Below are 267975 nucleotides of genomic sequence, written 5' to 3'. Positions count from 1 at the left end.
TATGGTTAATAAAATGCTAGATTTAAATCCAGAACACCTGAATTCAGAACCTCGCTTCTGTGCTATTTGGCAAGACTCTATCCCTCTCTGGTCATCAGCTTCCTCACAACTTCCAGTGTGGAAGTTGGACAAGATAATCTGTCTATTCCAGCTCTATAAGACTAGAAAATGACATTTTAAATGGATGGTCCAAATCTGGCCTCAGATACTTCCTAACCTGTGACCCTGGGCAAGTCACTGAACCTCCATTCCCTAGCCCTTAATGCTCTTCTGCCTTGATTAATTGATATTTATTGATTGATCTTTTTTTATAGAGAGAGCAGGCAGGCATACTTCTTTTATTTTTTTAATTTGGAAAATGTTATTTAATTAATTAACTTAGAATATTTTTCCATGGTTCCATGATTCATGTTCTTCCCCTCCCCTCCTCCCTCCTCCCTCCCATAGCCAATGTGCAATTCCACTGGGTTTTCCTTGTGTCCTTGATCAAGACCTTTCTCCATATGATTGATATTTGCTCCAGGGTAGATCGTGTCGAGTCTGCATCCCCAGCCATATCCCCATCGACCATGTGTATTGATTCATCTGGAATTGATGGTATCAATTCCAAGTCAGAAGGTAAAGACTTGAAATATATAAATATATTTCAATATATATTTCAAAATATATATAAATATATTTCAATATATAAAATATATATATAAAATAATAAATATAATAAATATATATATATAATATAAATATATATATATATGTATATATATATGCTGGAGAAACTTCTTTTTCCCTAAGTTTCCATTCATCTCTCCCAACGTCAAACCCTGATCTCATAGGTTCAGATGAATGTTGTTACATAATTTATTAACAGCAAGACAAACAACATGAAGCTATATTTAAATCTTTTGAGAATGCATTAGCAGTGAGAAAGCTCATGGCCGGACCACCTCTCTCCATCCACCCATTACTACTGCTGGCCTCTCCAGAAACAACGGACCCATTAGTCCCACCATTCAGCCCTGCCAAGATGGTGGTCAAAGCTTCCTCAAAATCTTCTCCTCTCCATAAAATCAAGACTCTTTCTAAATGTCTCTCCAGATATGGTCGCACATTCATTGAGTCTCTCAGGAAGGAAGTTCTTCTAGGCCTTCATTTGGTCAATAGCTTCTCCCCAAGACTGATTCTCTCCGCCCACTGCCTGGAGGAGGCTGCAGACCCTTGTTTTGCCAGTTGAGGAAGCTGAGCCTTTGAGACACCTCGACCTGCCCCAGAGGAGGAGAGCCAGGACCAGCATCCAGGAGCTCCCTCCCCAGCCAGGCCTGCCTCCTTCCCCTGTGCCAGAACTGGGGCTGGGGGTGGGCTGGGGGGACGGAGGTATGCAGTTGTTTTACTGGAAACTGTTGGACCATATCCCTTTCCCTTTGGCAGGCCTGGCAGGAGGGTGGAGGAGGCTGCAGGCCCTTGTTTTGACAGTTCTAGCAAAAAATCAGTGTTCACTTACATTTTTTTCTCTAGGAAAATCAACATTTTAACTTGGTGTGGGCCCTTGGGGCTTGCTGGCAGTCTTCCCGAGTATGACTTTCATTTTCTTGGGCCAGAATCTTTTCCAAGGAAACACAACTCCCAACTCACAATGGGCCTAATTTGCAGCCTTTCCCAAATGCAGGCATTTGGGGAGTGTATAGAGTGAGATGCATTGGAACTAATTGGTTCAGACTGAAGCCAGCCCAGGCCGGGCACATGGCCTGAACCCAAATCCCCAGGAAGACTTATCCCAGTGCCAAGGTGGGCTCCATGGAACCCTGGCTGCTTCCCCTCTCCGAGACTCCGTTTCTTCCTCTATGGAGTAGAATAAAAGGGTTGGAGTTGGAAGGGAACTTAGAAGCCATTCTTTCCAACCTCCTCATTAGAAGGAGGAAGAAGTACTTCCAGGGCCACAGGAGAGTCTTCCAGCCTGAAATGGTAAAGGGCATCTGTCCAGCCTCCCCTGGTGCCAAGAACAATCCTGTAGCTACCATCCTTGTTCACACACAAACTCCTCTGATCCCTCTGTAGTCAGCAGCCAGGGGTTCAGGTCCTGCTCTGCTCTTCACTCTCTGGGGGATGTAGAGGGAATCTCCTGTCTTCAGATGTACAGACCCAGGCCCAGCCTCTCCCCTGAGCTCCAGCCCCCCGTCACTGAATTGCCTGGCATCTCAAGCTGAGCTGGCCTTTCCCTCCCCCTCCGAACTTCTTGTTCCGGAGAAGGGCCACCCTTCCAGGCTCCTCAGCCTCTTCACTTTCCCTCCTCCCACATCCAATTTGTTGCCACAGAGGTAAGTCCTGGGTTTCTACTATCTCATCTACACTGGCCTCCTCCGCACTTCCATAGCCTCCACTTGGTGTGGACCCTCACCACCTCTTACCTCCGCTCTCATAAGCGCCCATGACTGTTCTTCCAGCCTCCAATCTCCCTTGCTCCCCGTGCCTCCTCAGTCAGCTCCAGCGGTTCCCGTCACCTCCCAGCTCCCATTAAAAAGGGCCCCAACTCTCCAATCCACCTTTCCAGACCGTTCACACACGACTCCCTTCGTGGACAGGGAGCCCGCCCAAACTGGCCACCTTTCTGTTCCTCACCAACGACATTCCGCCCCTCACCCGTGCACCTTTGCCCGGCTCGCTGTCCCATCTCCAAGACCCTCCCTCGGATCTCTCCGAGGCTGGGGCCTCCCAACCGCTTCCCTCTGGAGAAAGTACCTGTACGATTTTGTAAGTCTTGTAGGTACCGATCCATGTACATCTTGTCTTCTCCTGTGGGTAGGAGCTAGTTGGCTTGGTGTCTATCCCCAGTGTGCCTAGCACAGCGATTAGCATGCAGCAGGTACTTAATAACAGCATGTCCCACTTAGGGACACAGTTTATGTCCCCCTCCATCCCAGAGTGAGCATGATCATACCTCCTGGTACCGATTCCCATTCCACAAGTCCATCCTGGTAGTTGCTGACCTACCCAGGATCTTGAACCTGGAGTAGTTCCTGTCCATGTCCATCGTGGGACAGAGAAGAAGGCACAGCCTCTGGGTCCCAAACCCCCAAGAAGGATCCAGAGCAGGCAGGGCTGCCCCTGCTCCACAAGGGAGAGGTTGGGGGCCTGTGTGGCTCCAGACCATTGCAGAAGGCATAGGCCAGCTCCAGGAGTGAGGCCAGACCTCCAGATTCCCATTCTGGGCATCCTTGCCCTCTAAGTCTCTCAGACCTTCTCTAGTCAGCACCCCAGTCCTCTTTGAGAAATGACTCCTCTGTATAGAAATTGGGCTGCCTGGGCTTGAGAGAAGCTGCCCAAGCCAAGCCCCCTCCCCCTCATCCCACCCAGAAATGTACCCTCTTCCCTGGCTGAGCCACACTCACTTCCATGTGGGTCATGTGACTATCCAGAACGGAAGGCATCAAGTGATCACTTGGCTATGTTCCACAACAGCCTGAACTTCAAAAACCAGCTTTCCTAATCTTGGGGACCGCTTTTATCCAAGGCATATATGAAACCGGGCCCTCCATCAGATGGCTGAAGTCATCCTCATCAAGATGAGAGCCGACTGCACTCCGGGAACAGCATGCTCTCCTTCTGGACACGGCCCACACTCCAGCATTAGTCACTCACAAAATGCTTCGAGGGCCCTAGAAATAGTCTGGGGGATGGGGAGGAGAGGAGAGAAGGCAATGGGGAGAGGTTGTTCCAGTGATTTCTGACTAATGAGGGAACTAAAGGCCATTTCACAAAGGGATGAAGCTTCAGAAATCTTCCTGGCAAACCTCTCTCTGCCAAAGAAGGAGACCAAAAAGTCTAACCAAGGTCACCTAGCAAAGGAGTCAGTGGCAAAGCTGGGACTAGAAAGAATTCAGGGATTTGGTACCAATTTTGGGTTCTTTCCATTATGCCCCTAAAACTAGTCCAGGTTCAAGGCATTGAGTAGTTCAGCAACTACCACAAACCAGAGCTCTTGAGTCCCCAATCAACATTTATTAAGCACTGGCATGTCCCAGTGTTCCTCTATTATTATTCCTCTATCACACCAGGCACTGTACCAAGTATCTGGGATACAAAAAGGAGCAAAAGGTGGACAGTCCCTGGCTTCAAGGAGCTTATAGTCTAACAGGAGACAACAAGCAAACATATATTTACAAACTAGCTATAGTCAGGATAAATAGGAAATAATTCACAAAGAAAAGGCACTAAAATTAACAGAAAAAGGCTTCTTGTACAAGGTAGGATTTTAGTTGGGACTTAAAAGGAAGCCAGGGAGGTCAATAGGCAGAGTGGAGGAGGAAGAGCATTCCAGGCAAGGAAGGACAGTCGGAGAGAAATCGCCAGGTCCTTGTGCCATATTGTATATGGGGGATAAGAAATAGGGAAGTACCCAGGATAATTCTGAAGTTGTGAGCCTAAGAGACTGGGAGGGTGGTAGTGTCCTTGATAGTGATAGGGAAGGTAGATGGGAGGAAGGTTATGGGGAAAGAAAGTAAGTTTTTGTTTCGAACATGTTGAGTTGAAGATGACTCCTGGATGTCCCTCAATGTGTTTACTTTCTTATCTGTCCAACCAGAGGACACATTAGAGGAAAAGGAGGAGGAAGAGGAAGAGGAAGAGGAAGGGGGAGAGGAAGAGGAAGAGGAGACATTTAATCAAGCAGAACAGGAAAATAAACAACAAAAATATCCCACTTATACCCACAAAGGCAGAGTCTCCATTAGGCTACTGTAAGAATTGGAATGATATTTCTACCCAGATATATTTTATGAAGTTTATTAGGAAGGGTAGACAATCATTCCTATAAGTAACCTGACCACGTGGTCTCTTTCTTCCTTCCGCCCTCACCTGCCTACTCTGTGTCCAACTTCTTCCTTCCTCGTTCTCTTCTCGGTTCTCCCCCGATTCTCCCTCTCAAGCCCAAAGCCTTGACTTTTATTGATGTACAGAACATACACAGACACAAAGGTGGCGCAATTGTGTTATCTCAGGAATGTTTGATGGACAGGTCAGGAGAGGGAGGGGATAATCTTCCTTGACTCAGTACCATGATATCAGTCAGAGAGAGGACACACACAGGAGTATCCCATATGACCGGAGACCAGGAATAGTACAACTCACACCCTCTACATGAAAAGCCCCTCATGTCTAATGGATCATATCCTTGTTCTCTCTGCTGGACATCTACACCAAGATGCTCTGTTGGGTGCTCTCTGCTGCCATCCCCTGGTACTCAGCTGGCATCAGTTTTGTCCTTGCTCAGGAGGGGTCTTCAGTTCAAGAGCTTATAGCTCCAGGCCTGATCATAGCTATTTAGATGATGGAAACCTATCAGCTAAAGGAGTCCTCGAGCCTTATTCTAAAACCTCTCTCATTCCGGCCAGACTCTTATCTTAACTCCAATCATGTCCCTAAATCACTAGCCCCCATTCCCTTTACTTAGAAAAAATGGCAGAGGACCCCGGGGTGCTAATATACTTTCCAGCAGTCAGAATTCCCCCAGCTGCACGCAAATCAGTGCAGGGGCAGCCTGGAAAAGAATAGTTAGTGGAATTGGCCACCTTAACTCTACGTGGCCCCCAACAACCAAAATCACCCTGATCTGGCATGCCTCAATAAGGACTCTACTGAGTACAAGGCTCTGTGCTAGGTGCTAGGCACCCTCAAGGAGCAGCATGTTCCTTGTCCTCATGGACCTTGAATCTGGTAGGGTAGAACGAAGTATATTCTACCATAAAAGGACATGGATTTGAATTGGTGGACTTTCAGCTTCCTCAAAATAATGCCTACATTTGAAGGTGTCACAGACCACAGGGGCCAGGAATAAGAGGTTAAGCTCTTTAAGATCATCTAGTCCAAACCTTTCTGTTGCTGGAAGAGGGAGACTGAGGCCTAGAGAAGAGAAGAAAGTCGGTATGGTCCAGAGAAAAGAGCACAGGCTGTGGTGTCAAAGGACCTGGATTTAAATCCTGCCTCTAACACTTACTGCCTATGTTCCCTTAGGCAAGTCCCTTAATCTCACTAGACCTCAGTTTCCTTATCTGTAAAAATAAAATAGCTAAAAAAGAGCACATAGCACATATTTTTTAAAACATAAGATGTCAAAAATAAATTCAATTATTCTTATGGAATTAAAATAAAATAAAGGGATCGGCCTGGCTGACCTTTAAGAACTCTGGATCTAAGTATCCAGTTCTGTGAGCTCAGGATCAAGGCACTTACCCAGGGTCACACAGATAGTAAAAATAGCAGAAATGGGATTTGAATCCAGATCCTCAGGCTTCCAATCTGGAACTCTTTATCCTACTGTTTCCCATACAAGAGTGGGAAATATAGAGGTTTTTTTCCCACAACTAGACTATAGACTCCACAGGGCAGAGACCATTTCTTATCCAGTTCCACCACTTGTCCAATGCCCAGTGTTGCCCAAAGTAGGCTCTCCCCATAAGCTTGTTGGGTCACCTACATGGACTCAGAAAGGAGCTCAATGGCATCTAATCTGGCCTGTGGCTGACCATGAAAGCCCTTAGCCACAAGAGGCTTCCCAGGCAGTTTATAATCTCTGGAAGAGCTCTCACACTTGGGTTTCCCTTACATGCAACCTTGGTTTGCCCTTTGGAGACTTCTAGCCACTGCATCTAGCTCTACCCCCTGGGTCCAAAGAGAATGAGTTTAATTCCCCTTCCTCACCCTTCAAATTCCTGAAGAGAGTGCCATTGCTCCTCCCAAGCCTTCTTTGTCTTCACTGGGTTAAGCATTGCCAGGGGCTTCTGTGTTCCTTGGCATGAGTGATTCTCTTCTCCATCATCATCACCACCATTCTTGGGCCCCACGCCTACTAGATGAGCTACTTCCTAAGCCACCCCACCACCACCACAACACTGGGGTGTCTTTAAACCTGAATGTTCCCAAGGCTCTGTCCTGAGCCCTCTTCTATATCTCTGCCCTCTGTCTTCTCTTGATCGCAGTCCTTCCTGAGTTTAATGCTCACCTCCATGGAGATGCTTCAGAAATCCACAGATCCAACCGTAAGCACTTTTCTGAACCAGGCATCTATCGCCTTCTCCCCCTGAAGGTCCTCCCCATTCTCAGCCTTCTAGCTGCTAGATCCATCCCATCAAATAGCTGCCCCCACCCTGTAGGGAGGATGTGACCTTCCTCAGCCTAGGAAGAGACTAGCCAGGGGTGCTGCCAAATGTCTTAACAATCCATTCTGGAGGCAGGTGGAAGGAGAATGTAGATAGGACACAGTTTTAAGTTTAATCTACATTGAACATTTTCTGTCACTTTCCTAAGATATGACAGTCAAGAAAATCAATCAAGCCCTGATTTGCAAGGATTGTTGATTTCAAAAGTTAACACTAAAAATCTAACAATCAGGTCAAGTTGTGCTTTAAGGCTCACAAAGCACCATTCACACATTCTCTCATTTCATTTCATCCTCAGGAGTGGGAGGTGCTATTACTCCATTTTACAAATACTTGGTTCCTACAAGTCTCTTTCCTCGACCTCCATCCTTCTCACCTGTACCAATTAGCCCTCCTCTAGACCTGGAGAAACACTACCACCGTGTGGGCCTTTGGGATATTGCCATTAACAAAGGACAAGCATCAAACATGGAAAGTAGGACTTGCCATCTAGTTCAATCTCCTGATTTTACAGATCAGGAAACTGAGGCCCAGGGGAGGAGGGGTTCAGTGTCTCCTAGGACGTAAGCATCAGAGGCAGTATTTGAACCCAGGTCCTCTGATCTCAATGCCAGGGTGCTAGCTGCCGTCAGCCTGGGGCCATTCCAATACTTGACAAAGTATTGGATATACTTGATAATTCCTGATAAAGGCACAAAAGAGGACTCTAGGTGCAAAAAGGAAATGACATTTTCAGGAACACAGAACTCATCTGTTTTCCCCAAACCCTTCCATCCTCTGAACTTCTTTGTCCTTGGGAAGGGCATTAGCCCCCTCCCATCCTGGGGGTCATCCCCATCTCCTCACACTTTCCCACCCTTCACAACATCTCTCCTATGCCTACCCTTATGTCTGGCCACTGGCTCCCTCAAGCCTTCTCCATCTCTCACCTGGAATATGGCCATGGCTTCCTCCTTGGTCCCACCCTGACTTAGACCAGCCTCCACACAACTGCCAAAGTGATGCTCTTAATTCAAGTCTGACCACGTCTCCCCCCAGCTCAGTAAAACATAGCCAATACTGTGATAATCCCAGAACTCAATCAACAAACATCTATTAAACTCCTTCTATATACTGTAAGATTAAAATTAATATCCAGTAACACCAAGTATTGTATTTTACATGATTTATTGATAATCACTTGAAGTAGATGAAATAAAAAGATGAAAGTAAAGCCTGAGTAAAGAGTTTTTCCTGGCTGAGTAATGGAGAGAAGAGCCAGAGAGGGACAGGGTACAGAAACTTTATCCCCATAACGTAAGGCTGTAAAATGAAGACAAAAGTGGGATTCTGAGAAATGGAGTCCTGGGATACAAAATTCTAATTATAGAATACCAGGCACTATGATAAGTGTTGAGGATACACAGAAAGGCAAGAGAGAGGCTGCCCTCAAGATGCCCAGTCTAATGGAGAAAACAACATGGACCATCTATCTACAGGATGGAAATAATAATTATAATCATAATCATAAATAATCAACAGAAGAAAGGCCCTGGGATTAAGGGGATTTAGAAAAGGCTTCTGTAGAAGGTGGGACTTGAGTTAGGAATTAAAGGAAGACTTTAAGTCAGGGGAAAGTAGGGAGAGCTTTCCAGGAATGGGAAACAATCAGAAAAAATGTCCAGAGTCAAGAGACAGAGGGTCTTCTTTGAGAAATAGCCAGACCAGTGACCCTGGATCAAACAGTAAAGGGGGCCAAGACAAACACGGGAATTATATGAACACAACTACAAAACACTTTTCATACATTTAAAATTGGGTCTAAATAATTGGAAAAGGGGGCAGCTGGGTAGCTCAGTGGATTGAGAGCCAGGCCTAGAGATGGGAGGTCCTAGGTTCAAATCTGACCTCAGACACTTCCTAGTTGTGTGACCCTGAGCAAGTCACTTGACCCCCATTGCCTAGCCCTTACCATTTAAAAATAAATAAATAATTGGGAAAACATTAATTGCTCATGGGTAGGATGAGCTAATGTAATAAAAATGATAATCCTAACTAAATTAATTTACTTATTCAGCACCATACTTATCAAACTACTGAAGAACCAGCTCCTATTTCCTTCCATGACCCCCTTGCTCCTAGGAGCAGTTACTACACCCTGTATACCCCTTCCCTGACCCCCTAGAGCTCCCTGCAGGCAAGGTAATGAAGAACCAGTTACCACACCCTGGAATGTGCTAGGAGCTGATAAGGACCCCCAACCCTAGAAGTTCCCGCCCACTCCAGTGTATAAAAGACCTCCAATCTCAGAACTCGGGGCCTGAGACATTCTTAGAGTGCCCAGCCCAAACTGCAGTTTGTTTAATAAACTCTCTCCTGTGTGTTACATTATTGGTTATCGGTTCACAAGGCCTTAAATGGAAAAGCGCTCCAGGCATTCCACATAGTGCTGACCAGCATATGGGAAGAGGAAGACATGCCCCCATCGTAGCCCTATACAAGAACAAAGGCTCACAAGCAGCCTGTGACAACTACAGAGGCATCTCACTACTCTCCACTGCCGGAAAGATCCTCGCTCGTGTTATACTCAACAGACTCCTGTCATCTGTTTCAGAGCAGAACCTGCCTGAATCACAGTGTGGCTTCCAACCAGATCGCAGCACCATCGACATGGTCTTCACGGTGAGGCAAATGCAGGAAAAATGCCTTGAGCAGAACCTGAGTCTCTACATTGTCTTCATAGACCTGACAAAGGCGTTCAACACAGTGAACAGGGATGCATTGTGGGTGATCCTCAGCAAGCTCGGTTGCCCAGCAAAATTCGTCAAACTGATCCAGCTCTTTCATGTCGACATGACAGGAGAAGTCCTATCTGGTGGAGAGACTTCCGATCACTTCAACATCTCCAATGGTAACAAGGCTGTGTCCTCGCTCCAGTACTATTCAACCTATTTTTCACCCAAGTATTAGGACATGCTGTGATGGATCTAGACCTGGGCGTCTACATCAAATACCGACTAGACGGCTCACTATTTGACCTTCACCACCTGACTGCAAAAACAAAGACAACAGAGAGACTCATCCTGGAAGCTCTCTTTGCAGATGACTGTGCTCTCATGGCCCACCAAGAAAATCATCTCCAAACCATTGTGGACAGGTTCTCCACCGCAACAAAACTGTTTGGCCTGACTATCAGCCTCAGCAAAACAGAGGTGCTGTTCCAACCTGCACCAGGGAGGCCAACGAACTAGCCATGCATTACAGTCGATGGTACGCGGCTTTCTAAGGTCAACACTTTCAAGTACCTGGGCAGCACCATCGCCAACGACGGGTCCCTAGACCATGAGATCAATGCCAGGATCCAAAAGGCCAGCCAGGCACTTGGGCGGCTGCGCTCCAAACTCCTCCAACACAGCGGTGTAAGCACTGCGACGAAGCTCAAAGTGTACAACGCAGTGGTCCTCGGCTTGCTCCTGTACGGTTGTGAGACATGGACACTGTACCGGAAGCACATGAAACAGCTGGAGCAATTCCACCAACGCTCTCTCCGGTCAATCATGAGGATCCGATGGCAGGACCGAATCACCAACCAGGAAGTCCTCAACAGAGCCAACTCCACCAGCATCGAAGTCCTGGTCCTCAAAACCCAGCTACGATGGTCAGGACACGTCATCGGCATGGACCCACAGCGAATACCAAGACAGGTATTCTATGGTGAACTGTCAGCTGGACTCAGGAAACAAGGCCGACCAAAGAAAAGATTCAAGGATCAGCTAAAGTCAAACTTGAAGTGGGCTGGCATGACACCAAAGCAACTAGAACTCGCTGCCTCTGTCAGAAGCAGCTGGCGAACCCACATTCACCATGCCGCCGCCACCTTTGAAGATGAGCGACGTCGACGTCTTGCCGCTGCGCGTGAATGCCGACACCAGGCCACAACCGCACCTCCCGTAACAACTGGCGTCCCATGCCCCATGTGCCACAAACTTTGTGCCTCAGTCTTTGGACTCCAAAACCACATGAGGGTACATCAATAGATGATAATGCACAAAGACAATAGTCATTCTCGGTCACCGAGAGACTACCACTATCGTTTCATTCTTGGGATCCATTCACCAGGCACTTCACTACCAAAAACTTTTTAATAGAATTTTTATTATGTTATATTATATATATATATATATACTATAGAATAGAACATTTTATAGAATTAGAAAAAATAATAACAAAGTTTATCTGGAAGAACAAAAGACAAGAATATCAAGGGAACTAATGAAAAAAAATGTGAAGGATGGTGGCCTAGCAGTCCAGATCTTAAACTGTATTATAAAGCAGTGGTCATGAAAACAATATGGTACTGGCTAAGAGACAGAAGGGTGGATCAATGGAATAGCCCTAGGGTAAATGACCTCAGCAAGAAAGTATATGATAAACCCAAAGATCCCAGCTTTTGGGAGAACTCACTATTTTTCAAAAACTGCTGGGAAAATTAGAAAACAGTATGGGAGAAATTAAGTTTAGGTCAACATCTCACACCCTACACTAAGATAAATTCAAAATGGGTGTATGATTTCAATATAAAGAGTGATATTATAAGTAAATTAAGTGAATGTAGAACAGTATACCTGTTGTATCTATGGGAAAGGAAGAATTTAAGACCAAGCCAGGACTGAGAACATTACAAGAAGTACAATGATCTGATTCTGATCATATTAAATTAAAAAAGGTTTGTACAAACAAAACCAATGTGAACAAAATTAGAAGGAAAGCAATAAATTGGGGAAAAAATTTTATAACAAAATTATATGACAAAGGTCTAATTTCTCAAATATATAAAGAACCAAGTCAAATTTACAAGAAATCATGCCATTTCCCAATCAACAAATGGTCAAGTGATATAAATAGGAAGTTTCCAGATGAAAAAAAAATCAGAACTATCAATAATCACATGAAAAAGTGTTCTAAATCCCTCCTCATTACAGAAACGCAAATCAAAACAACTCTGAGGTACCACCTCACACCTAGCAGATTGGCCAATATGACAGTAAAGGGAAATAATAAATGTTGGAGGGGATGTGGCAAAATTGGAACACTAATGCATTGCTATTAAGAGTTGTGAATTGATCCAACCATTCTGGAAGGCAATTTGGAATTATGCCCAAAGGACTTTAAAAGACTTCCTACCCTTGTATCCAGCAATACCACTACTAGGTTTGTATCCCAAATAGATTTTTTTTAAATGAGAAAGGTTCTGTTTATAAAAAAAAATATTCATGGCTGTGCTATTTGTGGGGCCAAAAATTGGAAAATGGGGGGTGTCCCTCAATTGGGGAACGGCTGAACAAGTTGTGGTATCTGATCGTGAAGAAATACTATTGTGCTATAAGGAATGATGAATCACTTGATTTCTACATGAACTGAAAAGAGCAGAACCAGAACATACAGATACACTGGCACAATCGAATGTAATGGACTTCTCTACTAGGAGCAATGCAATGATCCAGGTCAATTCTGAGGGGCTTATGAGAAAGAATGCTATCCACATGGAGAAAAAGAGCTGTGTGAATAGAAATGCAAAAGAAAAACATATGATTCATCATTTGTTTATATGGGTATATGGGAATAAAAAATTATTCTACTACAAAAATTAATATGAAAATAGTATCCAGTGATAATACATGTATAACCCAGTGGAATTGCTTGTCAGCTCCAGTAGAGGGGAGGGAAGAAGGGAGGAAGAGAACATGAATCATGGAAAACTATTTAAAAAATAAAATTATATTTTTTTTAAATGGAGTAAGTGGGGAGAGCAACATGTAAGGACACTAGAAAAGTACGTATGAAGGATTTTAAATGTCCATCTGAGAGTATTTTGTGTTTGATCCTGGGAGGATGGGGAAGGAGAATGATATGATTGAAATGACACCTTAGGGAAATCATTTTAGTGTCTGAATGGAATGGAGTGGGGAGAGGTAGACAAACCCTTACTCCCAAGCAGCCAGTACAATAATTGAGATGTGAGTCGATGAAGTTCTAATCAGGATGGGGACAGTGTCAGAGAAGGGGGTAGAGGTACAATCTGCAGGTCTTGGCAAGTATAAAATCCTATTTGGCATTTAATCCCTTTACAATCTGTTGCCTTTTTTACCTTTCTACCTTCTTACCTGTTACAAGGGAATCACTTTAAAAGACTGATATATATTAATTTAAGGTCGCCAAGGAATTCAGCTATGTAATTCCTAAATGAAAACTCAAGTCAGCAGTAAATCTTTTATGGAGTTTAATTACAATAGGAGTAAGAAAGGAATTAGAGATAGAGAGAGAGAAAAAGGGAGAGAAGGGAATAGGGCTTAAATACTCCTTCTGTTTAGGCTGGGCCAAAAGGCCCAAGCCCTTAGATAGCTGGGGCAAAGAAAAAAGATCAGTCCCTATTACTCACGTGACCAAAACGGAGAAACAGTCTCAGAGGCCCCCACTTTCAGCTTCCTTCAGAGCAAGCTTCTCAGAGCCCACATGAACCACACCGACCAACCCCTCAACCCTCTCGAGTCTTCAGACCCCCCTGATCTTTAAGGAAACCATCCAAGTTGCCTCCCCTCAGTTCTCACATCTACCAATCACTGTCCATCAATTTCCCTGTGCCAATGGAGGCTCTAGCTTAACCCAGGACCGCCCAGAGGCTTTGCACATGTCTGTTGAAGGTCATATTTTCAAATGATTAAATCTTTGCTCCTTTGCTACAGCCCTTTCTAAATCCTGTTAACCTGAGTAGGGTAGAGATTGGAATAATTAAATTTTGATCTAGGCTGCAGCCCTTACTCAATCCTGTTAGGACTGAATAGGGTGGAGATTGATTCCAAGTATCTCCATTGTATCGATTCTAAAATCAATCATGACTCAAAGAAATTCCTGTTCTATGCTTAAGCATAGGTCAAAGTCCTTTCCATTGTTCAGCAAAAGGTTTCTGTCCTAAAGTAATCTTAAGAAGGGAAGAGAAGGAACCTCCCATGCCAATGGGGTTCACATTCCAATAGTCAAGACCCACTATCAATAGGAAATTTTTCAAGTATGAAATTTCCCAATGGTGAAATTTCCAACATTTATAAGTCTAAGAAATTTTGAGGTTTACATACCCTTTTCTCCCTCTTGATCTCCCTCCATCTGTTAAAAGATCCTCCCATACAATGCTCATCTGGCCCTTGATGTTCTTCTGCCTGGAAACCAATACTTGCCTCAATTCTAAGGCAGAAGGTAGGGGTTTGAGAGAGAGAGACAGAAAGAGAGAGATAGAGACAGAGACAGAGACAGACAGACAGACAGAGAGAGACAGACAGACAGAGACAGAGAGACAGAGACAGAGAGTTAGAGAAACAGAGACAGAGAGAGACAGAGGGAGAAACAGAGAGAGACAGAGAGACAGAGAGAGAGAGAACCTGCCTCTCATGTGCAAGCAGTCCATTTACTCCCTCATTTTACAGATGAAGAAAGGAAGCCCAGGGAGGAAGTGATGAATTGATTTAGTGATCTGCTCGTGGTCCAGATAGAGGACTCTAAAGTAGCCCCAAAAAGACCAAAGATGGAAAAATTAAAAAGAGATAAAGCAGATAGACCCTTGTCAGCATTTTTAGGGGACAGACCTGGCTTCCCACCCCCAGGAGGTCAAGCTATTTATGCAGATAACAAACTGGTTTCTACTTAGCTTGGGGGGCAGGAGGCAAAGAGGAATTTCAGGAATATCAAAGGGTCAGCATACTAACATTTGGCTAAGTGAAGATAAACACTCCTTAGATCACAACCCCAGGATCAGCTCCTCTCCAACCTCGCATTCCTGTATTAAAGTCTGTTCTTTGTCAGATAAGAACCTGTATGTGAAGAGAAATAACTTGTCCTATATAAACTGTCTCTTAATGTCAAACCCACGCAGTTTTCCGTTAGGGAATTCTGCCCCAGCTGGTAGATTCTTTATTTCTCTCTTTTATTAATAAATTATGGTTCCAATAATTGAAATTCTAGGTGTTTGAACTCATTTGTGAAGTGTACCACTTCAACTCCAAATTGGCTGCGTCTCCTGCGGGGACCTCGGCTTGGCCGCTCAACCCTGCGGCAACTGGGGGAAAGGGCAGTAATGTCAACCAAAACAGTCATTTATTAAGTACCTACTCTGAGCAGGCGCCAGGAAGTCTTTGCCACACAGAAAGAATACAACGTACTTGGACAGAAATGCAAATACCGGATTTATTCAAACAAATACTTGAGGACATAACAAGACCAGTAAAGGTCTCTTCAAGAAAGTGGCCCGGGAGCTGAGCCTGGAAAAAAGCCAAAATTTCAGAGAGGAAGAAGGGCCGGCTCGGAAAATGCATTTCGAAATATCGCGGCCTTTCGCGGCTGCCGTAGCTCCGGAAGCCGAGCCCGAAGTTGTCAAGCGCCGGAAATGCTTCGTGCGCCTGCGAAACAGACAGGAAGTGGGGCGAGAGGAGACGAATTTCGCGGTCGTTTTGACCCGCTTCGGTTCCTGTTCAGCGGGCTCTCGGCTTCTGCTGCCATGGCAGAGTACGCTTCAGTCAAGTCCACCAAGTTGGTGCTGAAGGGCACAAAGGCGAAGAGGTAAGGCCGAGCGAGACCGGATTGGGCAAGGCGGATACACTCTCACTAGCCCCCAGAGGCTACGGGATGTGGGAGTGGGACGGACCCTCTCGAAGCCGGATGGGGGGAAAAGGGAGGAAGCAAGAGAGGCCCGGATGGAGGCGGAGTCGTGAAGTCACCTCACTGGTCCTACTCTTCCGAGTCCGGAGGCGTGTATATGTGTGGACTTAGCCTCGGTGTATTTGATCTGCTGTCACCGCGGACAATGGTGGGGGCGGGAATCTTGGTCATTGTCCCTCCCCGCCTCCCTGGCCTGCCTCAGTTTCTTCCTCTGTAAATCAGGGGAGTGTGTTCGTCATGTTTGTCCATCCAGTTGTCACCTTGGAAACAGGCAGCCTGAGGAGGGAGTGCCCGAAGCGCCCCCCAACAGAGCCTCAACTCCAGGAATCTCTGTCCTTCTCATCTAGTGCTCCCCCCTTTTTAAAAATTTCCACATTGGCCATGTTCCAGAGAAGAGGAAAGCAAGAAGAGCAAAGCGGAGAAAAAATAAGCTTCATGCAGCCCTCTAAGCCCATCCCTTCTCCCTCTGGAAGTGGACAGCATTTTTGATGATGAGGCCTCTGAAGTTATGGTAGATTACTGTATGGATCAGAGTAGCAAAGTCCTTCACAATGAATTAACTTAGAAGATTGCTGTTTCTGTGTACCACAATCTCCTGGCTCTGCTCAAATCTTCCCATCCCCCTCATTTCTTCCATCCCATACATCTAGCACAACTTGTTCAGTCATTCCCCAGTCAATGGGCATCCCCTCAGTTTCTGTTTCTTTGCCAGGCTGTTGTGAGAAACACAGCCAAGTTTGTAGCAGGCTCATGCCTCTAAATGGGAGACTCTCCATTCAATCTAGAGATAAGAAAATTTTATTTGAAGAATATGGTATAATAATAGCCTAATAGATGCTGGAATAGTCTGGGAGACTGGAATAATCAGGTAGACCTAGGGCTGATGAATTAATCCAGTAACTAATAAAGTAGCTTCTCTGGAGATGATAGAGACTCTAAAGCCCTGGGCTGATGGAGTAGCCCAACAGATAATAAGAGTAGTAGCCCCAGATGTGGAGTAGCAGCTTCTGCCCTCTGTGGATCAAGGTTGGCATATTTATTAGGGTCTGGGGGCTAATCATCTCCCATTCCAGAGAAATCTTCACCTCTCCTGAAAATCCTGGAAAATGGGCATAGCCAAATTCAAGAGGAGGGGTTTGGAGTTTAGCATGGATGTCATAGGGAATAAGGAGCATGTGCAGGTTTGGGGGATCTTTCTGGAATGCTAGAGTCCTTAGTGTGCAGGTTCCATGTTCTCCCCAATGTCCACCTTGTCATCATTTGTCATTGTAGGAGAGGTCTCACTACCCTTCTGGAATGTGAACATTGTGGAGGTGTGGGGCAGTTGGAGCCCAGTAGAAGACCACTATAAGTAATTAATTGTGTCTCACAGTTCAGAACTAAAGTAAATAAAAGAACAATATGAGTAATAAAACAGATTAGGCACAAAGCTGATGCCCAATGTAAAACATTACAGATCCATTACATGCGATTGATATTACAGAATGGGTAATTGAATTGCTTCTCAGTCTTTTGGCTAAAACCAAGTATAGAACAGATAACCGATTGATCTGCAATTCATGATCGACTAATGCTGAAACTACAGATTTTGCAGTTAATGTTTAACCAGTGCTAACTGGTGAGAAATACAAGATTTCAGAGTATAAGGGTCTTATTCCTATTACTGCTCACTGCCCGTTTCTATCAAGGCCAGTGCCACCTTCAAGACCCAGAACTTGTGGAGTCTACTTTGCCCTGAGAATGCTGGGGGAAGAATGCTGGATTTACAGAGAACTTGGCCTCAATTCCCAGCCCTGCTATTTATCCCATCTAAGTGACTTTGGACAAATCACTTTCCTTGGGCCTCAGCTTTTGTCAACTGGAAAATGAGAGAGCTGGATTAGATAGTCTCCGAGATCCTTTTCAGCTATGAATCTTAGATCTTAAGGCTCCTCTTTCCTCCAGCCTCTCATTCATGCTATTTCTTCATCTTGATAAAGGCTTCTCTGTTTAAAAAAAAAAAAGACTCCTGTAAAATTTAAAATTAAATCTGAAATAATAAAATATACTATTTTTAAGGGATTTATTAAATGATCATTAGAAATCAAGCAATAAAGAGTTTACAAAATAAAAACCACATGCCCATGGCTGGTTAGCCATTTTCAAAATCCCCACCTTACCACCATCACTGGCTGCAAGCCAAAAAAATCATGGGAAGAGTTACTGCCAGTTAAATACCAAAAATGTGATCTCGCCAACGTGGAGACACAGGAGAGGTTATAGGGAATATGGGGAAATACTAAGGACTTCTGGGGAATGAAGTCAAAGGTTCAAAATCTCCATTTATACATACTCCTAGACCACCTCTGCCACTCTAACTGCCCTTGCCTCCAAATCCCACCTTGACTACTTGGTCAGCCACCTTATCCTGGCCTCCCCTGACCCTCTCCTATTACTGACCAAGAAATTCTCATTTGATTGTCCAGATCTGCACCACATATGTACAGAAGAATTACATGAAATCAAACTGATAGTCCTCCTGTCCACATTTGCTTTTCTGATTCTTTGCTTTACCTACCACCCTGACTGTCCAATCCTTTTCTTTTCTCCTTATATTCTCCATCACATCTCTTATAGGTAATACTAGCAGCTGGCATTCATATAGCACTCTAAGCCTTACAGATAGCTGAAATTGTGTGGTCACATTTTGTCCTAATATCAACCCTGAGAGGCTATAATTATCCCCATTTTACTATTGAAGAAACTGAGGCAGACTTAGGTGAAGTGAATTGCCCAGGGTCACATAGTCTGAAGCTGGATTTGAAATGATGTCTTCCTCTCTTCAGGCCTACCACACTAACCATTGTGCTCAAATGCTTAATGCTTACTGAATGGTGGATAGGAAATTAGATTTCTACTAGAAATACACATATAATTGTGTGGTTTATTTGGGGTTTGTCAGAAATTCTATTTTTTTCCAGTGTCCTTCCACTTTACTCCCCTGCTTCAAGTACTCTTCAATCCCACAACAGGATCCAGGTTGTAAAAGACTTTAAATGCCAAATAGAATTTTATATTTTCCAGGACCTGTCAATTTTTCCATCATAACACTCTCATGTACTCTGCCTTCCCCCTTTGACACTGCCAAAACCCAGGTCCTCATTTCCTCAGGCCTAGACTATTATAATAGTGTCCTCCTTGCTCTCCTTGCCTTGAGTCTCTCCCCCTTCAGTCCTTCCTCTAGTCAGCCACCAAAGGGACTTTCCTAAAGCTCAGATCTGATGTTACCCCCTACTCTATAAACTCCAGCAGTTCCCCATTGCCTCCAGGAACAAATACAAAATCCTCTGTTTGACATAAAGTCCTTCATTCCAGCCCCTTCCTACCATTCTAATCATCTCACATCTTTCTCCTTGGCACATTCTCTTCCATCCAGTGATCCTGGCCTCCTGGCTGCTCCACCTCCAGGACCCTCTCTCTCCTGACTGGCTAACCAGGCCTGGAACACTGTCCCTTGTTCTCCCTGAATGCTGGCCTCCTAGTTTCAGGGCTGTCCCTCTGTTCATTATTTCCTACTTATCCTGACTGTAGCTTGTTTGTATTTATTTGCCTCCATGTTGTCTCCCACATTAGGCTGAGAATAGGATGAGGATATTGGGGTGCTTTTCTGTGTATCCCCAGTACTTTGCCCATTGCCTGGTGAAAATCATTGCTTCATGACTTGACTGACACTTGTCAAATAGAGAAAGAACTTCCAGGATTTCCTCTATACCCTCCTGGCAGTCACAGAAGTAGAGATCTCTCCATTTTAACCCCTTGTGGTCTCAGGTTTGTGGCATCTCATCAGTTAGCGTCCACCAATAACTCACCAAAAAGACACAGCACCTGCTACTCTCAGTCATGATCTTACCCCTGTCTTACAGTAAGAAGAAGAAGAACAAAGAGAAGAAGAGGAGAAGGGAGGAAGATGAAGAAAGCCAGCTGGACTGTGTCGGTGAGTCTGCTTGAGGCCCCAGGACTGCCTCTAGTAGGGCCCAGGGCAGTGTCTGAGTCCATCCTCTTACCTACCTTAGTGTGGAACTCCTGCATCTTCCTTGTTTCCTCTCTGCAAAGTCTGAGATTATGACCATGTTGTCTTTTGGATCCCCTGTGGCTCTGGCCCCCTGGGGTTCTCTGAAGGGGCTTAACCACATGAATTTTTACATTACTTTCTTTGAGCATTAGGTAAATCATCTTAGTATGTAAAGTCAATGTTATTTCCCAAAGTTTTGCTCAGTGACAGAGATTATTATTTCATAATCTGTAAAATAGTTTAAATCTTGCAAGTTTAGAGGAAATGGGACTAGAGGGACAGGACACTAAGGCAGCTTGTTGACTGTGCTAGAAGATGGCCACCTTCCTTCCCTGTCCCTCTTGTTCCTGTCCCTCTGGGCATGATTACTTCAGCATCCACTAAGCTTTGGGAAAATCCACGTTAGGCCAAGTCCCAGGGGTTGCCACCATTCTGACCCTGCATGGGCCAGGCCCTAGCCGCTGCTCAGTTCCAAGTCAATTAGACAGCTGGCCATTGGCTTCCTATGGGGAGGGGGAGACAAGAGCTAAAGCTGGCCAAGCTCCCTTTGGGACTTGTCCAAGTGGACGACCTGTGGTCAGTGATGTTACAAGGGAATCACTTTAAAAGACTGATATATATTAATTTAAGGTCGCCAAGGAATTCAGCTATGTAATTCCTAAATGAAAACTCAAGTTTGCAGTCAATCTTTTATGGAGTTTAATTACAATAGGAGGAAGAAAGGAATTAGAGAGAGAGAGAGAGAAAGGGAGAGAAAGGAATAGGGCATAAATACCCCTTCTGTTTAGGCTGGGCCAAAAGGCCCAAGCCCTTAGATAGCTGGGGCAAAGAAAGGAGATCAGTCCCTATTACTCACGTGACCAAAACGGAGAAACAGTCTCAGAGGCCCCCACCTTCAGCTTCCTTCAGAGCAAGCTTCTCAGAGTACACTGCCACCACTCCGATCAACTCCTCAACCCCCCCCCCCCGAGTCTTCAGACCCCCCTGATCTTTAAGGAAACCATCCAAGTTGCCTCCCCTCAGTTCTCACATCTACCAATCACTGTCCATCAATTTCCCTGTGCCAATGGAGGCTCTAGCTTAACCCAGGACCGCCCAGAGGCTTTGCACATGTCTGTTGAAGGTCATATTTTCAAATGATTAAATCTTTGCTCCTTTGCTACAGCCCTTCCTAAATCCTGTTAACCTGAGTAGGGTAGAGATTGGAATAATTAAATTTTGATCTAGGCTGCAGCCCTTACTCAATCCTGTTAGGACTGAATAGGGTGGAGATTGATTCCAAGTATCTCCATTGTATCAATTCTAAAATCAATCATGACTCAAAGAAATTCCTGTTCTATGCTTAAGCATAGGTCAAAGTCCTTTCCATTGTTCAGCAAAAGGTTTCTGTCCTAAAATAATCTTAAGAAGGGAGGAAGAGGAACCTCCCATGCCAATGGGGTTCCCATTCCAATAGACTATCAGTAAGAAATTTTCCAAGTATGAAATATCCCAATGGTGAAATTTCCAACATTTATAAGTCTAAGGAATTTTGAGGTTTACAGTGAGGGGCCTGGAGTTAAGAACCCCTGAGTCTTTAGCCTCTTCCCCTTAGAGCAGAGTTGGGGTGCTAGCTATCTATAAAGACAAAAGTAGAGCATGCTGGCAGGGTCTTTTTGAGCCTAGGAGCACCTAAGAACACTAACTAACCTTCAGGACCCTCAGAATTGGGAGATCGATCTCCCCCAGCCTTCCCCCAGCTTTCTTCAGACCCTGGGTCAACTCCTTCCTAGCAGGCTAACCTCTGGGCATGGTCCCCATTGCCTTTGTATAAACTGCAAACACACCCTCTCTGGTGAGTCGCCTTAAGATTTACCAACCTCCTCCTGTGGGTCTAACAAGCCCATTTTGCCCAGGAGGAAGCTGAGGCCAATGGAAGCAAAGTGCTACCTGGGGCAGGACTTGACCCCTTGCACCACATGGTGTACCCCACCGCTGATCTCACCTGTGGGCCATCTCACCAGCCTTTTGGGTGTTACAAGGAGGTTAATGGGAAAAGCCTGGCTCTGTACTCCACCTCTTCCTCCTGGCATGCCCTTTGGCAGGCCACTCCTCCATTTCCTCCTGTGCAAATGCCAGGAGCTAGACTTGGGGCCCTGGGCCAGAGCCTCCTTGCCCAGATCCGAGCAGAGCCACCCTCCCTGCCGGCCTCCATGGAAAGACTACATTCCTTAGTGTGGAGCATCCCAGGGAGGTGGTCGATGACATGGCCGGGCCAGGCCAACCTGTCAGGAATGTGATTCTGTCGCATGCTCACTCCCTTCTGTCGTCCTGGAATCCCTCTGCCTCCCCATTCCTTGGTGGTCCGTCCGCCCTCCTCACCCTGGCCCTGAGAGGTCCCTTCCGCCATGGACCGTATCCTCCGCTGGTCTCTAGGCAAGGCTCCCCTGGAGAAAAACACAGTTACGTGAACGGGAGAGGCCCGTGCCAGAGAGCCCCTTTCTAACACATCGAGGCGTTTAGCTTGGGGTGGGAGTTGGTTCAGCTGCCAGAGAGGGCAGATGAAAGGAAAGGGACAGCCCGAGCCCCTGTCCAGGCAGCCGCTGGCTAGGACGCTGTGCGCTCTGCCCGCTGGGACTTCATGGGTGGTACTTGAACCTTTCCCTTTTGGGTGTGTGTGTGTGTGCGTGTGTGTGCGCGCGTGTGTGTGGTGTGTGTGCGCATGTGCGTGTGCGTGTGCGCATGTGCGTGTGCGTGTGCGTGCTTGGGGGTGGGATGGGAGCAGCCCTGCTCATTCATCAGGCTGGAGAGAGACCTACAAAACCCCCCAGATCCCTGGGCAGACACACAGAGGACGCCTCCCTTTACAGGATGGTCTTTGTCAGAGCCCAGAAAGAGCTGGGCGCAGCCTGGTAGTGGCCACCAGAAGGAGTGGGGGGCAAGGATTCTCTTTCCTGCCTGGATTCCCACTGCTTTGCACATAGGGAGCCCTTCATGCCCTTCATTCATTCATTCGGAGGGACCTTGGGAGGGCAGAAGGGGACTGCCTTCTGGGGCCCATTCTCTTCTCTCCACCGCGGGCTTCCAGCCCTCCCTTTGGGCTCTTCCCTTGCCAATCCAAGAGGGCAGGCGATGGCCCTCTGGGCTGTGTGGCCAGGACTGCTCCCTCCCTTGCCCAGGACCTTGGGACCCCAAAGTGCTGGGGGCTCATTCTGCCCAATTCACATGCTTTACAGGTCTGAGTTGGCATCTAGAAATTGGAAAGAAGGTATTTCTTTTGCTTTTTTAGGGAACTGGTGGGCAGTCCGAAATTTTGGTGAAATTTCTGGAACCATAGCCATTGAAATGGATAAAGGAACCTACGTCCATGCCCTCGACAATGGTCTCTTCACCCTTGGAGCACCCCATAAAGAAGGTTAGTGGCCAAAGGAGTGGGGGTGCTGAAAGTGTCTTGTAGCCATTCAGTGAACGTTCAGGAGCCTGCAGGGTCCCATGCACAGGTGCTGGGGTGATGAGCCCAAAGGGTGAGGCAGGCCTTGCCTTAGAGGAGCTTGCATTCAGTGTAGGGGGAGGGGAGGAGAACAAGCACACTGTGAGTTCAGATCTGGCCCCAGTCTTCCTAGCTGTGTGTCCCGGGGCAGGTCACTTCAGCCTGTTTACCTCAGTTTCCTCATCTGTAAAATGGGCTGGAGAAAGAAATGGCCAACCCCTCCAGGATCTCTGCCAAGAAACCCCCGGAATCATCCCTTTTGTCTTTTTGGAAATCCCTCTACTTGTCCTGAGGCCACCTCTCCTTGTGAGGCAGGCTTTAAATGCCAGCAAGCTCACAGAGGGACTTTTTGGGAGGGGGGAGTCACAGTCTGACCAGTGCTTTAGGAAGGTCTCCACTTGGGTAGCCCTGTTAAGGCAGGGAGCCCACTGGATCCATTGGGGAGCCCTCTTCATCATCTTCAGTATTTTCAGTCATGCTACAGGAACTGGCCCAGCTCTCACAGCCAGGAAGTGTCTGAGACTAGATTTGAACTCTGGTCTTCCTACACGGTCCAGGCCCAATACTCCTTCTACTGTGTCCCCTGGAGCCTGCTGGCTCCAGCTCCCTGCTCTCTTCTCCTCAGAGTAGCAGGGAAGGGTCTCTGTTGCTGAGGGCTGGCAGGAGGACACCTCCCCAGGCTTGCCCTGCTTCTGTGAGGCTCCATGTCAGCCTCAGGGCATGCACATTCTCCTCTGACCAAAATGGAGGACACCCCACCCACCCACTCCTGGCACAGGGGCCAGGACAGGGCTGGGAGAGACTCCTGTTAGCAGCAAGGATAAAGAATGGGCAGAAGGAAGGAGATGGGGGGAGAGAAGATAGTGCCAACTTGACCTGAGTTCAAACCCCCTCTCCTTTGTTCCCTGGGTGACTTGGGGCAGGCTGCTGCTCCCCATAGGCCCATCTGTAAAGTGAAGGCATGGCTTGGGGAGTGAGCCCTGCCCTGAGGGAATGTTCAGAGCCAAGTTTGGGCCAAAGGGCCCCAGAGAGCTGGAGCAAGGATAAAGCTCGTCCCTGTTCCCACATTCCCTTGAATGAGTGAGTGTGGCAGATAAAATGCCAGAGACTGGGCTCTGGATTAAAAAATTAATTTCTTGATTTGGCTAGAAATAACCAACAAATGAGTGTCTGATCTCTCAAGATTAGAGACCATCCTTCAGGCTTGAGTCATTCCGATACAGATCTGGAGGCTCACTCTTCAGCACTGGGGTGTCACGGATCCAATGACAAGGTCCCGACATCCCTGATGGTCCAGATAGAGAAACCTATCAGGTCTGACTCGCTCGCCTTCCAATGTCTATCCTGATGGAAGAAACCCAGGACATGGCCAGGCTGCCTCAGACACGTTTGGCTGGAGCCAGTTCTGCTCACAGGAAAGAATGAGACTCACATTCTCCATCATAATTTTCCCAATTTAGATGCCCTGGGACAAGGAGTGCACAGGCATTCCTAGGACTGTCAGGACAAAGGAATGGGGAGAAGGTTTGGCTGTGGAAGGCAGTGTTACAGATTAATATCAAATGAGAATCTTTCTCGCTGAGTGTGCCCAACGTGGGGACTAAGGAGGGGCAGGTCTGTCCCGATGGCATCTTGCCCAACATGAACTGTGCTCTCCCCCTTCCTAAATTCCCTCCCACAGTGGCTCTGGCAGAGCCACCCCCTCCCATCAGTTCTGGGCTGTTGTTCAGGCAGATAAGTCCGATCCCGTCTGGCCCTCATGAACGAGATCCAGCCACACTGACCTTCTGGCTGGTCCCCACATCCCACCTCCTACCTCTAGGCCTTGCCCCTGGCTTCCCTCCCCAAGCAGCTCAGATGCTCCCAGGCCCCCAGCCACTAGCGCCCCCTCTCTAGATTCCCTTGATCTCCTTGTCTATTCTGTATGTCCTGACATCAAGCAGCGAACATGAAGTACTGGCCTTGTGCCAGGCCAAGCCCTGGGGCCTGGAAAGAGGCCCTAGACAGGGCCTGCCTTCAAGGGGCTTATAGCCTATTGGACTAGGAGCAGGCTTGCTTCCCCTCCTAGAACAGACGCTCCGCAAGGGCAGATTCTCGCTTGTCTTGGCATTCCCAAAGCCCGGCACCTGCTCTGGTATATAGTGAGGGCACAGGAAATGTATGCAGATGGATGGGTTGGTGGGTTAGTATCTGGGTAAGTGAAGAGGAGGAGGAGGAATGGCATGGAAGAGATGCCATGGGGCTGGGTAAGGAGGGTACCCAAGGCCCTAGGGCAGCAATGCCAAGGAGAACCACTTAGTGCCGTGTGGCCTGACTGGCCAGGCAGCTGAGCTGGCATCATGTCTTCTCTTTTGCCTCTGAGAAGGATGGCCTTGTGTAATGTTTTTGTTTTCCAGATGACGAGGGCCCCAGTCCTCCCGAACAACTCACAGCGGTCAAGCTCTCTGATTCCAGGTATTGTTGGCCAGGCTCAGCTCCTAGGCAGGCAGTGCTCGCCCACGCTGGACGAAAGGGGGATTCTTCTTGGGGGTCCCTAGGATGTCTGGGCCAGGCTGGGCTGGGAAGATTCTAGGACAGCAGGTCCTGCCTTGGGGAGTTTGTGCTGTAGCCCCAGGGAAGGAAGAGGGAGAAGGATGGAGAGTGCTGGGCCTCACTGCCATGCTTCTGTTTTCCTAAAGAATCGCTCTCAAGTCTGGCTACGGAAAGTATCTTGGAATAAATTCAGAGGGCCTCGTGGTGGGGCGATCCGATGCCATAGGACCCCGGGAGCAGTGGGAGCCGGTCTTTCAGGATGTGAGTGTTGTTCGGGTGTCTCTGCTCTTTGAGGATTCTGAAGGAGTCGGGGTTAGAGGAGCCAGTAATTGGCCTGTGTCCAATCAGTTGCTTCAGATGACTTCAGTGTTTTACATCCCTGGGTGTGTCCCAGCTGTGAGCACTCCTCAGAGACAGAGGGACCACATCTCCCCAGCATGTCGCCCCCCAGTCCTCTCTCCCCACTCAGCCCACCACCCCCTATTCCTGAGGAAGGGTGCCAAGCTCTTCCTCATTTCTTCTCCAGGGTTCAGATCATCCTTGTCATTCCTCACTCAGCCTTTGGCTACACTTTCTGTCTCTTTTCATTATACGAATTAGTGTCTTGGTTCTGCTCTCTTCAGCCTCTTTACCTATCTGTTCATCTCTCATTGGGTTTCTCCTCATTTCTTTCCCCACCATAGTTTCCATTTCACTGAAGTTTGAGTAACCATTCTCTCGTTGATGGGCACCTGCCCACACTGTGCCTGTTTTTTACAACCACAGAAAGAGGTGCTCTGAATATTTTTGGTGTATATATAGGGCCTTTCTTTCTGCCTTTGACCCTCTCAGGACACATGCCTGGTGGTAGGGTCTCTAGGTCAAAGGGCATGGACAATTTAGTGAATGGCCAAAGCCAATGAGCAGATCCACCAACAATGTATTAGAGGACCTATCTTCCCAAAGCCCCTCCAACACATATTATTTCTGGATTTTGCCATTTTGTTGGCATCAAGTGAGACCTTATGGCTTTTTAAATGGGCATTTCTCTCTTTCATGATTTAGAGCAGTTTTCCACATGGCCAATGAGAGTTTTCAATTCTTCTTTTAAAACTTAGTTCCTATCCTTGGGCCACTTAAACTTTGGGGAAGCCGAGATTTAAAAAAAAAAAAGGCATTAGGTTAAGCTTAAATAAACTAGGAGTAAATTCAGTGCCTTTTGCTGGTAGAGGGAAATAATTCTGTTGGGTGCATTGAGACTGGAGTCTTATAATTTAGAAGTTTTTTTTTTAAATTAATCAAATAACTTTTTTTCCCCCAATCTAGGGAAAGATGGCTTTGCTGGCTTCAAATAGCTGCTTTATTAGATGCAATGAAGGTGGAGATATAGAAGCCAAGAGCAAAACTGCAGGAGAAGAAGAAATGATCAAGGTAGTCATGCAATGTCATTTCTTGTTGGCTCACCCAGTATCTTCCCTCCAGGGGCCCCAAGCTGCATCACATACCTTCTCAGTCCACCTTGTCCTCCCACAAAAGGGGGTTTCTCAAGCTCTGCCTTGGGTGCTGTCTGGGTCCCTTTCTTGATATCCCCTGGGTGCCAGGGACCATCTGTCCTCACGTCTCTCGGCCTTTCCATCACCCCTTATTCTGACTTTGCGATGATCTCCTCTCCTTATGCAGTTCACCTTACTTGTGAGGATGTCTCTCAGCTGACCCTGCATGCATAGTTCTCTGTTGGCACTATGCCACCCCCCAGAAGCCTCTCCTTTGCCCCACTGATGACTGGCACATTTTATTCTTCAGGTATTCAGCAACTTGAAGCCATTCAGTATCTGCAATAGAATCCTGATGGGGAAAAAGATGGTTTTAGTCTGAGAGCAGTGAAGGGCTTTTCAGAGCACCTCACAATGCCCACTTCCTCCTATTTAGTTCTAGGCTTGATTCCTTATCCACCATGGGCTCTGTTGTATATGGGCCAGCTCCTTCACACAGAAAGTAAGCAGCCTTTATCCATCAACTCAGTTTTGTGCTGAGGACAGAGGGGGAGGCCAGCCTCCCTGGAGTAACTGCAGCCCTGTTTCATAGAGGCAGCCTCTCAAAGCCAGTCCTCCAGAGGCTCTTCCCTGCTCTTCATCTCATTCCTTTTTTAGCCTCTGCTCCAGATGGCCTCGAGGACAGGGGAAAGTCTTTCTGGCAAGCTCCCAACTCCATTTTAGAGCCTTGTCCATTCTCCTCCCTTCTGCTTATTGATGACAAAGTGGTCTTGGTGATTTCATCTTTAGGGAATCGTGTATGATTGTACCCTGTACCTGGGGACCCCTTTTATAACAAAAACTGTGAAGGAAACAAGCATTTCTCCAGCTCCTTCTGTGGGCCAGGCCCTGGGTGAAGCACTGTATAATTAGGATCTTCTTGGACCTGTGAGGGCCCTCATGTCACAGAGAAGGAAACAGAGGCAGGACGAGGCCAGGTACCTGGCCCAGGGCACCTTGCTAATCTGTCTGAGGCTGGATTTGGTCTTGGGTCCTCCTGCCTCCAGACCCAGCATCATGCCCCCTATGGCCACCTCCATGGAATCCCAGGTACTTTAGAGTCGAGGGCCTCCGCTCTCTGCCCCCCTTTATCCGGTGCTGCCTGTGAGGCTGCTCTCATCTGCCCGCCTCCCTCTCAGCCAGTGGGGAGGACAGGCCAGAGACCAGCACCCTCTCGCTTTACTAGTTCAATTGTCATCGCCAGCCTTTGTTTCCACATGCCTGTCCTTTCTGAGCAGAGAGCAGCCCTTCATCGCCAAAGGGAGAGATCCCACGGGCCCCTCTAGCCAAGAATGGGGGCTCAGATGTTCCCCCTTCACCCTGGGACAGTCATGTTGAGGGATGGAGGGCCACCCGGGGTCACCGTCTCACAGGCATCGCTGCCAGGAGCTCTGGGCTGGCTCGAGCCCGCTCCCCCACTTCGGTTGTGTCGTATCTTTCCCAGCCCACAGTTCAGGCTGTTGGGACTCGGGGACACCTCAGCCCCGCCAGTCTGGGGCAGCTGGAAGGAGATACTTAGTCAACAGTCTGTTTTGCTGAGCTGTTTCTCTTCCTTTTTATTCCTGCTGGAGAGGGAAGAAGGAAGGGCAGTGATCACAGGTGAATTTGGGTAAGAGCCAAAGCCGTCACTTCTAGCGGCAGCAGCTCTTCTTGGGGGAATCTATGAACAGGCCTGTTCACTTGTTCCTTCTCTCATAGATAATTCTCCCCTGGAAGCGGAAGCCTTTGGGAGCTGGCTTCCAAGCTTTGCCCAGCTCCTCCCCAGCCGCCACAGCTGCCCTCCTTTACACAGAAGCGGCCCTTCTTTGCCTCTTCTAACTAGTTGCACGATCTGACTTTCTGACTAAACCTCGCTGGGAAATGGCAGTGGTCTGTGCTGGTGTCCGTTTCCCATTTTCAACATCACCTGTCAGTTTAAATAGGTCAGGACAGAGCGAGGCTTATTGAACTCCATGCCCCCGGCACGTTGCACATGCTTCATGAATGCGTGTTCCTTTCGCTCTTGAATTCTTTTTAATATTTTGAGATCTGCATTTCCACATAGGTGCAATCCATAATTGTGCAATTGCAATCCTTTGCAACTTCGGCATGTGAAAACACGATTCCAAGAAGGTCCACAGTCTTCCCCTGCTGAGCAAGCAGGCTAGAGTGTAGAAAGAGACCTCATCCCGCCTTCCCCCTTCCCTTTACAGAGGAGGAGCCCACGGGCTGGGAGGCCAGAGGGCCCAGTGAGAGCCCTGCCCAAGTTAGCGGAGCCTGCCCTCGAGCTTGGCTCGCCACCCCTTCCTCGTGCTTTACTCTCCGATTCGTGTCCTACTTACTCCCCATGTACTTGTATAGCTGTGGATGTGCATGCGTGTGTGGCTTTGTTGGGTCTCCTGATAGGATGTGAACTTCCTAAGAATGGAGTCTTGTCTTTAACCGTACCTTCCATCTTAGCATCAATAGTACGTATGAGGTCCAAGGCAGAAGAGCCATAAGTGCTCGGTAGTAAGGTTAAGTGACTTGCCCAGGGTCACCCAGCCAGGAGGGCTCTGAATCCAGATTTGAACCCAGGACCTCCCATTTCTAAGCCAAACTCTATCCACTGCTGCTCTGGATTAGTTCATTTTTGTCTCTGTATCTCTAGCACCTCACGGAGCTTGACGCAAAGTTGGCACTAAACAAAGTCTTGTGGTTTAAAATTGGTTGATGAATTGGTGGATCGATTGATTACTCTGTTGTCCTTCCTAGCTTAAAACCCAGCCCCTATCCGGAGCCAGCTTTCTCCCTGCAGCCCAGTCCCTGGAAGAGCCGGACCCTTCCGTCGCTTTTCACACAGGGATTCTCCGCGCGTTGTGCAATGACTTATTCTCCTTTCCAAACTCCGACTTCTAGATTCGTTCTTGCGCAGAAAGAGAAACTAAGAAAAAAGATGACATTCCCGAAGAAGACAAAGGAAATGTGAAGCAGTGTGAAATCAACTATGTGTATGTGGCCACGGTGGGGCGGGCGGCGGGCGGGCGGGCGGGCGTGAAGAAGAGCCGGTGGGCGCCCGGATGGATCGGTGGGTACCCGGGCGCCTAGGCAGACGGCGAGACAGGCAGAGAGGAGCGGGGGGAGCGGGTGCCGGGGTAGATGGGAGGGTGCAGAGGTGAGCAGATGATTGCATCGACGAGTGGGTGGGTGGATGGATAGATAGGTGTTGGAATGAATGGATCATTGGGTTTTACTTTCCTATGACACATCCCCTAATCGAGAGCCAGGCCTGGAGACAGGAGGTCCTGGGTTCAAATCTGGATTCAGACTTCCTGACTGTGTGACCCTGGGCAAGTCACTTCTCCCCCATTGCCCAACCCTTACTGCTCTTCTGCCTTGGAACCAATACATGGTACTGAGTCTAAGACAGAAGGTGAGGGTTTAAATAATTAAAAAAAAAGAGAGGTGGTGAGTGAAGCCTGGGGTACAATAGGGATGGCATAACTGACAAGGTGCCAGAGGGAAGTGATCTGTGCCAGGCAGCTGGAAAACAGCCAGGGAGTGACATGTGGCTGGAGCTGGGCCGGACCCTGTGCACCCCAGTCAGGTGCTACAGAACTGGGGGTGTTCCGTGCACAGCAAGGGATTGAGGAGCTCTGTAGCCTATTGAGGGCACCTGGGACGCTCAGTGGTTAGAGCGTGGGGCCCGAGTTCAGCTCTAATGTCCGTCAGTCCTCACCACTCTGTGTGGGGCTCGGGGGGGTGAGACCAGAGCTTGCGCCCCGGGGTTGGGGGGAGGCTCAGAGGCCACAGGGCTGTGAAGGGCTAGCAGGCTTCAGTGTTTGGTGGCCTGTTGGCTTTAACACGTGGGTTTCTCAACAGGAAGAAATTCCAGAGCTTCCAAGACCACAAACTGAAAATCAGCAAAGAAGACAGCAAAGCCCTTAAGAGGGCGCGCAAGGATGGCCTTTTCCATGAGACGCTCCTGGACAGGTGCGGGACGACCCCTTCCCTGACATGGGGCCTGCTGCGCCAGTGCCCGCCATGTTTCCTCACACGGATGGGAGCGCAGCTGGAATGCAGCTCCCCTCCGTGGCTGGGGAAGCCTTCCCAGAGCCTCATCTCACAGGGCGCACGCTCCCTGGGGGGGCAAACAAGGGGCAGCTCTCGCGGCATGGGGGGGTGGGCTGGAGAGCGAGGTCTCCGTGACTGGCTTCGGGCCCTTCTTGTTCCGGAGGCCTGGGGAGGCCTCTCGCCTCCCCACAGGCCCCTGGCTTGGCCCGCTGCCCCCAGGCCCCTGCTCTTTGCACAAAGGAGGGCAGGGAGCAGGGCCAAGGTGGCAGGGCTGAGGGGCTCGGCTTGGCTCCAGGCCTGAAAAACAAAGCCGGCAGGCCCCAGCAGGGTTCAGGAAGCTCCGGGCCCCCCACCCTCAAGGGCGAAGTTCCCCGTCCCACCTAGCCAGCCATCCGGAGAGTCCTGAGGACAGGCTGCCCCCAAGCTCCACGAGCCTCTAGGGTGTGTGGAAGCGGGAGGCAGGCGAGGCCCTCCTTCCATTCCTCCTGCCCTAGGGGAGGAAACCGAGGCCCTCCCGTCCGCTCCTTTGGCTTGATCTTGTTTTTACTTTTGTTTTGAAACAGGAGAGTCAAGTTGAAAGCTGACAGATACTGCAAGTGAGGAAGATATTAGCCGGCCGTTCTCATTTTGGTTGTTATTCCAGAATAAAACGCTCCACAGATGTGATTCTTTGTAAAAAAAAAAAAAAGTTGTTTCCTTGATGTCGGTGAGGGATGCCCACGTGAGGCGGCCCGGTGGCCTCCCTCCCTGGGGCGCAGTGCTGGCAGGGAGCTTGGCCGGATGAAGTGCTTCGGACCCAGAGGAGCCCTGACCCATCACCCGGAGTCCGCCTTTGGGTGGGACCGACATCTCCCCAGGCCCCAAGGTTATAATGAGGCGAACCTTGATTTCAAAGGCTATTGGAGAGAAACTGAGCCCCACACTGAAGAAACAGAAGGCGCCTACCCAAAGCCTACCGTGTCTAATGAACAGGACTCCCAGGCCTGGGGCGGGCAGGCGGGCACCTCGGCCCATGGGAGCTGTGGCAGAGGAGGCGTCTAGGGCCAGAGCAGGGCGGGCCCTCTTGGCTCTCCATTGGCCAGGCGCTTCCCTCTGGGGACTGGAGCAGAGCGGAAGCCTTGCTGTTCACAACCAACCAGTATCCCGTCCCTCGATGACTCCGGCTCCCAGGAAGGGAAGCAACGACAATGTCTCCCCGTGTTACAGATGAGGGGAGAGGGCCCAGGGGGCGAGGCCGCTTGGTTTTGGTGTTCCAGTTGGCACCCTACGCGTGCTACCCACCCACCCAATAAAGGTTTCCTTTGGATTGACTTTGTTGTGCCTTTCTTATGGATGGGGAGGGGGAGGCCATGAAGGCCCGGTGATGCACAATGGCGCTTTCTGTGGTCCGAGAATCAAGGGCCCGACGCCCATCCTCTGGGGAATGACTCAGCCATGGATCATCCATGGAGACCAGCTGGGGAGTGTCACAGAATGTGCCCAGTCCTAAGCAGCAGCGCCTATGAATATTCAGAGGTGCGTGGCCAGCTGTTTCCAGCTGAAGCAGGCAGAACCAAGTCAGTCAGGTATAGGACAGGAGCAACGCCTCCGCCGGAACACCCCAGCTACCGCTTATTTACATAGTTTGGCTATCAGCTCACAATCCTGGGAGGGAGGGCTCACAAATGGGGAAACTGAGGCAAGCGGTTCTGGCAGACAAGCACCCCTGCTGGAGAGCTTTCCCATTCCACGTTCTTCAGCCACCCCCGCTTTGTGAGCAGGACCATATTCCGAAGTTGGCCGCATCCACACATCAGGACCGGCCTGGAGAGCCCAGACGAAGGGCCTCCTGATCTTGCCTTCCTCTCGGTCATTCCAAAAGGCAAGCTGACTCACGTGATGCCCACCAAGCAGCTCCAACCATTACTGGTCCTGCTTTTATGATTGGTAGACTTTGGGGCCTGAAAAACGTCTCAAACCTTTTCTGCTGCCCGTGGGCAGTGCACAGCAATGGGAAGACCAACCTCCAACTGTAGTTAAAATAGCACAAGTAGCTCCATGGCCCATCCTGGTGCCCAGCCCGGGCTACCCGGGAGGCATGTGTGCCGGGGGTAGAGTCGGATGTGCCCAGCGAGGACATTTCTGAGGAAACTCCACTTGGGGGGGCACCACACACGAGGGGGGGTGCTGCAGCTCAAGGACCCGGCCACGCGAGTCCAATGGGAATGCCTTTTCTCCTTACACTGACAAAACCATGTTCCTTTCTGTGTTGGGGTGCAGATCTCCCCTCAGTGGATCCTTGGGCCAGTCCCTTCTCTCTCCAAGTCCGTTTCCCCAAATGGAAAACAAGATGAGTGGCCCAAAGGATTGTGAAAGTTCCTGAACCCTCAGAAGTCCCTGTGCTGGCTTTGGGCAGTCCTCCAGGGAGTTCTGCTTTTCTGACCTTCCGGAGCCCCTTCTGCGGCCTCAGACACTAGAGACTAGTGAGTCATGTCAGGAAGGGAGGGCCGGGCCTCGCCTTTGTCCCCTCACCCACTGCCTCTCATCCCACTTAAGGGGGAAAGACTCTTGCTACAGCCCTCTCCAAAGCCCTGGGCCAAAGCTCGAGATGGCCGCCCAAGCATCAGCCCCTCCTCGGTGCCCCCGCCATGGCCTTTTCTTTATTTCTGCGCTGCCTGGCTTCACAGTCCCGCCCTCCTGCACGGAGGCCTTTGTCTGAAAGGGCACTTCTGAGCAAACCTTTGGACTCTGGTGGTAAACAAAGGATGTGAGTGAACCACGGGGCCAGGAGTCAGGAGGCAGTCAGCTGCCCGGTGCCTTCCGTTCAAACAATTACAGCCCAAAGTTCACTCTGGATCTTCTGATGCAGTGTAGGTTTCTTTTTTCAATCCCTTGCCTTCCCTCTTGGGATCAATCCTGTGTATTGGCTCCAAGGCAGAAGAGCAGTAAGGGCAAGGCCATGGGGGTCAAGTGACTTGCCCAGGGTCACACAGCTGGGAAGTGTCTGAGGCCAGATTTAAACCCAGGATCTCCCGTCTCTAGGCCTGTCCTTTTCTTATTTTTGAAGGCACTGATGACCCCTACCCAATGGCTCCATCTTCCTTCACTGGCATCCAAATCTCCCCATGTCCATAAAAATCTCTGGCGTCTTAATCCTCCTGGAATCTTGGTGGCTTTTTTATTATAAAAACTCCAGAGGTAGAGGCCTAGGTGGCTCATCCATACAGCAGAAACACAGGGGCCACCTATTGCCACCTAAAGGCGCAGGGGACAACTCAGTGACCCAGGGACCATCCAGGCCAACCCACATTTGGGCAAGAATCTCCTCCATAATATCAAAACAAGAGTCCAGCCAGTCTCATCCTGGTTTTCCACTTCTTATCCCTTTTGTCCCACTGCCACTGAAGTTGAACAATGGCTAGCAGTTGTGAACATGACCCGCTCTTCTCAGAAACTCGGCTTGCCTCATCAGACTTTGGTCCTATTTTTCCCAGTGGGAGCCCCTTGAGACTCCAATGGGCTTTGTGGGTAGGAGGCAGGCCCTTTAAAGGGGACCCATCCAGTTTCCCCTTGACCTTTCATTCTCCAAATCCACTGGAATCTATTATGGAAACAAGGCTCAAGGCTCCAGTTCTTGTCCCAGATCCTCCTGGGAAACGCAGCAGCCAGAAATAGGAACCATAAGGCAGACCAGAACCATGATTCAATTAAAGTAGCCGGGCAAAGTAAATAGCAAGGGAATGGCATTGCCCTCTCGCCGCCATGTGCTACGAGGGTACCTGTGTGGCTGGGACTTCTTCCTCAAAAATTAAGGGCTTCCTTACAGTCCAGACAAGCCCACAGGGCTAATCTCAGCACTGGTCCAGGGCCACAACCACAAAGAACCAGAAAAAAAAATGAATGTCCCTCCAGCTAAAATTTTCCTCATCCAACAATCTTCTTCCCCTTCAACGGGCAGTCTCTCTGGCTTGATATGGAGGTCAAAATGAATACAACTCATTTCCCTAAGTAAAGCAGATAAAAAGCATTCGTGCATGTGCGCTCTCTCTCTCTGTCTCTCTTTCTCCCTCTTCTCTCTCCTTCCTTCTCTCTCCCTCCCTCTCTCTTTCTGCCTCTCTCTGTGTCTCCCTGTCTCTCTCTCTCTTTGTCTCTCTTTCTGTCTCTCTCTGTGTCTCCCTATCTTTCTCTGTCTCTCTCTCTCTTTGTCTCTTTCTTTCTGCCTCTCTCTGTGTCTCCCTGTCTTTCTCTGTCTCTCTTTCCTCTCTCTGTCTCTGTCTCTCTTTCCTCTCTCTGTCTCTGTCTCTCTCTCCTCTCTCTCTCCCTCCCTCTTTCTGCCTCTCTCTGTGTCTCCCTGTCTCTCTCTCTCTCTCTCTTTGTCTCTCTTTCTGTCTCTCTCTGTGTCTCCCTATCTTTCTCTCTCTGTCTCTCTCTCTCTCTGTCTCTCTCCTCTCTCTCTCTTTGTCTCTCTTTCTGTCTCTCTCTGTCTCCCTGTCTTTCTCTGTCTCTCTCTCCTCTCTCTCTCTTTGTCTCTTTCTTTCTGCCTCTCTCTGTGTCTCCCTGTCTTTCTCTGTCTCTCTTTCCTCTCTCTGTCTCTCTCTCCTCTCTCTCTCTCTGTCTCTTTCTTTCTGCCTCTCTCTGTGTCTCCCTGTCTTTCTCTGTCTCTCTTTCCTCTCTCTGTCTCTCTCTCCTCTCTCTCTCTCTGTCTCTTTCTTTCTGCCTCTCTCTGTGTCTCCCTGTCTTTCTCTGTCTCTCTTTCCTCTCTCTGTCTCTCTCTCCTCTCTCTCTCTCTGTCTCTTTCTTTCTGCCTCTCTCTGTCTCCCTGTCTTTCTCTGTCTCTCTTTCCTCTCTCTGTCTCTCTCTCCTCTCTCTCTGTCTTTCTTTCTGCCTCTCTCTCTCTCCCTGTCTTTCTCTCTCTGTCTTTCTTTCTGCCTCTCTCTCCCTGTCTTTCTCTATTTCTCTCTCTCTGTTTCTCTTTCTGTCTTTCTCTCTCTCCTTTCCCCCCCTTCCGTGTGCGTGTGCGTGTGCGTGTGTGTGTGTGTGTGTATAAGTACCAGGTCTGGAGACAGGATAGACCTGAGTTCAAATCTGACCTCAGACACTAACTAGCCATGTGACCCTGGGCAAGTCCTTTAGGCTCTGTGTGCCTCACTTTCCTCCTCTCTAAAATGGTGGTAATAGGGGCAGCTGGGTGTCTCAGTGGATGGAGAGCCAGGCTTAGAGATAGGAGGTCCTGGGTTCAAATGTGACCTCAGACACTTCTTAGATGGTTGATCCTAAGCCAGTCCCATAACACCCATTGCCTGTCCTTACTGCTCTTCTGCGGTGGAACTACTACATAGTATTGATTCCAAGGTGGAAGGTAAGGGTTTAAAAAAATAAATAAAATGGGGTAATAATAGCACCTGCTTTATAAGGCTGTGGGGAGGACCAAAGGAGATGACATTCGTCCAGTGCTCTCCAGACCTTACAGGGCTATATAAAAGCTAGCTATATGAGTATGGCAGTAATGTTTCCGACTCCCAGGACCATGCAAATTCACCTGAATCCAGGAGAGGAAGTACAGAGCAGAACAGCACTCTCTCCATGACCAGGAGCTGCGTCTTTAGACCAGCCAAGATTGCTGTTCTGCAACCAGCGGAGGCTGAGTCAAGATGGGTTGGGATTCCATAGTCTTCAGGGGACTTGCTTATTATCTGTGTGACCTTGAGCGAATCCTAAACCTACTGGGGCCTCAGTTTCCTCATCTAAAAAATGAAGAGGCTAGGCTAGGAGCACCAGGCAGAGCCAATAATAATCCCTGCCCTAAATTCTTACAGCTTCACTCAGATCACTGCCCTCCTCCATCTTAAATGACCCATCCCTCCTCTCCTCCCAAACTAAAGACTTGTCTCTTCTACAAATCTTCCCAAACTAATTCCAACTGACTCCAGTTATTCTGGTCCCTCCAGCCATCTTTGCATATGTCAATAAAGCTGTAGCTACTGTGCATTTCTAATGCAAGCCCACAGTCACTCTGGTTACCTCAACAACAATGGCCCCAAAACAACCAAAAATGAATGTCAGGCAGCAATATCCTCCCATGACCAACTGGGAACGACTTAGCTCCTCTCAGCAATCCAGAACCATTCGGACTGACTAATGACAAAGAATGCTCTACGCCTCCAGAGAAAACTGTTGGAGTGGAAACAGATCAAAGCCCATTATATTCCACCTTAGTTTATTTAGGCTTTTATTCTGAGGGTTGGGTTTTATATGAATATTCTCTTATGACAATGAACAATATGAAATTGGTTTTGCATGATGGTACCTGTATAATCCAGATCTGATTCCTTGCCAGCTCCAAGATAGGGGAAGGTAGGGAGGGAAGAAGACAATTTGAATCTTATAATTTTGGAAAATGTATTTTTAAAATTATTACAAGTAATTGGGAAAATAAAATATCTTTGAATAAAAAAAGTGAATGTTGTAGGGTCAGCTAGGTGGCTCAGTGGATAGAAGTCTAGAAACGGGAGGTCCTGGGTTCAAATTTAGATTCAGACACTTATTGGCTGTTTGACCCTGGGAAAGTCACTTAACCCCAATTGTCCAGCCCTTAACCTTGTAACCAATATTTAGTATTGATGCTAAGACAGAAGGTAAGGGTCAAAGAAAAAATGAATATTCTAAAAGTACAAAGAGCAGGCATTGCCCCCCTAAAAAAGAGGTGTGAAGACACATTTCCCTTTAGTGAGGTGGGAGGTGGAACAGGGCATATATTTTCAGGGGAGATTTTTTGATATGTTCGTTGGTTTTAATGTTTGCTCTTCCCTTCTTTGTCCATTTTCTCTTTCTTTACAAAAAAAGTCATTATTGTATAGGCTGGATTTCCAGATTTTAAAAAGAAATTTCTCCTGTAGAAAAATAATAATAGTTTGCATTTAATTGTACTGTAGGGTACACCATGCACTTTCCCCCAAATTGTGCTGGGAAGTGAATAGTGAAAGAGAGGAAAATAGACTCAGAAATGAGAAGTCACTCATCAAAACTGTAAAATCCTTCTAATTAATCAAGCATTTGCTAATAGCTAGTGTGGAAATGGGTTTTGCAAGGCTGTATACCTATAATGGGTATCCCATTTCTTGCCTTCTCAGTGGGTGGGGGAGGGTGTGGAGGGAGGGAGAGGATGTGGAACACAAAATAAACATTTTTTTAAAAACCCATACACTTATTAAGCCCTACCTTGTGTATACGGTGCTGAGTGTTGCAAATACAAAGAGAAAAATAAGACAGTCCTTGTTCTCCAGGAACCTACATTCTATAGGGAAAACTTTTCTGTACAGTGAGTAAATGTGAGCACCAGAATTGGAGCGTGCGTCTCCAGATTCCCAGACTAGCAGGCTCTTAGCGGGGAGATTCAGGGCATTCAGGGCATCCCATCCAGAGATAGCTGTCTGTGCTCCTCCACACAACCACAGACCTGGCCCTTGGCTTCCAGGCAATTTTCTTAACAAGGGATATCACTGAGGAGGGTAGAAAGGACCAAAGGACCATCAACCTAGAGCTGGAAGGGACTTCAGACACCACCAAGTCCAACCCCCTTGTTATTGTCGAGGAGATTGAGGACAAGGAGGTGATCACATGGGAAGTAAGTATGGCAGGTGGGATTGGGAAGTGAGTCCTGAGCCCAGTGTTCTTTCTTCCACAGATCCATAGAAAAACACTGCAATTAGGGAGAGGATAGAGATGAATCCGAGAAAAAACAATGTGAAAGACCAGGGAAGACTCGAACTGATACAGAGTGAAGTGAGCAGAACCAGGAGAACAACGTGCATGGCAAGAGCAGGGGTGTACGATTATCAACTGTGGATGACAGTTATTCTCAGCAATGAAATGACCCAAGACAATCCCAATGAACTCATGATGAAAATGGCCATCTGCCCCCACAAAAAGAACTGCTGGAGTTCGAATGCAGGTTAAAGAAAACAGTTTTTCACTTTATTTTTTATGGGTTTGGGGGAGTCTGTTTTCTTTCACAACATGACTAATATGGAAGTATGTTTTCATGATTGCACGTGTATAACCTAAATCAAATTACTTACCGTTTTAGCTCAAAATGTTTAAAGGTAAATGTAAAAAATTGTTTATATACAGTTGGGGAAAAAACTTTTTTTTTTTAAGGGAGAATAGACATTGTGACTATGAGGAAATAAGCCCCCCGTCTTCTGAGAGAGAGACAGACAGACAGAGACAGAGTGGTCCTTCAATGGATTGTCATGTCCTGTGGTAATCATCCCCAGGAGAAGCTAGCTCCTTAAGGCACATTGCTCAAGGTGCTTCAAGATGTTCACTTCTCCATTGGAAAAGCAGGTCCTGTTGAACGCAGGGTTCAAGTGCAGGACTCCTTGCTATAGGACTCATAGAGAACTTGGGGTTAATTTGGAGGAAGAAATTACCCAACTGCTCCTCTCTTGAGGATTCTCTTTGGACATTTGGATTGGGCCTGCAGGAGGTAGGAGGAGTCTGGGAGGCAGAGATGAGAATCAGCTTTTCTTGTTTTTGTTCAGTTGTTTTTCAGTCATGTCTGACTCTCATGACCCCATTGGGGGTTTTCTTGGCAAAGATACCAGAGTGTTTTACTATTTCCTTCTCTAGTTCATTTTGTAGATGAGGAAACTGAGGCTAATATGGTTAAGTGACTGGCCCACAATCACACAACGAGCAAGTATCTGAGTCCAGATTTGAATGTAGGCGGATGACTCTACTGTGCCACCTACCTGGCCTACAGTTACACATTTCTCTTCTTGTCCAGAGTGGTTTGTTTCCCCATTTGGCTGCACCTCCTTGACTCTTCTCTTAGTCCCATGGCTTTTAGACCACGTGGGACACAAGATCTATTCTGTCCCAATTATGCCGATTGTAGGGTAGAAGATTATCCAAGACAACGCTGAGATACTGAAAAAAGAACAGTCTATGCCAGCATGGCTTATATGAGTAGATTGTGTGAGGTTAATTGAATTGTTTAAAGGAGTTTACTCCCAACACCAGCTGCTAGGGCCAGCGTGATGGAAAAGATGATAAAGGAACAAAGAAGGCCTAGTACAGGGGTGGCTTGGGTCACTCTTATATACTATTCATTAGCAACTTCCACCAAAGGCCTTATCTTATATAAATAAAAGAGGAAATTCAAGTCAAAAAAGCCAAGGAGCATTTATAAAGAGCTTTTTACAAGAGGTATAAGTTTAAGAGACATGTTCTAGCCTCTACAAAATCCCGGAGATATCTGCTCCTGGACTCCTAAAGTCCCTGCCAGCAGAACACAAGTTGTGTCAGATCCTGCCAAGCAGGGCAGACTTTGAGTGGAGGCTGGGCAACTGCCCACCATTTTTGGCCTACTTGGCTAAGCCCAGAGATGCCCATCGCCAGAACACTGGACACCAGTGCATTCTGGTACTTGGCTGGGATAATTTTGAGCTCTTCTCTTTCTTCTTAAAAATCAAAGGAGCAAGCACCAGCTTGGTTTGGGAATCATTGATGTATACAGACTGGGCATGGAAAGATTTCTTCTTTCATATGATGAAGACATATCCTCCTTTGTCTACTGCTCCTGCTCAACCATCCTACTTCTTTTTTAATTGAATTTGTATTGAAATTTTCCTCAATTAGATGTTACCAAAAATGTTAAACTTTCTTTTTTTGAATGTTGTTCCACCAGAAGAATACTGTATACAGTAATTGCAATACTGTACGATGGTCCGCTGTGAATGACTTAGCTACTCTCAGCAATGCTGTGAGCCAAGACAATTCCAAGGACTCCTGATGAAAAATGCTAATATCCCCCTCTGGAGAGAGAGTGGAGAGAGTTTGGATGGAGTTGGAAGCTTTTTTTTTCCTTTATTTTTCTTGACTTGGTTTTTTGTTTTTTTTGGATTTTGTTTTGTTTTTTGGTGTGTTTTCTTTTGCAACGTGGTTCATGTGAACCACGGGGGTGTATGGGGTGCTCAGGGAGGAGTAATATCTCTGGTATGGAGGGCTTGTTGTGCCCTCCTAGGGCAGCTCTCCAGCCTCTGACCCCCACCTGACACCCAGCTCTCACTTGTGGCTCCCAGTAGCTGCTAGCATGCGGCAGCGGCCACACCCCGGGCAACGGCTTTGACAGGCCGGCTAAACCCTGTGAGGGTAGCCATCGGGTCATCGACCCCTGGTGAACCAGGGCTTTGCTCACCCAGCATGTGAAGACTGTTTTCGGCAGAACAGACAGAAGAAACCAACAAGAAGGTTCAACGGCTGAGAGGGCGACGCAGCAAAGCACTGTGGAGTGCTCAGGGCGTGTTGGAGCACAAAAGACAACATGGCCATCCAATGCAGCTGAGGAAGTCTCCAGGTGTAACGACTTTTCGTGCCACTGGACCCAGGCTTCCAATGCCGAGAGAGTGGGACTGTCTCTGTGCATCGACTTTTCCACTTAAATCTTCATGCACAAGTGTCTTTGTGCACAAAAACACACAAAGACAATTGTCATCCTCAGTTACCAAGAGACTACTACTACTACTCATATGAAAATATGTTTTGCATGACTGCACATGTATAATCTAATTCAAATTGCTTACTATCTCAGGGAAAGGGGAGGGAAAGAGGGATGGAGAGCATTTGGAACTCAGAATTTTAAAAAAATGTTAAAATTGTTTTTACATGTAATTGGGAAAAAAGTAAAATACATGAAAAAATGTTGAATTCCATATTCTCTCCCTCTCCATATGCAGTCATGCAAAATCTATTTCTATATTAGTCATTTAACCATCGTACTTCTAAAGGACATAGAAGGTTGGAATCCCCATTGATGAAGGGGTGTAGGCAGGGAGCTTTCCTTGGATATTATAGGCCCTAGGTGGGGCAGCTAGGGAACAGAATGGATAGAGAACCTGGCCTGGAGACATGAGGTCCTGGGTTCAAATTTGGACTCAGATACATCCTAGTTGTGGGACGCTAGGCAAGTCACTTCACTCCAAGTGCTTAGCTGTTATTGCCTCGGAACCCAAACACAATATCCATTCTAAGATAGAAGATAAGAGTTTTGGTTTTTTCAATTTTTAAAGGACCTAAGATCCTAGATCTGTGGCTGGAAGGGCCTTAAGTCTAGTCAAGTCCCCTCATGTGACAGAAGGATAAATTGAGGGAGGCCCAGGCAACTTGCTCAAAATCACCCAGGGAAGATGCACCAAAGGAGAAATTCGAACCCAAACCTGACAGCATAGCCAGTGCCCTTTCTACTTACCTTGACCTTCTCTGTTATTCATGACCTTCTAACACTGGACTAAAGCCTGAAGGAGGCTGCATTTAGTGAAAAGTTCTGAAGGACCTCTCTGAGTTTTCTCATTTTCTCATTTTGTTCTCTGGAGTTGTAAAAAGAACAACTAGTTGATTGGTGGCCAGGTAACCATGTCCCTGGACACAATAATAAACAGATAAAGGTTGAGATGGTGGATGCAAAATGGAGGGGTAGACCAAGTGCCCTCTGAGGTCTCTGCCAATAGGTGTATCTTGTTTTTTTTTTTGTTTTGTTTGTTTGTTTGTTTTTTGTTTGGGGGGAAGAGGCCTATTTTTTAAATTAACTTTTTTAAGAATATTTTTTCCATAGTGACATGATTCATGTTCTCTCCCTCCCCTCTTTGTGTCCTGTTTTATGTAACAGAAGGCATGCCAGCCTCCATAAAGCAGCTGGACACCCCTGAGAAATCAGAAAGCAGTAATGACCACCATCTCCCCTTAGCCCCTGATGGGGGCAGCCCAAAACTTTAAACTCAAAAACCCTGGGAACAGCCGGGCTTCCTGCCCAGAGCTGCACCCACGGTGACAAGAGACCTAGAAAGGAAAATTCTGGGCACTAGTACTTGCTGGCCCTGCGGCTATAACCTTCTCTGTGTTTCCCCACAAGAATGGGATTTCCCAGAGTTTAATACTTGCTTTATTCATTCATTTATTCCTGGAAGGTATGGAAATCAAATTTGGGTTGACTTGACCCTGTTTTGAATATGCTAGGTCAGATTTTTGTGATTGATTTGTGTAAGTGCGTGTGAATGTGACACTTAAGAGATCTTTGGTGATACCTTATGTAAACCCAAGAGTATTCATTTCCTGACTTAACCAAATTTTTGTATGTCGGGCTTTTGAGAGTCACACCTGCTCCAGAAAATGAGCCAATCTAATATGGAAATGTTTTGTGTGACTTCCTATGTATAATGGATATTGTTGTTCAGTCAAGTCTGACTCTGCTTGGCCCCATTTGGAGTTATCTTAGTAGAGATCCTGAAGTGGTTCATATTTCCTTCTCCAGATTATTTTACAAAAGAGGAAACTGAGGCAACCAGTGTAAAGTGACTCCCTCCGGGTAATATAGTTTGGTAATTATTTGAGGCTAGATTTGAATTCAGGAAGATGATGAGTCTTCCTAACTTGGCACTCTATCCACTGTGCCATCTAGCTGACCTAATTGGGCTTTTGAAAAACTGGGCCACATCTCTTTAGAAAATGGAGCAATCTACTGTATAAATGGTTTGTATGACTTCCTACATATAACAGACATCATATTTCTTCATATTCTCAATGGGGAGGGGAAGGGGTTGAAGAGGAGGCAGTTTGGAACTGAAAATAAAATACTAAAAAGCAATAGAAAATGAGCTGATGGTCAGAGTGGCTGCTTGGGAGTGATACTACTCCTTTCCCCTTTTGCCTCAGGGATTCTACTTGGGTGTTGATCCTCAGCCAGCCAAGAACTTCAGCTATTTTGATAGACATTTTGATAAATTAAGCTGACTTTCTTGTTGAACAGATTACCCAAGTGAGAAACTCTGTCTTCTTGGGCAGGTCATCCCAAAACCACCTTCTCCACTGAAATGGCTGGTTCATCCCAACATATTTTCTGAAAGAAGAGACTCTTCTCCAGCCTTCATCCTGCCCTGGCCTAGACAGACCCCAAAGGCCTCTTTTCCCTTCCCCTGGCTTCTGCCTTCACATTTCCAGGACAGTAAATACATAAGAGGAATTACTCAAGACTTTCTGAAAATTTCCAGTTTAGGTAGTAAACCCAATGTGAAATTCTGCATAGTTGACATGGCAGATGTAAGAAAAAGATAGGGCAGCTAAGAAGTCTGGAGACCAGAAGACCAACATTCCAATCTAGCCTCAAGACATTTCCTAGCTATGTGACCCTGGACAAATCACTTAATCCTGTCTGCCCAGCTTTTATTGCCCTTCTGCCTTGGAACCCAAAGTGAGTCTCAACTCTAAGATAGAAGGTAAGGTTTAAAAAATGAAAGAAAGAAAAAAACAGGAAAACTTTTATGGAAATCAGCATCTGAGTCAAAAAGGCTCTGGAGTGTGTGTGTATGTGTGTGTTTTATTCAACCAGGGTCGGAATTCCTCTATATAGGAAGTAAGGTATCTACAGCTATTGGGAAGCTAAGAACCTCCCCTTCCCAACACACACTCTGAGTAGTTGGTTAAGGGGGAAGAAGTACCTGGTGGCAAAATTCAGTTCCTGGGAGGCAGAGGAGAGAAACGATCAGAAATCCCCAGAGGCTCTGGGAACCAACCATTAGAGAAGTATTTGGAGTTTTGCTGACAGAATTACAACCCTTGGTGACAACAGTACCTACCACACCTGTCTCTGCTCCATTTCTTGCTGTTTTCAATTTTATTTTCCCCCTCAAGGGTTTTTGACCTGCTAACATGTTTACATCCCCTTCACACTCCAACTTTCCAGGTTACCCCCTCAAGCTATTTTCTTAGGTCTCTCCACCACCGAACTCCTGGAAAAAACCCGCCTCCCCCTACCTTCCCACTCCCTTCTCAACCTCAGACAACCAGCCTCCATTGAGATTCTTCTCTCAGAAGTTATCAGAGATCTCTGGATTGCTAAAGCCAGCTGTTTCTCATTCCTCATCCTCTGACCTCTCCACCACTTCTGATCCTGGCGATTACCCCCTAGCTCACCTGGGTTCTCCCCCTACCTGTTTGACCACTCCTCAGTTTCCTCTGGCGGCTCCTCCCAAAGGCGGGGTTTCTCTGGGACCGATGGGCAGCCCCAGCCCCTGACTCCCTTCCTGTAAAAGAGCACGCACTTTGGGGGTGTATATTCCCGACGGATGTGCGGGTCTTGCCTAGATCTGTGCTTGCCTGAAGTACTCCCGGCGAGGACACTGCACCCACCGAGGTGAACCAGCCCCCCCTTTAGGGGGATTTGGCCCAACAGGACCCTAGGGCTCTAATGCTTCGCCTTGCCCGGGGTCCCCACAGGTGGTGCCTCGGCTCTTCTCCGGAGAGCAACGGAGGCGAGGATGGATAGATGGGGTGCGGCTGCCCCTTCTCCGGCTCTGGGGCTTCGCTCTTTCTCCTTTACTGCCTGTTTCTCTCCTAGGGCAATTGGACTAGCTTGGAGCCAGAGTTTCTTCAAGGCCGCGGCATCTGAGCGCAGGCCCTGCCCGCTACCTCAATGCACGTGACCAACTCGGCCCCAGTCAGTTCCTCGTCATCAGCTCCTGCCCTCCCTTTCTCGGTAGGCGGGTCCAGAGGCGGGCCAAGTCGGACGCTCGAGCCGGACTAGGCCAATGGTCTTGCGTCGCCTCTCCATGGCCCCGCCCTCCGCAGGCCGAGCCCCGTCCATCAGGCTGGGATCGTACCATGATTGGAGCGGGGATAGGGGAAATGGATTCTTCGTTGGGCGACTATTCGAGTGTGGAGGGGCCGTGTACTGACCGGGTTCGGGCCGCGGCTCCCCCACGCGACTCTCGAGTGCAATCCGGGGCGGGGCCTGGTGGCAGGGCGGAGCCGCCGTAAGTGCAGACTTTGGGGCGTGTGGGGCTCCGCTGGGAGGCCTAAGACTGCCGAGCTGACTGGCGGATAGGCTGGCAGGCGCGAGCATGCGGTTCTGCGCCTTTCTGACGGCGGCGGCAGCGGCCCTAGCCACGGTGTGCGTCCTGGCTCAGCGAGCGCCTCCGGTGAGGCCTGTGCCGGCGGGGGATGGGGGTTGGAGGGCGCAGCGCCACCGGGGGTGTCGTCGGCCCTTATTTCGCTGGAAGAGGCAGAGGCCTTCTTCGTGCGGCCCCTGTCCTGGGGGAGCTACTGATGCTGGGAAAAGCAGGGGAGCAGCCTCTAGGCAAGGCTTCCGCCTCTTAGGAATAGGTGGGCATTGCGGGGGCGGAGGCACAAGGCCCTCTCCGTGATGACTGGGGCGAGGGACTGAAGTGGGGGTCGCCGCTGCACCTTGCGTGGTCAGTGAGCGGGGAGCGCCGACTGAAGTGGGCCGAGGGAGAAGCAGTACAAACCCACGACCCCCATGCTGGGATCAGGGCAGCTCCCCATCCCCCTGCCTCGCCTCTCGAAGCCCAGCCCAGCTCAGCCTCGGGCAGCTCCAAGCCCGGAGTATGGGCCCTGGCATTCTGAACCCAATCGGCCTCTCAAGGAGGTGGAAACCTTGAGCTAGGGGGTCCTGCAGCTCTATGGGAGGGGTGGGGAGCTGCCGGCCGGTTCCGCGGAGCTGTCCTTGGTTCTTACCTGGCCCTCCTCCCGGGGACCTAGAGCAGGGGACTTACTTGGTGGTCTGAATATATTAGGGTTCAAAGCGGGCAGTAGTCTGGGCCAGAACCACAGGAGTGCTTCCGGGAAGCCTACTTCACTCGGGCGAATTTCCTTTGCATTCCAGAGTAGATCGCATGCCAAAGGAACCCCTACATCAGACCCCTGCCCTGGGCAGAATCCAAGGGAATTTCTGCCCACCGTATGATAAAGCACCCAGGGAGAAGGTACGGCCACGATGCCTGTGTAGAAAGACCCCCAGGTTTGAGTGGGCTCTAATAGGAAGACTGGGGACCAGTAGCATGGGAAGAACCCTGCGGTTATGGTCAAAAGGCTTCATTACCTCATCCCGGTCTGATCTGAGCTTCCTCATTTGTAATAAGAGTGTTGGGCCAAATGGCCTGGGATCTCAACAGCCTAGAATTTTACAGGGACGATTTTTTTGCCTGGTTCTGTGGTCACATGGATGTATGTGGGCTCAGGTCACCCCACCCCCACTGTGACCTCCTCATTCTCTGAGATCCTGGCTCAGGGGCTGACCTTTAAATGTCTTTAACGTCTTGCAACACTGGCTTTACTAAGGGGGATGGTGGTATTTCTAATGCCCCTCATTTAACAGCTTATTGTCGCCCTATACGAGTTGACCATTGGACATTTTCCTGGGGAGGTCCTGAGAGCAACCCAAACTGAACATATCACCATCAGCACCTCTCCTCTGTCAAACCCACCCCTCTTGCTAACCTGCCTGCCTCTGTCAGGGACACCCCCATTTTCTAGTCACCTAGGTTCTCAACCTCAGAGACATCCTTGACTTTTCACCCTACTCACCCCACCTAGTAACCAATCAGTAAGCTTTTATTAGCTGCCTGTCGTGTTCCAGGTACTGTGTTGGGCTCTAGGGATACAAAGATAAAAAGGAGGCAAGAGTTTGTATTCTAATGGGGGGAGAGACACCCTGTACATATATGGACATTTAATACAGATGTGTGTGGACACTACCATATACACACACACACTTTCACATGGGTAGGGGGAAGACCAGACCAACCCTGCCAGCATCCTAATGGCAGAGGGTGGCACAGAGTACAGGACAGCCACTTCTGAGGGTTCTCTTCTTTATTCTCCTTTTTATAAGTGTAATATCAGGGTAGAATGGCCTCTTTCTACCACACATCAAAGAGCTGTAGTCTAGGGCTACCATAAGAGGCTCAGAATTAAAGATACTTGCCCCTGTTGCACTGAAAGGGAGAATGACAGCCAAGGCTGGTTACATCAAGAGTCTTTTGGTGTCACTTTATTAAAATATTCAGAAAACAGAAATCTAGCAGGCTATATACCTATGAGTGTGGACAAAGGAATAGGCTGCCATAGGGAAATAAACTCTTTGGAGCTGGGCAAAGCCCTCTTTCCCACGGCTGCAGGCACTGGACATCAAGGGGCCTCCTCTGGGGCCAGTTCCTCCTATGTCGGTGATTCAGGTGAGATCTGAGATCTTGCTCTGGGACTCCCCTCTCCCTACAGTCTCTCCTGAAGTCCTTCTCTTCAGTGTCTCGACAGGTCCTTAGAGTCCATCCTTCACACAAAGCCAAGCCAGAGCCAGCCAGAGAAGCCAATAGCCCACAGCTATAATCATGAGTGACCCAACACTAAGCACTTAGATGTTACCACGTGTAGCAATCAGCCTCAGCCATGTTCCTTTCTTTTATATCTATATAACTTCTCTGATTTTGATTTTTGACAAAGTGGCAGCTTGTTGTACAACCAGCCTTTATGAAAAAGGAGCCAAGCTTATAAGAATTAACTGGTAGTCTTCCTTCAAGAGCAGTCAGGGAAAGGGACATTTATTCTGAACCCTCTATGGTCCCCCAGACTGTAGCTGTTTGAAATGTGGAAGATGGTATGGGCGGTCTACACCAGGCGAGCACCAGAGGCAGACTAGCTCTCAGAGTGTTCTGCTGTTCCATGAGTGGTTTCTGTACCCTAGAAGAATGCAGCTAGACAGTGGGTAAGGTGGAAGCTGCTTCAGGCTCAATCCTCCTGTCCTTCAGGGTCCCTACCATCTCCCTCCCCCTTTCTCCTCTCCATGAGGGGTGTCAGGCTAAAAAGCTCACTGCCACATGGAATGCCTGCTGTTTGGGGCACAAGAAGCACCTCTCTATCAGGTGAAACAAGGGGCAGAAATTGAATGTTACACAGATTAGTGTAGCTGCAGAGGAAACACAAGATTATTTGATGGGAGCAGCTGTTAGCAACTGAGGATCAGGAACAGCTTAATGTAGAAAGTGGCACCTGATGCTTAAACTGATGATTAGTTGATTGCCAAGTCTGATAATATCTCTGCAATATCTTATTCATCAGTCTCTTTCTCTATAATCCCATAGCCCTGAGGCCCTTACACCCTCTGAACTTCCTCCAGTCCATCCTCCAGTCAATCAACAAACATTTCTTAAATGCCTCCTGGGTGTCAAGCACTGGGCTAGGCCCTCTGTACTGCTACCAAACAGAATTTCATAAAGGCCTGGCCAGACCCTCTGGGATCAAATGCTACCTCCTCAGTTTGGTCTTTAAAGGCCTTTACAACCTCTGCCAACCTGCCTTTCCAGCTTGTTATCCATGACTTCCTCTCACACACGATGATCCAGTTTGGCTTGCCTCCTCTATGAAGCCTTTTCCCTTGGTCCCTCAGATACTACTGCCTTTTCTCCCTCCCACCTCCCCACCAAATTACCTTGTTTAAAAAAAGGGAGGGGAGGTAAGCCCTTTCTGGGCAGGGACTATTTGTCTTGCCTCTGTCCCTAGTGCCCATCACAGACCCCTTCCCTTAGCTGAATCTTCAAAAATGCCCATCACTTGATGGTCCTGGTCATTTGGTCTTGGTACCAGCTGCCTTTGGAAGGGGATACTTACAGGCCTGCTGCAGCCTAACCAAGGGAAGGGCAGGCCCAGTGAGAAAGGGCTCAGATCTGCAGCTGATGGCCAAAGAGTATTTGGAAGCATTGAGGGGATTTGGACTGCAGGAGAGAAAATTTGGCTACCCAGGGTTCCCAAAGCCTCATGGCAACTTCCCTTCTTAATAGATATATTAAGTACAGAGATAGTAGTACAGTGGGTAGAGCAGGGTCTGGAATCTGGAGGATTTGGATATAAATCTGGCTTAAGATATTTCCTAGCTCTGGGCAAGTCACTTAACCCCCATTACCTAACCCTTTCTGCCTTGGAACCAATACACAGTATTGATTCTAAAGTAGAAAGTAAGGGCTTAAACAAAAAGGAGAGGAGTGTGGGCCCCACATTAGGGGACACACCATGAGAAAGGGGGGAGTAAATCATGTTTTAAAGAAGAAGAAACAAATTCCCTTTTTTTTTAACATCTTAACGAGGGCAATTGAAGAGTAGAATCCATGGTCCTCAGACCAGGCTCTTCACCAGGGGCAGACCTCTTTAGCTGGGTATGTTTATTGAATCTTCTGTGAGACTCCTGGATACAAAATAAATTGCCAGCCCAGAGAGTCTTTCCAGAACTTGTTCTCTGCCGTCATCTTTGAAAATCTAGGGTCATTTCTGCAGCATACTGGGGCATCAAATGCAGGCTTCTATGAGGAACTAGAATATCCCAACCAACCCACATCTGACCCAGAGTCCCATCTATATCATCCCCAACAAGTGACCTGGGGACCTTCTAGGAGACTTCCAGCAAGAGGAACTCTATTTCCTGAGGCCACCTTTTCCATTTGGGGATCACTTTTTTATCCACTCCTAAGATTTTGCCTTTCCCCCACCATTCTTTGCTCTACCCTTGAGGGCCAAACAGACCAAGACCAATCTCTCTGTCCTCTGATAGACTTTCAGATACTTGGACCTGCATCCTTTTCTTTCCATGTCTTCTCCATTCCAGGATAAACATCCCTGGCCCTTGTATGACGTATTCCCCAGTCTGTCCTGGCCACCCTCTGCTGACTTGTCATCTTGTCTTTCTTGAAATGTAGCTCCCAAAATTGAACACGGGAGTGCATATGTGGCTTCCCCAGAACCCAGGACAACTAAAGGGGCCCCCTCTTTTTATTATGACCCAGAATAGCTTGAACTCCTTTGTTGGCCTAAATCTGTGCATACTTCTAAAACTCCAATTTTTTTTGTATGTGAAATGGGGTCTCACCATGACTCAAGTCGATTTTTGGGATCAAAAAGTAAAATCATATCTGTAGCCTTGTTTAAAATTTTTTTTTCCAGATAATATATTGATACAATTTTAAATATTCATTTTCTGACATTTTACAATCCATGTTCTTTCTCTCCTTCTCACCCCTCCCTAAAAAGGCAGGTAATATGATATAGGTTGTATATATTGTTAAGATTAAAATTCTCTGGAGACTGTATCTTAATGTATAACGATTTAAAAAATAATTTAAAAAGTAAGTCAGAGAAAGAAAAGACTTCTAGCTACATGTAGCTGACAAATCCCTTATCAAGCCTTCCCCTAGCCCGGGAACTGGTCCTAAGCATTGTTCTTGCTATTAGTTCCCAGCCAAAAAACCCCAGTTTTCCTTTCTGGACCCAAACTTATAGTCTCAGTGATGTCCCTTTTCAAAGCTCCTCTGAATGTGGGGGCAGAAGAGCCAACCTGAAAACACTCTGAATATCCTTCCAAACCAATCTTTAAAAGGCACCTCAAAATTCCATGTGAACTGGAATGACCTCCAGGAATTGATGCAGAGTAAAAGGAGCAGAACCAGGAGAACCTTATATACAGAGGCTGATACACTGTGACACAATTGAACATAATAGACTTCTCTACTAGCAGGAATGCAATGATCCAGGACAATTCTGAGGGACTCATGAGAAAGAACACTATCCACATCTAGAGAAAGAACTGTGGGAGCAGAAACACAGAAGGAAAACAACTGCTTGATCACATGGGTTGATGGGAATATAGACTCTAAATGATCACTCTAATGCAAATACTAATAATATGGAAATGGGTCTTGATCAATGACGCATGTAAAACCCAGTGGAATTTTGTGCCAGCTATGGGAGGGGAGGGAAAGAACATGAATCTTGTAACCATGGAAAAATATTCTAAATTAATTAAATAAAAATTTCCAAATTAAAAAAAAAAAAGTCAAAGCAGGACTAGTAAGAGGCTTCTCCCACCAAACACAAAGGGAAAGGTAGGCAGAGTGGATTTCCATGATATAAGGTGGAACCAGAAGCAAAACTGCACAAGCTGGAAAAGCACAGGCTGACCTACTGTGCCAAAAACAGAACCAGGATCTAGGCAACTTTGGGATCCCAGGACAAGGGCTACACCAACAACAGAACACTGCAAATGCACCCCTGGAAATCTCAGGCCCTCACAGTGAGGTTTGGAGCTCCATAACACTGAGTGCTCTCAAGCCTCTATGATGGCAGGGAAGATAACCCCAAGGCAAAACCCTGCAAGCTAGAAGCTAAGACAGAAATGGCCAGGAACTTCCAGAGTCCATGGGTTGGAAACTGAGCAAACAGCAGCAAAACAAACAAACAAACAAAAAAACCCTCTTGACTCTCAAAAATGTCTATGGGGGAAAAAAGCAAAAAACAGAAGCAACAGGAGATGATAAGAAACAAGCAAACACATACAAAATCTCCCCCCAAATGGGGATTGGTCATAAGTTCTGGAAGAACTCAAAAAGAAATTAAAAAATCAAATGAGACAGGTAGAAGAAAAATGGGGAAAAAGAAATAAAAGTAATGCAAAAGAAAATAATAGCTTAAAATGCAAAATTGGTCAATTGGAAAAAGAGGAACAAATAGCCAGCGAAGAAATAAGTTAATTAAAAACCAGAATTGACCTACTGGAAAAAGAGACTAAAAATTCTAGTGAAGAAAAGAGTAGCATGAAAAGTAGAATGGTCCAAATGGAAAAAGAGGATCAAAAGATCGTGGGAGAAATTCAATCTTCAAAGTTCCTCTGACCTCACTTTGGGCAAAAAACTGGTCTTCTGGATGCCCCCCAGAGAAGCCATGCTTGCTCTTCTCCTCCCCCCACTGCCTTGATTCTATCAGAGGGTATGGCAGGTTACAGCTTAGCCCAATCAGGATCAATCCAATCCAATCTAATATAAAATTCACCCTTCTTAAAATCCAAGATCAATGTTAAAGTTCTTCAGGTACCCCAAAAAAGTACAGGCTAATATTAAATTCTCACAATATGGGACCTATAGTACATTTTCCCCTGTTGATCATGTTGTGAAACAAGACATATCTTGCTTACAATAGAGAACAATTCATAGAGGAAATAAAATGAAGAATGGTATGCTTCAATGTGCAATTGCCTTTTTCATCATATGTCCCTGGGAGTTGTCCTGGATCTTTGCATTTCTGATAAGAATTAAGTCATTCACAGTTGATCATCCTACATTATTGCTGTTACCTTATACAATGTTCTTCTGGTTCTTCTCATTTTCTATAAGATTTTTCAGGCTTTGTGTGTGTGCTTGTCTTGTCATTTCTTATAGTACAGTAGTATTCCATTTCAATCATCTGCCACGACTTGTTCAGCCATTGCCCAATTGAGGGACATCCCTTCAATTTCTAGTTCTTTCCTACCACAAAAAGAGCAGCTATAAATATTTTTTTAGAGGTAAATTCTTTTCCCCTATTTTTAATGTCTTTAGGATACAGATCTAAGTAGTGGTGTTGCTGGGTCAAAGGGGATGCACAGTTTGATGGCCCTTTGACCATGGTTCCAGATTGCTCTCCAGAATGGTTATCAGTTCACAGCTCTACCAACAGTGTATTAGTGTCCCAATTTTCCCACTCCTCCAACATTTATCACTTTTCCTTTTTTGTCACATTAGCCAGTCTAGGGAGTGTGAAGTGGTATCTCTGAGTTTGTATTTCTCTAATTAATAGTGGTTTGGAGCACTTTGTCATATAACTAAAGATAGTTTTAATTTCATCATCTGAAAATTTTCTGTTCATATCCTTTGGCCATTTCTCTATTGGAGAATGCTTTGTATTCTTATACATTTGACTTGCAGCACAGCTCAGTAGGTTGATGGATTGAGAGCCAGATCTAGTGATGGATGGGAGGTTCTCAGACATTTCCTAACTATGTGACTGAACAAATCACTTAACCCTCATTGCCTCTCCCTTATGCTCTTCTGTCTTGGAACAAATACACAATATTGATTCTAAGATTGAAGATAAAGGTTTTAAAATTAAATAAATTTGATTCCATCCTCAATGTGTTTAAGAAAGAGAAGCCTTTATTTTTTGAAAGCCAGCCAGTGGTCTCTCAAAGCTAAGGGTAATTTTCTGCTTAGGTGAATAATGAAGAATGGGAGACAGCCAAGTGAGTGCTCAGGACCTGGTGCTCAGGTGTCACAAAGCTGTTCCATCAGGGCACAGAGTTCATGTTTATTATATAGTTCAGTGAGTACATGCTTTTCTGGCACACAGTCACTGCCACACAGTGAGGTGGTACCTCAGAGTTGTTTTGATTTGCATCTCTCTGATTATAAGAGATCACACATTAATTTCTAACAGATTGTTTAATATTCTATGATCATCTTGCATACCATGTTGCTACAACAAAGGAATAGTGATAGAGATGAATGATACAGGCAGGGTCAGTTCCCCCTGGCCTGTGGGAGGACCAGCTAAGAGAATCAGCTTTCATAATCAATCGGAATTACTTAGGAGATGGGTAGCAAAACATTTTGCAGCTAGGTACGGGGTTAAAGGGAAAATTCAATATAACCCAGAATCAGGTATCTTTCTGATTTCTAAGTTGCATTTTTCTTTAGGTTTCACTCAGGCATTTAGTGATGTTGCTCTGGTTATCATACACAAACAGAATCAGTGAAGTGTGTTGTAGCAGCTTGTGCCTAAAAGAGTGATTGATGTGCCTATGTGTTTGACTTGCAATGGGTGTGTAGAATCTGAATGTGATTCTGCTAAGGGAGGGGGGTAGTGGGTGCATGGGATTCTTTAGGTTTTAATTCTGTGAATATGATCTTTGGGGTATTATTCTAGGGGGATAAAATTGGGCATATGTACAAATCCTGTAAGTATTTGCAATCATTACTTCTTCTGTAATGGGGAGAGAACAACAATCCTAGCCAGTAGTAAGGGAAGTTAGTGGGAGAAGTCACATAGAGGGGGTTGAGTGGATTCTTCGTCTTTCCTGGGGACCACTTTGCAGTCCTCAGTTTCCAACTGTGACCATGTCAGACAGTGTGGGCTTGATGGCTCCTGGCATTTATCATTTTACTTCTCTTTTCCCAATTCTTTTAGTTTTTTCCTATTTTTCACCCCTGGTTTTATTTATTTTTTTGATAGCTTACTACCATACCCTCTATGGATACTTCTTCTAATTACTATAATTATAACAATTTTTAAGAGTTACTTTCCACATAGGAATGTCATTTGACCTTATTGGAGCCTTTAAATTTTTTCTCTTTCTTATTTACCTTTTCATGCTTCTCTTGAATTTTGTATTTGGGCCTCAGATATTCTATTTAAGTCTGGTCTTTTCTTAAGGACAGCTTGAAAATCTTCTATTTTATTAAATGACCATATTTTCTTCTGAAAGAATATAGTCAGTGTTGCTGAATAGTTGATTCTTGGTTGTAAACCCAGTTCTCTTGACTTCTGGAATATCATATTCCAAGCCTTCTGGTCCTTCAGTCTAGAGGGTACCAGATCCCTTGTGATCCTGACTGAGGCTCCATGATATCTGAATTGTTTCTTTCTGGCTGCTTGTAGTATGTTTTCTCCTTTCCCTGGGTGCTCTTGAAGTTGGCTATTATAGCCAACATTCTTGGAAGTTGTCATTGGAGGATTTAATGCAGGAGGTGATCTGTGTATTCTTTCAATCTCTATTTTGCCCTCTTGTTCAAGAATATCAGGGCAGCAAAGAGTTTTAAAAGACAGTCTGCCCTTTGATCCAGCAATACCACTGCTGGATTTGTACCCCAAAGAGACAATAGGGAAAAATACTTGTATGAAAATATTTATAGCTGTGCTCTTTGTAGTGACAAAAAATTGGAAAATTGGGGGGTGTCCATTGATTGGAGAATGGCTGAACAAATCATGGTATCTGATGATGATGGAATACTATTGTACTGAAAGAAATGATGAACTGTAGGAATTCCATGTGAACTGGAAAGACCTCGAGGAATTGCTGTAGAGAGAAAGGAGCAGAACCAGGAAAACATTATACATAGAGACTGACACATTATGGCACAATCGAATGTAATGGACTTCTTTACTGGCAGCAACGCAATGATCCAGGACAATGCAGAGGAACACTTGAGAAAAAACACTATCCACATCCAGAGAAAGAACTGTGGGAGTGGAAATGCAGAAGAAAAACATGATTGATCAATTGAAAGAACATAAATCATGAACATAAATCATGTAACCATGGAAAAATATTCTAAATTAACTAATTTAAAAAATAAAAAACATTAGAACAGTTTTCTTAGATAATTTCCTGTAGTATGATATCTAGGCTTTTTTTTTGGGGGGGGGTCATGACTTTTGGGTAGACCAGTAATTCTTAAATTGTCGCTCCTCTCTTTTCCAGGTCAGTTGTTTTTTCAATGAGGTATTTCATATTTTCTTTTATTTTTCCATTCTTTTGATGTTGTTTTATTGTTTCATGAAGTCATTAGCTTCTAATTGCCCAATTCTAATTTTTAAAGTCTGAATTTCTTCCATGACCTTTAGATTCTCTTTTTCCTTTTGGTCCATTCTTCTCAAGTCATTCTTTTCCTCCTGTGACTTTTTTGCCTCATATTTCAGTTGGTCAATTCTGGCTTTTACGAAACTGTTTTCTTGTTTTAATTCATATACCTGTTTCCAGATGACATATTTTGCTTTTTAAGCTGTTGTTTTCCTTTTCCCATTTTTTCTTTAGCTTATCTTATTTGATTTTTGAATTCCTTTTTTGAGCTCTTTCAGAGCCCGAGTCCAATTCCCTGGATTTTTTTAGGCTTTGCTTGAAGTTCTTTAGATCCCATCATCCTTTGATGGTTTGGTTCTTTGTTCTTTAGTCCCATAGAAGTTGTCAATCATTACCTCCTTTTTTTCTGTTGTTTATTCATTTCTGCCCCTTCTCCCCCTGTGGACTGTAAACTAGCCCCTCTGCTGGATTACTGGACCAGGGTGTTTGAGCTGCACTGCCCTAGAGGGGAATCTTTAATTTTCTCTCTCTCCTGTTTTATTGGATTAGACTGGTTGAGCTGACCTGCTAAGCTAATCATCCTAAGGCCAAATCTTCACTATACCCAGCCACAGCAAAGGCTGAGGGTTGCCAAACCAAATGTCTGTCCCCCTCCCCCAACCAAGTTCCTCACTGCCAGCCACTGTCAGAGCCTTGGACCTCATGTGGTGGATCTGAGGTGCTCTATCATGGTTGCAGCCCCTACCCCAGAATTCCACAGTGAGCCTATGTCTGAACATAGGTCCCAGCGCAGTAAGTGGGGAGGAGAGTTTGGCTATCTCAGTCTTATTTCCAGTCTTTCCCTTATACCATGGAAATCGACTCTGCCTACCTTTCAAGTTGTGTTCAGCAAGAGAGTCCTGTGATTCTGTCTTGTTGGGTTTAGAATTCTGTCTTCTTTGAAATGCTTTTTAAAGATTGGTATGGAAAGATAGTCACGTTTTGACTTCTGCTGCTCCTAAGTTGCCATCTTGACTCTGTCCCCACCTCCCACCCCCATTGATTTTTTTTTTGTGCAGAAACTTTTTAATTTAATGTCATCAAAGTTATCTCATATCTCTCTATCTTGTTTTGACCTAAGTTATTCCCTTATCTATATGTCTGACATGCAAATTATTTTGTGCTTCCCTAATAATATTTCTTTTTTAATTAATTAACTAAATTTATTTTATTTTTATTTTATTTTATTTTACTTTAAAAAAATTTTTCCCGTGGTTACATGATTCATATTGTCTCCCTCCCCTCTTCTCTCCCCACTCCTGGAATTGATGAGCAGTTCTACTGTCACCCTTTATTTCTAAATTATGTATTCATTTTTACTTTACCCTATTATAAGGGGTTGGTTGGTGCCTAATTTCTGCTATTTTCATGCTATCCTATGCTAAGTCATAGTATTTTCTATGCCAATTTCATGCTATTTTCTGGTTTTCCCAGCTTTTTTTTTTTATCAAATAGTGTGTTCTTCCAAAAGCTTGGATCTTTGAGTTTGTCAAACCCTCAATTACTATGGTCATTTACTACTGTGTGTTGAGTGCCGAATCTATTCCAGTTGTTCTCCATTTTATTTCTAAGCCAAGACTAGATTATTTTGATGGTTGTAACTAAGTCACGTTCCTTTCAAAATTTTTTCATTAATTACCTTGACATTCTAGGTCTTTTACTCTTCCAGATTAATTTTGTTGTTACTTTTACTAGCTGTATGAAATAATTTTGGAGTAGTTTGATTTGTGTAGCATTGAATAAGTAAATTAATTTAGGAATGATCATCATTTTTATCATATTGATTCAGTCTACATGAGTGATCAGTGTTTTACCAGTTGTGTAGGTCTGCCCTTATCTGTGTAAAAAGTGTTTTGTAATTGTAAAAATTAAAATTAATATACAATAACTCCAAATATTATATTTTATAAGATTTATTAATAATCACTAGAAGTAAAGGAATAAAAGGGTAATTGTCTGACAAAATAAAATCACATGCCCAAGCTAATCTACCTGATCAAAAAGGGCCTACTCCACCAATGCCAGGACAGGAAGGAAAGAGGAAGAAAGGCAGAAAAGGGGAGAATTTCCATCCTGCCTACTTCAGTAATGGCAGGAGGAGAGTGGAGTGCCGGGCAATGTAGTTCAAAGATACAAGATTTCTAATTACATATTATGATCTTTTAGTTTCTACTTTTGTCTTGGCAGGTAGACTCCCAATATTTTATATTGTCTATAGTTATTTTAAATGGAATTTCTCTATTACTATTGGGCTTTATTGATAGTATTGAGAAATGGTAATGATTTATTTTGTATCCTGCAACTTTGCTAAAAATATTGTTTTGATTAGTTTTTTTTTGTTTGTTTCTGTATAGTATCAAATCACCTGCAAACAGTAATAGCTTTATTTTGTTAAAATTTGTTAAAAAATGCTTCAGGCCACTTAGTTAATCTGTCTGCTATTACCAGTCTTTAGAGATTAGTAATTTTACAACAGTCTTTTGATGGGCAAAGTCCAAAATCCCAAGAGAAATATTCAAAGGTGGTCTGTTCTCAGGTTGGTCAGCTTCTAACTGTCCAGCAGAAGAATGAAGACTGCTTTCTTTTACACAGCCAAAGATATCCCCAGGCTTATAATTTGAATGATGGTTTCTCAAGCTGCTCCTTCATCCAGGTCCAGAGAGAGTGTGTCAATTGCTTAACTGTTTTTCTGGGCTTCTATTCCACTAGCCCCAGGGAAAATTCTAATCGTGTGCCCTGTCAATCACTCTTATGTCCTAAGTCTGATTTCCTATTATAACAACTAACCCTAACATCCTTGCTTCATCCCTGATCTTATTGGAAAGGTTTCTAGGCCTATTTCTATTACAGATGTTTGCTAATGGTTTTAGATAGATGCTATTTATAATTTGGAGGAATGTTTCATTTATTCCAGTGTTATCTAGTGTCTTTAATAGGAGTGGGTGTTATGTTTTGTCAAATGCTTTTTTCGTATCTACTGAGATAATCATAAGGTTTCTGTTGGTTTTCTTATTGATATGGTCAATTAAGCTGCTAGTTTTCCTAATATTGAATCACCCCTGAATTTCTGATATAAAACCCACCTGGTCACAATGTATGATCCTTGTGATACATTGCTGTAATATTGCTAGGATCTTGTTTAAAATTTTTGCATCAATATTCATTAGGGAAATTGGTCTATAGTTTTCTATGTTTTTGTTCTTCTCTGGTTTAGTTATCAACACTATATTTGTATCCGTTAAACTTTTTATCTTAATCAATTGGGTCATCCAGCATCCTAGCTCTCCCTCCAAGCTTTTTGTCATCTATAAATGTGACAAGCAGAGCATTCATACTTTTGTCCATGTCATTGAATAAAAATGTTGGACAGTCTCAGGCTAAGGATGTTACTAGAGACCTCATTCTAGGTGGTCATCAACCCATAATGATAGCTCGTTGACTCTTTTATCACTTCCAAATCCATCTATCCTATGCAGTTGATTATAAGTCACTCACATCTTGTCATTTTACCCACAAACAAAGCATGATTGTCATCATAAACTGCACTGCTAAAATCTAAGTACTTTATTACGTCTACAGTATTCCCCGATCTACCAGTTCACTTACTATATAAAAAAAAAAAAGAGGACCATCTGGTCTGAAGCCCTGCTGGCTCTTGGTGATTCTCTTGTGTGGTTTACAGTTTTACCAGCCATAAAAGTTAAGTTCTCCAGTTTCCAGACACTATTCTCATTAGCACCTCAGCTGTTCTCCAAGGTCTTTCTAGAATCACTGACGGTATCACAGCTTATTCTTTTCATGTGAGGCTATAATTCATCTGGTCTGTTGGGGGTCTGCTTGCTGGTTTCCTCAGTTTTGGGGGGGACCACTGCCTGTTGGCAAGATTCCAAGCTTATCAGCCTTAGAAGAGAAAAGCAAACAAAAGGAGAGTCCCTCAATTCAGCCTTCTTTATTATGTGCTGGCCACCACAGCCCCATTCTCCTGTCTGTGCCTTGGGCCCCATCTTGACAAACCACACTTGTCTGAAGCTCCAGGACTGTTCTCCTTCCAGACTTTCTTTCTTTAGAGGTCTTCCTTCCCCTGAAGCCTTAAGCCTTCTCCTTTTTTTTCTGAACCTCCAGACATCTGGTTCCCCAAGTCTAAGGTCCTTGTCAGTTTATTCCTGACTTGCTTCTCTTTCTGTATTTGAATCCTAGAATGATGTGGTCACTTGCCCTGTCACTAGTTTCGTTCATGTCTCCTTTGGCCAACATTTCTTCTTTGTTGGTCCAGAATAACCTTCACTTCTCTTTGTTACTTCTGAAGCTGGTCATAGGTTTGATTTGTTAGCTGCTCTGCATTCAGCAGAGAACGGATGCCAGCTATAGTCCATAGAATCGAAATCTTCAATCAAAACAATCCTTTTTCCTTTCACCAACTTTGTCATCTGTTTTAGAAACACTCTTCTTCTGTCAAGGTGGTCTGTAACAGGCCCCTGATACAAGTTATAAAATGTATAATTACCGATTGATCTCCAGAATGGTCGAATCAGTTCATAGTTCTACCCATAGTGTATTAGTGTCCTCATTTTTCCATATCCCCTCCAACATTTGTCATTTTCCCCTTCTATCATTTTAACCAATCTGATAGGTTCATGATGATATTCTCAGAATTATTTTACTTTGCATTTCTCTAATAAAGAAAGATTCAGATTTCATCTGAAAGCTGCCTGTTCATATCCTTTGATGACTCATTTTTATAAATTTGACAAAACTCCCTAGATATTCAAGATATAAGACCTTCATCCTAGAAATTCTCCATAAAAATGTTTCTTTCTAATCTTGGCTACATTGGTTTTATTTGTACATGATTCATATTCTCTCCCTCCCTTCTGTCCCCTCTCCTGGAGCTGACAAGCAATTCCACTAGGTTGTACATGTATTATCACTTGGATACCTATTTCCATATTATTCATATTTTTATAATAATCTTTTAAAACCAAAACACCAAATCATATACCCATATAAACAAGTGATAAATCATGTATTTTCCTTCTGTGTTTCTACTCCCACAGTTCTTTCTCTGGATGTGGATAGTGTTCTTTCTCATAAGTCTCTCAGAATTATTCTGTATTATTGCATTGCTTTTAGTATAGCAAAGTCAGTTACATTTGATTGTTCTACAATGTTCTCCTGATTCTGCTCATTTCACTCCACATCAGTTCATGGAGGTCTTTCCAGCTTGTATGGAAATCAAGCAGTTCGTCATTCCTTATAGCACAATAGTATTCCATCACCATCATATACCACAATTTGTTTAGCCATTCCCCAATTAGAAGGCATCCCCTCATTTTCCAATTTTTTGTCACCACAGAAAAGCACAACTATGAATATTTTTGTACAACCTTTTTTTATCATCACTTTCGGTGTACAAACCCTTTTTAAATTTAATGTAGTCAAAATTATCCATCTCATATCCCATAATGCTCTCTATCTCTTTGTTTATTAATTCTTCTCCTATCCATAAGTCTGATAGGGATTATGTTCCATGTTTTCTAATTTACCTATGTTAACTCTGTTTATGTCTCTGTCATGTATCCATTTTGACCATATCTTGGTAAAAGTAGTTTCTGCCAAACTGCTTTCTAGTTTTCCCAACAATTTTTACCAAACAGTGAATTCTTATCTAGAAAGCTTAAATCTTTACATTTGTCAAACTTAAGGTTACTAGAGTCATTTAGTACTGTGTATTGTACTGCTGCTTTGTTCCACTGGTCTACCTTTCTTTTTCTTAGCCAGTTCCATATAGTTTTTGATTATCACTGCCTTACAATACAGTTTTAATATGTCATACTGCTAATCCTCTTTACATTTCTTCATTAACCTTTTGTTCCTCCAAATGAATTGTTTTTTTCCAGCTCAATAAAATAATTTTTTATAAATTATGCATAACATGTATAACATTTATGTATAAATATCAATACATATGTAAATAATATAATCAAAAAGTAATTTAACTGGGATGGCATTCTATAAGTAGATTATTTTAGGTAGAATTGTCATTTCTGTTATATTGGCTCTCATTGGTCAGCCATGGGCACTGAGTATTTCTACTCCAATTATTTAAATCTGACTTTATTTGTATAAAAAGTATTTTATAATCATGTTCATGTGGTTCCTGGGTTTGTCTTGGCAGTATAGTCCCAGGTATTTTATTTTATATTTTATTCTATCTATGGTTATTTTAAATGGGGCATCTCTTACTTCTCTCTTATGGCAATTTGTTGGTACTTATATAGGTTTATTTTTTTAGACTGGACCTTTGCTAAAATTTTTGTTTCAACTAGTTTTTTAGTAGACTCTCTAGGAGTTTCCAAGTATACCATCATATCATCTCCAAAGAGGTCATTTTATTACTGCATTGCCAACATATCAAAGTTCAGTTAGTCCAGAGATAGTGAGTCCAGCTCAGAAGAACCTTATGTCTGGTGATAGTTTCAGCTTCTGATTGGTCTCCTCTGCTTACCAAAGAACTTCCTCTCATGGCCAGGTCTCCCTGCTCTGCTGCTGACTTCCAGTTTGAGGATCTTTATGTCCCACATTCCTCTACCTGCAAAAGGACTATCAGTGACTGTTTTCTTGACCCTTAATAAAAAACAAATTTCATGGGGTAAACAGAATAGTATTGATGACAATGGATATCCTTGTTTCACTCTCTATCTTATTGGGAAGGCCTCTTGCTTCTCCCTAGCACAATGTTTGCCCCTGGTTTGGGTAGATGCTTCTTATCATTTTAGGGGGGAATCCATTTATTCCTATGCTTTCTAGTGTTTTTAATAGCCATGAATGTTGTATTTTGTTAAAAGGTTTTTCTGTGTCTATTGAGATAATCATATGATGTTTGTTCCCTTGCCAACATCCCCAATAATATCCTCATCAAACCATGTGATCAGTCATATGTGGAAACTACTTTCTGCAGCTGCCAGCCTAGTACTGCCCTTTGTTTGTTTCAGCCATCTCCAACTCTGTGACCCTATCTGGGGTTTCCTTGGCAGTAATACCAGAGGGGTTTGCCATTTCCTTCTCCAGCTCATGTTATAAGAAATGGAGGCCAACAGGGTAAAGTGACTTGCCCAGGATCATCCAGCTAGGAAGCATCTGAGGCCAGTTTAGGAAGGGGGTCTCCCCAGCACTGCCCTACCCAGCTGTTTGGTATTTATGAAGTTGCATTAGCAGCCTCTCCTTTAAGCCAGTGAGAGGGGATGGAGGGAGGGGATCTCAGCTCTTGGTCTTGGGGAGCAGTTTGAGGATGGTGATGGAGGGGAGGAATGAATGTCTGTAATTGAAGAACTGAGAGTAAGAGTCAAGAGTGATGGGGGGAGGAGAGCAGGGAGTAAGCCAGGTCCCCCCAAGGATGGAAGTATGAACAGTCCTCCTGCAGAGGCTGGAAGGGGAGGGGAACAGGCCAAGGATTCCTTAGGGAAAAGGGAGGCTGTAGGTGAACTCACTCTTACTGTTCCCCAGAGCCTGGGTGAGGTGGCCTAGGGCCAGGCTGCAGAGAACTGGGGTGTGGAGGGAGTTGCCTATAGTATCCCAGGGAGAGTGCCTGAGGTCAGGGTTGTCTGTGACTCATCAGAACAGGCTAGGAACCAGTCCTGGGCATTGGGCCTTGAGTAGGCAGGACACCCTGCCTAGGAGGATTGGGGGACTTTGGGGTGGCCATTTTTCCTCTCGGAACTTCAATTTTCTCATTTGTAAGCCCTGGGACCTCGCCCTGACAACATAGTGATTGTTGGGAAAGTGGTCCTATACCGTACACTGTTATTATCTCATGATTTGTGGGTGACCTCCTCTTCTGAGCCCTCTGGCATTAGTTGGAATCGACCCAGGATCGCCTCCAGTGCCTGGTACTCCCCAGGATGGTGAAGTGTTAACCCTGGATAAAGCTTTCCTGTTTAGATCCATGTCATATATGTATGTGTAGATGCACATACTGTAATAGATGATATTTGGAGGGTATATTTGATGGTATACTAGATAACTAATGGATCAGGTAGTTATCTTCCTTTTGCATACCCTCCTCTCTTTTATACCTCCCTTCCTCCCCTCTTCCAATCTCCCTCCCCTATTCTTCCCTTTAGTTTCCCCTTCCCCCTTCTTCAGCCTCCTTCTAAGTCACTCAGGGTGAGCTATGATGTTTCAGAGGAAATACTCTTTTCTCTTCTTTATCTCAAGTAAGGGTTTATTGGGGAAAACAGGAAAGATGGAGGATAAGGTAAGAGGAGTGGGATTTCCCTATTATCTACAATGAGTGTTAGGTTGGAGGATATTGAGAGAAATGGCAATTCAGTCACTAGCATGAAACAGAGCCAGGGAATATGGAGAGATATATGGACTGTTGTCCTTCTTCTTCTGCCTTCAAATCAGCCAGGGCCACCTCCAACTTGATTATCCCAAGTCCCAAAGATAAACCCAGCTTCCTCCTTCAGGGTCCCCACCATCAGCCCCAAAGACCAGAAAAACAGTCACTGTTGGATTGGCTCTAAACTGCTTTACCCTTTGGAATGGTAACATTCCAACTGGAATTTTTCTTTGATTGACAGCTGACCCATCTCTAGCTTCTGTCCTTTGCATGCATTTTCTTATAATTTCTCTCTTCTCCACAATACTTATTCATACCTGTTTGTGGCCATATATGTGTAGACCTGTTGTCCTTGGGGCTGCTGACACCCTCAGGAGTGTGTGAATAATGGGCAGTTTTCCATTGTCTGGGTTTCGGGCCCTTTTGGGCAGCACCATAAAGCACTCTGGTGGCCTTGGGCAAGTCACCTCCACCTCTATGGAGGACTAAAATCAGACCCTCATCTAGTCCACATCCCCACTGAGGCCCCCAGGAACAAGCACAGCTGATTGCTAACCATAGGTCACCTAAGCAGTGAGGAGCAGAACCAGGATTCAAATGCAGAGCCTCAGACTCCAATGCCCTATTCTTTTGGCTGTAGTAGGATGAGTCTTTAATGATGACAATACACTCATCCCACAAGATCTCATTTCAACAATCTTCAATCCCTCCTGGCTGTATGATTCTGGCCCCAGGACTGTGCCTTTCCTCACTGAGGAGTTAGTTCCCTCTACCCCATAAAAACAAGTCCAGTCCCTCTAGGGAATTCCATAATGGTGAATGTTGTTAACAATTCTTCACTCTGATTCTGTTTCCTGGTTGGTTCAGCCTAGCTGGGGAAGGTGAGGAGGGGATATATTGAAGTCTGGTACTTCAATGATGGAGTCACTCAAGTATCTTTGAAATAATAAAAGTAATAATAGTACTTTGCATATGCTACCTCACTTTACCCTGACAACAACCCCCAGAGATAGGTGCTATAATTATCCCCATTGTATAGATGAGGAAACTGAAGCAGGCAGCAGTCCAGTGACTTGTCCAGGGTCAGACAGCTAGTGAGAGAGTTTGAACTCAGGTCTTCCCAACTCCAGGCCCCACATTCTAACCCCAGACCTACTCCACAGCTCTAATTGTTAGGGCAGACCTTGATAAGGAGAAGGGAAGGGCTGGCATTCTGAAGGTGTTTCCTGGTGATCTGTTCTGAAACTGATTTCTTTTTTCAACAGTTTACGGAAGATTGCAGAAAATCAACCTATCCCCCTTCTGGACCCACGTGAGTAGAACAGTGCCCTTTTCAGTCTGGACAGGGTTTCCCCTTTCAAGGTATAAGGGCTAGGGAATGAGACTTGGAATTAGGAGGACTGGGATGGTGGCAAATCTATGGCACACTTACCAGAGTTCATTACTAGAAAGCTAGAGGGATATGTCAGGCTGCTCCCCTCCCCCTTGCTCACATGCACCTGAGGACATTTCTCATATCACCCACCCCTCTAAAAGGTTCTCCGTCACTGTCCTTGGCACTTCCTAGCTGCAAACCAACTGTTCTTTACCTCAGTGCCCTCAGCTATAAAATAGGGGAAACTGGACTCAGGGGTTCATTTCAGGCTCTAAACTCTAATCCTGTGAATGGGACAATCAGGCATGCCCCAAGACCTTAGAGAAAGGAAAAGATGATATCAAGGAATGTCTTCCTTCCTTTTCCCTGTCCACATTGGAGAGTCAGAGCCATTCTGCCCATTCCAGAACATGAGCACAAACATGGCACCCATTGATGACTACAAGATTGGACAAAACCCACTTCTCATTTCTAGACCTGTGTAAAGCCTGGTGAATGAGAGCAGTGGGGAGAACCCTGACTAGGGAAATCTTGCAGGTAGAAGGGAGCCTTAGGTAGTCATTGTATTCAGCACCAGGGTTGTGGGGGCAGGGGTGCTGGTCCAAGAGCTTTATTCCTTACCTGGCCTCTGGCTTGCAGACTGTGAATAGCTGGATATTACTCCTTTCCTTCCTCTTGGTACCCCACTTGGCACACTCTTAACTTGCAGGAAACCCTGGCTATAGCTTGAATAGGAGTGAGTCAGGATCAACCTGTGTGCACTGAAAAGAAATTGGAACCATATTCTGGGCTGACAGTCATGCAGGGGGAGTCAGTACCCAGGTGCAGGCTCAAAGTGCTACCGATGCAGGATGGCAGCAGGAAGCAGCCCGGGCTGGGTCCAGCCACTCAGTTTCCCCAGGCTGTGGGGACTGGTGTCTGCTATGGCCGTTGCCTGGGACCTGGCTCCCTGAACTGCAGTTTTGATGCCTTCTAAGAGTGCTTCTTCCTGCACATCATCCAGGGCCTGGAGTGTGATTGGGCCCAACATTTGGCCATGAAACATCTGGTAAGACAGCTGGTAATGAAAGGGCTGAAGCCTCTCTTGGGAGATCCTGTACTGGCCAGACCCAGTGAATGTCCTTCCAAAGTTGGACTGGCACAGGAAGATCTTAGATCTTCTGAACCATGCTGGTTCAGTACCTGGTCCATCCCAGGATGATGGCCAGTCCCCAAGTGCATCCCTTTTCTCCCATCATCTACTTCCTTCTCCCCCCCCCCCCCCCCCCACAGATCAGATAGAGCACTACTTCAATAAGGTGGACAAGATACCTCCAGGGCTCTTAGCGATACTCCATCACCTCCTGGGTGGTCTATGGTGCCATCTTCATCTTCCTCAATAGTGCTGGCAGGGAGCAAATCCATCAGCCTGGCATGTCCATAGGTACCAAGTGGAGCTCCAGTTTCAGGGTCTCAGGCCCATTGTAGACAGCCATCACCTTTCTGGCCATGGGGACTTGTGGAAGATCAGCTCTTGGCCTCGCTGGTATCTTGCTGGCAGAATGACCTTTGCCCCAAATCTTCCCCAGTATAAACAGGATAGATTTGGTAGCCCAAGGAACCTAGGGCAAACAAGCCATTCTAGTTCCTGCCACTTTGGATTCTTTCCAGACTGATGGTAGCACAGGGTAGGGAAAGATTTGGATGTTGCTCTGCTGGTTTGAAGACATCTTGGCCCTGCCTGCCTGCCTTCCTGCCCCTCCCCAACACTCAACTACCTTCCCACCTCAACAGACACAAAGATGAAGATTCTAGTAAACTTTACTCTTTAACAGTCTGGTTTAAATGCTTTTAATTTTGTGATGAAGAAAAGGGGGAAGGGGAATATAAAATAAATCCATTTAAAGGACCAGGGGCAAAAAAAAGAAGATGGGATGCAGGCACTTAGCCCAGTGCCTGGACCACAGTAGGCACTTAACAAATGAATATTCATTGATTGGAGGGGGCAGAGCAAAGGAGAAGAGATCTCTCCCAGGCACATTGGCCAGTCATCATGAGAATGAGCATGAGGATGCTGGCCTTGGCTATAGAGATTTGGAGATTAGAGGGTCCCCCCTAGCAGGGCTTGGTCCAATAGGATTTGATGTGAGAGGGGAGGGCAGGGCCAGGGAAGAGGCCAAGATGGGTCTGGCATACACACATGGGAGACTGTGGGAGGCTGACTTTTCCACAAAACTGATGTACACTAAGGATAGGATGGAGGAGCAAGGCTAGGAGTGGGGGAATGAAAACATCTGGACTGAGAATATCATCACCTATTCTCTTCTCTCCAAGTAGTTGAAGCTCTGGGTATGAATGAGATTGCCAAAGGAGAGAGCGTAGAGAGATGACCATGGGTGACTGTCATCCCACTCTCCAAAGCAGGGTTTTACAGATGATCCCTGACATGTAACCAAATTACCTAGATCACTGGCCTCCTTTATAGAGTTAGTCTGCTTCCTTATTTATTTTTTTCCACATGCATGTAAAAACAGTTTTTAACATTTGTTTTTTAACATTCTGAGTTCCAAACTCCCTTCCCCCTCTCCTCCCTGAGACAGCAAACAGCCTAATGCAGATAGGTTTTACATGTACAGTCATGCAAAGCATATTTACACAAGTCATTAAACGATGCCTCAGAATTAGAGGCAGAAGGGAAGAGAGTAAAGGGCAGGGAGGAAGCCTCAGGATTTGGGTTTGGATACAATGTGGAGATGAGGAGGTTGAGCAATCCTAATTGGGTGTGAATGTTAAAGCACTCTGTGACAAGGAAATCACTTTAAAAGATTGATATATATTAATTTAAGGTCGCCAAGAAATTCAGCTATGTAATTCCTAAATGAAAACTCAAGTCAGCAACTCTCAACAGATGACAAGGAGTAAGAAAGTACCTGGAAGGTGTTAAGGAGAGGAGCCCAAGTCCTTTATCAGAGCCCAGGCTTTTTATCATTCCATCTTTCTCTCTGAGGTCTTGGACCTCACCTAGTCCCTTGGACAACGTCAGCTGTCTCTGAGAATGCCACCCCTGAATGGGCTACACTCCCCTCCTCACCCATGTTGGCCCTTTGGTGAACCAGCTCAGGTCTACACTGTCCTCTTGAGTCCATTACCTCCTCATCTTATCACTGAGCCTGAGCTTTGGACCTCTCCCACCATCTGCTGCCTTTGTGCTGCTTGTGTGCTATTGAATGAAGCTAGAGAAAACCTTGAGATTGGGATAGCTGGGTCCATAAGCACCTGCAGCAAAGCAGTCTTTCTAGGCCTCCCTCATTGATGCATCATCCCACTCTCCAAAGCAGGGGTTCTCAAGCTTCTCATCTCTCAGAGCTCCTGTGGAACTCCCTTCCCCCCAGCCTCCTCTCATCCTTCACCAAATAGTTGAGACCATTTACCAAAGAGCTCCATCTTCCCCCCTCCTGGCTCATTTTACCTCCATCAGATGCCTTCTGCCACTATTTCTCCTTCATGATGCTCTCAGATGAAGATATCTGGTACACATAATCCTATCCCCTCCAGCAAATTGTACCCACTGTCATTTCCACTCTCTTATATTCAATGTCCTTCTACCTATGGCTCCTTTCCTGCTGTCTCAAAACAACCTCCCTAGATCCAACCATCGCTCCTGGATATCCTCCTGGATTTCCCCTCTGGCTAGACCCCACTTCTCCTCTCATTCTCCTGAACCCTCTGCTCTGGTTTTTTACTTTGTCCTTCAGCAGAAACTGCTTTCTACAAACACATGGCCTCTGAATTGCCAAATCTAATGACCTTTTTCAGTGTTCATTCTTCTTGACCTTTCTGCAGCCTTGGACAGTGCCAAATACCTTCTCTTCCAAAATACTTTCTCTTTTCAAGGTTTTCTTAATGCCTTCTCCTTGTCTGACCACTCCTTCTCAGTTTCCTTTGCTATTTCCTCTTCGGTGTTAAGTCTTTTGACCTTGGATGTTTTCCAAGGCTCTGCCTTCATGACCTTCTCTTTATTGTCTCACCTGATAATCTTATCCACTCCCATGAGTTCAATTTGAATCTCGGCAATGAAGTCCAGATCTTTGTATCTAGCCCTAAACACTCTCCTGGCCTACAGTTCCAAATCACCAATTACCTCTTGGGATATCTCATCCAAACCGGATGTCCCACAGAAACCTTAAACTCAACTGTACAAAAGCAAATTTATCTTCCCCCACACAGAACAGCTAATTCACAGTTAATTGTCTTACAGTGTTGCTGTTATTGTGTACAATATTCTCCTGGTTCTGTTCACTTCATTTTGCATCAGATCAAGTAAGTCTTCCCACGTTTTTCTGAAATCAATCCCTTTATTTTTTCTTATAGCACAATATGTGATATGGAAATCACTTTAAAAGACTGATATATATTAATTTAAGGTCGCCAAGGAATTCAGCTATGTAATTCCTAAATGAAAACTCAAGTCAGCTGCCAACCTTTTTTATGGTGTTTTAATTACAAACAGGAGGAAGAAAAGTATTGGGGGGGGGGGGAAGGAAGAGAAGGAAATGGGGCTTAAATACCCCCTCTGCTTAGGCTGAGCTAAAGGTCCAAAGCCCTGGATAGCTGAGGCAAAGAAAAGAGATCAGTCCCCATCACTCACATGACCAAAATGGAGTCTGTGGGCTCCTCCACTCCAAGCACCAGGCTCCAACAACCTCTCTCCTTCCACACAGGAAGTCCCCAGAACTCCTGAGCTGTCCTCTACCTCACTTCCTGTGTCTCACATGTGCTGATGGTGGCTCTAGCTTAACCTAGGACCGCCCAGAGGTCTGTCCTTTTTGCACATGTATGTTGAAGGCCATATTCTCAAATAATTAAATCTTGAGTTTTGCTGCAGCCCTTCCTAAATCTTGTTACCCTGAGTAGGGTGGAGATTGTAGTTTCCAAGACCTGATTCTGTTATTCCAAGTATCTCTATTGTTATTGATCAGGAAATAGCTAAATCCCATCTTCTAAAGAATGGTTTGAATAGGGTTGAGTAGTTTTGAAATTCACAAATAGTATTCCCATCACCATATATCACAACTTGTTTAATTATTACCCAATTGAAACCTTTAATTTCCAATGCTTTGCCCATAAAAAGAGCTGCATAAATCTCTCTCTCTCTCTCTCTCTCTCTCTCTCTCTCTCTCTCTCTCTCTCTCTCTCTCTCTCTCTCTCTCTCTTTCTCTCTCTCTCTCTCTCTCTCTCTCTCTCTCTCTCTCTCTCTTTCTCTCTCTCTCTCTCTCTCTCTCTCTCTCTCTCTCTCTCTCTCATCTCTTTGAGATACAGACTTAGTAGTGGTATTGACTTAGTAGTGGTATTGCTGGGTCAAACACAGTTTTATAGCCCTTTGGGCCTAGTTCTAAATTGCTCTCCAGAATGGTTGATCAATTCACAGCCCCACCAAAGTGCATTAGTGTCCCAGTTTTCCCATATCCCCTTCAACATTTGTCATTTTCCTTTTATCATATTAGCCAATCTGATAGGTATGAGGTTATCTCAGAATTGTTCTAGTTTGCATTTCTCTATCAGCAGTGATTTAGAACATTTTTTCATATGACAATAGATAACTTTGATTTCTCCTTCTGAAAACTGCCTAGTTATGTCCGTTGACCATTTGTCAGTTGGGGAATGACATATTCTAAAATTTTGACCCAATTCTTTATATATTTGAGAAGTGAGGTCAAAAGAACTTGTTATACCCAGTTTCCTGCTTTCCTCATAATTTTAGTTGCATTGGTTTTGCTTGTACAAAATCTTTTTAATTTGATGTAGTCAAAATTATCTGTTTTATATCCTGTAATGACAGCACAGTATCACAGACCTCTCAACCTTTCTCCTAAGTTGTCTTGAGCAGGAAAAACATCCCACCTTGATCTTTGCTGACTTTGCCACTCCAGAATTCAATTTGAGATATTATTTTAAAGTTGTTTGGAGGGGAATGTTGGGAGAGTTTTGCTGGGTTGCCATATCTAATCTGCCATCTTTGCTCTACCTCTTGGTGACTTCATCAAGTCTCCTTGGTCCAATTATTATCTTTGTACAACTGACTCTCAGATTTATATCCATCCCAACCTCTCTCCTGAGACCAAAACTGGGGAAACAAAGATTTGATCTTCAGAGCATATTTTTATTAAGCAATGTATAAGCTTCACCAAAGATATCCAAAACACAACATATCCCCAATGGACATTGTCATTCCCTCCTCTCAGACTACCACCCTTTCAAATGAAATGATTCCTGCTGTGACACATAGCTTGCTGCCTCTTATGTACCTTGGGGTCCAGCCTTGCTGTTCTCCATAGCCAACTCTCTATCTCCTAACTCCATGCCTTAGCTCCCTCTGTTCCTGGAGCCCATCCTTTCCTCCCCTCTGCCTCTTGGGATCCATTGCTTCTTTCAGTACTCTGCCCCAGAATCTTTTGGGAAATTACTATTGAATTGTAATGATTTTTAAGTGGTGCCTTTCTTGAACCCCTGGTTTTAAAGGTCAGATGGCTTCCTGACAGAAAATAATTTACCTCCAAGCTATGAAACTGGGTTGGGTCCTCCTTTTTTTTGTTTAGATCCTTGTTTTAACAGTATTAGGGACAGGGCCAAGCAACCATGGTGAACCCTGATTAAGAGTGTGCTTGGCAGCCATGTTGGAAAGTATGGTGGCCTGGCTATGTAGCCTGGTGGGAAAGAAGGGGTTTGTTGATGTCCTTAAGACATAGCTCTTCAGGGGCAGCTGGTTAGCTCAATGGATTGAGAGCCAGGCCTAGAGACGGGAGGTCCTAGGTTCAAATCTGGCCTCAGGCACTTCCTAGCTGTGTGACCCTGGGCAAGTCACTTAACCCCCATTGCCTAGCCCTTACCACTCTTCTGCCTTGGTGCCAAAACACAGTATTGACTCCAAGACAGAAAGTAAGGGTTTATTTAAAAAAAAAAAAGACAACTCTTCATGATGAAGTAATGAGGGAAGAGTTGGGGTCTCTGAGTCCACCTTCTCTGTGGTTGTTTATCAATCATAGATATCTTGAGATGTCCAGAGGAAGGATTGAGTGATGAGGTCACAGGACTACATATTGATGTGCCCAGGAGGTTCCTGCTCTTTCGCTCTTGTTTTCAACCATATGGGCACTTTTGCTGAGCTCTTTTTTTTTTTTTAAACCCTTACCTTCCGTCTTGGAGTCAATACTGTGAACTGGTTCCAAGGCAGAAGAGTGGTAAGGGCTAGGCAATGGGGGTCAAGTGACTTGCCCAGGGTCACACAGCTAGGAAGTGGCTGAGGCCAGATTTGAACCTAGGACCTCCCATCTCTAGGCCTGGCTCTCAATCCACTGAGCTACCCAGCTGCCCCCCTGAGCTCTTTTAAAAATGTTTTTATTTAATTAATTTTTTATTCTTGTATAACATGGGCCAGATCCTCAGCTGAGAACTTAGAAGCCTTGAGTTATTGAGCACCTTTTTGAAATTCTGCTGCCTCTGCAACAATGGAAGTCTATATATTTTAATATTTAATTTGATTTTTTTTTTACTAATTACATGTAATAAAAGGTTTCCATTTAAGTTTTCCAAAGTTTTATGATCCAAATTGTCTCTCTTCTTTCCTTCCTGCCTCCCAGACCTGGCAAGCAATTTGATCTGGGTTATATATGTATTAACATGCGAAACATTTCCATGTTGTTCAATTTTGTAAATATATGAATATGTAATATGAATAATCATATTAAACCAAAATTCCAAAACAAAAACCCAAATAAGGAAGTGAAAAATCCATATGCTTTCATCCGCATTCCAACAGTTCTTTCTCTGGGGGTGGATAGCATTCTTTGCCGTAAGTTCCTCAGAATTGTCCTGGATCATTGGATTGCTGAGAGTAGCAAAGTTTATCACAGTTGATCATTGTACAATGTTGCTGTTACTGTGTACAGTGTTCTCTTGGTTCTGCTTATTTCGCTCTGCATCAGTTAATATAGGTCTTTCCAGCTCTTTCTGAAATCATCCTGTTCATTTCCTACAGCTATAAGGATGGGGGCAGGGATATTTGGAATGTTGTGATGAGGACTAAAAGAAGTTGAGTGGCAGTTGAGGAGCAAAGACTTCTGGGAGGACAAACGGTTCTGAGGGGATTCTGAGGAACCTCTGGGTCTTCTGACTTGGGACCTGAAACTGTGAAGTTCAGTTTTGGGGGGTTGAAGGATCACTTAAGAGACCCTGCTTCTTTCACCAAGCTCATTGCTGATCTCCCACCAAATATACAACTATTATTTCCCTCAGCCTGAAGAAAGACATCTCAGACCCCTAAGGGGATGCTGTTTGGACTCTCAAAGGAGGGAACAGCTCCCTTGACTCTCCCTGCCTCCCTGAACTATTTTCTACATATTTCTCTTAGGACAAACTAGTGATTAAGTGATTAAGATATAGAAAGGGGATATTAGCTGGGAAGGGGCGGAGACTGTTGGGCACTGTCATAGGCCCATCAGATTATGGACCGCTTAGGATCTTGGCAGGGCCACCTATTCCCTCTCCCCTTATCTAGTTCACTTAAACCTCAATAATAAACCCCTCTGTAGCAGTCAGATATTTGTGTTGGCCTTTCAATATATAAGGGTAAATTTAGGGTTGAGTCTGAATATAAATTTAATTGATCACCAGGGATGTAATTCAAATCCCAAATAAAATACTCAAGCCAGTTTGGAAATTTTATGGTGGTTTAATTAATATAGAGGGAAGGAATTAAGAAGAAGAGAGAGGAAAAAGGGCATAGGATTTCTCCAGCCTAGCCTGAGCCAAGGGGAGTTCAGAGACCTTCCAGCCACGAGGCCTCCTCCAAGATGAGGGGCCTCCTAGGAGGATGGCATTTTTAGGAGGTAAAGGAAAAAAAAAGAATCAGCCTAAACTCTGAGGAAGCTCAGAGAAGATGCCTCACCTGAACTAGGCTACTAAGCTTCTCCCAGTATTGTATCAAGGATGCTCACTGCCAAACCCGGACAATAACTGCAGCCATGCCAAGATGCCCAGTACACTGCCACCAGCCACCTCTCTGCCACAAGAGCCAGAGCCACCTCTCCACAAAAAAAAAAAACCTGAGAGAGGAAGTGATGCTAAATATATAGACCATTTTTTACATCATTTACTGCATCTCACATGTACCAATGGTAGCTTAAGCTTGACTTAGGACAGCCCAGGGGGTCTGTCAATTGTTTCTGATTTGTCATTTGCTAGCACATGTCTGTCAGCCTTCTCAACACTTAATCCTTAAGTAGGGGTGTAGACATTCCTGTTTTGTTAGACTAAGCAGGGTGGGGTAAATCTAAAATTCACAAATAATATTAGGAAGAGTTACCTCAAAAACTAGGGACTGGTCTCACAAAGGGCACCTGAGATCATTCCCTCTGTGGTAAGTCCTTGACCAAGGCCTGCCACTAAATCCTCATTGAGAAAGAGGCATAGAAACCATCCACAAGTGGCGCTGACTGGGGAGAGTAACATCAAATCCCCTCATCCATTTCCTTAAGGGGCATCAAGTGATAACTGACAGCCTGTTATCACTTGAGTGAGAGAGAAGGAGCTGCCATAACATAGGCTTTCCCTCACATCCTGTTCCTGCTCCCCACAAACCACCCAATACCTCACTGGTATACCACCTTATCCAATGAACTAAACCCTTTTATCATAACAACATTTTTACACAGCTTAATAGTTCTCCATCACCATCATATATCACAGTTCGTTCAGTCATTCCTCAAGCTGAGCTCTCTTTTGGGTCCTGCTCTTTTGCCCTGCTCATTCTCTTCAGCACTATTCAGATTGTGGACAGTTTAGATTATCTTGAGCAATCTAGTAATAAATTAAATTAAATTAAGAAATATTGCCTCTCAAGAATTTCAGTCATTATTGGGAGACCTTGCCAGATTCTCCCCACTTAATTGAATAGAAAGGAGACTATGCTAGTTCCCGAACTGAGTCCCAAGATGTTCTGTGTGGTTCATTCAGTCCTCATTTTTAACCATTTACTGTTCTAATCCCCTCAGTTCCTTCACTGGTTTATTTCTGTGCATATGGTTTTCCCCCTAATTAGTTATAAGTATCTGAGGGGAGTTATTTATTTATTTGTTTTATTTTTTTAAACCCTTACCTTCCATCTTGGAGTCAATATTGTGTATTGGCTCCAAGGCAGAAAAGTGGTAAGGGCTAGGCAATGGGGGTCAAGTGACTTGCCCAGGGTCACACAGCTAGGAAGTATCTGAGGCCAGATTTGAACCTAGGACCTCCCATCTCTAGGCCTGGTTCTCAATCCACTGAGCTACCCAGCTGCCCCCGGGAGTTATTTGTTTCTAACCATATCTGATTTTTTTTCCCCCAGCACACAATGCTGAGATTATCTGACAAAAAAAAATAATGTTTCACCTGTTTTCATTCCAGGTACAGGGGCCCAGTACCTTGGTATACCATCAATCTTGACTTGCCCCCATACAAGCGATGGCATGAAGTTATCACAGACTTGACACCAGAGGTATGTTAGAACCTTCTAGACTTATTCTTAACAATTGTATATGATTTCTAAAACAAAATGTGCCATTCCGTTATTTTGTTCATTACTTGAAGAACTTTGGGAGAGTTTCCCATGGCTTACTAGCCCATTCCTCATCTGGTATTCTAAGTCAGACTAAGTAGCACTTGACTCAACATTAGTCTTTCTGAGAAGTAATCTCATTGACTTTGCAGTGCCTTCATCATCTAATGTTCAGTAACTTTGCCAGATGGATACAAAGAGATTTCAGAATAGGTTGTTCAGAGGAAAGGAGATAAATGAGACTAATAAATAGATTACTAGTAAATTAGTTGAACTGATAATTTCCTGGATGATCTTATTGGCTTAGTGGATGCTCCAAGGAAGTCTTCCCAAGATCCTTACATCTGGTCTTCCCTGGGTTGACTCTTGCCTATATGAATAGCTCGCACTCAATCTTGTTATGTTTTATATCAAGAGAGAAGAGATGAAATTAATCCTCAGTATGGAATTTTAAAGATCCCAGTTAGGTTACAGGGAGTTTGTCTGCGGTAGGAAATCATCTTCTTTGGATGGGACTTGTAATCTAACTTTACATGATTCAATGAGATGCCCATGGAGAGCCTTCTGGATTTGAATCCTAGCTATTCCACTTACTCCTGGGGTGACCTCGAACCCATCAATCGCTTCTCCTGGGCCTTAGTTTTCTCATCTGTACAATGAGAATGTTGGACCATGTGGCTTGTAAGATTATTCCCAGCTCTGAATCTGTGATGCTCCAATTGGTTTGAATCATGTAGCTGAATGTCTCTGATGCCAGCATGTCATTATTTTTGCCTCTTTCTTACTGATGGCTGCATTTTTTTTTGTTTTTATGATTCTAGGTCCGTCATATTGTGAAGGATTTGTTGGACATGGTGAATGCTTTCTTCCCTAGTGGAAAAGTTACGAAGATGGTAGATGAGCGCTTGGTAAGAATCATTATCATCCACAATAATCTTGATGTATGTATCCATGCAGATGGATTGGTGTGATATTTATTATTATCTTAAGGCAAAGATTGGCCCACCTCTCCTTGGGTGGGAACAAGATGGGAGAAGGAAGGAGAGGCTGGACCCATTCCATCCATCTTAGCCAAACTCCAGGGAGAAGTGGTAACCTGGAGATTGGTGAAAGTATTAGGATGGATGTTTTTCTAACTTACTTTGTCATGCAGCCCCATTCATTATCTCTTGGCCCCCAGGACATTCCACAAAGGTGGACACCATCTCTCTCTCCACTCCAATCCCTGCCTTTAAAGGAGTTAGACTTAACTGCTGTGGTATACTCCCCATTCCTCAGCCCCCTCTGTCTTCCCCCTTAAACCCCTCTTCTGCATCCACTCATCTTGGAATCACTAATGAGTCTTTCTCTCCATGATAGAAAACTCTGAAATGTCTTGACACAGGCCTTCCCTGCCATCATGGCAAGCCTATTCTTTCTCCTCGCTGTCCCCCTAGATTCTCCATCCCCCAGGCCATATGACTCTTGCTTTTACCCCTTTTCCTCTGTATCCAGGCTCAGTCTTAGGGTTCACCAATTCAACTTGACCCATTCCTATGTTCTCAAATCCTTTGCCTTCTCCCCACTGTCCTCCTGTGCACATTCAACCCCTGCCCCCTTCCACTATTACATCTTTGTTTTCCTGGTCCTGCTATTCCCCCAACCCCCTCCCCAAGTGGCCACCCCTGATACTTCCTCACCTCATTTATTCATTAGTGGGTGGTAACATGCCGTGACTAGTTTAGCCAGTGACAGACACCTGCTTTTTCTTCAGCCTTCCATATGCCCTTGCTGAGGAAAGAGTGCCCGCATCTTGGGTAATATAGCTTGGATGAGAAACTTGTGTGGAGAAGGTAACACCCACCATGACCTGATGTAGTTTCTCCTTTGTGAATTCCAGCCTGCCATGCTTGGCGTCCTTCCCTACCCATTTGAAGAAGAAATTAAAGGGATTGCAGATGTGTCCGGAATTCCCCTAGGTAACCTCTGGAGTGGGCTGGAGGGGTGCCAGTAGGGCCAAAGACAGGTTCTTTTAATATTTCAGAAGCAAACTTGTGCTGGAGTGATTTTTTTTCCTAGGCATCAGTTGTATGATGCTTTGTAAATTAAATAAAAGAATATACAGCAAGAATTGTTGAGAAACATCAAGAATCAGAACTGGAGCCAGATGGGATCTCTGCAACTATTGAGACCAACCCTGCTCAGGTGAAGAACCCTCTTATCTACCACATCCCCAACAAGTAGTAGCAGGCAGGCCTATATACATACCTCCAAGGACAAAAAGCTCACCACCCTTCAATGCCACTTGGGGATAGTTCTCAAGGGTAGGCAACTTTCCCTGGCTTCAATCCTCTGCATCTTCCTTGCATTGCCCCTGAGGATACAACAGAACAATTGTGGTCCCTTTTCAATGTAACAACCCTTCAGATACCTGAGAAGAACTTCCACAACTTCCTTTGTTCTTCATTTCTTCAGGCTCTATACATAACCTTAACATAACATAACCATAACCTATACATAACATAACAGCACCTTCAGTCCATCCTTGCAGGTGGCATGGCCACAGGGCCCTTCACTGTCCTAATGTGGGCCCCCTCACCCCCCATGCTCTCCATGTCTTCCATGGCCTTCTTAAACCAGAACACAGAGCTCCAGGACCAAGGCCAGGGAGACTCCATACCTCCTTAGGCCTGGGTGCTCTTCCTCCATGGCAGCCCAAGGCCCCCCTGGACTGGGAGAATTTCCATCTAAGCCTATCTGGGAGAGTCCGCTCACTAGTTCTTTTGGGTTCTTAGAGTCTGTATCAGTGACCACCAGGGATCCCCTGTGGGGGTTCCAAAGGGTAAGAATGCAGACAAACTCAATAGGGCTGATGGCAAGCAAGTGGCAAGTTTATTGGTCACAGCTAGCATTATATAGGGCAATGCTACATAAGCTAAAGAATTAGATAAAGATTTTTACAAGGACAATGGTTAGTAATGATTTACAATCCTAGTTCAATGACTTAGTTTATCTCACCAAAGCTTAAGGACAGAGGAGAATAAATCACAGGCTTCAGTGGGTTTGTCAAGAACAGCCAGTTATTACCAAGTACAGCAGAGGGGGGTGGGTTGGTTGGAAAGGAGGGATTTTGAGGGCTACATGGCTTTGATTTTGCTGGGGTTCACTCTCACTACTGGGGGGCTACAAGTCTGACTACTAGCATGCTAGCTAACCTCTCCTTGTCATCTCTACCAGTGTCCAAGCCATGAATCCAAATGTGGAAATAGCCCAGATCCCTGGAACCCTTCCCCGAAGACATTGAACCATTAGTGATAGGACTTTACCTCTTCATCCATTCCATGAGAGACTATCAAAAGCATAACTAAAGTCTAGATCAAGCTCAGAAGAGGGAGACAGAGAAGAGGGAGACAGACAGAGAGGGCTTCAGACATTGGAGATGAGGGTTGGGCCAGGAGCAAGGAAGGACTGGACACCAGGGCAAGAGGAGGTCTCAGACTCATACTAGGGCATTGTCAGACCCACATTAGGACACAGAAAGAACTAGAAATTTTGTCATCCACTACCCAGGCTCACATACCAGGACTGAGAAAGGGGCTTATGTAGGGGAGCAACATTCCCTATAAGGGGATCCTTTGCCAGTGGACATAGAAAGAAGTTGAGAAGCTACCACCAACAGTGGTAGCATCTGTATGGCTCAGACCCAGGCACAGAACAGGGTCCCACTTCAAGCATCTATCCGAGTTCACAGAAGCATAACCAGGGTGGGAATCCCAGATTAGAGGGGAGCCCACAATTCTGTTCTTCTGAACTGGCAGAGCTTTCCAGATGATTGATGAGTCAAGCAAAGTCAAACAGCATCTACTCTTGTTCAGATCCAAACCCAGGACAGGGACTTGCAGAGCTCACACCAAGGGGGCAGTGCCATGGGCAAAGTCCACCCTTGCTTGCAACTCCAGGGTTTCCTGACAGGTGGCGAATGACCAGTCAAAAATAACAAACATAACAAAAATAACAAACAGAAGACAGCTTAATCATGGGACTGCTTTGCATCTGATAGCTGCTCCACCATTCCCAGGCCAGGTGTTTATTTTTATACCTATTTTCTTGGCACACAGATACATTACCCAACACACACGTTCAAAGAGAGTTAATTGGAAAAGTGATACATTAACTTTTAACAAAACACTTGATTAACATTCTATATTCTTATATTGTGATTCCAGACAGCATACAAGATAAATGATTTTGTCACAGGTGGCTTAATTTTCTCATTACCCTGTGAGGAGTTTTGAGCTTACAAACAACCAAGGAAATTTACTTATTACTTTTAATAAAATGGAATAATTAATCAGAAGTTCTTAAGAGAAAATTCAACAGTCATACCATTGAGATTGAGGGGTACTGAGAACAGAATTCAGATTTAATATTAGACTGGTCATTTCTCAGGGTTCTTACTAGGGAATTTATGAGTTACTGATTTGTATAATCAAGTCACTGAGGCATATTGAAGCTTGATGTACTTGTACTTATCGTATGGGCCTCTATGATTGATTTTGTGTGCTGGCTTCATGAGAATAGGTTTCTGTAAGTGAGAAAGTTTTGGGCTTGGCCTGTAGCTGCAATTTTGCTGGGGATTATGTACCTAAGTAGAAGTTAACCCATGATAGTCTTTTGGGATTGGGTTTGAGGGTCTGATCTTTTGGTGATGTTTTGGGGAATTAGGGTACAGGCATTTTGCTCTTGAATTATTCCTTCTGAGACTAGGGGGAATAGTAATCATGTCGATTTCATAGGTAAGGGGTATTGATGAGAGAGGTCATGTAAGGGGGACTGAGTGGGTAATCACATCTTGCCAAGGGCCTCTGTGGCCTCCTTAGCTACCACACGTGACTCTGTCAAGGCATCATGGCCTGATGGCTCCTAGCAGGGCAACAGTTGGATTTTGCCCTGGATTAGACCCTTTGGGATCACCAAAAGCTTGCAGGTTCCCAGGCTGTCCTGAGATCCTGGAATGACACAACCCTCAGCACCCCAAGAAAGCAGCAACAGGACCAGCCCAGACCTTCCCTCCAGAAATACCACAAAACTCAAGCCTCACATCAAGTTCCTGGAAGAATGAGCAAGCATCCCAAGAATCTCACCTTAATGAGGTGTATTATAGTAGGGAACAATTCTAGAATATCTACAAGCAGAGGAAAAGATAGCAGGGATTCTTAGCTAGAATTCCTGGAGGAGATGAAGCAAGAATTTTTAAAGTTTTTATAAATGGAATGAGGGTTTGAGAAGAAATGAGGACTCTGGAAGAAATTATTGGAAAAGAGAATTAAAAACTTTGCACAAGAGGTACAAAACTGCCCCATTGACAAAAAAATCTTGAAAATTAGAGTGAATCAAATAGAAGCCAATGACTCTAGGAGGCAACCAAAAATATGAAAACAGTCAAGAGGTTGGAAAAATAGGAGAAAATAGAAGGCATCTCAGAGCACAGAAAATTGACCTGGAAATCAGAGAGGAGAAACAATTTAAGAATTCATTGGACCATATGAACACTCCACCGAAAAAGGGTCTAGATATCACCTTTGAAGAAATTGTACAAGATTTCCAGGTAAGCATGGGGGCAGTCTAGACACGGGACGCTTCCTCTCCCCAGCACCCACCAAAATAGACTACCTCAAAAGACCATAAAAACCATTTTCAGAAGAATGGAGGAACTCTACAGTAGGGTGCAGCATTGAAGGTATGAGGGATTTGGGCATTTCCACACTGTAAGAGGGTAATATATATATATATATATATATATATATATATATATATATATATATATATATATATATATATTAACATATGGGGAAATGTTATTTGTAACTCAAAAATTGTATTCATCATTATAGTAATTAGAAAAATCACTCATAGGAAAAGATTGGGGCATTAAGGGCTATAAGATGATATGCAAAAAAAGAAAAAGGGTGGGGGGTCATCGATGATGGTACCAAGAGATACTTAAATAAAATAAATAGAATCATCTTTTTCACACAAAGATACACATGGGAAGGGGAGGGGAAGAATACTCTTATAAGCAGAAGAGGAAGAGAGTGCTAATAGGTAATACTTAAACCTTACTCTCAGTGAAATCAACTCTGAGAGGGAAGAGCATCTAGATCCATTGGGATCTTGAATTCAATCTTATCCTACAGGGTAAGGGGAAATTAAGGGGGTTGGGGGGGGGGAGGGAGTACAAAAAGGGAGGGAAAGAGAGTGGGGAGGGAACTTAACAGACTCTAAAAACAAAAAACAAGAAGGGAACAAAAAGGGAGGGACCAGAAAAAGAAGCATATCAAGGGAGGGGATTAGAGGGATTGATTAAAAGTAAACCACTGGTTTAAAAGGATATAGCAAAAGAAGAATGGACAGAACTAGGAGAGGATATCAAAATGCTAGGGAAATCACAAGTGACCATCATAACTTTGAACGTGAATGGGATTAACTCACCCATAAAACGTAGATGAATAGGAGAGTGGATTAGAATCCAAAATTCTACCATAAGTTGTCTACAAGAAACACACCTGAGGTGGGTAAATGCTCATAAGGTCAGAATTAAAGGTTGGAGCAAAACCTGTTAGGCCTCAACTGATAGAAAGAAGGCAGGAGTTGCAATCATGATATCTGACAAAGCCAAAGTAAAAATAGACCTGATTAAAAGGGATAGGGAAGGTAAATACATCCTGATAAAAGGGAGTATAGACAATGAGGAAATATCAGTAATCAACATGTATGCACTAAATGGTATAGTGGTATAGCACCCAAATTTCTAATGGAGAAACTAGTAGAATTGAAGGAGGAAATAGATTATAAAACTATACTAGTGGGAGACCTGAACCTACCACTATCAAATTTAGATAAATCAAATCAAAATATAAATAAGAAAGAGGTAAAAGATGTGAATGAAATTTTAGAAAAATTAGAGTTAATAGATATCTGGAAAAAAATAAATAGGGACAAAATGGAATACACCTTTTCAGCAGCACATGGTACATTCAAAAAGATTGACCATAAAAACATGGCATACAAATGCAGAAAGGCAGAAATAATAAATGCAACCTTTTCAGATCATAAGGCAATAAAAATAATGATCGGTAAGGGTACATGGAGAACCAAATCAAAAATTAATTGGAAATTAAATAATATGACTCCAAAACCAGTTAGAGAACAAATCAAGGAAACAATAACTTCATTGAAGAAAATGAATTACGAGACATCCTTTCAAACTCTATGGGACGTAACCAAAGCAATACTCAGGAGGAAATTTATATCCTTGAGTTCATATATTAACAAATTAGGGAGGGCAGAGGTCAATTAATTGGACATAAAAATCAAAAAACTTGAAAGTGAACAAATTAAAACCCCCAGAAGAAAACCAAAATAGTGATCTTAAAAATTAAGGGAGAAATTAATAAAATTGAAAGTGATAGAACTATTGAACTAATAAATAAGACTAGAAGCTGGTATTTTGAAAAAACAAAATAGACAAAGTACTGGTCATTCTAATAAAAAAAGGAAAAGAAGAAAACCAAATTAACAGTATTATAGATGAAAAGGGAGAACTCACCTCCAATGAACAGGACATTAAGGCAATCATTAAAAACTATTTTGCCCAATTATATGGCAATAAATATGCCAATCTATGTGATATGGATGAATATTTACAAAAATATAAATTGCCTAGATTAACACAGGAAGAAATAGATTAACTAAACAATCCCATATCAGAAAAAGAAATTGAACAAGCCATCAAAGAACTCCCTAAGGAAAAATCCCCAGGGCCTGATGGATTCACGGGTGAATTCTATCAAACATTCAAAGAACAGCTAATCCCAATACTATACAAACTATTTGACATAATAAGCAAAGAGGGAGTTCTACCAAGTTCCTTTCATGACACAAATATGGTACTGATTCCAAAGCCAGGCAGGTCAAAAACGGAGAACGAAAACTACAGACTAATCTCCTTGGTGAACTTAGATGCAAAAATCTTAAATAGGACACTAGCAAATAGACTCCAGCAAGTCATCATGAGGGTTATTCACTATGATCAGGTGGGATTTATACCAGGAATGCAAGGATGGTTCAATATCAGGAAAACCATCCACATAATTGGCCATATCAACAAGCAAACCAACAAAAGTCACATGATTATCTCAATAGATGCAGAAAAAGCCTTTGACAAAATACAACACCCATTCCTATTGAAAACACTAGAAAGTATAGGAATAGAAGGATCTTTCCTAAAAAGAATAAACAGTATCTATCTAAAACCATCAGCCAACATCATCTGAAATGGGGACAAACTAGATGCATTCCCAGTAAGATCAGGAGTGAAACAAGGATGCCCATTATCACCTCTATTATTTGACATTGTACTAGAAACACTAGCAGTAACAATTAGAGAAGAAAAAGAAACTGAAGGTATTAAAATAGGCAATGAGGAGACCAAGCTATCACTCTTTGCAGATGATATGATGGTCTACTTAGTCCTAAAGAAGCAACCAAAAAGTTAGTTGAAATAATCAAGAACTTTAGCAAAGTTGCAGGATACAAAATAAACCCACATAAGTCATTAGCATTCCTATATATCTCCAACACATCTCAGCAGCAAGAATTAGGAAGAGAAATCCCATTTAAAATCACTCTAGACAATATAAAATACTTAGGAATCTATCTGCCAAGACAAACACAGGAACTATATGAACACAACTACAAAACATTTTCCACACAACTAAAACTAGATCTGAGCAATTGGAAAAATATTAACTGCTCATGGGTAGGAAGAGCTAATATAATAAAAATGACCTTCCTACCCAAACTTATCTATTTAGTGCCATACCTATCGAACTTCCAAAAAACTTTTCTGAATTAGAAAAAACCATAACAAAGTTCATTTGGAAGAACAAAAGATGAAGGATATCCAAGGAAATAATGAAAAAAAAATGTGAAGGAAGGTGGCCTTGCAGTACCAGATCTCAAAACTATACTATAAAGCAGTCGTCATCAAAATAATTTGGTACTGCCTAAGAGACAGAAAGGAGGATCAGTGGAATAGACTTGGGGCAAGTGACCTCAGCAAGACAGTCTATGACAAGCTCAAAGATCCCAGCTTTTGAGACAAAAATCCACTATTTGATAAAAATTGCTGGGAAAATTGGAAGACAGTGTGGGAGAGATTAGGATTAGATCAACACTTCACACCCTACACCAAGATAAACTCAGAATGGATGAATGACTTGAACATAAAGAAGGAAACTATAAGTAAATTAGGTGAACACAGAATAGTATACATGTCAGACCTTTGGGAAAGGAAAGATTTTTAAAACCAAGCAAAACTTAGAAAGAGCCACAAAATGTAAAGTAAATAATTTTGGCTACATCAAATTAAAAAGTTTTTGCACAAACAAAACCAATGTAACCAAAATCAGAAGGGAAACAAACTGGGAAACAAAACCTCTGACAAAGGTCTAATTACTCAACTTTACAAAGAGCTAAATCAATTGTACAAAAAAATCAAGCCATTCTCCAATTGATATATGGGCAAAGAACATGAATAGGCAATTTTTAGTCAAAGAAATCAAAACCATTAATAAGCACATGAAAAAATGTTCTAAATCTCTTATAATCAGAGAAATGCAAATCAAAAGAACTCTGAGGTATCACCTCACACCTAGCAGATTGGCTAACATGATAGCAATGGAAAGTAATGAATACTGGAGGGGATGTGGCAAAGTCGAGACCCTAATTCATAGCTAGTGGAATCCTGAATTGATCCAACCATTCTGGAGGGCAATTTGGAACTATGCCCAAAGGGCACTAAAAGACTGTCTGCCCTTTGACCCAGCCATAGCACTGCTGGGTTTGTACCCCAAAGAGATAATTAGGAAAAAGACTTGTACAAGAATATTCATAGCTGCACTCTTTGTGGTGGCAAAAAAATGGAAAATGAGGGGATGCCCTTCAATTGGGGAATGGCTGAACAAATTGTGGTATATGTTGGTGATGGAATACTATTGTGCTCAAAGGAATAATAAAGTGGAGGAATTCCATGGGAACTGGAACCACCTCCAGGAAGTGATACAGAGTGAGAGGAGCAGAACCAGGAGAACATTGTACATTGTGGTACAATCAAATGTAATGGATTTCTCTATTAGTGGCAATGCAGTGAGCCTGAACAACCCAGAGGGATATAGGAGAAAAAACACTATCCACATTCAGAGGAAAAACTATGGGAGTAAAGTAAAACAACTGCTTGATGACATGGATCAAAGGGATATGGTTGGGGATGTAGCCTCTAAATGAACATCCTATTGCAAATACCAACAACATGGAAATAGGTTCTGATCAAGGACACATGTAATACCCAGTGAAATTGTACATCAGCTATAGGAGGGTTGGCAGGAGGGGAGGGAGAAATAGAAAATGATTTTTGTAACCAAGGAATAATGTTTGAATTTGACCAAATAAAAATAATGTCAAAAAAAGAAAGAAATTGTACAAGTACCCAGATCTCTTAGAACCCAAGGGAATGGAGAGCCAGACTTTGTCCTGCCCTTCCCCACTGAAGGCCTCCCTTCTCCCCTCCACCATTAAAAAGGGCCCTTTTCTGCCTGGGGCACAGTGGTGGTAGAGGAGACCCTGGGTCAGAGAGTTTGTGCATCTAGGTCTCTGGTCTGTATTTACTAACATGGCACATGCTTTGTCCCTCCCCTCAGGTGAGATTATTTCATTCAACATTTTCTATGAACTCTTCACTTTCTGCACATCCATAATAGCAGAAAATAAGAAAGGTAAGGGGTGTGTCCTGGGTGCTGGTGGGGAGGGATGGGGCCTGCTTTTAGAGAGGAACTCACCATTACCCGCTCACATACCTTCATAGATGGCAGACCTTGTGCTCAGATTTCCACAACACTTCCAGTCATCTACCTTAGCCCAACAATGAGACGTTTTGGACCTCACCAGCCTGTCCAGACCAAAGATTATTGGTGCCTTGATCACTTGCCAATGCAGCCATCTGCCCCTTAGAGCATTCTCCCTTCTTTCCTATGCCCCATGACCTCAGGCTTCAACAGCAAAGATGGCCCCTGGGAGTGGAGATGCTGGAGTTGTTGATCTGCTGAGGTGGTATACTGCTAGAGGGTAGATCTGCCTCTCCCGGGAAATGGCCAACAGAGCTGGCTGCCATCTTGGGGCTGGAGAGGGCCTCTATGATAGATGATGGAGCCATCTCTTGCCCTTCCTCATTTAGGTCTTCTAGATCCTTGACCCTGTCTGAAACCAGAGGTAGAACCATGTAGGTAACATGACACTGACCTCAGGCTCACTGAGGGCAGAATGACAAAAGCATGGTGGGCCTTGGTGCCAGCCTGAATCCCTTGACTGTGTGGCCAGCAGAGGTTTTCCTATTGTTATGAGCCAGTGAAAAACTACAATAGAAATACAGGGGTCTAGTCCCTATCACAAGCTCTCACCCTTACTCTTCCCTCTTTTCTTCCCCAAGGTCATTTGTTCCATGTTAGAAATATGGATTTTGGTATCTTTCTTGGGTAAGTAAGGAAGGCAGTGCCTGGGCCGGCCTGACCCCTGAGGTGGCAGTAAGAAGGGTGTATTTATGGCCACTCAGTGCCAAGGAGTGTGACCAAGTTTCTGATATAAGGGTGGTTGGAAGGCTGTGGGCACGTGCTGCCCCAAGTTAATGAGTGACCAAGCTGTTAGGCCAAAAGTGGTAGACCATCTCATTTAGCATGTGGCATCAGGGCAGGGGTCCCAGAGACAGGAGGCCGCCTATGGTGGCCAGGAGAGAGGGAGTGAGTGGAGAAGAAGGTGGCCAAGGAGTGGGATGAGGGGAATGGTGGCTGGACCCACACACCGCCCTCACTGGCCCCCAGATGTTGCCCTGGAAGGCGACTCTGGTCTGAGATACTCTGTGCCCATGGCAGCTCAGTTCTTTAGATTATCTCAAGGGTGGAGACATCTTGCCCAAGGGTGGGCTCCTGGCCTCAAGGGGTCACCATACTGCTAGTCTGGCCCTTCCCTTGGCTCTGCAGGCTGTGTTGTGCCAGGCCCCTGGATCTCTGTAAATGAAGCTTCTCACCACTGGACTGTATCTTTGCAGGTGGAACATGAACAATAATTCCTGGACCGTGACAGAAAATCTGAAGCCATTAACAGTGAATTTGGATTTCCAGAGGAATAATCAAACCATCTTCAAAGCTACATCATTTGCAGGCTACGTGGGCACATTAACAGGCATGAAGCCGGTAAGCAACCTCTTCCACATTTTATTTTTATTTAAAATATTTTTTCTCATGGTTACATGATTCTTGTTGACTCCCTCCCCTCTTCTCTCCCCCTCCCAGAGCCAACAGGCAATTCCACTGGATTATATATGTATGATCACTCAAATCCTATTTCTATGTTATTCATTTTCTTTAATAGAGCAATCCTTTGAAACCAAAACAACAAATCATATACCCATATAAACAAGTGAGGAATCATATGTTTTCTTCTGCATATCTGTTCTCACAGTTCTTTCTCTGGATGTGGATAGTGTTCTTTCTCATAGATCCCCTCTGGTTGTCCAGGATCACTGCATTGCCACCAATGGAGAAGTCCATTACATTCGATTGTACCACAGTGTGTTTGTCTCTGTGTACAATGTTCTCCTGGTTCTGCTCCTCTCGCCCTGCATCACTTCCTGGAGGTTGTTCCAATCTCCATGGAACTCCTCCACTTTATTATTCCTTTCAGCACAATAGTATTCCATCACCAACATATACTACAATTTGTTCAGCCATTCCCCAATGGAAGGGCATCTCCTCATTTTCCAATTTTTGGCCACCACAAAGAGCAGCTATGAATATTCTTGTACAAACAGGTCCGTCCTGATTTTTTTAATATCTCTTTGGAATATAGACCCAGCAGTGCTATGGCTGGATCAAAGTATGCATTTTTTTAGCCCTTTGGGCATAGTTCCAAATTGCCCTCCAGAATGGTTGGATCCATTCACAGCTCCACCAGCCATGCATTACTGTCCCTATTTTAAGCAGCCTCTTTTGGCCTGGCTTGTGGGCAGTACCCCCTCATCAGCCTTGTGGCTTGTGAGAAATAGCAAAGGGAGAGAAAGGGAAGAAAGCCATCCACCCAAGGATGGGCCTCCAAGGGGAGAATTCTGACAGCAGCCCAGTCCCACCCCTGGCACGGCAGTGACCTTCCCTCCATGCCCAGGAAAGGGAGAATAATCTTTGTCTGAAGAAATGAGAGAACTAATGGGAAAGCACCAAGCCTTATCTCGTGTGCTTGGCAAGCGCTTTGAAAGATGCCCACCCTGGCCAGGACGCCTGGCTCTCTGGAAGCCCTCTGGACCGGGCATTTGACCCCTGAGGAGTGCCCCCACATACGAAGGATCTCGGGGTAGCGGAGCATTGGCTTAGGCGGTGTTCTCGGAGGGGGTTGTGGGTACACATGGGAATGGCTCTTATCAGTCCACAACGAGCCCAGCAAGGCCAGCTGCTGGCCCAGGCTACCCTCTCGGGGCTTGCAGCCCAAGGAGCCTTGAGCTGGACCCGGGGCTGGTGTGCCTGTGTGCTTTCTTGCTCTTGGCATTAAACCAAGGCCTGGCTAGTTTGACAGCCGGACCCCGGAGGCCCTGCCCTAAGCGGCGTCTTGTCCACACTTTGTCTCCCAGGGTGTCTTCAGCCTGACCCTGAACGAACGCTTCAGCTCGAATGGGGGCTACATGGGTGAGTAGCAGCTTCTCGGGCCTGCCGTGTGGGTGTGGAGCGGTGCCCCTGGCAGAGCCCGATGCCACCCGCGAGTGCCCGCCTCCCTTCTCTTCCAGGCATCCTGGAATGGATACTGGGCCAAAGAGACGAAATGTGGATAGGGTTCCTCACCCGAAGAGTGCTGGAGAATGCCACCAGGTACGGGCCTGGCACGAGCGATGCTGGGAGGGCGGCGGGGTGTTCCAGGTCTGAGGAGGCGTGGGCCCTTCTTCGCTTAATCCAGAAGTAGGTCTAGCCACAGGGCTTTCCTCCTCAGAGAAGGGAGGGAGGCCGGCGGGCGCCCTCCGTCGCTATCCACTTCGCTGTAGTTCGAAGGACGGACTCTCTGAGCTGGGGATTGGGGGAGCCCTCCTCCCAGGAGGCCCCGAGAGCGGGCCCAGGCGGGCTCTGCCTCTGGCCCCGGGGCCTGCCTTGTGGGTCAGAGCAAGGAACCCGCCACCTCTTGTTCATGCCCCCTCATGCAGTTATGAAGATGCCAAGAACATGCTGATTAAGAACAAAATCTTGGCCCCGGCCTACTTCATTGTGGGAGGCAACAAGTCTGGCGAAGGCTGCGTCATTACTCGGGGCAGGAAAGACACCCCAGATGTCTATGAGTGAGTCTCTGGGGAATGGGAAAAGCGAACATGAAAGAAGCAGCCACCAAAGCCCCACCTTACTGGGGGCCAGGCCTCCGCCATCTGTCTGTCTGTCTGTCTGTCTGCGCCAGCCCAAGCCCAAGGAAGGTCGATTAATGGGGAGGGAGATGGTCCGGGATCTGCCCAGGAAGGTCATTGGGGGTGGGGTGGGGGGCGGGGAACAGTCCGGGGTCTGTCGGCCTGCGTCCAAGGGGCGGGTGAGGCAAGGGGATCAGGGCTCCGTCTGTCTGTGCAGGCTCAGGCCCAAGGAGGGCAGGTGGTTTCTGGTGCAGACCAATTATGACCGCTGGAAAAATCCCTTCTTCCTGGACAACCGGCGGAAGCCCACGTTCATGTGCTTAAACCAAACCACCCAGGAGGTGAGTGTTGCCAAGGGAAGGCCCAGCTCTGCCTGCACTGAGCCCGGCGCCGTGCCCTGGGCTTCTGGGGCAGGCCTGGAGGGGCTCACGTGCCCATCCCCAGGCCCCGAGATGGGGCTAGTCAGGAAGGGGAGGAGGGGCCCAAGAAGAAGGTCCCGGGCCCCTCAGCACAGCACCAGAGCCGGGCCGGGAGAAGGGAAGGCCCTGGGGCCCGATGGGCTTGTGGGGCAGCAGGTTCTGAGTGGGGCCGTGAGCCTCGGCCACACCGTGGCTAGTTACAGATGAGGTGAGGACGAGGCTGACCCCATCCTGGAGGGTCTTAGGAGGACACTGACCCAAGGAAGCACCAGGTCACTCTGGTCTGGATCCCCAGCACGGGCTCGGGGCACAGCACCTCCTCAGAGCCAGCCTCCAGGAAGGGGGCTGGGCAGTGGAGGGGCAGGCTAAGCGGGCCAGTGTCCTGGCAAGAGCCAGGGATGGTGAACTCAGGCAGGCTGGGCAGGGGGAAGGCTGGGGCCGGCCCAGAGGGACCAGAGCCTCACTGCCTAGGACCACGTTCTGTCCAGAGACTAGCTTCAGTCTGGGGGACGCTGGCCGATGGAGATGCCCCCAGGAGCCCCTCATGGAAGGGGCGAGGGCAGCCGAGAGATTTCCCTTTGGCCTTGCCTCTATGGGCATAGCTGGGAGGCTCTTTCAGATGGGCCCCTTTCTGGGTGCCAGGGTCAGTCACTCACCCCTCTGGGCTTTCTCTCCCCCTTGTGCCCCACTCCTGGAGCCAGCCTGGCTAGACAGCCCCGGGGACTTAAGCCCCAGGACGGATCTAGCTCAGGGCCTCCGGCCTCTGGGCCTCCTCATAGTGTTGCCTTGTTTCCTAGAACATCTCCTTGGCCTCCTCCTATGACATCCTGTCCACAAAGCCAATTCTCAACAAGGTAATGAGCCCTCGGGCCCCAGTGGGACCTCCTTCCCTGGGATGGCCTGGGCTGCGGTGGGCTTGGTGGCACCCTTTTGGGGTGGTGGCGTCCCGAGGGTACTGCCTGCTGTGGTCTGGGACAAGCCGGACAGGAATCATCTCAAATGGACCTTTGGTCGGGTGGTGACCCGTTGAGGCCATTCCTGGGACTGGCGTGTGCCCCCAGGGGGGGTGGGCAGGGCTAGAGATGCCGGGGTCCATCCTGGACACCCCCCACATTCTAAGGGCCGACTGCCCTGTTGTGGGGGCGTGAGGGAGCAGGCTCGCCCGAGCTGGGGTTCCACTTGGGGCACCAATGGCATTTCTTTCAGCTCACGGTCCACACCACCCTGATCGACTTGCCCAATGGTGTGTATGAAACGTATCTGCGGGATTGCCCGGACCCTTGCATCGGCTGGTGAGCAAACGGGTGTCTGGCCTGGAGCGGGATCTCAGGCTCTTCTGCCCCACGGGGGAGCTCTGTGAAGGTGGGCACCCGGGCCCAGCTGCAGAAGACAGTGAGGACCCCAGGCTTGACCTGCATCCCCCCTGAGCTTGTGCTGGTTGACAATCCACGGAGTTTCCTTTAGCACTAACCTCTGTGATTCTTTCTGAACTTGCGGGTAACTTAGGAACCAGAAGCAGCAGCCCCTCCTTTGGCACCCAAGTGGCTGGGTTTGCTCTTGGATCAGGGACCTCTAGTGCCCCTCAGGGAGGGCAGAGGGGGTCCTGCAGGGCCAGACTGTCCGCCAGCCCCTGAGCACTCCAGGGACCATGAGGGGATGGCGGGCCCCTGAATGGGAAGGTGGGACTCAGCTTCTCACCCATCCAAGCAACCACGGACTTGTTTTTCTTCCTGTTACAATAAACACGCTGCCTAACTACCCTGCCTTCTGTGGTCTTGGGGAGGGGCAGGACCCAGAGCCTGCACAGAGGCTGCCCGAAGGCATCTCCATACTCCAGGCAGCCATCCCGCCCCTGATTCTCCTAGCCTTCTGGACTAACGAGAAGTGGAGATGCCCAAGGAGCCACTCGCTCTCATCTTGCTCCTGCTGGCTGGCACTGAGTGCACATGAGCGTGTGTGTGAGTATGTGGGCTGTGACTGCCATCAGCACTGCCCCTCAGCTGTCTACATGGGTCACCCACCTTCATGATAGGTGCATCTCTCCCTAGAGCCCTCAGAGCCCGTGTTCTCCTGGGGAAAGGGAGAAGCGTCCCAGAGAGGAAGGATAAGGAAATGTCGGCCCAAACATGCAAGGAAAAAGCCACTTTCCTTTTCCTTTGAATGAACAATATTAAATGGTCTGCTTGCCTCCTTGTTTCTGTGGGACCCTGTACCTGGGGCAGCTGTGTGTCTTGTGTCTTGGGGACTAGGCATGATTGACCCCGGGACTGCCCACTTGGGCATGAATACTCCTGAGGTCCTGCCGTGTTCCATCCTCCATCTGCCCCTTGGAGGAACTAGCCAGGAATGCTATTGGAGCTCTGAGTGTGGCTGTTCCCCAAGTCCCTCTCTCTAGTCACCACTGGCCGGTGAAATGAAGCCCCAGTGGGGGCCAACTGCACATACCCTAATCTTGGCAATTACTGGGCCAAAATGGCGGTGGTCTGAGGATTCCATTCAGACTCAAGTCCTTCACAGGGACAGTTCCGGGGTAGTGTATTCTTTACTGTATAGGAACAGAAGGAAAATTACGTTTTCTTCCTTGGAGCCCAGTCTTCCTCCTAAGGATGATACAATAATGTGAATTATCCAAGGAAGTTTTTGTTCCCTTTAGCAGTTAAGAGGGCCAGTTTGGAGGTCTTCCAGTGGACTTGAGGCCTCATTGATGAACTTGTCCTTATCACTTCTCACCTATATTATTTCAACAGATTTCTATGTGGTCTCCCTGCCCTCAGGTTCTTCCCTCCCCAATCTATACTCTACAAAGCACCATAATGGTCTCCCTAAAGCATAGACCTGACCATGTCACTCTATGGCTCAACAATTCCAGTGGCTACCTACCTCTAGGATCAAACACAAGTTTCTCTTGTGGACATTTTTTAAAAAATATTTCTTTGTAAGGGTTAAAATAAAAAAGTTGGCCTAAATTTATGAGAAATGTGCTCACTAAAATTACTCAAGTCAGAATGACTTTTATGGTAGTTTATTTACAAAAGAAGAAAGAGTGAAAGTAAGGAAATAAGAGAGAGTAGATAATTACTCTAGCCAGTCGAAAACAGGCAGGCCTTTAGAGGCCCCAGCAACAGAGGCCCAGAGGTAAATTAAACTAGGATTCTAGCCATGAGGCCTCCAAGACAAGGGGCCTCTCCAGGGGTTAGTACCTCCAGAAAAGCCAGAAAAAAGAGTCAGCCTTTCCACTCACCCACTTGGTAGTTATAAGGAAAAATCCAAGAACAGTCCGAGATCCCAATCCAGAGCTCCTTAAAGGTCAACTTCAAAGGTGAAAAAGCTGGTATTGGGAAGTTATCACTATTTAAAATTTTTTTATACTTTAATTAATTTAGAATCTTTTCCCCATGGTTACAAGATTCATGTTCTTTCCCTGTTCTCTCACAACCCCCCTCCCATAGCTGATGGGCAATTCCTCTGGGTTTTACATGTGTCATTGATCAAGACCATCATTTTAAAAGACAGTTCTTTATGTCACTTCCTGTGCCTTCCTTCCACTTTTACATGGATCAATTACAGCTTTAGCTTTGCTTCAAACTGCCCAGGGGGCAGTCAATCATTTTTAGTTTGCCATCCCTCACACTTAAAGATTAAGTAGGGGTGTATACATTCCTGGTGGCTAAAATCTAAAAATAGCTAGGGGAGAGTTAAGCCCATCTTCACAATTTCCTCCTGTGATCCTTTGGGAGACTAGTCTCCCCAATGGATCATTTGACATAATCATCTTATACCCCTAAAAGCCTTCTAAATACAGGTGCACACAACAGTGCACCTTCTAAGAGGAAATTACAATTGTTAGAGATAAGAGGGAAATAGAATACATAGAGAGAGCAAAACCAATGTTTGTTAGGCATATTGACACAAAGCCAATTAGGGGGCAGCCCTCTTTGGCATAAGAGTGTACATTCAAAATAAATGTGTTCCACTCCATTCAGTTCAATCAATTGCACCACAATGTTTGTTTTGGATCTTCTGATGTGGTGTAGTATTCTCCAGGCATCTTTCTCCAAACAGTTCATTGTCTGGATTCAAGGAGTTTGCAAGCTTCTTTTCCTGAAATTTTTCTCAAACAAAATTTTAAATCTTGAATTTTTTTGAAAATACAATCCCCTCTGAAGATGGTGCTGACCAATACCCAGATCAACTCAGGGTACATGGTTGAGTTATAGGGTGTATAAGTCAATTATCAAAAGAAAATCCAAAAACAAAAGCAGGAAAATAAAAAATAAGAAGAAAAAAAATTAAACTTTGGGAGAAAGCAAAAATCTACGTAGATAAAAATTTCTGAGTAAACAAGGATAAATTCATAACAGGCCCTTGTATTAGGGTCTAATCAAAACAATTTCTATCCCACTAGTCTGTAGGACAAAATGCAGTAATATTTCACTTACCCATTGACTGCCAGGACTGCTGGTCACAGGAAGTTACCACCATTTTTAAAGATAGTTCTTTGTATCACTTCCTGTGTCTTCCTTCCACTTTTACATGGAACAATTACAGCTTTAGCTTTGCTTCAGACTGCCCAGGCGGCAGTCTGTCATTTTTGATTTGCCACTCACTAGCACAACATGGGTCATAGACCTCCCCACCCACACTTAAAGATTAAGTGGGGGTGTATATGTACCTGGTGACTAAAGTCTAAAAATAGCTAGGGGAGAGTTCATCCCATCTTCACATTTTTGTTGGTAGCTTCAGTTTTTCTATCTCTGCCTCCCTCCAAGAGAACCATCCCTTACACAAAGATAAAGGAGAAGAAATGATGAAAAATTTTCAACAAAAGCAATTGGCATAGCCCTAAAAATCTGACATTCTCTGCAGTTGTTCCACAGCCATGGATCACCCTAACACCTACCCACTTTGCAGAGGAGTTGGGAGCGGTGTCAGTTCGTGACTGATCTTTGGGGCTAAGCTTGGCCTTTTAATTTCTCAGCATTTAATTTCCATTGTGCATGGATTTTTAATGCATGTAATAAATAATATGATTCTCCAAAACCAGTTAGAGAACAAATCGTAGAAACAATAATTTCATTGAAGAACATGACAATGATGAGACATCCTTTCAAACTCTATGGGAAGCAGCCAAAGCAGTACTCAGGGGAAAATTTATATCCTTGAGTTCATATATTAACAAATTAGGGAAGGCAGAGGTCAATGAATTGGATATGCAAATCAAAAAACTAGAAAGTGAACAAATTAAAACCCCCCAGAAGAAAATCAAAATAGAGATCCTAAAAATTAAGGGAGAAATTAATAAAATTGAAAGTGATAGAACTATTGAACTAATAAATAAGACTAGAAGCTGGTATTTTGAAAAGACAAAATAGACAAAGTACTGTTCATTCTAATTAAAAAAGGGAAAGAAGAAAACCAAATTAACAGTACCATAGATGAAAAGGGAGAACTCACCTCCAATGAACAGGAAATTAAGGCAATCATTAAAAACTATTTTGCCCAATTATATGGCAATAAATATGCCAATCTATGTGATATGGATGAATATTTACAAAAATATAAATTGCCTAGATTAGCAGAAGAAGAAATAGAATTCTTAAATAATCCCATATCAGAAAAATAAATTGAACAGGCCATCAAATGACTAAAAGACTGTCTGCCTTTTGACCCAGCCATAGCACTGCTGGGTTTGTACCCCAAAGAGATCATAAGGAAAAAGACTTGTACAAGAATATTCATAGCTGTGCTCTTTGTGGTGGCCAAAAATTGGAAAATGAGAGGATGCCCTTCAATTGGGGAATGGCTGAACAAATTGTGGTATATGTTGGTGATGGAATACTATTGTGCTAAAAGGAATAATAAAGTGGAGGAATTCTATGGAGACTGGAACAACCTCCAGGAAGTGATGCAGAACAAGAGGAATAGAACCAGGAGAACATTGTACACAGAGACTGATACACTGTGGTACAATTGAATGTAATGGACTTCTCCATTAGTGGCAATGCAGTGATCCTGAATAACTTGGAGGGATCTATGAGAAAGAACACTTATCCACATTCAGCGGAAGAACTATGGGAGTAGAAACACAGAAGAAAAACAACTGCTTGATTACATGGTTCGAGGGGATATGATTGGGGATGTAGACCCTAAATGAACATCCTAGTGCAAACATCAACAGCATAGAAATAGGTTCTGATCAAGGACACATGTAATACCCAATGGAATTGCGCGTAGGCTATGGGAAGGGTAGGGGAGGGGAGGGAGGAATAGAATATGATTTTTGTAACTAAGGAATAATGTTTGAGATTGATCAAATAAAAAAAATGCCATGGGATTCATAGATCAAATTGTTTCTACATTCATCAACTGATGATCATCTATTAGTTTCTAATTCTTTGCTACCACCAAAAGTGTTGCTATACATATTTTTGGTTTTATAGAGCTTTTTTTTTTAATCCAATCTCCTTGGAGTAAATTGCCCTAAGCAGTGAAATCTCTGGGATCACAAGTATGAATATTTTAGTCACTTTATTTACATCATTTTTATACTGATATTGATATTATTTATTTACATTACAAGAAAATTACTTTCCAAAATGGCTCCCTAATTTGCAACTCCACCAGTAATATATGCTCCACCAGCCCCTGCCTTTCCATACCCCCTCTGACATGGATCAGCCCCATTATTGGCATCTTTGGTAATTTGTGGGATGGGAGGTGAAACTGCCAGGGGGGCTTTTGATGTTCATTTGTCTTACTATTCATCAGGAGCATGCATTCCTAAGAGTGTTATGAGAATTATGTCCATTCTTCAGCCACATATATTGAGGAATAGCTTTTGGTCTTGTTTATTTCTTTTCTTTCTTTCTTTTTTAAACACTTACCTTCCATCTTGGAGTCAATACTGGGAAGTGTCTAAAGTCAAATTTGAACCTAGGACCTCCCATCTCTAGGCCTGACTCTCAATCAACTGAGCTACCCAGCTTCCCCTGGTCTTGTTTATTTCTATTTGTTTCCTCTACAGCTTGGTTAACAAACTGTATGGCACAACTGAAAGTAAATGTTGAAAAATTAAAAGACCAAGATTGACCCCAAAGAAAGGTCATGAGACTTCACCTTCTCCCCTCCTTTAGAGACATTGGGGCCATTATAGACCATTTCTTTGGGAACAGCTGGGTGGCTCAGTGGATTGAGAGCCAAACCTAGAGATGGGATGTCCTGTGTTCAAATCTGGCCTTAGATACTCCTTAGCTGTGTGACACTGGTCAAGTCACTTAACTTCCACTGCCTAGTCTTTACTGCTCTTCTGCCTTGGAACCAATACCCAGTATTGATTCTAAGATGGAAGGTAAGGGTTAAAAAAGAAATCAGACCATTTCCCTTATCCTAGATATGTTCATTTTTCTTATACAAAAACTTTTCTATCCCATGTGATCAAAATTATTTTTCTTTTGTAATTGCTTATGTCTCCTTTTTAGGGAAGAATTCACCTCTTTACTTTGTTATCATCTGCTTGTCTTCTAATTGTTTAATGGTATTATCTTCACTTTGCCAACTATATATACATCAGTCTATTGTGATGTATAAACTGAGGGGTTATTCCAAACCTAGTTTCTGCTGGTCTTCTTTCCAGTTTTCCCAGCAGTTCTTACCAAAAACTGAGTTCTTTCTTGAGTCGTTTGTTTTCTGGTTTATTGAGCCTTCAGTTTAAGAGATTAATTATTTCTGATTCTTCCTTATCTCACCAGGACCTTTGATCTACCTTTCTACTTTTTAACCATTACCAAATTATTTTGATGATTATTGTTTTATAATCTAGCTGGAGATCTGGAAGTTCCAGTCCCCCTTTCTCTTTACCTTATTTCATAATATCCCTTCATATCCTAAATCTCTTATTCCTATAAATGAATTTTGTTATAATTTTGTCTAGTTCTGTAAAGTATCCCTTTGGTGCTTTGATTGGAATAGCATTAAATATGTCAATTTTGCTGCGTGGTCATTTTTATTATATTGGCATGACCCAGGCAGGGACACTGACTATTCCTCCAGTGATTTAATTTGTTCCTTATTCCTTTAAGGAGCATTTTATAATTGAATCCAGACAGGCATTGCTTATGCTTTGGCAGACTGAATCTTGATATTGTATAGATTTTAAGTCATTTTGAGTGGGACTTCCCTTTTTATGATTTCCTCTGTTTGACCCTTAAAGCCCTTCACAATGTTTCCAAATGACTTTTCCATGTATTACTCTCTTTCATGCAACCTATTATAATCTAGACAGACTGGTTCTGCCTCCTCTTACCCATAACACACTCCAGTCCCATATCTATACCTTGGGATCTGTTAGACCTGAATTCAAATGTGGTCTTAAACACTCCCTAACTGTGTGACCCTGAACAAGTCACTTAACCTCAGCCTCAGGTTCCTCAAATATAAAATGGGAATCAGTGGAATTGCCTGTCATCTCTGGGAGGGGGGAGGGAGAGGGCATGAATTATGTAACTGTGGAAAAATATTTTTAAATAAATTAATTTTTTAAAAACTATAAAATGGGAATAATAATAAGTGTCTACTCATAAAGGTTGTAAGGAAATCTCTAGCATAGTACTTGACACCTGCTAGATGCTATATAAATGCTTATTCCCTTCCAACTATTGCAGCAGTAATGGGACTTCTGGGTAAACATGGTGGCAATTGAAACACAGGACACTTCCTCTCCTCAGTACCTACCGATATAGATTGCCTCAAAAGGCAAAAAAACTCAAATTCGTACGAACGAAGGGACTCCACAGTAGGGCTCAGCATTGAAGGTAAGTGGGAATTGGACATTTCCACACTACAAGGGGGTGGAAAATCTTCCACCAAAACTCGATCTGATCTACCCTCCCCCACCCCACCCACGGAGCCAGAGCCAGAGCCAGCACACACTAGAATCAACGAGTGAGCGAGGGGCACCTCTAGAGCAAATGAAGGGCACCTCTAGGTCCTTGGCAGCTGAATAAGACCACCAAAGACCTACCCCTGAAAGCAGCTAAAGCTGAAACCCCAGCAGGCTGAAGAGTGCAGACCATGGGCGCCTGTGGGGAGATAGTGCAGAGAAGGGCAACAAACAGTAGAAGCTGCAGAGAACTCGGCCAAAAACCTCACTCCTTAGCTGCATACACAGAGAGCCTGCCCTCCTTACTCAGATTTCTGACTGAAAAGGGAAGGGAAAACCACCATAGTGATGGCAAACAGTGCCCAGAAACAACTTCCCAACACCAAGAAAAACAGGAAGAAGGGGCTTACCCTGGATAATTTTTATGGAGGAAAAATCCAGACTACAGAGGAAATAGCAGAAGAGGACATACAAATAAATGCACCAAAAGCCTCCAAAAAAATGAAGATTGACCACAAGCTCTTGAAGAATTTCAAACAGAGCTTATCAAAAAGATGGAAGCCTTCTGGCAAGAAAAGTGGGAAATAGTTCAAAAAGAAAATAACAGTTTAAAGGCAAGAACGCCCAATTGGTGAAACAGCTATAAGCCATGAAAAGCAGGATAGACCAAACCAAAATGGAAAACCAGTCTTTAAGGACCAGAATTAGGCAATTGGAAGCCAATGATCTTGCAAAACAGCAAAAATTAATAAAGCAAAGTCAAAAGACCAACTATTGCAGCAAAAATGTATTAAAATAAAAATAAGAAAATCCACTTTAGGATCTCTTTGGATTACTTATTTCTGAGTCTGGTATTTCCTTTTCTTTTTTTAATGTTTTATCTTTATTCTTTGTTAATAACACATTTCCACAGAAGTTTTCCAAAGTTATATGATTTATATTCTCTCTCCTACTTTCCTCTCCCCTCCTGGAGTTAAAAAGTTATTTGGATATACTACAGTTTTAATTGTAGTTTGATCATCTTAAAAGGAGAAAGGAATACATTAAAATAGGAAAATATGGGGAGGAAAAGGGGGAGAAGAGGTTCAAGAAAGGGATTAACTTATTTAATTAAGCACAACAAATTCCATTTTTAGAGATTGGCCCATAAGGTCAGAGAATCAAAGAAAAGTCAAGAACCTGCAAAGATCTAAGTCTAGGTTAGGGGAAGAGTAGCAGGTTGTAACATAATGAAAGTAGATTGCATCTAGAGATGGACAGACATTCTTCCAACATCTTATTTGTTGTTTATGGTGGGGTCTGGAGTGGGTAAAGAGAGACATTGGGATGAACTCACCCCCAGGACAAAGGAGGGAAGAAGAGTATTTTGGAAAGGGGGTGGGGGGAAGGCCTGCTGAAGCCAGAGGAGGGGCAGGCCCAGTGAGAAAGGGCTCAGATCTGCAGCTGATGGTCAAAGAGTATTTGGAGTCATTGAGGGGGTTTGGACTGCAGGAGAGAAAATTTGGCTACCCAGGGTCCCCAAAGCCCCATGGCAACATTCCTTCTTAATAGATATATAAAGTACAGAGGTAGTATCACAGTGGGTAGAGACCCAAGTCTGGAATCTGGAGGATCTGGATATAAATCTGGCTTAAGATATTTCCTAGCTCTGGGACCCTAGGCAAGTCACTTAATTCCATTTTCCTAACCCTTACTGTTCTTCTGTCTTAGAATTGGCATTAAGACAGAAAGTAGGGGCCAGTTGGGTGGCTCAGTGGATTGAAAGCCAGGCCTAGAAATAGGAGGTTCTGGGTCCAAATCTGGATGCAGACACTTCCTAGCTGTGTGACCCTGGGCAAGTTACTTAACCCCCATTGACTAGCCCTTACCACTCTCCTGCCTTGAAACCAGAATATAGTATTGATTCTAAGATGGAAGGTAAAATTAAAAAAAAGAATGTATTGAAAAAGTTAATTAAAGGGGAACATTGTAAAACTACAAAGGTTGGAGACCTTAATATACCTCTCTCAGATCTAGACAAATCTAACCTAAGGATAAACAAAGATGGGGTCACCTAGGTGGATCAGTGGATAATGAGCCAAGCCTGAAATTGGGAAGTCCTGGGCTCAAATGTGACCTCAGTCAATTCCTAGCTTTGTGATTCTGAGCAAGTCATTTAACCATTATTTTGCCTTGAACCCAACACCTGACACAGTTCTAAAACTGAAGGTAAGGGTGAGAGAGAGAGAAAAAAAGAGAAAAGAAGGAAAGAAAGAGATTCATAATTGAATAGATTTTTAGAAACGTTAAGAGGCAGCTGGGTAGCTCAGTGGATTGAGAGCCAGACCTAGAGATGGGAGGTCCTAGGTTCAAATCTGTCCTCAGACACTTCCCAGCTGTGTGACCCTGGGCAAGTCACTTAACCCCCATTGCCTAGCCCTTACCACTCTTCTGCCTTGGAACCAACCACAGTATTGATTCCAAGATGGAAGATAAGGGTTATTAAAAAAAAAGTTAGAAATAAATCTCTAGCAATTATTGAATGGAAATGAAAAAATATTTTTCATTCAGTAGGTTACTTTTACAAACAATGACAATGCATAAGGACATAATTTCATAAGTGCAAAAAGCAAAAATATTTAATGGAATAAAATATTCAGCAAAATATTTTTCTATTTTCAGATAGAGAACTGATTCATGCAGAGAGCAAATCGAAGCATATTTTTTTTCCCTTTTATTGTTTTTGGAACTTGGCCGATACAGAAAATTATTTTGCACACCTTCGTATTTGTAGTAGGTTTTGTATTTCTTTACTAATCAGTGGAGTAGGGAAGGGAGAAAATCTTGAACCCAAAATAAAATAAAATTGAATTTTTAAAATGACACTTGGACACTACTCCCCTCCTCCTTATATTGCTTTTATCCTGTTTATACCTAGTTCTTTGGGCCTTCTCTTCCTCATCAACTTGAACTCCTAGAGGCCAAAAAATTTGTTTTGGCTTTTGTATCCCCAGAACTTAGAATAATACCTGGCACATAGTAGGTGTTTAATAGTTGCTAGGCAACAACAACAAAAAGATGCCTGCTATAAATCTTGTCCAGCTCCATGTATATCTGAGATAGATAGGACAGATGGACAATAAGCTGGACCAAGAGAATGGGCTGGTTGGCTTTTGGGAAATTCCTATTTAACACTGTCCAGAGCTCTATGTTATCTAACTTTCCCTAAAACTATTTACTCATCATCTTAGCTTCTCTCTGGTTTATTAGAGGGTTATATTGAGCTAGGTCCTTAAGAGGGATAAATGGGGACTCCCCACTTTACTGTCTATTAGTCATTTTCTTCTATTAGTCATTTAACTTTTCATTTTAGAATTTGGATCGTCCGCCATTTGCTGCGTGTGGCATGAGATTCTGTGTAATGCTCAGAGCGGTATTTGGCTGGTAACCCCAATTGTGGTACTATTCCTTCGACTAAAACTGCCCCTGCCCCACCTCTTAAAACTGCTAGTGTTCCTGACCGATTTTCAAAAACCTGGAGAAGAGTTTGTCTGTTCCTGGGCAGAAAGCCAACTAGGAGAGAAGCGGAAGGAGGAAGGAACAGCTTTATTGTGCCAAGCTGAAAATGCCATGATAGTCACGGGTGTTTCTGAATCGTGGGGATCTTTGGGGGCGCGTAATGTTGAAAATCACCTGCTCTAGGCTTGAAATGTCGCAGCCCCCCTCCTCTCTGTGGGATTGGACAGAGGGGAGGAGGAGAATCTTGGAGCAGGATTGTCATAAAAGTCTGTGATTGGGCCTAAAAGAGAGGAGGGCATTTTTGAGCCACTCGTGGGGGTCGAATCCCTTTTGTGTCCCTTCCCCTCGCTTCCCTGCTGTACACTGTTTTCTCCGAATAAAGCATCTTTTCTCTGCCATGGTCTTATCAAGTCTCCTGTCTGTTCATTAGAGTGATTTCTCTAGGGGGGAGGATGGGCCTCCCCCAAATTCCACTCCACACACTGTATCTACGTTCAGTCCTGATTAATTCACCGTCTGGAGTGTCGTTTAGCAGAATGTGGTTTCTCTGTATTTCAGCTGGATCGATTTGGGGGTTTGCTTTGCCTGGGCTCATGATTACCACCACTGCCTTTTTGACTTCAGCTGGACCAAAGTTGGGTTTTCTCCAGGCCCTTGTTTTCTTATGTGTCTTTCTTTCTTTTCTCTAATCTTTGTGTTTTTATGGGCTATTCATCCAATCTGCATTTTCCTGTGACTTTGTAGATGTTTTTAAAGCCTTGTCTTCTTCTGGGTTTCTTGGGTAGCCCTTTCTGATTGGGTTCTTTTTTTGGTTTGTTTGTTCCTTCTTCCAGCCTCCTGGATGTAGGACTTGATTGGTGTTGGGCTCTGATCATCTCTGGTGGGGGAGATCCACCCAGTCTTGATCATCTGGGTCTGGCCTGAGCTTCTGCTACTTGCATAGCTCAATCTGGGGGGCTGCCCCCCTGGCCTGTATCTCCAAGTTCCTGATCTGGCTTGTGTGCCGTTGAGTTTCCGTAGACCTCTTTGCACCCAGCTTGCTGGGAGCCAGAGTCTAAATGATCTCCCCTTGGTCTTGGCCGCTGGCCTAGTTATTCCTCTACAGACTTATGTGCAGGGCTGAGGTTGGATCCAGAGCCTCACAGTTGTGTTTCTGGGACTTGTTCCTTGTTCCGTGCATAGCTGGGGCCTCTCCCTGGTGACTATGACCTCTCTGCGCCATCCCAGATCTGTGACCCAGGCCTGAGTAATGGGGGCCAGAGCTACTAGACCTGGGACCACTTACCTCTGGCCTATCTCTGTGACTGAGGCCTGGGGAAGGGGTAAAAGGACTTCCAGGGGGCCCCAGTTCCCCTCCTAGGTTGGGCTTAGGGGTGTCCTGGGACCTTTCCTGCCTCTAAATCTGGTTGTCCCAGCTGTCCCTTGGAATTCTGGCTAGTGCCTGAATTTTCCAGGTTGTTGTGGAGAGCTTGTGTTGGGAAAGCGAGGCAGAAATGTTGACTTCTCTCTCTGCCATCTTGACTCTGCCTCCTGGGACCTTGTTTTGACAGCTGGGTGGGGGTAGAGCCTGGAGGCTGGCCGACTCACCCTCAGGTTGTTGCCGAAGTCCAGGTGTGAGGCGACGAGGGCCTGGCCTGGGGCCGTGAAAGGTGTCAGAGGAGAGGAGCAGGTGGAAATGGAGACAGAGCACTGCAGGCCTTGGCAACCGATGAGACACGGGGGGATGAGAGAGGGGGGACGTTTGTGAGTCGGGAAGCCTGGGGGAATAGTGGCACCCTGGCAGTCATAGGGAAGTCAGGAGCAGGGAGGATTTGGGAGGGAAGATCATAACCCATCTGTAACTTCTGTGTGATTCCTTCACTCGTTTCCAACGAAAAATGAAAGGTAAGTGTCATTGGGAGGTGGGGGAAAGCAGGACACTTCGCTTATACAATATCTGTGCTTTCCGGAGTTGGATTGGCTCATAACTGCCTCAAGGGGACCAATCTCAAGCCACCCAGGAGGCTGGGGATTGGAGGGCACCCAGTGGGGGTGTTGAAGGGACCACCATTCAGCCACAGGCCATTGGGGTCAAGCCATAGCCTAGCTTTAGGTACCATTATCCAAGACAAAAATCAGAAACGGATGAGGTTGGGGAACTGCTCACAAAGTCTGGCCCAAAACTTCTACGTGGTGATATGGGAAACCTCATCTGCTCTAAAAACATCTGGGTGGTCCTCCTTGTTTCCCCATCTTTGTTCTCCAGCTACCTCTAGTAACAAAGAAAAACAAGCAAAACTGCAATATAGCGACCACCTCTGAAGATATGCCCAAGACTCTTGACCCCAGCCTCACCCTCCTCCTTCCAGGGCCTTTGCCCATTTCCTTGTTTGGAAGGGGAACTATCATATATCCAACAGCAGAGAGGGGGTGGGAAGAGATTTTGGTGCTCCAGTCCTGGCTCTGCTGCTTATTACATAAGTGATCTTGGGCCTCTATCTGGGCCTCAGTTTCCCCATCTATAAAATGAAGTGAAGGATCTCTGGGATCTCTAAGGTTCCCATCATAGTGGTCTTGTGTTTTTGTCAGGGAATGGCTCTTATTTACTCCCTCTCTGCCCTCCTCTTCATCTGTATTGCCCGCCTATTTTTCCTGGACTAGAATTCCAGGACAACCAGGTCCCAGATGTAATGCCACCAAGGCTGTAGGAGTTAGTAGGAAGCTGTTGTCATAGCAGGTTCCTGAGCCTTCCTCCCCCAGACCCAGGTGCTTAAATCCAATCTTGAACCTTGAAAGAAAACAAGGTCCTGAATGTGAGTCCCACCTTTTGCATCAGGAGCAATGGGTGACTTCCCTTCTTCTCACAAAAGTGCAGGATTATGTGAGTGCCTGGGAGCTGCTAAGGAAAGGAAGGGTTGGGAGATGCACTTTATTCTGCAGCTTTCCTCAGTTCCATGTGGGTGGCCATCTCTGGTTAATGAAGGTTGGCTAGAGTGGTGCCAGATCAAGGCAGAGAGACCTCCCACATTTGTTCCGTCTCTGCCCCTCCCTGGTTTGGAAGACTGAAGAGAAACCAATGCCCCAGTTTCCACAGGAGGAAAGAAAATGGAGTCTATCAACTTCAGACTAGTGAGTTTGCCTTTGATCCCTGGGAAAATTCTAGAATGGGTCAATAAAGCAGTGGTTAATGAGGAGGGAAGCAGAGATTATTACAAAGAACCCACCTGGTGTCAGCACACACAGGTCAGATCAGACTTATTTCCATTTCCCTTTGAACATCACTGCTAAACCAGTAGATGAATACTGTGGATACAGGTCACCTAGATCTTAGCAGAACTTTTTGTGAAATATCTCATACTGTCCTCATTGAGAAGGTTAGGTAGTGCCATAGATGGAGCTGAAACCAAGAGGATCTGAGTTTGAATCCAGTATCAGACTCTTACTAGCTGTGTGACCCTGCTTAAAAGTTTCCTCAACTGTCAAATGAAGGTAATAATGATATCCTCCTCTTAGGATTTTTGTGAGGATCACTTTGCTAACTTAAAAGCATTATATGGTATAATTTTTGTAAAATCCAAGATTAAAAATTGTTTAGAGAATTTTCAGGGAAAAGAAGCTTGCTAACTCCTCAAATCAAGAAAGTGAACTCTGGAGAAAATGCCATTAAGAAACCTTCACTGCGTCAGAAGATCCAGAGTGAACTTTGGGATGTAATTGATTGAACTGAAGGGGGTTGAACGCATTTATTCTGAATGTAAACTCTTATGCCAAAGGGGATTGCCCCCAATTGGCTTTTTGTCAATGCATCTAGCAAACATTGGCTTTGCTCTCTCATTTTCCTCTTAACTCCAACTATTATAATTTTTTTCTTAGAAAGTACAATATTGTATACACCTTTAGCTAGAAGATCTTTAGAGGTATAATCTGGTTATGTTAAATGATTCGTTGGGGAGACTAGTCTCCCAAAGAATCACAGGGGGATTGTGAAAATAGTATTAACTCTCCCCTTGTCTATTTTTAATTTAATCAAAATTAATAAAAAACCCTACTTAGTACCTTACCAGTCACTAAGGAGAATTCACAAGTCACTTGCCAGAGTGAGTGACAACTCCAGAGGCCATTGACCACCCCCTGGACAGTGCTAGGCAAATTGAAAGACTGTGGTTTGGTTCCCATAAAGTGGGGAAGGAACAGGAAGTGACATGGATAAAGGACTATAAAAAGTCCTGAACTTCCATCCAAGAGACTTTGGCTTTGTCACTTCTCCTTTGGACTTCTTCTTTGGAGGAGGACTTAACTTTTGGACTTTGCCTTTGAATTTTACCTTGTGACTTTGCTTCTCCTTTGGACTGCTTCTTTGGAGGTCTTTGCCTTTTGGACTTGGCCTTTTAGACTTGGCCTTCAGTCTTCTCCTTTGGAGTTCATCTTAGGAGACTCAGTGTAGGTGAGCTGTACTGAAGGAAGAGACTTTTCCTGAATCCTTCTTTGGCTTGCTGGGTGAGTAGCTGGCCTACCTTTCCTGGCTTCTGGAGAGATTGGTTCCAGAGAGGCCTTCCTTTCCTGGAGGAGGCTGCATTGGTGGAACCCTTGCTGAAGACACCACCAGGTCTTCTGGCTGAAGATGATCAAGCCCTGCCTGGGCTGAGTCAGACACCAGAGCAGTACTTAGGGTGATAGGCTGGACAATTCTCTACCCTCTTCTTATGTTTTTCCACTTTCACTCTTTCCACCTCTTTGTAAATAAAGCTACTAAAAGTCATTTTGACTTAAGCTATAATATTTTTTAAATTGACAACCACAATATTACTTTAGAACTTTCATATTAGCATAAAAACCTAAATGTTTATGTTTTTACAATATAAATGCTAGGTATTATAATTGGTGGTGTTATTAATATTATGGAGAAGATGAATTAATATGGTCAGATGGATTCAGAACTGGTTGGATGGCTGGATTCAAGGAGTAGTCTTAATGGTTTAATGGCTATGAGGCAAGAGGTGGAGTTAGAGTTGATGGAGGGCTGGGCTCAGTTCTCAAACTTATTGCTTTAGAAAGACAGTGATAAACTGGAGAGTTGCCAGAAGAGGGCACCTTGAATTCCTGTCAGAGGAGGATTAATTGTAGGGTTTAGGCAAATCTGAGTCCATGTTGTTGGAGGATTAGTTGACAGTATTAGGTATAACAATAGTTATCTGAAGAGCTATCAAATGGGAAAAGATTATCCTTCTGATAGGCTCTGGAAGACAGAGCCAGGAGTAATGACTTTGGAATATCTGGAAGATCTGATAGCCACAAGGTACTGCCAAAGTGAGACTAGAGGCAGGAAGGAACCTATTATGGCTGAGCTCCCTCCTGTGCCAAATGCCCTTCACAGATCCCAGAAAGTCTGGTCAAGAAATCTATGGAGTGGGAGGAAAGAGGACAAGGCTGGGCTGTGTCTCCAGGGGCTGGCCCACATCAGCCTCTGCTGCTGGTACTGCTTGAGTGGGTCTGGCAGGTGAGAAGCCCAGGGAGCTGGAAGACATTAGGCCAAGAACAAAATCAAGAGCCCAAGAGAAACCATCCACTCCTCCAGAACACCAGGGCTAAGAACAGCTCAGAGTTTGTTAGACTCCAAACTCATAGCTGATGTCACATCAGAATCACATCTGGAAGGCAGCCAGGGATACCAGCTTTGGCCATTCCCCTTGAGTGCTGAGAAGGGATGACCTGGGGGGCAGCAGGAGGGGAAGGAATGCCAGCATCATAGATTTAGGGAGCTTGGAGATCATCTGAGGCCAGAGAACTGTGGCTCTTGAGCTGAGAGAGACCTTGGAGAACCTCATTGTAAAGATGAGGAAACTGATATCGAAGGAAGGGAAGAGACTTGCTCAGGGTCACTGGGGAAGGCAGTGGTTAAGCTGGGACTTCAGCTCCAGTCCTCTTGACTCAGTAGGTCACAGAGCCATGGTGAGCCTAAGATGCTCTTCTCAGTTTTGGATATCCATCCATCAGTACATATTGATTAGTACCCACTATATGCCTTAGCACTCTGCTAAGTGTAGTCATAGTAGTAGTCTCTTGGTAACCGAGGATGACAATTGTCTTTGTGTGTTTTCATCTATGATAGATGAGTGTGCACAAAGACACTTGTGTGTTGTGAATTTCAAAACTACTCAACCCCGTTCAAACCATTCTTTACAGGATGGGATTTGGCTATTTCCTGATCAATAACAATGGAGATACTTGGAATGACAGAATCAGGTCTTGGAAACTACATTCTCCACCCTACTCAGGGTAACAGGATTTAGGAAGGGCTACAGCAAAGCTCAAGATTTAATTATTTGAGAATATGGCCTTCAACAGACATGTGCAAAGGGGACAGACCTCTGGGCAGTACTGGGTTAAGCTAGAGCCACCATTGGCACAGGTGAGACACAGGAAGTGAGGTAGAGGAGAGCTGAGGAGGCTGGGGACTTCCTGTGTGGAGGAAAGGAGGTGGTTGGAGCCTGGTGCTTAGAGTGGAGGCCCTGAGACTGTTTCTCCATTTTGGTCACATGAGCGATAGGGACCGATCTCTTTTTTTTGCCTTGGCTAGCCAAGGCCTTGGGCTTTGGCCCAGCCTAAGCAGAGGGGGTATTTAAGTATTTAAGCCCTATTCCCTTCTCTCCCCTTTCTCTCTCTATATATATATCTCTAATTCCTTTCTTGCTCAACTCAGATCTGGTCTTATTTACTGATGGTTCTTCTTTTATGAGAGATGGCATACACTACACTGGAGCTGCTGTAGTCACAGAATTTGCCACTGAGTGGTCAGCTTCGCTGCCCTCTAATATTAGCGCTCAAGGGTCAGAACTCATAGCTCTGAAACATGCCTGTATAATTGCCAAGGGTAAAAAGGCAACAATTTATATGGATTCTAGATATGCTTTTGGCATTTGTCACTCAGTCGGGATGCTATGGCTCCAGAGAGGATTTTTAACCTCAGCTGGAAAATCCATAGCTAATGCAGAAATTATTAATGAAGTTCTTTCTGCTCTCAAACTGCCTGAAGCCCTAGCTGTAGTTCATTGCTCTGCCCATACAGGTGTCTCTGACCCTGTCTCTAGAAGAAATGACCGAGTAGATGCCGCTGCAAAGCTAGCAGCCATAGAAGGACCTGGATTAATTTTAACATTAACAACCACTGATGATTTAAATTTATCACTTGCTTATAATGAAAAGGAAGTGGAAAAATGGAAACAAAAATTTAAAGCAAAACAGATTAATGGAGTCTGGGTATCATCTGAAGGGAAACCCCTGCTCCCTAGAAGTTTCTATAACCAAATTTGCCAATCTGTTCATAAAAATGGCCACCTTGGTACCCAGGGCATCGTGGACTCTGTTAAGAGAGTATGGATAGCCCCCAGTATAACTACCATAGCCTCTAAAGTGTGTTCAGCCTGCTCTACCTGCCAGGCATATAACCAACATGCCTTTCGTGGCAAAGCCTTTGGGGGATGTCCTCTGGCTTACACACCTTTTGAACATCTACAGATATATTTCATAACAATGCCAAAGGCCGGACATTATAAATTTTGTCTAGTCATAGTAGATCAACTGACCAGATGGCCAGAAGCATTTCCTGCGACCCGAGCCACGGCGGCTTTTGTTGCTAAGGTGCTTTTAAAAGAAATTATTCCTCATTTTGGCCTGCCAGCACATATTGATTCCAATAGAGGAAGTCATTTTACTGATTCTGTCTTAAACCAAATATATTCTTGCTTGGGGATAACTCCCAAATTCCATGTTCCATATCATCCCCAGAGCTCAGGCCAAGTTGAAAGGATGAATAAAGAACTTAAAACTATGATTGGCAAATTATGCACTGAGACCCATTTAAAATGGCCTGAAATTCTCCCTCTGGCCCTATTTTATCTTAGAAGCAGGCCTAGAGGAGACTTACATATTTCACCATTTGGGATGCTTTTTGGACATCTGCCTATACAGGCTAAGCCTTTCTCCCCAGCATATACATTACTATTAGGGGGAGATACTACTATTGCTTCCTATATACAGGAATTACAGCATAAACTATGTGAACTTCATGAATCTGGAGCTGCAGTACAAGCCGGACCACTAGACTTTTCACTTCACGACCTGAACCCAGGAGACAAGGTGTATATTAAAAATTTCCAGCGTACTGGAGCAACTCAGCCTTCGTGGGAAGGACAATTCCAAATATTGTTAACTACTCCAACATCTATAGAGGTTGGAGAAAAGGACTCTTGGATTCATTGCTCACATGTAAAGAGAGCATTTTCTGCTGAGACTGATTAACTGTATCGTACCACATGCATTGAAGATAATAATCCATTGACAAGTGGATGCTGTTTTTTCAAAAACACATTGAATTCCTGATTTTTTTCTTCTCTTTCCCTTATTTTTTATTATTGCTTTTCTTTTGAATATTTGAATTTTTCCCCTTTCCTCATTTCTTGTACAAAAGGTACATAAAATTAAATTTTTTTCTCTCTCTCTGCAGTAATATAAGTTTAAATATACATACCCAAACAGCTTTAGACTGTAGGAACCTGCCATTTATTGATAAAATGTTATGGGACTATGATTAATGTTTGTGTCTGATTCCAGGAAATGGGATAAAAACAAGGAGCACAGACTTTACCTGAATAGTGCCAAAAGAGCACACAGGAAATACTAATGTGGACTTGAGGTTGCGATGCTTGACATACATTAAGTCGTAGGACTTCCTTGTATCTACACTCTTTATGAAGTACTCATACAAGTACAAAAATTTGACTATCATGCTGGCTCCCTATATCCTTGAGAATGAAAAAAGTCAGACCAGGGAATGACTCTTCCCTATCAAAATAAAATTCTAGTTCCTTTCCTTCGTATAATATGACAACTTCCTGTAGTCTTGGCTGCAGGTGGGTAGGTGAAATATTACTGCATTCTGTCCTACAGACTTGTGGGATAGAAATTACTGTAAATTGGACCTTTATACGGGCCCATTATGAAGTTATTCTTGTTTACTCAACATTTTATACATAGATTTTGTTATTTTGATTCTGATTTTGAATTTTTTTTCTTCCCTTTCTCCCAAAACTTTAACTTTCTTCCATATTTTCCCCTTTATATATTTTTGTTTTTTGTTTTGTTTTTATTGTTTTTGAATTCTTTTAATAACTGACTCAGATACCCCCATAACTCAACAATGCATCCTGAGCTGAACTGGATTTTTTTTAACACCCACTTCAGGGGGGATTGTATTTTAATAAAACTCCAAGATTTTGAAAAGTTTTTTTTTGTTTGAGAAACATCTTCAAGGAAGAAGCATGCTAACTCCTAAATCCAGAGAATGAACTGTTGCAGAAAGATGCCAGAAAACCTACATTACATCAAGATCAAGAATGAACCTTGGGGTGTGGTTGCTTGAACTGAAGGTTGATTGAATTTATTTTGAATGTACACCCTTCTGCCAAAGGGGACTACCCCCTAATTGGCTTTTGTCAATGTGCCCAGCAAAACATTGGTTTAGCTGTCTCTCTCTATCTCTCCTATTTTCCCCTTATCTCTAACTACTGTAATTTCATAGCTAGTATGTTTACAAGACCCATCAGAGAGGTTAGCCTTCCTTGGGCCTCAGGGGGGATTGTGAATTTCAAAACTACTCAACCCCGTTCAAACCATTCTTTACAGGATGGGATTTGGCTATTTCCTGATCAATAACAATAGAGATACTTGGAATGACAGAATCAGGTCTTGGAAACTACATTCTCCACCCTACTCAGGGTAACAGAATTTAGGAAGGGCTGCAGCAAAGGTCAAGATTTAATTATTTGAGAATATGGCCTTCAACAGACATGTGCAAAGGGGACAGACCTCTGGGCAGTCCTGGGTTAAGCTAGAGCCACCATTGGCACAGGTGAGACACAGGAAGTGAGGTAGAGGAGAGCTGAGGAGGCTGGGGACTTCCTGTGTGGAGGAAAGGTTGTTGTTGGAGCCTGGTGCTTGGAGTGGAGGGCCTGAGACTGTTTCTCCATTTTGGTCACATGAGTGATAGGGACTGATCTCTTTTCTTTGCCTTGGCTATCCAAGGCCTTGGGCTTTGGCCCAGCCTAAGCAGAGGGGGTATTTAAGTATTTAAGCCCTATTCCCTTCTCTCCCCTTTCTCTCTCTCTCTCTCTCTCTCTCTCTCTCTCTCTCTCTCTCTCTCTCTCTCTCTCTCTCTCTCTCTCTCTCTCTCTCTCTCTCTCTCTCTCTCTCCCCTCTCTTTAATACCTTTCTTCCTCCTGTTAGTAATTAAAAACTCCATAAAAGGATGACTGCTGACTTGAGTTTTCATTTAGGAATTACATAGCTGAATTCCTTGGCGACCTTAAATTAATATATATCAGTCTTTTAATGTGATTTCCATATCACAGCATGAATGAAATTTAAGTGGAAAAGTTGATGCACAGAGACAGTCCCACTCTCTCAGCGTTGGAAGCCTGAGTCCAGTGGCACAAAAAGTCGTTACATTTGGAGACTTCTTCAGCTGCATTGGATGGCTGTGTTGTCCTTTGTGCTCCAACATGCCCTAAACACTCCACAGTGCCTTGCTGCGTTGCCATCTCAGCTGTTGAACCTTCTTATTGGTTTCTTCTGCCTGTTCCGCCAAAGTAGTCTTCACATGCTGGGTGAGCAAAGCCCTGGTTCACCAGGGGTCGGTGACCCGATGGCTACCCTCACAAGATTTAGCTGGCCTATCAAAGCCATTGCCCGGGGTGTGGATGCTGCCGCATGCTAGCAGCTACTAGGAGCCACAAGTGAGAGCTGGGTGTCAGGTGAGGGTCAGAGGCTGGAGAGCTGCCCTAGGAGGGCACAACAAGCCCTCTATACCAAAGATACTACCCCTCCCTGAACACCCCATACACCCCATGCTAAGTGTACAGGATACAAAAAGAGGCAAAAGACAGTTCCTGCTCTCCAGGAGCTTACAGTCTAATGGGGGAGCCAACATGCAAACAACCATATACAGAGTAAACTGTGGGCAGGACAAATTGGAAATAATTAAGAGAGAAGGCTCTAGATTAAGGGGGGGTGGGAAAGCTACCTGGAGAAGGAGGGATGTTTAGGAAGCCAGGGAGGTCAGTAAGCAGAGACCAGGAGCTAGAGTCCAGGCTTGTGGTGGGGGAAGGGGAACCAGTAGAGAGAATGCCAGAGACAAGAGATGGAGTGTCTCATTTATGGAACAACCAGGAAGCACTGTCACTGGTTCAAGAGGGTGAGAAGATTGGAAAGTCAGGATGAGGCTGGGCTGGGCTAGAAAGGGCTTTGAATGCCAAGAGCATCATTTTGTATTTGATCGTGGAGGCAATAGGGAGCCACTGGAGTTTATTGAGTAGGGGGAGGACATGGTCAGTCCTGAGATTTAGGAAAATCATTTTGGTGGCTGAATGGAAGAAGGAAGGAATGGAGTGGAGAAAGACTGGAGGTGAGCTGATGGTCATCAGGTTATTGGAGGTGATGAGCATCTGCCCCAGGGTGGGGGCAGTGTTAGAGGAGAGAAGGGGGCATATTTGAGACATGCTGCAAAGGCAAAATCAACAGGCTTTGGCAACAGATTGAAATGGGGATAACAGATAGTGAGAATCAGGACAACCCCTAGGTTGTGAGTCTTAGGCACTGGGAGGATGTTGGTACTGTGAACTTTAAAACTACTCCACCCTACTCCGATTGTACTTTAGGGGAAGATAAAGTTGTAATCTCCTGATTGTAACAATGGAGATACTTGGTCTAACAGAATCAGGAATGTCTTGTGAACTTTACATTGCTCCACCCCACTTAGTCTAACAAGGTCAGGAATGTCTGCACCCATACTCAAGGATTAAGTATCTAATAGGATGGCCTTTGATAGACATATGCAGAAACAGCTGGCAGACCCCTGGGCTATCCTAAGTCAAGCTAAGATACCATTGGTACAGATAAGATGCAGGAAAGTGACATAAAACTGTCTATATAGGGTACATCACTTCCTTTCTTCGGTCTCTTTCCCCAGAGAGGTGGATCTGGCTGGTGACTTCCTGTGAGCAGGCCTGGGCGCCAGTTCAATCCTGGAACTAGAGCCTGGAGGAACTCCCTCAGACAGTTTCCTTGGTCACGTGGTGAGTGATAAGACTGACTTCCTTTTCCCTTGGCTCTCAAGGGAGGCCCCCTTGGCCAAGGCCTTTAACTCCTGTCTGGCTCAGCCTGAGCCAGAGCAGTTTTCATAAACTTTCCCTCTCTCTCTCTTTCTTAAATTCTTTCCTCTATATTAATTACAATCATCATAATTTCCAGTTGACTTGGGTATTTTATTATTTGGGATATTCCATGGTGACCGATAATTAAATATAGTTTAGGTCACGATGCTAAAATTATTCTTACAGAACCCTGAACAGTAATAGGGAAGGTGGAGCAGGGAGGGTTTTAGGATGAAAGAGAATGACTTCAGTTCTATACTCATTAAGTTTGCTGTTTACTGGACATGTTGAGTTTGAGATGTCTCTTAAGCTGGAAGGTGGAGATGTGGGCAGGTAGCAGATACTAGGACCCATTTGAACTAATGGCAAGTGGTGATAGAGGTGGGAGACAGACATCAAAACAGAGAAAGAAACAGATCAACTAATATACACAGAAGGAGGAGAAGGAGGGTGATACTGCAAAGGACATTAAGAAGCAGTCAGATCTATCTGTTCAATCTGGGCAGGAGAAGAAGGGGAAAGCAGCTTCATAAAAACCCAGTAAAACTAAAGGGATAGTCTAAGTGTGGAATGTTCCAGAATGGTCAAGGAGGTCATTGGACTTGGTTGTAAAGAGATTAGCAACCCAAAGTGGATTGAAGTGAGTGACCCAAGTGAGAGGTGATAATGGCAGTAGGTATGGAGAGCTTTTTAAAGTGTGGCTATTAGGGGGCAGCTGGGTAGCTCAGTGGATTGAGAGTCAGGCCTAGAGACAGGAGGTCCTAGGTTCAAATCTGGCCTTAGACACTTCCCAGCTGTGTGACCCTGGGCAAGTCACTTGACCCCCATTGCCTAGCCCTTACCACTTTTCTGCCTTGGAGCCAATACACAGTATTGACTCCAAGATGGAAGGTAAGGGTTTAAAAAATAAATAAATAAAGTGTGGCTGTTAAAGGATTTTAGGAAGAGAGGAGAGTTTGAGAGGATGGAAAGATCAAAAGAAGATTTTAAGAATGAGGGGAGGTCAAGGGCAGCTAAGTGACTCAATGGATTGAGGAGGTCCTGGATTCAAATGTGATCTCAGATACTTCCTAGCTGTGAGATACTGGATAATTCACTTCTCCCTTTCTTACTGCTCTTCTGAGAATCTAAGACAGAAGGTAATGATGATTGTTTTTATGGAACCCTCAGATTTGCCTCTGTCTCTCTGGAACTTGCCTTTGGGGGAATTCCCAGACTGACCCTTATCCTAGACTGAACAATAAACTTTACAGTACCCGATGCTGTCAGCCTAGATAGAATTAGTAGAGATAATCAAATCTTAAGAACCCTAAGTTCTTCAGCTCATGGGAGAGTCCCCTTTGGTGCATTTTCCAGAGACAGTGTTCCCAGAGTCCCAGAGCTGGTCTCTGTGTGGTATTTTGCACATAACTCAGTGTGGAGACCATTAGAGTTGTAAAGATTGGATTTAGCTATCTCCTGATTGTAACAGTGAAGATACTTAGCTCTTTCTTTATTGTGAAGATAAAATTTTAATCTCCTGATTGCAACAATGAAGGAACTTAGCTCTTCCTTTATAGTGAAGCTAGAATTGTAAGCTACAATCTGTTTTTAGATTTTAACTGCAAAAGGATGTTAAGTAACTACAAAAGGTGAACTTAACAAAAGAGAATTTAAGTAACCCCAAAAGATAAAATCTAACCAAAGAAGGTGAGAACTAAAGAGAAAAGCATCTGCTGTGATTGGTAGATGTGAAAATTTAGAGGAGGTGACACAAGAGAAAAGGGTCTTTAAATAGAGGGAAAAAAGACTGAAGAGGACAGTCAGTCACCTGGCTGAAGGATCAGTCACTTGGAGCTGAAGGGAAGATGGACATTCAGAGATTTGGAGAGATGGACATTCGGGCATTCAGATATTCGGGCAGGAGGAGGAGCAACTGGAAGACTGACTCGGAGGACTAGAAGACAAACACCCAGACTTCTTGTTAGACTGTCACTGTTGATGAGTAAAAGGTTGACTTAGTGGACATGCTTTTCTATTCCCCTGGCTGGGGCTTAGAAATTCTAACTGACTTAGTGACCCCACCTTTCTGGAGGTGTGGAGCCTCCAGGTAAGGCCTATCTTCTTAAGACTCTCTTCCCCTGGCTGGGGCTTAGAGATTCTAACCAGTATCAGAGGAAGCAATCTCTCTCTCTCTCATTCCTTAATATCTTCCTTCTATTGTAAATATTGTAGATAAACTACCATAAATTCCATTTACTTTAGTAATTCATTTTGGGATTTAGAAATTAAATCCCTGGTGGCCACATAATTAATAATATATTCAAGTCCAACCCACAAATAAATTTAACAGAGTACTATCTCCCTTGTTGTGATTAAACACTTGCTCTTTCTAACTACTTTGGTGGTTCTGTGTTTAACAAGGTTGACATAAAATTTTTTTTTAAAGATTAGAAATTGGAAATGGAGATATTGAGCATTATCCTTAGAGAGGAAAATTGGAAGGGCAAATTCTGGAGCAGAGGGGACCAAGGGCATCAGTACAGAGCTTGGTTTTGGCTCTTCCAAAACTAGACCAGAGGAAGAGAGGATGGGGATGCTATGGAAGGAATTTGAAGGGTGACAATGGAAAGAAGCACAGGTAGGAGGAGCCTGGGGGAGGGTTTACTTAATGGCTTTTATCCTCAGTAGAGGAGGAGCCATCAAGGGTTTCCCAATCTCCTCATTGCACTTATTTGAGTTCTTCTTTTGGGAAGACCTATGACCTCATTCTCATCCTGGAGGAACTGATTTCTCCCAGTCATTTCCCAAACCCAATCTCCCCTCCTTTCTCAAGGAGCTCTTGAGTCTTGGTCTTACTTCTTATCTCAAATTCTAACCCATTGGAGTATTTCAGCCAAGAACAGATGCTCTCTATCAACCTACTCAACATTCTGCCTCAGCCACAGACAGGCATAGGCAGGATCTCAGCACCACCACAAGGCATGCTCAAGACCTCCCCATCATCTCCCCCCATCCTCCCCATTTTCTCCATTCATGTAGCTATCCCCCTGATCCAGACTTTCATCATATCAACTGGACTGTGCTACTCCCTCCTTGATATCTCTGCCTTTGGCCTCTTCCCACTCTAATACCTCCACCAACCACTAAAATATCCTTAAATGTAAATGAAGATATTGGGCAATGACATGGATCTGCAGAAAAAAAAAAGCAAGGAGCTCAGAACTTTGGAACACCAACGGAACCTTGGAAGTTAGCAGTTAAGCAGCTTGAGCTGGCTGAGAATTTATTCCTGGTTGTTTGACCAGAAGGTGGAAGACAGACCTCTTCATATCCTCTCTAGTCATTGCCTTCTACATAGACTGTGAGCTGCAGAGAAATTTGGGTTAGCCCAAAGAGACTTGTCAGCAATATTGTGAATATCTACCCTTAGAGGAAAATAATTCTGTTTCTGAACTGACTATATTTCAAATCTTCAATCAACAAGAGATTAGGGAGAACCTAATTTCCCTCTTCCCTTCCCCTAACCTCTTCTTACCCCTTCTCCCCCCCAAATAAAAATCCCTTTAGTTAAAGGACTGGTTATGGGATTTGATTTTTAGGGGGAAAATATTTCAAACCTTACCATCTGTGAGAAGACCATTTCCCAGACAGTTGAAAAGGAACAGGAAGTGGTATAGGGGAGGAGTTCAAGATTCAGTCTTTTCCCTGGCTTGCATCCTGGTGCATCCTCTCAAAAAATTGCCCCCCTACTTCAACTATCTACTACATAAGGCAGGTCTGAGCAAGTTATTCCCCTACTTTTTGCCTTTAAGTTGAAATGTTGCTGTTCAGTTCTGTCCAACTTCTCATGACCCCATTTAGAGTTTTCTTAGCAAAGATACTGGTGTGGTTTGTCATTTCTTTCTCCAGCTCATTTTACAGATGAGGAAACTGAGGCAAACAGTGTTAAGCTTTAGAAGGCCAGATTTGTACTCAGAAAGATGAATATTTCTTGACTTCAGGCCCTACACTTTCTCCATTGCACCACAAGTGTAAAGTATAAATCCTTTTGTTTGGCATTTAAAGTACTTCTTCAATCTAGTTCTAACTGTATTATGGCTGAAAAGACAAAAGGATCCCTGGGAAAAGAAAAGTTACAAAGTTACAAAAGTTACAAAGCAGTCATGAAAACCCCATGGTCTATGGGATCATGAAGAGTCAGATACAGCTGAACAACAAAAGCTTTATTAACCCTGATCCTCTCTCTCTCTTCCCCTCCCTCTCTCTCTCTCTTTTCTTCTATCTCTCCCTCCTTCCCTCTATCTCCCCAACTCTTCCCCATCTTTGTATCTCTCCCTCCCTCCCTCTCTCTCCTTCTGTCTCTCCCTCCCTCACTCTCTCCTGTCTCTCTTTCCCTTCCTCTTCCTCTTCTCCTTTCTCCTCCCCTGGAATATCACCGCCAAAATCCCAAGTTTTTTTCAAATTAAAGAAAAAAATGCTGATTCGCTTTTTATTTTCTCCTATTTTTTCAATCTCTTGACTGTTTTCATATTTCTTGTTACCTCATGGAGTTATTGGCTTCTATTTAGTCCACTCTAATTTTCTTTTTATTGTCATGCAAAACACACTTCCATATTGGTCATTGTTGTAAGAGCCATGTGGTATAAAATCAAAACCCCAAAATAAAAGCTGTGAAAGACAACTCCAGCAGTTCTTTTTCTGGGGGTGGAGAGCCTTCTCCACCAGAAGTCTTTCTGGATTGTCCTGGATCATTGCATTGTCGAGAGGAGCCAGGTTTTCACAGATAATCTTCGTCCAAGATTGCTGTTATTGTGTTCAATGTTCTTCCAGTTCTGCTCATTTCTCTCTTCATCAGCTCCTGCAGATCTTTCCAGCCTCTTCTGAAATCATCTTGCTTATCATTTCTTATAGCACACTAGTACTCCATCACTATCATATACCACAATTTGTTCAGCCATCCCTCAATGGATTTTTCCTCAATTTCCAATTCTTTGGCAGCACAAAAAGAGCAGTTATAAATGTTTTTGTACAAATAGATCCTTTCCCTTTTTTTAAAATTATCTCTTTGGGGTACGGTAGTGGTATTACCAGATCGACTGCCCAGTTTTCTAGCCCTTGGGGTTCTAAATTGCCCTTCATAATGCCCTCCAACATTTATCACTTTCCTTTACTGCCATACTGGCCAATCTGATAGGTGTGAGGTGGCATCTATATGAAGGCAGCCCCCTCCCAGGATCACTCCTTTCAGTCTGACCTGAGTCCCTGAGCTCTAGCATGGGTCACAGGACAGTGGCCTAGGCACATGACCAGGAAAGGATCAGGTTAGGATATGGGGTAAAGGAGATTTAAAAGAGGGGTTTCTAGGCAGTGGGGGCTCTCTCTGCTTGGGCATGTGGTGAAAGAAACAAGGCAGAGAAAGCCTACATGGCTTTCTTTACATAAGAAGCACTCACACGGCTAGGTAGAACCAGACTTTTCAGGGGGCAGCTGGGTGGCTCAGTGGATTGAGAGTTGGGCTCAGAGACAGGAGGTCCTGGGTTCAAATCTGGCCTCAGACGCTTTCTAGCTGTTTGACCCTGGGTAAGTCACTTGACCCCCATTGCCTAGTTCTTACTGCTCTTTTGCTTTAGAACCAACACCCAATATTGATTATAAAATGGAAGGTAAGTGTTGGGTTTTTTTTAAAGGCTTTTCTCTATATCTGTCTGCCTTCTCTTATTCAAGTAAATATTAATAAACTCTATGGAAATTAAAGACAAGTTTAATTTAGTTTTTTAAACATATCTCAGTGTTGTTTTAATTTGCATTTCTCTAATCAAGAGTGATATGGAACATTTTTTCATATGGTTGATAACTTTAATTTTTTCATCTGAAAATAGCTTGTTTATATGCTTTGACCATTTGTCAATTGGGGAATGACTTGTGTTATTAGAAATCTGATTTAATTCTCTTTAAGTTTGATCTTTATCAGGCATTTGCTGTAAAATTTTTCCCCAGTTTGTCATTTCCCTTCTAATCTTGTTTACATTAGTTTTGTTTGGATAAATGCTTTTAAATTTAATAAAAATTATTCATTTTACATTTCTATCTTTTGTTTGGACATAAATTCTTCCCCTCTTCAAAGATCTACCAGGTAAACTATCTTTTGTTCCCTTAATTTAATTATGATATCACTCTTTATATCTAAATCATATATTCATTTTGACCATATCTTGCTAAACAGTCATGGTGGTGAACCTATGGCATGCATGCCAGAGGGGTCACTCAAAGCCCTTCACCATCACTCCAGCAGAGAGTTCACCAGAATTTGTTACTAGAAAGCCAGAGGGTCAGGGGGCCAGGCTGTTCCCCTCCCCCTCTCCACATGCACCTGAGGACATTTCTCACATCATCCACCCCTCTAAAAGGTTCATCATCACTGGTATAGGGTGTGAGATACTGGTCTTTCCAGAGCTTCTGCCATATTGTTCTCCAATTTTCCCAGCAGTTTTTGTCCAATAGCGAGTTCTTGTCCCCAAAGCTAGGATTTTGGGGTTTGTCAAACATGAGGTTGCTCTGGTCATTTACCCTGTATATTGTGTGGCTAATCTACTCCATTGGTCCACCATTCTATTCCTTAGCCAGTACCAGATGATTTTGATGATCGCTGCTTTATAGAACAGTTTGAGATCTTGTACTGCTAGGTCACCTTCCTCCACATTTTTTTCATTAGTTTCCTTATTATTCTTGACTATTCCACTCTAATTTTCAGGAAGTTTTATCAGCTGGGCAAGTTTTGTACCTGTTGTACTAAACTATTAATTTCCTTTCCAATCCTTTTTTCCATAGTTCTCATTTCTTTTCCAATTTTTTTCTCAAATCCTCATTCCATTTACAAAAATTATTATTGTATACACTGTTCTCCTGGTTCTATTCACTTTACTTTGCATCTGTTCATCTAAATCTTTCCAGGTTTTTCTGAACTCATCTTGTTCAAGGTTCCTTGTGGTGCAATAGTATTCCATCATCCATTCCCCAAGTGATGGACAGTCCCTCAGTTCCCAACTTTTTGCCACAACAGAGTGGCTCAAAAGTAAGTTGCTATGGACATTGAATGCCATGAGTTGATTTCCTAACCTATTCCATTGATCCACACTATTCTATTTCTTAGCCAGTACCAGATTGTTTTGATGATTACCACTTCATAGTATAATCTTAGATCTGGAATGGCTAGGCCTCCACTCATATTACTTTTCATTAATTCCTTAATATTCTTGGCCTTTTGTTCTTCCAGATGAGCTTTATTATTATTTATTTTTAGCTCTATGAAATAATTTTTGGGTTGCTTGATCTCATTTTGAAATTATCTCCAATTATCTTTAATTGTGGCTCCACTGTGGCCCACAGATATGGCCATGTCTCCCCCATACTTTTATTTTTTAAAAACCTTACTATGTATTGGTTCTAATGCAGAAGAATGGTAAGAGTTAGGCAACGAGGTTAAGCAACATGCTAGATGTGTCTGAGGTCAGATTTGAACCCCAGGCCTCCCATCTCTGAGCCCTGTTCTCAATCCACTGAGCCACCTCCCCCATGTTTTAACCCCCTCCCCAACATTCCCCCCCCCAATTACATATAAAAGCAATTTTAAATGTTTACTTAAAAATTTTCTTGAGTTCCAAATTCTCTCCTTCCTTTTTGCCCTTTCCCCCGCTCCCTGAGATGGTAAACCGTCGGATAGATTTTTCACATACAATCATGTGGAAGAAAATGCAAACAAGAAATTAAAAAAAAATTCAATCAGTCATTTCTCTGGATGTTAAAGGTATTTTTTTTCCAAATTGTGAGTCCTCTAAGATTGTATTGCTAAGACTAGCAAAGCTATTTACAGTTGGCCATCATATAATACTGTTCCTGTGTTACTATGTACTGTAAGGGGGAAAGGGGGATAATTATAAAAAGGTTGGGCTGGATTATTTTAAAAATAGGATATCCAGGAATTTAATGAATTCCAAAGAGATTTATTTATAATTTTATTTACAAAATATACAAAGAGTAAAGTTAGAAAATCAGAGAGAGGATAAGGTAAGATATCTAGCTTAAGCACTAAATAATTTACTCTGACCTGGCTCAAAAGCAGGCAAGGGAGTTTAGTCCTTAATTGGAGAGGCCTCAGCCCTTGTAGCCGAGGACCTAGGGATGCAGAGAGCCTCTCTCTCAATCTTTTTTTTTTTATTTTTTTCCCAATATAAACATTATTTTACTTGGTTATTTTCAAACAATATTCCTTGGAAACAAAGATCCTTTTCTTATCTTCCCCCCCTCCCACCGCCCCTCTCCTAGCCAACACACAATTCCACTGGGTATCACATGTATCCTTGCTTCAAACCCATTTCCATGTTGTTGGTATTTGTATTAGGGCGTTCATTTAGAGTCTCTCCTCATTCCTGTCCCCTCCACCCCTGTAGTCAAGCAGTTGCTCATCTTCGGTGTTTTTACTCCCACCGTTTGTCCTTTAATTGTGGATAGTGTTTTTTTCTCCTAGATCCCTGCAGAGTGTTCAGGGACATTGTATTGACACTAATGGAGAAGTCCATTACGTTTGATTGTACCACAGTGTGTCAGTCTCTGTGTACAATGTTCTCCTGGTTCTGCTCCTCTCGCTCTGCATCACTTCCTGGAGGTTGTTCCAGTTCCCATGGAATTCCTCCACTTTATTATTCCTTTTAGCACAATAGTATTCCATCACCAACATATACCACAATTTGCTTAGCCATTCTCCAATTGATGGGCATCCCCTCTTTTTCCAATTTTTTGCCACCACAAAGAGTGCAGCTATGAATATTCTTGTACATGTATTTTTCCTTATTATCTCTTTGGGGTACAAACCCAGCAGTGCTATGGCTGGACCAAAGGGAAGACAGTCTTTTGTCGCCCTTTGGGCATAGTTCCAAATTGCCCTCCAGAATGGTTGGATCAATTCACAGCTCCACCAGCAATGCATTAATATCCTGACTTTGCCACATCTCCTCCAGCATTCGTTACTTTCCATAGCTGTCATGTTAGCCAATCTGCTAGGTGTGAGGTGATACCTCAGAGTTGTTTTGATTTGCATCTCTCTGATTACAAGAGATTCAGAACACTTTTTCATGTGCTTATCAATAGTTTTGATTTCTTTGACTGAAAACTGCCTATTCATGTCCCTTGCCTATTTATCAATTGGAGAATGGCTTGATTTTTTGTACAATTGATTTAGCTCTTTGTAAATTTGAGTAATTAAAGCTTTGTCAGAGGTTTTTATGAAGATTGTTTCCCAATTTGTTGCTTCCCTTCTCAATTTGGTTGCATTGGTTTTGTTTGTACAAAACCTTTTTAATTTGATGTAATCAAAATTGTTTATTTTACATTTTGTGACTCTTTCTATGTCTTGCTTGGTTTTAAAGTCTTTCCCTTCCCAAAGGTCTGACATGTATATTATTCTGTGATCACCTAATTTACTTATAGTTTCCTTCTTTATGCTCAGGTCATTCACCCATTCTGAGTTTATCTTGGTGTAGGGTGTGAGGTGTTGGTCCAAACCTAATCTCTCCTACACTGTGTTCCAGTTTTCCCAGCAGTTTTTGTCAAATAGTGGGTTTTTGTCCCAGAAGCTGGGCTCTTTGGGTTTGTCATATACTGTCTTGCTGAGGTCACTTGCCCCAAGTCTATTCCACTGATCCTCCTTTCTTTCTCTTAGCCAGTACCAAATTGTTTTGATGACCGCTGCTTTATAATAGAGTTTGAGATCTGGGACTGCAAGGCCCTCTTCCTTTGTATTTTTTTTTTCATTATTTCCCTGGATATCCTTGACCCTTTGTTCTTCCAAATGAACTTTGTTATGGTTTTTTCTAAGTCAGTAAGAGAGCCTCTCTTAAGAGAAAGGTCTCTCCTGAAGCTAGTCTCTTCAGAAAATCCAGGAAACAAGTCAGCCTTTTCACTCACCATGTGTCAGTCCAGAGGGAGAGATTTAAGAACAGCCTCACCAAAGTATAGGTCTCAGGCCCAATCATCAGATTCTTCACCAGCCTCCAATTCGAACTCAACTCTAGAAGAAGCCGGAGTAGGAAAAACTCCCCACAGGAAATTGTTCACTCCCTTTTAAAGACACTTTCTTTTGTGTCACTTCTGAAGCCTTCTTGTAATTTTTACATCTACCAATTACTGTTGAAGACTTGCTTTAGGACTGCCCAGGAGCATGCTGTCAGTTGATTCTGATTCATCACCCAGTATTGCACAAGTAGGTCACAGACCACCCCCACACACAAACACACACTCAAGTGCGAATGGGGTGTTTATACCTTTGGTATTATATTAAAGTAGTAGATAAAGTGGTAGATTAAATCTAAAAATGGGCAGGGGATTTAATTTCATTTTTTTATAATTGGGAGTTAATCTTTAGTGTGATATTCTTCTGGTTCTGGCCATTTCACTCTCCGAGACATCAAAACACTGACCCAACCACAATGGGGAAAACATGGCGGCACACTCACCTCTGGCTTCTAGATGTTCTTAAAGCGCACCATTCTCCCTAACTGGTTCATCTGTTGACGAGGGAGATGTTTCTAAAGTGGAAACATAGCTAAGAAGATGGGCAACATGATATAGTCTGTGATGGATTCCTTGCTCGGCCCTAGTTCTGCCAGAGGAAGGGTGTGCAACAGGGGCACAGACTGCTTAGCAAACCACAGAGGGGCTGCAACCCTTAGAGAGTCCCATGGTGCCCTCTGATTCAGGCCCTGCCTGGCGCTGCTCAGGTGCCATCCCTCCTGGGAGTGGAAAGCTTTGAGTTAAGAAAAACTAAGGGCTGATGGCCAGGGGAGATTGCTGGGCAAGGATGGGAAGATTGCAGCTGAACCCCAACTGTACAGCAGTGAAGGGGAATTGAGCACCGGCTGCTGTCTCTTGTGATAGGAGTATGAGAAGCTTTTGATAATTGGAGTAAATCAAAGTAAATTTACATCTATCTAGATGACGACTGTGCCCAGGGGGAACGCTACTTTTCCCATCAGGCTCTGACCTCCTCAAAGAACCATCCTTTTGTTTGATTATGGAAGAACGGGAATCAGTCAGCTATAGGCCCCAATTCTATTACAAATTTCTAAATGTCTGAAGATGGGGGGCAGTGGAGTTTTTAGCTTTGAATGGACGTGCTGATGACGTTTTCGTAGCTGCTTACAGAATATGGGTGTATGAAGAAGCTGCTCATATCAGACTGTCAACAACACACCCTCAATGATGTAGGCCCAGACACTCTGTGACATTGGAGCAAAAGACTGGGAGGTTCAGCTGAGAGCAGGTGGTGCACTATGCAGCCTTGGAATGCTGGCTTCCCCAACGCTAAGAAATTAATATCCCCAGCACCTACCTACCCTCATGAGGGAATATGGACTCCAAATTATGTGCAAGAGGTAGGTGCGTGTCTGCCCTCCCGAGTGGCCTCAGTCAAGCAGTCCCTAGGGAGAAGGAGCCCTTTGAAGAGGCTGCACCATCCTCTAAACCACAGTCTCATTCTGTGAAGACTGGATTTAGCTATTTCCTGATTATAACAATGAAGATACTTTAACAAAATCAGGATTGTCTTGGGAACTCTAAATTACTCCACCCTACTTAGACCATACTTTAGGGGAAGATAAAGTTGTAATCTCCTGATTGAACAATGAAGGTACTTAACTCTTACCTTATAGTAAAGCTAGAACTTTAAGTTAAGTCTATTTTAAGATCTTAATACAAAAAGTGTTAAGTAACTATAAAGGTTAAATTAAATCACAAAAAAGCTAAGTAACTCAGAAAAGGTGAACTTAATAAAGAAGTGTTAAGTAACTCTAAAGATATAATCTAATCAAAGAAGATAAGAACTAAAAAGAATGGGCATTTAGAGGAGGAGACATAAGAGTGAAAGGAGAAATATTTGGCTCACTTCCTCTCTCCAGCACCTTTCTGGTGGTGGAGAGTTGGCTGGTGGCAGCATGCTGGGCCTTTCGACATCTTAGCGTGGCTACAAGCTACTGTCTGGTTCGGTGGTGAGTTTCTGGCTGAATTTTCCTCCTTTACTTTCCAACTTTATCCTCTTAGAAGCCTCTAATCTTTTTCTGAGACCTAGAGAGGCAGGGATTTAAAACTCCCCCTGGCACAGGCCAGGCAGGAGAAATCCTATATCCTCTTCCCTCCTTCTCCTTAAATTCCTTCCCTCTATATTAACTAAGTTACCATAAACTTCCAGACTGACTTGAGTATTTTATTTGAGATTTCCCTTGGCAACCAATTAAATCTAGATTTTAAGTCACAACCCTAAAATTATCTTTACAGTCTGGCTAATCCACGAAAGTTGTGACCAGGACCCTCAAATTTCTGTGACATATCTTTCCCTTCTTTATTACTTACTCAAGTCAGCCTTATAAACAGTTTGAAACACAGCTGCGAGAGCAGGTGAGTATAAAACATTTTTATTTCTCTCATTTCTCCTTAATTTGAATTGAACACAGCTGTTTTGTTTTTAAGCAACCTTCACTGACAATACTGCCTACTAGATTATTCTTATTTGAAGTGAGGGGGACCTGGAGAGAGTTTTGGCCTTGTCCTGCTCACCACATGTTTTGTGAAGCCCGCTAGGAAAATAATTACAAAACATATATATAAAGATGAATACTACATTCTTCGACATTTATATGGCGGTTGAAGAATTAGGGACATTGAGGAATTCAGCATACCTTCAAAAAAAAAAATTTTTTTTTAAACCCTCACCTTCCATCTTGGAGTCAATATTGTGCACTGGTTCCAAAGCAGAAGAGTGGTAAGGGCTAGGCAATGGGGGTCAAGTGACTTGCCCAGGATCACACAGCTGGGAAGTGTCTAAGGCCAGATTTGAACCTAGGACCTCCCATCTCTAGGCCTGACTCTCAATCCACTGAGCTACCCAGCTGCCCCCTCAATTTTTTATATTATTAGGTAATATCATTTTTGTACTCCTCAGCACTATGTTTAGAGATGCTAACATGAAAAAAATTATTTGAAGCTGAAATTTAAAAAAAAAACAGCAAAATTCTGAAGCTAAAATACAAAAAATTATGCAAAAATCCAAAGATAAAACACAGGAAAATATAAAAAATTTGAGGCTAAAATACAGAACATGCAAGCCCAATTGGACAATTTAAAATGCTTCTTACAGGATCAATTGGCAAACATCCACCCCACCAAAAACAGGTCTGAACCTAACAGACCTGTTTCTGAACCCCTAAATGAGGAAATTTCCTTCCCTGAAATAGAGATGGAAAACACCTTCCCTATAGCTCAGCTAACAGACTAGTTCTCTCATGGTCTGCAAATCTTGGCTGAACTTAATCCACAAGACCCTTCTCCTGAAATCCCAGTTTCTCATGTTCCTTCTCCTACACAAAAACCAATTCCAGCCCAAAGGAAATCTCTTTCTAAAGAAACTCACCTTAGTCAAACTGACCCACAGGTACCAAATTCAATTAGAGGCCTATTTTCTCTAAGAGAAGTACCTGAAATAGGATGGAACGGGGATGTGGTGACTTTAAGACACAATATACCATTTACTCCCCAAGAAATAAATGAATTTACATGAAATATCCCCACATATGAACAAGATCCCTTTCTAGTAACAAAAAATGACAGACATATTTTTTCAGTATAATCCATCTTACAAGGATGTTGAAAACTTGCTACAGGCTTTTTTAACTCAATGTGAGAAAAATAAAATAATTGCTCATGTCAACAAAACCCAGGGGTGCAATGCAGCACACTGGCCATCTGAGGATCCCGAATGGGACTATAACAACTCTGAGGATTATTTACAGCTATACAGTTGTAGAGAGGCCATCTTAATAGCAATGAGAAAGTGTACAGACAGTACAGATAAGTGGACAGAATTTGAAAGAATTAAACAAAATGAGGAAGAGACACCTACCAGATTCATGGACAGAATAATTGAGTTTGGGGGTAGATACCTGGATTTTGACCTATGTAAAGAAAATTGCATAAGACAAGTTAGGAGGCACTTTGTCAATAACTCTTGCAAAGTGATTAGAGATTATTTTAGAACACATTGCCTAAGATGGCTGGAGATGGACCTTGCGGAAAACAGCTCTATATGTTTCAAAGGGAAACAAAGAAAAAGAAGAAGAAAATAATGATCGCATGGAGGGAATAAAGAAAGGATTGAGATGTTTAAAAGATAAGATGGCTAAAATGGAAAGGGGGGGGGGGTAGCTGGGTAGTTCAGTGGATTGAGAACCAGGCCTAGAGACTGGAGGTTCTAGGTTCAAATCTGGCCTCAGACACTTCCCAGCTGTGTGACCCTGGGCAAATCACTTGACCCCCATTGCCTAGCCCTTGCCACTCTTCTGCCTTGGAGCCAATACACAGTACTGACTCCAAGACGGAAGGTAAGGGTTTTAAAAAATAAAAAATAAAATAAAATAAAATGGAAAGTGGGCATGATACTGAACCAATGGCACTTGCCCCTCTCCAGGAATCTAATTATCAATACATTACCTGCCAATTCTGTGAAAAGAAGGGCCACAGAATGGTAGAGTGTAGAACTTTACTCAAGGCACTCAGAAGGAATCTGTAGTTTAAGAACAACTACAGAAGTGATAATTATTGAAATAAATATAATTATGATAATGGAAACCACAACTTTAGGAATAGATATTGGGAAAATGATAACTCAAACCAAATGACAAACAACAATATAACTTAAGTGGTGCTCATCCAAAATATACTTGAGGTGCTAATGCCTCTCAGGGGGGTGCCCAAGGAACTTCCTAAATACAATGAAGGTGTGTGTGTTTGGGGTGCTGGGGCACAACCCTAAAGTTATCTTTACAATTCCCCCAGAAGAATCACCCTCCTGCCCCTCTTTGGTCCTGCAACCTGTCTTCTCCAAGGCTAAAGGCCTCACTGAAAGTATTTTCAGAGGCATGAATTTAAAAAAAAAAAGAAGAAAGCCCTAGGTTTACCCTTCCCAATTCAGCCCCAGGCCAGAGGGACAGAGCTTTTCCATGTGTATGTGTGTGTGTGTGTGTGCAAGTTTGTGCCAAGGTCCCTCTGCTGGCAGGAGAAGCCATTTGTGATAGGGCCAAACCATGCAACAGAATGTTCAGAAAAGATCCTTTACAGACAAGTCCAAACTTTATTTAAAACTACATTTTAAGTTTAAAGTTACTAAACAAATCACAATGAAAAAATAAAAAAGAGAACAGTGCAGCAAGACTCGAATCTAGGGAGGATCCCATCTCCAACGACGTGTGTGTGACCTGCCTGAGCAGAAGAAGTGAGCGTTCCCTATTCTAAAAGGCAGTGGGTCAAAAACTAATTTACATTTTTGTACAGATGGAAACAAGTTTATTTAATGCCCATGGGATATATGCATTGGTGGAGGGGCAGGGGAAGGCAGGCAGCTGGAGAGCTCTCCCACGCTTTGGGCTGTGACAGTTTCTGTAAAACAGGAAGAGAACAAGTCAGAAGGGAGGCCAAGGGCAGCTGGAGCACTGGGGGGTAAAAGCACCCACAGATGCCCTGGGAAGCAAAGAGGAGACAAGAGTTACCTGAACACCTGCAGTCAGGCTGACCTTAGGAAACAGAACTAAAGTACAGACAAGCTTTCAAACCGGTGCCCACTGTGAGAACCACAGGGCCCAGGGCTGGTCAGAAAACCACTAGGCCAGGGGCTCAGAGATGTCCTGCATGGAGGGGGGCTTTGGGACTGCTACCCTTCTTTTCTAATCGAGACACCAAAGCACCCCCTGAGGTAGGGGAACAAGGAAAGATGTGGGAAAAACGAACTCCCTCACCAGGTTCTTTGAGGGTCTGAGGGTCCCCAGCCAATTCTTCAGTATGAGTCACCGTTAATATTTCCTCAGATAAATGGTTACTCTGTTCCTCGGCTCCTATTTTCTTCATTAGATCTGCCTTTGGAGGTAGACAAAGAAGGTGAGGGCAACAATGATGGCACCACCACGGCATCACTGGGCATTCTCCCCAAAGTTTCCCCTGAACTTAAAGTCTAGGGACACATGCTGCTGAACACTTCCCAAGAAAGTGGAAAGCCAAATACCTCAGAATAAATGGTCAGCTTAAGGGGCAAATCTTCCACAGTCACAAAGTCCTCTTCATCAGACTTTTGACTTAAATGACCAGATCCTGCTTCCTGCTTAGGAGAAGAAGTACATTCCTTAACCTCAGATGTGCACCTCCTGGATGGGGCAGAGGGGCAGTCTACACCAGTGCTTTCTCCCCTTGGAAGCTCTCTGGCCATCCACTCTCTACCTAGCTCAAGTCTTCCCAATCTCTCTCACCTTCCAAGTCCTGGTGGTCTCCACATGTCATGCACTGCTTATATTGATGACTTGGAGGGTTTTATTTTTAATTGATCTGTTTGGTTCCCCTATCTGACTTCCTCAAGGGTAGCCACTCTATTTGCTCCAGGGCCTACCACAGGGCCCTGAATGCAGCAGCAAGAGAAATAAATGCACATTGATTCTGAGCAATACCAACCTAGAACAAGCTACAGAAATAACTCAGGAGGAATCTATGGCAAAGCAGAACCATCTCAGTGACTTCTTCTGTGTCCTAACTGCATTCCTCAATGCCGTTGCTAATTCTGACAACCCTTCCATGACCCTTCATGGTCTGGATTCCATGTGGCAAGGCCCAATTGATTTGAAAGAGAGAGAGACAGGCTCAATATGGTTGGGTGACCTCTATTAAGGGTGATACCTACATAGTCGTTCACCAACACTGGTGACTCAGTGTCAGGACTTCCAGCCACTGAGCTCTCCGGAGTTTCTGAGGCAGATTTTACTTGGGTGTTTCTAGGCATGGAGGCTTCCACCTCAGTGATGGGTAAAGAAGGTTTCAGCTCTTCTGGGGGCCCCACCGGGGTCCTTGTGGAGTCTAGAGGGGACGGGCCACTTAGCTGTGGCTCATTGTCCAACACATTAAGGTAGCAAGGCATCGTGGGAGAATCATCATGGTCACCTATCATCAAAGAGATCAATATAATGTCACCACCTCAAACACTGGACTAGGCTTTTCTAGTAAGACAATCTGGAGAGACTAACATTCATCTGTGGGATTTGTAAGAGAAAGCCAGTCGCAAACCTTGCTGTCAGATTTTCCATGGGTGGAAGAATCCCTAGATGAGACTTCAGAGGCAAGATGATCTCCCTGAGGGCTAAGCAGCAGAAGCCAAAGCCAGGGTGCTGCCTCCTAACAGATCTCTGTGGCAGGGAAGCATTCACTGGCTCCCTTGTTCTGACCTGGGCAGCCAGGTGGGGGTGGGGCATCACCATACAAGGGCTAAATCCATGGGATGAGTAGGCCAGCTACAGCTTGGAACACTAGCCTCACCCTGATGTAGTACAGATTACAGGCATGTGCACCCATAGGGCCAAACACATCTCTCTTAATATATGTATGTATAATTAGATTATACATACTCTCTCTCTCTCCTCCTGGAAATGTGGCTGGGAGAGGAGAGGAGGGGAGGGGAGGGGCAGGAGACTCAGGTTTTACTTTTGTTCTTTTTATTTTCTTCTACTTCAAGGGGTTATTAATAAATATAATACTTGGAGTTATTGGATATTAATTTAAATATTACATTGATGTATATTCTTACTCTATATGTTATAACATACAAATACCCACTCCTATTTATAAGAAGGCAGCAGCCAGGGAAACGTGTACATGGATTCTGAGCAATCCTAACCTAGAACAAGCTACAGAAATAGCTTAGAAGAACTGGGCAGAAATTTGTGACAAAGCAGAACCATATCAGTGACTGCTTCCATGCCCTAAAACAGCTTCGGCTAGTTTATCCATTTAGAAACATAATTAATAATTGATTAGAATTCATATTAAGCATGGCCTTTCTCAACAGCTGCCAGCACAGACTAAGAATCCATCACTCATTCCCAAGTCGCTCTGGAGTGAAGGTTTCAAAATCAACACTAGTCAATGATTCACTCCAAACACATACAGGTTGGGACCCTTTACCTGCTCACGCCCTTGGGCTGGAGAGAGAGGAAGCTCACGAAACTATGGAGATGCATCCCCAAGATCTCTTACCTTTATTGCTACTCTGGCCATTAGTAGGTTCCTGCTCCGCTGGGATACTTTCATTTTCCAGGGGTTTCTCAAATTCATTCTGTAGAACCTAGAACAGACAGACAGTGACTGTACTGACAGAGGGGGTGATGCCAGCTTGGGGGAACAGGGGACATGGGAGGTGTGGAGAGAGAAGGGTTTAAGGTTGACTTGTGGCTGCTCTTGACTCTTTCACATGACTAACATCTTCTTGGTTGTGCTTCAGTGTTCACTGAGGTGGCTGGGAGAGGAGGAGGGCAAGTGTAGGCCCAGGGGCAGTGGGGAGGAATTGGCCAATCGGCTGATCGACAGAAGGACCTGTGCCCAGGGACCTCATTAAGCAATAGATCATTTGGACAAAAGAGGAGGACCAGGGGCAGCCTTGTTTGTCTACGCCTGCATGCTCTGGCTAGCTAAAACTGCTCATATACTGGGGTTCTAGCTGCTCAGACCCTTCCCACAGCCCAAGATGCAAGAACACAAGGTAAATCCAGGCTTGTGGGGCTCAAAGCTTTTTGACGTTACACTGGAAATCCCTAGCTGCCAACTGGCCCATCCCTCTAGGGAAGATGCCCCTTGCTTTCGCTTCAGAGGCCAGCTGCCTCTGTACCCTCAGGACAAGCCTGCAGTCCCCTTAGCCCCTCCATGGAGACAGCTCTGTTCTCTAACCTCTGGTCCTGGAGAACAGGCTTCTCTGTAGCTCTCCTAGGAAATGAGAGACGTTAGCAAAGGCCGGGTGCCACAGCTCCCATGGAAAGATGGAAGGGTCTGCTAGTTTTGTCATCTTTCTCCCCAGTGCTGTGATAGGCTCCAGTGTGGGGAAGGGTAACCTCATGTACGTAAAGGAGTACAGAATACAGTTCAAACATGATGGAGCCAGGGGAGAGGGTGCCATAGAAAGCAGTGGGGCAGCCAGGAGGGAAGTGCTGCACAGGGCACATGTGCCTAAGCATGACGTCTTCTGGTCATGACACCAGGGGGCTGTTAGGTTGCTGCCACACACACACATCTGCTACCCTCGGCTACCTGGTCTTGCTCGTTCTCCTCTGGCACTTCATTGTTAGCCTGAAGGGAAGTCTGGACATCCACAGGCCCTTCTTCAAACTCTTCCATCTCTTCATCCTCATTCTCGTCTTCTCCACTCCCGTAATTTGTTAAAGCCTGGGTTTCTGCTTTGGACAAATCTGAATGGAATAACACAAAGCTTTAGCACACAGGGTCCTCCCGGATAAGAGTGCAACTGATTTTCAAACACAAATCCTCATATAGTCAGTTTAAAGCCCCCAATAGTTCACCATCTCTCGGGCCATGGTCAGTCACTGGCTGACTCTGAAGAAGTGAAAGAGACTGTGGACAGAGGTCCTTGAGCCCCTCAGTGAGCATCTTCTCCATCCAACCACCCCAGGTCTAGCAGCAGCCCATTCTTCCTCTTTTGGGAAAGCTCTCCCTCCAACTCTGTAGAAGGAAAAGGTTTCTGAGGCCTAGACCCAGAATCAATGCTCTTATTTTTTAGAAAAGGAAATCAAGGCCCATGGATATATGGGGAAGGAGCTTATGGCATGGTCACACAGTCAGAAAAGTTGAGATTTCCTTTTCCTCCAAAGTTAGCGTGCTCCACCACAAACTCTACTGTTCCTTCTCTTTCCCTGAAGAAGTCCTCTCCACCCCCCCAGGCTCTTTGGGACACCCCCCTTTTCCAGATGTTCACTAGCTGTTCTTTTAATATTCTATGTTCTAGAATTCAAGCAAGAAGCCACGGCAAACTCCCTGGTCTATATTATGGTCTATAACTTGGTAGGCTGTGATCCTAGGGTATGTCCTGCATCCTCCACCATCTTTCAAAGATGGTGGACAATATCACAACCACTGGCACATGAATGAGCTCTCTAGTCCTACCTATTCATGCAGGTGAGAACGGCAAGAGGATCCTGTTGTGCCACTCCATAATTTCCCACATTACTTCCCACCCTGCTCAGGGTACCTCTGCCTTCCTCTTGGCTCCATCATCAGGAGCTGGCTCTCTAGCTCTCTACTTACTAAAGGACACAGGACAGCCTTCGCTCTCTTCATCTTCCTCCTGATCGGACACGTCGGACCTCGTGTTCTTAGGTGCCTCATTACCATTATACACCTCGGGTGGTGGCGGTGGTGGTGGCACTTGCTTCACTGTCTCAGTCTCGTCCTTGTCCTAGCCACAAGTACAAGGAAATGATAAGCACCTGAGCTCCTCTGACTGGTTCACTCTCCAGAAGAGAGAAAACGGGGAAAAAAAGAATGCTCAGGAGAACCAGAGAGGTTCCAACAGAATTATTCTTATGCAGCACTAAAGATAATGTCTGATAGGAAACTCAGGAAGGGAGGCATCAGGGCTGGCTCAGCAGCTGAGAGGGGATTCCATTCTCAAAGAGCTGAAAAACAATTAAGCTCAAACACTATCTATATAATGGTGGGCAATAAGTGACTTATTTTAAAATTTACTGAACTCGCTAAAGTAAATTAAAGTTTGAACAACATACTTTATCTTCATCATCAATTTCTCCAGCAGGTGAGCCAAGATCTCCCTCAAGAATTCTTTTTGCCTATAAGAAAACCAATTCATGTTTTCAATTCCTTTTGTACAACCCAGGAAGGGAACAATTGAGAAGCAACTGTTTAGCCAGGTAAAATGTTTCCAGAGTTAACACAGGCAAGGGTAAGGATACATCCTGGGAGTCAAAAGATTCGAGTTCAGATGCTGAATCCCTTATGTGTTAGCTAGAGCTTCCTCATCTTTTAAGTGGGGATAATAATCTTGGTACTTATTAATTCATAATGCCGGAGGAAAACATTTTGGAAACCTTATTTCAGCAGAATGGTAGCGTCAACTATTTTTCAATTTATTTCACAGTTAAGCAGAGTTCCTGTAATTTTTGACCAGACTTGTGCTGGCACAGCATAGAAAGGGGCTGGGGTCAGGAAGATCTGAGTTCAATTTTGCCTCTGACACTTAGTGACTGTGATACTCTAGGCAGGTCATGACTTTATCTGTAAAACGGAGTAAGGATGGCCCTACCCTCCCTCTGTCCATGTCAGGACTCTGTGGGAAGAGCCTTCAAGTACTCTCAGTGATCATTTCATAGTTAAAGTGAGCATTCATTGCTCTGCTGATGTGGGGGACCACTAGCAGCCACATGGAAGCTGTCTGGGACACAGAGAAATGAGTAGCCTCAGAGCCCTCTACACCTCAGAGGGACCCTTGAACCCATGTCTTCCTGACTCTACAACCAAGGATCTGCCTCTTTATTCCACCATTTCCAGACAGAAGTACTCAAGAGTAAATGGATCCTGAGAGGCAGCACAAGGTCCCTGAGATCCAGGGGCCCAAGCCAGGAAGCCTCTCTTAGCCCCAGCTCCTTGCAGGGCACAGCTTACAAAGAGCACTGGAATGGGAAGGGACTTTGCCTCTTTTTGCCTTCCCAGTACCTGGCATACAGTAGGTGCTTACTAAATGCCAAATGACTAAAGAAAATGAGTCACTGTTACCTTCTCTCCAGTGGTTTTTAGAAATGTGTACCTTACTGTCTCAATGTACTGGCTTTGGAATTGCTCCATGCCAAGCCTGCCTTGTCTGGTTTCAGAAGCATTCCACTCTCAAGAACCTGAATGGCTCCGTGCCTGGTTCTCAGGGCTGTTCCCTTCCCACACTGTTCCAAGTGCTCCCCAAGCAGCTCCTGACAATACTCAGAATGGTCAAGACTCTGGTCACTGCTAAATGAATAGATATGTATGAAGGAGATATCCTCCCCATCCTAGAGACCTGGCCCAAATGGCATCTCCTTCAGAAAGTCCTCCAGGAGCCTTTGCACAAAAGTTCAGGCCAGAGAGCTCATTCTTCCCCTCTACCTTCTGCCAAGGGTACAAGGCTCATCCATCAGCTGTCCTACTAGCTCTGGCCAAGGATTCTGGGAGCAATGAAAGGTTTGCAAAGTGCTTCCCATATGTGATCTCTTTGGATCCTCACAAAAGCTATCAGGGCTACCTGTACATCAGCCACAGTTTATGGTCCAACTCTTAAGGAGCCTCAGGCATGTGCCATCCAACCTGCCAATCCCTCCCACAATGGGCCTCCCTCAAGGGCAGTCTGGAGGACTCTGTACCTCCCCTATGGACATTGGCGTTGGAGCAAAGATATCCTGATCTGAGAGGGAGTAAGCAGCAGAAACACTTCTGTCACACTGCCACCACCCACTCACTCACCCCGAACTGACATCTTGCCTCCCTTACTCCCCAGTTCCTGCTCTGGGAACAGCAGGGAAATCAATGTCGTCCTGGTTCTGGGCAGCATGTGGTGAGTGTCTGCCCTCAGACTCCACTTACCACCCTCCATCAGATGACTTTCTCTGCCCACTACTCCCCTCTCCAGTAGGACAGGGCCTGCCTCATGACTACCAGTATCCTCAACACAGAGGAGGCAGTAAGTCCTGAGTGTTATTCCATCCAAAAGAGCAGGTGAAATGTTTTCCAATCCCTATAGCTTTTTATAAAAGCAAAATCACCATTCCTCACCTCTTTTGCATAAGACTGTATCACTGCAGCCGCCTCCATTTTCCTTTTGCATCTTTGTTTTACAGAGACACTGTTACTGTCCAGGTCCTGCATCAGCTTGAAGAAAGCCAATTCATTAAACAAAACTTCCGATATATCCACCAGAAGGTCCTCGCCACAGTCCTTCAGTTTCCTGCCAGCAAATTTCGCCAGTGAATCCTGTTAAAAGACAAATCGTGGGCAATGGTCAAGGAGAACTGCTTTAGACTAACTACTGTGGAGAAAGGCAAAATCTGTCTCAGAGAATCCAGCAGGGCCCCCGTGTCTCCAGGGATATGTTCCAAGACCTAAACCCGAGCACAGAAGCGAACACCTGCTTCCCCATAGAGATGTGCACTCCCAAGCTCCCAACCCCTGGCTCACCTGGCCTCCCATTCCTCCATCAAAAAAACCCAAACCCTAAAAAAGTGAGAGTGGAAAAGGCGGTGGGCACATTGGGATAACAGAAACCCTGGAAAACAAGCCAGCGCCCAACTGACAGCTGGGCTATGCCCTCTAACTTGGTACTTAATGAGAGCCGGCCCAACAACACCTGACCCTCATTAGTCGTGATGTTACTGTTAGTAAGGAGGCAACAATATTGGGCATTAGGATTCCCATCTTAGAGGTGAAGTTCCTGACTCAGTGATGAAGTGACTTATCCAGGGCCATGGAGAACCAGAACTGTGTGCCTCTTCTATGCACCCCGCCTGACTGCTTTATTCTACCTTAAATGACAGAACTTGTTTATTCAACATAATGATGCACTACTTTTAAAAAAACTCTTAGCTTCTCTCTTGGAACCAATTCCAAGACAGAAAAGTAGTAAGGGCTAGACAATCAGGGTTAAATGACTTGTCCAGGGTCATATAGCTAGTGAATAGTTGAGGTCACATTTGAACTTGGGACCTTTCCTCTTCAGGCCTGGTTCTCGGATACCCACCTAATGTCCCCTTTTGAGCTGGAAGCTCAGTAAATTCTGGCAGGACAGAGTCATAAAATGGGAAAAAAGAGAGCATGTCTTTATCCCAACTAGAGGTTGCCTGACTCCAAATCCTGCATCCCTTCCAACATGCCACCCAACAACTCTGAAAGGCCAACTTACTACAACTCAGCTGTCAAAAGCAAAGGGAAGGAAAGCAATAGGCACCCAAAAAAGGGACCCAGGGACCATCTGAAGGAATCCCCACCATACCAGACTGGCCATTCAGGCTCTTCCCTCATGAGGCCTCCCACAGCAGCCTGGGGACACTGGACAACTCCAACCATGGTCAGCTAACATATATGTTATGTGCTCACTCAGTGTGAACAGTCTCCATTACTTCAATGGATCCTCATAAGGCCTGGCCTGTCAATGTGCTTCTAAATGATGGTCGCCAAGACTGATGCCAATACACCAGAGAAGGGCTGATGAGAGCAGAGCATAATAGGGATGAGGACCTCCTAGTCTCAGGAAGCCTGGTCCCTCTGGGTAGCCCATAGCAAGTGAAGCTTCTTTAAGTGCCACAACACACAACTGAATCTTAGGGAGGCTGCTACAGCCCAGCCAAATCCTCCCACCTTTTTCAGATAGACCGTAGCAATCTGACCAAGCTGCCCTCATTCAAGTCAAGCCACAGTACCACATATATACCAGGCACTATGCTCAGAGCCAGGGAGACAAAAGGAGACAAACGACAGTCCAAATTGGAATGCTGACAGACTGGGATCAGATAGGGAAGTTTTAGAAGTTGTGAATATGGAGGAGGTGACTGTGGTGACCAGATCAGGAGGAATGCCCATTTCTAGGTATGGAGGGTCATGGGAAGTAGGCTGAGGAACTGGGAGGTAGGATGTTTGAGGGAACATCAGTGTGTCTGCTGAAGTCCTCTGGAATGAGGGCAGGAGGTAGGGAAGGGAGAAATGCTATGAGCCAGGCCCCTAAACTCCCTCAAGATAAAAGGGGAGAGCCCTTGGATGCTGGTGAACAGATTCCAGAATGCTGAAGGGATGGTAGATGTGGCCTGAATAACCCTCAGGGGAGGAGCGTTCACAGAGGGAAGTGACAGTGGGGAACAGAGAGTACCCCAATTCCCCCTCCATACCAAAGAGTTGGGGAAATGAGGGACCTGGAAAGGAAGGCCATGGAAGCTAGATCATCAGGAGGAAACCAGAGAGGGCCAGAAAATGGAGGCAGCAAGAAAGAAAAAGGTTTATGATGAAAGCTAGCTTATTACTATGGATTAGGTATTCTAGAGGGCACAGTGGGAAGTGCTCTGAATGTCTGAATCCCTGGGTTAGGGAGGAAATGGGCATGGGGTTGGCAGGGGGTATGTTAACTATTAGGTTACCCTTGTCCATAAGGCTTAGCTTCAGGTGAAGGGGCTGGAGGAAGCTGGAGAGCATGCTACTGGACCTGTAGGATGAGCAAAGGCTGTGGGACTGGACATACACAGAGAATGAAGGATAAAAGATGGCTGGCTTATGTAATGTCAGAAGTTCTAGAGGAAGTTGCTCAGGTGGGAGTGAACAGATGGACTGCAAACTGTACCACAGGAGGTACTGTGCACTGAGGAAACCATAGGTCCAAAGCATCAAAATATTTCAAATTGCAAAACTCTGGAAACCAGTGAAGTCAACCTGCATGAGAAGAGATAAATAAACTGTGGTACATGGTCCTATCAAGTTCTAAGTCTATGATCCTGTAATGCTAGAAAGAGAAGATGAAAATGTAATTAAGATGGGCAATTATGAGGAATATAAAGGAAACTGGAAAGAGCTTTATCACATACTGGAAAGGAATAAAAGGAGAACTTACAGAATGGCCATGTTCATATGGCCAGGAGAGGCAATGGATGGAGAAGAGGTCTTGAAGTCGGGAAGCCCTGGGTTCAAGGTCCATCTACACCAGTCACTGGACCTCTGAATGCTCAAGACATTCTTGGAGATTTTTTTAGTGCTAATAAAGTAATAATGATCTGACTTGGAGAAGGCCATTTCCTTGTGGGACTTCCTTATGCTAATAAAATCAGGATCTATCCCTGAGACCATACGAAAGAATGACAGTATGAGGATAAGCAAACAAAGAAAAGAGAGGCAACTAAGTGGCTCAGTGGATTGAGAGCCAGGCCTAGAGATGGGAGGTCCTGAGTTCCAATCTGACCTCAGACACTTCCTAGCTGGGTGACCCTGGGCAAGTCACTTAACCCCCAATGCCTAGCCCTTACTGCTCTTCTGCCTTGGAAACAATACACAGAGTTGACTCTAAGACAGGAGGTAGGGGTTTAAAAAAGTAAAACAAGGAGGAGCAGGGAGAAGGGGCACTGACTAGTTGTTATAGATATCTGCTCTAATGTTAATAGTTACAAAGCAAATTTGACTGGTTATTGAAGTCTAATGAAATTAATTAAAAAACCAGAGAAAATGGCTAAGAGACAGAAAGGAGGATCAGTGGAATAGACTTGGGGTAAATGATCTCAGCAAAACAGTCTATGATAAGCCCAAAGATCCCAGTTTTGGGGACCAAAACCCACTATTTGATAAAAACTGCTGGGAAAATTGGAAGACAGTGTGGGAGAGATTAGGTTTGGATCAATACCTCACACCCTACACCAAAATAAACTCAGAATGGGTGAATGACCTGAATATAAAAAAGGAAACTATAAGCAAATTAGGGGAACATAGAAGAGTATACTTGTCAGATGTCTGGGAAAGGAAAGACTTTAAAACCAAGCAAGAGCTAGGGAAAAAAAAATCACAAAATGTAAAATAAATAATTTTGATTACATCAAATTAAAAAGTTTTTGTACAAACAAAACTAATGTATCCAAAATTAGAAGGGAAGCAACAAATTGGGAAACAATCTTCATAACAAAAACCTCTGACAAAGGTCTAATTACTCAAATTTATAAAGAGCTAAACCAATTGTACATAAAATCAAGCCATTCTCCAATTGATAAATGGGCAAGGGATATGAATAGGCAGTGTTCAGTCAAAGAAATCAAAACTATTAATAAGCACATGAAAAAAATGTTCTAAATCTCTTCTAATCAGAGAGATGCAAATCAAAACAACTCTGAGGTATCTCCTCACACCTAGCAGATTGGCTAATATGACAGCAAAGGAAAGTAATGAATGCTGGAGGGGATGTGGCAAAGTTGGGACATTCATGCATTGCTGGTGGAGTTGTGAATTGATCCAACCATTATGGAGGTGTGAATCTTAAAAACTACTCAGACTGCACTTTAGAAGATTTGATTTTATCTATTTCCTTATTGTAACAATAGAGATACTTGGTCTAACAAGAATTAGGAATGTCTTGGGAACTTTTAAAATTACTCCACCCTAATTAGACATACTTTAGGGGAAGATAAAGTTGTAAACTCCTGATTGAACAATGAAGGTACTTAACTCATACCTTATAGTGAAGCTAGAACCTTAAGCCAGGTCTATTTTTAGATCTAATACAAAAAGGTGTTAAGTACCTATAAAGGTTACATTAATCACAAAAGGTCAAGTAACTCACAAAAGGCAAGCTTAACAAAGAAGTGTGAAGTACTCAAAAGATATAATCTAACCAGAGAAGATGAGAACTAAAGAGTGGTAAGAACTAAGAATGGGCAGTCGTGAAAAAAAAGTGTCTACTGTGATTGGTAGACATGAAAATTTAGGGGAGGTGACATAAGAAAATTTCTTTAAAAGGAGGGGTAAAAAGTCAGTTCAGGCAATTCAGTTCGGAGTGGAATTGGCTTCTGAACTCAGTTCAGGAGATTGAGTTCAGTGGAGGACTGGAACCCAGCTTGGAGACAGTCTCATGGTGAGTGATAAGACTGACTCCCTTTCCCTTAGGCTCAGGGAGGCCACTTTGGCCAAGGCCTTTAACTACTGCCTGGCTCAGCCTAAGCCAGAGCAGTTTAAATTAATTCTCTCTCTTTCTTCTTTTTCCTTAATTCCTTCTCTCTATATTAATTAAAATCTCCATAGTTCCCAGCTGACTTGGGTATTTTATTATTTGGGAGTCATCCCTGGCAACCATTTATTTAGATTTTCATGTCACAACACTAAAATTATCCTGACAGAGGGCAATTTGGAACTATGCCCAAAGGGTGCTAAAAGACTGTCTGGCCTTTGATCCAGTCATAGCACTACTGGGTTTGTACCCCAAAGAGATAATAAGGAAAAAGACATGTACAAAAATATTCATAGCTGCTGCTCTCTTTGTAGTGGCAAAAAATTGGAAAACAAGGGGATGCCCTTCAATTGGGGAATGGCTGAACACATTGTGGTATCTGTTGGTGATGGAATACTATTGTGCTCAAAGGAATAATAAAGTAGAGGAATTCCATAGAGACTGGAACAACCTCCAGGAAGTGATGCAGAGAGGAGCAGAACCAGGAAAACATTTTACAGTAAGACTGATACACTGTGGTACAATCGAATGTAATGGACTTCTCCATTAGTGACAACGTAGTGACCCTGAACAACTTGGAGGAATCTACAAGAAAAACCACTATCTACATTCAGAGGAAACACTGTGGGAGTAGAAACACAGAAGAAAAACAACTGCTTGAATACATGGATCGAAGGGATATGGTTGGGGATATAGACTCTAAATGAACATCCTAGTGCAAACAACAACATGGAAACAGATTCTGATCAAGGACACAAGTAATACCCAGGGAAATTGCATGTTGGCTGCAGGAAGGGTAGGTGGAGGGGAGAGAGGGAAATATTGTGATTATTGTAACCAAGGAATAATGTTCTAAACTGACTAAATAAACTAATTCAAATGGGGGGGGGGGGAACCCAGAGAAGAAAAAGGAGGGGATAGGGGAGTGGGGGGCAAGGTCCCTTCCCTGCTGTTATGGGGCGGGCTCTGCAAAAGGCATACTTCACTCTTGCACCCCACAGGTCACACACTTACTAAACAAGTCACTGTGAGCCTCTAAGGAGCAGCCAACCTTGGACCAAACTGGCCCATGTCTGCCACCATAATAACACAATGTGGGACAGACTCTTTGTCCTAGGTAGGATAGAAGGGCAACAGCATAAAAGAGGTGAGCCACAGAGCAGTGTTGAGGGGTGGGATGGGGGGGGGGGGGTCCTCTCACCTGTAGAATGCTTCCAAGCTGCTTGTGAAAGAAATTCACAAATTCTTTGCTCTCATCATTTTGCTGTGTGAGGGTCAGAACCATTCGTCTCACTGAAGTCAGAAGCTGTGAGGAACACACCTCATCCATGTGCTCCTAGAAAAGGGCAAGACAGATCACACAATCACCCATGGGTCAACAGTGCCGGGCTTTATGCAAACACTCCTTGGGACAAAACCCAACCACTTCCTTTCTCTTCACATCTCAAGGCCCATGATCTGAACCTCATTTTCCCCCTATTTTTCAAAGCAAAGTTAACATCATTTGGGGTGATCTTTTTCACAGCTAAAAACCAGATGTTCTCTTACTTTTATTCTGTTTGTGAATACCAAAATGCAGATCAATTTGCTTGGGGCATATCTGTAACATGGATTAGGGAAAGCTCATTTTGAAGAGAAATGAAATGACAGTTGGCCTGGCTTCTAAAACCACTGAAAAGAGCCCAGAAACCCCCCTTCAGAATATCCGAAGAGGTGATCACCAACTCCCTCCTCTAGTTAAATCTGTGTTCTACCTTTTATATGGGGGCCCAACAAACATTTGCTGAATTAAAGGGCAAAGCCCTACTACATTTTTGGTTCTGATTTTTTTCAGGTTAGCTTAAATCACATTGCAAATGTATAGCAGTTCAGTCACATAATGGATCCAACTGGCTTTCTTTGTGAACTAGTCTGGTAGTAGCTAATTCTACCTATCTTTCAATGTGAAAATACATTCTCAGTCCCAAGTGAGAGATTTGGAAAAGAATGGAAGAGTTAGGGACCCAGAATTTGAGGGAGTATGATTTGTTTACAAGATGGAGATTTTTTGGGGGGAAAACCCCCAATCCAAACTCTTCTTATACCTTTTCATAACTTTAAAAGTCAGAACCACTAGCCCTCCACCCTGCCCCTGCTTTCCTTCAAAGTTTGAATGGGAGAATTTCATCATCAACAGGAAATTGTTTTTTATACTCAATAATGTCCTGCATTATGATGACCAATAACTCCAATGATTAAATTTTGTTTTATGCATGGCTCAGCAGATCCATGGATCTTTTCATTTTAATCTTTTTTCTCCAAGACATGTGCTTTTTTGTAGATACAGTGGTATCTTTAAAAAAAACCATTAACTTCCATCTTAGAATCTATACTGAATATTGGTTCTGTTATAAGGAAAAGTTAAGTAGGAAAGTGTGTAAGTTTGCAAAGGAGAGTGGCATGAGACCAGCAGAAAAAGATTCTGGAACTTTGAAGGAAGGGTTAGACTGGAACTAGTGGAATGAGCTGTCTCTCTAGAGGTATCTGGAGAGTGTGGCTGATCCTATCCTTATTCCTATCCTGCTTGCTATCTTGTGTGCTATATTTCATCAGAGAAGAACCTGGTGATCCTGACCAACTGTCTGCAGTGATTGTGAGATCAGGTCTGGGTCCTGCCAAACTTACACAGACTAGCAGCACCTTAATGCCATCTAAGGGGGGGTGGTGGTGGTGGTGGTTAGTTATAGCTTAGCAAGAACAGGAACTGGGGTTTTTCTAGGAAGTGAGGAGAGGGATTAGTGTAGATCAATAACTCTGTGAAGAGACATTAGATCTCTGGGACTTTTAGCATTTAGGGTTCTCCCAATCCCTTTTAGCCTTTCCCTTTTACATTAAACTACTTTTCCAATTTCATTGAGTGGTCTGTGTGAGTTCTCAGTCCTGGCTCAGTCTGAACAGAATTTCTGGTCTGTTGGCTTTTCAACCCACAGTTAACAACCTGATACTGGCGGGCAAGACAGCCTCACGGGCTGGATCCTGCTATCCAAGTCTCAGTGAAAGTCCTTGCCCTAGAGCTTGGGAAAGCTGCAGCCCATCCCCCCGCAGGCCGAGGAAACAGCCTCACGGCCAGCGATTCTGAAGGCAACTTCCGGAAAGCGAGCTGGGGGGAGAGTGTGGCTTCGTGGTCCGACCCTTCCATTCCAGCTCCAGTGAGGCATATTCAGTTTAACCCAGGGAAAGCTCTTAGAACCAACATCTGCCCAGGACTAAAGCCTCGGATCACCAGAGATAAGAAAAAAACAACCTGATACTGGCCCATTACAATCCAGCCTACTCCATCCTCCAAACCCCCTCCCTTTTACAATTTCAAGGTGGAAGAAGAATAAAGACTGGACAACTGGGGTTAAACCCAAGGTTACCCAGCTAGGAAATGTCTAAGGCCAGATTTGAACCCAGGAGTTCCTGTCTCAATCCACTGAGTCAACTATCTGCCCTTGCTGCTAGTACTTTACTGTGGGCTGCCATCTCCCTGTCTCATTTAATAATAAAAAAAAAAAACATGTATCTAATTCTGTATCACAGAGCAGAGTGATCCTGTGGGATGTTTCCGGTCTGTTGATTTCAACTTCCTTTCTCTGAGGGTTTATCTATACCTCCACATCTCAATTGTAACCGACCTCTAGGTTACTGATTGACAACATCAACCAAAGCAACAATGGGGAGGGAAATTCCTTTTACACAGTGGGAAGGGTTTAAAACACACACACACACACACACACACACACAATATAATGCCACTATGTATATAAAATGCAATCACCTTACACACAAAACATAACCACTATATATAAAAGATATATAATGTACATGTATAGATATATGTATATAAATATGTACATATGTGTATGTATAAAAATATATAAATAAGACAGTCTTTTCTCTCCCTCTCCCCTCCTCATATATAGTTTCTCTCAATTATTTTCATTAAGGGAAGCCAAATGAAAGTGAAGAAAATGCCCTCCTTTCCTAATGCCTATCAAAGAAATGATGGTTGGTAAGGTTCGAAGAAATATGGTTCTTAACTAGATTTTTGGGGTTGGGGATAATTCTTCTTACCTGGCAAAAGGAAGGCACTGACCACCATTCTACCCCATTTGGGATTGTGAAGCATACTATTATTTCCACTCCACCAAAGGCACAAAACAAAAAACTTAGGTACAGTTTGTTACTCTGTCTACCTACCTTCAAAAAAGGAATGACCTCTTTCATAATAGCTTTGATTTGCCGGTCAAGCTGCTGAGTGTCAATTCGAGGACAAGGAACTGTGGAAACTTCGTTGATAGGTTGTTGGGCACTGCGAGTCTCAGTCTTTGGAGATTCTATTAAAAGAAAAAAAAGCCAAAACCCTCAAACTGTTACATCAGTCAGATGATAGATTCATCAGATAAACATTTCACACACATTGATATCAGTGACAAGTTTATGGAGAAACACTCTGAGCTGATATTCACAATGTCTCCTCCATATACATGGCCACAATTCTTGTTTAGTCTCTCATCATCTCGCCTTTGGACTATTCTATTTGGTCTCCAATCTCCCCAAGAGACTGTCCTAATGCTCAGGTTTAGCCCTGTCCCTCGGCTGCTCTGGACAAACGGGACCTGTTTGGCTGGCCATTTAGAACCCTTCCCAATCTGCCTACAGATGGCCTTCTTATCCCCCCACCCCACCCCCAGGCTTCTTTCATACGCTTCTGTTTTTCACCAAGTTCCTGGCTGCTCTAGCCACTCAGAATTCTAGGTTGTCCCTAGGACTTTTCATAGATGATTCCCCATGGTCTTTATTTCTCTCTCTTTTAAAGCTTGAGCCACTGATAGGGTCAACTTGGATGCCATCTTGGATGCAAAGTCTTGCCTAATCCTCCTATTTGTTAATATTCTCTCATGGTGATCTTTTACCTTCCAATCTCTAGTACACTAATATACACTACCTAGGTAACAGTAAATGTTTAACATATGCATGCTGTTAAATCAACTTACTGGAGTTAGATGGTAATTCTAGGGGTGTCTTTTACTACTAATAATGGATTAGAAGCTATGGATATCTTTTACAAAAGTCTTTTCCAGTCCTTCCCAACAAGGTCTATAAACTTAAAATGAACTCTAATCTCCCAATATTCTTATGAGGATAAACACTACTTTGGTCATTGTCTTCCTCCTAGAACCTGGAGGCTACCCTTCTCCTCCATCCCTTCCCTCATCCCCAACTGCTTTCTGACTGCCTTTTGTGTTATCTTTCCCTTTGAAAATATAAGCTGCTTGAGGGCAGGAACTGCCTTGTTTCCTTGTATTTGTATATTCTCAGTGCTTAGCACAAAAGCACTTTTTTCTTTTAAAAATTCTTTTCCAGTAGGATTTTATTTTCCCCTCAATTATATATTTTAAACATTTTGACATTTCTCAATCCAAATTCTCTCCCTCCTTCCTTCCTGCTTGAGATGGCAAGTAATCTGAAATAAGAATAAGCACTTTTTAAATTCATTCATTCATTTACTCTCCTCATATTCAGTACGGTTCATTCTCTATCCAGACTGACTGTCATAGACTTATAAACTACTGGACCTGCTCTACAGGCTGTTCATCCAATTGCCTATCAAAGGCTATACAACAGACATATTTTATCCATTTGGTTTTCCCTTGTACTTTGGAAAGAATAGCTTCAATTGAGTGATGAGATTAGATTCTATATTATAAGGATCCAATGAAGTGTGTGAGATGTACATGTTTTCTTGTTGTCCCGTTCCCCGTCCCCCCCTTCCCGCCAGTCTGGCTATAAAAGAGAGGAGAGGTACAGGATCGAACTTGAGAGGATGGTTTGGTCAGGTGAGTACTTTTTAAGAATAAGAGAGATCAAAGGATGGGGTGAATGGAATGAAAAAGTATAGAAATTTTGATCACTAGTGCTGGAAGGAGTCACACATTGTTGAGATCACAGATCCATCAAAGTGTAGCGTGAGTTTATAAATTCATTTTCAAATTACTGATATTTTTGCTATATTGCCTCAACTTCCCTATATGTGCTTGATTTCTAGAGAAATCATTTAATACTTATCTTTATATGTATCTCCTACATCTTAGAATAAGTGTCATGACTGTAATTGTACTTGTGTTGCTGATTCTATCAGTTTCTTCTGGATTTGGATGGTAGTAAAGGAGGTTCACCCCCTGTCCAATTGCCCTGCTTTTGTCACTCAGCAGCTTGGTACAACAGATGGGATAGCTGCTGCTGGTGAAAGAGAACTTTCTGGTTGAGTGTCTGGCTCCCTCTCTAAGCTGCCATTGCTGGAAAGACACAATCCCAACTTGGGCAATGAGCACCTCTCACTCTCCTCTGCTAAGCTTTGTTTTCCTTGCTTTTTCTTTTTCCTCTTTGCTTTGACGCCTGTTGCCTCCTTCCAAAGCTGACCCATTGTCCCTGTTATGCTCTTCCCAATAGGCAAGTGCCCTCTCCCACCCAAGACCTGACCTTCTAAGGTGGAGGCAGTGGTGGCAGAGGGGGAGGCTGTGATGGCGGTGGCAGCCCCAGCACCCTCTGTACTCAGGTTACTTTCAGCCTCAATTTTCATTCGCTCATACTCTCTCATCCTAGCCAATGCTTGGTCCAAGTGGATCACGGTGTTGCCTGCATTGGGAACAGACACACGTTTTAAAAGGCTGCTTCTGCTTTTTTATGTATCAGACTCCTAGAAGTGCATGACTAAAAATGATGCCTGTGCTAAGGAAGAACTGACTGAGATTAAAAAGAACATCCTCCAAGTGAAACAAACACAACTACTAGGGAAAGAAAAAAAAGGAATGAAAAGACAGCAGCAAAGGAGAGGCAGCACGACTGACGCGAGATAAATGGGAAGTCTCAAGAGCCTCAGTCAGACAGGCAGCTAGCTCTCTAACGCTCGGCTAGGATGAGCATGTGCACTGATGGAGGATGTGCTTTTAGGCAAGGTCCCACCCCAATGAAATCCCGGGTCCACTTTCCACTGCCACTTCCTTCATGGTAAAGGTAACACAGGCATTAACCATGATCCCAACAGCCCACAGGCGTAAAGTGCTTGAAGGTTTGCAAACTGGTTCATCCATGATTGCCTCTAACCCAACAGGACAATAAGCTTGTGTGGTAGATGCTATTATAGAGCCCATTTTTCATGCAGGCACCTGCTGGTGCCTGGAGAGGAAAGAAGGCCTCAGAATGAGGACTCAGAACCCACTCACTAATGTACCCACTACTGATGCAAGGATTCCAGGGCAATGTAAAGCAGAAGAACAGTTAGCCCCACAGCTGCTATGGGGAAACAGGAGGGGCCAAACTGTGGGAGCACCTAGGGGTAGGTTAAGGGGAAGGCCAGGGCTTGCTGAAGGGAGACTTGGTGCTCAGTCAAAGAATCTCCCATTTCGGCAGAGGGTGAACCCCTTGTTAGAGGGGACATGATCTAATAGTTGTCAGGAGGAATGCTTAACATGAAGAAAAATCTTGTGGGCAGCCTGAGTTTTGTTTTTCCCAACTAGAAACTGAAAAAATATGAGATTTTAGCTTCCTATTTGGTTACACGTTCTCCCTTCTACCTAGACACCCTTACAATGTCTAGGCTTCCCACAACCACCCCAAGATCCTAGCCTCACTTTTACAGAGACTCCTGTGACCTAGTGTTTCATCTTTTTAAGCACACAAGTATCTCCGGGTAGAGGATAACAATAACAACAACAACAATAATAGCTAAGATTTCTATAACACCCATGTGCAAGGTGCTGTGCTGTAAATTAGATATTTACGAATATCTTATTTGATCTTCTCAGTGACTGTGGGAATTCATTAAGTGATATTATAACCCTCATTTTATAGATGAGAAGACTGAGGCAAACAGGGTTAAGTGACTTGCCCAGGGTCACACAGCTAGTATGGTTTTAAGGCTGGATTTGAACTCAGGTCTTCTTGCCTCCAGGCCCAACCTACTGTACACTTAGCTGCTTTGATAGATTATGGCTAATGACAGGAAGGAGTCTCAGTTTTTCTTATCTTTATTTTTTAACCAAGCACAGGACCCAAGTTACGTCTTTCAGGCCAAGACTCAACAAAGGCAAGGCCCTGATTGACCATGACACTTCACAACTTTATCCTAAGTTTCGGTTTTACTCAACACCAGACATCAGCAGCCTGGGCTAGGCAAGGCCTAAGCAGAAGAGTGTTCATGAGGTCTCCCTGTCTCCTTCCTCCCTCCACATCCAGGCAGGTGCCAAGGCACCCCAATTTTGCCCCAACTATTCTTGTATTTATTATTATCCTGCCACTCCTCTTAGGGCTGCAACTTCCCAAGAGCCTGTCAATAATAGTTCCTTTACAATGTTTAATTGTTCACAGGTATTAATTTTCTCTGCTTCCCACTCCTTCCTCAGATAAACAAAACCAGTAAAAGAGAAATAAAGGGCTCCTATTACATCTGCAGAGTCTGGCCCATAGATGCCATGCCTGTTTTGGAGTGCTAGGTCCATCACCACCTTGGCATGAGGTTACAAGCAGCCCCTCTGGCATCATGGCTAGTCACTGGCCTGACCAGAGTCCTAAAACAAGGGCCTGCTAAGTGGTCTCACAGCCTGCAGTCTCTCTGTCATCCTGCCCACAATGGCTCCAGTGATTTTCCTTCAGGGCAGGCCAGGCCCCTGCCTACTCACTCCAGGGGCTCTCTCTGGCTCTAGAATACACTCCTAGGCTGGGCCTGTGAAGCTCCTCCCATGCTGGATCTCCTCTCTTCACACCTTCTAGATTTCAGCCTAACCTGAGCACTTGTGGACCCTTAATGCTTTGGCACAGGCTGCCTGTCTGTCCCCTTTCCCTGGACTATTTTCTTTCCTCACCTCTGTCTTTTGGAAGGCCTTGTTTCTTGCAAAGTTAAGCCCAAAGTTGGGGAGAGGGTAGGAAGGTGTGCTTTTCCGATTACCCTTCTCCTTCCTCCTCCCCAATTAACCACTATAGACCTTGTATCTGTTTCCCCATTTACTTGTTTCCCTTTATCAAGGGACAGCAGGGCAGGGCAGGGATGGAATTGTTTGGGTGTTTGTATCCCAAGCTCCTGGCCAAGTCACTGGCACAGCTAGTCAGCGCTTAATAAATGCTCACTGTTTGACTTATGCTTAGTGTTTGACTGGCTCCCTGTTCTCTTTCTTACAAGTGCCTCTGAAATGAGGCCAGACACCGGTACCCTATGGCCATAAAGAACTTCCTTCATCAAAATCCTTTGGGGAAAGCCAAAACATTCTCTTCTGGGATCATCATTGGACCTCCAGTCAACTGGAGAGGGGCTGATCACCCCTGAGCGTTCCCCAATTTGTATCCTGTGCCCCAGAAGAGCCTGTTTCTCCCTAAAGTCTGACCTCCTAGCATCTGTGAACTTCCATCTGAAATAAGGACAAGGAAGCAAGAGCCATGGAGTCTGGGCCTGGCTTGGCAGCAAACTGGCTGTGGGGTCTTGGGCAAGTCTCTTCCTATTTCTGGGCCTCAGGTTCTTCTAGCAATGGTGAATGATGGTAGAGAACCAGAGGGTTTGGGTTCAAATTCTGGCTGTGTCTGTGACTTGGATGACATCCCACTAGTCAAACAAGCCTCCCTAAGGTTTGGATGCCTTGACTGCAACATGAGGGGGATAGATAAGATGACCCAAGTCTAGGAACTTTTAATACATCTACTTACCAAGGTCATCAGTGGCAAAGGGCTCAAAATTAGATGATGTAGACAGAGTACTGGCGTTATCAGCGTCATTTCGCTCACTCATTTTACATGTTTCTCTTTCGAAATTCTTCTCAAAAGTTTCCTAAAGATATAAAATAAAGAAAAATGCAATGTTCTGATTTCCAAAGCAATGTGACTGTTGGGATTAAGTATCCAGCTGCAGTGTGCTGAATTAGGTCAGTGCTAGGATCCCATCTGTACTTTGGGAAGGGTCAGCTGGGTACCAATGAGCATCCCAATGCAACAGGCCAGGCATGAGAAAATGAGGGCCTGCGCCAGGATGGTGGCAGCATCAGAGGAGAACACTTGGCAACAGACTGGATGTGGAGGGGCTGAATAAGCAGATAAGGCTGACACCTAGCTTGTAAGCTTAAGTCAGGGAGAGGAGAGGGTTTGGGGCAATAACAATGGTTCAGTTGTGAAGAATAGGTTTAAGAAAGCAGAGGCAGAGGGGCCAGGAGAAATGGCAGAGGTCGTCTTTTCCTGGACAACTATGTGCTCCATTTGTCTGCCTCAAGGCTCTTGGGTACTTATCCTAAGCTCAATGTACTTTCTCATTTCAATGTGGTGATCAAGCTGTCCCCTGAGTACATAGCCTATAACTGAAGACTTGGGACTGCTCTTTGGAGAAATGATAATGACTTTAGGAATACTAATACTAAATAGCATTTTGAGAGACTGTCTGGTGTAGTGGATATAGCCAGGCTTGAAGTCAACAAGATTGGCATCGAGATCTGTCTCTAACACATATTAGCTGCGTGGCCCCTTGGGCAAGTTACTTACTGCCTAATGCCTTTGCTCTGTGTAGATCTCATTAAAGTCCAGAAAAACTGACCTAAAATTATTCAAGCTGCTAAATTCACAGGCTTGGACCAAAAAAGTAAACAAACAATTCTGACTTTTTTCCCAGTGGTCTGTGATCTAATAAGGTAATTACTTCTCGTGTGTAAGTCATCCCTGGAATTGCTTGGCAGCCTATTTATCTTCTCCATTTCACAGGGACCCACCATCACAGTCTAACTCAGAGAATATATGCCTTAAGAAGACAGATCTTTCTGCTAGAGAGCTTTGTGGGCCTACTAAAAACTTTTCAGAAGCTGTCATCCAGCACATTCTCCGTCCATTTGACCAGATGGTCCATTTGAAGGGGTAATCCCAGAGACATGTATCTAGGCATTCCATTTTTCTTTGATGGGTGGTCATGGTGATTTTTTAGAGTGATCGTAGATTTCTCCCCATTCCCTTTTAGTCCTCTCATGCCTACAAAGCTTTCTCCCATCACTGCAACCCCTGGGAAGTCTGTGGTGGCCTTCAAAGCTCAATTCTAACTCAGCCTTTTCCCAATCTCCCAGCCAGGAAAGTTCTCCCTTCTCAAATTTCCTGGTTTCTCTGGTTAGAACAGAAACAGTCTGAGGGCAGGGACTGTTTTGCTTTTGCCTTGGTATCCCTAGAGGCTAGTTGGTTTTTAATCATGCTTGCAGATGGTTTCCATCTATCAGGATCCACTCTGAGCACATTACCACTAGAGAAACATCTGTATGAGACCAGCTTTCTGGTTTTCTCCCTTAATAATTCTGGTTCACTTTGCCTCATTACACTGAGGTCAGACTCTTTTCAACACAGGGTGGTGCTGGGTAAAGATCACTGGCCTGCCTAGTATCTAGGACCTCCTGATCAGCCAGCCCGATGACTTCCCTCACCAGTTCTTTGTAATGTGAGGGGTTTGAAATAGGTGTTCACAACACCTCCCAGCTGAGGAGCTGAGGAAGAGCCCACCCATTCAGGTTCATTCTGGTCTGGAGTCATCATCTGCTTGTGTCTACTGCTAACCCTACAAGGTCAATGAGCAAAAGCTCCAAAAGCAATCTTACTTCTTGGCTGCTGACAAGTCCTTTTCTGACAAATGAATGAGTGTAAATCAACAAAGGGAACCCAAATTCAGGCTAAAAAAGGGAAATGTACTTCCAGAGCCTAATTACATTAAAGATAAAACAACATACATTTGAATGTGCTCACAAAAAGAGGTAAAATCAGTTGGTGCCAATATATCAGACAGAAAAGACACCTACACTGTATTAAACATTAAAAGCTTACGTCATCAGTAGTGGCAAGGCTTTCACTGGGAGTAAGTTCTGAATTTGAGGCTATCCAAGTAGCAGAATTCACTGATTTGGCATTTTCACCGCCTTTTTCATTACTCTCAGAAATATGCCTGTTGACTATGTCCTAAACAAAGAAATGAGGCAGTTAATTACTTCTATAATAATAATTTACTGTTAATAAATAAAAAAGTACTATTTTCTCAATGTTTTCGTATTTTGTACTTAAATGTACTAGCCATTTTGAAATGAAACACTAAGAGAAACGGGGTTTGGAGTTACCTTTTCAGAAGAGATTTATACTAAGGGCTATATCACTCTTTCCCAACTAACTCCAAAGACACTACAGAAACAATAAATTGGCCATAAAGTACAGAGCAAACAGAGGGGAACATTTGCCAACATGTCAGGCTTCAGTGCACACACAGAGGAAAAAGAGGCTCTTCTTTACCTGTAATGCATACAGCGCCCTCTGCCGCAAATAGTCTGTGTTAAGTAGCTGCAGTTCATGGAAAAGCTCAATGAGAAAATGAGGACGGGATTCATTTTGAGAAATCAACGTTGCTACTTCAGAATAAATAGTATCTCTCAAAGCTTCAAACATAGAAAAATCACTTCCAGTTTCTGGAAGACAGAAAAAACCAAACAATTAAAACTCATGAACCATTGGACATTTCCTGCACCTCCAGTGACAGTATTAGCTTTTAACAGCAGCTTTTGTGTACTTTCATGCCCTTTTGAACTCAGCAAGTTATTAAGTGTGGAAATTGTCAGAATCAAGAGACCATTGAAATGACAAACCAGTGTCCTCAGTGTTCAACGAAGGTGCCTCAAACCTACGCTATACGGAAAATGGGCTACACCCTCATTTCTTCACAAATTTTATGTATTTTATAATAAAATTTAATGGAAACTTTAATCAGTACCCTGATGACATGAAATATGACACATGCATTGGTTTTCTGCAAGTCTGCTCAGAGAGATCATTTCAACAGAAATAGTTCATTTCTGTGTTAGTGATGGAACTATGTGTCACTCTCCCAAGGCCACAATGTATTCATCCCTAGAGTTATGGAATTTTTGAGTTGGACCACATCCTTTTAAATTGGCACACATGTGAGCACGCGCACGCACACACACAGACGCACACACTATAGTTTATTTCTTCCCAACTAATTTTTATATTAACATAAAACTACAAATGAGGGTGTGTGGCCTGCTGAAGCTCATCCCTCTTAAGATTTTGAATTCTAGGTTCAAGATGGGTGAGGAATGTAGTCTTTCTGATTCTTGGAGCCCATCTTCTGATGACTATAGTTGTTTTTCCCTAATGTGTTCAGTTTCTGGCTTCTCCACGTCCTGCTCAATTGTTCTTCTCTGTTCTCTGATGTGTGAAACAACCCTCCTGTTTCTTCCATTGATTGTTGCTAGGAAACTATAAAGCATTAAAAGCCAGGAAGGAAATTCTCTCTCTCTCTCTCTCTTTTTTAAAACCCTTACCTTCCATCTTGGAATCAATACTATGTATTGGCTCCAAGGCAGAAGAGTGGTAAGGGCTAGGCAATGGGGGTCAAGTGACTTGCCCAGGGTCACACAGCTGGGAAGTGGCTGAGGCCAGATTTGAACTTAGGACCTCAGGTCTCTAGGCCTGGCTCTCAATCCACTGAGCTACCCAGCTGTCCCCAGGAAATTCTCTCTTTTAATCATTTTTAATCAGTTTGCCATTGACTTCCGCTGGAGATATTAGGTATCTCCAAGGAAGAGAAATAAATCAAATAATACTTTACAATCATAAACATTTAGGAATCAGGAATAACTCTAAATCAGAATCCCTGGGAAATGATGCTTTAAATATTTCCAGAGCACAAGCTAAAGAAAACACTACCTGCTGAAAATGTCAAGCTGGAAACTATACCTCCATGCATACTCTCACACCCATACACATATGTGCATACCCATATATATTCCCCATACTTGTAAACACATACACCCTCCCATATATGTGCACATGTATAAACACACTGTCCTTTCACTAGGTGAAAAGTGACAAATGAATAACAGTAACTGAAATCAGAAAATTATCAGATTTCTGAAACATAGCATGTTTTTGTTTTTAATTTTTTAATCTAACATTGGCCCACAAATACATTAAACTACATCTAAAAGAGCGTGACTTTATAGCAATGTGTTTGAGATGAGAATTTAGGTCAGAGATATTCCCCCCCTCCCCCAGAAATTGAAACTAAGCAACTGGTGTATTACCTGGCGCTTCATTGCATGCATTTCTGTTAGACTGCTGAAGTATTCTCCTAGCATGTGCTGTAGGGAAAGGGGGGAGGGACAGATACAGTGATGAACACAAAATGTGTATGAGTAGTAAACACAGGGTTTATCTATGAATCACTGGAATAAAGAAATGAAACAAAACAAAAACCCTTTTTTTAAGTTGTTTTTCCAAAGGGAAGCTTTTTCAATTTTACTCATTTTAAATTCTTCATCATATAAAAGAATTAAAAGCTCCAAAAAAAACCCCCCAAAACCAGCGACTGATCTGATCAATGGGTTTGACTCTACTTTCCATGTTCAAGGCAGGGCATGAGGAAAAGAAAACTTTCCTTCTGTGCCCTCAAAATCCTCTGGTTTGATTGGCCTTAAAAAAGGCAAGCCATCCCTCGCTTGTTTCTGGAGATTCCTGGTTAGTTTTGCCAACCACTTAAGAAGGAGGATAACAAGATGTCTAGCAGGGAATGGAGAAACAACTCAGGCCCAGGTCAGTTTGAGGAGAGCAAAACCATGGCTTCCTGGAGCTCCAAAGGCCTTCAGAAGCCTCTGGTTGAGACTTCAGTCTCAGGAGTTGAGAAGTCAGTCTCTGCTTGAAGCTCTCTCAGGAGGGGGAAGCCCATTCTTCCTTTGGTTAGGTCTAACTGTTAGAAGTTTTCCTTACTATAAACCTAAATGGAACTTTACAAAAATGGCCCCTTCCCTCCTCAGGGCCTGGTTCTGCTCTTGGATCAATAGAACACATCTGACCCCACTCACATGCAAAAGTATTTGAATGTTTGAGGAAAGCTTTCATGTCCCTTCTGTCTCTCCTCTCCTCTCCTTTCCCATCAAGCTCTACATGGTCTGATTTCAGTGCTTCCCTCCTCTCCCTGCCACTGCCCTCTTCTGGATTCTTTCTAGCTTCTCCAAGTCCATCTGCCAGCCAGGGCCCCAACACTGACCATAGGGCTCCATGTGGGAGTCTGGCTGGTTGTGCAGAGGATAGCAGGCTTCTCAGCTCTCAGTGTTGTCTCTGTGGCTCCTATCGTTCAGTAGAGGCCTGTGGCAAGTGGCCTTCCCTGATGGACAGATCCCATTAGGGACGCCCAGGAAGCTCAGCATCCCTAAGTCCCTAGGGCTTTGTCCAGGCAGATGATGTACTAGCCATCCTTTCCCCATCTTATATTTCACATCAGTTCTCTGCTTCTTACATAAAATGTGGACCATATGCCACAACCCTTGAGGGAGGAAAAGGACTCGATACTGTAAGGACCATCACTTGGCTATAATTTCTCATAACAAATATATTTGATTTGAGGAGCCTACCCCTTTGTGGAGGTGAGAGGCCCATAGGTGTTACACATTGCACATGTTTTCAGACTTCTTCAATGTGCTGATCAATTGCGCTGACTTTTGAAAAAAAATCCTCTCTAAAAAACACTGTCATATGGGAGGGCTCTCTGGGAAGGGAAGGGGGGGGATAAATAGGACACTATGGTGATATAAAAAAACAAAACAAAAATCAATAAAAACTTATTTTAAAATTTTCCTTGAGGGATGGGGGTTGGTGGTAAGAGGATTACATTATAGACCATTGAATCAAAATCAGGAAATAGAGAAGGAGTTTGAGAAACACGATTATCAGCCTAGCCCAGAAGGAACTCTCATCGTGATGGACATCTTGGACATGTGCCCAAACTCTCTACTGCATGAAGTTGAACACCAGAGATTTCTCACCTGTGATAATTCCGTCCTTCCAAAGGCAGAAGAAGAAATGAGGGAGCCACCATTCCATACCCACAAGGAGGGGTTGGCTGTTGAAAATGGCAGCAACCTTGGAAAGAAAGTGATTGCTCTATCCCAACATAGCTGGAAGTACAAAGACTTGAAATTTCCTAAATGCTAGTCAAGCAAATTAGAGACAGTTCTGGGAAAAGACAAGAAGAATTTAGCCTCTGACCCATGCCGCCTGGGGCTCGAGGTAATAAGGTACAGAGAAGATGCTAACCTACCCGGGTAGAGGGAATTTCCTACCCCGAAAATCCAAGGGGCAGGGCTACTACAATGGATGCCAGAGTAGAGGGCTCCTCCACTCATTTTGCTTCTCTTTTCTCTGCCTAGAAAGGAAAGGACAGAGGAGCTCAAGTTGGCCTGTCCCCTGAGATAATTATGGACCTAAGAAAAGCACTGTTAGCTGCCTTTGATGAACTCTAGTTACCAGAACCAGGTAGGGTACAACTACAGATAAGAGAAGAAACAGCAGATGACTACTTTTTAACCAAGGTACTTAGCCCAGTGTTTTTGACTTGCTGACAAGTGCAGGAGTGCATATGCTCCTCACTGTTATCTGACACAATAGAAATGCTAGCTACAGAAATAAAACTAGAGAGAAGTTAAAGAGATAAACACAGGCAAAGAGATGACAAAATGACTGTGGACAGATGATATGATAGTTTACTTAGAAAATCCCAGAGACTGCTGCTCCCACGTGGAAAGCGAGTGGGCGGCCAGGGTGGAGCCAGTGCCACTGCGACCATGAGGCTGCCCAACATCCTGCTTATGGGTACACCAGGGGTTGGGAAGACCACACTCGGTAAAGAACTTGCATCAAGAACAGGACTGAAATACGTTAATGTGGGTGATTTAGCACAAGAAGGACAGTTATATGATGGCTTTGATGAAGTTAAGAATGTCCCATTTTGGATGAAGACAGAGTAGTTGATGAGTTAGAAAATAAAATGAAAGGAGGTGGAGTTATCGTTGATTACCATGGCTGTGACTTCTTCCCCCAACGATGGTTTCATATAGTTTTTGTCCTTCAAACAGATAATTCTGTTTTATATACAAGACTTGAAAAGAGGGGATACAGTGTAAAGAAACTCCAGGACAATGTTCAGTGTGAAATTTTCCAAATTCTTTATGAAGAAGCCATGGCCTCCTACAAGCCTGAAATAGTACACCAGCTGCCCAGCAATGTACCAGAAGAACTAGAGAGTAATTATAGATCAGATAATTAAATGGACTGAGGAGTGGATAAAAGATAATAATTGAACTTGAGGGGAAAGCATGGATTCTCAAGGCTTTCCACAGCCTTGAGATGATCTCTCCCTCCCTATACAATAGAAATTAAGACAACATACATCAGATTTTACTATCTAAGATTGTGCTGTAGAAGTAACAGGTGGGCAAAATTATAAGGTTGAGTTATGGATGAATTAATTTTTTTTGCTCCACGAGAAAACTGAAAACCCTAAAATAAATGAATACAGTATTAAGGACTTTTTAAGTTTAGGAAATACCCAGCATTCTCATTTAATTTGGTAAACTGCTAAAGAGTAAGTAAATTTGAGAAAATAAGTGAAAATCTTTACTTAACATGCAAAAGAAAATGAAGGTGAAGAGGAACTGCTGCTGACTTAAAAGTAAAAAAAAAAGAAAAGTCTAAGAATAAAGCTATAAACATCACATATTAAGGGGCAGCTAGGTGGCACCATGGATGGAGCGCCAGGCCTGGAGTTCAAATTTAGCTTCAGACGCTTCCTTGCTGTGTGACTCTGGGCAAGTCACTTAACCCCAATTGCCTAGCCTTTGCCCTTCTGTCTTGGAGTCTTACTAAGACAGAAAGTAAGGTGTTTTTTTTGTTTGTTTCTCTGTTTTTTTTTTTAATGATATTAAGTGTTCTGTTAGTGAATTGCTGGGGTTTTTTGTTTTTTTAATCTTGGAAGTTGGGTAAAATTAGGATAGTCATAAAGTAAATGGTGAGATTTTTGAGAAAAAAAAAATTTTTTTTTAAGTATAAGAGTTTACTGAGCTCTTTTGCCTATAATAAAGTCACTGCTGATCCTAGCACTGATATTTGTCTCTTTGGAAGAGTAAGCCAATCACATTTTTCACATGTAAACAGGAAATAGCAAAAGTCTTCTGTGCACTCATAGAAACTGTAAATATTAATTTATTGGTTAACTAATTTCAATCTTGCTAAATTCCATGAACGTGAATGTGATAATGCTTTGCTACCTTATAGGTGATGGTAATTAGATAAATTTTAACATATAAAGATTGTGTATTTATGAAAAAAAAAAGAAAGAAAATCCCAGAGAATCAGTGAAGAAACTAAGGAAAAGGTTGAATAAATTCAGTAAAATTAGAGGACCCAGTAAGAAGTATAGTAAAAAAAACAGGAGAAAATGATAGAAGACAGTTGAAAATAACTGGAGTTACCCTGCCTGGACAAACTCAGAATTTAATTATAAAACAGTCTACAGAAATAAAAGAAGCTCACTAGTCAGACATTCACTATTCAAAATTGGGCCATGCTAACATCATAAAACAAGTGTTGAACAAATGCTTCCTACCTTTCTATCCATGCTAATTTAGTGCTGTACCAATAAAACTATCAAGTTACTTTGTAGAACCAAACAAATACATTTAAAAATTCATGTGGAGTAACAAAATTACTAGAATCTCCTGTAAAAAAAATGGGACAAGGGGGGAGGGAAAAAAATGAAGGGAGCTTGGCATTAGGGAAGATCACCAGATCCAAAACCAAATTATGAGAGGTAACATGCAGCAAAACAAGTTGATATAAGTAAAGAACAGTAGAGCCTATTAGGGAAAGAGATTAGAATACTGAGACCCAGAAGAGAAGAACATGGTAGTCCAGTATTCAATCAATTTAAGAAAACAAAATACTGTAAAGATTCTGAGTCTGATCAACATAGGCAGGAAACAGGAATACACTGTTATCCCTCATCTATCCAGGAGCATCATTAAGCACCTACTAAGTGCCAGACAAATAACTGCCCTCAAGCTCAAGGAGTTTACATTCTATTTCAGGGGAGGCAATTTAAGTCGAAGAGTTGTTCACACAAAGCCTGACAGCTCCAGTTCAAACCTCAATGTCAGAAATACAATGCTTAATGTATGGCTTGAAAGCAACACATGAAAAAGATCACAAGTCCATGGGGTGGCACGGTCAGGGTGACATAGCAGCTAGCCAGTACATCTGACTCTAGAGGCATCAAGAGCATCTTGGTCTGGGGAGCATCCTGGGAGCCACATTTTATAAAGGGCACAACCAGCTGAACAAGCAGTGAATATATCAGAAATGTTATCACCTACAAGGACATTTATTTTGCCCGGCACTCAGAGGCAGAACCAAGAGACCAGCTGAAGCTTGACCTAGGGGGGGAAAAAAGTTCGTTTCTTCCTTGTAGCTGACCAGCAGTTACAAAATATTCTTACATGGGTTGACCACCTGAAAGGGAAGCTGGGGACTGAGGGAATATAGATTGAGGGGTTTAGAGATTAAGGAAGGGAGGACATAGAGAGGGAAATGGATTCATCAGCATAGCGTCCAGCTTGTTGAATGCTCCTCTGATGGTAGGAGAGAGAGCTAACTACAGGTGAAAACATTTTTATTGATGTTTCCAGCAATGGGGAATGGGAGAAGTTAATCAAACATGTGACATGGTAGAGAATTTAGCATCAGCTTGGTAAACAACAACAAAATGAAAGAGATGGGAGGCTAAAACAATGTAGTAGCCGGCGCCCAGTCCAGAGGTTCATTTGGCCTTCGGACTGCAGGTGTGGGGACGGGTCAGAACACAAGATTTGAGCCCCAATTCAATGCAAGGATCCAGAAATCAATTATGTGAAATATTGGAAAAATATCCATAAGTCTGGTACATGAGGACATTGCTCATAAGAGTATGCTATTGAATGCATCTTTAATACTTTCATGATCTGTTTATACCTGGAACCCTACATTCTTCCTCTTGATCCGAGATGTCCTAAAGTAAATGGGGCACATGAGGTGAGCTTGCTGTACTAAAAAAGCTCCAAGTAAAGACCTGACAAGTAGGATTCATGTTCAGATGTAGGCTGAGTGAGTTGGCTTCAGGGATCCCATTCAACTCAATATTTCTTTTTAACCACAAGCCCCAGGCCAGCTAATGGAAATAATGAGCATTTCTAAAGTGTTTTCAGAATTACAAAGTGCTTTCCAGACAGGATCTCATTTGATCCTTGTAACAACCCTGGCAGGGAGGTGCTTATGATTTCCATTTACACAGTTGAGGAACTCGAGGCTGAGAAAGACAAATTGACGTGCCCTGGGTCATAGAGCTACTAAGTACTGAGGTCAAATTTGAACTCTTCCTGAGATCTTCCTGGCTCCCAGTCCAGTACTCTGTCCATCTAGTAGCCTCTGACTACTCACCTCTGTCCGTCTTTGAGAATGAGCTGGCCAGGTTTTTTTGGAAAGCATAGCTAAGGAGCTTGGCTGAGAACTTTAAAATGCATCAATTGAGAGTTGGATCAGTCAAAGTTTAGAAAAGAAAGTGTTGATTACCAATTCTCGACAAACCTTCATCAAGCGTTGGGCCAGACTGTGCTTCTTTTCTGGCAGGGTTACTAACCTGCTCATGAGGGGAAATCTGTACTCAGAACTTAAACGAAATGTCAATCAACTATTGCACTTCTCTTGTGGGAAAGACAGCTGACTAAGAGTTAGGTGATAACACAATTCAGACAGGTTGGAAGTGGGCTGAATGGCAGGTCACCAGGTTCAGTGCTGGTTACCCTTTTCTCCATGATTTGGTCAAGGGCCAGAGTAACAGCTTACACCGTTTGTCACAGTACAAAGCTGAGAGATGTCCCAGGATTGGGACAATATAGGTCACTATCCTGGGTTGCATCTCACAAGATTATGTTCGATAGGATTAAACATGGAGGACTAGAGGAGTTCCAAAAATGGAGGTGGTGTGGCTCAATTTGACATGGAGCTCAAGGCTTGGAGCTTGAAGAGGGGCTGCAAGTTCAATAGGTGGCAGCAGCAAAAAAAAGTGAAGGGTATCTCAGGCTGCTTAGGAATAAGGTGGTAGGTAAAGTCCTTGGGTCAGATACATGGGGAGGGAAGGTTCTAGCTCTGAGCACCAGCACCTGGACATGAGCACCCAGGAGAGTGAAGGGCTACATACAGATGTGAGTCTGGAGAAGAGATTTGGGGCCTGGGATCAGGGTGGGGCCACAAATGGTAACTTATGCAATATCTGAAGGGCAGTCCTGAGTAAAAGACCTACTCTGTTTACAAATCTCCATTTCCCCAAAGTTAGAACAACCAAAAGTGGCACTGGCTGCCCCAGAAGGAGTAAGGCTTCCAGGAGGGATTGGATGAGGATTTATTGGGTACAATATGGCAGGGAATCCTTTCTGGACAGAACGGAGCTAGACTCTAGGATTCTATGACTGTTGGAGCTACAGCTGGAGATCTGGAATGCATGGCCTACATTTATCACTTATATGGGTGACCTTGAAAAGGTCACTTTCCCCTGTGGGTCTCAGTCCTTGAAAAATGAAGGGCTCAAATGAGATGACTCATAAAGTTTCCTTTATCATAGAATGGCTCTAATATTACTGCTGCTCCTGCAAATAAAATCAAGTTACAAAAGCACAGCAACAAAACTAGCATCTTTCCAGTATCTTTGTGGGAGGGCAAAGCCATTCTTTCCCTCCACTCAGAAGTATGAGAATTGAAAGGCCTCAGAAGGAAGGCAGTCCTCTGGGGCTCTGTGTGGAGGGTCTAGCACAAAGAACTGAGAGCCGAGTTTAGCTGGATGAGCTTCTGCCTCATTATTCCAGATTCTACAAGAGATTTCTTGCCTACCAGGTAGGTAGGCAGACTTTTCTGGATCTCTTTTCCCAGGATCTCAGGCATAAAGTTAGAGGATATAAAGGACGCTTTTAAAAACCAAGGGCAAGTATACACCAAAGCAGTTATGAATCTCAACTGAACCAAGCTGTACCAGCCTGGCACAGCAGGTGCTTCTTCTCATCCCCTTACCTGAGGACATCTCTGTTGATCGACTATATTTTATAATTTTTTCCAGCTGCTCATGATTCTTTCTGCTGAATACTTTTGCTGGAACAGGCTCCTCGGTCTGGACTGCATGCCTGTTCCTACTCTTGCAAGGCTCACACGTACTAGACATACTGGCACTTTCATACCCTTAAGTGAAAAAAGGGACAATTGTTGTCATCAGGTATGACGGGCTCAGCTGAAATCCCAACTCATGTTTATAGTCATTTTGATAGTCAATGCAATCATAAGGAGGGGAGAATGGGCCCCATGGGTTAGGCAGGCCAGGTCAAAAAAATGGGCAGGGTGAGAAATTAGCACCTACACTCAGGTGTTTGTTTAGGCAAGGAGCGTGGGTGGGAAAGACTTTCATTAGGATTCTTAGAAAACAGTCACAGAAAAAGGTGGAAATAGGACTCCTTCTGCTGGTCTTGAGCCCCTCCAAGGTCCCCAAAAAGAAATGAGTTGGGGATGGAGTGACAGTAGGTTTTTAACAGTAGCTCATTTTTTATCTAGATTTAGTAGGAAGTCTTAGTCTGTAATCTTACTTCTAAATCTGTCAATAAAAACATGCAAATTGAATGACTAGAAAACAACTTAAGGCCTATGGCTAAAGACAAAACAACAAAATGTTCAGGGCCTCTGTGGCCACAAATCCAGGTGACTAATGTCCTGGCTATCTTGATGGCTCTGGCATTACCAAGCTTTGTTCAATCTGTCTCCACAATCTTCCTCCTCACCCTTTAGGCTGGATTATTCTGTTCCCTCCCTGGTCTCAATGTCTTTCCCTTCTCAGGACATTTTTCCTCAGAGCTGCCAAAAATCAGCTTCATAAGGCACACATCTGACTACTCAAAAGCCTTATTTTCCTTCTGCCTTCAGACTAATCCCTCAGACTAATCCCAAACTCCTTTGGTTGGCACTGAAAGCCCTTTCCAACTTTCCTTTCTAACGTTATTGCATAGTACTGGCCTTCATTGATGCCTCAATGCAGTCAGGTAAGTTTACTGGCCCATAACCAAACCAAGAGACTGACCCATGGATCATCTCTTCCCCCCACACTGGGTTCTTGTGGACCATTGCCTCTGACTAAACAAAGATGATTTTCTCCTCTCTGCCTTCCTTCAATGTATACCTTACAAGCAAAGATGGTTCCTAAAAACCTCCGACACAGAGGAGACCTTTCACCTTTTGACTTCTTTATTTACATACTATTTCCTCTTTACTCAATGAAAAAAAGTTTTTTGGGTAGGCACTGCATCGTGTATCATTTTAGTATATCTAGCAGTGTCTTCAGCATAATAGGGGTTAATCAATATGGAAAGAATGAAAATAAATAAGATTCTTCTTACTCAATTCAGCATTTTGTATGTGCAAAGAACTATATCATGCACTAGGAAATAACCATAAGACATTAATATGACAAATAGTCTATTATTGTTGCTCATTTGTGAATAATATAATTTATGTAAGACTTTTTCTTATTTCATGGAGCTCACAAGGGAATAAGACCCAAACAAATAGTTTTGTTGTTGTTTTTTTAAACCCTTACATTCCGTCTTAATATCAGTTCTAAGACAGCAGAGCAGCAAGGGCTAGGCAATTAGGGGTTAAGGGACTTGCCTAGGAACACCCAGTTAAGTAGAGTCTAAAGCCAGATTTGAACCCAAGATCTTCCATATCCAGGCCTGGCAATCTATCCACTGTACCACCTAGCTGCCTCTCATACAGATTTTTAATAGGGAGCATTATATGCCAACTATTCTCGAGAAACAAGATAAAATGTTATATTGTAAGGCAGAAAGAGGCAAGATCAAGGAAAATCAGAGAGCTGAGTGGAAGAGGGAATAAATATAAGTATGAATTGGAGACAAGGGCATGTTGGGTGAACGCATACAAAGAAATGCAAGAAGTAATCAGTAAGAGAGAGTGTTAAGCAAGGCCCTCCCTGCTGAGGCTCTGGTATCAGGTGGGACACCATAGGTTGTTATTGGCAGAAAAACAAGTTAAACACTGAACTTGAAGAGCATCAAGTTAATAAGGAAAGTGAATTTTGGGGGGAGAAGAGGAAAGAAAGATGAGTGATGGGTTAGGTTAAGAGACTAGAGGTCATGTGCTCAAGGTTTGGATGAAGATAGCAGCATGACTATGGCATTTCTTCAAAGACCTTCTCACAGTGGGGCTCATGCAGAGTGTGAGAGGCTCACAGAATTGAAGAGGGAGGAGAAATTGGCGGTCACGTAAAGAGGCCATTACCATGAACACATTAGGTCCAGAGGATCACCAGAGGAGATCACACCAAAGCCAAAGAGAAAGATAGCACAATGATTATTCTGTAGGTCAGTAGGTGATACAGCGAGAATAATGAGGGGGTGGTATGACTGGTATGTTGGTCTTAAAGGGAAAGGTTAGCTAAGAGGGATGGGATGGGAGAGGACTGCTTTGGAAACAGCTTGGAAATACTCCTAACTAGGAAGTCTAAAGGACCCAGTACAAGAGAGGAAGAGAGGCATTAATGGTTAATCAGGTTGGATTAAACTTAGCCTAGGGAGAAGTAGGAGTGATATAAAAAGGACAAACATTTAGCAAAAGGTAGAATGGTTATGTTGCTTGACCTCCAGATGGTGAGACTGCAAAACTCAGCCTTGGTTACCAACACAATAGAGTAGGCGATTTGTTTTGCAAGTTCCCCTGGAAAAATGGAATAGTTAGAAAACTTGCAGATCAAAAAAAAAAATCTGGATTGAAATGTCAGTGTCATAAATTTTCACCTTATTAATTTAATCCATTGATCCTTTCTTTGTTTTTAAAACCATATCTTCTTTCTTAGAAACAATACTAACTATTGGTTCTAAAGCAGAAGGGTGCTAAAGGCTAGGCACTGGAATGTTAAATAACTTGCCCCACTAGAAGTGTCTGAGGCCTGATTTGAAGCGGGAGCCTCCCATCTCCAGCCTGTCAAGTGCTTCAATATTAGCAAGAACAATATGGAGACCAGAGCCTGAACACTCATTTTAGGGAGCATGTGCCTCTGGTTAGTAATCTCTCAGAGATTAAGTTGCTTCACTTGTAAAATCAGGAAGGACTGAACCAGTATCCTGGCTTGGGCTGTTGTTAGTCACTGCTGATAAGCACCTAGGCTTCTGACCCCAACACTTACCAGTGTTTTTCACTCTGCTTTTCAGCTGCGTTGAATTCTTCTTCTTCATCTTTGATTTGGGGGTCTTGTCCTTGGAGGCCAGGCTGGCCTGGGCAGACGCTTTCCGGGTCTTAAATGTTTTTGTGACTGTGGTTGGGTCAACAGGGTCAGGCATGCTGCTGAAGCTCTCCAAAGACTCCTCGTCAAACTGTCGTCTTCTCCTACTAGTGGAAGCAGTGGTGGTGGCTACAGTGGCATCAAGCTGATTTTGATGACTGTTACTAGCAGTTTTCTGTACAGACACTGCAAAGCCAGTCTTGACGAATGGCTTCTCAAGACTGCCTTCTTGCTCAAAGAGCCATGTTGGTCTACTGTTTTCCACTTCCTCTTCAGGCTGCTTCTGATTTCTTACGAGGGAAAAAAAGGAGTTTTACCTTCACAGATTTTCCCATTCTTTGGAAACCCAAAGGCAATTTCTCCTATTCTATACCAAGAAGGGGGAGGGGAGGTGGGTTGGGGGAAGAGAAGGGGAATAATCACCAGGGGGACTGAAGACAAAATCTTACACTAAAATCTAGGTGAATGCTGCCTAAAAGGAGCTCGTAATGTGTTCTCTTGTCCACTGCCCACTAAAGCAGGTTTGTCTGAAACCCCCAAAGCACAAGGTCTTTCTCTAGTGTGAGAGTGTGGCAAAGAGTAGAGTACAGATATCCCATGGATGCCAGATCAGACTGGACATTTGGATCTTCCCCCAATAAGGGCCTCACATATTCCTGATATTTAGGGACAGAAAAAAATTGGATTTGTTTCTTACCTTCTTTTTTTTTGGTAGCAGACTTGCTCTATCAATAGATTGTTTTATTTCTTCTGCCTGGTACACACCCTGCCTTTTTTATTTTTGTTTGCCCAAAGTCCCCCAAACCTGGATCTCAAAATATTTAGGCTAAAATGTTCTAGTTTCCTAGCTAGTGAAACTACCTTATGTGGGAACTCACGCAGAACTATCTGGAGAGGATTCTAGGGCAGTTGTTCTTTCTTGAGTGACTCTGAAGCCGAGCTGCTCTAAAGCAAAGACCTAGGAATCTGCCCATGAACCAAATCTTGGTAGTAGCCATGGGGCCTCTCTCCTCCTGTTGTGACATTATAGGATGTATTCTTTTTTTCTACAGTCCTGGGCCCTGAGAAGGAGGGGTGTGTGAGAAGAGGATTTTGGTCTCATAGAGCAAAGAACAGGAAAGGGGGGTGGGGAGGGTGGGGAGCACCAATGGGCCAAGGCCTATAGGGAAATGAGCAGCATACCAACATATCCTAAACTATGAAGCCCGATAGGGCTGTGGCCTCCCTAGAACCAAGAGCTCCAAGACCTTCTCCAACCACTTTAGCAGAGTCCCTCACTATCCTGTGGCTAATAGCAGGTGTGTGGCCTAAGCCCAATCTCAAGGTCGCAGTTCCCTTTATCTCCCAGTATATCAAGCTCTACTATGAACATCCTTTTACCCTTCTACTTTTTTTTTAAACCTTTACCTTCAGTCTTATAATTGATACTAAATATTGATATTCCAGGGTGGAAGAGGGACAAGGGCTAGTCAATGCAGGGTAAGTGACTTGCCCAGGGTCACTCAACTAGGAAGTGTCTGAGGCCACATTTGAATCCAGGACCTCCCATCTTGGGGTCTGGTTCTCAATCCACTGAGCCACCCAGCTGCCTCCAACCATTCTACTTTCCAAATGTATACTGATATATCAAAGAGTATACACACATGTATACACATAACAAATACACTTTATGAAATACCTTTGCTTTTCAGCACCAATGGAGGAACTGCTTTCGAAGGGTTTTGGAAATGCCACATATTCAGTTTTTCCTGGAATATTCTGATCTGCTGGTTGCTGTTGATCACTGGATGTAGGGATATTTTGTGCAAAATCTCCAAAATTAGATGTGAATAAAGGATTGAAATTCATACCTATCCAGAGCAAAATCACACACATGACAACATGTTAAGAAGCTTTTACCCCAAATACTAGTGAACACAATTTTTAGTTTAAAAAAGTTTTTAAAAATTTTCCTTCATTTTTTATTTCTAGCTCCTCTTCTTCTACACCTTCAGAGTAAATATACTTTTATTTTATTTTAGAGGTCCACTGATCAGGGAATTTTTTCTTCTTTTTCTTTTTAACAACAGGATTGATCTATCACGCATCCTATCCCTCCCCCACTCTTCCCCACATCACAAATGGCACCAGTCTGGGAAACAGACATATTCATACAAATTAAGTTTGCCTCTTTGAGTTCATTCTTTGTAGGTAATATTCACAACTTATTCTTCCAATATGAATTCTGTAGAAAACAATTTGTAAAAATTGGGGTTACAAGGGCAACTAGGTATCCCAGTGGTCAGTGTCAGGCCTGGAGATGGGAGGTCCTGTGTTCAAATATGACCTCAGACACTTCCTAGTTGGGAAACCCTGGGCATATCACTTAACCCCTACTGCCTTGCCTTTATTGCTCTTCTGTCTTAGAACTGATACTTAATATTGATTCTAAGACAAAAGGTAAGGGTTATAAAAAATTAAATTAAAATAGTGTTATTCTATTATGAAACTTTAAAAATACCACAACAAAGCTGAATGATTTATCACACTCAGGTCACTTCCTGAAACATTCTTTCAGCCCCTCACTTCTCCCACCCCCAGGCTCATGGTCTGTCCTCTGGAGAAGGGGTACTCTTCACCCATTTGGCATTCTGTCTGTGTTTGCAGTGAGGCTGATCTCCTCTTGGGGATCACAGATTTCATGGAGAAGAGCTGCATTTGGCAGATGTCCACAGGGACCTTATGAAAGACAGGCAATCTTTCTTTCCTCGGGACTCTACTTCAGGCATGACGACTTTGCTGACTGACTCCATTATCTCTGTAGCCTGACCAGCTCAGAAGTCATCCTTATTTTATAAATAGGTCCCTGAAGCCCAGAGAAGATTAGTAACTTGCCCAAGGCCAAACATCCAGTAAGCTCCAACACCAGGATGGTTGGCACTTGTTGACTGACTGAATGACTGTGGTTCCCAATCTAGCTCTTGTCCCCAAATTCTGTACTATCTCTCCCAGACTGCATCGGCCCAAGTCTACTTCCCAAGGACCAGCTAAACCAAGGAGAGCGATTCTCTAGTGACCAACCAGAAGGCTGATTGGTTCCTGGTTTGTAGTAACTGTTGAGACCCACTGGGTTTGGAGAGAGGCCTTGGGTGTGAATACCAGTTCTGCTCCCTACTCTGCCCATTAGAATGGAAGTTCCCTGACAGGAAAGATGGTTTCTTTCCCCAGAACACACCTGTGATATACCAGGCCCTAGACAAATGAATGTTGCCCAAGGGCCTCTGAGACAATTGCTCAAACCAGAGGCCCTCACAGGTTTCAGACCTACAGACCAACAAAAAACTCATGGCCCCAAGACCCTTGGAGCTCCCTCTGACTGTGCAAGTATAACACAGTCTGGCAAAAAAGAAGGGAGCGCAGAAGGCTGCAAACCTTAAAATTTCTTAGACTTATAAATGTTGGAAATTTCACCATTGGGAAATTTCATACTTGAAAAATTTCCTATTGATAGTGGGAACTCTATTGGAATGTGAACCCCATTGGCATAGGAGGTTCCTCCTCCTCCCTTCTTAAGATTACTTTAGGACAGAAACCTTTTGCTGAACAATGGAAAGGGCTTTGACCTATGCTTAGCACAGAACAGGAATTTCTTTGAGTCATGATTGATTTTAGAATTGATACAATGGAGATACTTGGAATGACAGAACCAGGTCTTGGAAATTGCAATCTCCACCTACTCAGTCCTAACAGGATTTAGGAAGGGCTGCAGCATAGATCAAAATTTAATTATTCCAATCTCTACTCTACTCAAGGTAACAGGATTTAGGAAGGGCTGTAGCAAAAGATCAAGATTTAATTATTTGAGAATATGACCTTCAACAGACATGTGCAAAGCCACAGACCTCTGGACGGTCCTGGGTTAAGCTAGAGCCACCATTGGCACAGGGAAAATGATGGACAGTGATTGGTAGATGTGAGAACTGAGGGGAGGGAACTTGGATGGTTTCCTTAAAGATAGAAGGGGCTGAGGACTGAGGGGTTGGTTGGAGAGTTTTGGCTCTGAGTGGTTGGAGAGGTGCTCTGAGAAGCTTGCTCTGAAGGAAGCTGAAGGTGGGGGCCTCTGAGACTGTTTCTCCATTTTGGTCACGTGAGTAATAGGGACTGATCTCCTTTCTTTGCCCCAGCTATCTAAGGGCTTGGGCCTTTTGGCCCAGCCTAAACAGAAGGGGTATTTAAGCCCTATTCCCTTCTCTCCCCTTTCTCTCTCCCTCTCTCTCTCTATCTCTAATTCCTTTCTTCCTCCTGTTTGTAATTAAACTCTATAAAAGGTTGACAGCTGATTTGAGTTTTCATTTAGGAATTACATAGCTGAATTCCTTGGCGATCTTAAATTAATATATATCAGTCTTTTAAAGTGATTTCCTTGTCACAAGGCCAAGAATCCTACAGCTCTGAAATATGCTAACTCCACAGGTGGGAACCTAAGTGTGGTATCATGGCCACAATGGCTGGCAAATGGATATCTGCCCAGAGGTCCTGATTCCTATTGAATTCCTACTGATTCCTATTCTCATTCTGGCTGTAAATGAAGAGAAGAGGTTGCAGCTAATCAGAAGGAAGGATTGAAGATTCTCTTTGGGAAAATACATAAAGGGATTGATGGAGTCTTATTTTCTATCCCATGGCAAAAGGAAATAGGTGGGACACAGAACATTTGGTTAGCTTGGATAAAGGTGTTCATGATGAGTAATCTGCACAAAGACCATCAGGAACACAATTACAGCTTAGACTCTGTTGTAGAGAACAGAGTGGTTCTTCTACAAAGAATCTGCTAAGGCCCTTCAAAGAGAATTTACATCTATTTGGGCAATGAGGTCTTCAATATAAAAGTGTAAAGAGGTGACAGTGATGAAGAATGGATCTAGAACAACACTTTGTAGAGCAGAAATATTTTCTTTAGGAAGACACTGAACTTGTCAAGCACTATATAAGACCATGAAAGCTGCAACGAGTTCTATTTGAAGCAGATGGAAGGAATATCTGGGCTGTGGAAGTCATTCCTTCATCAAGTGTCTGATACCCTAAGGAACATCATTTCTCAGAGCAAAGATAAATGGCAACATAAAACTAGAGTAAAAAGAGGGAAAGCTCAGAATGGATGACACTAGCAAAAGGGCTATTAAAACAAGAGTGGGAAAAGCCAACTTGGTCTTTCTTGAGTGTATCAGCCTTAACGAACAGGAGGCGTGTCAGTATCTGATAAACAGCTTCACATTTCAGGTAAAAACCCAGCAGTTGCACTGTCAGCATTAATAACCCTCCCCAAAATCTTTCTCTTAGAAATGGGTAAGAAAAAGGTTGCCAGAAAACCTCAGAGGCAAGCTTCAGGAGCCCTGGAAGGAAGAAGAGACAAATTCCTGGGTGGAGAGTAGAGCAAGAAACAACAAATCTGGGGTATGAATACATGGACAACAGTCTCTAAAAACATGGAATCCCACTGAGCGACAGCCTTTATCAAAAGGCCCCTAATTCCCAGCAGTGCACCACTGATTTGAATACCCTTCATGCTTTTTCAAACATACCTGGTGCAAATGAAGAGAAATGGGACAGTCCTGGGAGATTAAAGAGACTCATGGGCTGGGCAGGGAAGCTGAAGGGACAAAACAAAGTTGGAGAGGGCGGTGGTGGTGCACTGCTGCCACGCCCCTTCCTGCCTGCCTTGTCAGATCCCCGGTGTTCATGCTGGCGCATCAGCTCACTCAGCATCTGCCTCAGCCTAGAAAGAAGACAACCATGTCTTTACAAAGACCTCATCTATATCTGTGCCTATCCCAGAAGGCCGGACACTAAGGGATGATGGGAAGTGCTCCTGTGTGTGTGTATGTGTGTGTGTGGGAGCATGGGACCAGGGCTGCTGGACACTTGGACACCACTGTCTCTAGGCCTTTCCCATGCTTCTTGGTGGGAGGGACATGCCCCATTACTTTTACCCTGAGGCCAGGGAAGCAGCTCTACCAGCTATTTCATGGAAGGCCTGGCACTACCCCCAACATGAAATTTCTAGGCCACCCAAGCACCCTCACTCCCATCACCAAACTAGGCCACTCAACTAGGAAAGGTCAGAAAACCGGGAATCATTGGGCCAGAGAAGTCAAGTAACTTGTTAGTGGTAGAAATTGAAACTAGTTGTCCTGAATCCCATCTCTTTGGATTCAGAAGTTGAACTGTGTCATTCCCTCCTCCCCCACTGCATCTGTCATCTTACCAGAACAGTACAGTACAGTACAGAAGGCCCCAGCAGCACTGAAGGGGAATACTTGCTCTGTGGCTGCCCTTGACCAGATCAGAGCCAAGGGCAAGAGAGTCTGGCACTCTAGGAGGAAAAGAATGGCTTCCTACCTCTGAACATTATTCTGCTGCCACGTTAACTGAGTATAGCACTGGTTTAGCTGGTGCATGATGAGATGGACCTGGGGCGATGCTACATTGCTGGGCATGACACTGTATGGCCCTGTGAGCAGGGTCTGCAGCAAACAGGACAGGGTCTGGGAAGGAAGAGAAAGGTTCTGTTCCTGATGGGTCAGGTGAAGACCCCCGGCCCCCCAGCACCCACCTCAAGGACCCCACCTAGCCCACCTGCTGATCTTGCATCAGAGTCTGACAAATGCTGACGCTGAAATCCAGCTGCTTCTTGAGCTGGTTGATCTGCTCCTGCCACTGTTCCTTCTCCTCTACATACGAGAGCTCTGACACCCAGCGGAGGTTCTCCTGACGCCGCATACTGACATTCTGCTGCCTCGCTTTGGCCAGGGGACGGTAATTTCCATCTGCAGAAAGAGGGCGGCTGGCCTTCCACCTGTGGGGTAATTGATAATATGTGCAGACTAAGTGCCATCTTGCAGATACGTAGGGATCTGGGGAGACCCAGCGCCTTCCGCTGTCCCTGCAACCTCAGCTGTGCATCTATGTCCTTGAGGGAAGGGTCCCAGCCCTTCAGAAGTGTGAGGGAGCTGAGGGGCTGACCCTGGATCACAGGTAAGAGGGCCCAGAGCCTGACCTCAGTGATGGCACACAACTAGCCACAGCAGCTTCTGAGAACCCACTGAGCCTTTAGCTGTGCTCTCCTTGGACATTTCCACAAAACCCATTTGGGCTGCTGTACATTCTGCTTAGGCCAGCCCATACAAGAGTTCACCATACTGAGATGTCAGTCCAATAAGCCGCCTGTTCTTTCTGAATTGTGAGCTGCTACCCGCCTGCTCTTTGGGTACAGAAGGGAAAGCGAACCCTGGCCAACCAGAACATAAGGGAGTACTTGGCACCACTGAGATTCTTCATGGCCAAAAGCCAGAAAGCCAGGATTTTTATGTGAATGAGGTACTAGAGAACCCGTGTAGCACACTGACATATTGTGAGAACTCACCAGTCCCACAGCTCATGGACGCAAGTCTTGGAGACCTCCTTTTCCTCTCTCCTTGGATCACTCCAAAGGGAGCTCAACTGTGGAAAGATCCTGCCTTTCTATTTCTTTACCCAGAGCCAATTGAACCCTGTGGGAACCCTGTGGGAAGGTTATAACAGTCCTCTTTCCTCCCAAAGAACAAAGAACTGGATGAGCAGGATCTCCTCCCCATTTTGACCTAGACACTTGGATGCTAAAAACTCAACTTTAAATTCCAGAGAGGAAAGGCTCACTGAAATACTCCATCTCATTCAAACAAACAAACAAACAAACACCTTGGCTCCAAGGCAAAAGAGTGGCAAGGACTAGGCAATTAGGGTCAAGTGACTTGTCTAGACTCACACAGTTAGATGTGTCTGAGGCCAAATTTGAACACAGGACACCTCCTGTCTCCAGTTCTGATTCTCTATTCATTGAGCCATCTAGCTGTCCCTTCCATTTGTTTTATTAGCGACTGTGGCTGGGGGAGACAGCTTTGGCTTCAGTTTTTGTTTTCACTGGGAACCAGGGGAGACAAGTATTTTGAAAAACAAGATGCATGGGGAAGCAGAGAAAACCATTTCTAACAGTGTTTCTATGAGAGGAGAAGGGGATAGAAAGCTCAATCAGAAGCTATGCCTTTAAACCCAAATGTCAGGCCAATGGATCTGAACCAGATTAAAATGTCATTGGGGAAAGAGGTAACAAAATCAATGAAAATACTATCAAACACAGATACTATCATTAGGTTAATTAATTAATGCAAAGAATCCCCTCAAACAGCCATGGCCTCCATTTCTATCTGAGGTGGGCACCCTGGCTCTAGGTCATGGCTCTCAAACGACAAGGTAAAGTGCCACTGGCACGAGGGGAGTTCTGTCACTCAACTTTCGTTTGCTAGTGAAGTCACAGGTCCAGGGCTTTCTACAACTAATTCAGAAATGAGGGCACTTCAGGAACATGAGTATGTAACCAGGACCTTTGGAATCCTCAGTCAACTATGACAATGGTTTCAGTTGCGGACAGAAAGCAATTCCCAAAGAGAGGGATTAAAGAAGCTACAGCATCTACCAGCAAAGGCCTGTTACTAAGGATAGCAACAGGTCTATCTGTACTCCCCCAGGGGGAGGGCGGAGGGGAAAAGCAGGAAATGACCAAGAACAACTCAATCAGAGTCATGTTAACAATAGCTTCATCTGGACAGATGACTGTTTGTGTAAACGAGACCCTTCAGATCTGGTAAGTATCTGAAGGTGGAAATGCTGCCTAAGGTTCCTCTGCTGCTATAAATCCCTAACAACATTTCACAATGTTTTGGGAAAATTAAGATACAGCATGATTTACTGGAAGTTGAAAAAACATAAGAAGTCAAAGTTTTTTGTTTTCAAACAAATGACTAGAGAACACTTTCCCTCTTCCAGAGAAGACCATAACAACACTGAGAAATGGCACAGGTTTCAAGATTAACTGATTTAAATTCTAATGCAAGTATAGCTATACTAAGGGCCTTGGGAAGGCTAAGAACTAAGTATTACTCCTTAAAACAAGGATCACTGGAAAGGAAAAAACAAAACTGGGCCATTTACCCAAATCCACACATTCCTGAGTTTCTTTCTTTGAGATGCTTCTAATTTGGTTTATGTCAAAGAAAGCAGAGCGCTGGATACAGAGGTGCTCAGTATGTAGGATTCCCTGGAAGCATTCCCATCTTCTAGACCGTTTGGGATATTTTTTATGACCCTTTGATCTTGTGAATCATCCAGGCCAAACTCCTTCTTGCCTGACTTTTTACAAATACGGGAAGTAGTAAGGTCCAAAATGGGAAGGCGGACTGCCTGCCTCCTGGCTCAGCATTTTTTCCACTCTACTCTGATGCAAGTCTCCAACGTGCCCCACAAGAGAACAGGCCCCCAACTAACCTATCCTTGTTTTCCTTTACACCATATGGATTATGAGTCACACTGTTAGGAGGATACACAGGAAAGTTATCATTTGAGCTGGCATCTTGTTCTTCCTCCTCCTCCTCTTCTTCCCCTCGAACAACTCCATCAGAAAGATAGCCGTCTTCATCACCTTCTTCTTCATCCAGGGCACACTGGGTAGAACCTCCCCATGTTGCCATTGTTCTAATGATTATGACATAAAATACAGTCAATTTTGCACACATGCCAATTATCTTCAGTAATAATTCCTGTTATAAACATGGGATGGCAAATGCCAAACTGAAGAAGGTGCTGTCCCCTTGCCTCCCCATACTAGTCTTTATAGCTTCAGTCTTATTTCCCTGTCGCTATCTCTCCCCTTCAGCTGCTGCCAGGGTAGACAAGCGAAAAAGAACAGAGATCTGGCAGCCACCCTCGAGTCCCAATTTCTAGGTCTAGGCATGTGATTCCCCTATTGGGTCTGGGCTCTTTGGAGTTTCACAGTAATGAAGGTGAAGGCCTCAGGAACTCAGATGCTGCTGTCATCACTGGTGAATGCATCAAAAGATGCCAGGTGGCCAGGGAAGGAATGCCTCTACAAGAGGGTGGTAAAAATGTATTTGCCCTGAGTCTGGTGACTCTAATCAAAAGGACATAAAACTAAAAAGGATCTAAGTGAAAGAAGATGGTGACCTACGTATGGCCACCAAGTAAGATTACCAAGGAGAACACTGAAAACTGGCAAGTAAAATAATAGTAGAGAAGTCCAGAAAGGCACTAAAGACGGTAGGTAGTGGGGTTAGGGAAGGTGTGTGCTTTGGATGGAGTTCCAGGCCTGGAATTGGGAAGAGCTGAGTTCAAATTCAGACCCAGACACTCAATCACATCACCTCCATTTGTCTCAGCTTCCTTATCTATAAAATGGGGGAGAGGTGTGGAGGAAGAAAGAAGATTATAATTGTAAAGCACTTAGCACAGTGCCAGGCACATAATAAGTACTATATAAATGCAAGCTATTGTTATTTTAAATCCAGTCTCAGACAATGGCCAGGTCCCTTAACCTCTGAATGCCTCAGTTTCCTCAAAAGTAAATTGGAGATAATAATTAGCACTTACATGGAGTCTGGTTTCAAATCTGACCTCAGAAACTTCTTAGCTGTGTGATCCTAGGCAAGGTACTTAAACCTGATTGCTTAGCCTTTGCTATTCTTCTGCCTTAGAATGACACTAAGACAGAAGGTATGGGTTTAAAAAAAATAGCATTTACACCTCCCAAAGTGGTTGTGAAGATTAAAAGGAATGGATACAAGCATTTATAAAGCTTGACTATGTGCCAGACACCATGCCGAGTGTTTTTCAGAGATCTCGAGATCTCTCAAAACCCTGGGGAGGTAGGCCCAGTCCTCTCTGCACTATGTTCTGCAAAACTTATGCTAATGGGGACTAAATCTAAACAAGTCATAAAAAGATGTGACCTGACATATCTCTACACACAAATTTGCAGAACGATAGCTAACCTATAGACAACATCCCCCGGACAGTAATGCCTCCAAGTCTTCTAAACATCGAGTGAGATTTTATAGGTAGGGCAGCAGCCTCAAGGAGGGTGAGTGATGGTGATAGCTACATAGCCCCTAAGTCCCAGAATTGGGCTCTGGAGGTAGAATGTCCAGCAGGTCTATGCTGAGGCCATGCAAAAAGGCTCAAGTGGCCTCACTGGGATGAGCTCAAGGAGGAAGAGAACAAGGCCTCCAAAGAGGACGCTGTATTCCAGAAGAGCAGGAAGGGCACCACTGAAGATGGAAAGAGGAAAGATGGGAGTGCAGGAAGATGATCACACAAGCCTGCATCATGAGCATCAAGAGCATCATGTAAAATGGAGGAGACCTCCCCCTACCCCAGATAGTATTGGGAGCCCCTCTTGGCCCAAAGCATTTTCTGAGCTGAGCATTTTCTCAGCCCAAAGGGAGAACTGTTCTCTTTTCCAGGCATGGTTCTCCTGAGGAGCCTCAGGTAGGGAGACTGACCAAAGAGGAGATAAAATTCTGCCCGTCTGACACGTCCCTTGCTTTGTGGAGCTCAAATCTGAAAGGGCCTAAGGAAGAGCTTGTCTCTCAAACTTCTAAGGAGGAACCTGGCCTAGCTGGAATGGGGAGCTCTCCAGAGCTTGTTCCATTCTGAAGATATACAGAGGAGGAGAAGGGAAGGTGTACAGAGTCATGTATGCATTTAGAGGGAACTCATCAACATAGATACTTCAAAATGTATAAAGAAGATATACAGTCAGGGAAAGCTAATAATAACTAACATTTAGGTAGAATACTACTGCTACTACATAACATTCATATAGTACCTACTATGTGTCAGGCACTGTGCCCAATACCATGCAATTATTATCTTCTAATATCCTCACAAAAGCATGGGGCTATTCTTATCCCCTTTTGAGGAAACAGAGGCAAAGAGGAACTTGTCCAGATCACACAGCAAGTGTCTGAGGCCAAATCCTGTCTTCCTGACTTCAGGTACAGTACACTGGCACCACCAGGAGCCTGAGGACCCCTCAGGATAAACAGAAACTTGAGGCCAAGTTTTGAAAGAATGGCACCAGTTACTCCAATTCTGGGCAGACATAGCCGAGCCAAGAGCTTTCTTAGATGATGTTACCACTCCTATTTAAAGAGCACTTAAGAACAAGATACTTCACAAGATATAAATACAACAGCCTTCTAAAGACAGAAGAAATTAAGGGACAAAAATAAAAAGGACAAAATGGCTCACAGAGCTCACTATCTTGTTGTGAGGAGGAAAGGAATGGCACCAAACATTCAAGAGACCCGTCCAATGAACTACTCCCATTCAGAATGCACTCAAGAGTAAGGTTAGTGAGGGCTTTCCTCTCAACACCTCCAAAAGGCAGGTTTGGGTCAAGTATTTTCCTCTACACTTCAGTAATGAAGAAAACCAAGGGACAACTGCCTCGCCCAGGTTCATGAAGCCACTAACCAAAGCAATCAACCTGAATCTTCAGAACCCAAGACCAGGGTTGCTACCATCACTGCACCAGACCAAGGATCAAATGGGGTGGTGCCTAAAAGAGGGCTCTGAGAGTCAGTTAAAGAGGAGATGATGGCTTTGGAACAAGCAGATTGGGGTGGGGATCTTACTTCTCTGTTCTGCTTTGCTGTGGAGTGCATGGATTCTCAGAGCCATCACTTCTGACTGAAACTGCCGCTGTGGATGCCGTCTCCGTTAAATCTCGCCTCCGCTGGTGCTCAGCCATGAGTGCTTCAAGCTGTTTTCTTCTTTGTCGCAATTCTTCCCTTAAAATCTCATGTCTTCGCATCTCTGACCACAACTATTAAAAAAAAAAAAGGAAACCGGAATCAGTTCCAACAAATCACTGAACAAATACTTGCCACCAATAATTATTCCTTGATTTAGCCTTTAAAAGCCTTTGGTGGGGCAGTTAGGTGGCTCAGTGGGTTGAGAGCCAGGCCTAGAGACGGGAGGTCCTAGGTTCAAATCTGGCCTCAGACACTTCCCAGCTGTGTGACCCTGGGCAAGTCACTTGACCCCCATTGCCTAGCCCTTACCACTCTTCTGCCTTAGAACCAATAGACAGTATTGATTTTAAGGTGGAAGGTTAAAAAAAGCAGCAATTTTCAGAGCTGAAAGTACAGAAAAAAACAAACATCAATTTCAAAGAAAAACTCCCTTTTTGTCACTTCCTTCGGTAGCTTTGCTAATAGTACTTAACACAGTGCTTGGCAGGCCAATAGCAACCACTTAAGAAATGCTACAGATAGGGAAACAAAAGGTACATATGAGGAAGGTCAAGATGACAGTCATCATAGCACACAGTAATAGCAATACTGGGTGATGAATAACTGTGAAAGACTTGGCTCTTCTCTGCAAAACAATGATCCACAGTGATTCTAAAGGACTCAGGATGAAAAATGCTATCATCTTCCTCCAGGGAGAGGACCAATGGAGTCTGAGTGCCAATCCAAACAGACTATTTTTCATTCTAATTTCATGGGTATGTTTTATATGTGTCTTCTTTCACAACATGACCAAAATGGAAATATATTTTGTGGGCTCTCACATGTGCAACCTAGATTAAATTGCTTACCATCTCAGGGAGGGGGGACAGAAGGAAGGAGGAAGACAATTTGGATCTCAATATTTTGGATTACCTATGTTACAAATTATTAATACATGTAATGGGGAAAAATACAATATTTAAAATAAGATGACATTTTAATAAGAGAAATATTTCAGACATTTACTTAAGTTGATAAAAATAATTTCCCAGTTTTCTATAAGAAAAGTAGAATTTAAGATAATCTAGCCCTCAGAATTTCCCTCCTTGGTATATAAAATCTTATGAAAGAAACCCCCCAATCTTGAAATCACTATGAAATGGAACCAAATGTGTCTTGGACACAAGTTTATAATCATTTTTGACTCAGTCTAGAGCTGAAGATCATCAAGTAAACTCCAAAGCGTGGTGCACTATGTGCATGGCTGTTTTGAGCCTACCTCATTATCTGCAGCCACCGCCACTGTGGCCGAGGGATCTTCGGCCACAAATCCTGATTTGTTTGTGGGGCTATTCTGGCCGTCATTCACAGCTGGGGTTGAGGTCACGGCTGGTGTGTACTTCTTGGAAGTGCCACAGTTACTCACATTGGCAGCAGAAAGCTGAAAAGGGAATCACACCTTCCATCAGTGATTACCTTTCACTCCTTCACCTGGCATTTCGGAAAGTACAAGCCTCCAACTGATGGCACAGCCCCTGGGTTCTGCAATCACCCCCCCACTGAAGCCCACCTCCACAAAGAGTCAGAAGAACCAGGAATCCAACACACAGGTGGCAGGCCCCCAGGCACTGATACTACAGGGAGGTGAAGGGAGGCCTCTTCTCTCAGACCCTGCTCCATCACTTCCACCACCCTGAGAAAACCTCATGTAGGACACCTGTCTGAGGCTGGCCCAGGAATAGCCCCATGCCTGAGCTACCTGAAGGTCAGGACACGCCTTCTGGAGGGCTTGTATTTTTTCCTGAATCTCAATCAGCTTCTTTCTCTCTTCCTGCAGCTGTTTGAGCTCTCTCTGCTGCTGTTGCAATTTGGCTTCATAGAATTTCTCTCTGAAATAAAGGGATGTGCCATATTTACCCCTTGCCCAGGTGTCAAAGCTAGGAAGACCCATGGCTGACTGGGCATACCTTGCCTTTCCATTGATCCCAGCATCCTTCTGGGTTTTACTGGTGTTGGCTCTTGTGTTATTAGAGCGCTGCTTAGTCTCCTGCTCTTCTACTGGAAAGAAGTCCTCTAGGTTAGATGCACCAGCAGGGGTGGCTCCAGGATCTCCATCATCATCCTACAGCCAAATTGTCACAAAAGCCACCAGTTTGACTAATGCAGTCTAGAAACCCCAAAGGGCTGAATGAAGATGAAATAGGATTTAAGAACAATGACTTAACCAAATATTTCTGGACTTGAATACCAGACTCCCAGTAATGAGGGAAGTCCATTTCCTTAACATAAACAGATAGTGAGCTATACAAGTAAGTACCCTGGAATTGCAGGGCATCAAAATGGCCAAAAATGTGGCCTGCTGAATGTTTTTGAACAGTCCTCCAACTAAGATTTTTTTTTTACATTTTTAAGTAAAATTTTGTTACAAAACAGATAAAAAAGCTCAAGAACTGAACAAAAACAGTTTGCTGAGCCTAGATCTAATGCAGTCCTCACTGACTTGATAATAGCAGAAAAGAACTGAGACTTTACTTTCTGATCTACAAAGAACAGTGGGAAGAAGACAAATACATGGAGAAATCATGAAGTTACAGAAGCTCAGAAGCCATGCTCAATAGCTACATTTATTTTCAGCCCTTTGTCCTTTGCCACGTCTGAATATGTCTTCTCAATGAATGGCATCCTTATTCTTCAAATTCTTGCCACTGATTCCACAAAAGTTACCTTTGACTCCATATATTTCACCTGTAGTTGCCCAGATAACCAGGACCATAGATAGGATAATGAAGAACAAAAGTCATTTTGAATAATCCATCACCACTACCAGAAAATCAATGTCATATGGCCTACGGGTGCTTCTGGATTTTGTCGACAAAATACATCATGAGTCAACACCCAGAGGAATCCTTCACTAGACAGAAGGCCTTTAGGCTTCCCTGGCAGAACTCAATGGCTTTTCCTGAGTCAAGTGAGGGTTGTCTGATAAGCCTTGAATCTGATAAGGCAGATCGTTCATAGAAACAACTCAAACAGAATGTGTGGCAGTTGATGTTTAATTGGTTAAGTCCAAATAAGTTGAGATCAAAGATATAAATACTTAGACCTAGACTGTCCAATAAAGTCCAAGAGTAGGTAGCTTTTTCTTTAAAAAAAAATCTTCATTACAAGGGAGGGATAAGTAAGTAGGAAGACATATGAAATAAATGTGATGTAAAAGAAAAAAAAATTTTAAAAGGGAAACTTTTAAAAAAGGGAGTTCTTCCCTGAGAGGAGGGATAATCCACTTGTATCATGGAGTAATAAGCAAGGGAGAGGGAGGGCATCACCAGGCCTTTGACTTCTGACCCAGTTTTGCTCACCATGTTCAGGATTAACCTACCCCATCTCCACTGAAGTCTGCTCAATCAAGCAAACATTACTTAATTGATTCATACTGTAGTATATACTAGGGATGTGAAGGCAAAAAAACAATTCTTGCTCTCAAGCAGTGAGCTAAGTAACTATTGTCATCTTCTATTCTAAACTTTTGCTCACACATGCACATATGCATCCCTCTTCTTGGGACAGTACAAGTTCAGATTGCCTTATGGAATAGATTTCAAATTCCACCAGCCTCACCTGTACCATAGCAACCAGATCCTGTAACTGTCTCAGTTTCTGCTTGGCAGCCATCAGTCTGCTGATTTTGTGCTCGAATTCAGCATCCTCAGGAGCGTCATCCCCCAAGCTACTTCTATGACTAGATAAGGAGGCTTCGCTGCCTCCATCCTCTTCTGCTTCTTCCTCTTCCTCCTCATCTTCACCATGCCCTCCTTCAATATCTTGTTCTCCTTCTCTATTATAGCGGCATTCTACATGGAAAACCAACCAGACAATCAAGAGGTACTGATTAAGCATCTATTACATGTCAGGAAGCCTCAAGGAGCTCACAGTCTAATGGAGAGGACAACAAGCAAACAAATACGTCCAACCAGGTCATATAGAAAATAAATAAGAAATATTGAATGGAGAGAAGGCCCTTCAATTAGGAGATATTAAGGAAGCTTCCCATAGAAGGTAGAATTTTAGTTGAGACTTAAAAGGAAGCTGGGGGGCCTGGTGGAGGAGAGAGTGTTCCAGACCTGGGGAACATCCAGAGAATGGACCCAGAAGACGCAGGGCCTTATTTGAAGAATAAGTAGGAGGTAGGTAGATGGCTAAGTGGATAGAGAGCCAAGTCTAGAGATAGAAGATAGAGATAGTGTCTAACTTCCTAGCTGTGTGACCTTGGACAAGTTAGTTAACTCCCATTGCCTACCTCTTACTGTTCTTCTGCCTTGAAATCAATACAAAGTATTGACTCTAGAAGAGAAGTTAAGAGTCAAAAAATAAAAAAACAAATAAAATACCGGGAGGCTGGTGTCACTGGATGGAAAAGTATTTGTGGAGGAGTGACATGCAAGAAAACTGGAAAGGGAGGAGGGACTAGATGATGAAGGGCTTTTAAGTGCCAGACAGAGCTCTGAGAGGTGATAGGAATCTCCTGAAGTTTAACATGAGAGAGTGAGTGAAGGTCACAAGCACTCACCAAGAGAGGATGACATGTTCCGAGGACATAAGTTTGTTGCGGTTCTGTTGTTGATTTCACAGTTTGTAGTGACTGATCGGCTGTCCCTGTTGTTGGTGACACACTGGGCATTTGTGTTGCTGTTCACTTCTGTCCATCCTGCAGCACCCTGGGGGTTTCTAAAGGGAGTAAAAGTCCTTGAGAGTATGTTTATTTTCAGCCAAGTCAAAGTCTCCCATTTCTGGATGAGGCTGTGACACATTTTGTCTTAGCAGCAACAGGGCCTCCATCCCTTCAGTGGAAACAGTCACCAACTCTCACTGTACCCAGGTCACCTGATGTATGTTCTTTAGAAAGGATGCCAATGAGATCTATGAATACCATGGAGAATGAGGAAAGCCAAGACATAGCCACCATGTACATCCCAAAGCCCCGACCAGGTGTCCTCTCCTGATGGAGCAGAAGCTACCTGAGGACAGAACCCTCAGTCCTGAGCCCTGGACCTGGTTCCCAGGGAATAGGTGAGCCGTTACGCCTTCATCCACTGACTCCCAGGTACTCCAGGCTCCCCTGCATGAGATAGGTACCTGAAGCCTAGAAAGGGCCTCACAGGGTTCTCAGATTCTGGGCTTCTGAAAACCTCAGGACTCCTGCAGGGGTTGAACCCATCGTCCCCTGAAGTGATGTCCCTTATTGGTTCATTTCACAACCCAAGGACCACAAGAGAATCGACTCAGAAAGCCTCGACTTGCAGAGATTATATAAACAGGGCCCCAGCCTCAAGGAGGAACTAGAAAGTTGCTTCTCACCGGATGTTGGTCACAGGCCCAGGGTTCTCATGGTCAGAGTCATATTCAGACTCCTCAGTCTCTTCTTCATCCTTGGTGTTCTCATTCACAGCATCGGTCATCATGTCTGATGTCTGTTCATAATAATGAACTAATTCCCTTAATTCATTCAGTCTTTTCCGAACTTCATTCAATTTTCTACAGGACAGACAGAGATCACCTTCAAATATCCTAGCTGGCACTTTGAGAGAATGTTTTGAGATTACCCAAGTGATTTAAACGTATTCTCTCATTTGAATTTCACAATAACCTTGATGTCGATGCTAGAATGATCCCCACTTTACAGATGAGGAAATGAGGCAGACAGAGGTAAATGGCTTGCTCAGGGTTACCCAGCTAGGAAGTGTATCTGGTCAGATTTGAGCCTAGGTCTTCTGGACCCCAGGGCTCTTACCACTGCTCCACCTAGCTGCCTAATGTGTCTAAACATTTATTTTAGCAAAAACTCCACAAAGAATGTATGCCTTTCCCCCCAAGGTTCCATTAGTATAGTGTGTGGTATGAGTCAAAATTTAATACATCCTACAGGCAGCTGGGTGGCTTAGTAGGTAGAGAGCCAAGCCTAGAGACAGGAGGTCCTGGGTTCAAATCTGGCCTCAGACACTTCCTAGCTATGTGACCCTGGGCAAGTCACTTAACCCCCATTGCCTAGGCCTTACCATTCTTCTGCCTTGGAACCAATACACAGTATTGACTCCAAGATGGAAGGTAAGGCCTTAAAAATAAATAAATAAAGCTTTAATACATCCTGAACTAAATATAGGTCCTGCAAAGCAGCGCCAAAGCTAAAGTTAAACCGTAGTCTATATGTCTATATATAGATATAGTCTACATTTTAATTAAATGGGTAGAGCTGTAATAAGAAAATAATTAAACCACATGGCAGAGAGAGAACCACTCTCTGATAGAAATAAGAGGATTTAGGAAAAGACTACAGTTAGGGAGAGATTAGGGTTTTCTTGGCCATTTATTTCCAGGAGCTACTGGTTTAGTTTACAATCTACAAAAATCTCCACTTCAAGCTAGCACAGCCAGAAATACTTCAATGTCTGATAATATTCAAAGGCATGACAATAGACTCTTGATCCTTGAATATAAAATTAGGTGTAGCAAAACCTTCCTATTGGCATTTCTCTGGAAAGACTCAAAGCAGAAATAAGTCTCCTCCTACTTCATCAGCATTCCAAACCTTTAACAGTTGTACAACCTAGTGTCCCAAACATCTTTCCAACAAAGGTGGCAAAACCCAACTCTAAATGTATCCACAACTCCTCCCTCCACACTGAGTCTCTAACAGGTATTGTGCTCTTACTGGAGCTTTTCTGAAGGGTTCAGACGCTCCTCATTCTCACTCTCATTCTGAGATACCACAGTGTCAGGAGGATAAGCAGCTGAGGGGACATGACTGGCAGAGTCTCCATTGGTTGCTGGGACCAAGCCTACTGGGGCAGAGGCCACTGAACCGATGCTCCTTTGATCCACACTCCTCTGAGGGGAAGGAGAAGGCAAAACTAGGAACAGGAAAAACAACATTAGTTGCAACCCAAAATATGACCATGTTTAGTGATGCCAAACCATCCACCCACTCTTCTACCCACCCACCCATTTGTCCATCCATCCATCCATCCATCCATCCATCCATCCATCCATCCATCCATCCATCTGTTCCCCTACTGAAATTACAATTACTACTACAATTATTAGTTGACTCACACATCCTAAAAACTCTAGCCCTTCCACAAAGAGTTCAGATCCCATTCCCAGGTCCCCTTCTGCATTCCCTGGTCCCTCAATCTTCCCACCACCACCATAGTATTTAGTTTCACTTCTGACTACCAATGAAAACAATGAGCAAAAGGGAATGAGAAAAGCCAAGGCTGCTATAAAATATAGATGGGGGGGGGGGGGGGGGGGACTGGCTGGGCTGGCTGGGATATACCCATTCTGGACCATGCAGTCAAAGCACCCAGGGGACCTCAGAAGAGGTGGGAAGATTTCTTCTCAACTTGCTCAGAAATGCATCTGGCCTTAAAGATCTTACCATCATAGTTCAGAGCTGGAAGAGACCTTAAGAGGCCATGGGGTCCAACACCTTCATTTTATAAACAGGAAAATCAAGGATGAGGCTAAATATCTAAAAAAGTGTATATAGGTTTTCCTAACTCTAAGTCCCAAACACTATCCACTGTATCATCTGGCTGCCTCATCAAGCAAAGTAAAGGAAAACTTCAGTATGTAACCTAACTTCTCATTTCCACTCCATTTTATTCCCTTTTTGGTGTCTCTTATAGAAAAAAGAACAAAGAGCACTGAGTTTAGAGTCAGAGGACCTGGATTCAAATTCTGGTTTTGATGGGCACTACCTATGTGACCTTGGGTAAGTCACTCCTTGAGCCTTGATTTCCTCTTATACAAAATGAAAGGCTAGATGGCACATTGGCCTTAGCAACAGAACACCTAGCACTCAGGTTATTTTTAACCATTGCTCTCACCTTTAGGAGGCATAAGGAACATGCAATGCTATTAATTCTACCATTTTATTTATCAAAACACAGTGGTCCAGGACTTCCAGGATAAAATGGCTGCAGATTAAAGGCAAGGGACTTCCTCTCCTCACCACCTACCAATATAAAGTACTTCAAAAGGACAAAAACCAAAATCAGACAAGTGAAGGGGCTCATCCATAGAGCACAGCCTTGAAGATAGGCAGGGTTTGGGCATTTCCACGCTATAAGGAGGTAAAATTACTCCTACCAAAGTGAGAACTGCTCACCCTTCCCCCACTACACCTATAGCTCTAGAGTGAGCACAGAGGAATGGCTAGATTGGGGGGGGGGGGGGGGCGGGCGCTGGCTGAGGACACCACAAGCTTACCCCAGAGAGCAGTGAGACTTGAAACCCCAGGAGGCTGAGGAACATAGAAATTGGGCAGGGAGGGGCTGCGCACAGCAGACATAGCAGAGACTGAAAAATAGCTTCAGGGCAAAAACCCCTCTGTAGCTTGATACACAGACAGCCTGCCCTCCTCACTCAGATTTCTGACTGGGAAGGGAAGAAAGAACTAGCATAGAAATGGCTAGCAACATCCAAGAACTACAATCTACAACTACCAACCCCCCCCCCAAAAAAACACCTCTGACCCTGGATAATTTCTATGGAAAAAAAACTCCAGACTACAGAGGAGATAGCAGAGGACAACAAACAAGTAAACATATCCAAACCTTCCAAAAACAAAATGGAAATTGTTCACAAGCTCTTGAGGAGCTCAGATTTGAGATGATGAACCAAGTGAGAAAGATAGAAGAAACTTGGCAAGAAAAGTGGGAAATAATTAAAAAAGAAAATAATAGTTTAAAAGACAGAATCTCCCACTTTGAAAAAGAAGCCCAGAAATAAAATGAAACAATAAGCAAATTGAAGACCAGAACTGACCTGTTGGAAGCCATGAAAAGCAGTACAGACCAAACTGAAAAGGAACATCAAAAGATCATAGCTGAAAACCAGTCTTTAAAAACTGGAATTGAGCAAATAGAAGCTAATGATCTCACAAGACAACAAGAATTAATAAAGCAAAGTCAAAAGAATGACAAATTAGTATCTCATTGAGAGGGTTGCTGAATTGGAAAACAGGTCCAGGAGCAACAATTTGAGTCCTAAGCCTACCTGAAAATGTGGAAATAAACAGAAATCTTGACATCATATTACAAGAAATTCTTCAAGGCAACTGCCCAGATATTCTTGAACAAGAGAGCAAAATAGACACTGAAAGGGGTCCACAGATCACCCTCTACATTAAATTCTTAAAGGGCATGTAATTGCCAAATTCAAGACCTTCCAAGCTAATTCCAAGCTAAGGAGAAAATACTGTAAGAAGCCAGAAAGACAATTCAGATATCAAGGAGTGGCGATCAGGATTACATAGGATCTGGCAACCTCCACACTAAAGGCCCACAAGGCTTGGAATATGATATTCAGAAAGGCAAGTAAATTGGGTCTACAACTAGGATCATCTACCCATCAAAACTGATAATAAACTTTCAGGAAAAAGCATGGACATTTAGCAAAATAGAAGATTTCCCAAGTATTTGTAAAGAAAAAACCAGAACTAAATGGAAAATTTTTTTTAGGGACTACTGAATTCCTTTTCCCCTTCCTTTTGGTACTCCCCACCATACCCACCCCCTAAGTTTTCTCCTCTCAACTTTCCTGTAGGGTAAGATAGAATTTGATACCTCAATGGACCTAGGTGCTCTTCCCTCTCTGAGTTGATTCCATTGATAGTAAAGTCCAAGTATTACCTATTAGCACTTCCAAATACAAAACTCAAGAGAAACATGAAAAGGTAAACAAGAAAGAGAAGGGAAAAAAAATTTTTTTTCTTTTAAGGGCTTCAGTAAGGTCAAATTGTTTATACTCCTATATGGAAAAATGATATTTGTAACTCTCAAAAACTGTATTAACTATCATAGTAGTTAGAAGAATTATTCATAGGTAGTGGTTGGGGTAGTAAGTGGTTTAAGATGATATGTAAAAAAAGAAAGGGGGGGAATAGAAGATGGCACCAAGAAAAACTTGAATAAGAAAAATAGGATACATTATACTACAAAAAGAGGCACATGGGAGGGGGAGGGGAAGAATACTATTATAAGAAGGAGAGGAAGAAAGTGCTAATAGGTAATACTTGGACTTTACTATCAATGGAATCAACTCAGAGAGGGAAGAGCACCTAGGGCCATTGAGGTATCAAATTCTATCTTACCCTACAGGAAAGTTGAGAGGAGAAAACTTAGGGGGTGGGTAGGGTGGGGAGTACCAAAAGGAAGGGGAAAAGGAATTCAATAGACCCTAAAAAAAATATGGGGAATAAGAAGGGAGGAGGTGGGAAGGGAAGTAAAATAAGGGTGGGGATGAAGGAGACTGATTAAAAGCAAAACACTGGTGCAGAAGGAAATAGTGAAAGAAGGAAGGGCAGGACTAGGAGAGGAAATCAAATGTTGGGGAATACACAGGTGGTAATCATAACTCTGAATGTAAATGGGATGAATTCACCCATAAAACAGAAGGAAATATAAGAATAGATGAGAAAACAAAATCCTACCATATGTTGTCTACAAGAAACACACAGACAGGTAGACACATACAGTTTAAGGGTGAAAGGCTGGCACAAAATCTATTGGGAATCAACTGAGAAAAAGAAGGCAGGAGTTGCAATCATGATGTCTGACAAAGCCAAAGTAAAAATAGATCAGATCAAAAAAGATAGGGAAGGTAAGTACATCCTGATAAAAAGCAATATGGACAATGAGGAAATAGCAGTACTCAACATGTATGCACCAAATGGTATAGCATACAATTTATTTTTCCTTCTGATCCTTCTTTATTTTTTTTGAACATTATTTTATTTGGTCATTTCCAAACAGCATACAAATTTTTAAAGGAGAAACCACTGGAGCTCAAAGAGGAAATAGTAAAACTATACTAGTGGGAGACCTGAACCTTCCTCTATCAGATGTAGATAAATCAAACCAAAAAATAAATAAGAGGCAAAAGATATGAATGAAATCTTAGAAAAATTAGAGTTAATAGATATATGGAGAAAAATAAATAGGGACAAAATGGAATACACCTTCTTTTCAGAGACACATGGTACATTCACAAAGATTGACCATATATTAGGGCACAAAAACATGGCAAACAAATGCAAAGGAGCAGAAATAATAAATGCAACCTTTTGGAGGCAGCTGGGTAGTTCAGTGGATTGAGAGCCAGGCCTAGAGACCAGAGGTCCTATGTTCAAATCTGACCTCAGACACTTCCCAGCTGTGTGACCCTGGGCAAGTCACTTGACCCTCACTGCCTAGCCCTTACCACGCTTCTGTCTTGGAGCCAATACAGAGTATTGACTCTAAGACCTTGGAAGGTAAGGGCTTAAACAAAAAAAATATAAATAAAAATAAACAAACAAATGCAACCTTTTCAGATCATAATGCAATAAAAATAATTAATAAGGGTACATGGAGAGGCAAATCAAAAAATTAACTGGGAATGAAATAATATGATTCTCCAAAATCGGTTGGTTAAAGAACAAATCATAGAAACAATTAATAATTTCTCTGAAGAGAATGACAATGAGGAGGCATCATAACAAAATCTATGGGATGCAGCCAAAGTATTACTCAGGGGAAAATGTATATCCCTGAGTGTACATATTAACAAACTAGGGAGGGAAGAAGACATCAATGAATTGGACATGCAGATTAAAAAACTAGAAAGAGAACAAATTAAAAATCCCCAGAAAAAAAATAAATTGAAAACCCTAAAAATTAAAGGAGAAATTAATAAAATTGAAAGGAAAAGAATTATTGAATTAGTAAATAAGACTAGAAGCTGGTACTTTGAAAAAACAAATAATATAAAGTAGTGGTTAATCTAATCAAAAATGGAAAGAAAACCAAATCAACAGTTATCAAAGATGAAAAAAGCAACCTCACCTCTGACGAAAAGGAAATTAAGGTAATTATTAAAAACTATTTTGCCCAATTACATGGCAATAAATATGCCAATCTAGATGATATGGATGAATATTTACAAAAATATAAATTGCCTATATTAATAGAAAAAGAAATAGAATACTTAAATAATTCATTATGAGAAAAAGAAATTGAACAAGCCAAACAATTCCCTAAGAAAAAATCTCCAGGACCAAATGAATTCACAAGTGAATTCTATCACACATTTCAAGAACTAACCCCAATACTATACAAACTATTTGACAAAATAAGCAAAGAAGGAGTTCTATTAAATTCCATTCATGAAACAAATATGATATTGATTCCAAAGCCAGGCAGATCAAAAGCAGATCAGTCTCCTTAATGAATGAACATAGATGCAAAAATCTTAAATAGAATACTAGCAAAAAGACTCCAGCAAGTCATCACAAGGGTTATTCACTATGATCAGGTGGAATTTATACCAGGAATGCAAGGAAGGTTTAATATAGGAAAACCATCCAAATAATCGGCCATATCAACAAGCAAAACAACAAAAATCACATGATTATCTCAATAGACGCAGAAAAAGCCTTTGACAAAAGACAACATTCATTCCTATTAAAAACACTAGAAAGTATAGGAATAGAAGGGCCTTTCCTAAAAATAATAAATAGTATCTATCTAAAACTATCAGCCAACATCATCTGCAATGGGGATAAACTAGAAGCCTTCCCAATAAGAACAGGAGTGAAACAAGGATGCCCATTATCACCTCTATTATTAAACATTGTACTAGAAACACTAGCAGTAGCAATTAGAGAAGAAAAAGAAACTGAAGGTATTAAAATAGGCAATGAGGAAACTAAGCTATCACTCTTTGCAGATGATATGATGGTCTACTTAGAGAGTCCTACAGAATCAACCAAAAAGCTAGTTGAAATAATCAAGAACTTTAGCAAAGTTGCAGGATACAAAATTAGCCCATATAAGTCATTAGCATTCCTATATATCTCCAACACATCTCAGCAGCAAGAGTTAGAGAAATTCCATTTAAAATCACTCTAGATAATATAAAATATTTAGGAATCTATTTGCCAAGTCAAACACAGGAATTATATGAACACAACAACAAAACACTTTCCACACAATTAAAACTAGATCTAAACAATTGGAAAAACATTAATTGCTCATGAGTAGGACAAGCTAATATAATAAAAATGATAATCATACCCAAATTAATTTACTTATTCACTGCCATACCTATCAAACTGCCAAGAAACTTTTTTACTGAATTAGAAAAAATTATAACAAAGTTCATTTGGAGAACAAAAGATCTAGACTATCAAGGGAAATAATGAAAAAAAAATGAGAAGGATGGGGGCCAACAGTACCAGATCTTAAACTGTACTATAAAGCAGTGGTCATCAAAACAATATAGTACTGGCTAAGAGACAGAAAGGAGGATCAGTGAAACAGACTTGGGGTAAATGATCTCAGCAAGATAGTGTACCATAAACCCAAAGATCCAAGTTTTGGGGAAAAAAACTCACTATTTGACAAAAACTGCTGGGAAAATGGGAAAACACTTTGGGAGAGATTAGGTTTAGATCACCATCTCACATCCTACACCAAGATAAATTAATAATGGGTGAATGACTTGAATATAAAGAAGGAAACTATAAGTAAATCAGGTGAACATAAAATAGTTTACCTGTCAGATCTATGGGAAAGGAAAGATTTTAAGACCAAGTAAGAGATAGAAAATATTACAAAACGTAAAATGAATAATTTTGATTACATTAAATTAAAAAGGTTCTGTACAAACAAAACCAATACAACCAAAATTAGAAGGGAAGCAACAAATTGGGGAAAAAATCTTTATAAAAAAAAACCTCTGACAAAGGTCTAATTACTCAAATTTATAAGGAGCTAAATCAATTGTACAAAAAAATCAAGTCATTCCCCAATTGACAAATGGGCAAGGGACATGAATAGGCAATTTTCAGATAAAGAAATCAGAACTATCAATAAGTACATGAAAAAATGTTCTAAATTTCTTATAATCAGAGAAATGCAGGTCAAAAAAACTTTGAGGTACTACCTCATACATAACAGATTGGTTAATATGACAGCAAAGGAAAGTAATAAATGTTGGAGGGGATGTGGCAAAATTAGGACATTAATGCACTGCTGGAGTTATGGAGCTATGAAGTGATCTAACCATTCTGGAAGGCAATTTGGAACTATGCCCAAAGGGCGTTTTAAAAGACTGCCTGCCCTTGGATCCAGCCATACCACTGCTGGGTTTGTACTCCAAAGAGATCATAAGGAAAAAACTTGTACAAAAATATTTATAGCTGTGCTCTTTGTGGTGGCAAAAAAATTGGAAAATGAGGGGATGCCCTTCAATTGGGGAATGGCTGAACAAATTTGTGGTGTATGTTGGTGACAGAATATTACTATGATAGAAATAATGAACTAGAAATGCAGAAAGAAAGGAGCAGAACCAGGAGAATGTTGTACACAGAGACTGATACACTGTGGCACAATCTAACATAATGAACTTTTCTACTAGCAGTAATGCAGGACAATTCTGAGGGTCTTTGAGAAAGAATGCTCTCCACATCCAAAGAAAGAACTGTGGGTGTAGAAACACAAAAGAAAAACAACTGCTTGATCACATGGTTCAATGGGGATATTATTGGGGATGTAGACTCTAAATGATCACCCTAGTGCAAACACTAAAAATATGGAAATAGGTCTTGATCAATGATACATGTAAAACCCAGTGGAACTGCTCTGGCTATGGGAGGGGGGTGGGAAATGGGGAGGGAAGGAGCATGATTCATGTAACTATGGAAAAATATTCTAAATTAATTAAATAAATAAACTTAAAAACAAACAAACAAAAAACAACACAGTGGTCTGGAGAGGCCAAAGAACTCATTTCTGAAAGCCAGAGTTTGACAGTGGAATACAGTGCCTAGCCTAAAGTAGGAGCTTAAGAAATGACTGCTGTACTATGTGTGGAGCTGTGGACTGATCCAGTCATTCTGGAGAGCAATCTGAGAGTAGGCTGAAAGGGCCATAAAACTGTGCATACCCTTTGACCCGGCAATACTACAACTAAGTTTGTATCTCAAAGACATAAAAGAAGACAAAGGAAAAGAAATGTTGTACAAAAATATTCACAGCAGCTCTTTTTTGTGGTGGCAATGAATTGGCAATTGAGGAAATGCTCATGAACTGGGGAGAATGTCTAAAGATGCTGTGGTATTATATGGAATACTGCTGTGCTATCAGAAATGATGAGCAAGATGCTCTTGGAAAAACCTGGGAAAACCTACATGAACTGATGCTGAGTGAAGTAAACAGAACCAGAGAACATTATATATAACACCAACAGAGTACAATGATTCCCTGTGAATGACTTTCACTATTCTGATCAACTCAATGAACTAAGCCAATTCTAAAGACCCATGATGAAAAATGCTACTATCCACCTCCAACCAGAGAACTGAAAATTTACTCAGAGGACAAACTGAAGGGTTTTTTTTGGAGAACATGGCTAATGCAGAAATTTGTTTTAAATGATTTTGTATTTATATTGAGTTTTTTATTTCTTGCTTTCTCAATGAGTAGAGGGGGAAAAGAGGGGGAACCCTTGAAATCAAACAGAGCTCAAAAACAAACAAATAAATGAATAAATATGTACTTGCTGACTAAGTAGGTTCCAGGTCCAGAACACTTTTCTACATAGCTATTTATTCCTGGTCTAGGAGGAGGACTTGTCCCTCCCACCACCCTCGCAGCCCCTGAAGATGGATGGAAACTGCAGGTCCCCTGGAGTTAGAGTTACTTACAAGCAGAGTTATTCAGATGTTGATCACGCAGTGTATGAAGTTCCCCAAGTAATTTATCCATTTTCTGTTTCTTTTCTTGCAAAACTCGCATTTTGCTAAAAAGTTGAACTTTCTCATCAGACAGATGTTCTGACACAGATGAATTCCTGCTTTGGGAAACCTCCCTAGTTAAGGAAAGGCTTTCTGCTTGTCTCCTATTATCTGGAACAGCTGGGGCCTTCAAAAGAAGAAAATATCTATGTGTAGGTTTATTCACATATGTTATGGATTATAATAAGTATTAAATTCCTTTAAAAAAAACCATGGTTTATTTTCTGGCCCATTTTTTTCTTACCCTATAAAAATATAAAGATCACAGATCTCAAAGAGTAGTTGCCTCTGTAAAATGAACCAGTAAGCCATGTGCTGTCCCCCTTTCTATGGTAGCCAAAAGCTATAATAAGTTTAATGACATACCACTAGGAGCCAGGCATTTGACAAACTGAAATCTTCCTGTGTTATATGCCCTAAGCACCCAGGGCAATGGTTGGTAACCTGACATCACCTTTTACAGAGCTCTCTTGTAATGCCCCTTTTCCTCCTCCACCACCATTCCCGCACTACCCTCCACTCCACTCTCCTGGATTGCCTCCCCCCCCACCCCCCATCTTTCTCCTACCCAGCCTTAGCTCCCCAACTTTCCCATAAATAGACTCAAGTCACACACATTTTCTCTTAATGACCTTTATAAAAAATGTAAAAGGTTCAGAAAAATAATGAGTACAAAAAGGATCTGGGTCAACTCCCACCCAAACTCTGGGAAAACCATGCTAATCCGCAGGAAAAGAACACAACTTGACAAATCAGGTCCCAGATGACCCAAGAGATAGCTCAATTTCAAGGATTTCTGTCTAAAAGCAAAAAGAAACTAAAAGAAAACAAACAACAAAAAAAATCTTCCCCAAGTGGCATGTAGGTATATTCAGGGCAAAGACAGGTTTAAAACAAAATCTAAGTCTTTAATAGTTGTGACTTTTTTATTTTTTAAAAACCCTTACCTTCCGTCTTGGAGTCAATACTGTGTATTGGCTCCAAGGCAGAAGAGTGGGAAGGGCTAGGCAATGGGGGTCAAGTGACTTGCCTAGGGTCACACAGCTGGGAAGTGTCTGAGGCCAGATTTGAACCCAGGACCTCCCATCTCTAGGACTGGCTCTCAATCCACTGAGCTACCCAGCTGCCCCCAATAGTTGTGACTTAAAAAAAAAAAACAATAAAAATTCTCAGATATGTGCAACAAGGAAAATCAATATTCTCATCCTTAAAATCCAAGGACAATTTTTCAGTGAAGGCAATTTCCATGGAATTACATGCATTTAAAATGAAAGGGTACCTGAGAGTCATGAAGTTGATTATGAAAACGCTGGATTAGATCATTGAGTTCCTCGTTGAGTTCTGATGTTATACTTATTCCAGATATACTGCCCGTGGTCTCTGTTACCACTAGAAAGCAAACAATGAAACTTATTTCATTCCTACAGACCACTCCAAAAAGATCATCTGAAAGAAAAAAACCAACCTAAAAGCATCTCCCTCCCCAGACAATGGCGTTCCAAGAGAAGGCAGGCCCTTCATGGCCTTGAACCTAATGACAGAGGACACACTGCCACTGGAGACCTACAATGTAAAAGATGCCAACTCCCTTGAATATGACTGTTGGTCAAAACACTGGCAATGGCTGGCATGTATAGGGCTCATAAACTCTTGTGATCTCATGTGAACCCCACAAGCAAGAGATGGCACAAAGGTCACTCTCTCCATTTTACAGATGAGCAAAATGATGGTGGAGTGCAACTGTCAAGATGTGGCAGGGCTGAGACTGCCACTCAGATACATGCCCAACCCCAACACAGTGCCAGGGTCACAGCAGAAGCCTAATGAACATGTACTGACTCACGATAGAAAGAACAGCTTCCTAGAAATGATTCCTGCTATTGCTTAATTTTCAAGCTAGAAGTGCCGCCCATAAGCTATTCACACAACAGTCAAACACTGTTGAGCATTTTGTTGGGATGGGAGAGATTCAAAGTTTAGGGTTTGGCCCTCAAGTTCAGGGGGCACTTAAAGGCCCAAAAGCATAGTGACTGTCTAGGTGAAAACTGCTACTTGCTTCAGACCTCTCCATCCTGCCCCCAGCAATAGTGATGGGTAAGGGAAAAGGGAAGTCAAGTTCCCCAAGGCTGGAAAGACAAATTAACTCCAGGTTATCCAGGGTTTTAAAAGCTCATGAGGAGTCTAATTGTTCCTATAGGTTAAGAAGGAGTCATTGGGAGTTACTAAATAGTAGCATGGTTAGACATTCGCTAAAGGAAAATCAGTATGGCAGCTGGGTGGAAGATGGCTCAAAGGCAGAGAGATTTGGAAGCAGGCTGACTAGGAGGCAATGTTCAAGAGCTGGCTGGGATTTCTTCTCAGACATTCCACTGCATCTCCTAAACTGAGTGCTTCTCAGCTTCCCTTTTAACTTCCCCCTCCTATAAAACGTTTCTACCTGTTTTTGTGGTACTGTTATCCTTTCAGCCAAGTGGTTGAGGCCATGCCCACAGCATCATCTTCTCACCTCCTGCATGGCCATAATGCAGCAGCCTGCCTGGTCCCCCTGCTTCCCTTCTTTACTCATCCACAAAAAAATAGCCTTGAGAGAGAAAAGGTGTCCCTAGGATCTTCTGCTGCTCAAGACCCCAGAGAGCCACCGTGGGGCTTCCAAATACCCATAAACACTTTGCTGTCTGGTTTCTGCTTGCCTCTGTAGACTTTATGCTATGCTCCTTCTCAAACCCCTTGGTTCTACCAAATGGACTTCTAGTCACTGTTTTCCCAATGTCTCTTGCTTAGTTTCCGAGCCATGAGAAAGAAAGTCATGCATGTCTACAATTCATGTCCCACTCATCTCTGCCTCTTATTTATTCATATGTTATATCTCCAAGGAACATAAAAGTTCCTTGAGGCAAAGGTTATTCTTTCTTTTTTTGTGTGTCTCCAGTACTCAGCATGTAAGAGGTTCTTAATAATGCTGACTGAAAGAATTGTAAACCACAGAATCAAGACAACTTTTAGAGTCAAAAGACTTGCTGAAAGGAGCAGAGCATTTTTTAAAAACTGCATCATGTTTACTGTTTGTTGGTGATAAAAAGAAAAGGCATCTCAGTGAGCCACTCAAGGGCATTTCAGAGGCAGGCAGGCAGGCAGGCAGGCTTTCCTCTGTATCATTAAGGTCATAAGAGCGTCCTTGAGAGACAGTCAAAGAATTTTTTCAGCAACCTGCAAGGTATTCCTGCTAAATGAAGCATCAAACAGAGAGATCCAGCCTTGCTCCATGCTTTCCTGTTCATTGTTATAGAGCAGAGGTATAAAATGTAAAGCCTCGGATGAAAAAATCTTTAGGGCCCCCAAGGAGACTAAATGGTAATTGAGGATAGCAATTGTCCACAGTGGACAGAGTCAGTTAAGCCTGGAGACCCGAAGGTCCTAAATTCAAATCAAGCTTTAGACACTTCTAAGCTATGTGACCCTGGGCAAATCACTTAACCCTAATTGCCTAGTCCTGTGATGGCAAACAGATGGCACACAGAAAACTCTCTAGAGGCATGCATATCAAGGATCCAGTGCCCCAAGGACCCAGAGCTCCTGTCCCTGCAGCACAGAGTTCACTAGAATTCTTAACTAGAAAGTGGAGGGAGGCTCAGCTGGGCTGCTCCCCTCCCCTTCTCCCCAGCAGGAATTAGGAGGCTGGTCTCTTCAAGACAGCATCCCTAGTAGGACAAGTCTGCCCTGTCCCATTCAGAATACAATAGCCTCTTCATGAGAAACAACTTATGTTTTTACTAACAGAAGCAACCAATGCCTTTATATTATTCAAAGTATTGGGGGGACTTGGGGATGTCTCTTGAGTCTGTACTTTAAAAATGTTCAAAACTGTAGTCCAGTGTCGCACTCATCTCTGTGATTTAGGAATAAATCTTATGAACCTGAGGCTGGGCTAACAGCCTCTTGAGTTATTCTCCAGCTCTTCTTTCACAAGCAAACTTGGGCTGCTTTAATTTGCATTCTTAGTCCCCTCACTTCTTATTAGCCAGTTCTACTTGCATTCAAAGGGGTGCCTGAGACAGAACAGGTGGGCTAGAAGCTGGGGGGGGAGGGGGAGGGGAAGGAGACAGGACAGGACAACAATAGTGGCTTGTCAGAGGTAGCTATGGGCCCTGCATCTAGATTAAAACCTAACTTCCAATCCCAGACCATTTGCTAAAAAAAAGGTTCATTTGGAGGATATCCTTCGGGAAGGTTGATGGGGTGAATGTGTCAAGATGATGTCATTTAACCTAAGGGTTATATTTTCCTATAAATAAGGGGTTTTCCTTAGGTTTGAGGAGATCATAGGTCACAGTGCTTGCCCCCCTCACCTTTCCCTCTCCCCAAGTTTGACTACATCACACCACCTCCAGCAGTTCAATGGGAGTGCTTCCTCCCTCCCCTGAGTGGAGTAAGGGGTAAAGGGGGCAAGGCACACCCAGCACTCAGTGGGGGGAGGGGGCAGGGCCTGGCACCTGGTCTGGGGGTGGGGGCCTGGCATTCCATCTCTAAAAGGTTCCCCTTAGCTGGCCTAATCCATACTACTCTTCTGCCTTGGAACCAATACTTAGTGTCACTTCTAAGACAAAGTAAGAGTTTAAAAAAACTGAGAAATGTTTAAGAAAATAAATGAAAATACAACAAAACAGAATAATATGTCTTATGGCAAATGCAGCTCATAGGGATCCCTCTCTGAGCTGTACATCACTATTTCCAACAGATGTCGTGGGCAAGATCTGGAAAAGGTCTTCTTAACCAGACATTCCTTTTGGTGGCTGAGAGTGGACTGATCATATTAGACACTGGAACACTGCAGGACCCCCTCTATGGGAATATCCACTGAGGAAGAACAAAATGTATGGGAAATGCCTCCTGGCCACAAGACAGCCAACAAGGACATCAGTACCTATCTCTCACCATGGACAAGTGAGGCCCAAAGTAGAAGAGAAGGAAGCCAGCCGGCTGAGCTATATTTGAGGAATCCAAGATGCTACACTCAGGCACAAACCCACCTTGATCCTGCCATTTCAACATAGTGATTCTGGTGAGGCTTGGAAGAGATGTTTCATGATTCATAATTTCAATCTCTGATGAATCAAATTATTGCGCATGGCCCAGAAGGAAAAAAGAAACAAGCCCAAAGTGGTGTACAATAGGTCCCTAGGCTGCAGCCTACTTCCAAGATGATCCAAATGCTAGATTACTACTATGCAAACATCGGATGGGCAAAAGAAGTGAGCTCACACTGGAGTCAGAGCTAGGAGTGGCCCATGGGCAGCGCTGGGCAACCGTGGCTTTCATGCCATACCTTCTATGAATGATCTTAAAAGGAAAGCATCTCACATGAGTTGAGAGGGCACAGATAGGCTGTCATCTGAGTGAGGGAAGGAATGTTGACATTGAGATGGAAGGAAAGTATTTTCTAAACTGCATCATTTTTATCCTTAACAATAATAACATATAATTTGTTTTTTATTCACAAATTGCCTTCTAGTATCTCTAAGACCAGGGAAAATTTGCTTTTAAATCTATGCCACAACTTCATATAACAATAAGAAGTCCACAATAAAATACACAATGTGTATTTTGTGATTTTATTTTGCTTTTTAAATCAGAGATAAGCATCTTAAAATTTTTTTCTACTCTAGGACTATAGAATCATAGGATCAGGAAACAAAAAGGCCCCAGAGACCATTGTGAATTTTAAAATTATTCCACCCTACTCAGACAGTGCTTTAGGGGAAGATAAAGTTGTAAACTCCTGATTGAACAATGAAGGTACTTAACTCATACCTTATAGTGAAGCTAGAACTTTAAGCTAAGTCTATTTTTAGATCTAATACAAAAAGGAGTTATGTACCTATAAAGGTTAAATTAATCACAAAAAGGTCAAGTAACTCACAAAAGGTGAACTTAACAAAGAAGTGTGAAGTTCTCTCTCTCTCTCTCTCTCTCTCTCTCTCTCTCTCTCTCTCTCTCTCTCTCTCTCTCTCTCTCTCTCCCCACACCTGAAAGACACTATTTTCTTATTGGTTCTCCTCCTACAAGTCTGACCATTCCTTCTCTGTCTCTTTTGCTGGACCATCCTCCAGATCATGCCTCTAACATTGCCATCCCTCAGGGTTCTGTCCCAAACCCCGCCCCCCCCCTTTAGATTATTTCACTTGGTTCACTGGCTCCCATGGACTTAGTCATCATGTTTATGCTGATGATCCTTAGATGTATTTCTATAGTTCCAACCTTCTTGAATAATTTCTATAACATGGGCACTGTACCTCCAGAAGCTCAGGCAAACTATTATCAGGGAAATTCCTTTGCTCCCTTACATCCTCATGACTCCTAGCCTAAAACATCCAACGACCTCTATAGGACCCTGACATGATTGTCCTCCTTTAGATTTAAGATGGACAGAGAGATGCACCTCCAGGCTACACCTCGATCCTATCAGGCTAAATCTCAGACATCTGTCTGTTCCCTAAAACTAAGGAATCTTTATGAGGGTCATTCCCCATGTCTCCAGGCAGACCCCAGTCAGATAACCAAACCCCTGACTGAATTTCAGGCCAAGGGTTTACCACTCTAGAGTCCTGTCCACACCATGACACAGCATCTGTTGTAGTGTATAAAATCCCCAGAATTGATGGGTTCTGGGAGCAGCTTTCCATCTTGCTGTTCCACCTTGCTATCCTCCTGGCCATTCTCAACATTACTTTCCTAAATTAATAAATTTCTCTTTTTGTTTTTAAGCTAAGTTTTGGAGTCTTGCATTCTTGCACAAGGTATCCTTCCCGAACCCCAGGGGTACACATCTGAACCCCATAACATCTAGTCCTTTATGTCCAACTGCCTAATGGAAATCTCAAATTGGATGCCCAGTAGATATCTTAAACTCAACATGTCCAAAACAGAACTCATTCTCTTCCCCACTAACCACCCCCCCCATCCTATTACTATAGAGTGCAAATCCTAGTCCCCCAGAATCACAACTTGTATGCCATCCTGGAATTCCCACTCTTTCTCATCCCCTCTATCAGATCAGTTATCAAATCATTTAGAATATGCCCTCTTCTCTACTCTGGCACCGAGTGTTGTATTTTCATTAAAATCCAAGATTTAAAATTTTGTTCAAGAAAAATTTTAAGGAAAAAAGCTTGCAAACTCCTTGATTCAGAAAATGAACTGTTTGGAGAAAAGATACCTACAGAAACCTACACTGCATTAAGAAGATCCAGAATGAACTTTTGGGTACAATTGATGGAACTGAAGGGGGTCAAACATTTATTTTGAATGTACACTCTTATGCCAAAGGGTACTGCCCCTTAATTGGCTTTTTGTCAATGCACCTAGCAAACGTTAGTTTTGCTCTCTCTCTCTTCTATTTCCCTCTTATCTCTTACTATTGCAGTTTCCTCTTAGAAGGTGCAATATTGTATGCACCTGTAGTTAGAAAATTTTTAGAGGTACAAGATGATTACGCCAAATGATCAATTGGGGAAGACTAGTCTCCCAAATGATCACGGAGGATTGTGAAGATGGGATTAACTCTCCCCTGCCCATTTTTTAGATTTAATCACCAGAATCATATACACCCCCCTTATCCTTAAGTGGGAGAGGCCTGTGACCCATATGTGTGAAAGTAGATGATGAATCAGAACTGACTAACTGCCCCCTGGGCAGTCCTAAGCAAAGCTTGAGCTATAATTGGTCCATGTAAAATGGAAGGAAGGCCCAGGAAGTGACGACAAGGAAGGGTCTTTAAAAATGCCAAGAACTTCCTGTGAGGAGGTCTTCACCTTCAACTTGACCTTGGAGGAGCTCTGGCTGAGGACTGCTTCTATCAGAACTACCACTGGGTGAGTGGGAAAGGCTGCCTCCTTTCCTGGATCTTCTGGAGGGACGAGCCTCAGGAGAGGCCTCCCCTCTTGAGAAAGGCTTCCTTCCCAGGGCCTTGGCTCAAGGCTGAGGCCCCTCTGACTGAGGACTAATGAGCCCTGCCTGGGTGGAGCCCTGGCTGGGAGCCAAATACTTAAGTGTGTCAGGTGAGATATCTTACCCTATCCTCTCTCTGATTTCTTCCTTTCACTTTTTCTCCTTTTGTAAGTCAATTGCCATAAAATTCCTGGAGACCAAACTCTACATAATCTAGTCCAACCCCTTCCATTCTGCCCCTTACAACTGCCACCACTCTGGTATAGGCCCTTTGTCAAAGACAGAGAAATCTGAAATACTTAATGGGGGTGGGGAATAAGGAAAATGAATAGCATCTGTTTTTTGGAGTTGAATCACCTGATATAATGACCTAACACCTGAGGATAAATCTATGACATCACATACACTGACCACTTGGTTCAGTCCCAAGGAGTTTTTAATTTGCCTTAGCTAAGGACAGCTGGTAAGTACACAAGCCAGGAACAGGAGCACCAAGCATCTTATCCGTACAATAAGGCACACCAGTTGAAGCACAGCCTATGGCTTTCTAATTCTGAGGCATTCAGTGGCCTGCCAGAAGGCCTACTGTCTAGAAGGATCAGAGATACCCTTTCTGTATAAACAGAAAGAAGCAGAGTGTTGACCCAGGAAGCTGGGCCCAGGTCTAGCACCCAGTGGGAGGGGTCAATCCAACAGTGATGTCTCCAACACTGTGACTCTCCCCCAGCTTACCAGAATCATCCATCACGGCAATGGCTTGTTCAGCCTTGTGCTGCAGAGCCAGGAGGGCAGCTTGCCTTCCTTGTAAAGCTCTCAATTGCTCCTGCTGTTGTAACATTCTTTTTAACAAATCATGTTGTTTCTTCAAGTTTTCCAACTCTTCCCTTGGCTCCTGCTGGGGATCTCTGGCCTAAGGAATAAATCAAATCATGCTTGAGTTGGAGTTATCAAATCCTTTGACTATGTCCCCCAGACACCCACACAAATCTTTAAACACTACTAGAAAGATAAACCCCTTGGAGAGAGTTCTGAATAGTCTGGAGAAAGAGTGTGATATCAGAGTGGCTACAGAAATAGAACACGGTCATGAAGGAAGGGTGAGGAGCAAAAAAGTCAATGTAAGGAGGGGACAAAGAAGAGACAATGGATACATTTAGGGGAACAGAGAACAAGAAAGAGGGCAAACATGATAAGAAGCCTACAAATGCAGCAGGGAAGGACAACAGAACTGTAGACCTGGGCAGTGCCCAAAGGCCAGATCAGGACACCTCCTCTACAGTTGGTAGCAAAAACAAAACCTCCCCAAACCCTTCAGAAATACTCCTGATCCTCCTAACCAAGGTCAGAAAGAAAAGAATTAGTTTGATGATTTTATAAGGGGAAGTTTTTTAACTCAATGACTCAATAAACTTCAGTAATTAATTTTCTCTTATAAATATAGAGGACAACCCCTGGGTTAGGGAACTAACTTAGAAACACACAATGTTCCATTTAAGGCATCTTGTAAAAATGTTAAATATAAAGCATCTTAAAGTCTACTTATGATATCTTACAGAAAATATAACAAAAAGTCAATGATAAAAAAATCCATCAAAATTTGTGCCATCAATTTCTGACTTGCATTGAATATAAGATACTTTATATTAACAGTTTTATTAGAAACTTTACCTTCAGTCAACTCTAAATTTCCACAATCCCCCCAAAGTCTGATAGATAGGGTTTCTTAAATGGATTATAATCCTTAAAGAGTTTGCAAAAGAAAATCTAAAGTTGCTCACTGAATATACCTTCTCTTTGTGAAGTCAGAACTTCATTGAATTAGTTTATGGATATGATTTGGTTCTCTGGAGAAATCAGGAAGAAGAAAAAAAATTTCACTTCTGTGCAAATGTTCCTACCAATGTCCATTTTACAAACATTTTTATCTACTTGTCAGGATTTGAAGAAATAAAATCCTGTGTAAATTTGAGTAAGGTCTTGGAAGTCCTCCTACATTCTGTACACTAGGACTACCAAAGAAAGGGAGCCTACCATTATTTGAGATCCACGATGATATTAGAAGAAAAAGTAACTTATGAAACAGATAAACTGATAATAAAAAAATCCATTGCACCCATTTTATATTGTTGGCAGGTATATTGTATCTATCTGTACTTTGGGGATATGGAAGCACCTTAACTGATAAATGTGTCAGCTCTGAACATTCCTGCTTTGTCAACAGAGCTTGAATCAGGGATGTTCTAGCACCATAATCAAAGCTGAGCCAAAGGAACAGAGAAAGGCAACAGGTTCCCTGGGCCAAATAGTGTGGCCTCTATGGCCTAACCCTCTCTGGCTTGAGTAACTTGACCACACAAACTAGCTTAGCTCCACACTCAAAATCCTATTTCCTCTCAACAGTCACTCAGTCACCCTGAATATCTCCAGTGCCTGTAGCATGTGATTTGTCTTAGAGTGGGCAAAGAAGCTTTGTGTTAGCTGGATACACGTCTTCCACACAATAGGCTGAAGGAAGAAGCTGCCACCCTCTTCCTATGCTTTTGGCTAGCACTCAGTTTCTTTCTTTCTTTTAAAAAAATTTTTAAAGTCCTCACCTTCTGCCTTGGAATCAGTACTAGGTATTGGTTCCAAGGCAAAAGAGTGGTAAGGGCTAGGCAATGGGGGTCAAGTGACTTGCCCAGGGTCACATAGCTGGGAAGTGTCCGAGGTCAGATTAGAACCCAGGATCTAACAATGTCTAGGCCTGGCTCTCAATCCACTGAGCTATCCAGCTGCCCCCTTGGTTTCTATTATGAGCTACATAACAGAAGTGAGTGAGGGGGAAACAGAGAGTAATGAGAGAAAAAAACAAAACAAAACAGAAGTCAGATCTCAAGTGCTTCATCTAAGAGTCTACACACAGATGGACACACTATTGGGGGAAATGAAGTGTGTCAGTCTTGGTGATCTCGCCATCACTGAGCATTGAAAAAAATCTACAGCCAAATGGCAGAGTGGAACACAAAGAGAGGAACTGGTAGAGCTGATTTGATGAAAAAATATCATATCTTGGGCTACAGACTATCTCATATAACAATGTTCCTAAGGATTTACCAACAATTCACCAGGAAAGAAACACAGCAAACATGCTAATGTCCTACTGCCAAGGACAAAGAGACGGACAATAAATTGGCTTAAAGAAAGCTTGTGGAGACGTGGAGAGAAGAAGCATAGCATAAACTCAAGTGTGCCTCACAATTTGGGTATTGATTCCCTAATAAGATGGGAGAGCTCCAATGGGGCAAGAACCCTGTTTGTGTCCTCAGTGCTGAACACAGTGCCTGGAACATAGTAAATGCTTACTAAATGCTTGTTGGTGATGAAAACAGAGGCAAGTCCACAGAATAAAAACCAGAGATTAGTAGAAGTTACAAAACAAACTTTTCACTACTTTCAGGGGAGTGGGTCCAACTACCTTGGAAATGGAAGCCTTTTGGAACAAGAGGAGCCTTGGGGCTCTAGGCCTGATATCATCTCCTATTTCAGTGATTCTACCCTGCCTTAGTTCCTCATCCATAATATGAATGCAAGAAGCAGTGTCCTTCAAGGGCCTTCTAAATCTGAGCCTAGGACTCTTGCCCAGAGAAGAGGCAGGAGGGGCAAATACGACTGCCATACAGGAAAAGCAGCTGGGACAGACCAAGTTGAACATGATCCTAAGGGTATCCAGGGTATAATCCTCAGACTAGTAGAAAGAGGGGAACAGACCAAAGAGGTGGGGAAAGGAAAAAAAAAGAAGAAAACACATGTTACCAACCTCTATGGGCCCACTTACCAGCAGGTTACCTATCTCCCATTACACAAAGCAGGAGGGAGAAGGGACTAAGCATTCATAGAATACCTACTACAGCAGTGCCAGGCCCTGGGACAAAAGCTTTTACAAAGTTGATCTCAATGGATCCTCACAACAATCCTGCAAGGGAGGTGCAATTGCAATTATGATCCCCACTGCACAGATGAGGAAACAGACAGAGAGAGGTGAAGTTGTAGAAAACTTAAGATTCTTGCACTTGTTTATTGATTGTTTTTAAAAAAGAAAAAGAAAGAATAAACAACTGATTTTGTAAAGGGAAATATTCCTTTTGAGGCTTTCTTCCAACATGGTGGTCTCCTTCATACTCTCAGACATCGGGATAGCTAAACCATTGGTTAATATCCCCAGGTAAGGTCTCCCAACAGGCAGGCTGATGCTGGCTCAAGCTGTTTGCCACTGTGGTTGTAATGAAGGAGAACTGGGCAGAGCTCATGGTACTGAAAGTTGGGTGGATGGCAAGGTCCTCCATGTGCCCCAGCTAGCAGCTGACCTTATATGGGAGACACCCATGCCAAGAATGTTGGAGACAGAGCCTCTTGGGAGAGATGTGACCACTTGGGGGCCTAACCTGACCCTCCAGAGGATGGGGGGGTGGTATGGTCAGGCTGGCCTACAGAGCTCCAAGAAGGAGCCCCACAAAAAAAAAAAACATTCTAGCAGTGCTACCCAATAGAAGCAGAGAGAGATGACACAGTGGTCTTAGAGTAGGCAGCCAGGCAAGCAGAAAGGGACCAAGGCTCAGAGATCTAGGTCCTGTCTCTAACCCTTTCTAGAGGGGCCTTGCACAAGTCCATCCTCCTCCTCAGGAAAAGGAATGAGTTGGACTCGATGGTTTCTAAGATCTCTTCCAGCTCTTGGCCCAGGATTCCATTAACTGAAGATCACAAAGAGGCCAATGAAGAAGTGGGGCATAGGGATGTGGCAGACTACAATACATAGCAAATAAGTAACTTCAGAGACCAGGAGTAAAAAACATTACCAAGGAGATGCCAAGAAGATAGGCTAGTCAGTGTGGCCAAAGCCAAGGTAAATAGGAGAGCAGCCCATGAGCTCCCCAGCACCCAACATCAGCTCTAGCTCCCCTGGGAAGAGGTTTGGAACAAGGTGGAGGTGGAGGTGGAGGGAATATAATCTCCATTACTGAAGGAACCACACAAAGTGAGGAGATATGTGGTGTGGTAGAGGGAAATCTGAGTTCAAGTTCTCCCCATGCCACATTCTTTGTGTATGACTATGATTTTTCTTATGCCACTGTCATTCCCTAACACCCCACTGTCTTTAGGAGTTGCTGTTATCACTTTGCTGCCTCACTCTGAATTCCCAGGTTGATAAAAGCTAAAGGCCCCTTTCAGCAGACAAAGCCTGTCTTTGAAGACTGAGTATAGGATGAGATCATCAGGCCCCTTAGCCCCAGGAAGAAGTTAGGGCAAATCTACCAGAGTAGACCTGAAGTAAGATAAAAACAAAACAAGGAGAAAAGAGTTCTAACCCTTCACAAAAAAGCACCAAAACAATCTTCAGCTATAGAAAGCTGAGCCCTTCTGGGCCTCCCTCCCAAGCTGGAGCAAGGCTGTGCTGATCCAGAGATCTAAGAGGTCAAGAGCCAGCAGGGGGCCTGAAAAATGCCCAGAGGATCTTATTTGAGAGAAGAATAAACTGGAGAGGCCAAGAGAGACCAGAGAGGCTAAGGGACTCCCCCAAATCACCCTGGGTGATGAAAATCATGCTTGCAAGGATGAGGATGAAGGCCAGAGATGGCAACTGAAGAACCAAAAGCCCCTGGGCCACACTCCAGGCCTGTAAACCATTGGCCCTTCTTGCCAAGCCATAGAGGACTGGCTGACTCCTCAGTGACCAAGTAGATAATGAGATCATTATAGGAGATTATGGGATCAGCAATCCAACAAGTATTTATTGGGTAACTCCTGTGTGCAAAGCATTGGGCTAGATATCAAAAATGGTCTCTGTGGAAGGAATTCTGCAGTCCCCAAAATATATAATCTAGCTAGGGAACCCAAATGAGCCTACTAGAAACCAAAAATAATCAGAATCAATCAGGCAGGATGGAATTCAGAGCGACATTGTGTAGTATAGATTCTAAGTGTTCACGGAATTTAGATGAAGGGAAAAGCAATGGACCAAAGTTATTAGACTAAGTTTCAAGATGGTGAGGCTTGAGATAGAGAATGACTTTTCTTAGACTACTGATCAAAAACAGTGACTCATGGAGGTGTCCTAAAAAGGGACTCTAAATTCAGGACATAGTTAATCATCTTCTCCCAAAAGCTTGGTGTGAATAAAAATGCTGACAATGTTTAATGAGTTGGTACTGATGGTCATGGGTGTGCCTTGACCAAAACCAGGCCAACTTTGACCAAATGCAACCACACTGAGTTTCCCCCAACTCCTTTGGTTAGTTCTGCCAGTGAAGGATTTCATGCCATACATACATGGATTCATCACTTCTTTTGAGTTTTTATTTCTATGTCTTTTAAGAATATACTCTATGGGGGGCAGCTGGGTAGCTCAGTGGATTGAGAGCTAGCCCTAGAGATGGGAGGTCCTAGGTTCAAATCTGGCCTCAGACACTTTCCAGCTGTGTGACCCTGGGCAAGTCACTTGACCCCCATTGCCTAGCCCTTACCACTCTTCTGCCTTGGAGCCAATACACAATATTGATTCCAAGATGGAAGGTGAGGGTTTAAAAAAAAAAAAGAATATACTCTATGGAAATATAAAATGTGTAGCTCTCAAAGATTACACTTCAGTGACTACTAGAGATATTAAGCCAAGCATTCCAAGGACCTTTCAAGACTACAGTGAACCAAGATCAGTCATACTAAAGTGCAAAGGAAAGCATTGTCAGAAGTTAAAAGGCAACACCAAGAACTGAGCAATACCATATACAAAGAGATCAGAAAAGAACCTTCAGAATGACATGACAGGTGGAGTGCTGCTCCTGAACCTTGATAATGTTGTATTGGCTTCTTGACATTGGAAGGACAACGCAAAGAGCAGATTTTAAATATAAAGCCCCCAAGCTCTCCAAAAACAAAAGAGCTCATAACTTTTGCTAGAGAGACAAATTTGTCATGGGCCAAGGCAGAACAAAAGATTGGGTTCTAGACATTGGAGAAATGTAATCCTTGGAGCTGAAGCTTACTTCACCTTCCTGGATCTCTCAAACCTGTCATTAGAAGAACTATGAGTATGCCTCTAAGGCCTATAAAATATCCACAGTTTAAAACATCTGTAAAAACCCTGGTTTGTTTGTTCCTCCCATAAATCTCCAAAAGGGCCTAGAAGACTTTGAGGGAATTGATTGGGAACTAAGAGAAAAAGGAATTCTAAACATTAATACTGACATACCTAAGGGTTAAAATCAAGGCTTGACTTGGAAAAAATGGAGTTTGTTGGCTACCTCCTCTGCCATTTCCAGACTTGAAAAGCACTAAGAAGAGAAGGGATTTGCTCAAGAGCTCATGGCCAGGTGGCATCAAAGTGAAGCTCAAACAACATTCTAACCCCTATACCACAGTAATCTAAACGTGATGAATGACAAGGTAAATTTCTGGAACTCTAGGGGATCTCAAATTTTCCTTTCCTTTTTTATTGTCAGAATACTACAACATTGAAAAGGGGACCCTGGAAGGAAAGACACACAAATAATACCTTACGGAGTTAAAGAAATGGATATGAGGTGAGTCTGACATAGAGGATGTCATTTTTCTAAGGATCATAAATCATTTGGCACAGAGAGTAGTAATAAATCACTGGATTGAAATGGAAGCAAACCCAAGAATGGCAAGTTTATTTAACTAAGAGAACAGAACAGCAAGCATAAAACAATGGAACACTTGGCCTAAATCCAAATTTAGCTTTATATTTAGTTTATACTTTAGTCAAAACAACATCTGGTGAAGCACCAAAAAACCCCAGTAAATTCAACTAAGCACATGGCCTATAGATGTGTTTTGTTTTTTCAAACCCTTAACTTTGTATTAGAATCAATACTAAGTATCAATTCCAAGAAAGAATAGTGGTAAGAGCTTGGCAACCGGAGTTAAGTAACTTGCCCAGAGTCACAGAGTTAGGAAGTATCTGAGGCCAAATTTGAACTCTGGTCCTCAAAATTCCAGGCCTGGTGCTCTCTTCCCTCAGCCACCTAGCTCTTTTTTCAGAATACTATTTTTGAAGAACTGAAGGAAATGCTAAATTTGGGTTAGAATTTAGTGAAAGTCAAGCTGAATTATCTTCTGTTCACAGACCTCCTGAGATCTATTTACAGTCCACAGGCCAAGAACCTCTGTTTTCTGTTTTCCACTTATATTGGTCCCCCCTCTCCTCACATCCCAGGGTTTCTATCAAGCTAAGGAATGATGATCCTTCTCACACATCTTTTCCTTAACAACTCCAAATTCTTACAGAAATATAGCTATGCCACCAACATTACTATGGCTAAACTTTATTATTTTATCTTTACTTTAAAAGAAAAGCAATCAAAAATAGTCTTGAGCACAGAGAATGTCTTAGAAACAGGAAGTTCTGGATTCAAATCCTTCCTCATAGGGTTCCTGAGCAAATCGCTTCTTCTCTCAGGGCTTTTTAAGTCATCCAGGAGATGCCAGGACCTGCCTTGGTAGAAGAAGCTTCCTAACTTGGGAGTTTTCAATAATAATGAAATCACAGGTCTAATCCTTAGCTCTAACCCATACAAATAAAAAGGAACTACTTATCAGTGAATAAGCAGAAGTTTTACCCCAAGAAAGAAAGTCTTCTACTCTTTCTTGTCCGATATATACACATACTACCTTAAAACGAAATTACTTTCAATGGGGCTATGAGGGTAAAATATGACAAATTAATACAGAAAACATTTGTGAGAAACATCTCTGAAATCAATCTGACTGTGGAATGAGTTGAAAGAATTTTCAAGTAGCATATAAAAAAGCAGCAAAAGGGAACACTAAAACTATTTCCTTGGGGGAGTTGGGTAGCTCAGTGGATTGAGAGCCAGGCCTAGAGGTGGGAGGTCCTAGGTTCAAATCTGGCCTCAGACACTTCCCAGTTGTGTGACCCTGGGCAAGTCACTTTGGGTTACCCCACTGCCTAGCCCTTACCACTTTTTAAGGGTTTTTTAAAAATTTTAATTTAATTTAAAAAACTATTTCCTTTCAGGAAAAGGCAAGGGGAAAAAGGAGATGTGCTGGATTTTGTGTTGGCTATAGGGAATTACTAGTAAGCGAATGGGCCACATGACTGATCCCCTCCACTGTGGTCTTAACAAGCAACTCTTTTTAAGCTGTTAGAGATTTGGAAAATGTGTTCAATGTGTTCTGTATAAAGACAGGGAATTGGCTTAAGTAATTAATCTTTAGATTCATGTGAGGTGAAAAACCCTTAAAAATCCAGGTTAACAATAGTGATCATTTTAAACAGTAATTGTCACAGAAAGTGAAGAAAGAAGGCATCCACCTAGAGAGGGCCACCCCACCCCTCTTGCCCCCCAACCTCCGCCACCCATCCTGGCTTCCCAGGCTTTCCCGGGAGAGGCCCCCACAAGGGGTGCAGGGGCTGTACCTTTGCGGGTAGTCCATGTCCTTGGCTATACTTCCTATTAGGCCACATGTCCCTGTCATTCTGAGCAGGTCTGTCACCTTTCCCTTTTGGACTTGTAGGGACGTCAATGTCTGAAACCTGTTCTTGGGAAGCTGAATCCCCTAGTTTGTCCTCAATGCACGGCCGAATTCTCAGACTACAAGATGCCTCCTTTATTAAATAGTGTAGCGCATTAATTCTCTTACACACACTCCTGTTCAACACACACGTTAAAGGCAGCCTCATAAACAAGGCCCGCCCACTCACCAGCCCTCCCAGCCCATGCCCACATCCAGCCCCACCTTGCCCCACCAGGAGGGAGAAGTCACTGAAGTCCCTCCTGTTAACTGGGGCACCAGAATCATGGCTATGCTCCGAGCAGCATCCAAGGGGCCACTGCCAAGGCCATGCCTACCTGCCCAGCCCCTCGCCATCCTCATAGCTCTCCTCCTTTGTCCTTTCCTAACTGGGAACTATTGCCTGTACACACTAGCATCTCCAAAGCCTAAGTCAATGGCATCATCTTTATGAATATATCTCCACCCCAATCACAATGGGTAGAATGAATCAATTTAGAATGTTATTTTGGGGGTAAATCTGGGCTACTGGGAACATAAATATCCCCTCTGCTGAAGACCATTTCCACCTGATTTGCTCAAGTTGTCAAAGCAGCCAGTTTTACAATGGCTGCTGTGGAAACAAGACAGAAAAGAACATGAAAACAGGTTCATTTCCTCTTCAAGGAAGGGAGGGAATGAAGCAGCAGTAAAAACAAACAAATATATTACCTAAAACAAATTTAACCCTTAATTTCTAATGCAAATTATCCTTGGGCATTAGCCTCAAACAAATAGCCCTCCTCCCAATAAACAAAGACTGTTACCTCTTTTTCTTTCTTAAACCATTAATTTCTATTTTAGTAACAACTTTAAGACCAAAGAGCAAGGGATAGGCAAATGAACTTAAATAACTTGCCCAGGGTCACAATAGCTAGGAAGTATCCTCGGCCAGATTTGAACCCAGGTCCTCCTAACTCTGGGCCTAGCTTTCTATCCACTGAGTCATCTAGCTGCCCCTAGCTCCCTTTTATCACAAGGGGAATTTTACTGATCAAGTTGAACTATTTAACTTATTGCTGTCTTAGCAAAGACCAATAGAAACAGAAGCTCTTGTAGTAATAATAGAGGCCATTTCTAGAGCACCTACTGGTGCCAGGTCTGGTAATGAGAATGGAATGATGATTATCTCATTAGAATCCTTTCAGCAAATCTGGGATGGAGGGGTTATTAAGGTCAGTCCTGATGCTCTTGCCTTTTCTGACAACTCACTCCCCAAAGCTTCGGAAATTCCTTTCTTTCCAAGGATAAGTAATGTTTGGTAGCCCCCATTTTTCTGGAACATTTTAGGCAAATCCCCTTCTCTAATCTACCAGTGCCCACAGCCCCTCTGACATCAGGTAAAGCAAGCTCAAAGAGAAAACTCATCTTCTTTCTACTGGGTTTGAGGGTCATTTGGCTCTGTAAGTACGGAGGCTAACCCAGGAGAGGTGGGGACTACAGAATGAATGGTTCAAAAGGCAGGTCACCAATGAAATGACTTTGAATCTTGGCAACCTTGACTTTGAGCTCCCCAACTGAAAGCCTACAGGGACACCAACATGTCTTAAAACAGAAAGAGAATCCAGGAATATCTTCACACAATGTGTGTCTCCCTGCACCCCCCATCCCCCAGGTGGAAAAATTGCTCCTAAGTGGGAAACTGGTCAGAGCAATGCTAAGTTTTGCTAATTGAAGGGAGGCCCAATACCTTAAAAATAAGCCAAATCATGAAAATAGATAAAGCTATTGAATGATAAACCGTCTGATCTAGCTCTCAAATCTGAGTGTGCTCAGGGCTCGTCTCTGATCAAACAATGTCTTGCACAAGAGAGCTACAAAAATCGTCACCTTCATTCCCAGCATGTTAAGGACTAAGAAGCAGCTTACCGTGGTGTCTGAAGCCCCAGACTGCACATCTACGTTTAGTGATGTGCTCTCAGCTACAGAACCAGATCCCACAGCGGAATCTATAGTCCGAACATCCTCCTCCTCATTTTCTCTAGCCTGAAATATTTCAGTGCATGTATAAATCATCCAACTATTAAAAAGGGACAACAGAGAGTGAAAATGGATGGCACTTTGTCTTGGCAATCACACACCACTCCCCTGATATCATCAGAACACCCAGCAGTCAATCAGTGACTCCTGCCAATGACGCAGGGATGACATTGGATCAATGGTCAAAGGGTCTAACACTCACAAGCATCTTTTGCAGAAATTTCAGGTAGGATTTTTCTTGCTCTTTAAGATGGTCTATGAGGTGTGTGAGGCGCTCGACATTAGCGGATCTCTCATTTTTCTCTACAAGGTCATCCCGCATGGAACTAGCCTTGGCAATATAGTCACGAATCTGAACCAGCCTGCTCACAACCTGCAGAGAGGATATGCTGTCAGTTAAGGCTCACAAGCATAGTTGGGAGATCTTAGTGTTAGCAGGCCGCTGACCCCAAGGGTTTTCCCACATGGAACTGCTTCCAGGCTTTGTCATTCACATGACAGAAAGAGCTCACCTCAATGAACCCTTCTCTACTCAGGCTGGCAGGCAACACTATTCATTTCAAAAGATCAATTTTAAAAGCAGTTAGGCTCATAAATAAGGTTTTTAATGTTAACCCAAGAGTACAGAATAGGCTGGGGAGGGAAAGCACTGCTTGTAATTTTAGACTAAAGCCCTAAAAGAATCCAAATGACCACAAAACTCTTAACAATCTGACATGGGAGACTGACTCCAAAAGCAACTTCTGGTGGTGTCCATCAATAATGCACCTCAGTCCTCTACATTCTGTAGGTTCTCTAGCATGCAGTAAGTGACTTCTACATGCTGGGCACTTGGGACAGCATCTAATAGATGTCCAACAGTAACTGATGCTCACAATGATAACCTGAGGTTCAGAAGAGCAGCTGCCACTTACCCTGTTGTATTTTAAAGTCTACAAAATGCTTCTGCCTAACTGCCCTCATCTAAGCCTCTCTCCAAGCCTATAAAGTAGTTGTTACAGGCATGACTTAAGCCCTTTGCAGATGATGGCTACCAAATGTCAGGAGATGGGATTGAGTCCAACATTCTATTAACAACCACAAATGCTGGTGGTCCCAAAGGAAATGCAAGGTTCTCAAAGCTCCTCTGAATGGAATTTATTTTAATTAATGAATTTAGACTATAAACCATCTAGAAACTTTGGTGTCTTTTAGTGCATTCTAGTTTTCTGCTAATCAGTTAACTTATAGAGGACCTCTATGGTTCAGTGATGCTTCTTAGCCATAGCAATTTTATAACTGCAAACCTTTAAATACTTTGAATACATTGGGAATATTAATAAGATTTTTTTTTCCCCTGTAGTGGGGAAAACAGATACAGATCAATTGCTACTTAATCTAACAAAATTCCTATGTATACAAACTCCTAGAAAAATAGATTTAAAAAAAAAAACCTGTGCCTTTCATTTTAAAATCAACACTGTATATTGTTTTCTAAGGCAGAAGAATGGTAGGAGCTAGGCAATGGGGATTAAGCAACTTGCCCAGAGTCACACAGCCAGGAAGTGTCAGAGGTCAAATTTGAACCCAGGACCTCTCATCCCCAGGCCTGTTGTTCTATCGCTGAGCCACCCAGCTGCCCCCATTTGGGGAGGATGTGGGCAAAACCTAGAAGGAGCACATAAGTGATGATAGCATTACCTGGCTGCTGTCCATTGCAGGTTCTCCTCTCCCATCTTCTTCAGAGACTTGGCAGTTTTGTAAAAGATCTTTACTCAAAGCTGATGCAAACAGCTCTTTACACTGAGATGACCCACTGGTTTCTCTTGCTTGAGGACTTGTACCAACATCCTTGCTTTTGTTTGTATTAATCTGCATTGACCAAAAGTTGTATGGCTTTCTGTTTTCTGCCAGTTGGCGCTTGTTGTTTGCTGCTGTTGCTCTACCTTGGGAATCACTTCCAATGCTCCTCTAAGGTGAAAAAGAAACCCAACATCACCAACATGAGCAAGTTCTAAGAGAGCCTAAGCAACTCTATATTTCTCCTAATTATGTTCCCCTTCAAGTTAGGACCACACATCTCACACCCAGCCTTCTCACTCACTAAACAATCTCCTTAGACAGCTCAAAACACATTTCGCAGCTGGGTCTCTCTAATCATAAGTCAGAGACAATGTACCTGAGGTCTCTGAATTACAGCCACAATGCTTACTGCCAGGTCTTACTTGTACACAGGATTTCTGGAAAGCGACAGGCCTAAGAACCAATGGACTTTTGGCACATTGACCTAAGAACCTGGCTTTAAAAAGCCAGTTCAAGTCACTAATTGATTCCTTCACCTTAAGCCATGAATTCACCCAAATGCAAATCCCATGCAGCATGGAAGGCTCTCTGAATAAGTAACAGAGGCCCAATGCTGAGAAATTTGCTGGAAAAACTAAACCACTTCTGGTGGAGACACCAAATTCAGCATTTCTGAGCAAAAGCTGCTGACAAATAGAATGATACACCTTCAAATCAATCTTGGATCCATCCTCGATTAACACACCAAGAAACCCAAGTGCTTGAGCTAAAAATAAGCATCAAGTCAAGCAGTGACCCACAAGAACTGTAAAGTCATTGCTATTCTTCCGTATATACCAAAAGGAGAAAATAAGGACTGCCTTTGACACCTCACTGCCTGCTGATTTAAGGTATCTTCCCCTACAATAATTCACCAACCTGATCTAAGTCGCTGAAATTGATCCTCTGCTTTAGTTTTTCTAATTCTGCTTGCTCAGGAACAGACATCTGTGTCATATATCTACTGTGAGGAAAAGTATGAGGAGTTTTTGTCCTTCTCCGCCCAACTCCTGGGGACGACTCAGGGGAAATGTCATTCGTTACCCTCTTTTCACTCTCTACACCAAATTTCTTCTTGTTTTTCTCTGCTGATCTGTTTGCTTTCTTTTGTTGGCCACCCCAGTCCTTAAAAAGGAAAAAAAAAGTAACAAAATCAGAGTTAATTAGTCCTTTAACAAAGGTAGGTATTTTATTTAGGAAATAAAAGTTTGCTTGGCCTTAGAATGTTAATACATGCCAGTTCTTAGGCAATTAAATAGTTTCATAGAAAGATTCAAATTTCTCTGGCCTTTTTAAAGAAATTGCTGCCCCTAAAACTATATACCCTATGCTTCTGGAAGTAAGGCTTTCTCTTGACCCTAATATGCTAAGTAACATAAGTAATATAATAAGTAACATGCTAATATGCTAAACCCTATCTTTCTTTGAATCTGTAGCAAATTAAAGCACTTAAATGCTTGTTAAAATGAGTTAATCCAAGGCCCATAATCCTTTATCCAAGCCTCACTGAAATACAGTAGCCTGGAACTATGTAACTCAGTCCCTGGAACACCAAACCTGGAGTTAAGTGGACCTGGATTCAAATCTGGTCTCAGATACTACCTAAGCAGTGAGATCCTGGGCAAGTCATTTAACCTACATTGCCTAACCCTTACCACTCTTTTGTCTTAGAACTGATACTAAGACAGAAGGTAAGGGTTTAAAAAAAATACAATAGTCTCAAGTTCTTCCTCATGCATACTAAGAGAATGTGCTAAAATCACAAAACCTCCTTATGTCCAGCAAAACCCCACCAGGGAACAATCAATCCTTTCAATAAAGAATATAGCTGGGGGCAGCTGAGTGGCTCAGTGGATTGAGAGCCAAGCCCAGATTCAGGAGGTCTTAGGTTCAAATTTGGCCTCAGACCCTTCCTGCCTGGGTGACCCTGGGCAAGTCACTTGATTAAGTCTCTTGACTAAGAGCCCAGGGGCTTGGTTTCAATCCTGACCCTTCTTCTTGCCTGCATGACTTCAGTCACTTCACAGATTTTTGTTTTCTTCATTTGCTAAGACCTCCTAAGTCCCTTGCAGTCCTAACTTCTATGGTTCAACAAATACAAAGATCGAATATTGCTTTCCTGACCGAATAAACCCATTTGCATGACAGTTTTCCTGGGCTTGTCTGGGCTAATCCTTTGGGGAGCAAAGTGACTGAAAGTAAACACTGTCCCTGATTTAACTGTGATTAGTAGAATAACATACCATATTGTTCAGTCGGTCGTCCACACTCTCATTACTCCAGTTTGGCAAATCTTGACCATTCCTGCCTTCTTCAAAAGGACCTCCTCCGGTGGCCATATTGTCCCATTAATCAAGAATTATCTGCAGAACAAAAAGATGTTAAAAACAGACCCAGCCATAAGATGGAATTTTTAGTATATAAAAAGAAAGGTTTATTCTTATTTAATGTTCCCCTCTCAGTCAAATAAAGGCTCTACAAAGAAGATATCATGCAGCAAAATGGGGTACTACCAAACACACATCACAGATCGAAAGGCCAGACTATCTGGTAACAATCCACTTCTGGCAGAATGGGCCTTTTCTGAGCTTGACTCTCCCTGCCTGACCACCCCAACAAATCCAACAGTAACTAAGGCCTGGGGAGAGTCTACTTCCACATCTTAAGTTCATTCTCTCTTTCTATGCCTACTGATACCAGCCTTGCAGGCCCTCATTGCTACATATGTGGACTAATGCAATAGCTCCCTAACTCATCTCCCAATTACCAATTTCTCTTTCTCAGTGATGCTAAAGTAATCTTTCTTATATATAAATCTGACCATGTCACTTCTCTGCTCAAAAATATTCAATAGTTTCCTATTGGCATCTGAATAAAATACAAACTCCTTAGTCTGGCATTCAAGGCCTACCACAATGCCATGGTTGACTTTCCTCATGTCACTCCCCACCATACACTCTATGCCCTGAATTGGGCTGCTCTGAATCCTTGGTATGTGTTCAATACAAAGCATCTGTGCATTTGCCCTATCCCTTGCTTTAAGGCCCAGCTTAAATGCCACCTCTTCTGGAAAGCTTTCTCCAATTGCCAGGCCCTCCCATCCCATTCAGGCCAGTTGGGAATGAACCTCTTTTTCCTTCTTCCTACCCTGCCATAGCAGAATTCAATTCTCCAAAATTACACTTACTGTGGCATTTGGTAAATCCTAGCCTTATCATTATTGTAGCCTGATGATAAAGTTAGAACACCCACTACATGCATGGCAATTATTACATCTTGATTTTCACTGTCTTCCCTAGCAGCTAAGATGAGCCCTGTATGTATTTGGGAGGCACTCAGGGCCATTAACTAGTGAAGGAATGAATGAACTTGAAATCCTGAGGGCGGTTCTACATGTAGGCAGCCTCCTAACAGAACTCTAGGGCCCTAATTTACAGTGAGGTACAACAGCACTTGAATTTATGAGAACACCCCTCTCTGATAAACTCTCGATTACCCACAGCAAGAAGCAAAAGCAATGAGGTGAACGCCACCCACAGCACCATGTGGATTTATGTGAGTGTTGTGGGTTTAGAACCCACTGAGGACAATCCACCCAGTGGATCCTTACATTCAAGGAACTTATACACAAACCCAAGAGCACAAACTTCCAGGTAACTGAGGAGGGGGGAGGCGCATTGCTAGCAATTGGGAATGTTGCTGTTGTCTTTCTCTTTTATTTCCCCTGCTGGCTGAGCCCTACTGATTTGCCCTCCATCATTTTCTGGTCCTTTACCATCTTCCATTAACCTCCCACTAAACCTTATGGCCTCCAGCTTCTGTCTCTTGGGGTAATGGTCCTTATGCAGAGATGCAATTATAATATTCCTCTGCTCTCACCTCATAGCTCTTTGGCTTGGCCTTCAAGGTCTTTTCTATCCTTACTTAGTCTGCCCTTTTCCACTTTGTTAGCTGTTAACCCCTCCACCCCCCACTGAATCACTGTTCAAGAACCAGCCTGAACACCATATTATCCACCCTGCCTTGGACTTCACCTGTCAGGCAGGTGACAGAGGCTGGCACTAGAGAAAAACTGCCAGCCTGGAGAGTATATGAAATTGATCACCTCGTGGGGGAGGGGCCCCAGGAGTGAATTTCCTGAGGAGAAAGGTGGATAAGGACTTTCTCCCGAGGGTTACCCACTTTTCCTGCTGGTGACTGGAAATCTTTCCCCCCAACACTTCCCAACTGAAGGGACTTTCTGAAGAGAAACCTGAGCAGACTTTACCTCAGCTCCTGTTGCCCAGGGGTGAATCAACCTGACTTTCTCTCAGGGGGCTCAGGCTGCCAAGGCCCAAGTTCCCTCCAAACTTGAGGAGGAAGGAAAAGGGTTTAGATAGAGACAGGGACCTCCTTTTCCCCACTTTCCTTTTCCCATTCTTCCCTGCCCGTTATTCCTTTTGTAGTACCTGATTGAGTTAACATTAAAAGGTTATCTGTTCCCCAAGCTGAGTGTGAGTGAACGAATCTAGGGGAGACCTCTGAGTCTCGAGTAGTGGAGGGGGGATAAGAGGGACAAGAGTATATTAGGGAGAGCAGCTTTAGCTAAGGAGGGAAGGCAGAAGGGGGGAAAATCTTCAAACCCCCTCTCCTCTCTCTGAGCCAACCCGTTACATCTGCTGTCTCCCCTGAACCCCGCTTTGCAGGAAGGTGGGGTTCTCCTCTCTTTCCCCCTCTCCATACACCAAAGCCCAATCCTTCCTTTGGGGGTACATTCCCTTCCTTTTAAAAAAAAATTTAAAAACAATACACTCCCTTCATGCATTCATCACACCACACCATCTGTACAAGACTCACAATCCCATGAAGGTACAGAAGAATGCTTTACTTGTCTTGGTGTGGACCCCCTAGGATGCACCAATGTTCTCTGCAGTCAGAGCCCATTAAGTATTTGTGGACTCTAAATGGAGAGAACAGGAGTCCTGAGCTTAGAAATCCAGTCTGAACTAGAGGCAATAGTACATAAGACAAATGAAACAGTCAGGAACAGAAACACTAAATAGGGGTGCAGATAATGCCATTGTCTGAGCTGAAACCAGTCACAGAGCAGATTAACTTTTAGTCCTCTCAACCTATCAAAACTCCCCTTGATATGATTGGGGATATAGACTCTAAGCGATCAAAATAGGTCTTGATCAATGACCCATGTAAAACCCAGTGGAATTACTTGATAGCTATTGGAGGGGATGGGAGGAAGGAAGGGAAAGAACATGAATCATGTAACCATGGAAAAATATTCTAAATTAATTAAGCTTTTTTTTAAGTACAAAAAAAAACCCCTACCCTTGTTATTACTAATTTGCTAACAACTTACACATTCAACAACCATTTCTATAGAGCCAGCCAGGCGATGGCAGAGGGAAATTTACCCTAAGTTTACCCTTATGACCTCCTTTCTTTGCCACTGGGCAACTGTGATTGCTGCCTGGCTGGCTAACCTGTTAATTAATTCTACCTCCTACAATCACACAAACCTTCTCTCTGTTTGCCCTACTGCCCCATTCTCATTCCTTGAATGAGTCAATAGTCTATATAAGTATGACTAGGGATATGCCCATATTGACCTCTCCAACCCTGCAATTCCCATTCAGAGTTTACTCTGTCCTCAGGTATCAATATTTAAGATGAAGCAGAACAGAAAAAACAATCTGGAATATTTTTTTCAAATGAACTACTGTGACTCAGTGGATGGAGAGCAAGGCCTGGAGACAGAGATCCTGGTTGTTCAAATCTGGCCTCAGAAACTTCCTAGCCATGTAACCCTGGGCAAATCACTTACCCCATTGCCAACCCTTACTGTTCTTCTGCCTTGGAATAGAGATTCTAAGACAGAAAGGCAAGGGTTTAAAAACAAATAAAAAGAAGCATACTGTTGCTTCTTACTTTTCAATGCCAGTGTTCTAGCCAAAGGACCCAACCACCATGAATTATATGTATATAGTAAATGCAAAACATCTAAGGCAGCTAAGGACCACAGATTTAAATCTGGAATAACGATCCTCAGGGATCGCTGAATCTAACACCTCTGTTTTACAGATTGGAAACTGAGGCTGACAATGGCACACCACATTCTATAGATTTTATAAATAAGGCTGAGGTATTCCCAGACTAGGGTTCTACTCAAAGGGCTTTAAAAGACTGCCTGCCCTTTGATCCAGTCATACCACTGCTGAGTTGGTACCCCAAAGAGATAAGGAAAAATACCTGTACAAAAATATTTATAGCTGTACTCTTTGTGGTGGTGAAAAATTGGAAAATGGGGGGGGGGTGTCCATTGATTGGGGAATGGCTGAACAAATTGTGGTATATGTTGGTGATGGAATACTATTGTGCTAAAAGAAATGATCAACTGGAGGAATTCTATGTGAATTGGAAAGACCTCCAGGAATTGATGCAGAATGAGAGGAGCAGAACCAGGAGAACATTGTACACAGAGCCTGAGACACTGTGGCACAATGAATGCAATAGACTTCTCTACTAGTAGCAATGCAACGATCCAGGACAATCCTGGGGAACTTATGAGAAAGAATGCTATCTACAACCAGAGAAAGTACTATGGGAGCATGAAACATAGAAGAAAAACATAGGATTGATTGCATGGTTCAATGGGTATATGATTGGGGATGTTGATTTTAAATCATTACTATTTTTTAATTTCTTTTTTTTAAGTTTATTTAATTAATTTTGAATATTTTTCCATAATTACATGATTCATGTTCTTTCCCTCCCCTCTTCCCATCCCCCTCCTGTAGCCCACAAGCAATTCCACTGGGTTTTACATGTGCCATTGATCAGAACCTATTTCCATGTGATTAATATTCGCACTAGGTTGATTATTTAGAGCCTACATCCCCAATCATATCCCCATCAACCCATGTGATCAAGCAGTTGCTTTTCTTCTGTGTTTCTGCTCCCACAGTTCTTCCTCTGGATGTGGGTAGTGTTCTTTCTCATGAGTCCCTCAGAATTGTACTGGGTCACTGCATTGCTGCTAGTAGAGAAGTCCATTACATTCGATTGTGCCAGTGTATCCATCTCTGTATAATCTTCTCCTGGTTCTGCTCCTCTGTGATAGAGGCTGGCACTAAAGAAAAAGTGCCAGCCTGGAGAGTATATGAAATTGATCACCTTACGGGGGAGGGGCCACAGGAGTGGAATCCTGAGGAGAGAAGACTCTGGCTGGAGAACAGTGAGGGTCTCTCCGTCTTGAGACGTTGAAGAGAGAAGGTGGATAAAGACTTATTCCTGAGGGTTACCCACTTTTCCTGCTGGTGACTGGAAATCTTTCCCCCCAACACTTCCCAATTGAAGGGACCTTCTGAAGAGAAACCTGAGCTTTACCTCAACTCCTGTTGCCCAGGGGTGAGTCAATCTGACTTTCTGTCAGGGGGCTCAGGCTGCCAAGGCCTGAGTTCCCCTGAAACTCGAGGAGGGAGGAGACAGGTTTAGATAGAGACAGGGACCTCCTTTTCCCCACTTTCCTTTTCCCATTCTTCCCTGCCCATTATTCCTTTTGTAGTACCTGACTGAGTTAACATTAAAAGGTTATCTGTTCCCCAAGCTGAGTGTGAGTGAACGAATCTAGGGGAGACCTCTGAGTCTTGAGTAGTGGAGGGGGGACAAGAGGGACAAGAGTGTTTTGGGGAGAGCAGCTTTAGCTAAGGAGGGAAGGCAGAAGGGGGAAAATCTTCAAACCCCCTCTCCTCTCTCTGAGCCAACCTGTTACATCTGCTGCCTCCCCTGAACCCCGCTTTGTGAAACCCTTTCCTTCTCTTTTATTTTTTTTAAACACCTTTCACTCTGCATCAACTCCTGGAGGTCTTTCCAGTTCACATGCAATTCCTCTAGTTCATTATTCCTTTCAGGACTAGTATTCCATCACCAACAGATACCACAATTTGTTCAGCCATTCCCCAACTGAAGGGCATCCCCTCATTTTAAATCATCACTCTATTGCAAATATTAATAATATGGAAACAGATTTTGAACAATGTCCATCAAAATCCAGAATGTGGAAGGAATGAGGGGAGGGAAAGAACATGAATCATGTAACAATGAAAAATATTCTAAATTAACTAAATAATAATAATGATGATGTATTTTTTTTAGAACTAGGGTTCTACTGTAGCAGCATTAGCAAGGGTCTAGGAAGGAGCTTACAAGACTTCCTAAGCTCTGCACAGTACAATACATGGGCTAAAACAAGCCTGGATACATACCCCACTTTGGTTCTGTCTAAATAGGCCACACCATCCTGTCATCCTGGACTCATCCTTCCCTTTAGCATGAGACCCCTGTCTGGTTAGGATGAGTATGGAACCAGCACATACCACTGACCATGGTCCTCCTCAAATGTGCTGGATCCCTTTCTACTTCTCTGTCTTCTTGGCTAGCTCTGCCTTCTTTGGACTCCAACTGCTTCCTGCAAGTTGTTTTCTGAGACAGCCATCCAACCAAACACAAAGGAATAATATGAAAACAATTCAAGTGGTTTCCACCTAAAGATTTATTTCAACCACAGAATATCTTAACTTGCCTAGATCTAGACAGTCTATCTACCTAAGAAGATTCTTTAAAGGTTCAACTATTTGTTTGGTAACTCCTCTCCTTAGCAACAACCTGGTATTTCCTCAGATGGTTTGGTAACTAAACTAAACATACAGTGTGTGGTTGCTGCTAATGGAAACTGAGAACAGAAAAGCAATTCTCAAGCCTTCCCGGGATCAGTCACAGCTTCTCCCAAAGAACTGTCCCCAATTTCCCTTTCAACAATGGTTAGGTAAGGCCTTCTAAACAAAGCAGGATCAATCCTAGGGTATTTTTCAATGTTCTGAGCTTAGAGATTTTCTTTCCTGATGCTCTCTAGCCTTGGCTCAGAAGGGGAACCCTGGCAAATGAGATAATAGGAGTATACACTTCATAAGCATTTCCCTCAATCCGAGCCTCCCTGAGGCCAGGGAATGATATCTATCAGCCTTGCTGTGTCAGCTCTGGTTTACAAAGGAGGGGGAGAGGGAGAAGAATGATGTTCAGTGTGAAATGACTTCCACCAACTGAATAATTTTAATCTCTCAAGCCTCAGAGACAAAATTCTTCACACTATTTCTTCTGTCATTCTAAACTTCAGGTCCTTCACCTGCTGGGCTTTGTGAACCTGTTTTTGTTGTTGTTGTTGTTTTAAATTCCTTGATAACTGTAGTTCAGCATAACTGATGGAGCTTCCTTTGTAATCCTATGCCTTATATCTGAAGCATTTACAAATGTGACGCTGAGAAATATCCCGAACAACCCCTCCTCAAAAGTTGAAGAAGCTCTACTCTTTATTCTCTCCCTCATAGATTTAAACCCATGTCAATTCCAAGTCCACTTATAGCTCTAATTCTCCTGAGCTACTCAGAACATTAGATCAGAGCTAAACCTGGAAGGGCCCTTACAGGTCATCTGTTCCCACCCGTTCATTTTACAGGTGAAGACATAGAGGCCTACAGAGATTAGGGAAGTGGTGCCCAAGTGGTGCCCACACAGCAGTCACTATCTGAGGGGAGGATCTGAAGCCTGCTCCAGCCAGTGCTTTCAAGATACATGGATGCTCCCTAGATATCTCAAATTCAGCATGTACAACTCAGAACTCATTCTATTTCCTTCACACTTCCCTAGTTGTATCAGGGGCAGCTCCATCCTTCTAGGCACCCAGGCATGCACATCATCCTGGACCCCAATCTCACTTGCCTCTCCTCCACTGTGTCCAATCACAGTGACCCCAGATGTGTCTACCTACGCATTGTCTCTTCTCCATTTCATTCTCTCTACTCCCCTGGCTTCAATCACTTCTGCCTGGAATACAATAAAAGCCTTTTACCTGAACTCCCTGTGTTGCCACACTGATATTCCTAGAAGCATAGCTCTGACCACCTCACTCCCTCACCTAGTAAACTGCAGAGATTCTCAGCTATCTGTGGGAACCAATATAAGTTTCTGTTGGACATTCAAAGCCCTTTAGAAGCCTTGACTCCTTCCTAGGATAATCCATACCTAGCCACCCCGCCCCCCCAAGCACTTTTTGGTTCAGCCAACTCAGCTCCCCTTTCTGTGCCCCCACGACCTAGAAAGCACTCCTTCCTCACTTCTGTCTCAAACACTCTAAAGCTCAGCTCAAAGTCCCCTCTGGAGCAAGGCTTGTCCTGATCCTCCCAGCTGCTGGGACTTCTCCCTCAATAGGAGCTTGCATTGATTTCATAGGTGCTTGTCACTAGACTGGTTCTACTGCCCTCCCCACTCCATCTCTTCTCAGCCTAAGCCATTTCCTCTGGGGCAAGCTTATCTACAGTACCCCCCCCCCCCCCCACACACACACACACTCTTTCACCATAGAATCTTTGACCTGCTTCCCCATCCCTCACCAGCCTTCTGCTTCCATTTCCCTCTCTCCCAAGAGGGGCTGACTTACTCCCTTACTCCCTTCCCTCTACATCCCCTTCATTGTCTTCTTCCTACCAGAAATCAAAAAGTGATTTCCACATCTCCAAAGAGGAACCTCCATCACTGCAAGTCCAGTATTCCCTCTCCACCTTGGCCATCCACCTGACCCAAACATCTACCAGTACCAGATCTCAAACTTAACTATAAAGCAATGATCATCAGAACAATCTGGTACTGGCTAAGAAATTGAAGACTACATCAATGGAATACATTAGCTACACAATATACAGGGGTAAATGACCTGAGCAACCTAGTGTTTAATAATCCTGATCTCACACCTTATACGAAGATATGGTCAAAATGAGTATATGTCTTTGGAAGTAAGGAGTGATGCCGTAAGGGAATGTAGAATACTTTACCTGACAGATCTATGAAGGGACTTTATGACCAAACAAGAGAGAGAGAGAGCATTATAAGACATAAAATGAACAATTCTGATTATATTAAATTAAAAAGATTTTGTACAAATAAAACCAACATAACTGAGTTTAGAAAGGAAACAATAAACTGAGAAAAAAATTTATAATTTCTCTGATAAAGGTCTAATTTCTCAATTTATAGAAAATGAAATCAAATTTATAATACAAGCCATTCCTCAAATGACAAATGGTCAAAGGATAAGAAAAAGCAATTTTCAGATGAAGAAATTAAAGCTATCAATAATCATAAGAAAAAAGTTCTAAATTACTCTTGATTAGAGATGTGCAAATTAAAACAACTCTAAGGTACCACCTCATACCTTTCAAATTGGCCAATATGACAGTAAAGGAAAATGATAAATATTGGAGGGGATGTGGCAAAATTGGGGCACTAATGCATAGTTTGTGGAGCTCTGAACTGATCCAACCATTCTGGAGGCTAATTTGGAACTATGGGCTAGAAAACTGCATATCCTTTGATCCTCTAATAACACTACTACATCTGTATCCCAAAGAGATAATTTTAAAAAAAGGAAAAACGACCTACTTGTACAAAAATATATAGAGTAGCTCTTTTTGTGGTGGCAAAGAATTAGAAATTGAGAGGATGTCCATCAGTTGGGGAATGGCTAAACAAACTGATACATGATGGTGATTGAATAAGAAAGGATAAGCTAGGTCAGCTAGATCATAAAGAATTGAAAAAATCTACATGAACTGAAACAAAGTGAAAGAAGCAGAACTGGATCAGTCTTATATACAATAATAGCAATATCCAACGATGATCAACTGTGAAAACTTGGCCACTCTCAGCAATGCAATAATCTGGGACAATCCTGAAGAATTTGTGACAAAGAATGCTATCCACCTGCAGAGAAAGAACTGCTGGAGTTGAATGGATGCAGATCAAAGCATACTATCTTCCACATCAGTGTATTTTTGGTTTTATTGTAAGGTTTTGATTTGGTATAAGTGTGCTCTTAAAACAAAGACCAATATGGAAATGTGTTTTGCACAGATCAAATTGCTTACCATCTCCATGTGGGAGGAGGGAAGAGAGACAGTTTGGATCATTGTGAATAATGTAAGTTGAAAATTATTACATGTAACTTGGAAAATATCTTTGAATCGAAAATATAATGTGAAAAAGATGCTCCAAGACAATCTCCCACCCCCTTCCATTTGCTCCTTGTCATGAATCAATCCAAGTTTAGGCCCTCAGTAATCTCTTTTGTACCTTGCTTTTTCCCTTCCTACCCAGGCTGCTAATTAAACTGAATAAAAAGTGTCTCTTCTACCAACATCCAGGAAAGGCCAACAAAGGGGAACCAAGGCTCCATTCTAGTAGCCAGACATCCTTGGTTTCATCTGCCAGTCTGTTTCCTGTCCCATTTCAACAACACCCCTAACTAGGAAAGCTTTTCTAGGCTGTACAGTGAAAAGGGTCCTGACCACAATGTCCCTGGTCTCATCCTACCTGAGGAGATGGGCAGAAGGGCTACTGGGGGGACCTACAGCTTCCAGGGGTTCCGTGATTCCTCAAGGTCATGCAGTAAATCCAAGGTAGGTCTGGTGGACAGCTTTCTTTCCTTTCTGAGTCTCTCTAATCCTCCTCAGGCCTGCAGAGGTGGGCAGGTGTGGACAGCCCTTCTCCCTGCTTCAACTGTCACTCCTCCCCAGTTCTCCCAGTGTGGCTGAGACTCAGTTGCTTGCTCCCTTCCATGAAGGTGGATGGAACAGCAGCTCGGAAAGCCCCTTGCTGCAGAGGCTCTCTCAAGAGTTTCTGCCAGTTGCACGTAGCCCCTTGACTGACCCACTCTCAGAGGCAGGCCTCAGATTGGGCGGGTCCTGGAACCTGGGGCTGGTCTGGAGGGCAGGTCCTGCCCTCGAAGGAGACCTCGAAGGCCTAGGCTTCGGCCCCAGTGGCCAGCAGAGAAAGAGACTGCTAGAACCCACGGGGCCCCAGAGTCAGTGGTGGCTGCAGGACAGCCCCAGGCGCAAGCTGCGTGATATGGGACATGATAGGGCCGCCCGTCCCCGCACCCATCAGGGGCCCAGAGCGCCCGCGCGCGGGGTTTTTTTTCCCTCCAGAGAGGCTTCCGAGGGAGGGCCAAGCGGGTACAGAGTGCTCCCCAGGGATTAACCCGGGAGCCCTACGGGAAGGACAAAGAGCTTCCCGCCCCCTCTTCTTCAACCCCACCCCCTCCCCGCCAACCCCCAGCAGCCTCCCTGGAAGAGAGCCCGGGGGCGGTTAGGAGGCGGCGGCTGCGGCGGGAGCTAGGGTGGGATTGCTGACCTTACCCCCAGCCGCCTACTACCACCTCCTCCTCCTCCTCCTCCTCCTCCTCCTTCTCCTTCTTTTCCTCCTCCTTTTCCTCCTCCTCTTCCTCCTCCTCCTCCTCCTCAGGGCGGGCGCGTTCCCGCTCCCACCCCTCCCCTCTGCGGGCTTGGCATCCTTCACATTTTCATAGCACGCCCAAAACGAAGTCCGGCCCAGCCCCTCCCACCCTGCAGGGTAAACTGAGGCCCATGGTGGGGGGGGAGGCGGGACGGGCGGTGCTCCCTGCCGGCTCAGTCCGCAGCGACCGCCCCCTCCCCGGGATGGGAGTAGGAGGGTCTCGCGGGGTCCCCTGACCGGCGCGCGAGCCCCCCTCCGCACCTCTGCTCAGATCTCCAAGTTCCCCCCCAACACCTCCATCTACCCACGGAGCCTCCCGGACATCCCCGTCCCCCGGCCTTCTCCTCTACCTCGGCGCCTGCGTCCCAACCGCCATCTTAGGAGCTCATTGTGGTGGGAAAAGGGGGAGGCGGGGGGAGAGAAGGGGGCGCGCGCCCAGACCTGCGCTGTCGCCTCGGCAACCCATGCACGTACCTATGCACGCACATACAAGCCGCCACTACCGCCTACGCAGGGGTGACCATCTGTCGTGACGGGACGCGACGGAACGTAAGCAGACGTGCCGCCTGGCTGGCTGAGCCAGCGAGCAACCTGACCCGCCACGTGGATGAAAACTACTCGTCCCAAAATGCAAAGCGCGCGTGCGCTGACTGGTAGGGGCCGGCCGCGGACGAGTCTACACATTATAGAGTTCCCTCTTCTGAGCGCTCCTGTGGCCTTGAGGTTCTTTCCCCCTACAGTGCCTACGCTGATGTCACGGATCCGGGGCGCAGCCTGGCCGAAGGGGTCAAGATCCTAGCTGGGACTGGGGTCTCCGCGGCTCGCGTACTCCCCTCACTGCGCCTCCCGCCTCCTGGGGACACCGGGAAGAACCAGATCATGCGATCCTCCAGGGGTGGCTTCTCGTGTCGGCTCTTCTCCTGGAGGCACCCGCCTCTGTTCTCTTTCTTCCTCCCCCTTGGAGTGAAATCCCCCCTCCTTACCCTTTTCCTCCTCTTTCCACTAGGGTATACTCCCCATCCCGCTCCCCTTGTGCGGATGGGGTTCCCCTGCCCATCCCCACCTTTTGGCGAGGGACTTCTCTCCCACTACAGTGGGAATCTCTCCTTGGGGTGGGGTGTTCTCCTGCAGGGGGCCTTCCCCTCCCCATCCTCGACCCAGTTGTGGGGTTCTCCAGGCCCCTTCTCCGCAGGAGCTGGTACCCGACTCCTTGCCAGACAGCCACTACCACCCTGCATGCTCTGGCTTCTAGGCCTAGGGGCGGAAACCTCCCTTTGACCCTGCGAAATGGGAATGTCTAAAAAGGAAGCCCCTTTGTTTAGCTCTCTTGACTTCCAGGTTTTTACACAATCTCCCCATCTCTTTGCACCCAAACATCATCACACGCATTTCAGCAGTTACCCAGTTTTTAATAACAGACAGATGAAAGCAGATGTGGACAAAAAGAATGCCCAAAGACACAGATTGCCCAGGCAATAGGAAATTTAAAAACTGCTTCTTCCCCACCTAGCACTACAGAGCAAGAGATGTGGGAGAGCTGAAAGGTTCCCCAAGCACTGAGTGCACCTCTGCCTCACAAGGCACCTAGCTATCTCTTTGATCTCATTACCGTCCACTATGTGAGGAAAAATAGCTCTACCCACCTTCCCAGCATCCTCCATGGCCTGACCTGGCTTTCTCAGACTACAGCCTAACTGGTTATTGTCTATGTAAGTTAGGTGTCTGGATCATCCTAACAGTCTCCAGCGCCCTTTGGGGGTGTGCAACTTGCCACGGAGGGAGAAAGGAGAAGGGTTGTTGGCTTCCGAGAGCATATATGGGAGGCGCTGGCTGGGATAAACTAAATTGCTGTTGCCCAACGTGCCCAAAGTCCTAGTCCCCAGAGGGCCAGTGCCCCGCCCCATACCCAGGGTTCTCCAGCTTCTCAGCACATCTTAATAGCTCTGTAGCAGCCGAGGCATTACTGGATAAATGGACAGTGGAGGGGGCAGCTAGGGAGAGGTCTGGGAGTTTTTTTGTTTGTTTTGATGTTTTTTCTTTTCACTTTGCTCTCTTAGGAAACATCATTTCTAAGCTAAAAATGGTTTTTAAAAGTAAAATCTTGGACAATTCCTTGGAAAAGAGTTTTAAATAAATCATCTTGACCCTTTTTGTCTTCTGAACATAAGATTCTACATTATTTTAAGAAGCTGGAGTTACACTAAAACATTAAAAATACATTTTGTTTCTCCCATTTTAATGTCAAGTTTTGAGATGGGAACAGAAAATAGTGTTATACCTCAGTAGCAAAATTTAGGTAATTTTAAGGTTTTACGTTTTTCACATTCGTTTCTGAAATGTTATCCAATAAAATGTAAATTTTTTGTTTTGCTTTTTTTTATTTAGAGAACAGAAGCCACAGCTGGACAGAAAGTCATCTTTATTTTACTTTTTTCTTTTTTTCCATCTTTTGAGAAATTTTTGATTTTTTTATTAAGCTTAGAAAATGGGGAATATCCCCATGTCTAAAAAGAAGATCCCCAAGGGGATCCCTAAGGAAAGTCCTTTACATAAGGTATTGATTTCATAGGAATCTGAAACAGCAGAGATATTTAAGACCAGAACCTTGCTTTACTTCACTTTGACATAAATCAGAAAATGTTGCCCTGACTCAGAGTTGACCCACCATGATTCAGGTGCCTGGCCCTCCTCATTTCTGGTTACCTCTTCTCTTGATCCAACCCCCCAGTCTTGACTCCTTCAGTCCCTGCACTGACCATTTCCCCTCCCCCCCCAAATCTGAACTGCTTCTACCCTGTCCATCTCCTTCCTTCCCATCCCACCTTCCATCCCATTTCTCTACCTGCCCTTATAGTCCTTCATTCTCCCTGCCCAGCCTCCCTCTTTCCTCCAGTCCAGCCCATTCCTATTTCTCTTTCCCCTACCCTCACCACATCCCAGACATTGTGTTCCATCTCCACTCAAACAACAAACCAAATACCAGACATCATAGACAACTCCAATACAGGTCTCCCCTTCCCAGCCCCCAGAGATGTTCCCAATCAAGACAGATGGGATTTTAATAACTATTAGACATTGTTAAACTGGAAAAAACACAGAATTATTAAATAGTCAGGAAAAAAACACACTTTAATTAAGAAAAAGGGGTTCGCTGCTTTCCTCTTAGACCTCCACATAGAGCTCTGTGATCCATACCCACACAGAGCCCCAAGACTGGTTGCTCTGGTCACTGACCCCTGGGAATGCCAACCATGCTAGATTGGACAATTCCAAAGAGCCATGAAAATTAGGAAGCTTATATGCCCTTTTGGGAAACCAAGGGACAGGGAAATATGATTGAATAACATTACCATGGCTACAAAGAAATGGGAGTATTCAAACTATACAGACAGGATACAATTAAGGCTTGGAAAAGGAACCACAGCCAGAGGCTAGGGTGTTTCAGAGGTCCATCCAGCGGCTTCTCTCTGAGGACCCAGGGTCACTTTGCCCAAGTGTGACTGCATGGTTGGATGAATGAGGTGAGACACACTGTGCATTCAGCCCACGTATGCAGGCATCACACCATGCTCTGCCATAGTATTGTGGTTCGTTTATTATATAGGTTTTTGGTACACACACATAATCAATTCTCTACATATGTGACATTCTACAATTTGATTGGATATTATCAAATCACCTAAACAACACTGTTGTGATGTTACTACAACAAAGAATTCTGTGATCATTTACTAGATTTCAACAACACTCTGTGACAGGTATGATTAATGTGAATAAAGTTATTTGTATGTTAATACCCCTTGACCTGCTGAGAGAATAATTGTACTTTTGGTCAGCTTTCACTATCCATCATAATTGCTTGGGAGATGAACAACAAAACATATTCATATCTAAGTGTGAGGACTTTAGGCAAACCAATTTTGGGGTTTTCCTCAATTTACAAGTTCTGTTTTTCTTGTGTTACTTTGAAGTGTCTAGCAATACTGCTTGGCATCTGTTTCAACAAATTCTTTTGAGTGTGGTAACTGTAGGACAAGATTCATTATAATACTCAAGCTTTTGGCTGGTATTTATTGTAGGGCCTTGGAGCGTGTCTTGTGCTTGAGAAAGGAGGGGTCACGGGCAATAATCTTTGGGCTTTTATTCTGTAATTGCAATCTTTTGGGGGTAATAACCTAGGGAGCTTAAAGTAGGGTATATATTTATTGATCCTACAAGTATTTGCTCTCATGTTATTTCTCCTGTATTGGGGAGAGAATAATAATCATAACAAGTCCACTAGTGGGGAAAATTTGGGGAGAGAAGTCACAAAGGGAGATCAGCAGGGGGCCCTCATTCTGGGGTCTACTTTGCTGACCTTCCTTCCTTGGACTGTGACCTTGTTAATGGGTTGGGGTATGATGGCCTCTAGCAGGGTGTATGGGAATGGACTACTTAAAATGGACACTAAAAAGGGTGGTCCCTGCACAGAGGTTGGTCTTCTTGGGAAGGATCTCTGATACAATGGGAGAGACTACTTAAGACAAAAAGAATATTTAGCATTTGCTTAGCCCCACTTAACTGGGATTATCATTTACCTTAGGGTCTATTATTCAGTCTGAAACTGCTAGTCTGAGATTCCCTTCAGCTTGGATTCTCAGGGAAACTAGGACAAGCTTTGGGGTCTCCATCCTTCAAGCTGACTAAACTTGGGACTCTCTTAGATTCCATGTCAACAACATCATACAGCTTCTTCCCAATGGATATTGATAGACTCATAAATATGATCCCTCCTTTTGACAAGGAACCTATAGTGGTGATTAAAAGATTTGAAATTATATTTAGACTATAAAATCCATCCTGGATGGATATTACAGATTTGCTTCATGCTTTGTTAACTGAAGGTAAAAGAAACACAATCCTTTCCATTGTAAACAGGTCTCAAAATGAAAATACAGCTCACTGGCCCTTAGAAGATACCCAATTGGATCCAAACTCCATCACAGATTATATACATCTGTATGAGGCCAGGAAAGTTTTATTAAGGGGAATGGAAGATTTTGCAATGACAAGTAATTGGACTAAATTTGAAAATATTAAACTGGAAAAGGATAAGAGACCATTTTGTTTTTATGACAGAATTGTTAAGCTAGGGTCCAAGTGTCTTGGGTTGGATGTCTCTAAAGAGAAAGACTTTAGAGTCACAAAAATTCAGTTTGTATATTTCTCTTCCTGAGAAATTCAGGAAAATTTGAGAACAATTACCCAGATTGGTCTAGCATGAACATAGAGTGATTTAAGAGGATAGTAGATGGCTATGAAAGACAAGAAAGAGAAAAAACTAAAAAGGAGGAATTAGAAAGGTGAAAAAAGGAAAGAGCTAAAAGAGAGGAATTAGAAAAAAAAACAGAACAAGGAAATTGAGGCAATTTCTCCTTCTTTGAAGGAATCCAGGAAAAATACTAGTTGAAAAGCAATCAATAAAATGCTATTTTTTTGGGAAACAAGGTCATGTAGCCATAAATTGTAGAAAGAGGAACCAGGAGAATAGAAACATAAACTGGGGAAATTATAATAATAATAATAATAATAATAGAAACCCCAACAGGATTAGTGATTGTAATAGGGTAAATCATAACTCAGACCATAATACCCCTCAAGGAATCTATAATCACTGTGGAGCACCACAGAGAAATAGTCAGAATGACCAGAGATGGCCAGGGATATGGCCAAAGGAATCAAGATTTATGTTAGTGCAAGGGAGGGGAAGGGACCTCTAAAAATCTGGAGGTAAATTTAAGCCTTTTCAGACCTCACTGTTGTCTCAGTCGGCTGCAATACAATCTTAAATGCAGATCTACACCCAGGAAACATTCTAGAGATCATCCATCCATTCAAGCCTTTTGCATGTATCCAATAAAAAGAGCTTTCATTGCCACACTGTATGCACACAAGAAAAAGCATATTTGGACCCAGGAATGACCTACTCAAAAGTAAATGACTGACTGAAAATTTTTACACTCTTTGGAGTTTAGTCATCTGAATCATCCATCTTTTCTCCCATCACTTTTTTAAGCCTCAGCAGCTAACAGAACAATAAATTGAGCTTTGATTTGGAGATTTGCCCATTTCTTATGTGTAAATGCTCTCCCTGAATATTTCACAGTTGAGTTGGCTCCAAACCACCCTTTCTTGGGGCCTTCCATCACACATGCCAGTAGCAGCTTCACCAAAGTTCCACTCTGCATTGATGGCAATCAGACATCTGAACATGCTCTGTGTAACCTACCAGAAAGGGAAATCTGCACAGGCACTGAGGACAGGGCTGCCATGAGTCAGACCCTATTTCACACTTTTCTCTTTTTTTGAAGCAGTTAGGTGGTACAAGAGTGTTGGGCTGGGAGGGGAAGAAGAGAGTTGAAATTTGACCTCAGATGCTTTCTAGCCATGTGACCCTGGGCAACTCATTTTACCTCTGTTTGCCTCAGTTTCTCACCTATAGAATGGGGATAATAACCATACTTCCCACTGGGTTGTTGTGAGAATCAAATGAGATATTTGTAAAGCACTTGGCATGGAACTTGGCACAACTTGCTTCCTTCCATTCCCACTTCCAGTTCTAGGCTCTCATCATCCCCCTAAGCCTAGAGTATTGCTTTGTCTTCCTGGTCACTCCAGGCCTTCTGAAAGCCTAATCTGTTCACTCCTTGGCTGCTCTAGAGGCAGTATGGGACAGTGGGGGCAGCATTGCATCTGAGGTGAGAAAACCAGGGCTTGGCTCTGCTGTGGCCTCTGGCACATCACTTGACCCTAACCCTTTTTCTCCTCCTGTATAAATGACAAGGATGACTGGGGAGCCTTTCAGGCTCCTCCCAGCACTAAATCCTCTCTAGGACTAAAACCCAAATTCAAGACCCAAAAGGCAGTTCTCCAGTTCTCCAAACTTTGCCAGTTCCTCCAGACTTCTACACTAGCCCAGGGCAGCAGCCAGGACTGTGTTCAGTGCAGACTTGGAGTCCTTTAATGCTCCCCTCTGCAATTTTCCTGGTCAAGGTCCTTGTCTTCCTTTGAGGGATCTCATCCTTCTCTCTGGTCAAACATTTTGTCACTTTGGCCAATGCAATCCATCTCACACTGGCCATCTCTGCAGTGATGAGCCTCTCAGCCCTTGGCTCTGCTATCTGTTCTTAGGTGCAAAGCTTGGAGACTTGCTCAGGTTAAGGCTTCCCCAACCTGGCCTGGTATTGCCTCCACACCATCCTGAGGCCTTGGGGGAGGAGGACATCATAAATCAGAGCTGGTTTCTCTATTTGCTCCTGGCTCCAGTTGGTCTCCCCAGAGACGCCTGGCCTACAGCAGTGTTCAGGTGGGTGGCTTGGAGAGACCCAGGCTGGTTACCTGGAGAAATGGAAGGAGTAGAGGGCTTGAGAGGCCCCTGGGTAGATGAGAAACGGATTGCCTCGGGCTGCATTAAGTGGGGCCTGATTTACCAGCTAGGGACTTGTCAGATATCCACAGGACTGGGCACCTCAGTTAAAGAAGGTATTGATCAGCTAGGGAGTGTCCAGAGGACAGAAAGTTGGATGGGAAAGGCCAGGGAATCCATGACAGAGTGGAATTAGGTAGAGTTTAGCCTGCAGAGAAAGAAGACTACAGGGATGAGAGCCATCTGGAAGTATTTCAGAAGTTCACACTGGGTAGAGGGACTAGCTAGGCTTGTTCTGTTGGCCCCACTGGGAAGGTGTGACCATGAGAGCTTTCTCCAAATGGGATGGGCTCCCCTACACCACCTCCCCATCTCCCTGGAGGTCTTCAAGCATACAGGGGCTCCCTTATGCTATGGCAGGGATTGTTTTTGTCAATGGGGTAGACTAGGTCATCCCAAAGTTCCCTTCCAACTCTCAAATTCTGTGACCTCCATCTAAATGGGAAATTCTATGAAAATGGAGGTGATATGTCTTACCTCTTTACATTAAAGCCAGAAAATCAATTATAAATAGCTTAATGCTTAGGGTGTGATTTTTTTTTTCTTAAACCCTTATCTTCCATCTTGGAATCAATACTGTGTATTGGTTCCAAGGCAGAAGAGTGGTAAGGGATAGGCAATGGGGGTCAAGTGACTTGCCCAGGGTCACACAACTGGGAAGTGTCTGAGGCCAGATTTGAACCTAGGGCCTCAGGTCTCTAGGCCTGGCTCTCAATCCACTGAGACACCCAGCTGCCCCCTTAGGGTGTGATTTTTAGTAATATTTAATCCCAAACAAGAGTCTATATGTGTAACTGGATTAAAAATGTGGGCCTAGTCAAGAACACATGTGACACCCAGTGGAATCACGGGTCGGCTATGGGGGGTGGGGGGGAGGAAAAGAAAATAATCTTTGTCTTTAATGAATAATGCTTGGAAATGATCAAATAAAATATTATTAAAAAAATGTGGGCCTAGGATAATACCTGAATTATAATTTCAAGTGTGTACAGTAATTTTCAATGTGTTATATTAATCATGTTACTGTTGTAAGAATTAAAATTTATTTGATTAAATAGAAAAAAAAATTTTTTTAAATGAGATTGTGGTCATCGTTTATAAAATATTAGCCCCTAAGTCAAAATGACTTTTATTTACAACAAGGTAGAGATAGTGAAAGTGGGAAATATTGGAAGGAGACAAAGCCTGCTCTAGCCTACCAGTCCTAAAGTCCTGCTTTGGTGAAGTTCGGCTCAGCTCCCAGCACGGACTTCCCCAAGTCCTGATTTTCACACGAATTTCCCAGTAGTCCTCAGCCAGAAGTCCTGGTGGGGTCTTCAGCCAGAGTTCCACCAACCCAGAATGACTCCAAGGAAAAGTGTCTCAAGCTCTATTCACCAACACAAAATCCAAGGGAAGAGTCTCTCCAAAAGCCAAGAAAGGAAAGAGACCCCAGACCATGTTGGTCTCTTCTTTTATACCCCTTTTTCCATGTCCTTTCTTGCCTCTCCCCCTCTTCATAGAAACCAATTGCAGTCTTTCAATTTGCCTGGCACTGCCCAGGGCTGGGCAGTACCCTTTGGAGGTGAAAGCTTTCTCTAGCAAGTGACTGGTGAACGCTCTTACTTCCTGTTAAGTAGGGGTACTTTAAGTTCTTGATTGATGAACTCCAAACAGACAAAGGGAATAAGGAATTCCCTTTCACACCATGCTGATCATTTTATCATGCACTTGCATCAATTCATGTAAGAAGTGACTCTGTTGGGCTGGAAATTGTTTCAAAGACCTCTTGTCACAGGACTTGGCAACAGGTAGGGAATGATAAAAATGTATCTAACAAAGGAAGGTTTCTGGTTTTAAATGAGGAAGGCCCCTACACACCTCTGGCCCTGATTCTCGGCTAACACCAAAACCAGATCTTTGCCCAGTAGAGTCTCCCAGCCTCCTCGTCAGTCTTGTTCAGAGTGAAATTGGAGAATTCCTTAACAACAAGGTATTTCCCGGGATCACTCAAATAAACTTGGGAGTCCCTAAAGCATGCAAATAAATGCGACTTTATTAGCTGGTGAGCAGGAGTGGGGCCACTACCTGTTAGATTTAAAATGGTTGAAGGCCTTAAACTGTAACAGTTAAAAGAGTGATGTTGTAAACTGTAGTGAGTTAAAATGGTGGAAGATATAAATTGTGATAGATATAAGAAAGGGTGAGTAAATTTGACCACAGAAAATATGTTTCACTACAGTGTTTTTAAATCAAATATAGGGTGGTCACCAGGGAAATATTCCCAATTATTCAAATACCCCAGTCAACTGGGTTTTATAGAGATTTTAATTAATACAAATGTGGAATTAAAGAAAAGAGAGAAAGAGAGAAAAAGGAAATAAGTATGAAGGGCCTTAAGCCAACATGGCCTAGACCTGAGTCTTAAGAGAGAGAGATCAGTCAGTCAGTCTTTTAACACTCACCACAAGGTCTGTCTAAGCAAGGATTCTAGTGACACCAGGCCAGCTCCATCTCAGCTGACTTCACCAGAGAGAGTTCTAGCCAGAGTCCTCCTTAAAGAGCCTTCCAGCCAGAGACTATTCCAAAGGGCCTCTCTCCAGAGCCTCCAGAGGGACAGAGTCCCCTCAGAGGAGCTCCAGGGAGACCTCCTTAGAGATTGTCCTCCAAGAGCTTCCCTTCTCCAGAGCCTCTCTCAAGAGATTCTTCCCAAGCGATCCTCATCAGAGATCCTCCAAAAGGATCTTTTTCTCAAGAGATTCTGCTTTTTCTTACATAGGGGTTTTTCTCCTATGTCACCTCCCTTAAGTCCTTACATCTACCAATCACTGCAGACGTTTTCCAAAGGACTGTCCATCTGAATTCTTGCTAAGTCAACTAATCTCCTCAGTAAGTCTGAACCAGAAAAAATGTTGCTGTGTTGACTAATCTCCTCAATAAATCTGAACCAGTGAAAACACAGCTGAGTCAACTAATCTCATTAAGAGAAAACTTGCCCAACCCTTTTAGGTACCTAGCATCTCATTGTATCAATTCTAAAAAACAGGCATGGCTCAAAGAACTCCTTGCCTTATTATAAGCATGGGTCCAAGTACTTTCATTGTTTAGCAAGGAGTTTTCTCCCCTAAAGCAGTCTTAAGTATGGGTGGAGTAGAGGTCCTCCCATACCAAGGATTTTTCTCCCCTAAAGCAGTCTTAAGTACAGGTGGAGTAGAGGTCCTCCCATTTCTGATCCTGGTGAGTTCTCACATCAAAATGGGGAATGTTTCCCAGTAGGGAATTTGTTCCAATGGAGGATTCCTCGATGTGGAAATTTTTAACATTCACAAGTCTGAGAAATTTCAAGATTTACATACCTCAAGCCAAAGCCCTTGGCAATGCTGCAATACCAGCAGATAACCTCCCAATTTATAGGAAAAAGATTCCAAGACTTAGCTCACATAACAGCATCTATGGTATTCCACTGATCATCCTTTATCTTGGCATCCTGTTGTGGGATGAATCTGGCCTCCCTGGAACCATGACACTATCTTTTAAACTGACATTTTTAGGGATGGTCAGAGTTCAGGGTCCAAATATGTTTTACAAAGAATTTAATCAGGGACAATTGATGAAACTTTTGGTGCCAGCCAGATAAGTGGGCCATTTCTTTGTTCATTGTTTCTCTTTTGGGGTGTGAATTTCAAAACTACTCAACCCTGTTCAAACCATTCTTTAGAAGATGGGATTTGGCTATTTCCTGATCAATAACAATAGAGATACTTGGAATGACAGAATCAGGTCTTGGAAACTACAATCTCCACCCTACTCAGGGTAACAGGATTTAGAAAGGGCTGCAGCAAAGCTCAAGATTTAATTATTTGAGAATATGGCCTTCAACAGACATGTGCAAAGGGGACAGACCTCTGGGCGGTCCTGAGTTAAGCTAGAGCCACCATTGGCACACGTGAGACACAGGAAGTGAGGTAGAGGACAGCTGAGGAGTCTGGGGACTTCCTGTGTGGAGGAAAGGTTGTTGTTGGAGCCTGGTGCTTGGAGTGGAGGCCCTCAGACTGCTTCTCCATTTTGGTCACATGAGTGATAGGGACTGATCTCTTTTTTTTGCCTCTGCTATCCAGGGCCTTGGGCCTTTGGCCCAGCCTAAGCAGAGGGGGTATTTAAGCCCTATTCCCTTCTCTCCCCTTTCTCTCTCTCTCCCTCTTTTCCTCTCTCCCGCTTTCTCTCTCTCTCATACCTTTCTTCCTCCTGTTAGTAATTAAAAACTCCATAAAAGGATGACTGCTGACTTGAGTTTTCATTTAGGAATTACATAGCTGAATTCCTTGGTGACCTTAAATTAATATATATCAGTCTTTTAAAGTGATTTCCATATCACATGGGGCTTATCTCTTAATCTGGGTTTTCTCTAGCAGGCACCTTTTGGAATGTTAATTGGGCATGCTGCCCAGTCAGGGTTAATGGAAGGACTTCCCCTTTCAAAGGGGCTACTTAAAGCAGTTAAAGGTTTATGTGGGAAACTGGGAGACTGGCAAATTGGTGGTAGCTTGCACAAGCAGCTTGTTCAGGGAACGGGGACTGGTGTGTGTGTGTAGGGGGGATAAAGTTTTCCTAGCCTCTAGTTGCTACTTAGCTCCTAAATTTATTAGGGTACGACTATAGGGAAAAACTCAAGGAAAATGTCAATACACTTCTTATAGGAAAAATATTTTATTATTGAACCAGAGAGATGAAGAGGCTTTTGTGTTAAGGATGGGGGTGAGGCAAACCTGTCCGACAGAGGGATGCTGTCCCTTAAATTATTAGGGTTACAAGCCAAAATGTTACTTTGAGAATTATACAATAATTTCATTCCACACAGTTTGAATGATAAGGGTTCGACTTGAGACAATGAGACCAGGGTAGGGCGATTTGGCAAAGCTTTAATGGAGGAAGAAAGGAGGGGGATGGTGGGAAGAAGCAGCAAGGGGAAGCCCAATGCCAGTAGATGGCTAGAGTCCCAACTGAGTGGGGTGGGATATGGATGATGTAGGGAACAAGGCAACTTACTGTCTGTTATCTACTGTCAATGCCTGGTACACTGGAGTCCTCAATGAGTGTTTGAGAATGATCCTCCCCACCTTTTCCTTTTCTTCCTCATCCTTCTCCCCTCTCCTATCTTCCTCTTCATTCCCCTCCCTTCACTTCCTCCTTCCCCACCCTGGGCTATATATATGTAGTTGACCAGCAACTACAAAATATTCTTACATGGGTTGACCACCTGAAAGGGAAGCTGGGGACTGAGGGAATATAGATTGAGGGGTTTAGAGATTAAGGAAGGGAGGACATAGAGAGGGAAATGAGGCACAGAGACTCAGGATTCATCAGCATAGCGTCCAGCTTGTTGAATGCTCCTCTGATGGTAGGAGAGAGAGCTAACTACAGGTGAAAACATTTTTATTGATGTTTCCAGCAATGGGGAATGGGAGAAGTTAATCAAACATGTGACATGGTAGAGAATTTAGCATCAGCTTGGTAAACAACAACAAAATGAAAGAGATGGGAGGCTAAAACAATGTAGTAGCCGGCGCCCAGTCCAGAGGTTCATTTGGCCTTCGGACTGCAGGTTGTGGGGACGGGTCAGAACACAAGATTTGAGCCCCAATTCAATGCAAGGATCCAGAAATCAATTATGTGAAATATTGGAAAAATATCCATAAGTCTGGTACATGAGGACATTGCTCATAAGAGTATGCTATTGAATGCATCTTTAATACTTTCATGACCTGTTTATACCTGGAACCCTACAATATACTACCTCTCAATGATCAGGAGATGAGCTTGCAAGAGAAGACATATTTGGTAACCTTTGTCACACTTGAATATCAACATTCCTGAATTTTAATTAAATTTTCTCCAAACAACACTCAGGGAATTCAATGAAAAAATTAAGTGGACAAGAGGCAGCCTAGGAAATTCAGTGCCTGGATAGAAAATGGTCCTCTCTTGATTCTTCTGTAACTTGAGCCCACTGGAATGGGACTCCTTCCCTATCAGTGGAGATAAATGCCTGCATGAGGGTGGGATGGAGTTGGGGAGAAGGGCCAGGAGAGCTCCAGTCTCTTCACCCTCTGCGGGATCTTAGGGGTGCCTCTGGCTACCAGCTTTCAGAGAGAAGATGGATGATGACAACCCTACTTCAGGTTACTGAAACAAAAATTAGAAACTCAACATGAGAAAAGCCAGCAGTCTCTATCATGTCCTATCTCCAGCTTGCTATATTAGAGACTTTGGGGAACACCCTCTTGGTTGAGATGTGGGGCTCTCTCTAAGCTGAGCTGAGTAAGCTCACTTTGCTGCCTCATTCTGAATTCCCAGGTTGATAAAAGCTAAAGGCCCCTTCCAGCAGACAAAGCCTGTCTTTGAAGACTGAGTATAGGATGAGATCATCAGGCCCCTTAGCCCCAGGAAGAAGTTAGGGCAAATCTACCAGAGTAGACCTGAAGTAAGATAAAAACAAAACAAGGAGAAAAGAGTCCTAACCCTTCACAAAAAAGCACCAAAACAATCTTCAGCTATAGAAAGCTGAGCCCTTCTGGGCCTCCCTCCCAAGCTGGAGCAAGGCTGTGCTGATCCAGAGATCCAAGAGGTCAAGAGCCAGCAGGAGGCCTGAAAAATGCCCAAAGGATCTTATTTGAGAGAAGAATAAACTGGAGAGGCCAAGAGAGACCAGAGAGGCTAAGGGACTCCCCCAAATCACCCTGGGTGATGAAAATCATGCTTGCAAGGATGAGGATGAAGGCCAGAGATGGCAACTGAAGAACCAAAAGCCCCTGGGCCACACTCCAGGCCTGTAAACCATTGGCCCTTCTTGCCAAGCCATAGAGGACTGGATGACTCCTCAGTGACCAAGTAGATAATGAGAAGCTACTATGGAACCAGCAATCCAACAAGAGGCCATCTGATCCGCCCGTTCATTTTACAGGTGAGGACATAGAGGCCTACAGAGATTAGGGAAGTGGTGCCCAAGTGGTGCCCACACAGCAGTCACTATCTGAGGGGAGGATCTGAAGCCTGCTCCAGCCAGTGCTTTCAAGATACATGGATGCTCCCTAGATATCTCAAATTCAGCATGTACAACTCAGAACTCATTCTATTTCCTTCACACTTCCCTAGTTGTATCAGGGGCAGCTCCATCCTTCTAGGCACCCAGGCATGCACATCATCCTGGACCCCAATCTCACTTGCCTCTCCTCCACTGTGTCCAATCACAGTGACCCCAGATGTGTCTACCTACACATGCTCTCTTCTCCATTTCATTCTCTCTACTCCCATGGCTTCAATCACTTCTGCCTGGAATACAATAAAAGCCTTTTACCTGAACTCCCTGTGTTGCCACACTGATATTCCTAGAAGCATAGCTCTGACCACCTCACTCCCTCACCTAGTAAACTGCAGAGATTCTCAGCTATCTGTAGGAACCAATATAAGTTTCTGTTGGACATTCAAAGCCCTTTAGAAGCCTTGACTCCTTCCTAGGATAATCCATACCTAGCCACCCCCCCCCCCCCCAGCACTTTTTGGTTCAGCCAACTCAGCTCCCCTTTCTGTGCCCCCACGACCTAGAAAGCACTCCTTCCTCACTTCTGTCTCAAACACTCTAAAGCTCAGCTCAAAGTCCCCTCTGGAGCAAGGCTTGTCCTGATCCTCCCAGCTGCTGGGACTTCTCCCTCAATAGGAGCTTGCATTGATTTCATAGGTGCTTGTCACTAGACTGGTTCTACTGCCCTCCCCACTCCATCTCTTCTCAGCCTAAGCCATTTCCTCTGGGGCAAGCTTACCTACAGTACCCCCCCCACACACACACACACACTCTTTCACCATAGAATCTTTGACCTGCTTCCCCATCCCTCACCAGCCTTCTGCTTCCATTTCCCTCTCTCCCAAGAGGGGCTGACTTACTCCCTTACTCCCTTCCCTCTACATCCCCTTCATTGTCTTCTTCCTACCAGAAATCAAAAAGTGATTTCCACATCTCCAAAGAGGAACCTCCATCCCTGCAAGCCCATCATCCCCTCTCCACCAGACCCAAACATCTCTCCAAAACACTCCAAGACAACCCCCTGGTCTTGCACTCTTCCCACTTGCTCCCTGTCACTGATCAATCCAAGTTTTGGCCCTCAGTTACCTCTTTGGTACCTGGCTTTCTCCCTCAACACCCAGACTGCTAATTAAATCCAATAAAAAGTGTGTCTTGTACCCACATGGTAAGGTCCAACAAATGGGAACCAAGGCGTCCATTCTGGCAGCCAGACATCCTTGGTTTTATCTGCCGGCACCCCATTTAAACAACACCCCCAACTAGGAAAGCTTTTCTGCACTGTGCAATAAAAAGGGCCCTGACCATGGCATCCCAACGGTGGGTGTAGGGATCCATGGTCCCATCCCGGCCATACACCAGCCACCTGAGGCCGTGGGCACACGGTGGGCTTCAAGACTAGTGCTCACAGTCATGCAGGCAGGTCTAGGGGGCAGCTGCCCAGCTCTGGAGGACTTCCAGCTGCTGCCAGGGAGCTCCCAGTACTGTAATCCTCTTCTCTCTCGGTCTCTCACAGCCCCTCCCCTAGGGCAAACTTAGACAACTCTCCTTCCGTCGGCTTTCTCCAACACTGCCCTCCACTCTCACTGCCTTGCTGGCTGCTGCTGTTCTCACCGTTGCACTGCTTCTTTGTTCTCGGCTGGGCCCCCTCCCCACGGGCTATGGGAACCCCTGTAAGGCCCCCCACAGGCTTCAGAACGCCCCTGTAGCGCAATGTGCTCCCCTCGGCGACTGGCTCCCTGGTGCCCTAACATTCGGCCCTGCGCCCACGCGAACATTTCTTTTTCCCTCCTGAATAGACTCTAAACTTCCACCCTTCCACCATAACAGCGGGGTATGGGGCACTCCCGCACCCCGGAGTCACCCGAGGTCCCAGAGAGTACCGTCTCTCGGTCTCCCTTTCCCCCCACAGCTTCCCGGGGGTGGGGGTGGGGGGCCCGGAGGGACGGTTAAGAAGCGGAGGCTGCAGGGAGAGCGAGGACCGAACCCACCCCAACCTTCCACTGCCCTCTGCCTTCCCGGGATAGATGAGCGGGAGGGTCCCAGAGGGTCCCTGCATGGGGCGTGGGCACCACTCTGCACTCCTACTTAGCTCTCCGTGGGGCACTTCTATGTCCGCACCCCCCGAACACCCAGCACCCAAGCCTTCCTCCCATCTTAGGAGCTCATTGTGGGGAGAGGGGCGTACGCAGCGGAGAGATTGTAATACAAGACAAGCCGAGACGTAACATAAGCGTCCGTGCCAACGGGTCCGCTTCGTGGATGAGAACTACACGACCCAGAGTGCAGAGCGCACGCAGGTGCAATGCCTACGAGAGCGCGTTAGGGTTCCCGCTTCTGAGCGCTCCACCGAGCATGCCAAGCCTTCACGTGACAAAGGTGATGCTGACGTCACAGAGCCGGACAGCGGCCGGGCAGAGAGGGGCTGGGAGCCTGGCTGGGGCGGCGTCATGCTCGCTCTGTCCCCTCCGCCCACCCCGGGTGACTCTTTCTGCACCTCTGCCGGGGGATTGCGGCTGATACACCGGATCACTGCCGGGAGCCGCCGCCCCTCCTCCGAGCTCGTTCCCGGCTGCCACACTCTCTAGTATTTGACCGTCCCTCCTCCCCCAAGGGTGTGGACTCACCACCTGGGGACTGCCCCTCCTCTCTCATCCCTCTCCCCTTCTCAGTGGGATTTTCTTTCGTCCTCTCCACCGCGCTCCCCGTGCAGGTGCCGGAACCCTTGCCAAGGAGCCACTACCGCGGTGCAAGCTGCCCAGAGGCAGAAACCCACAGGAAAAATACGAACCCCAAGCTGGAAACCTCCCTTTTGGCAGCACGAAAATGGGAATGTATAGAGCGCAAACCCCCTTCTTTGGCTCTCCTGACTTCCAGGATCTCCCCTTCTCTTGGCACCCAAACATCAGCCCCATAGCTTTTAATAGACAGATGAGAGCGGCCGCGGACCAAAGGAATTCCCAAAGACCCACAGATTGCCCGGGCAATTGGAAATTGGAAAGCTGCTTCTTCCCCACCTAGAGCTATAGAGCCCGAGATGGGGGCCATGTCACAGAGAAGGAAGCTTTGTGCAGTGAGCTGGAAGATTCTCCAAGCACTAGATGCAGCTCTGTCTCACCCTGCACGTGCCTCTGAACTCGCCCTTGGTTGGCGAGTTCTCTTGGTTGAGCTGAGTTATCTCACTCCCAGTGGCAAAACTTCGTTCTGGATTGTGTGATGTATGTTCTTTTAGGCACAATTTTCTCTGATTTCTGTCTTCATAACTGACTTGTGTTTGCTCTTTGCCTTCTGTCTGTTCACAATGGAACTGATATTTGGTGGGGAAAGAATTGAGCTTGGATACAAACCTTTCTCCATTAAGAAACAGCTATCATAAAAAAGAAAAAAAAAGAAATAGCTATCCGTAGTTTGTCAATTTCTTTGGACTATTTACCAGTTGAGGAATAGCTTGATTTCTTGTTTTATGTAAACATTGCAGTTTACTTTCTATGTGCATTCAATGTTATAGGCTAATTGAATTTCAAAGAGAACGCATCTTAGACATCAGCCCAGGAGCCATCCTTGCTGATCCACAGATTCTTCCTCCAGGGGTACAGATTGCAACCAACATCATCCTGTGCGACTCCTAGATGTATTCTCTCACAAACCCTCCATCAAACTTTCCTCTGATTCATTCAATATTAAACAATTTCCCAGAAATGCAAATCTAAGTCAATAGATTTTAAACTCAAGCTTATTCTTCAGCTCTGCCAGTGGGGAACTTAGGCAATTTAAACAGTCACAAATTGAAAGGGTCTCGTTTCTGTCTAGTTTCCTAGTTCTTTGGGACTTGAATTCTTTCCAAAGTTGCTTTCATTCATTATTTTCCCTTGCCTAGGCCCATCACCCTTGTGCCTTGAGGGTCCTGTTGAGTTGGTGTGTACAAGCACACATGAGGAAGACTAGGTCCACATTTTGCACAAGTTGCCACATGATCCCTGAACAACAGAGCTGTTGGACAACTTGTGACAGCAGCCGAGACAAACAGTGGACTGGCAGTCCTGAATTCTGGAAATTGAGAAAGCACAACACAAAAGAAAACACAGCCCGTGGCCTTCCTGGAATTTCAGTCAATCATTGGCAGTCCTAGAACAATCTGCAAACAATAGGAAATAGGTCAGAAAGGAAAAAATGACAGATTTTTACTGGAAATGTCACAAAAGGTGAATAAGGAAGCTGACAGGTTCTCATGTCAGCAACAGAATCTCTTCTGGAGGCCTCTTTCCTAAGGCAGCTAATGATTAATTATGGTATTTGCCTGTCTTTTCCTCTACTCTCCCACTTTGAGAACATTTGTTAAATCCAAGTCTCATTTGTCCTTTAAAGTTAAAAAAATTCTAATATGATGTAATGAATCACATATAATTCTGATAAAATGAGGTATGTAGCATGCCCTTTGGGTCCTCTCTCCCAACTTGCACTGGCCCAGTTGGGTTTATTCACAAAAGGAAGAATAGTACTTCTCTTCTCAGTACTTCAAGGAGTAACCCTGAGGAATTTTGACTTCTAAAATAGGCCACCACCTGGTATGCTTTCCAGTATTAGTCAACCAGTAGGGACCAATAAATTAATTTTTTTTAAACCCTTATCTTCTTTTTTATAATTGATACTCTCAGTTCTAAGGAAGAAGAGCAATGAAGGCTAGGGATGGGGGTTAAGTGATTTACCCAAGGCCACACAGCTGAGGAGTGTCTGAGGTTGGATTTTAAGCCAGGCCCTCCAATCCCTAGGCAGCTCAATCCACTGATCCTCTTGGCTATCCCTGGCCCTCCCCACCCATTACTTTTTTCAAAAGTAGTTTTTCTTACATTTCTTCAAAAGCAATTTCCCCAAATTAGGAAGTACTCTACCTTTACACACCCTGGAAGAGAGTTGACTCATTCTTAAAGTTAATGAATGTGAGTGTCTTTGGGGTACCCCATGACTCCTGGTCTTGGGAGTCCTCTCTTTCTGTAGAGTCCCTACCAACTATGCTCCAGGTTGAGGTGTTGGCTGTGAACCAGTTATTTCTCTTATTCTTCTAGGCCAGATACTTGCAGGGTCTCAGCTAACAAGACAATCCACTTTGGATCTGGATCATGCTGGCCATTCATTTGAAGTGGCGGCTCCTTATCAGATCTATTCTACCACCATCTTGGTTACTGGTTGGACTCATGGCATTGCTGGATCTCCCACACTCCTCAGCTGCCTAGGCACTCTCTCTTGGCATATCTGTTATACAGAGGCACCATGTGTTCATGGCCACATGGTAGCTGGCTGGGAGAAGGGACAGCCATTGCATGTCCCCCACCTTGCAGCCCGTAACAGTTTTTTTCTTGCTCACTGCCAAAAAGAAATGTTGTATTCTAGTACAGTTTCTTGCCTCAGTTCCTCCACAGACCTCAATTCTTCAGGCTTCCAGCCCCAGCCTCTCAGAGACCCAGGAACAGGCTCACCAAGCCTTCCCCAGTTGAACTGGAACTAGGAAGGGCAAATACGCATATGCTCCAAGAAGGGGGCCTCTTGACTAATCTGTCCTGCCCATCCCCATCCATGTATGTGCATTTCTAGTGGAAAAATTCAGCTTGACTATGTGACTTCCTCCAGCCCCACTCAGCAGAATAAGAGGGGAGGAGTGAGGAAGCAGACAAGGTAGTGCCTCTGGCTGTGTTTGGATGGTATCAAATGTAAGATGTTAGTAGTGATGGAAGAAGGCCATGTGATTGTGTGAATAGAGCACAATGTAGAGATGAATGGGTTCAATAAGAGGATTAGGAAGGGAGTATAGCAAAAACAGAGGCAAATGGTCTACTGAGTACTAGGGAGTAGGGGGAACTGCAGGCAGAGATGTTCTGGTAAATGTTTAATAACTGACTCTAGGGGGGAAATGTAGTCAGGATACACTAAATTTCATCTGCATTATTCACATTTTCTCTATCATTGTCTTAAGTTTAGACAAGCAATAAAACTATATATCAAACCCTGATCTATAGTGATTTTTTTGTTTGGAGGGAGATAAATGTTCACCCTGAAACTTTAACAGTCAGCTCTTAGCTTGTCTGAGCTGACTCCCATATACCACCGAGTGAAAATTCCAGTGAGAATAGGAACTAGAAGGGAGAGCAGGAAAGTCTGGGGAGAGTTGGGAGGGGAACCAGTGATGGGATAAAGGAATTTCTGGGCTCCCAAAGCATAAGATGAGGGTTCTAGCGTTAGCAGGCTTCATTCCTAACTTCCTGTGGTGGGGGCTAGAGCCCATATTAATTTTCTCCCAAATAATATGAACACTTGGGGGCTTTTTCCCTATGGGAGCATGAGAGACCTGAAAGCCCTGGCCTCCAGCACCCCTGCCTTGCCTCCCCTTTAAAATTGTGGCCTTCTGACTTTGCCCAAGTTACTCAATGATCTGGCCCACTGAAGCCTCATTTGGAAAAACCAGGAGGTTGCACTGTGGATTGTTTACACTCTTTCCCTGTCCTCATCTGGTCATCAGAATCAATCCAGGCATTCCCTAAAACAAGCAGCCACAACACAAGTCTTTACATAAAGAAAACCCAAGATTGCATTTTCCTAAAGTCTGAACAAAGGGTGAGCATGTGGATGTCAGAATCCTGGGGTTTGGGCCCTGTGCCCATTGGTGGGTCTCTTTTCCAGGACAATCAGTGGGTTCTTATGTTGACTCCTGGATTGCAGCCAGGGTCCTCTGCTCCTGTTTCCGGGGCAGGTCTTCAGGCACCACCAGTGCTCATTTGATCAGTGGTTAACAGTGGTGCAGCTGTTGGAGACCCTGGATCTGCCCGATAGAGGAGTCTCGAGCCCAGGAGAAAAGAGCCTCAGCTGCCCTGTTGGAGCTGACTATTGGAGAACTTCCCCAGGCAAGTCTTCCTGTTTGTCTCTATACCAGGGGCTTTTGGGCATGCGATAATATCATAGATATACTTCTTGGGTTTGATTTTAGGAATAACTCACCTAAGCTGGATGGGGGCCTCAGGATATGGTATCACTTTTTCTTTCCAGAGTAGTTCCCTGCTTTTCCCCTTATTTGGCCATCAAAGTAGGGAGAGTCACTGGAAAGGCAATCCTTGGTCTTTCCTTTGGCAGGGTACCAAAGAGATGGGGGGGGGGGTGGAGACAGAGAGAGACAGAGACAGAGACAGACAGAGAGAGAGAGACAGACAGACAGACAGAGACAGAGAGAGAGAGAGAGAGAGAGAGAGAGAGAGAGAGAGAGAGAGAGAGAGAGGAAGGAGGGGGGGATATTGTTTATTTGTTGTGGTGGGACTTATACCTGTGTTAAGGTCTGGGATTTCACCCACCACCATGGAAGTCCACGAACAATGCAAACAGGCAGAGAAAGGCCATTTATTGAACTGATAATGCGCATCAGTGGGAACCTCTATCATCAGAGTTCTGAGTTGCTTCTGACAGGCTGGGCTTTTTATACTTTTCTGTAGACACCTTATCTACTATATACCATCCTTGGAATTTTGCCTGCATGTATGGCTCTTATCGGCTTCCTACTATTCTTGGAACTTTGACAATTCTATATTATTGGGGTCCTCCTGGCCTGTTGCTTGACATACTTATTGGGGTCCTCCTGGCCTTTATCTGGTACCTACTGCAGCTGGCGGTTTGGCATATTTATGGTTCTAACAAGTTTCTCAAGGCTGACCAGCTCATTAGGCCTTCCTGCTAGGATTTGGTATATTTACGGTTCTGACAGTTCAGCTTGTTAGGCCTTCCTGTTTTCTCAAGTTTGGCCATTTTCTGGCCTCCCTCACCTATACCTCTGATTTATCTCCATGCTCCCTCTAACTCCAGGATCATAGATAGTCCAGGAGGGCATATTCTAGATTAGATTCAAAAATTACTAACAAATAACAAATTCTCTTCACTCAGCTTGAGCCCCCATTTCCCCTCAATTCCACCCTCCCTTAATATATACAGTAATAGCAAGTCACCATTAATGGCTTGGGTTGCTATCAACACAGGCTGATAGCCCAGAAAGTACCAGCACACATTAGAAAGAAAGTCTCCCACTAGCAAGATGCAATAATGCCACCTTTTCCCTTTTGTCGTCCCCCCTTCTCCCAGATGGAGGCCAGCCAGAATGGGTCCAAGAGTTCCCCAAATTAGAGAGAGCCGAGACTAGGTCAGATCTCATCCAAGAAGAGAGCACCAGGTTCAGAAGAGGGAATCTTGGATTCGTTTTCTTTTAGGGGCATTTTTTTCCCAACAGAAAGATGGTGAAGTGGTTGAGTGTCATCCTTGCAGTGACCTTGATGATGGACTGGAGAAGCTGGGTGAGTTTTCTGTTGGGTATACCTAAGGGATTGAATGCATAATGCTGACATTCCTTCTTTCATTTCCTCCTTCTGTATGCTGAGAGAGATACAGAATTTGATCAGACATCTTAAGTTTCTGCCCTCAGGGAGTTTGTGAGCCTACCAAAAAGCCCAGTGGATTCCTCACTGAATATCTTAGAGATCTTAGGGAGCCTCAGTGGGAAATATGGAGAAAAACAGGAGATCTGGGGCCTAGTCCCAGTTGTAGAACTTTCTGGCTTTGGGACTCTTCAGACTTGAGCTCCCTCCTTTCTAAAATGGGACTAAAATGGCTCTCCCATTATAGGCATCTTCTCCTTTCTGGCCATCTCCAAGTCACTCTACTTGCTCTGTTCCTTCTTTAGATTTTAGACACACTTGTGGCACTGTGTGTGCTGAGACACTGTACTCTGATTGCTGAGCTTTTACTTTTTGTCCTAAACTCACCATGCCATTTCCTGGGAATTTCCAAGCCATTCATTCTTACCTCCTCTTCTTCTCCCTGCTGTACTCCCGCCTCTGATCCTGTCTGGGGTTCCCTGTTTAGAATGTAAGCTCCTGGGGGCAGCTGAGTGGCTCAAGGGATTGAGAGCCAAGCCCAGAGATGGGAGGTCCTGGCTTCAAATCTGAATTTAGACACTTCCTAGCTGTGTGACCCTGGGCAAGTCCCTTAATCCCTGTGGCCTACCTGTTACTGCTCTTCTGCCTTAGAACCAATATTGGTTCTAAGATGGAAGGTAAGGGTTAAAAAAAAAAGAATGCAAGCCTCTTGAGGCAAGAACAGTCTGACAAATCATAGATTTAAGCAATGGATGCTTTTTTATTCCGTGATTTATCTCAGAGTCAGATGAAATAAGGATGCCATTGTGTATTCTAAGCAGTTAATTGAATTCACCAAAGCATTTTCTGAAGCCTTTGTGCTAGAACCATAAACTGCTCCAGTTATAGCAGCTCTTGCTAAATGTATAAAAGCATTTCAAAGCAGCAGATGAGGATGAGATGTTAACTGTGGAAGAAGGCTGTAGTGAAGGGGCTGGCAAAGATGGAGGGCTTGAGCTGAACAAGAAGGAGCAGAAAAAGGTGAAGGTGATTTTGAGGAGGTTGCATTTGTGAAGAAGGCCAGAGACTGAATAAGAGGGGGCCAAAGTGGGAGAAAATGAGGAAAATTTGAAGGAGAACATTCTCCAGGCAGTTATAGGCTTCTCTCATGGCTTCTGGTGAAAAAGGATCCTGAAGGAGAAGGGTAAGAACTGGGAGAGAGGACTTCAAAGAGAAGGAGAAGGGAGTTGCAAGGCCACATGTTAGCAGAACAATTAGTCATTTTAAATTGGTAAGGAAAAGACAATATTGGAGAAAGAGCCACCCCAAAGTGGAATGGGCCAGCCCTTCATTGGCATTTTCAGGATGGGGTGGGATGCTGGTTTTGCCCAGACTAGAGGCCTCTCCTCACTTTGCTTCATTCTAGCCCCAAGACTTTGATTCTATGATTCAGTCCCAGCTAGAAATGGCTCCCAGTTATTGAGCAGGGAGTGGTCAGATTGGTTCCTATATGAGATGCTGAGGTATAGGAGGAGTTGGAGAGCCTCAGGAGCAAAGGACTGTGCAGAAGGCAGGGGATTGGGAGGATGAAAGGTGACTGGCATCTTAGCTGAGGTGGGCCACCCTGGCCTCACAGCTGGAGGCACTTTTCATGAGCTTTGACTGTGCCACCCCCCTCATCCCTCATAGGGCACTGTCTCTCACAAGGCCATCTCCAGGCAGCTTTGCTTGCCCTGGGCCTACCCACCCAGGCAAGAATGGCCAGAGTTCATGGAGGAGGAGTATTCCCAGTTGGGACACAGGGTGGGCACCAGGGAAGGCAGAACTAGCTCGTCCAGTGATGACTTCACAAAGTCAGCCATATTTTCCATCATAGAGAACTCTGGCTTCCCCTCCAGGCTCTAGAGAGCTGTCTTCAGGAGCAACAGAGGCTCAAGGACCAACTGAGACTCCTGGAGGCTCGGGTCAAGCAGCAACAGACAAAGATTGAACAGCTCCTTCGGGAACAGGAGCTTCAGTTGCTTGACAGAGGAGAAGAAAAGAGCTTCCGCCATGTTGGAGGAAAGAGGCAATATGCAGGTCAGTATGCCTTCCCTTGGCCTCCCCATTGGTTTTTAGCATCTCTGTCCATGGTGAGTGGGGGAGAGCTCTGACATTAGGATCCTGTTCTCTCCTTGGGAACTTTTCTTCCCAGCCCCAGCCAACAAAACAAATACAAAACACCTTCCATCTCTAATCTGTTTCCTTCACAGCTTCCCTTCAGGTCCCATTCTTCTCTCTTCTTCCTGAGCTAAGCCTTAAGAGAAATGCATAGTATATGAACCTTTTTATAGAGACAGTCTGGTTCAGTCCATTGAGTACTGCACCTAAGCCTTGGAAGGCTTGGATTCTAATCCCCCCTTGGACTTCTAGTTCTAATATTGGTCTTGTTATTTTAACGGTGTAAACCTGGGGTTCATGAATTTGTATTTTTAAAAAAAGGTTGTTAGCCATTTCCATTGGATTGGTCTCCTTTGTTTTGTAATCGTAAGTATTTTGTTTTATGCACGTAAAGCTGTGATTGTAAAGAGTCCATAGCCTTTGTCAGACCCTTGGCCAAAGGTGTCCAGAAAGAATTCAGAAGCTCTGCCTTAGGGGGATGGGACTTAGCCAGAGATAGACAAGAGAAGATGTACATGAACGGGAGTGGGGGGAAAGGGAAGAGAATAAAGAAATATAGGGCCTGCATTTGGCTGGATGGCCACTTTTCAGGAATGTGGTCAAGAGGATGCTTATTGGAATATAATTTGGAGAGGCAATGCGGTATAGTGGGTGGCGAGCCAGCTTCAGAACCAAGAAGACTTAGGTCCGAGTCCCACCTCCTCATGCTCTGGGCCACCCGACTTGCACATCCGAGTGGCAGTTGTAGAGGAGATGCCTTGCTGAAGACCACTGCCTCCTCCGGGAGTTCCCTAGACAGGCTAAATGGAGCAGAAGCCTCTGAGGTCCTGCTCTGAGAGCTGAGACTTGCCCCAGGACACACAGCTGACCCTCAAACTCTGGCTGGTTGGTGGGTTGGGGTTCAGCTCTCCTCTAATACTAAGATGCCTTCCTTGAGCCTGTACTTAGGGTGATGAGAGGATAATTCAATTTCCCCTCTCTTTAGGTCTTATTCCTCAATGAACACTTACATTTCCATGCCGGGGATACAAAGATGAAAACTTGTGTGTTCTCTGCCCGGGAAAATCCCCCATTCTATCAGGGGCTAATCTGACATGGACAAAGATATGTACGATCTGAGTCCGATTGAGGGTTGTTCTAGGAGAGCTAGGTGGCTCATAAAAAAGATATAAAGGGGAGCCCCAGACCCAGAGTGGATGGAGCACTTTCCACTTAGGGATTCCCCTGAGGACCCAGCCCTGATCTCCAGCTGTTCTAATGCCCGCTTAGTGAGACTGAAGCAGAATCCCCTTCTCTCACCCCGCCAGTTGCACACAGGCCTTGGAGACAATCGATAGACACAACATCCGCATCTCTTATTATAAGAGGGGATACAAACGGGGGTCCCAACTCCAAGGGATCTGACTAGTCCCCCACAATGCTCTCCGTCCTTCCCAAGAGGGAGCCTTCTGGTCTTCCCACTAACTCACAGCTGCCTCTTTCTATCTGGCTTCCCCAGAAGCTGACTGAGCTACCAGTCTGTGACCGGCCGGAGCGGATTAGATTTCTTTCAGAAGCTGCCTCTGAAAAGGCTTGTGACTGTTAGGTTGAGGTCAGTGAGCTCCGACAAGGCCGCCTTTCCTCCATCCTTCCAGACAGGAAGAGACCAACCTCCTACAGGAAGTCCCTGCTCTAGCAGCTGTCACTTCCCAACTGTTCCTCCTCTGCCTTCTGCCTGCTAAAACCCTCCCCTGGAGCTCCTAGGATGCGCCTTAAAGACAGCCTCCGCCTCTCTCACATCTCATCCTATCTCTACCCTTCTCCCATTCTCATCAGTGAATTGAGAGCCGGGCCTAAAGACAGGAGGTCCTGAGTTCAAATATGACTGCAGACACTTCCTAGCTGTGTGACCCTGAGCAAGTCCCTTAGCCCCTATTGCCTAGCCCTTACTGCTCTTCTGCCCTGGAACCAATACACAGTATTGACGGACAGAAGAAGGTAAAGGTTAAAAACAAACAAACAGAAAGCAGCTAAGGGCAGAGAGATCACTTCTGGCTGTATGGGTCTAGGTCAAATCAAGGCAGGCTTCATGGAGCAGGTAGCATAGGATCCAAAGCTTAAATAATAAGAAGCATGAGAGAATAATAAAAGCTAAGGTTTATATACTACTCTAAAGCTGGCCGAGTACTTTACACATTTCATTTTACCCTCCCAATGTCTGGGAGGTAAGTATATTGTTATCACCCCATTTTACAATTAAGCAAACTGAGGCAGACAAAATTGAAATGATTTGCCCAAGGTCACAGAGTTAATAAGTGTTTGAGGCAGGATTTAAACTTTGCTCTCCCTGACTTCAGGCCTCAGGCCTCCTCACCACAATCCATTCCAAGTATATGGGAGACCTTTTTAGACAAGACAGGGGCAGGATGAGAAGATGAACAGGAGTTCAGTTTCAAGTGGAGAGGCCCAGAGGACAAGGAGGGGAGAAGACTGAAACAGGGTCATCTCAGGCTAGATGGTGACGGTCCTGAAATACTGGGCGAAACCTCTTTAATGCATTCTTCAGAGATGTCAACTTCTCTTCCTGTAGGAAGGTCTAGTCATGTCACTGTCCTGTTCAAAGGTCTCCGAGCCAGTAGAAGAATAAAAATAAAAAGGTTCCCCCTGGAATTTTAGACCTTTCTTTATCTGGCTTGCCCCTACCTCCTGCCTTTCCAGATGAGTTGTATTTCAGCCCCCTCCACGTACATACACAACCTTTCCTGAACTCAGGCCTCTATCTCTTTCTTCCCGTGCCTTTGCCTGGGAGTCCTCTCAGCCTTTTGAAAAATCTGTATCCTTACCCATCATCCTTTGTTTCCTTTCTGGTTTTCCTTCTGCACAAAGCCCTTCCTAATTCCACCCCTGCCATCCCCAACTGTTAGCACTTTCTGTCTCTCCACAAATGATCTTTGATGCTTCCTCTGCATCCGTGACACAGCCTGCCAGTCCCTGAGGGCAGGGACCACTCTTCAGTTTGTCTGGGCATCCCCAGCTGGAAGCATGGGCTGCCCACATAGACATGTTTTGTTGAATGGACTCTCAGGACCACTCTTGGGGCCGGGAGTCTCCTGACTGGTATTTTGCAAACAGACTGTTCAGAGATATTCAATGATGGACACAAGCTCAGTGGTTTCTACAAAATCAAGCCCATGCAAAGCCCGGTGGAGTTCTCGGCTTACTGCGACATGACAGATGGAGGAGGCTGGACAGTGGTTCAAAGGCGTGTGGATGGCTCAGAGAACTTTGACAGGTACCCGATTCAGGGTTTGGGGTGTTTTGGTGAATAGCTCGGTGCTCTGACGGCTCCCCATGTTGGGTGTTTGCCTTGGAGTTTCTTTTCTCTAATTAACACAAAATCCTGAAGAGCTCATTGCTTTTCCAATAAGTGACAAAGATGGAAAAGAGATGCAGGCCTTGGTTGCCTAGGAGAAGGGGCTTAAGGGCAAGGATGATGGGGTTCTCACCTTGACTCTGTAACTGCCGTGTTCCACTAACCTTAGGCAAGTCAAGGCCTTTCTCTGGGCTTCAGGTTCTCATCTCTGAAATGGGAATAACAACATTCACAGGTGCGTGAAAGTACTTTGGGATCACAAGCATATGCTGGGAGGAGTGAGAAGTGAAGAGGGGCTGGAGAGGGAGGCAAGTGACAGCCACATTTGTTTTTTCCTTTGATTTTCAGGAACTGGGCCGACTATGAGAAAGGTTTTGGAAATTTCGTCCAGAAAAATGGCGAATACTGGCTTGGGAATAAAAATCTCCACTTCCTGACCACCCAACGTAAGATGGCGGGGTTGGGGTGGGGAGTGGGGGAACCTTGTTTTATTCCTTAGGAAAGTTCCTGTAGCTTGAAATTTTTTTTTTAAAACCCTTACCTTCAAGAGTGGTAAGGGCTAGACCATGGGGATTAAGTGACTTGCCCAGGGTCACACAGCTTGGAAGTGTCTGAGGTCATATTTGAACCCAGGACCTCCAGTCTCTAGGCCTGGCTCTCAATCCACTGAGTCACCCAGCTGCCCCCAGCTTGAAAATTTTAAGGTGCTTGGAGGACCTAGTGGTGCTTCCTTTTTAGAGAAGGTGGGGACTGATGACTGTCAGCAGGAGGGAGGGAGGCAGAAGGGAGACAGAGATAGAAAGAGAGAGAAGAGAGAGAGAGAGAAGAAGGGAGAGAAGGTAGGAGAGAGACATATAGAAACAATGAAAGAGAGAGAAAGGGAAAGAGACAGAGACAGAGAGAGGGAGAAGGAGGGGGAGAGAAAAGGCAGGAGAGATAGAGTGACAGAGAGAGGGAGGGAGAGAGAGAGAGAGAGAGATAGAGAGAGAGAGAGAGAGAGAGAGAGAGAGAGAGAGAGAGAGAGAGAGAGAGAGAGAGACTAAGAGCAGGGTGGAGAGGTAAAGAGCAAGCACCAGCACCAGCCAGAGACCAAGCTAAGTATAATGAGCAAAAGAGAGATAAGGAGTGAGAAGGAGAGCAGGAATAAATAAGGGGCGAACAGAAAGAAGAAACAGGAGACAAAGGGAGAGAAAGAAGGAAAAGGCTGCAGGCAGAGAGGGATGGAGGGGCCCTCAGATTGAGCCTTTTCTTCTCCCTCTGTACCTTCCATTTGTAGGCAGGACAAACCCCCATTTTCCTTTGTTCCCCGTGAGTGGAAGGGTTCAAGGTAGTTGATGCTGGGGGCAGCGTCTTTCTGATTTGGCAATTGGAGTCCACTGTGGCTGACCAGCAATTCCACTGCGCACTCCTCCGGCCACCGTCCACGTGCCCGGGCATCCAGGGACTGTCGCTGGTAGCAGGTTGCTCAGGCCCCCCAAGCCTGGTCTGAATGAGGTCTTTCTGGAATGAGCATAGTGTTTGCTGCAGCACTAGCCCATTTCCAAGAGCAGCCAAGGGCAGAGCTATGGCCAAGCCTCTCTTCTGTCTTCTCCTTCTCTGAGCAGTTGCCCCTCCCTAGAGCTCTCTCTTGGGCTGGCTGCTTCCATTTACTGGCTTCCTCATGAAAGGGACTGCAAAGCAGAGCAGCAGGGCCTTGGGATCTCGTGTCCAATCCTTTCATTCTTTTGGATAGTGAAGTACTTAAAAAACCAAACAAACCCTCACCCTCCACCTTAGAATCAATATTAAGTATTGGCTCCAAGGCAGAAGAGCTGTGAGAGGTAGGCAGTGAGGGTGAAGTGACTCGCCCAGGGTCATATGGTTTGGAGTGTCTGAGGCCAGATTTGAACTCCTGTCTCCAGGCCTTTGTGCCCCCACATTAAAGCACTTCTGAAGGAGATAGGGCTGGCTCCAAAACATCTGACTTTAGAAAGAATACCTTTGAAAATCTAGTTTCAAAGACCCTAAACGAATAAAAAGAAAGATTCAGAGAGAAAGAGGAGGGGGCAGGGGAAAGAGAGGAAGAAGTGGGTAAAAGTTGTTGCAAGCTCTAGAGACATCCTGGCGCATCCGGCGTGCCCACCGTGGTGCCCACGGCTTTCCCTTTCTTCTCTGTAAAACCAAAGGCCCACAGAAATTGGGCAGTGACAAAAATGAGGCCTTAAGTGAAACCAAAAGCAGCCGTGAAAGCCCAGACTCGGGCAGAGCAGAGATCCGGGGCTGGGCTGCCACCTCGGAATCCCCAACAATCCTGACAGCTCCCATCTGCCTGGCGTTTCAAGAGTCCCAAAGCACGTGACAGATGCCGGCTCATTTGAGCCTCCCAACAACCTGATGGGGCAGCTCCAAGCGATGCCCCCCTCGGACAGAGGAAGAAACCGAAGCTTAGGCAAGGGACGCCCCCAGCATAGTGTCACACAGCTCTGAAGGGTCTGCGCAGGGTCCCCCGCCCAGGACACTTTGCACCCCACTGCCCCGCTCCCCCTTAGGGGACCCACAGGTACTTGAAGATCCCCAGCCTGCCAGCTTGTGGGGCGGCCCCTTGGAGAATTGGGAATTCAGCTTTCCTGGTTAGGGAGTCTTCCCATCCTTCCACCTCAGTGGCTCTTTTTTGCCACGTGCCTACCTGCCTTCCCTCTGGTCCTGGTTCAGGGCTCTGGGTTAGCCCTTCAGGTCCCGGAGAGCCTCCTGGTCTCCGGGCTCCTCCTTCAGCCAATTCTCCCATCATTCCCTGCAGGTGACCCAGAGCCTCCTGGTCTCCGGGATCCTCCTTCAGTCAATTCTCCCATCATTCCCTGCAGGTGATCCGGGGCACTCCTTTGGCTCCTGCTTTTAGGATGATACTTAGGTTTTCATTTTCAGCATGCTCCTCTCTGCTCACATTCTGCTGCCTGCGGAGGTAGCACAAGGCTGGACTTCCTGTTGGGAAGACCCAAGTTCAAATGCTGCTGGAGAGACTGACTAGCTCTGTGACCTCTCTGCCTCAGTTTCCTCTTCTGTAAAATGAGGGTATTCTTTTGCCAACGTCAGGGCATTCTTCTGCTTGTTTCTCTCCTGCATCACCCGCATCTTCTCTGTTTCCACATCTTCCTCCTATGTGTTCCCCCAACCCCCGCCCTGGAGTATTGGCCAAACAGTGACAGACACGGCCCGGTTGGAGCTGGTGGGTTCCTGTAGAGGCAGGGAGTCCCAGAGGGCACTTGTGGCCGCTCCTCCTGGATCTCCCGCCCCTGCCGTTTCCCCGCGGCGGTGGCCACCCCCCGGCGGCCCCCAGGCAGGTGCTCCGGCCGCAGGCGCGCATGGTCAGCGAGCGGTGAGCTAGCCAGCGCCCGCCGGCTTGTTGTTTGGCCAGGAGACTACACTCTGAAGATCGACCTGGCTGACTTCGAAGGAGAGAGCCGTTTCGCCCAGTACGAAAGCTTCCGAGTGGGCGACGAGCAGGTAGGGAGGGGCGGATGGTGAGGGAGCCCCGGAGGGGCTGCAGCCCCGGGCGGCCCCGCCCCAGGAGAGCCCGTTGTGCCCTCAGAGCGCCTACGAGCTGAGCTTCCGGGAGTACTCGGGCACCGCGGGAGACGCCCTGTCGGGGAGCTTCCATCCTGAGGTCCAGTGGTGGGCCAGCCACCTGCGGATGAAGTTCAGCACCAGAGACCGAGATAACGACAACTACTCGGGCAACTGTGCGCAGGACGACAAAGGGGGCTGGTGGTACAACAGGTACGGAGCGTCCTCCGGGCTCTCGCTCAGCTCTCCGGCACGTCGGCCACTCTGGGGGAGCGCCGGGATACCCAGGGAGAGGACCGGGGAGGCACCGTTCCGGCAGCTGCAGACAGGATGGACGGATGGCAGAGAATCTCAGTAGCGATGGGCATCGGGGGATCCTAGCGGGCCTTCGTGGAGGCCAGGGAGCCCAGGAGTGGAGATCCATGCAGGGGCCTCCCTGGAGGCAGAGGGCACGCTCTGGCCCGGGGGCCGCTGGGAAGTGCAGAGGAGAGGTAGGGAGGGGGCTCTGTTTCAAGGACGAAGCCTCAGCAGGCTGACCCAGCAGCACCAAGATGTCAAGCCCAGTCTGCTTTCCTGGCCTGTCAACAAAGGAGCTAGAACTCAATGGCCGGTCCGCAGAGTAAGGGACAAGGAGGCAGGACACCTGGGTTCGAGTCCCGCCTCCAGTGTGTCCTAGTCATGCCCAAGGCAACACACAGAGACAACTTGAGTTGTCTGGAAGGAAATCGGGGCTGGAAGCCTGATAGTCTCGCGGGCTCCCTTGCTTCTCCACAGAGTATTGATCCTATAGAACAGGATTAATATAAAATTATAGCTAGTGTTTACATAGCCCCTACTATGTGCCAGAACTATACTAAATCTCCTTTGGGCCTCATAGTTGTTACTCTGGGAGGGAGGTGCTATTTTTATCTCATTTTACAGATGAGGAAACTGAGGCAAACTTGCCCAACCTCATACAGCTACGAGTCCGTATTTGAACTCGGGTCTCCCTGCCTCCGGGCCCTAGTGGCCTTCAGAAGGCACAGGACCACAGCATAGAAAATAAGAACTAAGGGAAGGGATAGAGTTCATCTATGAAGGTCCATTATAAACCCGTGCCCAGGACTTGTGAATCCAGTCCAAAGGGAGAGACTTAGGCAGTGAGGGGATGGCAGATGGACTCTGTTCCCCCTTGGCTGTGACCCTGGGGCAGTCCCTCTCCAGGGCTCTAAGGTACAGAATTTTGTACTGTTGGAAAGAATTTCCTCTCTGGGAGCACCTAATCATGACAGAATCCCCGATCCAGGACCGTGTCCCTCTCCCCTTCAGGAAGGCAGACCCTGGGTTGGTCTTCTGCCCCCAGTGCCAGGCCCTCCACAGCAGAGGCAGAGGAGGGCTGGCTCGGAGGATGAGGGAAGGACTTGCTGCTTCCCTTATCTCCCATTCTCCCCTCTCAGGTGCCACTCAGCCAACCTCAACGGTCTGTACTACAGAGGGGCCTACACCGGTGACACGGACAATGGCATCGTTTGGTACACCTGGCATGGCTGGTGGTATTCCCTGAAATCGGTCGTTATGAAGATCAGGCCCCGTGATTTTGTGCCCAATGTCGTCTAACTATGCATTCGAGCTCTGGCTTCTCCATCATTCTTCTGTATTAAAACTCACCTGCCATCCCAAGTGGGCGATGGAGCTTGGCCAAGGCCATCTTGTCCTTGTCACTGTCTGTCCTTCGCCATCCTTTTGGGGAAAGACATGTGAGGAGAAATGAACCAAATAAAGGGTGACCACACAGGAAAAGGTGGGCAGCATGGCGGGGGGCCAGGAGAGAGCCCAGAAACCCAAGAAAAGCTGGCTGCTGTCGTAGGAGTGAGATACAAGGAAGAGACATCATGCTCCTGGGAGGGCCATCTTGGGTGGCCACGAGAGCCCAAAGGCCAAGAATCAGGGCAGCCACTGTCTCTGCCTTCTGGCCCACTCAGAAACTGCCCCACCTTCTTCGGACCAGGTGCCCCGTTTAAGGATAAGCTGGACAGGGAGAGGAGAGCAGCCAGGATGGGGAGTAGATGATTTTGCATTGTCATCTCATAGCCTTTTACAATGTACAAAGCATTGTGTTTGTAAATCACAATAGTAACATAAATAATACATTTTGAGAGGCCTTTAAGGTTTGCAGAACACCTTTACAAACATGATCTCGTTTGGTCCTCACTCTAGAACTCAAAAAAGTAGGTGCTATTATTATCTCCATTTTACAGGTGAGGAAATGGAGGTGAGGGGACTTTCCCAGACTTACAGAATGAATGAGTGTCTGAGGCTGGGTTTACACTCAGATCTTCCTGAGTCCAGACCCAGCACTCTACCTTGCCCTATGAGACATGAAGTCCATTGAGGAAGAAGAAGCAACCGGAGGTCATGGGGCTTCAGCTAGGATTCCAATCCCTATCTCCCGGTGACAAGAAAACCCCAAAGTGGGGTCACAGAGTCAGGCGCTCCTGGAAGGACTGAAAAAAGTGTACTGGTCCCCTGATTCCCAGATGGAAATTAAACCTCCCGGAGTTTACAGTTAGATGAAACCGTGGAGTGCCATGATCTCCAAAGACTTCCAAGGACAGGAGACCCCAAGAATTGTCTGAGCAGGTTGTCCCCGATGGTCACTGAGACCCTGGGACATGGTATCCCATACCTGGGAAAGGAAGAGGAGGAGGACTGGGAGATGAGCAGCAGCAGGCCAGGAAAGCTTCCCAGAGGAAGAAGACTGTCCTGGTATCCAGGGAAAAGGGATGGAACAAAGGTGATGCCAGGATGATGGGCAAACCAGTCTTCTCTGAAGCCTGGGGGAGCACTGGCACCAATGGCCTTGGATAGCTTGTGCTGAGACAGTGATGGGCACATCCACCCATCATTTCCTAAAAGCGGGGGGTTCACTGGAAAGGTGACCCCTTGTTCCCTCGCTGGCCTCCAGCATTGAGGGAGCCTCACACTAGGTGGAGCTCTAGAACTGCAGCATCCTGCCTAGTAACGTGGCAATGGAGATCCCATGGGGCAGGCCCCAGCAGCAGCATCCAGCTTCCTCCCTTGCCCTCCCTTCCCCTTCCCCCACACATGGAGAGGGCCTGCCAGCATCTGGCCTGGGGCAGCCCCCGGGCATCCAGCTTCCCCCAGGGGAGGGATACTGGGCAGAGGACACGGCTCAGGGATTCTTTCTGCTCAGCTCCATTCAGAGGGCAAAAGTACCTACAGCCATGCCCCCCCCCCCCCCCAAAGGAGGGGACTGTGGAGAGCTAGCCTGGCAAGAGGCAGCAAGATCAACCCTTAGACATGTTCTAGCTGGGCAAATAACGAACCCTTCTGTGCCTCAGTTTCTCTATCTCTGAAATGAAGGAGAGGGAGTCAGCGGCCTCCAAGGGCCCTTCCAGACCTAAATCTATGACATATGCTAGCTGAAAGAAAACCTCTAAGTGCCAAGGGGGCAGCTCTGTGCAACTGAGGAGCTTTGGCTCCACAGTAAAGAAATCAAAGGTCTGGATTCCCTGTCTTTCCCCTCCCTGCCCCCAAAGAATATCTATAAGGTGCTGTGTCAGGTTCTGGGAGTAAAAGGGAGAAATGACTTATCATGCCCTCCAGGATCTTGGAGTTTGGGGGTGGGGGACAACAGAGGGAATCTGGAGGGAAATAACTGCCCTCTGTACTCTAGGAACCTTCTAGTCCAACATTATTCCACCAAGAAGGAAACAGGAGAGAAATCCAGTGACTGCCCAAGGCT

General features: G+C 44.4%; 4 protein-coding genes, 2 long non-coding RNA genes and 1 pseudogene across 59 annotated transcripts; 5 read left to right on the top strand and 2 right to left on the bottom strand.

The window, feature by feature from the left end:
- Positions 1–15100: 15100 nt before the first annotated feature.
- FRG1 (FSHD region gene 1) lies at positions 15101–32738 on the top strand. The gene is made up of 9 exons (XM_001363931.4): positions 15101–15734; positions 19736–19806; positions 23153–23278; positions 25750–25807; positions 26032–26146; positions 27191–27295; positions 30274–30365; positions 31237–31347; positions 31992–32738. Exons 1-9 carry the CDS (start codon positions 15562–15564, stop codon positions 32026–32028), a joined length of 888 nt encoding a protein of 295 aa, XP_001363968.3. The 5' UTR covers positions 15101–15561; the 3' UTR covers positions 32029–32738.
- A 13367-nt stretch (positions 32739–46105) lies between these two features.
- Positions 46106–93595, top strand: ASAH1 (N-acylsphingosine amidohydrolase 1). Of its 2 annotated transcripts, XM_007495604.3 has the most exons (14): positions 46106–46379; positions 66275–66321; positions 76804–76894; positions 77776–77862; positions 78834–78912; positions 87694–87768; positions 88479–88524; positions 89094–89238; positions 90666–90720; positions 90819–90900; positions 91227–91358; positions 91636–91759; positions 92635–92691; positions 93044–93595. In XM_007495604.3, exons 1-14 carry the CDS (start codon positions 46302–46304, stop codon positions 93131–93133), a joined length of 1188 nt encoding a protein of 395 aa, XP_007495666.1. In that variant the 5' UTR covers positions 46106–46301; the 3' UTR covers positions 93134–93595. The 2 variants fall into 2 exon arrangements, with proteins under 2 accessions (XP_007495666.1, XP_056659447.1); XM_056803469.1 differs by having other exon boundaries at positions 46200–46379; positions 92635–93595.
- Positions 93596–131532: 37937 nt separating this feature from the next.
- On the bottom strand, positions 131533–232885 carry PCM1 (pericentriolar material 1). Of its 50 annotated transcripts, none has more exons than XM_056803417.1 (41): positions 232753–232885; positions 221187–221306; positions 219823–220068; positions 218803–219072; positions 217325–217495; positions 217012–217128; positions 215009–215197; positions 206308–206485; positions 198911–199020; positions 197542–197758; positions 188500–188698; positions 187149–187325; positions 186361–186518; positions 185412–185644; positions 183761–183915; positions 183553–183682; positions 183073–183234; positions 181695–181885; positions 178528–178734; positions 175804–176023; positions 175567–175733; positions 174750–174943; positions 170867–171038; positions 169093–169478; positions 165918–166082; positions 158075–158131; positions 156264–156436; positions 155808–155939; positions 153675–153795; positions 150462–150617; positions 148179–148315; positions 145159–145293; positions 139052–139249; positions 137023–137085; positions 136544–136694; positions 135533–135690; positions 134489–134576; positions 133143–133399; positions 132477–132572; positions 132214–132331; positions 131533–131857 (listed from the first exon to the last, which is right to left on the bottom strand). In XM_056803417.1, exons 2-41 carry the CDS (start codon positions 221280–221282, stop codon positions 131769–131771), a joined length of 6639 nt encoding a protein of 2212 aa, XP_056659395.1. In that variant the 5' UTR covers positions 221283–221306; positions 232753–232885; the 3' UTR covers positions 131533–131768. The 50 variants fall into 50 exon arrangements, with proteins under 50 accessions (XP_056659395.1, XP_056659394.1, XP_056659397.1 ...); XM_056803416.1 differs by having other exon boundaries at positions 232629–232768; XM_056803419.1 differs by lacking the exon at positions 232753–232885 and adding an exon at positions 232629–232667 and having other exon boundaries at positions 132477–132569.
- Positions 160583–161125, top strand: LOC130455132 (adenylate kinase isoenzyme 6-like; annotated as a pseudogene).
- LOC130455133 (uncharacterized) lies at positions 186516–203204 on the top strand. The gene is made up of 3 exons (XR_008913056.1): positions 186516–186860; positions 189479–189564; positions 202367–203204. It is a non-coding gene; the product is annotated as an uncharacterized LOC130455133 (long non-coding RNA).
- Positions 232886–245581: 12696 nt separating the features above from the next.
- Positions 245582–250930, bottom strand: LOC103100550 (uncharacterized). Its single transcript, XR_008913055.1, has 2 exons — positions 247963–250930; positions 245582–245905 (listed from the first exon to the last, which is right to left on the bottom strand). It is a non-coding gene; the product is annotated as an uncharacterized LOC103100550 (long non-coding RNA).
- A 2331-nt stretch (positions 250931–253261) lies between these two features.
- Positions 253262–265914, top strand: FGL1 (fibrinogen like 1). 4 transcript variants are annotated; one of them, XM_007495607.2, is made up of 9 exons: positions 253262–253403; positions 253509–253690; positions 255035–255118; positions 257077–257257; positions 260450–260609; positions 261039–261136; positions 264082–264170; positions 264256–264443; positions 265667–265914. In XM_007495607.2, exons 3-9 carry the CDS (start codon positions 255059–255061, stop codon positions 265824–265826), a joined length of 936 nt encoding a protein of 311 aa, XP_007495669.1. In that variant the 5' UTR covers positions 253262–253403; positions 253509–253690; positions 255035–255058; the 3' UTR covers positions 265827–265914. The 4 variants fall into 4 exon arrangements, with proteins under 4 accessions (XP_007495669.1, XP_056659393.1, XP_007495667.1 ...); XM_056803415.1 differs by having other exon boundaries at positions 253509–253694; positions 255059–255118; XM_007495605.2 differs by having other exon boundaries at positions 253263–253403; positions 255055–255118.
- The last annotated feature ends 2061 nt before the right edge of the window (positions 265915–267975 follow it).

Source organism: Monodelphis domestica, chromosome 6 (genome assembly GCF_027887165.1).
Source record: "Monodelphis domestica isolate mMonDom1 chromosome 6, mMonDom1.pri, whole genome shotgun sequence".
NCBI lineage: Eukaryota > Metazoa > Chordata > Mammalia > Didelphimorphia > Didelphidae > Monodelphis > Monodelphis domestica.
The sequence above is the reverse complement of the archived record's forward strand: the minus strand, read 5'-3'. Positions and strand labels throughout refer to the sequence as shown.

Coding starts and splice junctions, on each gene's coding strand:
- FGL1 (XM_007495607.2), top strand. CDS start 255,059: ATGGTGAAGTGGTTGAGTGTCATCCTTGCAGTGACCTTGATGATGGAC. Junction 260,610..261,038: donor GGCTCAGAGAACTTTGACAG/GTACCCGATTCA, acceptor TTTGATTTTCAG/GAACTGGGCCGACTATGAGA. Junction 264,444..265,666: donor GGGGGCTGGTGGTACAACAG/GTACGGAGCGTC, acceptor CTCCCCTCTCAG/GTGCCACTCAGCCAACCTCA.
- FRG1 (XM_001363931.4), top strand. CDS start 15,562: ATGCTTCGTGCGCCTGCGAAACAGACAGGAAGTGGGGCGAGAGGAGAC. Junction 19,807..23,152: donor AAGCCAGCTGGACTGTGTCG/GTGAGTCTGCTT, acceptor TTGCTTTTTTAG/GGAACTGGTGGGCAGTCCGA. Junction 25,808..26,031: donor GTCAAGCTCTCTGATTCCAG/GTATTGTTGGCC, acceptor GTTTTCCTAAAG/AATCGCTCTCAAGTCTGGCT.
- PCM1 (XM_056803417.1), bottom strand. CDS start 221,282: ATGGCCACCGGAGGAGGTCCTTTTGAAGAAGGCAGGAATGGTCAAGAT. Junction 206,486..215,008: donor GACATGGACTACCCGCAAAG/GTACAGCCCCTG, acceptor TTTATTCCTTAG/GCCAGAGATCCCCAGCAGGA. Junction 148,316..150,461: donor CACTGCCTCCACCTTAGAAG/GTCAGGTCTTGG, acceptor TTCTTTTAATAG/AATCTCCAAAGACTGAGACT.
- ASAH1 (XM_056803469.1), top strand. CDS start 46,302: ATGCGGTTCTGCGCCTTTCTGACGGCGGCGGCAGCGGCCCTAGCCACG. Junction 66,322..76,803: donor TATCCCCCTTCTGGACCCAC/GTGAGTAGAACA, acceptor TTTTCATTCCAG/GTACAGGGGCCCAGTACCTT. Junction 91,760..92,634: donor TAAACCAAACCACCCAGGAG/GTGAGTGTTGCC, acceptor CTTGTTTCCTAG/AACATCTCCTTGGCCTCCTC.